At 34.2% G+C, this 288,358-nt stretch overlaps 6 protein-coding genes and 1 long non-coding RNA gene across 14 annotated transcripts; 6 read left to right on the forward strand and 1 right to left on the reverse strand.

Moving 5' to 3' along the window:
* The first annotated feature begins 12,023 nt into the window (after positions 1 to 12,023).
* Positions 12,024 to 24,089, forward strand: LOC123534188 (uncharacterized). The gene is made up of 18 exons (XM_045316309.2): positions 12,024 to 12,205; positions 12,967 to 13,234; positions 14,232 to 14,303; positions 15,153 to 15,258; positions 15,633 to 15,780; positions 16,209 to 16,341; positions 16,579 to 16,644; positions 17,177 to 17,242; positions 17,576 to 17,757; positions 18,368 to 18,500; positions 19,031 to 19,188; positions 19,539 to 19,743; positions 20,322 to 20,386; positions 20,702 to 20,743; positions 20,968 to 21,079; positions 21,422 to 21,631; positions 22,162 to 22,267; positions 22,565 to 24,089. The coding sequence occupies exons 2-18, from the start codon at positions 12,992 to 12,994 to the stop codon at positions 22,990 to 22,992; spliced, it is 2,475 nt and encodes an 824-aa protein (XP_045172244.1). The 5' UTR covers positions 12,024 to 12,205; positions 12,967 to 12,991; the 3' UTR covers positions 22,993 to 24,089.
* Positions 24,090 to 27,581: 3,492 nt separating this feature from the next.
* LOC123534390 (uncharacterized) lies at positions 27,582 to 32,393 on the forward strand. Its single transcript, XM_045316619.2, has 2 exons — positions 27,582 to 27,715; positions 28,007 to 32,393. The coding sequence occupies exon 2, from the start codon at positions 28,072 to 28,074 to the stop codon at positions 29,608 to 29,610; it is 1,539 nt and encodes a 512-aa protein (XP_045172554.2). The 5' UTR covers positions 27,582 to 27,715; positions 28,007 to 28,071; the 3' UTR covers positions 29,611 to 32,393.
* A 3,647-nt stretch (positions 32,394 to 36,040) lies between these two features.
* Positions 36,041 to 61,036, forward strand: LOC123534695 (uncharacterized). The gene is made up of 21 exons (XM_053520506.1): positions 36,041 to 36,131; positions 37,329 to 38,239; positions 39,087 to 39,192; positions 39,674 to 39,704; positions 40,423 to 40,539; positions 40,827 to 40,959; positions 41,138 to 41,203; positions 43,075 to 43,150; positions 43,780 to 43,824; positions 46,618 to 46,657; positions 47,806 to 47,864; positions 47,972 to 48,045; positions 49,396 to 49,506; positions 52,643 to 52,689; positions 52,961 to 53,165; positions 55,908 to 55,975; positions 56,344 to 56,388; positions 56,662 to 56,773; positions 57,359 to 57,508; positions 58,339 to 58,538; positions 59,028 to 61,036. The coding sequence occupies exons 2-21, from the start codon at positions 37,724 to 37,726 to the stop codon at positions 59,317 to 59,319; spliced, it is 2,493 nt and encodes an 830-aa protein (XP_053376481.1). The 5' UTR covers positions 36,041 to 36,131; positions 37,329 to 37,723; the 3' UTR covers positions 59,320 to 61,036.
* A 3,419-nt stretch (positions 61,037 to 64,455) lies between these two features.
* On the forward strand, positions 64,456 to 70,567 carry LOC123527360 (uncharacterized). The gene is made up of 4 exons (XR_008366445.1): positions 64,456 to 64,605; positions 66,656 to 66,793; positions 67,467 to 67,556; positions 67,906 to 70,567. It is a non-coding gene; the product is annotated as an uncharacterized LOC123527360 (long non-coding RNA).
* A 5,878-nt stretch (positions 70,568 to 76,445) lies between these two features.
* Positions 76,446 to 212,155, reverse strand: LOC123535304 (protein unc-93 homolog A-like). Of its 6 annotated transcripts, XM_045317911.2 has the most exons (6): positions 130,054 to 130,257; positions 129,613 to 129,698; positions 123,162 to 124,402; positions 80,912 to 81,002; positions 79,779 to 79,955; positions 76,446 to 78,320 (listed from the first exon to the last, which is right to left on the reverse strand). In XM_045317911.2, the coding sequence occupies exons 3-6, from the start codon at positions 124,395 to 124,397 to the stop codon at positions 78,091 to 78,093; spliced, it is 1,734 nt and encodes a 577-aa protein (XP_045173846.2). In that variant the 5' UTR covers positions 124,398 to 124,402; positions 129,613 to 129,698; positions 130,054 to 130,257; the 3' UTR covers positions 76,446 to 78,090. The 6 variants fall into 6 exon arrangements, with proteins under 6 accessions (XP_045173846.2, XP_053375562.1, XP_045173845.2 ...); XM_053519587.1 differs by lacking the exons at positions 129,613 to 129,698; positions 130,054 to 130,257 and adding an exon at positions 211,606 to 212,155; XM_045317910.2 differs by lacking the exons at positions 129,613 to 129,698; positions 130,054 to 130,257 and adding an exon at positions 189,001 to 189,150.
* Positions 96,656 to 104,797, forward strand: LOC123541068 (uncharacterized). Of its 3 annotated transcripts, XM_053519585.1 has the most exons (3): positions 96,661 to 97,145; positions 97,302 to 97,698; positions 100,330 to 104,797. In XM_053519585.1, exon 3 carries the CDS (start codon positions 100,413 to 100,415, stop codon positions 101,340 to 101,342), a length of 930 nt encoding a protein of 309 aa, XP_053375560.1. In that variant the 5' UTR covers positions 96,661 to 97,145; positions 97,302 to 97,698; positions 100,330 to 100,412; the 3' UTR covers positions 101,343 to 104,797. The 3 variants fall into 3 exon arrangements, with proteins under 3 accessions (XP_053375561.1, XP_045173850.2, XP_053375560.1); XM_053519586.1 differs by having other exon boundaries at positions 96,656 to 97,145; positions 97,302 to 104,793; XM_045317915.2 differs by having other exon boundaries at positions 96,656 to 97,145; positions 97,302 to 104,792.
* A 51,411-nt stretch (positions 212,156 to 263,566) lies between the features above and the next one.
* On the forward strand, positions 263,567 to 264,559 carry LOC128547532 (sodium-coupled monocarboxylate transporter 1-like). The gene has a single exon (XM_053520507.1). It carries the CDS (start codon positions 263,567 to 263,569, stop codon positions 264,557 to 264,559), a length of 993 nt encoding a protein of 330 aa, XP_053376482.1.
* The last annotated feature ends 23,799 nt before the right edge of the window (positions 264,560 to 288,358 follow it).

A 288,358-nucleotide genomic window follows, 5' to 3' on the forward strand; every position in this document is an offset into this window, starting at 1 on the left:
CGAGCTCTATCGTTCTGGAGCAAGAAAACGTAACTTTTGACGTCATAGAGAAAGATCCTGCGTAATACTTTGCTCTATGTCCTCTGTTTGAATGTAACAGTAACGATTAAAGTACTCCATCTCCAGGACTTAAAGCACTGTAATGTTTAAAATTATTCTGACCAATCATACACATAAATTAACATCATGTGATCACCATTAGACTTTGTAAAGGAGTGCTCTATCTCCATTTAACTTAATCCAGAATTGCTCTAACTCCATTTTAACCAATAGAATGCACAGTTACATGCATGTGATCACAACAAAGTATGGCGGATAGGCATAGTTGTAGCATATTTGAAATATACTTAGAATGCTTATCTACACGACATGCATAGGTGAGATTGCTTATACAGGTTATTTTATCATTTTATTACTTTTACAAACATATAGCATTGTCAAGTAAGCTATAGGCAAGAAAATACATGCAAGATTTGCAACAGACCTGTATTGATGTGTATTTCGGATAGAAACTATTTTCGTCATTCTGAAGCTGTATCTTAAGAAATACCACTGAATATAACAATGGTATTTGCAAACATGTTTCCGAGAAGCAAATTTGTGATAATAAGTTATTGTCTATTAAGAGCAATAGAAATAAAACCAAAAATAGAACATATTTTACTTTACACAGTTACAGTAAGGCTCCAACTAATTTTCTTGTTGATCACTTTTTTTACTATGCAAATTTTGCTGAATGCAGTATTCCTATGACAACAAGAACTGGCAGTACAATATCCCTACTTCCAGATGCAAAAATCCTATCGTTAAACTTGCAACCCTTGGCAAAAGAGAAAATTGAAAATTAAATACTTAAAAAACAAGGACAAATATCAAACAAGGAATGCAATGCTGAAATTCAAGTCACTAAATGAAAGTACGTACATGAAGAAACTGTGAGGATTATAAATAACGATTGTGTTTGTGAGAGGAATATATATATATATATATATTTCTTAGAATTTTAAGTAGTCAATACTTATTACAAATGGTTGGTGTGAATCAAAATCAATGCCACAAAACTATTAAAGTATCACATGATGTAACTGTACCGAATATGAAACATGTGTGTTGTGACTGCAACTGTTTAGTTGCAAAATAAATGCTATGAATTCTTGTTATGATACTCAGTATTAAGTTGAAATGTATGCCACCAGATTTGAGAACGACATGCAGAAACTAAATGGAATATATACAATAAGATTAGTATGAAAGGTATGATCGGGACATATTATTTACGATGTAATATTTTTGAGCCTTAAATTAATTGTAAGAATTATGTGAAAAGTTAACAAGAGGGCTAAATGGGCCTGAGTCCTTCAACTGAAGAAAGCCTAAACCATCTGACTTTGCTTCTAGCTAGGTTTGGTGAAAATCCTTTAGCCTGTTCATTATTTTTTATTATCATTTTGCTGTCACGCATCAAAGCACATAACCTTTGAAAAAAATCATCTAAAGTTATTTCTTTTTCAACTCTAGTGGCCCTAAAAGGGCCAAAGTGTCCCTATTTGAATAGATTTGATATAAGACATAACATGGTAAAGGACCTTATAATGATGCTCCGGACAAGGTTTTATGAAGACCCATTCAGGAGTTAGAGAGGAATTTAGTAAGAAGATATCTCTATTTTGCAATTCTAGCAGCCCATAAAAGAGGCCACACTAACTGAATAAATTAGTTAAAGAACCTAATAAAAGTTCGATGAAGATCCATCAAGCGGTTGAGGAGTAGTCATTTAAAGGCATTTGTAGCTTTAGGTCTAGTGCCCTTAATCCAACAAATTTGAGAAAGGACCTTATACTGGTCTCTAGACCAAGTTTGGTGAATATCCATCAAATGGTTCATGAGTAGTCGTTAAAGGTATTTCTATTTTGAACTCTAACCGCCCCTGAAAGGGACCAAGCGCCCCTAACAGAACAATTTTGGTGACGATTCTTATAATGATGCTATAAATCAAGTTTGAAGAAGATCCATTGAGTGGTTCATGAGATAAAATCATTTAAGGGAATTTCTAATTTTAGCTCTGATAATCCCCCAAAGGGGCCAATCGTCCCGATCTGAACCAGTTTGGGAGAGGATGTTATAATAATGCTACAGACTATGTTTGATAAAGATCCATCAAGCAGTTCATGAGAAGTTCCTTAAATGTTTTTCCTATTTATTTTTGCTCTATCTGGCAGTAGTTGCCCTCAAAGAGGCCAAGATTAACCATTTGATCAACCTTTATAGAGATCTATCCCAAAATTCTACTGACCAAGTTTTGGTATAAATGTAACCAGTAGTTTCAGAAGAGAAAATTTTTAAGTACAATGTTGACTCAGGAAGACAGACGATGGACACCGTACAATCCACCTAAAAAGAGACATGAATATAACATTGATTGTGTTGTGTAAAAGAGAACTGGTATGACTGACAAGTACAGTTAAATGCAAAAATTGAACATAATATAAAAACTGTTGTTTTGTGAAAGAATACAGTTATTAATGAGAATATTTAGTTGCAAAGACAATGTCATTAGGTATTGTTATAATGCTTAGTATTATGTATTATGTATAACTTAATGCCAACTAATAACTAAAACCGGGAAATCTTACTCATTGTAATGAAAAGCTAGTTGTATTTGGCAAATAGAATAGTTACGACTAAAAAGATTTTAGAACTTTGTTCATTGCTGACAATAATTATTGCGGTTACTGAGTAATTAAACTTCAAAATCTTTTTGTTGCTGTTTAACACAATACTACAATATGGTTTACGAATACCCATCTGCAAATAAGTAGGACCAATGTGCCTAGTTTAATAGCCAATAGTGTCTATAGCGTAGCAGTTCAGTTAACTTTGAACAATACGGACAGCATGGTAAAACCATTGGCAAATCAGTTCAAATCTTCTGACTTTGAACACCTGCCCTCACCACTGTTTGAAACCTTAATTTTTTCATGTGAGGAAAGCATCCAGTTGACACAAAGAAAGTCATATACCCAGATATCCGTGCGTGCCAAAAATAATGCAACTAGAGTCCTCCTCCTCAAAGAAAATCTTGAAAGTTGCAATATGGCCTGTGATAGTGTGTCAGTTTGATGATACTAAAACCAAATCCATTCCTCCTTTAATTTCAAAATGAGAACTGTGACTGTCTTTACTGTTTAAGAGCTCTCGCACTATTTTCAATATACAATTTAAATAAATATTATCTTGCTCTATGTCCAATTTTGTAAATTCACAGTGCTCTATCTCCCGATAGAGCAATACACCTTTAACATTTTTTTCTATTTTTGTCAAATTTGCTCTATCTCCAAAGTGAAAAATGTATAATTGCAGAAAAGTAAAAACGAAATGTATTTAAAAGCATTTACAGTCTGAAAGAACTAAGCGCAAGGAACAAGTAGATATATTTATCATCATTTTCGCCCAGAAATAAAGAAACTAGACGAGAGTTAAACTTTGGAAGCGATTTTCGCCACGTTTAAAAAATGGTAGATAGAGCATCGTTCCACTCACGCGACGAAACGTATATATTACAGCAAAATAACAAAACAAATCTATGTTCAAAGCTGTGACCATGGTCTTGGATATAGCAAAATGGATCATGATCGCAACAAACCTTCTATCCTGCTGATCATTTGTACCAAATAATTTGGAAATCTGACAATGCATGGGCAAGTTATACCAAGGACAAGAACCTATATATAACTGCACGAACGCTCAAACTCCGCTATGTCACTGCGGGATTATAATAAACGAAGGCCAATTTCCTTACAAGCGAGCTCAGTGGGGGTGAGGGTAATGAAAAACTAAGGTGTATTTTCTTAAAATCTCATAGACATTAGTTCGCAGCATGCACAAGGTCGGGCCCTCCTAGACATAAGGCTAACGACTCCGTCCATGACAAATTGTAGACAGCTCTGGATAACGAAAGATAGTTACAAATGTATGTCGCTACTGGGTTCAAACCAGTGACGTGAGCATGTGGGTCTAAATTTCTGCTAGTCGAGGTAACAGTAGAAGTAGCTGAAGTTGTAATCATATTACAGTGGTAGTGGCGGTGGATGCAGAAATGATAATAAAAATTGAGCCAAGTCACGGGAAAATTGGCATTAGGACATTTTTGTGAATTTCCGGAAACTGTACCTTTTCAGTTGGTAATCCGCCAGCCAGTATAACTGATGGCCTATGTGCCTAGTGCCTGACAATAAAAAACAGGAATCGGGTAGTAATGTTGCTGTTATTTTCTTTCAAGAGTTATTTTGGGTTTAAAACCTTTTACAACAGTATTTCAGTTATGTGACGGTGGCCAGTTAACCTAACCAGTGTTCCTGGATTCTGTACCAGTACTATCCTGTTTTTCGCAAGTAACACATGAATCAGTGAGCGGGGACGCATGATTTCAAATTCAAATGGTCTCTGAGATTATTCGGCTTATAGAGGTTTTCTTAGCCCGCCCGCTTAACTCAGTAGGTAAGAGCGTTGGACTACGGATCGCGGGGTCGTGAGTTCGATCCTCGGGCGGGGCGTATGTTCTCCGTGACTATTTGATAAACGACATTGTGTCTGAAATCATTAGTCCTCCACCTCTGATTCATGTGGGGTAGTTGGCAGTTACTTGCGGAGAACAGGTTTGTACTGGTACAGAATCCAGGAACACTTGTTAGGTTAACTGCCCGCCGTTACATGACTGAAATACGGCGTTAAACCCAAAACAAACAAACAAATCTTACAATGTACGGTAAGACAGTGTTAGTAATCTTGCCTGAAATATTTATTTTATAAAGGGGTAGTAGATGCTTTAATAATTAACTACAAATTAGAACATTGTTAGAAAAATTACAGATGCCATGGGGGAAAAGCACATATTTTGAAAATAAATGGGTAAGTTGAAACTGTTATTAGCAAAGATGAAGAAATAGTGAGAATAAGTGTTAAATAAGATAGGCTTACATGCATTCAGATAATAAACTTGTGGCACCAAAGCACATTATATTCAATGAACATTCTTCTCCTTTCCCGAATGCAGTTTATGAAATAGTTGCTCTCCCTATTATAGTTGAGCGGGCGGGTTTTTCAATGTCTGTCGCTGTCTTATAAGCCGAACGTGGCTGGTCCTGAGGGTAGTAGGGATGGCACTATAATAAATAAACTACTTTACTTTTATATGTATTCTTTTTTGTATATTTATCATGTTTTTTATGTGGCAAACTGTTTAATAAACAAGTTCTAACGTTTTCAGTATGTAACTGACAACTTTCCCACTAGCAAGCAGCTGATATCAAACGCATGGCCTTACGTCAAATTGCCGCGGAAAACATTCGTCACAGCCTGGGGTCGGATTCGTGACCTGTGCATTATAGTATTGTGTTCTCTCTACTGATCACCCTACCGGGATCAAGACGGTCACGTGACAGGGAACATTCTTTATTAACGTTTACATAAAATCTAGAATTCCGAGTTGATTAGAAAAATTAAAATGGCCTGAGCTGGGGTCTTTGGATTTCGTTCCGGATATCTTTGGCCAGAGTACTATTTTTTGGAGACCACATGCAATGACCTGTGACCGCTGAGTAAACAAACATATTTTATTTATGTAAACATATATTATTTGTTAAATAAATGTTTTCGTAATCAGAACCGAAGAATCTGAGATCCCATGCAGTGATATATGATTGCTGTATAAATAAACATATTACAATCTGCAGGTAAACTATTTCATAACTGGAACCGCAGACCTAAACAGCATTATTTCGAAGTAGAAAACTTTCTTTTTTTTCAACGGACTTCTGTAAAGCTATTAGTTATTAAGATAATATTTACTGAATGTAATAGTATCTCTTTCAACTACTGTTATTCTTTCTATTGATAAATGTTGTACTACAAAGAAATGCCGATAAGTCGGAGTTATTTTTCATAAAAATGACAAAATGTCACTATTTAAACAACTAATCCGTAAATCTAGATTTTGTACAAATGAAGTTCACTGGAAGGCCTAATTAATATATAATCTACTCCAGGTTGTTCCTCTCTTCAGATGGTAGAATTGTGTAACTGTTTCCAATCATTGACAAGGATTTCTTTCGATAAAGAATCTGCACAAAACTATATATAAGGTATGAATTTGATTTGTCATAGATTTCATATTTGAGCCGTGCCATGAGAAAACCAACATAGTGGGTGTGCAGTCTGGTCAGGCTCCATGCTGTTCGCTTTTAAAGCCTATTGGAATTGGAGAAACTGTTAGCGAACAGCATGCAGGCTGGTCTGGATCCTTGCTGGTCGCATACCCACTATATTGGTTTTCCCATGGCACGGCTCATTTCATTTAACGCAGTCCTTTCTCATTTGAATTTTTCTGTCGAAATTAAGTCTTATGGCAACTTTTCATATTTTATTGTGGGGACTTGTCACTGTTACACAAAATAAAAGATCTGAAATTTTGTGAATCAGTCAATCTGAAGTCCCGTATTCTGTACAAGTGCCATATAGCCGCTGATTTCTGGCAGTTGTTCTTTAGAAGATTAAAGACGAAACGGATTTTGATTCTCGCTTTTAAGACGCGTACTGGAAATAATAATTTACTGGTAATTCAAAGAAAGAAAACAATATTTAAAGTCAGTATTCTTCACTCACCACTTCAAAGATCAGAAGAAAAAAGGATCTATCCTTTTCTATCGACGGTTTAGTAAATACGTTCATTTCTGAGTTATCTAATAATGTAGATGTTATGTTTGAAATATGTATGTTTAAGACCTCATAATCTACGAAATCATTAGAGCTTAGAAGCGACCAAATTCATGTAGCGAACGATTCACGAGAGATAGATGAGCAACGAATGTAGCGCCAAAGTCGCTCACGACGTCCTTCAAAGACACAACGCGCTTCAAAGGCCCCTGCAAATGTCACCTCGTTTGTATTTTTTCAGATTAACTTTCCTTAATACTATATGAGCTATAGATTCGGACATTTGTGCACTTGTTCATATGCCACAACAAATAATAGCCCTATCGATTTTAAATAAACTGTAAAATGGTTTGGTTTGCGATTTGAAAATCACATTTTTGTGTGAATTCTTGGTTAGCTGCCATGGTTTCTTTAATAAACATAAGATCTTTGAAATTCGTCGTTTATTTGAAAATGTGATTAATTCTAATAAGATTTCTGTTTTAGACATAGTGATATAAAACGGGATTTATCTTTTTAGTTTGTGTAGAAAACATCCTCTAATGTTCTTTAGCGGAACGAATCTGTCCGCTCATAAAGGTTTAAATAAAGGTTTTAAAACATTAAAGACCAATGAGTATAAAAATAGCAAATTCCTTCATTCTCTAAATAAACATTTTCTAACTTTCTCATTGAACATTTGCATTTGTCGTTAGAAAATTGACATGTGTATTTGGCATTTAGCATCTGGCAAATAGTATGCCACGTCGTCCTTACATAGATCTCCATAAATTATAACTGTGACACAATTTTTTTTTCTAAAAGGTGTACAATGACCATCAAGGAACCAAAATAGCATTTAATTTGGCAAAAACAATAATGAAATACTTAGCAGAACGTAAGTCACGTTCGTATATAAACAGTACCATTCACCGACAAGCTGATTAATGTATGAACAATGAAGAAGAGATCAAAGATCGTTTCGCTTGTCCTTCAAAATACCAATCAGTTTAATTAAACTAAAAATGCGGTACAGTCGTCCTACTACTGGACACGCAATCCATTTGTAAATTCGACGCCAGCTTATTTCGCACAATTTATAAATAAGAATATACATGTACATGAAACTGCGAAATTAATCTGATTATTTGTATTTATGTAATGAAATATACATAGAATTAATTCATAAAACGTATTTTATGAAACATACACAAAATGTAAATGGATATTGTTAAAACCTAAAAGATTTCAGATTTTCATTTTAGGATTTGCGCACGACATATAGTATATCATTCATGCAACATACTGGAAATGTTTAGACCTAGCATCACCTAGCTTCCATATTGCTCTTTCAATTAAGATTTTTTTCTATTGTTACGCAAGTGCCAACACTGCCTTTATACGCCCACATTCAACTTAAAGCCCGGAGCACCAGTGTATAAAGATTAATCCTTGTAAGTCCAAGTAAATACGCTTTTCATTTTTTTCTCTCGGCACCAAAACTTGCAAGAATCACCTTTTACAAATTTTGATCCGAAACCATGATCATCGTATTGGAAATGCTTTTTTTTTTATTTTCGTTCAAAGATAAGTAAATTATTGCCGTTTTCTTTTGAATTTTACATCTACCTGATTCGGTATAACTAGTCATTTTTTTTTAAATTAATAAATGTTGCAATTATAAAAGAATAATGAAATATAACAGAAATATCTTCCTACATTGGGGGATGATACAAGCAAGGACTAACAAATGCATGGAAATCGGGTCTGTATTCAATGTGAACTTCAGGCACGGTTTGCACAAAATTTACATAAAACTTGATTAAATTCCAAGTAAACGTAAAAAAAATCCTTAATAAACTATTACAACTTCGCATTTTAGCATAAATAGTTTGTTTATATTCATACATTCAAAGAAATTAGTTTTTTTTTGTTATTTTTCCAAAATATTCGATCAGATGGTCCTATGTGGGCTTATAAACCGCAGTTATTTACTCATAACAAGGGAAGTCTGAGAAGGAGACGTAAACTATGTCTTGTTTATTATTTTGTCTCTAGCTTCTTGACCTTCTTATTATTGACAATGATAAACAAAATTTGTCTGATTTTAACCACAGTTTGATCTGATTTTTAAAGGTTAAAATTTGTTTAAAATAAATTTGCAAATGTAATGTTCTGTTCAAAATGCAACTGGAACAATATCGGGTCAGCATCATATTATGGTAAACCAGTGAGCGAAAGTAAGGCATAAAATTCGACGATAACCCCATTTTATCCAATGTAAGTCCATACCAAATTGATTAATAGTTCTTCGGAAAATTTTCAAAAAAAAATTGGAGCGGGCGAGCGAAATTTTTATTTTATTTTTTTTTTCTCAATTTTGATTTTTTCAGAGGCGGGTAGATTTTACATGGAGCGAGCGGGCTTTTTTTATTTTTTTCCCCAGCTTGGACCCTTGAGAAGGCGGTTATGATTATACATGAAGTTAACATTTCTTTAGAAATAACACAGAAATCAAACATTTACAGTGTGGGTAACACAGTATATAGCTTTTCTATTATGTTTTAAAGACTACATGAATGATTTTGCAAATAAATTCTTGCCAAACCTCACTGAATCACTTTGTTTTTTTTTAGTTATAATTTCTAAGGGATGAGTGTCTTATCTTTAATTTTGATTTTTCTACATTAATCTGAAGGCCTGCCTATTTAAGACATAACAGGCACATGTGTGGAATAACATTTCTTCTGAAGCACCGTTAGATGGCTTCGGCACATGAACAACTTTGTGCCCCTAGTGGAACTCCAACCCATAGAGGTGAAGGGAAGTAACAAACCACTTGACCAGTGAGACCAAACAGAGCTGGGCATACAGATGCTTCGACATTGCTCGAATCCCTTTGGAATAATTTCTTAACAGATCAGGCTAGCTTAAGTTTTTGTGGTGGAGATTCATTTCAGGCAAAAATGATAACAAGACTGACAAAGAATGATCCCAATATGGTCACCCTTAAAGTGTTATATGGCCACCCTTAAAGTGTTGTTTGTTTTGCTTTGACTGAACTAGAAATTTAGAGTTGGGGAGGTCTGTTTTTTCCAGTTTTTTTTTCGTTCTATCAATTCACAGCCAAGTAATAGACAAACAGGCAAAATTGGGGTAACAAAAGAACATATTTTATATCTACACTACTTATTTGAAAAGCTAAACAATTTTTAAATTGACTAAATGCGTTTCGATAGAATATCTGACTGCTGTACTAAAGAAGTTACGTTCAAAAAGATTTGACCTAGACAATGTGATAGGTCGGTCAGGATCTGTGAACAAACATTTTTTTAAGATAGTAGTCGGCCTCAGCTTTGGGCTCTAGATATAACATACTGAACTAAACAACTGATAACAAATGGTTTGAAAACTATATCTGAACAATATTTCCAAATATTTTTAACTGCATCCCCGTGCACGTCTTACAAGTCGGGATTCGTTCCTTTCACTGTATTGAACAAAAGTAGAACGTGCCTACTTTATTACCTACCGACACATCGAAGGCCATGTGTGGCACTAGCACAGACACTCCAGATTTAAAACAAATGATGAACAACACCATAATTCCTGACTTTTTGAGTTTTGGTCATCAGTAACATGTATTACGGATGCATGAAATCCGATCAATATCACTTTGACGCATTAAAACAGCGATAAAACCTGCTTTGCCGTTATTATTCCGGACCGCGTAATCGGGAAAAAAATTTTTTTTTTCGGAGATTTTTATGTACGTGCGGCGGGTGATTTTTATTTTTTTTTCTCGGGAATGAAATTATTGATGCGGTAGTTCCGACGAACGACATATCAATTTGGTATGGCCTAACGGTGAACTGTTGAGAAATATAAATTTGATACCTTGCACTATGTTAATCAAATTAGACTTTTTATGCGTTTTTGTCAGATTTGTTAGAAAAAAATGACTATTGTGTCCGTCTGTGTTGAAATGGGCGAAGGAGAAAGTGTGATAGTAGATTGTCCAGGGTAAAAAGTTTTGTTTGGGTTGGTGGAGTTATAGTTTGTTCTACACGCATAATGATTTGTAAACACTGGTTCAGGTTTGTTACTCCTGAATCATTGGCCCCTCACCGACATGGGCTCGAAACCTGATAGAGCACTATTTCCATCCGGTCTGCAGAATATCTCAGGTTCTAGGCTGACGCTCGGGATCTTCCGCAACGCGAGTCTGTCAAAATTACTTGTGTTTTCATTTTTCATCTATAACCGTGTTGTTTTCCCCCCAAAAACTGCTGAATGGCACAAAATGAAGGAAAGGAACTAAGAACGTCCTTAGGGCTGATTTTTCAACATATATTTCGTTAAATGATACACTTTTATGACCTAAGAACCAGAGCAGGTATCAGGATAATGTGCAAGCGTGATCCCAGCAGAGATCAAATCTGCGCCCACCGCGTTGCCTTTAAAATGTGCACTTGTGGAATTTAAAGTACAGATCTGAGAGAATGTCAACATTAAGACAGCCAGACAGTGGCATACCGGTGTGTGAGACTATTTGTATAAATAATAATCCTTTATGTCCAGCAACTGATTTGACATCACCCTAGATGAAATCTATCTACCCCTACTGTGCGCAATTTTCATCCATCAAAATATTTCAAAAACAATAAGCGTACACTTATCATAATGAAATTTTATACAGCGTAAGCCTGTACCCGTACATACCATCCATGGGGTAAACTTCAGTTCAGTAAGTTTCAAAAATATTCGCATAAGTTTGAAAATGTCATGACAGATTTTATTGTAAACGCTTGAATTGCTGAATTAAAATATCTTTAATTGAATCTGAGCGTCTGTTTTCCAACTGATCATTCATTCATGCAGACCACATTATCTGAGCGATGGTATCGCGTTAATCTATAATTTGATAGTTCACTGGTACACAAAGAACACCGATAAACATTTGTGATTACTTTATTTAGATGCCCAAAAATATAAGAATCAATTCATTCACAATATACAATTAATCAAATTAACTGAAATTATCAGGATCGCCTTTGATCTGCCGTCAAAACAATAAGTCAAAGTAATCCGAAGTATTGTATTCATAACACCGCTAAACCAAATGTTTCAATGTTTCGTATTTTCTACAATGGTTTAGATCCACCATGTTAATCATATTGCATGTCTTGTTGCGCAAACTAGAGCTATCTCTCTCACTCTTTGTGAAAAATGCATGACAATCGTGCTAGTTTTATCGCATACATTTGGACACACACATGCAACAGTCGGCTGTCTTTCCTAATTTGCATCCGGGGGGTCTAAACTGTCCTACTAGATAGAATGATGTCAGTCATTAAGTGGAAGCTTTTGTTTTAGCTATCATATAAAATTGAAAGAATGATACATAAACTGCAGCATACGTTACATGTGATCTGAAGGAATTACTTTAGAAAACATATTTCAACTAATAAGTTTATAACAATTTCAGACTTAGTGATAGGATTTGCGAGTACATGTAAGTGTCAGTAATGCATATATCTTTCATGAAATTTCACAAATAGCAGAATATGTGATCCAAGCATTGGCAGCATATAGACAGTTTGATTCTTAAAGATTGATTTTTGAAACAAAACAATCTGTTTAAAACAATGTATTACTTTAAAGCGCATCATTATTCGTATTTACGTAATTTGGTTGTTCTCAAAACACATTTATATTTAGACGGTAACTCCAAATAACCTCCGTTTACGAACTGGCTCTGTTTCATGTGATAAAAACATATGAGAAAAAAAATCGTTTTAAATTAAACGTTTGTAATCTCTTCCATCTATTAAGGTGTTCCGTTTGGACCATCAATTTTTTTATTCCTGAACCCCATACCTCGAAAGACGAAATCACGAAACTTCGATGATGAAAGTCGAAACCACGATGGCGAAAGTCTAAATCACGTTGGCGAAAAGACGAAACTACGATGGTGAAAGTCGAAATTACGAAACACGAGAAAGAAAACGCGATATCATTTCGCATTTTCACCATCGTGGTTTCGTAGTTTCATCACGGTGGTTTCGTAGTTTCATCATCGTGGTTTCGTAGTTTCATCATCGTGTTTTCAACTTTCATTATCGTAGTTTCGTGATTTCAACTTTTCGAGATATGGGGCTCGGAAATAAAAATGTCGATGGTCCAAACGAAACACCGTATCCATCAGCACTAAAAACTTGAAAATGTTGAAGAAACGTTAGCTTAACTGCATTTCTTTCTATTTATGCGAATTAGCAAGGAATCAGTGCAAGTGAAGAACATGTCGAACGGGGGTGATGACGTCACAAATATGGAGGAGACCGGATTTAAAGTAGTGAAGAAGAGAGTCGGTGGAGGATACAAATATGTAAAAGTGAAAACTGAAGTGAAACAGAAAAAAGTTGATCCGATTCCAAGCAAGGAAGTTAAAGCTCAGAATCATATTTCTGAAAAACTGAAGGAAGAGTCCGAAAAACATGAACACGAAAAATCTGAGAAAAATGGAAAAGAAAGTATTGGAATTGTAAGTATACAATAAATGGTCTGATTGGCTTGTATGTTTGTAATGACCATAGCAGCTAATCCACCATATGTTATTTTGCAAATATCTTAAACATTACTGGAAGTCCTTTTTGTGAAAAAGAGCGTGCGCTCACATAGATATATTGTTGACGTCAAAATTTAAATAAAATCAAACTGTATCATCATCTATTTAAGAAATTGTTTGTTTCCGGTATCCTGATCTACTCTAAAAATATGCCGCGACCCTAAATGTTTTTATGGCGTTGGAAAAATATCTTCGATGTCTTCGGTATTTAGTATACTTTTCAAGGGAAATTGCTCTTTCTTCATTGTAACTCCATTGTAGAATCCTACCTACCTACCCTATATATTTTGGGCATGTTACCGGAAACAAACAATATTTTTAGGCCCAGTTAATAATTAGCAATGCAAGAAACATTCCATGTCAATAAATCAATGTCGCATAAATACGGATATATGTTCTCAGTTTCAGTCATTCCCCACAAAATGTTTCATTGGTCGAAGAGAAAGTTCGCACATTATATATAGAAAAAACAACACCATTTTTAAAGAAATTCTTGAAAGGGTTTTGATATACTGATAGTTAGGTATAAAAAGAATTGCTGTTAGACTATGATATATTTTTCAAAATATTTCAATTCAAGTGAATCGATATCAATGTAATTATTATGATTATCATAAATTCGTTTTCGGTGAGAAAATCTCCAGAATACACCGAGAATTAACATTAAACTATTTCTTTTTCGAACTGATTTTTATTGCTAGTCTTGTTGCTAATCTATGGTAAAATCTGTATTCTTGAATTCATTTATACCATATACAATTACGTTTTTTAAATGAAAACATAATGTTAAATGTGAAATATTTTTTACATAATTTACATTATTGCCTGCAAACACCTTAAAGTATATCTATAAATACGCTGCAATTGTACCTTGCTACATGGCGCCCTTGCACGTGTTTGTGTTTTTTTTCAGCAATCACCTGCGGGGTCATATGAAAGTATATCTTTGCCATTTTCATCAGCAGATCTCAGGCGAGAGAATACGGTAAGTTTTTGTTTGTGACTTGTCACATCAAAACGGACCGTTCGTTTATTTGTTGTTTTTGTTGTCCTGAATTCAAGTAACTGTTTACCTTTGTTAATCCTAAAAGTACGTACGGATATTTTTTTTTAAATTTCTACACAGAAATGCTATTTAATGCACTATCCAGAATTTTAAAGAAGAAAAAAAAACTAAATAGATAAGCACTTTGTGTGACGGCCCACAATGAGACATTACAGAATATGAACGCTAATTGTTTACATTCCTAGTGGTTATCGACAGGTGTTTTGTAACAGGACCTCTTTCATCTCTCCTTTTCTGCCTTTTGTTTGTTGAAAGCCCTGGGTGCCCACAGCCCAGATAACATCTCATCATTTAAACTTTGATCGTAAACCCTTTAAGTATTCATCAATCATTTTAAACCATAATCTTGCCGTTTTATGTATAGAATACTGTAATAATAATAAAATAGTAATAAATTGTTTTTGAAAATGTGACATATTAAGAGTACGTAATATACATTTAACTTATTTCCAGTACGATCTTCTATGCAAATGCAAAACTTATTTTATGTTAAATATATAATATAGTCATTTCTATCGGCCTTAACATAGTCACGTCATAAAAACCAAAGGGCGGAGCTAGAAATCAAAATGATCGGGGTACGCCATGGGTCAGTATCGATAAGTTCTCATATATACAGTAATTGTACAGTGTCTTCAACAACAGCGATTGTTAGGAAATTTGTGTCAATAATAATTATCATTTTGCAGCATATTTATAATTAACCCATTGAATCAAATAAAGTTTGTTGTTATAATATAGCATAAATAAACCGGATATATATTTTAGTGTGAAGGAAAAGTACGGTACGAAGATTTTCCGATCTTGAACTATATACAGGAAAATGTTATTGGAAACAACATAACGATAAGTGGGCCATTTGGACCCAAAAGAGGTAATATTTTTATTTCTCATAGTGTGATATGTACATTTAAATGCATTAACAATAACTGATGGAAATATAAATGAATAAGTATGTAAATGATGGCATGGAACTTAATCTATCAGTTACAATTTTATTGTTCTTATGATCTTAATTTGTAGCCAGCTTGTTTATAATATAAAAATCACATTTTGGCGTTGAATATAGAGGACTATATACCCGTCAACTATTTTGAACAGAAACGAGACTAGTGATCTAGAGATAGATTAAATTGCAATTGTTCACAGGTGGTCTAAATTTTATTTATGGTATTTTGAACTTTCGAATGCTACATAGCAAAGGTCTGCTTAATAATATAAAAAGCTCTCAAATATTTGTTCTTGTAGCGGTCTATTGCGACTATACGGCTTCTGGTCGATCCTTGACATTTATAGAAGATTATATACGGACATTCGTCTGTCCGTTCTATGCCAACACACACTCGGAGACCGGAAGAAACGCCCGACAGACTTCTAGATTTAGAGAAGAAGCGAGGTACTTCAAATGTTGTAGCATAATAAAACAACAGTTTATACATATTTTATTTATATTAGTCAAACCATATTATAATGGCTACACACCAGCAAACAAACACTCACTGTCTTTAACAGGCAAGTGGCCTTTATTCACAGGGCAAAAAACATGCACATATATTCACCGTAAATGAAACTCGTGGTGATGTCTGTCCGCACTTAATCTTTATCAGGTTTGACTGTAATTTGGAAGAGGTATATGTAAAAATATGTTTTTTTTTTTTACAAAGGCATAAAACAGCCAATAGATCGTATGGGAGATATTTTAAACAGTCGGGAACCATGTCACGTGGGCAACCCTATTACAAAATGTATTAACGATTTAATTGTCTTTCAAAATAGATTCAGCGAAGAATTCCATTTTAACCATATATTATTAAATACTCTTAGGTCGATAATTCGAAAATGTGTGAACGCGGGAAAAGATGATGTTGTGATTTTTACTGGAAGCGGCGCTACAGCGGGTTTGCATAAAATTGCTTGGGGACTGAAAATCAACCAACCTAGAGTAGCAGAAGAAACGGTGAGAATAATGTCATTTTATACATTTTATAATATGTCTGTAAATCATGATTCCATTATTCATTTCATAATTTTGTTCTTCTTTGAAGTCAGTTACACTTCTACATATAAAACATGAGAGAAAAAACTGCCGATCAATGGAAACAAATTTACAATCGTTTATCCTGCACCACGAAGCTGTGTGCAATAAACAAACACATTGAAGACTATCTGTATGGTGTTAAATATCTTGTTGCAGGTGGTTCTGATTGGACCCTACGAGCACCATGCCAACATGTTACTTTGGAAAGAATTCGGCACGACAGTAAGTCTAAATTTAAATTTTAACGTTGATATGAAATTTATGGTAACGTAATATTATAATTTCTGGTAACGTAACACTGAACATTTTTACAAAAATCTGCCGATATGAATTATGCAATATGTGTGTGTACTTTACCCTTATAACAGATACCCCTTCAAGCGTATCCGAAATTATAAAACCTTTGTCCGTCTTACTAACAGAATGTCAGAGCGGACGCAGTTGTCCAGCGATAACACTATCTGACTACGAAACCAGGGGTCATGAGTTCAAGCCCCCCGCTTCTCCAGCTAAAAATTACTAACATTTGGATAGAGTCCCATGTATGGATGCTTTACACCTGGCACGCTTAAGAACCAGGGAAGCTTCCGGAATTGGAGCGTCTATTGTATCTTGCACTATCCTCCCACTAATATTACTAACAGTCTTCTGGAGGAGTCCCCATATGGGTTACCGGTGGCGACTATAATTAAACTTATATACACACAAACAAACTAATAGAATGTCTAGACTCATCATTGTTCGTTCTTTTTAGGTGGTACGTGTACGAGATAAGGACGACGGATTAATTGACACTGACCACTTGGAGACAGAGTTAAAAGTAAGTTGACATTTTGTCGCAACTCTGAGGCTATGGATACCACTCGCAGGATAAAAAATGATTAGCTTTCACCGCCATATTTTTGTAAAGAATATGAAGACAAAAAGTTAAAAAATTGAAAGAAACAGCAACAGTATGACAATGCCTTTAGATATTTTACATAGTTTGTATTTTATTACCTGTTTCTGCATTTTATTTTTGGGAGATCTTTGTATTTCTTTTATTGCTATTATTTAACAATTACAATTTATTTTTAGTCAGAATTGCCAATTTTGAGAGAAGATTTTTGAAAATAAAAACATGTCACTTTTTTGCACAAACTTGTACTTCTAGTTTTGGAAAGACAAAAAGCGACATATGCTGGTGTGTGTATCTGCTGCCAGTAATGTGACAGGAATAGTTACCAATACAGACGAGATCTCCTCTCTAGCCCATCAGTATGGGGCCCTCGTGGCATTTGATTACGCCGGTGGGGGACCATACCTTGATATCAATATGAACTCTTCAAAAAAGAGGTAATTTGAATATCTAAAGCGCCATAATTCACGGCTGTGGTTTTGGTCTGAATATCTCTATTTCATAGTGATGTCTTATCTTGATTTTTCTGACGTCATAGCTTTTGTATGACAAATGGTGTCAGTTTTTAAAATTGTCTTTGAAAGCAATGAATATACTTTTATACGCATAATCAACTTAAAAATCTTGTGTTATAACGTCCGATATTACGGTGCCTGAAAAGTGACATGTGAAACTCTTTTTTTTTTTATCTTTTTACGAAATAAGATTTCGTTTACGAAATAATAAATCGTTTTTACGAAATAACATTTCGGTTTACCGAAACACATTACGTTTTTACGAAATAAGATTTCTCTTTTACGAAATAAGATTTCTCTTTTACGAAATAAGATTTCCTTTTTTCCCACAATAATATTTCGTTTTTACGAAATAAGATTTCGTTTTTTTACGATATAAGATTTCGTAAAAACGATTTTTTTTGTAAAAGATAAATAAATAAAAGTTTCATATGTCACTTTACGGGCACCGTGCGATACAGAGGATGAATATCTCAAATATTTAATTTCTCTAGATATATCTTATTGCCATATTTTGTTTATCTATAAACAGCTGTAAAGATGCAGTGTTCATTAGCCCACACAAGTTTGTCGGTGGGCCAGGCTCACCTGGAGTTGTTGTGGCAAAGAAATGGATGTTCAGAAATAACGTACCTGACAGAGTTGGTGGAGGGACTGTGGTTTATGTAAGTATTCCGTTCGTGTAAAATAAATTAAAGTGGACAATGTGACAATGTTGTCTTCTGTAGCAGCTCTCCATAAGAGCTACACCTTTTGTCTGAAACAACAGACAGCAACTGTAATAGCCTTATTCTAAATGTTACGGTCAAGGTTTGTGATTATAGCTACTTACATTTTTATGCTTTTTGCATTTCCCATTTTTCACTTTCAGCAAGACACATGGTCAAAATATAACATTGACATATTTTCAGGATACATTTCACAAATAAAAAGAGTGTTTTAATTTGTAAACCTTGATTGTGACATTTAATATAATGCTGAATCTAATGTGCAGGTCTAGAAATGTGCCAGTTTAATGTTTAGGTTTTATCTTTTACAATATCAAATCAAATAGACAACTATATATTTGGTAACGCTCGCATTCAATTATTTTTTACAGATACGTAATATATCGACATTATATTTGAAGCCATCATGATAAGTTATGTGACATGTTGGTTATAAAAATATATCAGCCTGCTTTCTTCTATCTTAGGTCTCCAGAGACACACATGCTTACACGAGCGACATTGAGGCTCGGGAAGAAGGCGGTACACCCGCAATTATTGAATCAATACGCACTGGACTGGCCTTTCAACTGAAGGCGGCTGTAACAGAGAAACTCATTGCTACCAGAGATGAGGATTTATGCTGGTAAATGGTGCATTTAAATAAACTCTCTTCAAGACCAAATATGAAGTTTTTCTGAAGATCCTTGATGTCCCCAGGAGGAAAAGCACTGATCCCCCAGACTTTATTCTTTGACCTGAAAATAAAACTTTTTATTATTTTTTATGGTTTTGTCTGCTTTATTGATTAAAAAAAATAAAGCGCATTTAGAATAGTTCTGACATGGACCAAGGCAACAAGCTAACTGTTAACTGTCACTATTTAAAGTATACGAGAGTTGTATTTGCCGGTTATACTGCCTTATGTTTCATCAAATCTATTCTCAGTATTGTTTTCTGATATATATATATATGAATAATTCTTGTATATTTTAGCCGAGCATTTTCGGTTTGGGACAGGAATCCTAATCTCGTTGTCCTAGGAAGCCACACAGCTGAAAGGATAACCATCTTTTCATTCATCGTGCGCCACGAAGAGACAGGAAAATTCGTGCATTACAACTTTATATCAACACTTTTAAATGATCTCTTTGGCATTCAGTCTCGTGGTGGCTGCGCATGTGCTGGACCTTACGGTCATGTAAGTTACATATCTTCTGTCAACAGCATCCCCTTTTTTAAATATTGTCATTTCTAAAATAAGCAAAAAATCAATAAAGTAAGCAAATGGACCACTAAAATGTTTGGTATGATTATAATGACATAATAGCATAGGAGCTGGTTATGTATAATGCAACTTGTTTGTAAATGTTGAAGAAATCCTCTCTGAGCAGGGTCATTGATATCTAATTATTTCTAACAGTAGCTGAGACGTTGTTTTGTTCCTTCCTTTGTTTGTTTTGGGTTTAACGCCGTTTTTCAACAGTATTTCAGTTATGTAACGGCGGGCAGTTAACCTAACCAGTGTTCCTAGATTCTGTATCAGTACAAACCTATTCTCCGCAAGTAACTGCCAACTTCCCCACATAAATCAGAGGTGGCGTAGGAATGATTTCAGACACAATGTCTTTTATTAAATCGTCAAAGAGAACTTACGCCATGCCCGGGGATCGAACTCAAGACCCCGCTATCCGTAGATCTGCGCCCTCCCTACTGAGCTAAGAATTATATAAACTGAAATGGATAATAATATTTGCGTTTATATTTTCTTATTGCTAGGATTTGCTTGGAATATCTGAACCAATGGCAAAACGATTGAAATGGTTTACCAACGAACAACCAGGGTCAGTAAATATACGTTTTCTCATGTCGTTCAATGTTTAAAGAATAGAAAGATAAAGTTATTTTGATTATTTAAAACTCTCGATCTACTTAATTTATTTGCATTTTTTTTATTTGTTTGGAAATAAAACTGCTGAGAGTACGTTATTGTAGTTTTATTACATGTTTATTCTACATTTGTCTTGATATTATCTACCTAAATGAACATACATGTATATCAAACAGTAATCCTTTAAAACTTGCTACGAAACTGCGGTTCTATTTTCAAATTGGTCATACATATTTCCTATATTCATTCATATACTTTCTCTTTGTAGAATGGAATCGAACTGTCCACAAAGTCCAATAGGAATAATGAGGTATGGAAACAAGTGGCTCACGCTGAACTTTGCAATTAATAATATATATCAATAGTTTATAATCAAGTCTTATCTAAAAACATTTTCACAGATCATTGTAATTTTATTAGATTTTGATCTCATTTAAGTTTAATATAATAGGAAAAGAAGTTGTATTCTATCCTGTGATTGGTGTGAAAAGTGGATGAAATATGTACAAATGCTTTCCATTGATTCTTTTACAGACCTGGTTTCGTGCGCGTGAATCTGCCATATTTCTATGACGACAAAACCATTGATTACATCATCAAAGCTGTAGATCTGGTGGCTACGCATGGCTGGAAGCTTCTCCCTTTGGTAAGAATGTGTAACTGAATCTTAACAAAAATCTACACAAAATTATCTATGTCTTTGCCATAGATGAATTTAATTAAAACTTAAATTACACTTTATACATCATAGGGTTGTACCTGTAAACTGTCTGTATGACGTCTTGTGCTCACAGACACATTGTTTGGTTGTATAACTGTTAACTGTATCTATGTCAGCCTGCGCTTATGCCCATAAATATAGTCGTAAAACTAGTTATAACCTTCGTTCGTTGAAGTCGGAATTATTCGATTAGAAAAAAACATTTTGTCTTGATATGCTTTTCATATGCACGTTTAGTATTTCCTGTAGTGCAAATATTTTTTTCAGTACACTTTCGACCCATACAGCGGTGCTTTCATCTACAAAGGCGAAATATCGGAAGATAATGAGGAGGACCTGTTCAGTTTGCAGGATATCGATTATCGCGGGAGATTTCACGTGAACCGGAAACCACCTGACCTTGCCAGTACTATTTTGCTCGATGACATGCTGCGAGACGCCGAAAACATCTTCCGAGAAGTTTCGGACAACAAAAAGGTTTGTAGCGTGTTTATAAATGATATAAGACTCCTTGTTGCGCTGTTATATCTTTTTTATCATAGCGTTGTAAATGTCATTATTGAAGCTAAAGATATATATCACCAGTTCATTAATAACGAGTCCGTTACCATTGTGTGTAGAATTCTTCACGTGAGGAAGCCATCCAGCCGGCATACGGAAGGTCAGTGGTTCTACCCAGGTGCCCGCACGTGATAAAATAATGCACGGAGGGTCACTTGGGGTCTTCCTCCACCAAGAAAAGATAGAAAGTCGCTATATGGCATTTAATTGTGCCGGTGTGCCGTTAAACCCAACAAAAAAGTCACCATTGTGAGTGAATTATATCATGTGAGAAAGACTGCGATCTGCCTATTGGGTGGATTCCACCGGGCTGCTCCCGAACGCCCCACAAAAATACCCATACGTGTAACTGAAGACCTCTTTACAGCAGTAAAAGCTGGAACATCAACATAAAAATTATCTAAACTTATGAATATTATTTTTTATTCTATTTTTGTATTTTATAGGCAAGGGTGTCAACGGCGTCGAAGAAATTGAATGATATTATTCCAAAGGACAAACGAAAACTTCGTTGGTTCCTGTCTCCACAGGAAGCTAGTGACTTGACAACAGGTAGGTATCGATTAGAAGGTTGCCATAGTATGAGACGCATTTTGATTGAACATTTGAAATGCGGAAGTCATAGCACAAGAACCATTTCGTATTTACATGGAGGTAATATCTCTATATTACCTCCATGGTATTTAGCCTTTGAAATGTAGAGGCAGTGCGAAAATAATAAATTAAATGATCATATTTGTTGCAAATTAATGGTTTTTGAGACAGTATGGATTGTTTTGAAAATTATGATACTTTTACAATATTCTGGTGGCAAGTTTTATGTTCCTTTTTTTAATCTTAACCTAACAGGATCAAAGAAAGTGCGACGCTACAAGCAGATTATGACACCGAGACTTGATAGCAGACTAACGGAGTCGGATTCGGCACCGGAAACGTTCAGGAGCCACTTGTCAGAGTCAAACCGTATAGAAGAAACAGCGTATGGTAACACGAACTCACAGGAAAAAAATCGTGGCGACAAGGACAGTGCAATGAAAAAAGAATTTAAAACTGACAAACTGAATTTGCAAAATATATGTGAGACTTGTGAAACGGACAAACCAGAAGCGCTCTCATCCAGGATGCAATATTCAAAATTACAAGACACAAGCACGAAAATGGCATTTACAAAATCACAGAAGAAATTGAACGAATTCATGCCTGTCAGAGAAAAAGACGTGATGTCTTCGTTTGCACCAAAAAACCAAAAGTCTCGAATATTGCTACCAAAGATCTAGCAATCATGTATTTGCATTTTCAGAGATAGGATCAGATTGTTTTCGTCTTTTCGTCCATTTCGTAATCGAACTTTTAACGTACTCTAATAGACATTTGCAAATTGAGGCATTTTTAAATAAGATATACAGTGTTTAATAATATTAACTAATGTAACTAATGTAAGCCTGTCCTTGATAATCATCAGTGTTACGGAATATCTTAGTAAGAATATGTATGCGGTAAAAAATGATTTACGTTATTTTTTAGCGTTTGAGTATTTAAATTACGGTTATTTTGCACTTTCGGATTAAAATCTTTTTTCTACCATGTAGAATTTAATTAAACCCTGATTTTTCAAAACTTCAGAATACTAGTCTACTTATTAAATTCAGCAAATAAAAAAGATACGGTCGTGTGCTTGATTTTTGCTAGGCTGATTTGAAACATTTGGACTTCGCACAAGTTTTGACTAAATTTTTCCCGAATAGAAATTGTTCTACAACGTAGATTTTAATGAAACTACATACAAACGCATGACCTATATTATGATGAAATAATTTATGCGTTCGTCATGTTTTAAGAGATCTGTCCATTTCAAGCCGATTTTAAGAAATTATTTTCATGTCCAATGTTTTACAAAAAAAGTGTTGTAAAGCATATCTTAAGTTTAGATAGATAAGTATGTTGCCATTTTAATAAATTTACGCATGATTAGCCATTGATTCATAAAATGGTTTTCGTCTCCGTACGCCGAGTCCAGGCTTTATTCTACATTATCCGGATAAATGACGTTAAGCCATCACTTCCGGTTCATCAAACGTGCAGAACTACCTTAAGGGTTAACGATAATTCGCTTTTTTGTTTTATGAGTTTCAGACCTGTTTTTATAGATCTTTGGTCAATTAACCATCGTCTGCATTTAACAGTGGAATCTTAAATAAATCGTAAATAAATCAGTGATGTTTCTATTCCATAATTATTTTTTATTGAAAATATTTCAGATTAAGTTAGATGATGATTTTGATAATTTATTACCAACAAACGATAACTTTATACTATTGTTGATATTGATTGTTCTACCTCATCAAAGAAAATTTACAATAAACATAATACAGCATGGTGTTTTTGTTGATATCATCATATTCATCATCATCTGCTTCATCATCATCATTATCATCATCATCGTAAGCCACAGAAGCAGCGCTAGCATCAACACTGTCATTATCATCCAAAAAATCATGAATCATCCTCCTCTCCATGTCGACCTTTTTCAAAGATTAAAACAAACCATTTTAAAATCATTTTAACATTCACCACAAGATGAATTATTTCCAATAAGAGAAAGCCAGCATGAAGGACGAATGTTTTACCTCAGTATGCATCTGTGTTAGAAATACTGTAATAATGCAACACTGGAACCAGATAATAGCAATTGTACCATAATACGAGTGGTGTTCAAATATGAATGCAACCAGGCCAATATCTCGCTTTTAACCATGATTTGCACGAAATAGGTACATATATCGCATAGAGGGTTGTGTAAGCTCTCCATTGATACAATACATGTTTAAATCCGTTCAGTCTAGCTTTGACAATAGATCGATTAACACTATCTACTCGTGTACACTAAAGCTAAAATGGTTGGGAAAAGGTCTCTTTTTACTGACCAGATACGGTCCTATATCAAGAACCTCTGTTTATACATCGGTATTCATGCGAAAGACATGTTTAATGAAATATGTCGTGTTTATGGGAACAATGAACTTTCTTTTTCATCTGTCACACGGTGGTGTAAGAAATTTAAAAGTGGTGTAGATTCAGTTAAAAGATGCGCCTCATGCACGCCGTCCGAAAGCTGCAACTTCGCCAAAAATAGTTGAAAAATTAAAGGATTTGATTGCTACGATGCAAGATTTACAACTAGGCATATAGCTAAACGCGTTTGTATCTCAGTAGGAGCTGCTCATACAATTCTCAGACGTGATTTAAGGTTTCGATGGAGGCCTTGAGAAACAAAAATCAAACAACACCAAATCATAGAAAGAAAGAGTTGTTTGACATGAAAATTGAACAGCATGTAAAACATGTATATTACTTTACGAAACAAGTGTCAGTATACTGATATAAACATTAAATTCCGGAAACGGGCTGCCTAAAGGGGCTCTACTTCCGGACAGTTAAACGCCTTTAAAACTCACCATTTTCAAAGAACAGTTACACATGTTCGTTTTGATGCATTTGCAATAGCGTGCGATTGGTGAAATTTCGCATAACAAGGTGGAACACAGTTTTCAGCAATTGTTTATCATTATTTCTTTACATATGGCATTCATTTTCAAAGGGAGACAACTGTTCCCGATTATTTTAAGTACAAATGGCATTCATTTTCAAAGGGTAACAACTTTTTCCGATTATTTTAAGTAATCTTTGAGAAAAAGTTGTCTCCCTTTGAAAATTAATTCAATTTTCATGTCAAACAACTCTTTCTTTCTATGATTTGTTGTTGTTTGATTTTTGTTTCTCAAGGCCTCCATCGAAACCTTAAAAATAAGAAGGATAAGTGCCAGATGGATACCCCATCTCCTTACAAAAGAGCAAAAACTTGCTCGGGTAAGAATCGCCAAACAATTGTTGAAACAGTTCCCTAAATACAACAATCGATCTTTCGCAAATATCATCACTGGTGATGAGACGTGGGTTCACTTTTATGAGCCCAAGCGAAAGATATAGAACAAAATATGGGCAACCAAAGAAAGCCAAAGACCTTGCATAGCAAAACGAACAATGAGCGTCAAAAAGGTAATGTATGTAATTTTCTTTACAAATCAAGGTCCTTCTATTCAAATTGTCGTACGAAAGGGTAAATCTGTAAATGCCAAGTTTTACAAAGGCAAGGTCCTTTATAAATGAAAAAAAGATATTTCGCAAACCGTCGACCAGCAACTGGCCTCCGTGGTGTCAGGTAGTTGCAGGACAATGCTTCGTCACACAAAACGCGAATCCGCCAGGTCTTGCCCCTTGTGACTTTTTATATGCCCGTTTGAAAAACGGGACGTATTATGGGAACGCTCCTGGCGGGCGGGCGGGCGGCGTCCAGAGATTTTTGTGTGAACTTACAATTTTTTCTTTGGATTTTTTTTTTAAAGATTAACTTAGTTGTTACTTTAAATAACTTACATTTTAACTTTTTTATAATTGACCGTAGGGAAAAACCAAGACCACTTTTCTGTGGTACAACATTGATGTTACTTTCAAATTTAAGGTGTATTTTAAGGTATCTCTACCTGGTAAGGAGTTTTTATGTGGATTTAGAAAAACAACAGAATTACAATAATTAATAAACAACCATAAAATTTAAATTCCATTTGCAAATACAGGTGCAAGTGTAAAGAAATTTGCTGTGACGGGCGTATATTGTGACATTCTGGCACTCTTGTTCCTATTTTCAGGCTCAAAAAACACCTTGCTGGAAGTAAATATCAAACGCGCAAAAATCTCAGTTCGGCTATTTTCCAGTGTCTGAACAGTATACCTCGAAAAGATTACGCAAACGCCTTTAAAAATTGGATAAAAAGACTGAAACTTTGTATATCACATGGTGGTGAGTATTTTGAAGGATTGAGATAATTATTTTGGCATTGTTTGTGAAGCACTTCTGAAAACTGGCCTAGTTGCATTCATATTTGAACACCCCTCGTAGTCGAAACACTGAACTGTCGATGTGACTCAAAACCCAGTTAACAATATAAATAAATTCATTGCATGACTCCTTTCTTAAATAGCTAGCCCATAGCTTATTCCATTGACCGGCCAGTAGTTCAACCCAGGATTGCTACAGCCAAAACTTTAAATAACTATGCAATTTATTTCTGATGTCTTATAATAAAACACTTATTAATTAGCATTTGGTCCTTCGGACCTAGTTAAGATCTTTTGACTATTGGCCTCAGAGCCTTTCAATATATGTATTATATTACACACTTACTAAGTGGCTTGCCGGTCGATAGTTAAAACTATTGCCCGAACCATTCAATATATGTATAATACTACACACTTACTAAGTGGCTTGCCGGTAAATAGTTAAAACTATTGCCCGAGCCATTCAATATATGTATAATACTACACATTTACCAAGTGGCTTGCCGGTCTTTAAAGTTAGTTAAAACTATTGCCCGAGCTCTGGAGTATTTTATTACATTGCACCAGAAATAAACTTTCAAATTTTTGACTAATAACCTAAACATGTGTTGAATATAGACCGGTAATATAGCACACGATCTGGGGCGGTGATTTATGTAAGGAGACATGTATTAAACATAATTGTGTGTAATATTATGAATGCACGTTATCATAAGATCTTAATTAAATATCAATAAAAACATCTGCTTAACGGAAGAACTAATGTGCTATATGGAAGTAAATAATTTCAAACGAATAGAAAAATAAAAACAGATTCAGTTTCGTTTTGGCCCTGGTATAGACCCTTGTTAATTAAACTGCGCAAATGGGGTAAAGGTTATAGAGAGTACATAAAATATCTGGTTAGTTAATAGGGCTGGTGTAAACGTAAACGAAATTAATCGATTGGTAACATTGAACTTAAACAATGGCTTGAACACGCACGAAGTACAGTCAATATATTTTCACATGGTGAATGGTTATAACTTACTGTTTACAAATATCATGAACACAAAACAAAATCTTACAATTCTACATTCAATTCGGAACATTGACTATATGGAAGTATGCACCTTTTTATTTAGTTTTATAAATAGTAAACAGCATTCAACTTCGTGTAAATAAAGTTTGTGTCTAGCAGCTTTTGTAATTATGTAGACATCTTATAATAATCATCTTTTTAACTGTGTTTTGTTTGTAATTATCACCACAATATTAGTAACTGGGTTAATCAGATTCATTGTAATTCATCATATTTGATCTTATTTCTTCATCGTAAAGAATTCAGGTTTTTGTAGAGGTTTACAACTTTTTTGATAATTACTTATATTTCTACGGCATGAACTTCCTTTTCAGGACTGAAAAACAGGCGAAACAAAACAAATCAAATATTATTGAAGCAACTGACAAATAATTGGACCATGAAAGTGAAAATCATAGTTAACAGACTTGCTTTATTTTGCTTTTTCCAAGCCTTTGTAGTAATATTAACTATCATGTACGTACTTGTATACGTGCCAGACTTGGTGCTTGTTGAGGACAGCAAACAATTAAATTCTGAAGAAGAAATGGTGATTTTGGAAAGGGAATCAGAACAAAAGCGCCAAGATATATTAAAGGAGCGTCGTGCATTGTCGAAAGGCGTATCCAGGCAGCTATCTGGCGGGCAGACCTGCGTGCTGTTTCGTTTTGATGCATTGCCTGGACAGGAACAAACTTCTAGTGTTGCTATGATAAACGACGGCGATGAGTATGCATATCTATCAAAAGAAGGAGAATATATGCCTCAAAATATTCCAGAATGGTTTCATACAAAAACGGACTATTGTAATGGGTGTTTTGTGACATATGGCCTATCAAAATGTCTTATTTCTTTAAAAGAAGTAACAATTTATCCTAAATTTGGTCATGGAAAACCAGGGGGTGAAGAGTTAGAGGATGTCTTTATGCAAACTGAAGAGGAAGAAGTATTTAAATTGGATAAAGGTTATTTTGTTTTAAACTCTAACGAACTTGACTTGTCTGGCGTACAGTTTAATACAGTTTTGCAGAAATTTACGAATGGTCTTCTCATAATGAAAGAAACTGACATAAATGTATTAAATGCACATAAAAAGCAAGATAGGATCGCTGTTATTACAGCAAGACGCGAATACGCAAACTTTTATCATACAACAATGGATTGGTATGATATATTCTTGATAATGGTACTATTCAAGATCGATCTATACCATCTTGAGGTAATCTGGCTCGACGCCCATCCAAAGTCAAACTTTGATCCAGCATGGGAGATTCTATTCGGGGTACCAATCAGAGTTGGGAGTTTAAGTGATCCAGTGAAGTACGAACAGATGATCTGGAATGGTTTCGGACACAAAAGTCATATAAATCAGCATCAGATTGAATACCTGCCTTTTGTTAACGAGTTCCGTCATTTTGTTCTGAACCGATTTCAGATTAATGACGATCACGAGGTAAATTGTAACGAATTACGGATAACCATTATCTGGAGACGCCATTATATCGCCCATCCTAGGAATCCATCCGGATACACCTCCAGACGAATTGCAAACGAAGAGGAAGTTTGGAGATCGGTGAAAGAAGCTGACTTTCAAGCGGTTGTGAATGGTGTACAGCTCGACCGACTCAGTATGGTTGAGCAGCTCGAACTCGTGTCTAGAACTGATATTCTTATTGGTATGCACGGTGCCGGACTTTCGCATATACTTTACCTACCTGAAACATCTGGTGTGATCGAACTTTACCCAAACTACATGTCTGTTGCCAACGCTCATTTTCGCGCCATGTCAAAATGGCGGCGTTTGCGTCACATCGTATGGATGAATCAGGATAACAGTTTAGAAAAGAAGGACCACCAGACGTATATTCCAAAGACTGTCATTCAAGACCTGGTGGATACTATTAAAGAAAATATTTGTGAAAAACGAATAGAGTTATGAACTTTTCTGCAGCATATCGAACTATCTGTACTAAACGCGACTATTGTTGAATAAACCTTATCTGAAAAATCGATTATCATATAGCTTTGATCGGTATCTTCCGTAAATTTACGTACTTTTCCGAAATTAAGCGGGTATAAACCATGTTTTCAATAATTGCCTCAATGGCTCAACGTTCAATCTTATGTTTACATTAAAATGCTAGTGATAGAAGGAAAACGACAGTAAATATGTAGGCAAAAAGAGCTATGTTGCACCTCAAAATGGTAGCAACGCATTTTGGTAGTCACTACCAAAATTCGGCCGAGTTTTGATAATCACTACCAAAATGCGTTACACTCAACGCAATTTGGAAGTTTACAAAAATGTAGTACCAAAATGAGTTTGATATGTAAACATCCAACGCAAAACGGTATTAATAATAATCTCATGATTTACAAAAAGAATATTTTGTGACGAATGGATAATATTATAGATTATTAAAGAGAGTCATAATGGAATTTAGTCGCTCATTCGGCCTTGACCTTTTGACCTTGAAAATATAACTGCTCTAGATTCAATCAAGCATGACCATTGGAACGCACGTGAGAGGTCAATGCAACTCTTAACTTTGACATACATCGAGAGGTATTGACGGAACTTGGCACAACTGTTCACTACAATTATTTGATGCGTCGATCGCATGACCCTGTGACAGGTTTCACAAACGCCCGTAAGTAAGTACAGACTGTTTGAGATTAAAATTCAGGAGATTCACGAGAAGAGGTCACATAAGACAGGTTGTAAAATACCTTTAAAAGTATATACAAGGTAGACATGCAACCTTTATCCACCAAAAAAAGAATCTGTAAATCTAATGACGGAGAATCCAGCTTTTGGAAAATTATTCCAGTAAGCCCACGCCCACATTTTACCATTCTTTTACGTTGTGTTTCAAAGATTTCTGCGGCGGACTCTCGAAACCCACACCTTTAAAGAGAAAAAACTTTTTTTGCCGGAATTATTAACCTAATACCCCTAAAACACGCACAGAATTCACCATTTATGTTTATTTGGGATGTTTATAAAATTATCTAGGTGGAAGACTCGCGTGCCATCTACACATTTATACTTCGTTTTACAGAATTCATCATGTTCATGATTTAAAATATCTCAGTGGACAATCCCTCCAACAACACTAGCACAACATTAAAACAACAAAACAATACAATGTTACTGCATATGAAGCGTCGTTTGAGGCCCCTTTCACACGCTCAGGAATATAAATCTTAGTTGTTTTTATACGAAAACCATATCTTGGGAGCGGAACTCTCTTTTGTGCGTAATGTAAAAATGGGCACAGCCCCTGATGTAGATAAGAAAAAAAACTACCAAAGAACGTTCCATTCCATGATCCTTAACGCATCATATGTACCCTTGCAACACATTTTGTCGCTACCAAAACTCGGCCGAATTTTGGTAGTGACTACCAAAATGCGTTGCTACCATTTTGAGGTGTAACAGAGCTATAATTATATCAGCATTTTAACGTTCAAGATTAATTTGCGATGAGCATTTTTGTGTTTAATTAATTCAATGCCAAAGCATATTAATTCATTTTACATGTTTACTTATTATTCTATTATTGATTGACTTAAATTTTTGCTTTAACTGAAATAACTAAATGTTAATATTTCTTCTTAATGCATGTTTAAAACACGTTAACCATCTGCCTCTTTTTTCTTATTTGTTATAAATGCAAACTGAACAAATATAATTCTTCTATTTTCTATTTCTTGATTGTTTAAATCACATTTAACTGTCCTGCGTAAAGAATGTAGTTTTATCACGTTCTAGTTTTTGCACACAATAAAATAAGTTTCATCATTTATTTTAATACCGTTGGTTTTAAACACGCTTTCTTATAACATTTGCAGAATCCCTCGGAATACGTCGGATACCAACCAATCCCTCGGGATTCTGCAGATGTTATAACACGAAAAAACATGCGTTATCCCTACATTAGAAACAAACCTCATATTCTAATGTTCATAACATGACCAAACTTAAATTCTAAAGAAAGATAATTTTTAGCCAAAAACATATCAAATTTGAAGTAGACAACATAAAGTATAATTTGTTTATTTAGAGAACGAATAAACCTAATTATTATTTCATGGATTCTCAGTTTATTGCTGCAATTAAATATCTCCTTTCTTTCAATGAAACTTTTGTAAAAGTGCAAAATATCCGCTATAATAAAAATGAATAGTGAATATGACTTTTTGTCTTTTTTTTATATACTAGTAGTATATTTTTTTTTGTACTATGTTTTGAGGCTTCAGACCATAAACATAATTGCAGAATTATCACCCCTGAACATTGTCATTGCAGAATCTGTTTTTCCTATGTTTCTTTTTATATATTACATTTTACTCATTTGTATGTGTGTATTTGTAAGGTTAGCATGGGATGGTTCCCCGACCCATGTTTAACCATGTGACGGGGAGAATAAACGGGGTTACCCATTGGGGCCTCAAAAAAAAAAAAAAAAAAATACCCGCTATAAGCCCCCATTTTTACCGTTTATTACCGCTTAGAATGCTTTTTAGATTTTTTTTTTATAAAAGGCAATAAAAGTAACAAGCAAGGGATGACTACTTACTGTAAGCCTAGAAATGTTGGATATGCTGTAACATGACATAATTATTTTACATTGGATTAAACATTTCTACCACTTTGCAATATGTGTTTAATAAAAGCGTATTGGGAAAGAATCGAGGGTTTTGGCAGGAAATGTAAGGGCATGTTAAAACACAATTTGGACTGTGCAAAATACACGATTACTAAAGCCGCGATTAAAACTTATATACAATAGCTGTTTTGTTTGTTTTTCATTTACAGTGTTTCAAAATTTATATCCAACGATCAACAGTTGAGGTCGTTAGACCGAAAGACGTTGCACAACGCTCCCTTTCTCTGGGTACGTATGTATTTACGTCACGGTGCAACCTATAGGTGGAGCGTTTTGACGTCCAGCAAACTCCTCTCAATACTATCCCTGTTTTTATTGACATAAGCTACTCATTCTGAGACGGTCGTTCCTTTCATGACTGCATCACAGCGGAGAAGGTTCGAGTGGGGCATGCATTTACTATTCCTGCATACCCTACCACGCTGAGATTGTTGTAATTCTACTACATTATGGGTAGTTTGGGGAGTCTCAAATTTTCTACAGAAACTTGTGATAATTTTAACTATTTGCTCTTACAGTTATTCACATTTAAATTTGTCCGTGTTAGGGCTGTAGTTTGTTGGCAAGTGTTTTACTACAATGATGGGTACGAGTTAGAAAATTTAACCAGTATGTACTCTTTCCAAATATATTTTTCTGCAGTTTTATGAATACACACACGTTTTAAGGATTAGAACTTTCTTTTGCAGTTCTCTTGAATCCATTAGGTACTCTATGCACAATTTCCATACGAATCAATCTGATTTTCGTCGGTGATATTTTGGTGTTTCGTTCATAAATGGACTTGAGAAGCCTCTTCAGGTCGAGGGGAAATACAAAATACAACAAATTCATTAGCAATGGTCGTGGTAACTGTGAAAGCAATGGTCTGATAACTGTGAAAGCAACGGTCGTGTTAACTGTGAAAGCAATGGTCGTGATAACTGTAAAGCAATGTCGTGATAACTGTGAAAGCAATCCGCGTGATAACTTTGGAAGCAAATAGCTTTAACTGTGAAATAATGCCCTGGTTAACTGTGAATAGCGTCGTGTTTCGTGAAACAATTTGGAACGAAAAGGTCGTGGTAACTGTGAAAGCAAAAGTCATGGTAGCAGGCAAAGCAAATGTCGTTCTTACTGTAAAAGCAAAGTGCGCTGACTTTCCATCACTTGCCCCTCGTAGTAACTGTGAAAACAAAGGTCGTGGTAATTGTGAAAGTAAGCGTCGTGGTAATAGTGAAAACAAAGGTGGTGGTAATAGTGACAGCAAACGTCATGGAAACTGTAAAAGCAAAGGTCGTGGTAACAGTGAAAGCATTTAAAGGTCGTGGTATCTAAAAAAGCAAACGTCATGGTAACTGTCAAAGCCTATGTCGCTTTTACTGTGGAAGCAAAGGTTGTGGTAACTGTGAAAGCAAACGTCATGTAAACTTTGAAACTAAATGTCGCTTTAACTGCAAAAGAAAAGATCGTGGTAACAGTGAAAGCAAATGTTGTTTAATCTTTGGGAGCACAGATCATTGTAACCGTGGAAACAATGGTCGTATTATCAGTGAAAGCAAAGGTCGTGGTAGCTATAAAAGCAAACGTCGTGGTATCTATAAAACGAAGGTTGTGGTATAAGTGAAAGCAAAGGTTGTGGTATAAGTGAAAGATAAGGTCGTTGTAACCATAGAAACAATGGTCGTATTATCAGTGAACGCAATGGTCGTGGTAGCTGTAAAATGGTCGCTGTTAGTGTTTAATCAAAGTTCACTGACTTCACATCACTTGCCCGTAACCGCTTAAGTTGGTGTACATTTCTTTCATGTGAACCGGCCACCCAGCTGGCTTACGAAAGGTCGATGCATGGTCATAGTTATGTGCTTGCCCATGTCTTAAGCAATACCCGGTAGGGCACCTCTCATGTGTGCAAAGCTGGAATGGTGCCATGATCTAATCTATGACCTATAATTAACCCCAACAAAAACAAAGAATGATCAACCTTTTCTGTAATGATTTCTTTCTAAATACTTGAGATTCTTGCTAGTAAAAGCACACGACTCCCCATACCTCTTCGTCTAAGAATGGATTCTTTCAACCGAAAGACATTTTGTGATACAAGTTGTTTTACAAAATTGAAAAATGAAATGAACGCAACTGTATAAAGAAATTGTATGTAATCATCATAACTAATAAGCAGAAAAAATAAAATAAAATAAAAAAACAACAACAACAAAGAAACAAGGGTTGTTTGTAAAACGCATATGTCCCACTAATGGCCTCTCACAAGAGACTTATCCGCTACGGTATTAAGTATGCCTTGCCCTTGACAGCTTATTTAATTATTTTTTCTTGTTTTTCATTCAACAGAGACTTGCTGACACAAATGTAAAACTAGCCCTATCTCAAAAGTGTAATGAAGAGCTGTACATCATTGGAACATTTAGGTATAGACCTACACCAATGTACTATATAAAGGCTCATCGGTAGTGTTGAAAATAAATCAAATTAAAGTCTCAGTCACACTACACCGTATAGCGTTAACGGACGTCCAACGTATAACAAAATCTTTAATCCGTTCGTGTCCGTTCGCATGCGTTTCTTTTCCGTTTCTCATAAGGCGCCTGCGCTCCTTGTCCGGTTTCCATCCGGTGGAAGGTTTCGAGCATGTTCAAAATTTAGAACGTACACCACCGGACAAAGTTGTCCGTTAGATGTACGGTAGCAATGCGCTGATATGCGTTTTGTTCGTTACTCGTGTGTTTCCTATTATGTACTTGTCCGGTTCGCCTCCGTTCCTGTACGGTGGACCTGATTCACGGCCGGACTACTACTTGACATGCAACGGATGTAACGTATGTTCAATGGACGATAACAGACAAGAACGTTTTGTCAGTTTCTCATGCGTTGCGCTTACGTTTTACGCGATACCGTTAATTGAACGTTGTTCGTCCTGTATATGTGCGTTAATCTTACGGTCATTGTGCGTTTTATGCGCCCCATACACCGATCGCGAGAGCACCGAGCAGCAGCGGGGGATGCCTTTCGTCACCGGGTAACTTTCTGCCGCAATATTTCTATACGTTTGGCGTTCACTGGGTGGTAATAGAACCATCAGCGTGTATATATGGTAGTCTAATACACCTTTGTGCAACTTTACTTAGATCTACTACAGCTTTATACCAAAAATATAAAGCCATAACATAAATTAACGTACCAGTAATGTTTGCCACCAGTTTCCGGTAATTTCATGGCATTTTGAAATTATATTTGTACAGTATGCTATACAGTTTAAATAGCATTTCATTTTCAAATTGATGAGAAAATAAGAGAAACAATTACGAGATATTCATCATATTAAAGGGAAGTGATTCTGAAGTTTTGGTAACTGGGCCCATATCACACGTTATCTTGTTACGCTGAATGTTTATACAAAATTGTTTTAAATATTCATGCAAGTAAAAAACAGTTACAGGTGACTTAAACTAGTTTACAGGTATGACATGGTATAAATAAATGACCAAATGTGCCAAGTAATATTTAGGTATCTTGACGGATAGCAGAAGACAGGACAGTTGGCAATCAAATATTATTGTCCTAACGGCCTTCTTTAATTAAACAAGGTTAAAAAATCATGAAAACGTGAGAACTATTTTTTATGACATTGCCTACTTGAAGGACGCTGTGGATCAAGTATATAAAGATATCAATAACAAAACCACACCGACCAATTCAGAATTTGGATGTTGATAGGGACGTACGCGTTTGGCTGCAAATATTTGCTGCGATAACTAAATAAATGAAAGCAAGGAAGTGAAAATGATAGGTAAATTACTGAAATCACACTATAGAAAGCGTATAATGAACTGGAGCTGTTGTAATTTAGTTTAAAAATGTGATTGACGCGCCTTTACAACTTTTTTCTCTCTTGGTGTGTTAAAAGGTACTCATCTTCTGATCTACAAAATTATAATCAACAAAATGTGTCCAAGTTAATTAATGTAATCGTGCTTTCACATAAAATCAAAAACTGACTTTTTACTCAGTTTTTAGAACGATGATTTTGCATCGAAACATATTTTATTATCTAAAACGGTAAGAGAGATTTATTTTTTTTCCTTTGAACTAATATGGAGAACGTGGGTGATGGAAACAGGATCTTGCAACAGATCACGTGTTTCACAAAATTTTCCACATGCGTAGTTCAACTTCAACTTCAATTCTGATACAAGATCCACCGGGACCGCGATCGGAACAAGTTAGTTCTGTTGACTGAACAAAAGATATGAATGATTCGTAAAAGTAATTCTAGTGAATGTAAATGCTAAAATATTACTTAAATAATTAAGAGTAAGTGGTGAAATTCATTTCGAAAATGATTTATTTAGTTTTTTTTCCGTCTCTTGAGAACTGCAATTCAAATTCTAAACTCATATCATAAAACCTCTTCCGTAAGCTTAGCTTGCTCGCTCTTGTTTTGATATTTGATAAGTAGGTTAATGAAATTTGTAAAAAGTAAATTGAATAATACCATAATATAAATGACATACATATTAATAATTGTATGATGTGTTAGTAAAAAATCTGTTGAATGTCTATCAAATCTTCATGCTGTAACCTGAGCTTACGCTGTTTGAACTCTCTTTAAGAGTATCATTTTATTTTTTTCTCTCAACTGTTTCGAGCACTTTTTGTGCAAAAACAAAAAAAAAAAAAAAAAAAAAAACTTGTTGGTGGTAGGTACTACGTGACGTAATTAAGTGTTCTATAAAGGAAAATGCCTTTAAGAAAGTAGATTTGTCCAAACAATATACTGTGTAATATTTTTACGTCAGATCGGATAATATCAATGTGTTGTTTTGAAAACATTCAAGTAAAATGGAAATTTATTTACTCATGAGATATAATTGTTTTTCCTAATGCAACTTTATGACATTTCATTGCATTACATTAAAACATATTACGATAAATGAAAAATCAATAATTAATAATTAGCCAATAATATGATATTATTTATATATAGAGTTAACGAAACAAATAAAATGTGCTGCCTATTTAAAAGGACTCAATCCGTGAATTACAATCAGGAAATCGGGTCTACAGATACGGATAATCTGTTAATTTATCTTCAAGTTAACATTTTACAGTGATTATTTTGATTGTAATTATAATGCTTTAGACAATCCGTATATAATGGAGTTGTTATAAACATAGCAGTGGTCACTGTTCCAAAATGTTTGACAATTTCACACTTATAAATTGCGTCTATTGTGGTTTTATTCCGTCTGTTTCAGGATTAAACATGTTCAAACTTTTTAAATCAATCTATTTGTAATTAGAGAATGTAAGGAGGCGTAAAGCAAAAATATAAGTGTGATTAATAAGGTGATAAAAAGGCGAAATAACCAAACGACAACAATGACAACAGTAAGGAAAAGAATCGGTGGTGGATGGAAAACTGTTCAAATGGCGAAGACAGACGGACAAGATTCTGGGATCTGGTCCCAAGAACAAACAGATGGAGGAAAACATAAACAAGTGTTAAAACATTCTACATTAAAAAATAATTTGCAATTACAGTCCGATCTAAAAAACGAAAAAGAAAGTGATGCTACATTTGAAAGTGATGAATTAGAAAGCTCAAGTGAAAACAAAGGATATAAAGTTTCAAACGAAGAGATGGAATACAAACTCCAGTTAGATTCTCTAACTACTGAAAAATCTAATGGTCAAAATGAAGGGGCAAGTGTTATGGTTGAAAGTCAAAGAGAAATAGAAAGGAAAGCAATCATTGGGGATGAAGCTTTTGAGAAAGATGTTATAGAAACCATTCATGACGAAGGTAGCTCACTTTATTCACCAGAAACTGGATCTTCAGTGTCATCGCTGGCGTTTGGCAATTCAAAAAGCACTCCGAGAGATAATAATACAAAGGTAAAACCTGAAAGATAATTTCCTGTAGCAGATGTTGCTGATTGCTAGAGTAATTATTGTCTAGTATTCTAAAATGAATATTTCGTACTATATTGTAATATTAAGTAACACATGCAATTTACACATCACTTGAATCAACGCGTGGTCCAAAACCAACATATATTTTGTTTATTGATATTAAACTGATCTAGAAATTACTCTAAAACTCTATAATGCATAGTCTTACAACACTTACATCTGGAAAAGTGTAAGGAATGTTATTATAACTCGATTTTCGGTAATACATGCTAAAGAAAAATACAACAAATTTGGACAAATGCTCTAACCATTTTAAAAGAGAAACTTAATTTGCGAATGGAATGTTATCAGTTTCAGAAAATGTAAGCACAAAAACAACTTTTACGTGTAATAATTTTGGTTTTGCCATTTTTCAGTGGGAAAATTTGTTTTTGGTTATAGATTTGACATTCTTATTTTTGTTTCAAAAGACGTTTTAAAATTTCAAAAATATGCTACTAGATCTACCAACCTATGAGACTTTACTTAAAAATAATTTAATAGTCTTTATCTGGATCGTTCGCAATTATGCTACAATTCACACTAAAAAAAATATCGGACTCATTAGATCACACAGAAGCTATAGAAAAGACATAATTTTAAGCTACATAAGCAAAATGTATTATACAATAAAGTTTTTTCTTCAACTGTCAAAACTATGTATTTTTTTCAAATATAAATTCTATGATTGATGTTTTTATTTTCGCAAACTAAGTTTAAACAGAGAAACACTTATATTTAACATATCAATTTCTAAATAGTTAGAGAGTTCTATTTGTGTTGTTTGTAGCTAGATTCGTTCGCCAACTATTCCGACTACCCAATTCTGAAGAGAGTACAAGACAATGTTATTGGTCATGACCTTGTGATTAATACACCATACGGACATAGAAAAGGTGAGCTTTTGTCTCCTCCGCAAATAGTAAAGAAGTGGTTTAGATTTTTTTTGTTAGTATTTCATATAAATATTAAGTGGAGACAAACATATTATTAAGTGACATCCTTGTAAAACGATCAAAACGTCTGTAAAATATATGGAAAAAATCTTCAGTGCGTTAGCCGCGCGGTAAAATTGTGTAATTGGAAAGTGTTGGTCTTGGACTTTATACTGTTTCAAAGATGTTAACTTAAATATTAAGGACCGGTTTATGATTTATATACAAGCATAAAATTATCTGTCTAAAGAAATATTTCCCTTTCATTTATTTAAAAAAATGTATACTTAATAATTTTGATAAATCGACATAACTATACATTTTAACAATGCATTGCTCCACAATGTGAAACATAGATCTTCTTCTTTCCTCCACAAATAACGATTTTTCTATTACATCCTTATGATTATTGTCAATATACATGTCTGTCTCTACATTTCAGTGACATATTGCGATTATACTGCCTCCGGACGGTACGTTTGAACTTTTTTATTTTAGAACTGGGTTTCATTAAATTTCATAAGAATAAGTTAGATTTGTATCATTTAATATTACGACAGGCACAGTGACATTTAATATGGACGTTAAATGCATTGATGGAAAGCGTAGGTCTAGTGGTCAATATGTCGGCCGCTCAACCCGGGAGATCGTGAGTTTGAGTCCTACTGGGGTCATGGCATCACCTTATATGACAGCAGCACTGGTTTTCCAGGAAGCGGACTCAAGTGTGGTTCAAATAATCTTGGTGCTTTTATCAAAATAGAGCTAAAACAAATTAGTATGAAAGAAAGATATTGACTGTTATTTTAGGAAACATCGTTTTCTTAAAATGTTTATTTGAGCCGCGCCATGAGAAAACCAACATAGTGGCTTTGCGACCAGTATGGATCCAAACCAGTCTGCGCATCCGCGCAGTCTGTTCAGGATCCATACTGTTCGCTAACGGTTTCTCTAATTGCAATAGGGTTTGAAAGCTGGTCTGGATCCATGCTGGTCGCAAACGCACTATGTTGGTTTTCTCATGGCGCGGTTCATTTATTGAAAAGATGATATCGAGTTACTGTACAAAATAGTTCGTATATATTCTATAATCTTGTACTATTCATTGGTATGCATATACTTATGAATAATAGATGAGGCACTTCTAAAATAATTGTAATGCAAAATATATTTCTATCTATTCTGTTATAGATGTTTGTCGTTTATAGAAGATTTTATCCGAGTTAACGTATTTCCAACATACGCTAACACTCACTCAACAACGGGACACAATGCACGGCAAACAGGGAAATACAGGGAGGAAGCCAGGTAACGAGTCCTCTGTTTTCACAAATAAACGCAATTCAATTTATATAAATTGTATAAAAAAAAATATTTGAATATTTGTTCAAGATTTGATAGAAACTTTTCTAGAATGTGTTTCGTATAAAATGCAAGCCTAATCTACGCATGTTATAAAAACACAAGAAATAAGAACTAATGGAAGACCATTTTTGTTCCATTCTGTTTCTAGCTTTTGTCAAAAAGAAAATCAATTCCATATATTTAACCTAAATCTTCTTTAAAATACTACGCACGTTTACATTTATTTTCAGAACCATTATTAAGCGAAGTGTTAATGCAAACAAGGACGATGTGGTTATATTCACCGGAAGTGGTGCCACAGCGGGCATGCATAAAGTGGCTTGGGCTTTGAGAATGAATAATCCAAGAATTGCAGCAGACACGGTAAAATTTTGTTTCTGAAAATTTGAAGAAAAAGTGTACTATATAGTATGTTTCCAAAAAAAAAAGTCCCCAAAGTCTGAGAAAGTTTGTGCTTTTATGCGAGGGAACGAAAGTCTTTTATGTAGTGTCTGTAAGTGAGCTAGTTCTGAAATGTTGACAGCTCTTCTGTTGTTTTCAGGCTGTGTTTATAGGGCCATACGAACATCACTCTAACATCCTACTTTGGAGAGAATTTGGTGCAAAGGTGAGTTTTGCTCTTTTCTTTTTTTTTGGATAGGATTTAGTCCCATCTCTAAAATTAACGTAATAATTGGTCACTTTTCAGCTTTGATAGTAGACCAAAACCCGGTGTCATTGTTAACATTTTAGCAGGCACATTTCAAAAGCCAGAAGGAGCCTCATCACATACTAGAATATTCCCCCTTGACAGACTTGAACCGAAACCACGACCAGGAGCAATCGTTTATCGTTGTCATTATGGTTTTATCCTTACCATCTTGATCTTAATCAGCTGCATTTAAATCTATTTATAGATCTATATCTAAAGCAATTAAATTTAATTGGCATTATGATTGAAGAGCATTAATAATTCCATTGACTGAAAATATTTTTGTGTTATTCAACTTCCTTATATGATAAACAAATCAAAACAAAAGAAAATATAAACTTTAACATCATTATTTACGATGTTTCAGTTCTTTGATAAATACGAAAAATAGACGTTTTGACGGGCTACTTTTCCACCATTTATACATATTATGATTGACTTTAATGGGAATTTCCAATATAGGGTTTAAGGAATTTTGCAAACACTTAAAAAAAAACAATAAAAAGATTCTCAATAAGATTAAATCATTAAATTCCTGCTACCATCTAATTTTTGTTTCTCATACATAAATATGTTCTAGTTTATGTTCATACTGCAAAACCAAAATACAAAAAATGTAGAAACAGCTAAACATACCTTTTTATTCGTGTTCAAAAATTTATAATTTTTTGAAAAATATAAAACATTTGATGAGAGATTGGTGTGAACTAGATTTAAATATACAAGAAAACATTTCATTCTTTTTTTTTTCATAATTTACGATGTTAAATATAGCTTTAAAGGAGAATACCTTATTCTTTATTGCTTAAGTATTATAATCTGTGAATCAGCATTTAAAGTTAATTGTGCAGAGCATCATAGTACCGTATGATTTTGCCGAAATCACATGACAGATCTATACTTGCCATTTAGATGGCATTTTCATAATGAAATGATAGATAAAGCTATACAGTAGTAAATACATTTTCTGTATGTTGTACATAAAATTAACAATCTTTTGAGAGCTGTAACACATAGCCAGGTCAAATTAAAAAAAAAGAATTACTAGCCTTATGCTCTTAAATGACCTATAAACCACCAAAAACACCAAGAAAAGTAGGGGTCATTTATCTTCTAAGAGGGATTTCTTGTCTGATAGGTCAACACTATGGGATGTCTTTCAAACTGACAGCTAAAATGTGGGTATGGACACATCAGTAATAAAGGTTTGCTTACATTTGCAAAAAACTCTCATTGAAAATGCTACTAAAATGTCCAGTATAGGTCCACAAAGAAATAAAAACAGGAACTGGCTTACGTAAAACATGAAAATGCCACTTTAACTGGGAAACAATTAAGGACTTTTTCTTTCCGCTATTATCCGACAAGCCCGGAAGTGTTGCTTGATTACCTATTTCTATAACAGAATTTATAATTGAAACATAGGTGATACATCGCCACAGTTTTAATCGGTTTCCATTTTGTAGATGATTTTACAGAGTGTTTTACTGAAATATTTTTCTCGCATCATACGTGATACCCACTTCTCTTTAATTTTAATCAGTACTGATAAAATTTGTCAAGAAAATATAGATTTAAGACTTTTGAAATGAGTCCTGTTGTGTACTGCAAAAACATGAAATTTCTCAATGTAATATTTAGAATAAGGAAGACCGTCTATATAGTATGCGTATACCTATACAAGCAGTGAATAAAAGGCAAAGAAACAGAAATCAAAATATCCGCTGCCGGGTAATGTAAATTATTTGTGATCGAGTCATGTTAATGAAAAGAAATTCACACTTCAGGTGGTACGAATTCGTCATGACAACAAGAGTGGAATGATAGACATAGAACATTTCAGAGATGAACTGAAGGTAAAATAAAACAACTTACACGTACATTGATTTTTTTATAGAATTAAAATCAGAAAAAATAAGGTAACTAGGTACAAAAGGATTATATTTAAGACTGGGGGAAATGTCTTGGACGGTCAGTTTTAATATTTCTAATTAATTTTACGATTCTTTGTGACCCGTCCTAAGTAATAATATAAATACTTATGAAATGTTAAGGTTATTATAGTTGTCAGTCAAGCCGTAAGTAATGGTAAAATATACAAAACATAACTACAGTAGTGTTAAGCAAACGAAAAAACATAACTACAATAGTGTTAAGCAAAATAATTGCTTATAAACCATGAAATCAGCTTGGATTTGACTGGCTCTTTCTAATAAGTGGATTTCTCTAAAACAAATCACACGTATAGTTCAATTTATTTTGATTTAGATTTTGGACAGAGGGGAAATCTACACTGTATATTAGAAGTCTGTACACTATGATATTTTAAAGTATGATTTTCTCCTCTCTCTCTTTCTGTACTAATCTTCACGACGCCTGGTGAATTTGCCAATTGTATTATTACAGTTGGAAGGAAAAGTAACGCCCCTGGTGTTCATTACAGCAGCGAGTAACGTCACGGCATATCAGACGTTGATCAATATCCACACTAGCACACCAGAATGGTGCATTGGTGATATTTGATTACGCAGGAGGAGGTAAGTTGTATATCTATCTATCTATTTATACTGCAGCGCTCCTCTCTGCGAGTATTATGTCCCCCTGGTGATACTTTATTACCTAAGAGGAGGCAAGTTGTATATCCCCCTGGTGATACTTTATTACTTAAGAGAAGGCAAGTTGTATATCCCCCTGGTGATACTTTATTACCTAAGAGAAGGCAAGTTGTATATCCCCCTGGTGATACTTTATTACTTAAGAGAAGGCAAGTTGTATATCCCCCTGGTGATAATTTATTACCTAAGAGAAGGCAAGTTGTATATCACCCTCGGTGATACCTTATTACTTAAGAGAAGGTAAATTGTATTTCAATCAACCTTAAGAGAAGGTAAGCTGTTTATCCCCCTGGTAATATTTGATAACTTAAAAGAAGGTAAGCTGTTTATCACCCTTGGTGATACTTTATTACTTAAGAGAAGGTAAGCTGTATATCCCCTGGTAATACTGGATAACTTAAAAGAAGGTAAGCTGTATATCACCCTTGGCGATACTTAATTTCTTCCCCCCCCCCCCACCTTTATTACTTAAGAGAAGGCAAGTTGTATTTCAACCTCGGTGATACTTTATTACTAAAGAGAGGGTAAGTTGTATTTCAATCAACCTTAAGAGAAGGTAAGCTGTTTATCCCCCTGGTAATATTTGATAACTTAAAAGAAGGTAAGCGGTATATCACCCTTGGTGATACTTTATTACTTAAGAGAAGGTAAGCTGTATATCCCCTGGTAATATTTGATAACTTAAAAGAAGGTAAGCTATATATCACCCTTGGTGATACTTAATTTCTTAAGAGAAGGTAAGCTGTATATCCCCCCTGGTAATATTTGATAACTTAAAAGAAGGTAAGCTGTATATCACCCTCGGTGATACTTTATTACTTAAGAGAAGGTAAGTTGTATTTCAACCTCGGTGATACTTGATTACTTAAGGTAAGTTGTATATCACCCTCGGTGATACTTTATTACTTAAGAGAAGGTAAGTTGTATATCACCCTCGATGATACTTTACTACTTAAAAGGAGATAAGTTGTATATCACCCTCGGTGATATTTGATTACTTTAGAGAAGGTAAGTTGTTTCACTATCGGTGATATTTGATTACTTAAAAGAAAATAAATTGTATATCACCCTCGGTGATACTTTATTAGTTAAAAGGAGATAAGTTGTATATCACCCTCGGTGATATTTGATTACTTTAGAGAAGGTAAGTTGTATCATCATCGGTGATATCTGATTACTTAAGAGAAGGTAAGTTGTATATCACCCTCGGTGATATTTGATTACTAAATTAGAGAAGGTAAGTTGTATCACCATCGGTGATATTTGATTACTTAAGAGAAGGTAAGTGGTATCACCATCGGTGATATTTGATTACTTAACGAAAGGTAAGTTGTATACTGTCATTTTAACTTTCAGTTTTATTAGGGTTGGCTTGACCGTAAGTGAATCCTTATATTTTTAAGCAGATGCTGAACATTTCACATCTATCTGTCAAACTTGTTTCGCTACATTACAGTTTGGGTCTCTCACCCACAGTGACGTGGGACAAGTAATTCGAAGTAATTTAGTTTTTTGGCTACATGTAGTAAATTCAACTGTAAAAAGGTAATCTTACAAACTCCCTCTCATTAAACCTGTGCATTGCTACATCAAATTATTTGAGAACCAATGATAGTTGAAGATCCAGTGCATCCATAGAAAGGCGTAAATAGAAAGTTTTGTGTCCTCATTAACTAATGCAAGCAGAACAATCAAATTATTACTGATTTCATTGGAAAATATAAACTACGCAATCTCAGAGAGTCAGAGTTGACACCCTCATCCGTGTGGGTTCGACACCTGACTTTGGATATAGAATTCTTTATGTAAGGAAACCATCTCTAGCTGGCTTACGGAAGGCTGATGGTGTCCGCCCACACCTGAAACAATGCCTTGATGGGCGCTTGAGGTCTCTCCACCATAAAGAGCTTGAAAATCGCCGTATGACCGTATGACCTAAATAGTATCGGTGTGACTCTACCCCCCCCCCCCCCCCCCCCCCAAGAAAAAACAACAACAAATAATCCGAGCTGACCCGGCTGTTTTGCTAGTTCGAGTTAAAATGCAGTACAACATAATGGTTCCGTTATTGCATAATATCTACACATGGATATCTCGCTTAAATATCTTAGAATCGGAAATGACTCAATCCAGAACACGAAGTTCATACAAAGACGTTGGTATTCCGTTTTCGCAACATGCTTCGCTTTAAATTTGTTTAAGGTTATATACCAGCAACGCAGTCAAGGGGTTAGTACCATTGCGGAGTTTGTAGAACTAAATGCATTAAGAGTTCACATACTAGTAGTTATCTGGGAATCAGATAGTATCCAGTCTACAACAAGCCTTTCAAGCCCCTGTGCACAAATTGTGGTATTAGAAAGGCGCTCTTATCAAGCATTCCCTTGTTAATACTTCCAGGTTACAAGCAGTACAGCCAAATGATTAGTATAATTAGGTAAACTTATTTTACTTTGTAGGTAGCAAAACACAAAATACAGTCTTCCAGTTTTCACCATGGACACCCCAGACTATTACAACATATGATCTGAGAACCCAGCAGTGGGTGTTGACAACTATTTTGAGACAATATCTTAAACTCTGCGATTTTAACCTAAGATGTGGTCTTTACCACGAAGATTTTCTCTCCATAGTAACTAAGTAAAACATGTAGATTTTTGGTTTTGCTGACGAGGTTTAATAGCTATTTACGGGATGTTTTTTTCTTCGTTTCAGGTCCCTACCTCAAGATCGATATGAACCCATCAAAGTTAGGGTAAAATTTCATTTGTTAATTTACTTTATGTCAGGTGTTTACCACTCGCATTTTCAATCTAAATATATGACGATAATCTTTTGCATCACAGATTAATTTTTAATGAAGGAAATGTCAAAATTAGCCGCATATTTCTAGGTCAAAGATCCGTCACACTGTAGACAGAAATCCGTGACTTACAAAAAAGTATCGTCATGACATTTGTGACATTCCGGACACAAAATGGCAATAAGGTTTATTTTGTTTTTTACATAATCCGTTCAGTGATAGTCAATTGTATTAGGCAAAATAACACTAAATTATCAAACATTTGTCAAATATTGAACAGAAATATCAATACCTATCTTCGTTTCCAATGGCGGCAAATAACATAGAATTCGTTCTGAAATCCTAGATATTTTGCCCGTCAAAAATCATTTCTCCCCTAGACGTGATGTTGTGTGAACATTCTTGAACTGTGTGTGAATTGGAAAGGCCATTTTGAATCCGTCTTTATATTGTACTGTTTAATTGACCTGTCAAAACAGGATTCTGGCTTTCATGTTAATCCTATATAGGCGTGAACAGAATATAATGAAAGCCGGGAACATGTTTTGACAGTTCAGATTGTACAATATAAATTGGGAATACTGAATTTGTTTATTTGTTTATTTATAAACATTGAGTTTAGCGCCATTTCTTAACAGTATTTCAGTTATGAAACTAACCAGTGCTCCCTAATTCTGTACCAGTACGTAGTACCTATTCTCCGCAGGTAGTAGCCAGCTTCTTGAATCAAAACTGCAGGACTAATGATTTCGGATTCAGTGTCTTTCATCAAATCGTCGCGAAGAACATATGCCTCGCCCGGGGATTGAACTCACGATTCTATGATCCGTAGATCTACACTCTCCCTACTGAGAAAAGTTTCGCCGTAAACTGTAGGAAGGAGGCGGATGTAGCGTGTTCTTATAGTTAGGCTGTAGTGTTAGTACTAGAACTAATATAAAACAAACAAAATAGCAAATAGGTAATGGAAATGCAAAATGCACTTGTCTCAAGCATTTGTCCGTACCATACAGACACGTATATAACGTTAATGCTTAATTGTTTTATGCGAAACCAGTTACATATTTCAAAACTTTAATATGATTTTCTATGTGTTTTAGATATAAAGACGCTGTCATTGTCAGTCCTCACAAATTTGTCGGCGGTCCAGGAACACCAGGTAACTATAACACTGATTCTTGCGTTTTTGTTTCAAACTACATGAACTGTTACCCAGATTGAAAGACATTTAAATATAATTCAAACGTTGTCAATTTTATATTTTAGGAGTGGTTATAGCAAAGAAATGGATATTTAGGAACATGGTTCCAGACAGAGTTGGCGGAGGCACAGTCAGATTTGTAAGTCACTGGCTTATAATATGTATTTAGTATGTAATAGTTTGTTAATATTGATGTTTTTCAAGGATTAAAATAGTAAAAGGGCATGAAGATCTCTATTCAGAAGTTGTTGAAATAGTTAAAACACATTAAAACAGACCCTATGGTTGAAAATCGAGAAGTTCCGATTTTTACTCGACTATTCAAAGAAAAGTGAGAGCTTTTCTAATCACACCGGCTTTGGCGTCGTCATCACAGCTGAAGGCAATATACACATTAGTAACCATTGCATGTATTCGACAGAAAAGACTTCCTGCTCATCAAAATATACATACATAACACAAAGATGTCATAACAAAGATGAATTTATTTGCAAATTGAGACCCTTTCATTTAGCTGAAACTTCAGACAAGGTTGCTGGTTTGATATGTGTGAGCGTCATCATCACCATGGCATTTTTTTCAAATAGTCTTATTCGCAGGGACTAACAGGAGGAATGGTAGAATGAAGAGTAAAGTAGAGGTTTGATGTCGATAAATATCTTGATTTTTACTGTTACAAAAGTTTAAAACCGAGACATAAATTGTATCGACATAAAACCGGTACCTTGCACGTCATCCAATCAATCCCCTTGCTACCTACAGTCCTTGGGTTATTGACAACTCTTATTGTTACTTGTAGTCCTGAAAATTAATAGTTTTTCTCTTCAATACATGTATCCGTTTTAAATAATTGTGTCTCCCCATTTCACGGGAGAGAAGTTGTTTTTTGCCCTCACTGTTTGACAACCCGTCAATCCGTTTGTCTATCCATCCTACTTACCTTGTCTGCGCTCCTTTTCAAACACTCCTGACAGGATTTCAAAATTAAATTTAGAGTGATGACGTACGAAGCCTTGTTGTATCGTAGACCCGGTCCAACCCGCTTGGATTATTTTTGTCGCAGATATGACCCCTTAACCTTTAGCCTGCTGGCGGCATGTGGTTTTGCCTTTGCGGTCAGTGCAGACCAATATCTGCCTGCACGTCTGTGCAGACTGATCATGGTCTGCACTGTTCACTATTAAGTCAGTAAATTTTCAGTAAACACCTCTTTGAATAATAAGTCACTTAGTGATGCTGCCCAAATTGAATGACTGGACCAGTCCATTTTAGAAATTTAGCATGGTAAAGGTTAAAGATGATTGTTAAAACATTTGTAGAAATGCCTTTTTAATTAAACGTGAGTTAAGTTTGCTCCTACGTTTATAAGAATTAATGTTTGTTAATACATTTTGAGAAAAGGTAAGTTAAACACATTAACGTCGATTTGTTATTTCAGTAGATAGTGAATTACAAAATGAATATCATAGATAAACCTTGATGCATTTAGGTTACAAGGGAGCAACATGCTTATGTGGGAAACATTGAGGAGCGAGAAGAAGGTGGTACGCCTGCTATCATAGAATCAATTAGAGCGGGCATTGTGTTTCAACTAAAACAGGTAAAAAGTTTTATAATTATTATATTGATAATTTCAATCTCAAGTTTATTATTAAAACTGAATATTTTAATACTTCAAAGAAATAATATCACTCGTCTGTTTTCATTAAAGTTAAAGCATTTTTAATGTTATATCGTAATATCTAACCGATAATGCTTGTTTTGTATGACTATTCTTTAAAGTATAAAAAATAAAATGTTATCCCTATTTCATGTATCATTATTCTGGAATTGTCTGTTACTAAAACAACAACAAAAAACAAAGAAAAAAAAACACAAAAAACAAACAACAACAACAAAACAGTAGAAATAATATTTGAGATAAGTTTGATAAAGTTTCTAGTAGCATTTACCTTTTTCCAAGTTTCCAAGCATTAGATCAAAATTTAACTCGAGTTTTTTCGACCAGATATGTTCTGTTTTTCAGCAATTTCGCCAAGGCATTTATTCCAACTGAATCTTAAGATCTTTAGACTGCCCAAAAGTCAGTTCTATAAATATGTAATACTCGATACTATGGAATGATATTTAGGTAAATATTACACAATGCCTGCTGACTGTTAAAATTTAATCACTGACACTCCAATTGTGCTTACTAGTATAGTAATCCTGCATGCTGGCACCTTTAACACGCTTGTTGACAATGATACCACGCTTGTTGACAATGATACCATGCCTGCTGACAATGATACCATGCGTGCTTGAAGTTTCAACTTTTTTGCTGCTTAGACCCTGATGTCTATATCATAATTTCATTTGGCAAAATGACAGTGCCGTGTACCGTATTGGAATTTTTCAACATGTTATGGTTATACTGGTTAATCTGTAATGCATCCAAGAACAAAATTCACGAAGTGATCAACCAGTAAGGAAAATGTAATCAGGCACTAGGCAAAATAGGAGTAAGCATAATGTAATTTCAAAAGTATATGTCACATTTTGATAACAGGGGGCGCAGTGTTCAAGTGGTCGTGTTTGTCCGTACTTTGAATAATTATTTGCCGGAAAGATTATCGAGGATATCCGAATATGTATAGAGATCTAACAATAGTTACTTCCCCTTTTTACAAATCGCCATTTGTCTTAACTTTATTATCCCCCGCCGATGAAATCGGGAGGGGGTATTGAAATGGCATTGTCCGTCCGTCAGTCCGTCCGTCCGCAGCCATTACTCAGTAACTAGCAGGTAGAATTTCATGAAACTTGAAATAACATGAACCAACATACTGCGATGATGCCCGTCAAGATTTTTTTTAGATTTGTCAATTTCCCTTAGAGTTATTGCCCTTGATTTAATGAAAAATGCCCAAAAATGTCCGTCCGCAGCCATTTCTCAGTAACCATCAGGTAGAATTTCATAAAACTTGACATAAACATACATCAGCATACTGCGATGATGCCCGTCAAATTTTTTTTTCGGATTGGTCAATTTTCCTTAGATTTATTGCCCTTGATTTAATGAAAAATCTACATCTGCAGCCATTTCTCAGTAACAAGCTGGTAGAATTTCATGAAACTTGAAATAATACGAACCAACATACTTTGATGACGCCGTTCATATTTTTTTTTCAACTGGTCAATTTTCCTTAGAGTTATTGCCCTTTAATTGTTTAAAAATCTACAGATTTGTACATAACAAACCAACCCTTTGGTAGAATTTCATTAAACTTCTTTCATTCTTTTCCATGAATATTAAGAATAAACATGTGAAGTTTTGTACCCACACCTGGTCACCACCTTGCCTTGGTCACACACCCTCCCCCTCTCAACCCCCCCTCCCCACCACAAAAAAATCATTTTTTTTTTTCAAACCTTCCATGAATATTTATTAGCATGCAGAGTTGTACCATTCCCCTACATCACTCTCCACTCGGTCTTGCCCACCACTCCAATCATACGTCCCCATCCCCCACCCATTTTTAATTTTTTTTAATTTTTAATTTTCCATCAATATTTATAATCAACAGGTGAAATTTTGCACCCTCACCCGGTCACCCCCACTGCCCCCCCCCCCCCCCCCCCCAAAAAAAGGCATCAATATTTATAATCAACAGGGAAATTTTGCACCCTCACCCGGTCACCCCCACTTCCCCCCCCCCCCCCCCCCCCCCCCCCCCCCAAAAAAAAAAAGGCATTCATTTTCTGTTAAAATGATTTTAACGAAATTTATTTGCTTTCTATAGTAACATCCTTAACTTTTTGCCAGAAATATTTTTTTGCCATTCCTCACCTCAAGCCCTTTCGGCGGGGGATACCAAGATACCAATTCATCGAATTTGCTTGTTTATTTTTAATGTTGCGTTTATTTACAAGTGACGTGTTATATAAATGGAAGACTTACAGTTTGAAATTCCTGAGATTTCACAAATTAAACTGGCTGTTAAGGACAGAATTTTGCAGATTGCTAATAATGTGTTAAACTGTCATTTTGAACATGTAGAATATGAACTTGAGTCAGTGATGACTGTTTTGACACTGTTTAGCCAAGAGCTAATTAAAATCCGTTATAGGCCGGATATTCCCGTTACCTTTCGTGAAAACTACAAACTTGCGCCCCCTGGTATCAAAATGTGACGTGCAATGTTGCACTTTGCATTATGCCTACTTTCAACTTGCTTAGTGGCTGATTGCATCTTTCATATTGTGTGGTCACATCGTGTATTTTCTTCTGTGAGCATTGTAACTGTGCAATGTTGCTTATATACAGTCCCGGCATGTTGAAATATTCCAATACGGTACACGGCACTGTCATTTTGCCAAATGAAATTATGATATAGACATCAGGGTCTAAGCAGCAAAGAAGTTGCAACTTCCAGCACGCATGGTATCATTGTCAGCAAGCAAGGTATCATTGTCAACAAGCGTGGTATCATTGTCAACAAGCGTGTTAAAGGTGCCAGCATGCATGATTACTATACCAGTAAGCACAATGGGAGTGTCAGTGAGTAAATTGTAACAGTCAGCAGGCATTGTGTAATATTTACCTAAATATCATTCCATACGATACTTCAGCATAATTTTCATACGGTCGAGTATACAACCTCAAAATATAATTTTTACATTTTGGTCCTTATAGTTGCCTAACAAAAACAGTAGATGTATCAACGTTTAAGTGATTTTGTTTTTACATTGTCTAGGAAATTGGTACTGACCTAATCCATGCCAGAGAGAAAATAATGGTCAAGTAAGTAATAGTTTGTACATGTGTGTGCTCAAATCAAATAAAAAAATAAGTACTCGCAGATCGATGATTTTATTGAGAAGAGACGGCTTAAATCATTGTCAGTTTATATTTTCTGAAGGATTCTTTGAGATTTTAAATATAAGCGTATACAAACGTTACAGTATAGATTTTCTTACTTAAAATGTAAAAAGTATAACTACGTTGAGAAACAATCAAAGACTGCATTGTTGTCAAGGTGCATTTGCCAATATGATTGCCTTATTTTTATCAGGCGAGCTTTTGCAGTATGGGAGGAGAACCCGTCAATCTTCGTGCTAGGGAGTCACACTGCGGACCGAATTCCTATCTTCTCCTTTCTTACCATCCATCAAGAAACCGGCCGTCTCATCCATCACAACTTTATATCAGCTTTGCTCAGTGACCTGTATGGTATTCAGGCACGTGGAGGCTGTGCATGCGCAGGTCCCTATGCTCAGGTGAGATAGCTATTCTAAACAAACGTTCTTTAGGATGGCCAACCTACGTGACTTTGTACAAATTACTCGATTCAGGTAACATTTTTGCTGATATATTTTCATTTTATGAAGGATTTCAACAAGATCAAAAGCGTCGAAGACAGGAAATCTGCTTTCCTCGGCAAAAAGCATCTGCTTTACGTTTTCAATACTTTCTTCAAACACTTCGCCCAAATCTCAGTGTGCACTTTATCTATCATATTTGGTTCGTGGCAAAATACAATTGGATCTCTATAAAATTAGAAAATTAAAAGGAACACAATGAGAAAGAAATAACTAATTAAATCTAAACAGACTGTAACAACAACAGAGGAATGAAACATTTTCAAATTGTATAACAGGTACAGTTGTACAAAATTATGTTTACATACAGTATTTAGTTTGTTTAAAATAATTGAATAAAACATTTATATTTAGTAACTGTACTCAGGTATGACCGATATTAAACCATTTTATTTTACCATAAGATATATATTGCTTAGCTAATAAGATTTAAAACAAAATAGATATATTATTTTCAACCGAATTATGAAATAAAAAATGGAACCGAGTGCATGAAAACATCACATACGAAAACAGTAGTGACATTACACATTTGTTCGGTGCCGTCGTCCGTACTATAATTGTTTGATATGATCGCGTTACTTTGTGTCTACACAAAACAATAATTTCATTGCCAATTATGGAGTACGCTAGCCCAGTGTTAACAACAGCTCATGATAAATGTGTGAAAGAGTTCAGCAAGGTACAGAGGTATGCCATGTTACAAGCCACAGGATGTATGAAGTCAACTAGTAACAGCATGCTTGAAATACTGACAAACACTACCACACAATAGATATTCATTTAAAGCCGTACTCCCGTCCTACCTTTTAACCTTAAATTGTCACTGAAAAAACATGAAAATCCTGACTATGAACAGAGACGCCTGTCAAAATAAGAGTCTATTTTATATAAAATTCTATATGAAATACCAGTGGTTTTGCATGCTAAAGTGTGGCACGTGGAACTGTTATCTATTGTAATCATGGGTTGCATACACACAAAAGAATTTAAATAGCCGCGGAGCAGGCTTTAAGACTGAGAGAGGCGCAAGAAGTGGTACCCATAACTGGGAAGCATGAAAATGATCCACTGTATGCTGACTTCGCCCAATTTTTAGGAAATACTAGAGTGGCTGGAAAATGACATACAACCTTTGAGCTTTTAATGTCCAGAAATAGTGAGTTCAGAACAAATTTTGATTTAGAAAATATTGAAAAGGAATTCAAATGTACAAGAGACCTTATTGGCTTATGCAGAACACCTGGTAAACTCAATTTAGAAGAACTAAAGAATACCAAGGAAACACAGGAGAAGAACATTAAGGAACTGTTGAGCACCTATCAAAGAGACACACTTGATGGATCAGCAATGGGAAATCCAGTACCAACAGGTGCATGGGCAGTCATTTTCTTTGATGGACCAAACTGTGATCCTATTATGCTGAAAAAACCCTATAAATAAGGCCAGCAATAACTTTCATGGAGACCAGATGGGCTTGCAGTTAGCACTTGATTTTATCCAGAATGTAAATGCATTGGAAAGAAAGCCAATCCATATATTCACAGATTGCCAAGCAGCACTTACATCAGTTTTTGGGTCAGACATACCAACATGCAAGATTGCTCTCACACTTAATATAAGAGAAATAGCTTCAAAAATTAGAGAAAGAGGTTATGAGCTCATTGTACACTGGATTCCTGGACATATGGGTATCAAGGGGAATGAATTGGCTGACAAAATGGCAAAAGAAGCAGCTATAGATACACAGGAGTTGGAGGAAGAAATTAGTGGGCTTATTGACAAGAATGAGGCAATTAACAGCATGAAAGAAAGAGCTAAAGAGAAATGGCAGAGACAGTATGATATGGATTAAGATACCATCAGAACAAGTGACTTCTTTGAAAGAGTAGGAATGAGGAATTGTACTTCTGATGTAGACAGACAGACATTCACTGCTTTTAATAGGTTGATCAGTGGTCACAGCAGGCTGAATGCTCACTTGGCTAAATTTGATGAGAAGATATCAGAAGATAGTGATAACTGTAAATGCAGAGAAGACATTGATCACTACCTGTTCTACTGTAAGCGTTATGAGTCGCAAAGAGAGATTATGGAGAAAGTTATTGAAGACTCACTCAGATCTGAAAGCAACATAGGTGTCATAGATCAAAATTTATTGCTAGGGGACCGAGAAGTAAGCAAAAGTGTGACATCAGTAATAACTACAGCAGTCTTAGACTACATAAGAGACACGTGGAGATTCCAGGAGGTTAATATATACGGTCCACACCACACAATTGTTTTTATTGAACTGTAAGTACAAGTGTTTTAAGTACAGAAGAGTACAGCACAATAACGGGAATTAGTCAATACAGCACGGGTTTAGGTTCATGTATTTTAGCATTTGAGACCACCCCTTGGGTAAATTTTCATTTTGGAAATTACACCCAACAGACCCATATTATTCATAACATACACACGAGCCTTACTTGGGGTTTAAAATTCTTCATGTGATAAATTCATCCAACTGGTTTACGGGAGGTCGGCGATTCTACCCAGATGCCCGACCATGATGAAATAATTCCTGGTCTTTCTCCGCCATGAAATAATTGATAATTTTTGTGTCAATTATTGATGAAGAAATGACTTCTTTTTCAGGATTTAATGGGCGTATCAGAGACAACTGCTAAGAAGTATATGTTCTTCCTGTCAGAGAAACCGAACTGGTAAGGGTTTACAATTTCATAAAGTACCTTTCGGTCCAATTTTCGAAGTTACTATTTGGATTTTTTTAAAGAAATGATTTTATTCTATATTCTGTTAATCAAAAGAAATATCTTCTCTTAAAATCTAACTAAAATAACGACACGTGACGTCGTGCACTATATTTTTGCTATAAAAATGTTTCTTGTTCAGTCATATATGAGTAGTTGACTGAAATGGAAGGAAAACATCAAGGGATAAATGATCTTAGCAATGTAAGAGTTGCAAGAAGTAATATTTGCCTGAAAAGGAAGGCAGCAGGTAAGAACAGATTGTAAGTTGTAACAAAGTAATTATATGTATAAATACTATTTTTAATTCTGTTTTACAGGAAAGAACATCATGGTGGGTCACATTCTACACTGGAAGTCATGAAGTAAGTTACACAGAGATGTGTGTGTTACTTTTCGAACACCTCTCATATTTAAAAGTCAATATTCTTGCCTCTCCTCCAATTTTAAATAGTCCATCAGTATTGTAATATTAGAAAGAAGAGTGTCAAAGGAATATATTGTGAAAATGAGTTTCCCTTTTCTTTAATCCATAACCAGTTTTGCAATTTTTTGCTATTGTTTTAATTTTTAATTGTAAAACACTAAACTGTAAATATTAAAACGCTTATTTTTAATGTACGACTTGTATATTTTAGACCAGGTTTTACAAGGATCAATTTGTCGTACTTCATGGATGACGAAACCACAGACTTCATCATCAAAGCTGTGGACATGGTCACTAGATATGGATGGAAACTTTTACCTCAGGTTAGCTTGCCATGCAAAAACATTGTCTGTATCAGTGTTTTTATTAATAGCAAAAATTGATGTATCTGGTCGTAAATTTTAACTGTAATCGCTAAGGTAATCGATTTTGTAACTGCCGAAGTATTGAAGGCTTGTAACAGCAAACGTAAAATGAAACAGTTACAATCAGTTACAATAGAAATGTAACTTGAACTCTCTGCTAATAGCGGCGATGTTAGAGACTGGCTTTGTCACATTGTGTTTAATACGATGTACTAACATTTCTAGAAAACCTAATAATTAAAGGTAATATTCGAGAATATGTGAGCCGCACCATGAGAAAACCAACATAGTGCGTTTGCGAAGAGCAAGGATCCAGACCAGCCTGCGCATCAGCGCAGTCTGGTCAGGATCCATGCTGTTCGCTAATGGTTTCTCTAATTGCAATAGGCTTTGAAAGCAAACAACATGGATCCTGGCCAGACTGCGCGGATGCGCAGGCTGGTCTGGATCCATGCTGGTCGCAAACGCAATATGTTGGTTTTCACATGGTGCGGCTCATGTAATATTTTCCTAAACTAATCTGAACGTTTCACTTTTCGACAGTACTCATTTGATGTAGAATCGGGATCATGGCACCACAAATCCTTTGCCAATACAACGGCAGCAGGACTGATGAGTCTCCATCATGCACTTGCAGACGAAGGTCAAGGTCAAACTCGTAAAGATAAGGCGCAACGAAGTCCATCATACAAGGTAATTGTGATATACACAACCATTCTTGCATACTTTTCCACCGGATTCATTCATGTATTAACGGGAGAAAAAGTATGTACAAACAATTCAAGTCATGTGCTGTTGGTGTCTGTTATTCATTTTTTCAATTGCTGTGTCAGGGCCGAATATTTATTCCTATGCAAATGTTCACAAGAAAGCAAACATCAAGTGTCTGTGTCCTTTTACAAATAAGTCTCATATTTTATGGTGTAAAAGTTCAGTACTGATAACACTGTTTTGCTACATTATTTACAACCTAACCGTAATGCTATTCCTCACCATTCCTAACTCAACGCATCCATCCCACCTGTTTTTATTCTCTCAAACGTCAGTCAAAAATAAAGGCATTTTACAGGGACGATTATATGCACTTGTTTATCGAAAGTATGTCAATGGCTTGGGGAAGTTTATTATTTCTCACAAAGTTCATTTCCAGTTGAGAAGTAGCTTAACTCTGTCGTACAATAACTCGTGTACAAATTTATTTTTATTCTGTTATTATGTTTTTCCGTTTTTACTTAATTACGAACCGCTAAACTATTGTTTATGTTATACTTATAATAATGAAATTTAAAATCACCATTCAAAAACATTGAATGCATACTGATTTCAAAATATGACGACCATTACCCACAACCAAAAATGTTACCGGATCCGTCACGTAATCACCTACCAAAAGAGTACATTTAGTCTCTGGGTGATGTTTCATGCAAGAATAGTAACTATTTTTTGGTAAGAAAAATGAAATTTCATTTTTTTCTCGCTGCAGTTGATTGTATGCATAAACTTTATTTTGTTCCTTCTCTCAGGAAATATTAGAGAACGCGACAGAGGCGTACAAAGCAGCTGACAATGCCTACACTAGGTCTAGGATATCGTCTGCATCGCTTGTATTGCGGGAACATTTACCAAAAGAAAAACGTGGACTCAAGTGGTTCCTGACACCGCACGAGGCAGTAAACATTTTAACGGACTCGGACAAGACGTATCTTAATAAGAAACCATACAGGTGGAGCTCTTATGATTGTTATACTGCTTAGTCTAACCCTTACTCTGTTAAATTTCTATAATGAACTTGTCCATCTTTCAATTTGGACATTACCATAAACTGTTAAAAGGGGTTGTTTAACAAAACAGATTCTGACAGAATTGCAAACGGTGCAGATCATGATCAGACTGCACGGACGTGCCGGCTTACCTTGGTCTGCACTGGTTGCAAAAGCAGAATTATTTGCCGCCAGCAGGCTTGGGTTAAGAGTTTGAATTTTTATTATCGTTTGTGATCTGCAGCAGAAGTGGAAGTTTAAAGAGCATCTTCAAATGAGTTCCAAAATTAATGAGGCTTATCAAATTTGATAAGTTCAATAAACAAAACCTTCTATTTTACAAAACGCAGTTTTAAATCGTTCATAAAGTTTAATCAATTAAAATGTCTTCTTCCATTATGCGTATTTTTCCATGCGGCACTAATGAAATTTCGCTGATCGTTGACTTTCAGGTTGCCATTTAAGCTCCAGAAACCTTCATTTATGTCTGACCAGAGGACAGAGAGCGCTGATGAATCCTCTGTGACATTGCCAAGGATCAGGCAACATCGAGCAAACGGACGCATTTCGTTTCCTAAAGATCACAAACGTGTTTATCGGGACGCCGAAGAGTTGTATCTGCCACCAGTTCAGACAACGGTAGATGGAATGAACGCGAGAAAACACGAGAACATGCCATACGAAGAAAAGGTTATTGATGTATATGCCACACCAAGACGATCAAAGAAAAGTTCGGGACATTGATATATATTTGAAAATCGAGCAAATATTAGAAAAAAGAAAGACATTTCAGAGACACAAGAAGAAGCCTGTTAATCTTGTGTGGATGAACGTATTTGAAATTTGACATGTGGGAAGAATACCATGTATAAATGATGAAAATGATATCTAAATCTACATATGGTACTATTATTAATAACTCTATGGCAGTTTTAGAATCTGCAAAACTAAACTGCACAGAATGATCAGTTAATTCAATGAAAAGAAACTTATAAATCAAGCATGCCTTATTGCTATAGTTGGTAAAGTCTTAGCATGTATTGTAAATAGGAATGTTTTATTTATCAACTTTGCAGGTTACACAACATTTACATTAATTTAACAGGGGATTGGTATACGATATAACATTACTTATTACAGTTTTAATGCTTTATGGAGTCCAATTTGTTTCGTGCGTTAAGTCAGCTTCTTTTGTGAGCATGTAGTTCTATACCAAGTGTTTGTACGGTATCATCTTAAAATTGTAGATGTATGTACAATGATAGAGAATGTAACTCTTCTTCAGGTGACGGTCATTTTCAGTTTGTTTATAAATGACAATATTACGTCACCACTGCATATATTCAGTTTGAAACTATGAAAGAACGATACTGCGGTGTTGAAAAAGTCAAAATATAAAAAAAACTCCGATGATGATTTATTTCGTACTTTCATGATCGTAATTTTGGTTTTTCACCATCGTAGTTTCGTGTTTTCATCATCGTTTTTTTTTCTCAAGTTTTTGCCTTCGTAGTTTCGTTATTTCGACTTTTCAACATCAACATCTCGGCATCGTTCCTTCGTTGTTTCGTGCTCAAAATATGCGGCGATGGTCCTAACAGGATAGCATACAATACGAAAGTTGTCACAAGCTGTGATTTAAGTTATAAAGCCTGAACATGTAGCAGTGGTTTATTTGTTCTTACGCAATTTATAAATAATTATATGTAACGTTTTTCTATCTCAGCCAACGTAACGGCTGTTATTTTCGTATTGTTACAGCCGCTATTCTTATGCAAGAATGCAAGATAAAAAATTGTATTTCGTAACTCAGCTTCAATACTTGCCTTTTCAATTTGAAGGAAAATATTTTTGTATTTTTGATCAATTCGAAACATGATTCATTTATTGTGTTTACATTATTCGACATTTTTTTGTCTTGAAATGAAAAGAAAACAAGAAAAAACAAGAACTTTGTTTCATTTAGGTGTTCATAACTCCCGCTGTATATTTTCATGACACGAAGCGAAGCAAAAATAGTAACACATGAAATACATTGTTTTTACTAAACTAGATTTTTAGTCAACGACTCGCGTGAAGGAAACAAATTACGTACTGGAACTACAAGACAATTAATTTACATCCATTTTCATGTTGTTGGTTTTTGTGTTTGCTTAACACGTGTCATGAACGGTCAAAGTAATTCAGTGGAAGAGAAAATATGGAGTAATTTGATTTTCATTTGAAAATATCCTTTCAGTTTTTCATCACTTTGAAGTCCTTTCATTTATGAGTTGTGTGTGTATTATTTGCGAGAGGTTTCAAATGTGCAATGTCTGTTATCAGTTCGACGTCTTTCAATTATTTTTTTAATTTAAAAGTTAATTGCTCAATATGTATACGTCTGTTGTGTGTTATGATGTATGATATATATTTATTCCAAACTGTTATCTAAATAAAATATTTTACTTTATGATATTAATTGACTGATTGTTAAATTGGTAACCCTGGTTGTATTTGTTTTCGGAAGTAATTTTATTGTACAAAGGACGTTCGTAGCTGACTGGGTGAGGTTGTTGATCCAATTGCCAATATTACCCGTTTTGGCCCGAGTCTCTCCAGATATGTAATTTTGTGAAAGGAAACCACTAAGTTAGTTTAAAGAAAAGTTATAGGCTCAACACCACTAAATCCGGCTGCTCTTTATTTCATATAAAATCCACTTAATTTATAACGATTTTAAGACATTTTCTAGCGTATCAGATTTTCAGAGACATATATTCCCGTAAAGAACTACATCGCTCCTATAGAAAAAACAAAATGAAAAAGGGGTGTCAAACTTTATTAAAGGAAACTACAGTTCGTTAAATACAACCCGCTGTATTTACTCCTTTTCGCTTCTTTCAATGTCCCTTTCCAAGACATAAAATTCTTAAGCCGCCATTTTTACCTAGCATGCTACACATACATACTGAAACGCGGTAGGGTAAAATAAAACACGATGCTATTGAGAAAGGGCACGAGGAAAGGAAGAAAAATTAGCACTATTTATATTTGGACTACTTGTGATAGACCTGCGGAGGCTTACATTTGATGACTTACATTTGACATACAGCCTATAGACCTTCCTAGATTACCACTGGTGCTTTAAATGATGTGCGTAGAGAGCACCTAAGGTCCTCATTAATCGATAAAGCTGAAAAATCGATGTTTGACGAAAGCTGTCGTTTTCACTGGTAAACTGGAAACTAATAGATAAACTCGAAATCGATCCTTTCTAAACATCAAGTTTTAAAAAATAAAAAGCAATTATTTATTAAATTTCTGAGCTATGTTTACGTCTGACAAAAAGTTGTATTTCTTCATTTGTTATTCAGTATTTATACGGTTTGAATTCTCTGAATAACGGCCATGAATATCAATGCTACAATGTTCTTGTTCTATTCCAATGTCAGTACATATTGGTACTATAAATATAAACGTTCATTGCCGTGAAACGTATGTTTCATTTAATGGCAGCAAACGGCATTTCCGTGACTTCCTGTTAATAAGCGCTTAAATGAGCCTAGGACACTTACTTTAACCTTTTATGAAATATCAAAGAATATTTGACGGAAAGCAATGAAATTATGCGCAGCTAGAAATCTGTCATTTAAGACACCGTTTAATAGAGCCTATCGAATCCTAATTCACCAATAACTATTTTCATTTCACACAATAATCTTTTTTGCGTGTTGATCGCTGGCAATAGGGAATATATATATATATATATCGGCAGACGAAACAGTTACCTCCGAGCCAGACATTTCCATCCGCACATTCAACCAGTGAAATATTCTTAAAACTTTACACTGAAACAAACAAATTCCAATATTGCAATCTACCTGTATGAAATTTTACAGCTGTAAAAGACCTGTATTTTTGTTCAAAATTAATGTCATGATTACTTCAATTTTACACCTGTAGATTTTATATAACAACATTGATTTTACATCTGTAGATTTCATTTTACAGCTGTAAAACGACTGTAAAACAGGCCGAATTATGCAGATGAGATATAGCTGTAAAAAAGTTACAGCTGTAAAAAAAATACAGCTGTAAAAAAAGAAAAAAGCTACAGCTGTAAATATGCCTAAAAGTTTCAGATGTAGAAATATTACAGGCGTTGAAAAAGAGTACATTATTCTATTCTAAGGGACGAAACCAGAAGTACAAAAAGTTTTAGGATGAATTGTAATTCTCTAGAAAGGGTAGCTTTGAATTACTAAGTAAATGGCAAAATAAATGATCTAGTAAGTAAAGAACAATATGAAATATGTTTCTAGTATAGCCATTGCAAAAAAGTTAAAGAGAAGGATACAAAGTATAAACTATGCATCATATCTTGTTTATAAAACTTTCTATGTCGTGAAAACATATTACAATTTTGTAATTTTTCCTTTAGACTTATCACTTTCAAATAAAGAGTAAATTTTGTTACTACAGGTGTTTACACATGCCCTTTTACAAATCTATTAGATAATCAAACATTTGCACTTACTCGATAATGCCTAAAATTCCAATATTTTAGATAATGTGGTGTCCCAGTGAATTTCAGTTATATCCCGCCAAAATGCATTAAAGATGGCTGACAGTACTCTTGTTTCCCTCCAAAATTTTTTACAGATGTAATTTTGAGACATGACCATTTTACAGCAGTAACTTTCATCAAAATTTTTACAACTGTATTTTTGAGAACTGCAATTTTTTTACAACTGTAAATTTCAACTGTAGTTCTTGTAATTCTCCACTTACAGGTCTTTTACAGTTGTAATTTCAAAATACAGGTCTTTTACAGACGTTTTACAGCTGTAAAACAGATCCTATTTTCGTAAAGGTACTGATGTTTCAAATTTCATGAAAAATATCTTGTATCTTTTGTTATCGTAGGATCGCGCTTTGCTACTTTCGTCATTTTTTGGACTATTTGTAGCCATAGCAACCCCTTTAATGTGATCGCATTTTCTCCATAGTGCTATCTATCCGTTTAATGACAAATATTTTGTTCTTTTAAAGTTTTGTTAGGATCCCATATTGTGTGTTTGACAACTACCTGACGGAATGACGGGCGGGGACAAATCATAAGTTTGTTCCTGTGAAACAACGGCGGGGGACTTGTAAAGGCTAAAGGCTTGTATGGTTAGCTATTTAACCTGAAATATAAAAAAATCAACGATTTTATAAAATTGTACAATTTGAAAGGATCGTGATTAGTACCCTGACGAATGACTTATTTACTTACTGTGTATGTGCGTGCGTGCGTGTGTGCGTGCGTGTTTGTGTGTGTTTAGGGTGGGGGATGTGGGATGGAGAAGTGCGATCAAATACGATATAACATGCACTTATGGCACAATGGAAGGGCAATAACTTCACCTAAACACATCAATATTGGTCTTACCCAGCAAACACACGACGTCGCAAAGACGTCTTTTTATAGTTGTTTTGGGGTCGCGACGTCGGTGACCAGAATCCGACGTTGTTCCAACGACTTTACACCGACCAAAGTCCGACATCGCTATCCCGACGTTGTTCCAACGGCTTTACAGCGACCAAAATCCGACGTCGCTAATTCCGACGTTGTTCCAACGGCTTTACACCGACCAAAGTCCGACATCGCTATCCCGACGTTGTTCCAACGGCTTTACAGCGACCAAAATCCGACATCGCTATTCCGACGTTGTAAAAACGTTGGAACAACGTCATTAAATCTACTGAAACTTTAAAATATTTCAAGCTGCAAAAATAATTTCATTGCGTGAATACTTTATTGCATTTTTGTCGTTTAGCGCTATTCGTCATGTCGTGAGGTTAGTAACATTAACCATCTAACATTAACTCGAAAGAGTTCCGTCCCATGATTTCCGACATGTGTTCGAAATTGACCAATCAAAACAGGTCTAGCTCACGTGCCTTTTTGCGCCCGTTCATGTTGTTGATCGGAGTTTTGAAAATTCGTGGAAGTATTTAAAAAGCGCCCTGTACAGATTATGTCAAATCATGGCTTCTCCACCTGTAAGTATGTTGTTAGTTTTTACAGCAGTTATTTTTTGTCATGACGTTTTTAAAACTGTTGAAGTTATAGCTATAACTTATATTGTCATATATTTTCGCGGTAGGCCTATTACCGGTAATTTGTATGTTGACATTGTTGTGCTGCATGAGGATAAATTAATAATTATGCATTTTAGGCTAGAAATGGACTTACTTAAAATATCTTGCATGCGATGAAGATCAGACTGCCAACATTTTGCAGTCTTTTACTGTTTACAGTGCAAAAAAATTGAACTTTCCATAAATTATAAAGGTTTTGACAAAGGGTTTTTAGTTTATAAATTCAGTATGCTTAGTGTCTAACAGTTACATGCCATTTGTATGTTGATATCTGTCACCAAACAGCATTACTTGTTGGAAGCGGCTAGGGGTGTGGTAGTCAAACTAATTTTATGCGGGTCATGATATAGGACTAGACTAGATGGTGTTTGTAAACAAAAGTTGTAGTTTCTATTTTTAGAACTGATAAGACAGTGAGTGGCTAGACGTCCATGTTGTTTTTTTTTGTAAACAGTGATGTTTTTCTAACTGCATCAATATTCTTAAAACACAGATTCTATCAATATTTTTTTTATCAATTCTGATCAAAATTCCATCAAGCCACCAAAAGTCTGTATATGAAAAAAGTCCCTGCCCATGGGCATCCCCCCTTCTGCATAATAACGTGCAATGCATTCACACGCCATCCACCATACAACAAGAAAATTTAACAGAAGTGCCAGTGTGAACAGGTTGTTCCATTATCTAAAGGCAACAGAAATATAGCCGGAACTACATGTATGCTTACTTGTCGCTGTCACCATATTGACTAACATAAAATCAACAGTTTTAACATTTTGTTTGTAGTCAAAGCCATTGCGTGACGTCACATGTTTTAGAGATTTCCTGAAAGAAATCATGCCAAATAAGTTTAGACATGTTGAGACAGCGACAGTCAAGTTATCACACTGTCCCGAAACAATCTGTTACGTTGTATTTGGACATCTCCATATAATATAATTTATTATAGTGCTTCACATTCGTTTGATGCCTGATGATTCTCTTCACAAGTAACATAATAGTCCAACTAATTTGATGCGATCCTAGGAAATGTTGGGATAATTCTTTTCATATGGGCAGTATCCCCACTTTCGTCAAACACTGGAAAGACCAAAATAGTTGAAGCAATTTCCGATGAAATTTTCATCGCTGCCAACGCTTTACATGCTATAGGTTTAAATGCCGATTATTTTCAAACATTAGTCATAAATTCAAAATCAAATAAACTTACATGTATTGAACGGGGATTCAATTTCTCAATGATTTATGCCAAAATTATCAAATAATATCCAAAATTACTTAGTTTCTGGTGATTTATATGTATGTATGTACTGTACACGATTAAAGTTTACCATGTCTCTACATGCAAATATGCGAAAAACGCAAAACCAATAACTTTACATGACTGTGTACTGTGATTTATATTCCATTATTTTGGTCCTTCAAAGTTTTGACGTTTAGATTGCCCGTCACAAATATAAAACAATCTGAACGGCGAATTATTTTGACTAGTAACATATATGCCTCGTTCAGAAAACCTAGGATCTGTTTTACAAAGACTTTGGTATGTCTGAGTTTAGTCAGGCATAAGTTTTCATTAACCTTTACCCTGCTAAGTTTCTAAAATGAACTGATCCATCGTTCAGTTTGGACAGTACCATCTATTTTTCGAAGGGGTGTTCACTGAAAATTTACTGACTGAATAGCGAACAGTGCAGACCATGATCTGCCTGCACAGATGTGCAGGCTGATCTTGGTCTGCACTGGTCGCAAAGGCAGAATCACTTGTTGCTAGTAGACTAAAGGTTAACCGTAAACTAGTTGTGAAACTGATTCAAGGTTGTTTACATCTAAAATGCAAGACAGTAAATTCTCAAAATTTATTTTATGCATGGGTGTACTACTGTTGTGTGTGCTTAAAATGTAGATTATTACAAAGTAGCTCTAATTTGAAATTTTTTGCTGTTGACAGGTTTCCATGTTGTCTGCTGTTGGAAGAACATCATGAGGGACTGTGAATAGAATCTTTATCTTCTGCTTATATACAACACTTACTCATGGACCAGTGGCACAATTTCTAGCTGTACAAGGGTATCATGGTGTTTGATAAGTAAGTAATATTGGAATAAAGTTTCCATAAATTTATTACCTGTTTTTTACTTCCTCTTGAATAAAATATGCGTGAACTTAACTGAAACTCATCTGAATCGTGTTTCACAAGCATTTTTGTGCATGTTTTAAATTTAGAAGAATACTTTAAGAGACTGAAAAATAATAATTATGCAAGAGTTGTATTTGTCTTGTGTCGAGTTTTTGTTGAACCCACTTACGGTGAGCTCGATATAGTCGCCACTTTCGATGTATGTGCTTGTGTCTGTCTGATTTTGTCCGGACCATAACTTACACATGCATGAACCAATCTTGTTTATATTTGGCATGAATGTTTACCTAAGTAAGAAGGTGTGCAATGCGTAAACCCCATGTTCCTGTGTCAAAGGTCAAGGTCACAGTTAAGAGGCCTACGGTCATACTGAAGTTTGTCCAGAGCAGTTCTTCTTCATGCATAGTGGGATTTTGATGTAACTTGGCATGAATGTTTACCATTATGAGACGGAGTGTCATGCGCAAGAACCAGGTGCCTAGGTCCAAGGTCCACTTGACAGCTGGCGGGCTCAACACTGCTCCTTGGCATACTTGTCTTATTGATTTAATTTTTAGTGATATAGATTCAAATTGTACCTTTTTTATTAACTTTTTATCACCAAATTCATTCTGTTTCACAGGTTGATGACAATGAAACTAATGACCATGTTAACATAAGAGGAAAAGCAAACTGGGAGAAGAAAGGACAACATTGTTTTCGATCTTGAAGGGTAAATATTTAAGAAATGATATTTGATCATACTTACGTGAGAATGGTGTTAGTAAGAATAGAAATTCTAGCATTTGAATGAACCCGTCCAATGTATTCAGGGCTCCAGAAATTTTTAAAAAAACTCAGTATGTCCGAAATGAATTCACGACATCGGCGCTATCCCACCCACTGTATTACCGTATAAACTTTGTGATAAAGTAAAGAAATTAGTATGTCATGCATTAAAAATGATACACCGTCACCTTACCATACATTTAACTTTATACATAATTCTAATATGTGTGATCATCGTCTAGTTTTTAACAAAACGTTTAAGTTTACATGTGTGTTAAAATGTATATTTTCAGCCTGCGTAGACATAGGACCAGGAAGGGGAGCTAGGAGTGGGAGAAGTGCCTGTGACTGATATATGCACTATCGGATAGAAATCCAGTTCAAAAGGAAATCTGAAATAGTGAAATAGCAGAAATCATGACTTACATACTGTGTAATCTGTTCTAAAACACAAACATTTGAATTTAAAATGTGTTAAATGCAAAACAGTTCTACTTACAAAATGAATCTTTCAGTAAATTCTAAATGCAGCTGAAAAGTGATATACATGAAATGTGTGAAAACAGTGCAAGTTAAGTTTGATTTTTTGTTGTATACAAAACTGAAGAACTTGTATCCAATTCATTTTCTGGATGCACAGTGTTATTGGAATTTTTTTCAGATAATTTAAAATTCTACAAGTTGAAGAAATTTCAAATAGTATCTCGAGAAAAAAAGTTTGCACAATGAATTGTTTTTCAAAAATTTGCAGTTGTTTGTTCATTGTTTTGCCAGTCCATTACACTTAAACTTTACTTTATTTATTCTTAATATTTTTGTGAATGGATTAGATTACTCATTCACAAGGCAAAATCAAGAATTTGTTGGTTAAGGTTAATGTTGTCTCAAGCTAAGTGATGGGCAGACTTTATCCATTTGTAGTGATTTTGAGAATAATAAAAATAATTTGTCACATAAATCAATATTAAATGACCTGGCTGAAAGTTATATATGAAAAAAAATGTAATTTGTTCAGATTGTTCTACATAGAACTTTTTTGCAAGATTTTTTATTAAAATCATTTTCGAAAACTGCATAAAAGATGCCGCAATTGGACCTTTATAACTTTACTATTTGAACTATAAGAATAGCTATCCTACTCGGTACGGCATCAGCTTTGCGTCACACCTTGGTTAAGTTTTTGGTACCAGTTTACATTTTGGCAAAACCTTTGGGGATAAAGGTTTGAAACTTTCAACACTTGTTATCATCACCATATCCAATTTTAGGCAAGGGCACATAACTCTATCAAGGACTTTTGCTGAATTAGGGTACCTTTTATTTCCTACTAGTTCATATTTTGTGTAAACTGTTTGACATATGACATTGAAACTTTTATCACTTGATTATTATTATACCATAGTCTGTATCTGTAGGTAAGAGTACATAACTCTTACAAGTATTTTGGCTAAATTATGACTCTTTTTGGACTTGGAAATTGGTACAATTTCTTACCAGTCCATGTTTTGTGAAAACTGTTTGATGTGTGGCTTTGAAACTTTGAACACTTGTTTATTATATGATCGCCATCTGTAAGTAAGTGTTCATAACTCTGTCAACTATTTTGGCTGAATTATGGCCTTTTTGTACTTAGAAATTGGTTCAGTTTGCATACAAGTACCTGTTTGTCAAAACTATTTGACATATGGCTTTGAAACTTTGAACACTTACTTACTATCATGATTTCCATCTATAGGCAACAGCAGATAACTCTGTCAACGAGTTTGGATAAATTATGGTCTTTTTTGGAGTTGGCAATTGGTTCAGTCAAACTTATTGGAATGATTAAGCAAGATATTCCATTAAATAACAATCAATCTTGTGCAGAATGTAGTATACTAAATTTGAAATATTGCAGAAAATTTACATTCCTGTTGCATTTTTACCAATATCTAAATTTTATTCTCAACCGTTTTAGATCACATTTCTGTGTCAAATACACATTCTCTGCTAAACTTTTTGAAAGGAAGATGTTGAAAAATTTCACCCAAACTGTGGGTAACTTTAAGATTTTAGCTAGACTGTACAAACTATATGCAGAGCTATCCTACTTGTTTTCTGTCAGCATCTAAGATCAGATTTCACAGACCGAAGTGTGGTATCGAACCAGTATTTCTTGAATTATTTAAAGGAATTTTAGGCAGTTTCACTCATTTATGGCTATTATTCAATGCTTTTTGTTCAAACATAAAGTAATTGTGTAGGGATAACGCATGTTTTTCGTGTTACAACATCTCCAGAATCCCGAGGGATTGGTTGGTACCCAAGCCAGGTACCAATGATTCCCGAGGGATTCTGTAGATGTTATAACACGAAAATAACATGCGCTAACGCTATTCTGGCATAAAACGCAAAACCAAGTAAATGAATATATTGTCCCTCAACGTCATTAAATTCCCATGAAATGCGCGGTAAAGTTTGTTTTATCACGTTCATGTCATTTCCTTTTGAATTATTCGTTTTGGGGCCGTAATACGTTTACGCTTTGCCACGGAACGCGCTTAAATAAAAAGGTGTTACAACAGCATGTGAGCACGAGAATCTCTCTGTTAATATACGTTTTCTCTCCTGTTAAGACACCCCCGAAAAGTGACAATAACAGCAGTTTTATGCTAGAATTCAAGATAATGTTTCTTCACTTGGTATCAAGTTTTAAAATAGTTAAACATGCTGCTTCTATGACAGTTCTTGTTTGTATATGCTATGACACTTTATTACATTCAAGCAAAATGGTTGCCCATTTCCACAAGTGTTTATCATTGTATTCATTGATGAAATATTTTGTTAAAAAGCTGTTGAATAGTCGATTGACTGTTGCTGTCCCTGAACAGCTCTTTTTACAGATTACATGCATCAACAAAATTTATTTTTGATTGAATGGTATATGTACTTTTTAATAAAAACATTTCAGTTGAATCATATTTAGTATGTTTTCTTACTAGACCCAGTATGTTAAGATACGTCTTGTGACTATTCTATTATTCAGTACACTTTTGTTTAAAACCATAGACTGTTGGGGTTTTTTTTTTGTGCTTTTAGACGAAACAACATTGAGAAAAGATGTCATTCAAATGTAAAGAATACATCTTTCCAAAGTTGTGAAAAATATGTCGTTCCAACACTGCAGAAGACATCAAAACACCTTTCACAATCAAAGAAAAAACTACGTCTTTCAAACGTTGTGAAAAAGACGTCTTTCCAAGGTGGCAAAAAAGACGTCAACGCACCTTTCATTATCAACCAAAAAACAACGTTTGTCCAACGTTGTGAAAAAGACGTCTTTCCAACGTTGTGAAAAAGACGTCAACACACCTTTCATTATCAACCAAAAAACAACGTCTTTCCAACGTTGTGGACAAGACGTCTTTCCAACGTTGCAGAAAAGACGTCTTTCCAACGTTGTGACAAGACATCAACGCACCTTTCATTATCAACCAAAAAACAACGTTGTTACAACGTCAGGAAAAGACGTCATAACAACGTTGTAACAACGTGGTGTGTTTGCTGGGTAGGCTATAATCTCCCATTGTGTAGCTAACAACATTAATCTTGTTTCATGAATGACCGAAAGAAATAAGTAGACAGCTTAGTTTTGTTATACTCTAAGAAGTGTATACTTCACGTAAGAAATAGACATTTTGTTGTCTTATCTTGCTTTGGTTAATACACCTAAGACTCCCTAATCAAAGCTGAGATTGTTGCGTCTTTCTTCAACGGCCGGATGACAGTAATGCAAGGTAAAGCCACCTGTTCTTATTTCCAATTTCGAAAATTCCTTGAACAGATGGCGTTTCATTGATAGAATATTTATCTCTTTTTCTCTTCACAGGTAAACTCTTCGCATTAAAAACTCGAAAAACGGAAATTGCTACAATCAGGAGGTGTTGTATAATGTGGGCCTCAGTTTTACAGTTCCTTATAACAACAGCCCCGCGAAGAACTTATTAATTAAATCGACGATTTTTTTATAAAATCAACATCATTGTTTAATAATATGTTAGACTGGCTCCCGTCCTTATGTTTGTTCTTATTTACATTTATTTAAATTTATTCATTAAGAGGGAAGTAACTCCAGCAGGTTGTTTCTACATTGACATTTTTTATTGCCCCTGGCTCCGAACATAGGTTCAGCCATCAGATAAAATGTGCTATTTTAGAGGCTTAAGATTTTCTTATTTTGCTTGCAGTATTTATATAACAAAATAACCATGCAGCCAGGGAGCCAGGTTAATAATATGTATGTAACATATATTTTCAAATTTGAACATTCTGAATATGTGTATAAAGACTGAAAGTTACTTGCAGGTCCGTGGGGCCAGGTATTCACAGAATTGTATAATCTTATAACAACTGGTTTCAAATTTACCTCATATAACACATGCCACTACAGCAAATTAAAATATTTACTTATAGCATGGCACACTAGTTCAGAAGGTACTTGATATGTTGTCCACAGTAATACCGTGACGGAGCGGACGCCGTTGTCCTGTGGTAACACTGTCTGACTACGAAACCAGGGGTCACGGGTTCGACCACATATCCTCCAACTATGAATACTAACACTGGGATGTATAGGTACTTTCCATTTAGCACACTAAAGAATCAGGGAAGCTTCTGGAATCGGAGCGCCTTCTGTATCTTGCAATATCTTCCCACTAATATTACTAGCAGCCTTCTAAAGAAGCCTTCCATATGGGTCACCAGTGGCGGCTAAAATAAGCTTACAAACAAACAAACAACATATCATGCCAAAAATGTTCTGGAGGTAATTTATTTGTGGGCCACAGTTATACCATGACAAACATTAAAACATGTCACTTTCTGCGATAAAAACAATCACTACAAATATTTCCAAGAAATCCATTTTCATGCAGGAAATTTTAATGCGTCATTTTTTTAAAGAGGCAATTAGCATTTAGATTGCCATTTAAGGATTACCGTACTGTCGGAAAACAATATTATTTGATTAATATAGGAAGTAATCTGTATAGAAAACACAATTAAACACGGAAATACTGAAGTCAGAGTATGATGATTTAATCATTTTTGTATCCTTATTGAAAACTTGCTTTGGATGTTTGTTTTTGAATGGGAAACTTAGCTCAAAGCTAAAGTTAAAATCACAAACTCTAAGTAGACTGTCATCACAAATCAATGTATCTTTATAATTCCTATAGAATGGCCTAAGTTTCTTAACTCTTGATGTTATTTTAAAGTTAAATATGCAAATAATTAGATTACCTCTATCCCTGTCCACATCTTTATTCTTTGTTGTAAAGAAACCCAACAACCCCCTTCCATTTAACAACCCGGCCATAATGTGCTATTTTTCAACTGTTCTTGAACCGTGGCCGGTCTTCGTAACACAAAATTGTCTTCTTATTTTTTATGGGAAGAGTAAATTTTACTTCATGTAACCTACAAATTTAAGCACGAATCAAAAAGGGGACGAGCTCAGATAAATATAGAAATCATCAATTTCAAAGCGAATCTAAGCAAGTAAGATGAAATACTTTATAACCTAATGATGAATTTGCGATTGATCAACCCTAAATCTATATGAGAAAAAGGAGACATTAATCGTATATTAAGACATATTAAGATATCAATAGAAATGGAAGTATTTAGCGAAAAAAAAAAACAACAACAAAAAAACAACAAATGGCTTTGATATTTTAAGGCAAACTTCTGCCAGCCACTATTTTTAAACCGAGCATTCAAAACACATTCATAATTCCTTTTTGAACAAATATGTGTTCATTTTTATAAAATTTAATGTATATTTCAGAATGGTTTCATCAAACAATAATTATAGTAAATTGGATTGAAAACGATTTTTGTAATATTCAAAAAGTGATCCCCTCTGTCTTTAGGAAAAGAAGTTATCAGAAATACTTAAATCATGCAGAAGTAAATAAATTAAGATTTTGTAACCGTTTAACTCGACACTGCCTAATAATTTGGAGACAAAATGAGATATGTTTTAGGGGATATTCCACGATATTAACGCTAAAATATAATGTATATTCAGAGAAGAGACAGTTACATATTTTGTTTTAGATAGAGTGAAGGGAGTATTTACTTTTTTTTTCTTTAGAAAAAGACATGAACACATCTGAATATAATATCTAAAATAACAACAACAAAAGATAATGAATTTTTAAAGATGAATATTCAATAATCAAATGATTGGTTATATATGACAACGTTAAGGTTGAAGATACAGTCTAAAACAATTAACTGTCTTTGGATCTCTAAAAGGAATAATGTAGCGACTTCTCATGCAAAATATGTAATACGTTCCTCTGCAGTTAAGAGCAAATTAATCTGTGAGAAAAGAAAAACAATCAAATCATTTCCAAGAAATCCGTTCCGTTTTAAGGAAATTCTCTTCAAAGAAATGCTTAAGCAAAAAAAAAAGCATTTAAATGGAATTGATGATGCAGAATTATCAGAGTATAAAAATATTATAATTGTTTTTGATGGTTCGGGAAATTGGTAATATAACCTGACATTCTGTTTTTGTTTTTGACCTAAAAGTGTAAAACAAGGAGGAACATCATGATCCTTTTAGATTCAGGAGACAAAATTTCTGTCGAACTTTAAATCTTCTGTTAATATTGTTCCATGCTGATTCAGCAAAATTGTAAAATACAATTTTATCATTATAAAATCTGACATTACGCACTTGAATTTTATCGCATGCTTCAGGTACTTCTGATAAATTCATCATGCAATGTTTGTAACAGAGAGCATATTATTGGTCATCATTAAAGAAGTATAAGCATGGTAAATGACCTCAAATATAACATTTCTTTTAGCTCAGTCATAAACTTGGTAACAGTGCAATAAAAAGAGAGTTGGTTGAAAACAAGAAATGTTCCAAAACCAGTGGCAAAACTTAATTAACAAATTAATGCTACATTTCTGTAGAAAACTTTGAAACTTAATTTGTTATGAAAACACACGAGAATGAGTTGGTTTTACTTATTTTTACAATGAAACAATGAAAATCGAAAAGCGTTTGTAACGTTTTACTCGAGGTACACTGCCTTAATCATAAATATCTATATTGAACAATCGGTAAATACATATTCCTCCCTCGCGGTATTGGTAAAGACAGCGGAAAAGTTTTATTGTCGCGACGGCCCAGGTTCGATTCCCGACACGGGCATCTTTTTTCTTCTTCTTAATTTGGCAATTTTAAGACATTCTCGCATACCAGAGGTCTACCATGGTACCCCGGTAGATGGTCGTCTCGGGTACCATGTCGTCTCGGGTACCATGTTGAACATCTGATGAATGAGAATGTTTTAAGACTGCACAAAGTAACAACCGATAAAAAGGACTATTTCCTGGAGGCTGCAGAAGAAATCGTGCCGTGGGCATTGAAAAATATTTTGTAATTCCAATGAGACTATATTCTGGTCATTTGAAATCTGTGTGTGTATGAATAAGGTTACTGTACAATAGAAATATGCGACAAAGATTGTGAGACACCGGTGATAATGCGGTTATTTTGCTCCAAGATGTATAGCTTTGGCTCGTATCTCGTACAGGGACAGGACTGAGATTCGAACTATCAACACGGAGTCTGAAGTTCACTCTTCATTCTACATATAGAATAGTTTAAATCTTGTTTGTACGAAAACATACCTAGATCATTTTGGCTATAAGCATTGCGCTCCAGCAAGACAACCACTTTAGTTACAATTTAGAATACAGGTGTACATCTTGGCAGGCAATGGGTTATGTCTAGTCTAAACAAAGTCAGTTTCTTTACACCCGTGAAAGGTCTGAAAGCTATTTCATATAAGGAATTTTAAAGAGACCCTGCAAAAGCGCACCACAAGTCACCGAAAGGTATTGAATTTGATATGAAGGACGAGTGTAAGAAACAAGACCAATTTTAAAAATATGCCACTTTGGCAATAAACATCATGGATAATTTATTTCTGTCGCCTAGGGCTCCTCAATCAAACACTTGTTAAATAAAGTTTAAATCATTGAACATATATTTATACTGGTATTTTTTTAAATATAAATCGAACTTCGATTGTACATCATGTATTATTACTAGATGCTCAGTGAACAGTAAAATTAATGTTGATACAAAACGTATTATCCCTAAAATCACAATGACAGAAGTCCAACAGGAAAAAACCTCATTCAAAGAAGGCAGCGGCCCATACACCACTCACGATGCGGCACACACACCACTCACGACGCGGCCCACACACCACTCACGATGCGGCCCACATACCACTTACGACGTGGCCCACACACCACTCACGATGGGCCCACACACCACTCACGATGAATACTGACTGCAGACCCTGAGGGATGTAACAAAACAATATTGATAGATATACGCGGAGGCTTTTTACAGCCGCCATACTGCACAAACAACATTGACTGACTTAAGTGTTAATGTGAATACAATGTATATCCATATGAGGTTTTTATTTCTTTTGACCTAATTTGGAAATAATGATGAAAATAGTGAATAAATGAAATATAAACAGAATATAAGTGTAGAAAACCCATAGACTCAAATAACACAAACGGATGATAAAGAATACTGTATACAGTATAAAGTGTTATCTAAACAGGAATTTGTACCGCGTAATACCAACAATATACGAGAAACATTAAATTTACTTCTCTTCAAACCGTAGCTGTGTGGCCAAGGTCACATACATCAAGCCAGTTGCATGACTAGGTCATAGTCTCATCAGGTAGGTTGACTGTTAGGATGGCGATGGTAGGACAGTTGAATGATAGAAAAATAGAATAGCATTCAAACATTTAATTATGGGTTTATTCATATGATATTAAGGTTATTATGAGTAAATAATACCTTAAGCTACAGTCACACATACGCATTTGTCCGTGCGTGAGGTACGGTGCGGATGGGATAGGTCGTGGGGTGGGGGAACATGTGTAAGTACGGAGCACTAAGTCTTAGTACAGGAAAAATGGTGTAAAACGGGGAACAAAAAATACAGAACGCGAATAAGTTCTACGTTGAACTACGTTTTACTGCGGCTGGCAACTTGCCCACCGCATGTACGGGTCCGCGGTGAACTAGGTTGAACTACGCATAAGTATGGGCAGCCTCGGATAACTACGTTCAGCTACGTATCAATACGACAAGATACGTTTCAGTACGGATAACTACGTTTTAGTACGTTTATCTACGGATGGATAAGTTTCAACCAAGTTGGACTAAAGTCACGCTCAAATGGCTAGGATCGCTCAAACTTTCGTGCATGTTCAGAAGTTGGAGAAACTTGTAAGTTTTGGATAAGTCTTGAATACGTTTTGACCAAGTGTTGGTACGGATTGATACGGATTACTACTTTGAGGTACGGATCAATACGGATTACTATGTTTCTCAGTATCCGTGGCTAAACATATCTTTCCGCGCCGTATGTGTGACTGGGGTATTAGACAGAGTTATAACAAGCAATAGTAATTAATTTAGAGAAAATTTAGAGAAAATTTTATATAGACACAATTTATATAGGATACATAACACTTGAGGTTTCATGCCCAGCTAATGATTTAAAATATATATTCGTTTGAAATAAATAGGTATATAATTATTATGTTATAAGTAACGTTAAAACTTGATGCAATTTAAAGTACATATAGGCCTAATACCTTTTAACACGAAAAAGTGTCAACGACATATTGTATTTAATTCAGGTGTCTATTACAGTAAGTCAGAGCCACAGACGAAAGCAGGTGATCAAAGCTGAACATATGATAGAAAATAAAAAAATAAAAACTATATAGGTGTACATAAACATTTTATGGCCACCATTTACATTCTCCACCTCTCGCATTCGTGTTCAGCGATATACAAAGATTGACCGAGAAAATAAATGAAGTGAAAATTGTCCATGTAGATTATCTCCATCAATTAAGTACAACACATGTACACACAAGAAGCCCAAAGACAAACCATTGAAGAGTTATAATGGCTATTTATTACTTGAACGATTACTTTTACCTCTTTGCAGCCTAGATGGCATCAGACCTATTATAAATTTCTACGTGTTCGCTTCATCACGGACCCATACACATTATAATTAAACCTTTCTCCAGTTCCACTTCAGACTACACAGGACCGGAGCTAGAAAAACCAGCTCCGCAAAATAAACGTTCTACTTTTTGTTTTCAGACGTAATTTGTTTTGTCTTGTTACAACGTAGAGTAAAACGATGCCATTTAAAGTCCCAGCTGTTAATAAAAAAGATGTTTTAGACGTAATTTGTTTTGTCTTGTTACAACATAGAGTAAAACGATGCCATTTAAAGTCCCAGCTGTTAATAAAAAAGATGTTTTTCGACATCATGCAGATTTACTAGCCCAATTATTGCAGCACGACATCATTATTTGATGTGATGTTAACTTGCAATAACGCAAATAACTCAGAATGCCACGATGTCTTTAATGTGTTGACTCTGAAGCTGTACTTTCATCTCTATCACACTATACATTAGCAGTGACAGAGTCAGCATGCCAGCTAGTATGTACACTTTGGTCTGTACGCACAGAAAGAAACTGTATCCGAATGATATCGCACATCCGGTTGCGTAGAACATCCGGTATGACGCAAAAGCTGCTTCCTGTTTATCAACAAATAGTATGCCAAATAGCGCTGAAAATACAAAAAAGATAAATAAAAGAATCCAGATGCAACTTACATTGATAAATATTTGAATATAAAAGCAATTCACATTCAATTTGATAAATATCTGAATCAAAAAACAACTAACACTGACAACCATATTGTAGTTTCAATTAAAAAAAGGATAAACTCATTCAATATGTCGGTATACTCATCTTTATATGCATGAAATATCATTTTAAGCATAAGAACGATGGCATTGGCGGATACCTCAAAATACCCCAAACTGATCTTTTTTTACATTTTTTTAACATAAACTTTGTTTTCTTTTCATTTTAGAAAAACTTCACATCTGATTTGTTTAGAGTAAAAAAAGAAATAAAAAAGTAGTTACAAATAGGTTGAAAAGATATGAGGATATAACTTTTTAGGACTGTTCGGACGAAATATATATTTGAAAAGAATCCTTCTTTAATTTACGAATGTTCAGATTTTTCTTGCCTTTCTATTTTGAAAGTTCTGAATTACTTGACTTACTTAATGCCATTTCTATGTAATATTAATACAAACAAAAAGTACTCCAACCAAGATTGCCTTTAATGAGTAAGCTTGCATATTATTCATTGCTAGAAATTTTCAGCTAATAATTATAACAATCTCTGAAGTATATAAAGTTCTATTGCAGAATTGGCAAAATGCAATCGGAAAAAAGTGTTTTCTGTAAATCATATTATGCAGGCATATTCTCTCCAAACGATTAACTTAGCTTCCATGTGCTAAAGTTTCATAAATATCAGTGCTTGCATAAACAAGTTTGAAGTTTGAACTAGCATGTAGCTGGTTACACAAATCAAATGATTGTGAGAAGTAATGAAATGTGGACCCCTCTCACGCCCATCGTTCTAACTTAAGCAATATAGTGTACAAAAACTGTGAGTTGATCCCATGATGTCCAAGGGCATTCAGCAACAGGATAAGATTTTACGGTCGCCGCAAAACATTTATAAACTGCTGTTGTGCTATTTGATAAACTATATCAGACAGTTCTTTGGAAACAAAAAACGCAACAAGGTCAAATAATACCAATAAATTAATGAAAAGCACAACACCGCCCAGGCCCCACTGCACCGGGTTGGACGGAACTGTAATATTGAAACATAATGCCGCCACATGGTATTTTAACACTGCTGTTGTGATAGGTAACAAAATCTGAAAGAGTATTCTTTGAACATAGAAAGCAACCAAGTTGAGGGAGTGATTCATGATTGCTCATGAGTGAGAAATGACATTTAAATATATCAATCATATAAATTATAAACGTTTTAAAGCTTTTATTAATTAATTATTAAAAGGTTTTAATCGAGAAGTAATACAATTACTGCAGTCTTCAAAATATCAATACAGTGTTTCTTTTTATTCAGACAAATCGCAAAATGTTTCTAAATTTCTTTTTCTGATAACGTACCAAAAGTTGTTCAAAATACATACTGTATGTTTGGGTTTGCCATATTGCGTCACATAGTCCTAGACAAGCAGCGACTACAAAGAAATTCGGAACATCTTCGGTGACTGGCTTCCATAACCAGAGTACAATCAACAGACCTACATTAAAGGTCGCACCAGCAGTAATGAATGCAAAACGTTTGATGTGTTTGGCTATGCAACCTGAAAGATTGAGCCAATGTGTTTATACATCTGTATATGAAAGATCTTTCTTTTATCAATGAAATATTCAACTCAGGAAAAAAATACAAGGTACTGCGTCCATGGCGCATTGATTTATTGTTGTATCAGCATAAAGAATTGCATCAAAATGTTTGCTAATTCAATTCTGATAACACGGGTAATATTTTCTAGGATTGTTTTAGACAGTACTTGAACATCTTATGTATACCTCTTACGCCATTTCACCTTATATTGAAACAAAAAGACAGTCTCCAGTTAAAATTAAACTATCGCAACAAATCACATGAAACGATACTGTTATGACAATGTAATGTCTTTCTGTCGTTCGCTGTTTTAAACTTTTAATGCCAACATCGCTAAATAAAGTCCACTTTATAGTTCTAAATCTTGGTACTGCTTAAAGTACAAGGTGTCTATTTCTGACGCCAATAGCCTCAGTGACTTGTGGCATTCGCCATTTCTATGCTTGTCAAAAATGCCGATATCTAAAGAAGTATGCAATATCTTTTGATTATGTCTTGAAAACTATTGATAATGAATAAGGCATTTGGGCATAAACGTTTGTTGTTCTATTTACATTATACACGACACCATGCTTTACTTCCCGAACAACCGACAGTAAATTAAAGGACATATTATTTTGGTTTGCCTCAATCGGGTTTAAACATGAAAATAAAACAGTTTTATGTACAGAAGCAACTTTTAACAGAATTGTTGAAATGCAGTGTTGGTATACCGCCCGTCCGATTGCATACAACTTTAGAAAAAAGCCACTGGGAGCCGACCATCAGTTTTTGTAGTCCATATTTATCATTCTATTGTTTTGCGCCAAACAATCATAGTGTGGGAGAACAATTGAATATGCAGTACAAGAGAAGACAGAATATACTTATGTTGAATGATCCAATGAGTTGACAATGACTGGATATACTTACTGATTACTATAGACGCAAGGGCGCTTACTCCTCCAAAGCACATTAATATTGGTCCTAGGCTGTACACTCCCATCGTGCAGTTCACGAACGACTGGAAAGCAAAATATGTCAAAGTTACTATAATATCGTACTAACTCCTTCTCCACGCTTTATTGTTATGTTAATTCTTAAACTAACTTAAGCTTAGGCCCAACAAAAACAAATTGTTTCCGGTAACACGTTAAAGAAAATTAGGGCAGGTAGGTCGGTAAAAGTTTTTTTGTTTTTGTTAACTGGGACTTTACGGAAATTATTTTGTGTGTCAAAAAATCCATGCTGGTCGCAAAGCCACTATGTTGGTTTTCTCATGGCACGGCTCAATTATGTATCACAACATTACGGTGTACAGTGCATTTATATATTTAAGATCAAGGTTAAAAGTGTAAATTAATTTTTTGAATATTCACTTTCTGAATACTTTTCTGTCCGTTCCATAGCTTTGTTGCCATTACAATGTATTCTGAGTTGGACCCGAACCCATGCTTAACAGAAATGTTTTGTTTTTATGTATATATTTGCTACCTCTCAAATATTTTCCTATACGAAACTCAGATGTTCTTTTGTATTTAAAATATAAGTTTTGCAATCAATACGTTATCCGAGGATATCAATTCATCGCGGTTAACACACTGACGATAACTGACACGAAATATTTACGTTCGGCTGTAAGGAAGCCGAGAAAAAATATAATTACATTATATCGCAGTAATCCATTTTGCGTGCAAGGAAATCTGAATGTGTCATTTGACAGAAATGCTTGGCAAATAGCATTTAATCTGGCATACTAGGATTATCTCCGTATGGAAGAAGGCAATATATGTTTTGTCTTACTTTCGATTCAATACAATGATAACATGACGTGAATGTCGGATGTAATTATGTAACTATACATTATTTTCGGCTTAAATTGACAATCTAACATTTGCTGTATATTTTATGCTTTCTAACAATACAAAACAAATATGTTTGTTTGTTACTTTATCATTGTAAAAGCTTCCTGTCAAGTGTAACATAATACATGCATACTCTCCTTGTGAGGTGCTTCGCGGTCATTATAGTTAACAGTGTAAACTATGCAAATTTATCTGAAAATATTCGTTGTGCAAGTAACTCGTAACATGATTTACATAATGGAATGTCGAGTGTTGTATTGCAACGTTTCAAGTATTTTTGCAGTCACATATCAAAAAATGCAACACTACTCAAAGCAAGAAAGACGTCAGGTAACATATATACACTTAAGAGGTCATACTATTGATTCTGGGTAGGCGCTAACATTCTCTGAAATGATTTGACATTTGTATACAATGAACAAATAGAACCTTTTGTTTGGTAAATATTAGTCTATTTCCATTAAACTTTGTACACAACAATGTTCATTTTACTGGCTTTTAAGATGGAATACAAAACGCGTTGGTACCACCATTGGCTGTGTTCATATAAATTGTAATACGTCTCTAATCCCCGAACAAAATTGTGGAATAATAATGTACAAGCTCTTCCGAAATATAAAATTATCAAGTTAGCATTTAGATTATTTCATTCATCACACAAAAAGTCCATTTAATACAAACGTTGCCAGCAGTAATGAGTCTGTCAGTTGCACAATGTCTAAGTTGTTTTGGTCTGGGAGGCTGAGATATCATTCATTCATAAGTGATTTCATCTGCTTATCAAAAACAGATGAGTGATAAGAAAATTAGGCAGAGTTACTGTTTGCGACAAGCAATTTCAAACCTCTAAGGATTTTTAACCGCAGAGAAAGTAAGGCATAAGTTTGCGTCTTTAAAAAAAAGCTTTGCACTTTTACTTTGTAAAAGTCGTTGGTAGATAGGTCAGTGTTATGCTTAATTACATTTGCACGAAATATGAAACGTCTCATTGTCTTTACTAATGGGGAGGACAAAGCATTTACTTTCCCGTTAAAGATAAGTGTATAAATTTCAAACGGTTTTGCCACAGCGACAAAATAAATTATGTTCACAAACTTCGGAAACAAAATGAATAATGAAGTAATAACAAAATGTTAACTTTATAATGTTTCGATCTTGAACTGAGCCGCGCCATGTGAAAACCAACAAAGTGCGTTTGTGACCAGCATGGATCCAGACCAGCCTGCGTATCAGTGTAGTCCGGTCAGGATTCATGCTGTTCGATTTCAAAGCCTATTGCAATGAGAGAAACCATGAGCGAACAGCATGTCTGGATCCATGCTGGTCGCAAACGCACTATGTTACTTTTCTCATGGCGCAGCTCAATTTTTTCCCTGCAACTGCATGTGCAACAGTCTGATTACAGTTATTTAACTGAAAGTCAAACGCTATCGTCTACATTAATTGGCGAAAGTCATGGTTATCAAAATATTTTAATCATTTTAGTTAATCATAGCTTTATACATATATATGCGACGGGAGTTGTAATAACAAAATGCGAATAAAACTAAAACATTTTCATTCACTATGTATTTTCTGTAGAAACAATGCATCTCCTTTCCGATTGCTCGCAAGTTTTGATGTCATTCTCAAAATCACACAAACAAAACGGCGTCGTTGAGCAAAAAAAAAAAAACAAGAAAAAAAAAACAAAGAAAAAAAAAAAAAAAAAAAACAATCTTTCAAAATCGGCAACTATCATACAGTTATAACTGGAAGTTGTTCTTCCATTAAAGATCAAAACTGAATCAACACGACTTAGTTTTTACGAGTTGAGTGGTTTATTAAGATCGGAAACAATATTGCTATGGGAAAGTGAGATGCACTTTAACATAGCCGTTAACGTTTTTTTTGCTTTTCTTTTGAAAAGTTGTAAAAATCAATAGCTAAGGTTATAACCAATAACTCTTTGTTCCAAGCTATTGTAAAATTTAAATAAAAGAATAGAAACTTAATTTTTATGCATTTAAAATGTTTCGTTTGTATAAAACACATTGGTAAATCATCCGAGAATTGTTAGTGCGATTCATGAATTTGCCTGTAATTCCAAAGTGATTTATACCGTCTTGGCGCACACAAAATAGCATTCAATCTTGTAGTATTACAGTGTTTCAATATACGAAATCCGATGTACATTTTATTGCTTGCTGCGATTTTTCGTCTAAATTTGAGTTGCATGAAACGAGCCTTGGCATCACAAGCCATATTATTCAAGAGTCTAGTCTTAATGAATCTGCGAGTGAACAGCACTAAAATGTTCAAAGCAATGTAGGAGAGTGGCGAATGAAATATATTCGGTAAGCTAATGTAGCGAGATGCTATGTTATGCCTTTTCGTCAGGGATAAGACTGATGGGAGAAAATTTAGAGTGCAGTACTATCATGCAAATTCTACCAGCATTAAATGAATTAATGGAATTCTCTTTCTTAAAAAGTGCTTTCAGTCGGGTCACTTTAATGTTTTAAACTCATATTTTCTACATCAGTATTTCGGAATACGATAAAAAATAAATAAGACAGCGATATGCTTTCGTAGGAGCAACCTACCACCAGGTTCGTAAAACACGAAAAACATTCATTCTAAACTGAATACATTCAAATAAAAAAGAAACAATGATTAAAAAACAATTTTAAGAAACAATATCTTAAAGTTTGGATATAGTCTAGAAGCTTTTATGACAGAGTACAGTGAAAGAATTTATGTAACTGAGGCACTAACTGTGTAGAAACATGAACTCAAAATTAACTGTCAAATGATTCATTTTGGTTGATCAAAATATGAGCAATTTATGAAGCAAGGGATTTTTTTCAACAAATCTGTTTCATTTAAAGTTAATTTTAATGCTGCAAATCCTTAAAGGCAAATACATAAGTTCATTAGGTAGAAATTTAAGAAATATGTATATCGCATTGACGCAAATTCAACAATACCTAATTGAAAATCTTTAAAATGTCATAATTATTTCAATTTAGGTAAAGCGATTCTTTACAACTTGAATGCAATATATTCTAAGATGAAAAGACAAGTACATAATTCTGGATCGCCTCATCTAGTAAGAATCAACGCTTGCGCACTTAATAATGTCCATTGAGGGTATATTCTATGCCTTGACTTACATTGAAGTACATTGCTTATCCAAAAGTTGGTCATATGGCATTATTGAAAAAGCTTTTTTATGACAACATTGGCATCTGTAACATGATGTTTTAATTGCTTCTATCTATATAGTCTACACACATTAAATCCATGACCTGTGAGTAGAGAGAGAACAGACAAGGCCAATAAATTTCAATAATTTCGCAGGTAAAATGCGATTTCTTGAATGTACCAGTTCATTGCAGATAGCAAGATAGGAATAAATGGTTTCTCACTTAGACATTGGATAGGTTAACTGTCGCAAATAATTGAAAATAATCTCAAGATTGTCGACTATTTTTCCCCTATCCAAGATGAAAGACACTTGTCTGTCAATATTAAGATCTGCTTATCGTTTTGATGGCCTATTTGTCATTGTAAATTGCATTTGGTACAAGCGTTGCCAAGGTGATTAGTAGCCTGATTTTATCAATGGCAACAATATTATTTCCACTGGGTTGCTTGGTCGGGGAGACAAAGACATAATACGTCGCCGCATTCATTCATAAACCGAGGAAAAATTCAACCCTGTCATAAATTGATGAGAATGATGAGAGAATTAAACTCGAAAATTTGGATTTTGAAATGAAAGAATGGTAAAGTCAGCACGAATGATATATATATATATATATATATATATATATATATATATCGAAAGATTGTAACATGATTGAAATATGTTAAACTATTAACAGAAAGGAATTGAGTTGCTACGTTTAAAAGCTGAGAACACCACTGAACAATATACACCTCAAATAATTCAAATATTAGGATTTATTGTAAAGTGAAGTTAAGACAGATGATACAATTTAATTATTAGATAAAGGCGTCAATCCCTTAAAGGGTGATCCTTAAACTAATTTGGAAAGTAAAATTACTTGTGTTCGATATTACATAAAAGTTACTAATGACATTTTCAATGAAGCAAAACAATGTGACTGAAACAAACAATTTCAGATGGAAACTGACATTAATATTGTTCCGATTCAATATGAGGAACATGTTTTGTAAGCTATAAATTGAAGATGAAGTTTCATAGTCCTGTATAAAAGCCATAAAAGCGAGACTCGGGAACATAAAATGAGATATCCGAGAATCTTGTTTTAATGAAATCCTAAACAGTCAAGGAAATTCTCCGCAAGAGAAGAAATTGACATTAATTGCATGCATTATAGAGGGAGGAACAAATTCTGTGAAAGATTGATGGAGCATACTTATTGATTGTAGGCTTAATCCAGTATGTATGGTATCCTTAATACAGAATAATGTTCCTCTTTTGTACGCATTTTCCTAAATTATATATATTTTCAGGAAAGTTCTATAAAAAATATAGAACAAAATAATATTGAAATCAGATATTTATGCTTTAAACAAATTATATACTCGATTCCAGGCAAAACAGTTCACCAAGCAAGAATAACGTTTAATAGAAAACTGACTTAAATATGTAGTAAGTAAATTATCCGACAATGTCTAACAAACTTGGGGGAATAGATTATGTTCTTACGGGGAATACTATAATATATCACAATTTTGAGAGTGAGCAGATCATCTTTCGAAAAATTAGGTGTAACTTACAAATAAACTGATACATTTCATAAAACATGTACCTTTATTTGTATTTTCATTGATTTTGCTTGAATAAAAAATAAAACAACAACAACAACAAAAATGATAAGCTATACAGTTCTTTTACGTGAAATATTTTTCCGAGACGGAGATAACAGTGTAAAAGAAGCCCGGCATCAAGCAAATTTGTCTTCATCACCATTGTATGACGTCGCCTTTGTAAAGGGCATCTAAGTGAATATAAAAGTGACATGCTTGGGGCGTATTTTCACTCATTTTATAAATGAAAGTTTTGGGTCCCTCGCATTTTCTTTGTGTGCGCGCGCGCGTGTGTGTGTGTGTGTGTGGGGGGGGGGGGGGGGGGGGGGGGGGGGGGGGGGGCGGGCAATTAGTACATGGATATTTATTCAGCATGTGAAGTTGTGCAACTTGAATTTTGTTTCAGATTTCACTCAGCCAGACCAGAATTATGGCCACTGACTTAGTCAAAAATGTGTATAAAAGGGCATAAAAGATTGTGAAGCCTGCATCTCAAAAAGACTTTAGAGTTCGTAAAACATGTTATATATGGAGTTGTGCATGTCGTGTTCTGTTTGGGATTTCCCTCAGTTAGACCAGAGCTAAGGTCATTGAAAAATGCACACTAGGAGCTTAAAAGTTTGTGTTCCATATATATCTGAAGTCATGAATCCATGTCAGTGCATCATGAGTTAGCACAATATTAACACAGCACGTTCCTCAGAAGTAAAATATAATATCAGTATGTAAGAAAATAATTATATTCAATCGCATAAAAGCCAAGAAAACCGCCTTGCGTGCAGGAACATCTTTTTCACAACAACGTCCAGACAAACTGCCATTACAGGATTTAAAGGGTGTGAAAATGTTTTATATAGGGATGTTGAATATTGTGGTTAAAGAACATAATAAAATGACGTAGGTTGTATTAATTGTTTTTGGACATCATAGTGGAAAACGCTTTATATTGTTTTAAAGTTATACTGGGTATACAGTACAGTTAATGGTTTATAACAAAACGCTTTAATTGCTACAATAAATAATTGCCATTAATGAACAAAACAAGGCGTCGGACTTTAATGTAATTTTAGCTTTCTAATAAAACCACAAGAGAATTTATTATTGCCATACTTTATCATATTTTGGGTCTCTACTACATCTGAGGGTTCGACAGACTGGAGCAACCAACACATAAGGAATTGCACACGAAGACATATTTATCTTCTGTGATGTTTATACAAACTATGACAAAACACAGCATATTTTGGAAGCAGATTTGTCCCTGTCTGCTCATGGTCCTGTTATTACTGATCATTTACAATATTCTCTGTTATCCACTTACATGTAATGTTACCCGACATTTATTCGTTCATTTCATCGCATGTTTTACCGTAATTTCATACAACAGTGCAGGGAGGTTTGTAAGCCACCTCATCGTCCTAAAAGCTTCCATTCGCGTGTAACACAATACGCGTATACACTTTTCATTCGATTAGATGTTCCACGGACTTGTTTTCTATGTATGTTAATTCATCCGAAAGTATTCATCATGCAAATTGCTCGCAATGTAATTTACATAATGTGCCATACTAGCGGAAGGCTTTGAGGATTTTTTGTTTCCTTTAGTCAAGATCTTTGTCAGTAAAATAATCCAAAACATTTCTCGTGCTCAACTATCAAGAAGTTTTAAAAACAGGTTTGTATATACATTTGCAAGTAATAGCGGTTAGTAATAAAGTGTCATAATGAGTTGGTTTATAATGGGCTGCAACATTTTTCGGCGACGCCGTCTAAATTCGTTTTCGTTACCTATGCCACGTGACTTCAGTTTGCAAATCAAACTACTTGATAACGCATTATAGATAATTTATCAAAATGGAAGATTTATGCAACACTCTGCCTGATTGGACGAGAGTGTCAATTTCTTTCACTCTGTTGACTCTGCTACGCTGAGTGAAATGTAGACAACTCGTTTATCCTAAACGACGCTGTTCACAGTTTTAAAGCTAACTTTGGCTCAGTATATTTAGCAAGAATATTGATATATTTCAAAATGATAAGTAAGTTTAATAAATATGATAAAAGCCTGTTCAAATACCAACATATATCAAATTAAAGAAAGAGCTGAATACGGTCTGCGTATCACATGAATAAGAGTGTGATAAGAGTCTTTTATGTAGAGAAGTGCTTTTTAAAAGATTTTCCTTGTTACAATTGTCGTCTGTAAATGAAACGGTTTCTTGCTTTTGTGACTTATTCAGAGTGCATATTAAAATGAGTACTTGTTTGCTTTAATATATTTGTTATAAATTATTTTACTGATTTACTATATATGAATATTTTTCTTTAGTATGGTATGCAAATATTGAACTCAGTTGAAATCTGTTTTATTATATATATGCTATATAATGACTGAATCTCATTACACTAAAATGAAGGTACGCTGCATACAGTTTATCTATGTGATATGACTACGGTCAAACTTTGCTTATGAAACAAAAATATTGAAATAGTTACAATTGTATGTTTTGCTTGACCTTCACTTTTTTATAGGTGTGACGTCATTGTCAAAAGATTTATGAATAGCGAATATGCATTTGTTAAAGCGGGATCAGTTGGCCTATTTTAGAAATAAATAAAAGTTATAAATAAAAAATCCTTTAATTGATTTTTTCTCATGTATTCTAATGAAACTTGATTTGTAGCATCTTTATTAGGCTCGCAGCCAACTTTGTTCATCTGGGACATTTGACCCCTTTTAGGGGCTGCTAGAGCTAAAACTAGAATCAGCGTCTCATGAACAGCTTGGTGGATCTTTGTCATACTTGGTCTGGAGCATCATTATAAGGTCCTCTTCCAAATTTATTTATATAGGAACTTGGGCCCTATTAGGGACCACTATAGCTAAAAGTAGATATGCCTTTCTTCGCATTAACCACTAAAATGTAATGGATTTTTATCAAACTCGATGTGTAACAAAATCGTAAGGTCTCCTGCTATTTTGTTACAAATGGGGATAGGGACCAATTTAGCTAAAAATATAAACACGTTTAATGACCTCTTCTCATGAACCGCTTCATGAATCTTCATCAAACTACTGCTGTAATTATTCGTCTAAGGATAAACGAAACAAAATTGCAACCCTATGAAACCTTTGCGAAAAGTTAAAAGAGAACCATTTAAACTGTTAAAGTGCGGTGTTTAGTTTTGCAATTTGAAAAATGTTAGATGAAAGATGAATGTTATATGAAAAATTCATAAACTTTTTTCCTTATTACAATTCGCCGACCATCATTTTTAAAGATATTTCTTGTTAGATGATACCATTATTATATATTTTTTCTTTTTCATTCTTTTTCCCCCAATTATTGTTTTCTCATATTTTCCATAGATTTGAATATTTGATTAATATTGCAGAAAATACTGTTGATTCTATTGTTTTTGAATACCTCTCTTTAAGGCTCTGACTAGCAATACTGAAATAGAGCCGCGGTAAAGTTACTGTTGTTGGTGTTATCAATCATGGGTTTAAGTAAAAAAGATTTGTACCACGAGTATGTGTCTTCTTATCATCTAAGCATTTTTTCCGTAGCTATTCGATGTATAACAAGTATCAATTCATTTTAAATAGTATACAGTGACTGCTTATCTTCAGATGTCAATTTTCCAAGAAGCTTGTCTAGGAGGATAGAAAATCTGATTCCCTTGTGGGATGCCGTATTTGTTCATCAGAGGTGCTTTAAACACGAAATATCCCTTTTACATTGACGCCTTACATATATGAAACCATATATGAAAAAAGTAAAATATTCCCCTAATTAAAAAAACAACCTGTTTCTTGACAATTATTTACATTTGTACATAAAATATATAAATTACATGCGTACATTGTATACCTTCAAATTTACAGATTTGATAGAAAAAAAACGTAGTGCAATATCTGAATGACCTTCGTAAACGACCGGCTATATTGAAGGAAATACAGACTAACACTACTAACTATTTCTACTTTGTTAAAATTCTAGTTTGCTCCAGACAGAGCGAAACCTTTAGTGTAACGAAGTGAAACGGTCACTCCAAGTCGATCACTGGAAACGATGCAACTCTTAATAAATCTGTTAACATGTAACCGGCATAAATGTTGGACGTATATAAAAATGTGAGAGTACAATCTGCGGTTTTTGATAATTCAAGCTGCCACCATGACATGAAATGTTTACCGTTTTTATTTAGTTGTGGGCGAAAAGACTTATAAGAAAATTATATTTCTAAATTCCTTGTTGTTATATGGATAACGTTTCAGTGCTGTGTCGTTCAACATTAAAAAAACCCAACATATTCTACTACTTTTCCAAATTTTAAGGCGTTATATAGATTGTGGAATCAACCTGTCTTCAATAACTGAACGGGTTCTGTGTTTAAGTCAACTTTGGCAAAACTGGCAATAGAAAACTGCTTCGAGTGCGGGAGGTCGTGGGCTCGATCCCAGACCGCGTCATACCAAAGACGTGAAAAATGGTACCAGTAGCCCCCTAGCTTGGCGCTCAGCATTAAAAGGGAAACTTGCCTCTTCTCTCATACCCTCGTGGCGATGGATTCCATCAGGAATGAGGTGTCGAGAGTGATTAATATAAGTTGTAGAACTTCCTTCACAATAGACCTAAAATAATTTATGTATAAACTAAACTAAAAACGCGTTATGCTCTTTCATTACTATTCAAGTTGAAAAAGTCTTCTAATATCAAATATTGAAAAAAAAGATCCTACTGTGGAAAGTATTCTTCTAACTCCCTTAAAGCTGTCAGAGTTTTACCTTATGCTAGCATTTACTTCTAGATATTTTCCATCAGTCATTTAGCTCATATAAGCATCCCGCCGCACAAACCCACCAAACCTTTTCCTTTATATCACATGTCATAAATGTCAGTCTATTTTTCTACAGAAACTTGAGAAATGTTCCCAACAACATTTCATTTTTTTTTTCAAACATCTTTAAAGTATTTTCTCGACAATGCCTTTTCCAATTAAGAAGTCGAATATTTTATGTAATGGCAAGCAATCAATTCTATATTTATATACAGACATGAACGGCACTCTCAACGTACCAACATATTAATCAACATATTTTTGATATGTTTAGTTCGTGATGGACGTAGCGATTAACAAACACGGGCCTTTAATTCTTTTCAAATGAGTAGCCTAAAAATCTATTTTTACAAAACGCTGAAATATCTATCTTTGAAAGATTATAAAAGCTAAGTCAAGCAATCAAAGTCTATATATCTATATATTTTCTGTTTTGTAATATTTCTTATCTAAATTAGATTTTTTTACCACAAATTGAATATACTTATAAATTCAATGCTATTTTTGAGCGTTTTGAGTCTTATGCAAATCCATGAATCGCTCTAGCGACTCTCGGATGATTTGCATGAACTCCTAATATGGTATATACCATTACAAACGCACAAAAATAGCATTAAATCCTTATATTTATTTTTTTACAGTAGCTTGCTACAACAAGAGGGTCATGATGACCCTAAATCGCTCACCTGAGTAATATGAGCCACATGTTTCAAATGGCAAACTGATGCCAAAATATTATAAAGGTCAGTGGGTCACATTCATGGTAACTGAAAGTCAGTTTTAAGATCGGTATTCAAAACTGTACATGTCATCCAAATTTCAAGGCTGCATCTAAAAAAAAACAACAAGAAACAGGTAAATATCATTAAACAGTCTAGGAAATGCGATCTGATAATTTTTTGAAGTATTTTTTCCTATATAACTCATATAACAAGTGACCACCATGGCCTCTTTTAACCCCAGGGGCATAATTTGAATAATCGTGTTAGAGGTCCACTAGACAATGATACATACCAAATATCAAAGGCCTAGGCCTTGAACTTTCAGACAAGAAGACTTTATTTTTTTCCCTATATAAGTCTATGTTAAACTTGGGACCCCCGGGGCACGGCCTCTTTTCACCCCAGGGTAATGATTTGAATAATATTGGTAGAGGACCACAAGGCAATGCAACATACAAAATATCAAAAGCCTAGGCCTTGTAGTTTCAGACAAGATGATTTTTAAAGTTTTTTCCTACATAAGTCTGTGTAAAACTTGGGACCCCCGAAGCGGGGCTTCTTTTCGACACAGGGGCACAATTTGAACAACCTTCATAGAGGACCACAAGGCAATGCAACATACAAAATATCAAAGGCCTAGGTCATGTAGTTTTAGACAAGAAGATTTTTAAAGTCTTTTCCTATACAAGTCTATGTAAAACTTGAGGCACCCGGGACGGGGCCTCTTTTCATACCAGGGTAATAATTTGAATATTTTTGGTAGAGGACCAAAAGGCAATGCTACATACCAAATATCAAAGGTCTAGGTCTTGTGGTTTTAGACAGGAAGATTTAAAAAAAAATTTCCAATATGTCTATTTAAAACTTGTGACCCCCGGGGCGGGGCCTCTTTTCGACCCAGGGGCACAATTTGAACAATCTTCATAGAGGACCACAAGGCAATGCTACATACCAAATATCAAAGGTCTAGGTCTTGTGGTTTTAGACAGTAGATTTTTTAAAAAAAATTTCCAATATGTCTATTTAAAACTTGTGACCCCCGGGGCGGGGCCTCTTTTCGACCCAGGGGCACAATTTGAAAAATCTTCATAGAGGACCACAAGGCAATGCTACATACAAAATAGCCAAAGGCCTAGGTCTTGTAGTTTCAGACAAGAAGTTTTTAAAAAAAAAATTTCCTATACAAGTCTATAAAAACTTGAGGCACCCTGGGGCGGGGCCTCTTTTCAGCCCAGGGTAATAATTTGAATATTTTGGTAGAGAACCACAAGGCAATGCTACATACCAAATATCAATGGTCTAGGTCTTGTGGTTTTAGACATGAAGATTTTTAAAGTTTTCTCCTATGTAAGTCTATGTAAAACTTGTGACCCCCGGGGCGCGGCCTCTTTTCACCCCAGGGGCACAATTTGAACAATCTTGATAGAGGACCATAAGATGATGTCACATGCCAAGTATAAAGGCTCTGCGTCTTGCGAAGAAGAATTGTATTGTTTTTCCTTTCGGTTGCCATGGCAACCAGAGTTCTGCATGGAATTAATTTCTTTGAACAAGTTTGAAAGGGGACCACCCAAGGATCATTCCTGAGAAGTTTGGTGTAATTCTGCCCAGTGGTTTTCAAGAAGAAGATTTTTTAGAAAATGTTGACGGACACACGACGCACGACCGACGACGGACATTGAGCGGTCACAAAAGCTCACTATGAGCCTTTGGCTCAGGTGAGCTAAAAAGTAAGTGGTTTGCTTTCCATGAGTGCAAGAAAATCAAAACATTAATCAGGAAATCGATCTTTTAAACATCTAAATTGAACAGTCAAAGACCTAACCGCATTCAATTGTAACTTGCTTTGCAATAAAACTATAATTCCTTTTTTTTTCTTCAAAACATGATGCCATTTTGTCCATGTTTTTTTAATGACGTCATGTCTTGCAATCTCGCGGAAAGGGCCATCCTTGATATCGTTATGCTGATGTTGTTTATACGAAAATAAACGTCTTTTTTCAATACAAAATATATATTAAATGTATATATTTGATAATCGTAATCGTCAGATAGCTGTTGGAACATCAACGTTCTTAAATCACTTTCATTGTCTATATGCAAAATATAAGTATTAGTGCGGCCTATCGAGCGTCGTGGCCTTGGGCAGACTCCGCATTTGAGGTCAATATCATTCATAGGCTTTGAAATTATATTGGTGTAACATAATACATACGGCGTTTGAGAAGGAAATGCATATGGGCTGTATATATTTGCAAGATACATGAGACGATTTCACATTTACTGAAGTGATCAATAACTGTGCCATTTAAATAAAGTAGAATGTTTATTGTAATATATAACTTCAGTCTTGAATTATTCATCGTCTTATTGGCTCATATTTTCGCATAAGGAAGTTTCACTATCAGCTGTGTATGGACCACAGTGTCTTATCAACGTCAGATAATGTTTTTATATGAATTTAAGAACACTAACAAATATATGCTTAAGATCTGCTTTATTTCTTTCAAGTCTCTGTGTTTATGTGAGTTTTGCTGAATCTAAGAAAGATGGTCTTCGAACGGCTCGCGAAAAGTAAAAAAACTGCCATATGTACCTTAAAAGTTGGAAGTACACAGATATATTTTTCGTAAGGATGTTGGAATGTTAATTTCACTTGGGGACATTTGTCAGATATTTGTAATTTATTTACGGAGTAATAGCTCAAAAGCCTGGGACCTTAATTTACTGTGTGCCAAACAAATAAGACAATTGCATTAGGATGTAACAGCCCATCAATCAATTAATCAATTAGATAGAAATACGTTGCCTATTCACAGTACAGTTTATAGAACTTTTGTTTGATAAAAGAACTCCTCAGGCGTTTTGACTTTATTTATCCTAGTTTTAAAATGAATCTAATATTGGCCTTTATAATGACAGACGTTTCAACCTTGGTCTCTGACAACTTCTGTCATTGTACTTGCATCTACAATCTAGTCACGTTTCAAATCAATTTATGCTTTCCATAGTTTAATAAAATATATTTTGCTCAGGATGGAAGATGTTTACATAAAAGCTGTCGGCTCCTAATGTACGTCTTAACTTTGAAGCGCTATTCTGAAAATGTTTAACAGTAATTATTATTTAAATGCTCAATGCCTTTAAACAAACACTTTCGTGCTTTGCACAAACATTACATTGTCTATTTCGCATATACTTGGATCATTTGTTTTCTTTGTTTTCACAGATTCTGTCGCATTTAAAACGGTAGACAAAATAAGCTATGTAATGGTGGTACGTAACAATCTATCTAGGGTTCCTTCATGCCGTTCCAATATTATTTAAGTGATGAATTTTCGGCATGAATTAATGGTGGAGACCAAATGAGTTTAGAATTTTACCCAGATGTATTTTGTTCGATGTCAAGTTTATTGGAAATAGAATTTGCAAGATCCGAAATGTCAGTTCTGTCCTATTTAGCTTCTCATACTTTTTGTCTGAGCAGAGAAAGCAAGCTATATAACAAGTATAAAATAACATCATATGTTGTCGTCTGCTGCTGTATATTATGAACTGTTTAAGACAAACTAAACATTCACAGTACATTCATCTTTGTTTTGTTTGTTAATAAAACTGAGTCTATTCACGGGATGTAATGCTGTCATATTATTACTAAGAAATCCGCTTTGCGTGTTTGGAAATCTAATTATGTTATTTGAAAATAACGCTTAGACTAAAAGCTTTTACATTACCACGACAGAATAATGTGGAGAAAAACGATATTACATCTTGAGGTTCACAGCAATCATACTACAATAATTAAATATATTGTAACGGTTGGTTCGAAATCAAACCAAATTTAATATAATTTAAACACAAGACTCTATCTCAGTACCATAATTTACCAGCTGCAAGAAATCTAGATTTGTGCTTAGCGAGCAATAAGATGTTTATGTGCACAATTAAAATGTCCTTTATAATATCAATTTTACCTAAGAAAGGACCATTAGGCAAAAAGGTTTCTTTATCTCTCAGAAATAACTTCCTTAGTTTATACATGCCTCTATGATAACTGAATACCATTTAGAATGTTTTAGTGCTGTAACGTTTGAATCATTTTTGCTTTTTCGAGCTTTGCAATTATGACAACATTTTGTTCCATACACACAATACAAGACTTTGTCAAAACGGTGGCTATTGTCTTCCGAGGGTCAAAGGTTCCGGTTCATAAACTTTTAGTTTCAATGGTTCTAAACTCTGGAACAATCTTCCAGTGGATATCGCTAAAATTAACAAATTTGAATCATTTAAGGTAGCTATCAAAACTCACTTAAAGCAAAGTATTTAATGCTCTTTTTAATATATTTTAATGCATTCTTGTATAGAATTTTGGCTCGGGAAGTTTATCCTGTTTTATCTTATATAGTCTATTTTTTATCGCTATGACACACAATTATCAGAAGCATTTGACGGATTTTAAAGTTCTGCGCGTTACGGAGTATAGCCGCAGAACATATGTCTTAACGTTGTGTAGCACAACTATTTGTGCGAATCACTGATGCGTTGGATCACGTGATCAGTGATTGGTCAAGTGGTACGTGGCGGGAATTAGTACGGGTAACGCGGTTGTTTGTCAGTTCTACGCTTGGCTTCGATTGTTTCACTTCTTCTTTTGAGCAGCGGTCAACCTTACGATGGATAGGGAAGAAATGTCAAATTTCGTCGAAGGAAAAGTGAAAGGTGTTATACAGTCGAATAACAGGGAGCTTCTGAGCAGTATCAGCAACATGATAGCTAAGATAAGTGACAAGTCTTCTTCTGCTATTTCTGTTTTAGATGTTCCAAAATTTAAACGTAAAAGTAATGAGGAACAATTTAAATTAAATGCCAAAGTTATACAGAAGATAGAAGGTGCGCATTCAGCCGTGGAATCAGAGGATTTATCGTCTGCTAAAGAGGCTATTATTCAAGGTAAATTTTTACGATATGCACTTATCCGTGATAACCTGATTTATGTAGGCCATAACGGTTCATGTTTTCACAGGATATACATTAAGAAAACGGATAATGTTTGCGTCTGTTTACATCAATATGGTAAAAATTGACAAAAAGTGATATTTTTTTCAGCCAGAGACATGTTGAAGCACCGACAAAAATTAGTGCTTCTGGCCGATACGTCGGATTTGGGTTGGAGATTGGTCAGCGAATACGAGGCAAATCCCATCGCTAGCGATAGCGACGACGAAAAACGTATTTATAAGGCGGAGGCTCGTGCCAGTAGGAAGGCTAAGGCAGACAAGACCAAAAAACCCAGAAAAAAACAACTGGCCATACAAGCGTCCAGAGGCATCGGGATCTGCGCAGGCGTCACAGGGCATCAGACAGCGTCCCGGATTGTGTTTTTCCTGTGGAAAGGCGGGTCACTGGAAAAATGAATGTACACAGAACAGTTCTTACCAGAACAATAAGTTAAGTAGTTATTTTGAGATTTTAGACTCAGTAAAAGTCACTGACTTTACCAAAGGTACTGTGTGCCAAGATAAGTCTTATCTGAGTAAAAATGAAACATTATTTAAGGCCGAGAAAAAAGGCAGTGACCAGATGTCGGATAAAGGTATAGTAAATTCTATTTCACCTGTAGGCCGATTAAGGCAGAATAAAGACAAATGGTGCAGGGTGTCCTATAATCAATATATTTTAGACGTTGTTGAAAACGGATATAAATTGCCGTTTAAGAACATACCAGAAAGTGCGCACTTGAAAAACAATAGATCCGCACTTGAAAACAAAACGTTTGTTAGAACGGAGATAAAGTCTTTGTTAGAAAAGAGGGTAATATCGGAAGTATTAAAAAACCAATTGTGGTAAATCCACTCACAGTTGCATATAACAAGGCTGGAAAGCCCAGACTGGTGTTAGATTGTAGGCATGTAAATCCTTGTTTGCATATGTTTAAGATAAAATTTGAAGACATAAACACAGCAGAGAGTTTGTTTGACCTTAATACGTTTGTTTATACTTTCGACTTAAAGAGTGCTTATCACCACATAGATATTTTTCCTGAACATACTACGTATTTGGGATTTTCCTGGATTGATGACGGAGTTGTAAGATATTATGTGTATAATTCATTACCATTTGGAATTGCTTCCGCAGGGCACATCTTTACGAAAACTCTAAGAGCGTTGATTAAACACTGGAGATCATTAGGACACAGGGTAATTATGTTTTTGGATGATGGAGTAGGGGGACATGCTGAATTTAAAAAGGCCATGTCGTCTAGTAATTTTATACACAATTCTTTGATAGATCTGGGGTTTTTACTTGCGGAAGAAAAATGTTGTTGGAACCCTTCACAAATAGTATGCTGGTTAGGCCATATTTTGAATTATAGATCTAACTGTATGTTTATTTCGGAAGAAAGAATTCTTCGATTAGAAATGTCACTAAAGTCAGTTCTATTTCAATTGTCAAAAGACAAGTTAGACTTGATACATGTAAAATGTTTAGCAGCAGTTGTAGGCCAAATAATTTCCCTACAAAGTGTGGTAGGTAGAATAGTCTGCCGGAAGACCAGAGATTTATACAAATGTATTATAGGGCGTGCTAGCTGGAACGCACCTGTTAAGGTAAGCGAAAAGGCTCAGGCTGAGCTACAGTTTTGGCTAGAAAATGCAAGAAAATTGAACAAAAAAGGTAAGCGATTGAAGCAGTTATTTTCTGCAAGTTTAAGTATGGCAACGGACGCTAGCGCCGTTGGATACGGTGGATACGTGAGAAAAGACGAAAAGTCATATGCATATTATAGTAGTTTGTCCAAGGAAAAGACATTTATTAACCAGTCCTCAGGTGTTGAAATAAATGAAAAGGTGACTGGGTTCCCGGAAGTGAACCATGAGGAAATGTTCCAAGGTATGTGTAGCAAGTTTCCACCGGAAGTAGAATATTACACAGTTTTTGCTCCCGGATGTGAGCAAAATGTTTCGACAAACATAGAACAAGGTTCTACAAAGGAGAACTGTGGTAGTTTGTCCGAGGAAATGTCAATTTTTGATCAGTACTCACTTGTTCCGTTACATGAAAAGATAACGTATTACGAAACCGGGTTCCCGGAAGTGAACCACGGGGAAATGTTTCAAGGTATGTGTAAAGGTAGCAAGTTTCCACCGGAAGTGGAATATCTCACCGGTTTTGCTCCCGGATGTAAGCAAAATATTTTGATAAATGATGAACAAGGTTCTATGAATAAGACTCCCGGAAGTGGGTCTAGTGGTCTGGTGCTCCAGGAAGTGAGCGCATTGTACAGTAAACACATGTCTTTTACTTTTAGCAGTACAGAGGTACATGGGTCTTGGACAGAAGTAGAAAGAGAAAGAAGTTCAACATGGCGCGAACTTGAGGCTCTTCATCGAGTTTTAAGAAGTAACATTAATATATTAGTGAATAATCATGTCATTTTCCTTACAGACAATAAGAATGTGAAATTTATTTTGAATTCCGGCAGCTATGTTGACGATTTGCATGAAATTTGTCTTAAAATTCACGAAGTGTGCGACATAAATAGCATACAGTTTGTTGTAATTTGGATACCAAGGTGTAGGAACGCAGAAGCAGATTATCTGAGTAGGTCTCTTGATTGTGACGATTGGTCTGTAAATGAGGTCATATTTAAACACTTGAATAAGAAGTGGGGACCTTTTACAGTCGACAGGTTTGCCACACATTATAATAACAAATGTGACAGATTTAATTCAAGATGGTGGGTACCCGGTACAGAAGCAGTTGATTGTTTTACACAAATATGGACCGGGGAGAATAATTGGTTGGTACCACCACCAAATCTAGTCGTTCAGTGTTTGAATAAGTTAAAACACGATAAATGCTTAGGAACTTTGGTTATTCCTGAATGGAAATCGGCGCCATTTTGGCCATTGTTAATTGATGAAAAGGGTAATTTCAGTTGCATTGTGAAAGAAAGTTATGTTTTTCCTTCTACAGGTGCTGTCACAAGGGGAAAAGGGAACAACGGAGTGTTTAATATAGAACCTTTTAGTTTCAGAATGCTAGCATTGAAGTGCAGCTGGTAAAAATCTTCAACATTATGAGATTTATTGAACATGTACGATCGAATTTTGACCTCATGTATGTCTTTCAGGTAATGGCTTGAGGCAAACACTAAAAAGAAAGTTTGACGAGGCTGGCGTTCAGATAAATAACGAAGAACAATGTATAGACAGAATGGCTACACATATTTTGAGCTCTAGAGCTGATAGCACTGTAAATAAATATGCTCATCAAGTGAAAACTTTTAAAGATTTATGTATTTCGAAGGGATTTCCCTGTGATCCAGCACATTCCATTCACGTCGCCATGTATTTATCGAACTTAATAGACAGTGGAAAATCGGACAGCGTAATTATGGCAGCTTTTTATGGAATTAAATGGTACCATAGTATTAACGACTTCCAGGATCCAACGGAGAACGTAGTGGTGAAATCTATGCTAGAATGTGCAAAACGGTTGAACTCTAAACCCACAACGAAAAAGGATGTAATTACTACAGAACATTTAATAGAGCTTTGTAATATGTTTTCAGAATCTACGGATGTTATCGTACTCCGCGATCTGACAATGATTTTGTTAAGTTACGCAGGTTTTTTGCGTTTTGATGAAGTTAGTGAATTACGTTGTAGTGATATTGATATCAAGGACAGATACATATCTTTGTTTATTAAGAAAAGTAAAACTGACATATACAGGGGTGGTAAAGAAGTACTTATTTCTAGCGGTGAAACGTCGGCTTGTCCAGTTGCTATGTTGCAAAGATATTTACATTGTTCAAGTATGCATTTAAAATCAGACTCGTATCTTTTTAGACCTGCATGCAGGTCCGGCCACAAATGTTTTTTAATTGATAAAGATAAAAAGCTTAGTTACACTCGATCAAAAGAATGTATTGTGTCTAAGTTAAAGCTAGTTGCGCCTAATTTGCGTTTAGGAACACATTCGTTGAGAGCTAGTGGTGCCACCACTGCCGCCAATGCTGAAGGCGTTTCAGATAGATGTCTAAAGCGACACGGTCGCTGGAAGTCTGATTTGGCCAAAGATGGTTACATAGATGATTCATTAGAGAAAAAGCTTTTTATTACAAAACAGTTAAAGTTATGAGTACATATATTGTTTAAGGAAAATTCGAATTTGAATGACATAGGCTCTAACATTTGTATTAGTTCTATCGCAAGTCTTGCCCATTGCAAAACAGAGTTTGTGTTTCGTGCGTAGTTATGTTAAGACTTTAAAGTTCTGCGCGTTACGGAGTATAGCCGCAGAACATATGTCTTAACGTTGTGTAGCACAACTATTTGTGCGAATCACTGATGCGTTGGATCACGTGATCAGTGATTGGTCAAGTGGTACGTGGCGGGAATTAGTACGGGTAACGCGGTTGTTTGTCAGTTCTACGCTTGGCTTCGATTGTTTCACTTCTACTTTATTCAAATTCGAATTTTTGTTAGATTATAATGAAAACTTTGATTCTGTAAACTCTATGTAGTTTATAATCTGGTTTGATAAAGTTGATATACTTTTTGTAGAAAGTTGAACAATTCTCAAGACATAATGAATAATTTGTCTAGTTTTAAGAAAAGCTATTACTTTTTATTATTTTATACTACCAAGATACAGTAGGCACAGTTTTCCAGAGTTTTTTACATTCCCAGTTCGGGAATGATTTTTTAATCTCTGGTTTTTAATCTGGCCTATTGTATCTAGGTTGACGGCTGTACTGTACAGTCAGTGTGTACACAAGATAATTATCTGACAATGTTATTTGTATGAAGCGCATATTGTATGCTATTTGATTTTGTTTATAAAGAATATGATCATATATTCATGTACTTATACATAAAATGCTCAAAATAAAACAATCGCAAGTCTTGCCCATTGCAAAACAGAGTTTGTGTTTCGTGCGTAGTTATGTTAAGACTATTAAAGCTATACGATCAGGGATTTCAATACTATTAGTAACAATGTGATAAAAGTTGTGATAATCTGACTTTGTGATAATTTCCAATTTGTGATATAACAGTTACTGTAATTTTTCATTTGAAATATTAACATGATTTAATAATTGCCTCTCTATGTTATGCCACCAGTGCTAAGGACCACAATGGCAATTAGAACTTGCTCTTTACTGTGTTATCCTTTGGTATTGGGAGCATGACATAGTTTTCTATTACTTAATATAGTATTTAATAATTCTTGTATTATTCTGTATCGTGGTTGTTAATCATATAAATGTTATCCTTTGCCTCACAATGTACCTTAGAAAATGAGTTTTCACTGATTTGTCTAACAATATATTACATTAACTAAGCAAGTTTTCTGTGGAATACCGCGCGATTTCTATACAGACGCTTACAGAAAAGATTGATGTCTGAACTGTTGGAATTTAACAGTAATATAACGATTTCACTTTGTATATCATTTCTGTAAGTTGTTATAGTGTTTTGTAAAAGACGTCAGCTGTTTTCGTTTGCCATCTTAAAGAAAATATATTTTGATTATTTTTTTATATTTCGCACTTTGTCACTGTAAGTGAATATGTCGTTACATACATTAAGTATACATAAAGTGAACAGAAAAAAAGAATGTTATTGGGTATAAATATTTATAGAATTATCAACGATCTCACTAAAAATGATAAACTCCTATGTACTACGCGTTTCAACTTACGATAAAAGAATACAGAAACTAATGTTCACTCTTTTGCATGATGATATGATATTTTTTTCAACAGTTTTTGTACAGGAGCATATCCACATGTACAGACAGACAGACTTTCATCATATGGAAATAATTGTAAAAAACCAAAACAGCCGTTAGCAGTCAGCTGCTGTATATTTTGTATATTATAACCACTGAAATATTGGATTCCACAATCATGGATATCATTCAAACCTGGTTTGTGAAACGATAATTTAGCTATTGACCGATTGTTAAAGTTGATGAAATATTTTATTGTGACCAAAAGATATTATATAAATGAAAATATACCCATGTCGTTGCATTTTAAAGGCCAGAATTCTATATTCGAAATAAACCGTAACATATAGATGGACACTTTATAGCTTCCTATAAGCCAAATAATATCTACCTTCTCTGTATTATTTGATGACCATTAAAGTCAACATCGGAAACATAAAAGCAATACCCCAATTACTTTGCGATTGAGCAATCGTATAATAGTTGGAGCCATTCTCTGCAGAAGAATATTTGCGATTAATCGGGTAATACTAAGGTGTAGGAATCCTTCGTGGAACTAACTAAAAGTATCGGGGTACATATATAATATTTAGCAGGCGTTATTAGACAGTTATTTCTACCAGCTATTATCGGGTTAATGGAATTCTCGTGTAAGTTACTGTAAGTAGGATCTTCTTCATTCAGATTCACATCTTTTAGGATCAAAATATTGGTTTCTCTACATTAATGTCTTGGGATATTTTTGATCCAAAATTAATAGTAGATGGGATTGGAAACGTCTTTTCATGCTTTCTAAAACTAAACAGTCTCTTCCAATTTGGTAAAAGATTTGTCAAGATTTAGGTAAATCATAATAGATATTCCTTGTATAGAATGCTTTCTAATGGAGAAGACGTATCAAAACAATGTATGATCAATTTACTACAAATGTCTCAAGTTTTGGAGTCTAAATAAAATTGGTTCTTGGCTCAGATTACGGCATATAATTCAATTGTATTTTGATAGAGTAGCGGAGCGAGTTAAAACATCAAAAAATAATCAAGCATCTTATAATAATAACGTGAGATAAGATCTTTTCAAATTGCCGACGGGTAAGCATCATTTGGTCTGACCTTCAAAAATGGGATTTACAATTTTTGTCAACTACTTTCAGACCATGCAGTACTCCACAAAGACAAAAGGCTTGTTCATGAAATATGTTAAACACCAGAATGGCAACAACATTGAATTGTTCATAGTCTTCTAAATAAGGTAACTACTGGGGCTGATGTCAAATGATTAATCTCGGATTAATAATTTCTTTCCATTTTGATTATAGTAGAAATTATGCAAGTCTACAACTAGTTCTAGTAAGGCATTTTCGCAACAATACTTTGTACAATGAAAAATAGTTTGTGTTACCAATTACCGTGTCATGTACATACCAAATACATGGATGAACATGGATAACTTTACTGAATCTGTAACATTCATATCTAAAAAGTATTTCCATGATTGTTTTTGTTCGTCATGAAGATAAATGATAAAAGTTCTATTTTTTAACCTTTTTTGAGCTATTTTTACTTTTACTTGTTATTATAGCAGCCTGAATATAAGTGTTTTTTTTTTTGCCTGGGATAAAATATCTTACACGAAAGCTGAAAGATGTGACCTCCGTTTAATTACTTATGAATATCACGAAAATGATTGTATCCTATGTTAGCATGTGTTGATGCCTTTCATCAATTATCTACATAATGTTTATTTGCAAAAGTCTGTGCCAGCCTTGCAACGTTTTAAGATGAGAATACCTTTTTAATATTTGCTCCTAAATGAAAGAAAATGGTTACAAAAAAACATGTTATGGTCTGAAAAAAAAGACGTAAATAAAGTTTACTCCAACTGAGCTTTTACTCTTTATTCTGATAGGAATTGTATTAAGGTATTAGACCCGTAATAGAGTACCTCCTTTTTGAAGAGTATTCCTACAATAAACCTACTTTGACTGAAACTTTTCAAGGGACGTAGGTTCAAGCCCAATTGGGTTCAACTTTTTTCCTTTAATTTCCTTTTTCGCTAGTAAGGTTTTTACTTTTTTTAAAAACATATTATTAATTTATTGTACAAAAGTGGATTTTTTTTTCATTTAGTAAGTAATTTCTTGCTGTTCAAAGTGAGTTTACCTCTGAAACAGAAGGGGGCGGAGTTTGACATCTTTAAAAATACTGAGTTACATGCGGTAAAAGATCTCTATTTTGCTTTATTACATATTGTGGAAGAAATGTAGATAGGTTTTACGTCTGCCCCAAGAATATTTTTGAATGAAGTGAAAAAAATTTAAAACAGTCCCACTGGACTCAACCATATTTTTTTCAATGTTGGAGTTAGAAATCTGTCTCATTCAATCCGTTTACTTGAGGCACCCTAGAAAAAATTATATTGACAGTTTTATTTTGTGTTTTGTTATTGTTTACCAATAGTTTAGTGTTTCTTTTATTAAACTTAATGGAATAATGAATTCTCTGCAAACGTTTTAGACAGTGGCCATTGCTTTGCAATTTATCTCTACATGAGCTTGCGAAAATACCTTAAATTATACAAAATTTATAAACAATCGGCACAGTAAAAGTTGTTAAAAATTTGCAACATAATGCAAACCCCAGTCAACTTTAAGAATATATCTAGCAAATACCATTTTTTTTAAACATTTCTATTAAGGGTCCAATGCCTTAACAGAAATAAATTCAGCGTCAAGCTGTCGTCTGCTTCTATATACTTAGCAATAAATTTCAAGACAAACTGTCATTTGTTTTGATTGTTTTAAGTTTATGCTGTATTGCGACTTTCCAGCTTTACATGGAGGTAGAACACCCCGGTTGTCTCCGGTCATAATATAGAGCACAAACAGAGCCCCGTGACTTTCCTAAGCAAACCAGTGACTTAACCACGTGAAAGTATTATGCATCCAAAACGAGGTTTCGAATCTATTGTGAGAAAACGATATTCAAAGTTACAGCACAGTTCATTTACAGTAATGTACATGCTAATCTGCGACGAAAATACAATCATTACTCCTAAGAAATCCGCCTTGCGTGCCAGGAAATATCAATGCGTTATTTGACAGCAAAAGCAAACAGCTTTTATATTGCCGTGCCAGAATTACCAGAAGGTAGAAAACAGAAATGTATCGAGTGATTCGAGCATAAAGTTATTTCTGTATTCATTTATTTACTGTGGAAAAATCTAGCAAAATATATTGATACCAGCATTGTCTTATCTTTTCCAACTGAATATTTTTGCATACATAAGCAAACACAAGCTGTATCGTAAATAGAGGTTCTTGAGGATTGCTTAATTGAATACCGTTACAAAAATATTAACCCCATAAAAATCAATAACGTTTGAATCAGGTTTTCATTCATTGCAGACATGAAATTTTAATGGATTTATCTTTAACAAACATTTCTCATACAGAAATTTTAATGGATTTATCTTTTACAAACATTTCTAAAACAAAGCTGTAAAACCATGGGACGAGTTTTTTGTTTTCACTTTTCTTTTCAAACCATGTTTTTAATTACTTTACAAAAGCATATTAAGTAACAGCTTTTTGAACTCACTGCGCAATATGAGCTTAGTTATTATGACTTCAGAGGCTTAGATAAATTTAGATGCATTTGTACAAAGAAAAAATGCGTTATGACTGATCTGTCAAAACAGGAGAGCTTTAATCGATATACTGGATACGAAACACTAAGCTAAATCTCAATGGGATACAGCCTGGTTTCTATACAATAAAACAGAGAAAATATCGAAGTAAGGAAGGTGGAGATAAAACATTACTTTAGACTCCTTAAAATATAGTTTGTTAAAGACGTTATTTGTAAACATGTTTCCTGGCAACTTATTATAATGAGTTTGCTATAATACATTTTAAATATATAGACAGCATAATTTATTAGAATACTGGATAAATGATTTTTATACCGAACATGGTAATAACGAATTTTCGGTTACATGGGACAATTTCAAACGTCCCAAGTTTGGCCATTCTTTGTTCTAAGTAAAAAAATGATTATAACTTACATGATCAAAGCAAATTAACGGTAACAGGGAACACATATGAGCCGTGCCATGAGAAAACCAACATAGTGGGTGTGCGACCAGCATGGATCCAGACCAGCCTGCGCATCCGCGCAGTCTGGTCAGGCTCCATGCTGTTCGCTTTTAAAGCCTATTGGAATTGGAGAAACTGTTAGCGAACAGCATGGATCCTGACCAGACTGCGCGGATGCGCAGGCTGGTCTGGATCCATGCTGGTCGCAAACCCACTATGTTGGTTTTCTCATGGCGCGGCTCATATTCATGTTCGAATGTCAAAAACATATTGAATAAATTCTGTTATACAAATTACGCCTTTGGTGCTATACATTTCCGCAACCCGTCCCATCTAAATGCTTCAAAGCAAAAAAAAACTTCCAACATTTTAGAAATAGAATGTAACCAGTATAGCCTAGTTAACCTCCGCGCATGCGCAGACATCTATTTCTCGATGGAAACTGTCATGACATTGGGCCGTAGAAACCGAGAAGAAATGACTAACGATTATGTGAAAAAATAATACTTCGTTAACCAAAATATACAAAATACGGCCAAATTATCATATCGAAACATCGGAACTACTGCTGGCAGCCACCTCTGTTGGTTTTATGACGATATGAAAAAACACCGAAAATACTATACATTCAATTTAATGATCTAAAACTAGAATTCAGTACTTTCCAAGACGTTGGGAAAGGCATCTTGGGGGTTTTCTCCGCTATTAAAAGCTGGAAAAGTCGCCATTTGATCTAAAATGCGTCGATATGTTTCTAAGCAAAACAACAACAACAAAAACATCATAAAACATAATAATGCCATCCAAACTTGCTTTTGACGATTTGGTGTGTCTTCGTTATTTTATTCTAGATGATTTGGTTGATAATACTCAATGACTTTTGCCGTCAGCTGAATGTCTACTTCCTATTTAAGCGAGGTTTTGGTACGTTAAATGACATATGCCGGAGTCTAGCCCTAATGAGCCTGCGAGCCAGCGATCATAATTATACTAGCTAAAGTCATCCTATTAGCTTAATGCCGTGTAATATAAAGGGACAGGGAATATACTGTTGAAACTAATATACCGACGTACATATATATATATATATACGCCTTTTCGCCACTGATACAATCAAAGGAGAATATTTATTGAGTGAACATCCTCTTAAAGGATAATAAATATATTCTTCCGCCTTTGAAAAAAGATTTTGTCAAAATATCGATATATCATTATATGCTTTTCTTGTAGAATGCTTTTCACTTAGAATGAGTCAGCATTTAATTGCCTTCAAAATGGTTTGAATTAAAAGTCTAAACCAAACTTGTTATTTTTTTGGCAGTTTTCAATTAATTTGGTCGGAGAACGAAACGAATTGACATAAGAAAAGGAAAATAGGTACAATATTAATTAAATAAGGCTAATTCAAAAGGCAGACTGGTAAGACTTGCAAAAACATGGGCTTTTTTGTCAAAAGCTTCCGAACAATGTAAACCTTAATGAGTCTCAAGAAATATCTCGAGAAATATGTAAGGCACAGTTTTAAAAAAAGGAAAACCCTAGGAATAGCGACATCATCAGAGTGTTCTTACTAGTTCTTACTAGTGGTACTGGTTTCCGCAAAGAATGAAATAATTAGATTCATTATTCACATTATAAGATAGAGGCATTATCAAAACGAAAGATGAAACTCGCTAACCCTTTTTAACAGTTGCTTTAATTTTGTGTCCGCGGGTAGAAGCAATCTTGAATATGTATAGGACAAAATTAAAAAAAAAAGACTCTAAATATCTTTAACGTTTCATAATTCTGAATCACCGAATTAAGGTTAACATTATGAAGAGCTCCCGGAAATTACGTAAAATGAAGGAAAATTCCAGAGCTTATATCGATCATTCTCATATGTGACCACATACTTAATATTCATCTTATTAGAAAGACATGTGTCTAAAAAAATCAATATATATTTATTTGACAAATAACTTCAAAATGCTCGACATGTAAATAAGAATATGCGCTACACCAGCGAATGGGAGAAGATGGCCGTTGTAATCTCGATTCAAACCGTAACACGGTTTAAATTTAAATACAAATGTATAATTTCTTGTGCCATGCGATCAGTGAGTACTACATGTATATGTGCAAAAACGAGTTGCACCAATGCATTTACCTCAGTCGAAATTTTGTTTTATATACCTGTAACCACAGTATGTTTCACTAGTTAAAATCTCAATGCTTGTTCTAGAAAACCAGGTACTGCCTGTACTATATCTTCTGTTAGTTGCGGGCCTACTTTGCGATGCATTGCTCAGACTGTATTTGCTGTGCTCTGTGCTTCCAGGATATCTGCCCTTGTAACTTGTAAGGTGGTCGACATTCCTCTCTAGAATTAAACTGGTAGGAAACTGTTCGTCTCAGCTCTTTTGTATTACTAAGCTCACAACCACCAAAAAAAAAAAAAAACAACAACAAAAAAGAGAGAAAAAATATAAGGGTTGTATAAGGAATTAAAGTTTTATAATAATATGCTATCAAGCTCATTCTATTAACGTTTTTATTGCTGTCATACATAGAAGCGTTTCAAAGTCAATGATTCTGTCAAATGCATCTCATCTGTTTCCGCCGGGTTGGTCTGATCGGGGAATTTTATATATCATTATGGTATCATATTTCAATTGAAAGCTGAAAAAACCAGCCTTTTGATCTGCATGTCAAAAACAGGAGGTACTGATAAACAAAATTAGAATAGGATAGTGGACGTCAACAAAAATATACCAATTCTCTGCGGAAAATAGCAATCTCTAAACAATAAAATACAGACAAGTTTGAAGCTTGAAATGAGCCGCGCCATGAGAAAACCAACATAGTGCGTTTGCGACCAGCATGGATCCAGACCAGCCTGCGCATCCGCGCAGTCTGGTCAGGATCCATGTTGTTCGCTTTCAAAGCCTATTGCAATTAGGGAAACCGTTAGCGAACAGCATGGATCCTGACCAGACTGCGCAGGCTGGTCTGGATCCATGCTGGTCACAAACGCACTATGTTGGTTTTCTCATGGCGCGGCTCAAATGTTTTCACTGAAGATCAACTATTTAATGTCTAGTAAAGTATGGCTGATAAATTACTTAAGAAAAGGCATCCGTGTTTTATACAGGAAATATTTTAATAAATTGGAAAACTAAGAATGCCCTTTGAGCATCAGTTATTATGTGCAGGTTTGGTACCTTATGTTATCATAAACCGCGTGTCAAGGATTGAGTTAGTTCGTGAACTATAACATGATGTGAATGCTGGATATAAACGCTGTATCTACTAAATGTGTCTCGTTATCTTAAATGAAGTATAACAAATTTATACCTTGTATGATGGCATTTAATTTAAAATAATACTCCGTTCAAGATTTCTTCGTATATAATATAACCCTCTGAACACCGATGGCATGATTGTAACATACAACATCACAACATAAATCATACAACTGTTTTCAATATACATCAAATAGGAAATTTTGTCGTAATTATGATCAAATAACTACACACGCTGGAGAAAATATGAAAACATAGTATTTTGAAAATCAAAATGGAGAAATTGTTGTACGTTGTATTTTTGAAAGCATGAATACTTTCAGCTTTTGTCAAGACTATATCGACCAGCCAGGAGGAAAGAAGCATTACATTATTCCTAACTATGCTTTCATCACATTCTTTGTTAGTTCCTTTTTTTTAATTAACGGTATCCTGTAGCTAATTATAACAATGTGATTGTCTTGAGAAATATGTATAGCATTACTGTTGATAAAATCAGCAACCAGAGTAGAAACCTTTCACATTTTCGTGGGTCACTTATTACAATGTAATATAAATACTAATTAATCATTAAAGAATACAATTTCCTCTGTATTTTCTATATGACTAGTTTCTCCGTCTATTAAAACGAATCCCAGGAACATATAACGGACTTTTCGAAAGTCTAGAGTTAATGAGTCTGCAAGAGAATCCAATCTTAAAAGGTTAAAGCCATTTTCTGTACGGGAATAGATTGACATTAATGGCGTGTTATATAGAAGGAGAAAACATTATTCGGCGCTCTAATATACCGGCTTCTCCAGTAATGTAGCTAATAACGCATATTTAGCGAGCACTGTGAGGGAACATTCTACTGTTAATAACTGAATCCCTTGTATATTTCATATAAAGTACTCACAGAGGCACTTCCACTAATGCATAAATTTCTGTAATGCTGAAACAAAATTTAAGGCATATTGCCACTTCAACAATACTGCTTGTTAAAACCTGGACATTCTTTGCTGTTGCGACAAAACTGTTTCGAGAATTTTCTAGTGGGAACAGTCCGTAAAGATGGAAACTATTTTTTATTTGATGCCACTGACACTAAAATGTTCTGAAACATTCAAGGATATGAAATAAGCGTTATGATAAGATTTCAGCGACTGAATTATTATACATCTAAAAATTCAAAATTTAAATATAAACGTCTGTCTGTAAAATTGTGTATACGTGAATGTATACAGCTTTATATTTTCGAAAATTTAAGTCTTGAAGATATTAGTTTTCTTCGTTACATATGGCTTCATTCTGTCTGGATCGGGCTACTTTGCAATCACATCGTAAAATGGGCTTTTCTCATTTAGCTGTTTTGCAGAGCTTCAGTTTTATAGCAGAACATGTTTGTATAACCGGCCATATACATGTATAGATACATTTCGTTCCAAACATTCTGCAGAGCTACTTTATTATAGCTGAGATTGTACATATGTAACTACGTCGTTCCTAGCATCCTACAAAGCTGCTTTATTATTGCCGTGCATCAGTAGGTCTTCCCGGCATCCTACAGAACTGCTTTATTATTGCCGAGCATCATTAGGTCTTCCCGGCATCCTACAGAGCTGCTTTATTATTGCCGAGCATCAGTAGGTGGTCTTCCCGGCATCCTATAGAGCTGCTTGATTATTACCGAGCATCAGTAGGAGGTCTTCCCGGCATCCTATAGAGCTGCTTGATTATTACCGAGCATCAGTAGGTCTTCCCGGCATCCTACAGAGCTGCTTGATTATTGCCGAGCATCAGTAGGTCTTCCCGGCATCCTACAGAGCTGCTTGATTTATCGAGCTCGAGTTCCGCCTATGAGTCTTGTAGCGAGATCAAGTTCCCGGCATCCTATAGAGCTGCTTGATTATTGCCGAGCATCAGTAAGTCTTCCCGGCATCCTATAGAGCTGCTTGATAGTAGGTCTTCCGGCATCCTATAGAGCTACTTGTTTATTGCCGAGCATCAGTAGGTTTTCCCGGCATCCTATAGAGCTGCTTGATTATAGTCGAGCATATACACGTATAATTACGTTGGTCCAAGCATCCTACAGAGTTACTTGATTATAACCATGCATGTACACATAATTAGGTCGTTTCCGGCATTCTATAGAGCTACTTGATTATAGCCGAGCAGTACATGTGTATTTTCGTCGTTCCCAGCAGCATCCTACTTTCGTTAGTTACTTGATTATAACCATGCATGTACATACACAGTTACACCGTTCTCAGCCGAGCATGTACATTCGTAACTAACTGGCTTCTAACGTCCTACAAAGTAACTTCATGTACATGTATAACAACACAGAGCGCTATGCTACGGACTTATAATCAAATTAAAATAAAGACTATTTTTATTATTCAACTTTACATATTATTTTGATGATAAAAGTAAGTAATATACTTTTAATCAGAATAGGTATTCCAAATTCAGTTCAAAGAAGGTTTTGTTACAAGAAAATTCGCAAAGTAAAGAGCTTAGTATTTGTTCATTCCAGTCTGAAAACAACGTATTTTGTTGAAGATAAATGACAGACCTTTCAATTTTGGTCTCTGACAACTTCTCTCAGAAGTCATTATATTTGCATTTACAATCCAGTCACGTTCCAAATCAATCAAGTTCTCCAGTTTTATTCAGATATATTTTGCTCAAGACTGAAGAAGTTCATAGAGAAGAGTTTGTGCGTTCTGAGTTCATTTGCTAACAGTTCCAATCTTTTAACTGTTCAGTACATTTTAACAAAAATTAAACTACAAGAAATATAACTTGACTTTTTGAGCCTTTGAGCAGAGAAAGCATGTACAAGTTTGTAATTAACAAGAAAATATAACACAATATGTTATCGTCCACAATTTTATGTCATGAACTGTGCCTTAGATTTTGTGTTACTGCTGGTTAAGTAAGTTTCACCTAAATTGCCACTTAACAATAGCCGAGGGAAAGCTCATGTGCGCTGTTATTTTAAACTTCGAGGGGACTCCAGTGATCCAGCTGGCTGGATGGCTTTCTCACATGAAATAACACTATTCACCAACGGGTTTAGGACCTGCACCGCTAAGAACTACATGACCTTAATCACTTGACCACGGCGGCTCATTTTTAACATTGAATACAGTTCATTTATAATATTGTAAATGAAAACAAGAGCTGTCCGTAAGACAGCACACTCGACTTTTCTCAGTAGAGCTTTGCCAGTAAAAACTTTAACTAAAACATTCTAAGTTAAAAAGGAGCATAACTCTGTCAAAATTCAAATTAAAATAATAGGGATTATTTTTCCTGGCGTAGACTTTGATAGTAAATAACTATTTTAAGTTTCAAGTCAAAAGCTTTGATAGTAACAGAGATTTTTGACTTTATCATAAACTTTAACAAAAAAAAATCTAAGTTATAAAGGGCATAACTCTGTCAAAATTCAGATCAAAGTTATAGGGATTCTTTCTCCTGGTGTAGACTTTGATAGTAAATAACTATTTTAAGTTTCAAGTCAATTGCTTTGATAGTAACAGAGATATTTTACTTTACCAAAAACTTTAACCAACGGCGACGCCGACGCCGGGGCAAGTGCAATATCTCTATCTTTTCTTCTAAAAGTTGAGCTAAAAAATACAATTATATTACCTCTAAGTAATCTAATCTACAGTGCGTGCTTGAACATCTCATTGTGTTATATAAGGATAATGTTTAGGCAAATAGCATTTGCATTTTAAATGACTATGGAACCTTCTGTTGCTGTCATTATGCACCATTCCATTGAAATGAGCCGCACCATGAGAAAACCAATATAGTGCATATGCGACCAGCATCCGCGCAATCTGGTCTGGATCTATGCTGTTCGCTTTCAAAGCCTATTGCAATTAGAGAAACCGTTAGCGAACAGCATGGATTCTGACCAGACTGCGCGGATGCACAGTCTGGTCTGGATCCATGCTGGTCGCAAATGCACTATGTTGGTTTTCTCATGGTGCGGCTCAAATGTATTTTTCGAGACCACTGTAATCCTGAGTTTTTTTCTCAGTACCATTATAAATTGTCACAACAGCAAAAATAATTGTGTGTGCACAAAATGCGTTTATATACTGACAGAATGCGTTTAGGCGTTAGATTTGACATAATGGGGGTACTAAAGCTATGCCAGATTTCTACAGAATTCCAAAGGGTGTCTTTACAATCATACAGTCTTGACTGTCGGAATATAACCTAACTATCATGTTTTGATAATATTGTATAAATGTTGTCTGTAAGACTCAGCAGTTGTTTGACTCTGGTTTTGAAATCTTCTATTTCGCATCTTGTCACAAACACCGAGTACACTGTTACAGTTTGTAGGAGAAAGAATGATTGTTTATTTTGATAATGATGTTTGGTATAAACACTATACGAAAATCAAACCTTTCATTATTCACTAAAAAGATATGGCTTTTATAACGAGAAAATTGACTATAACAACAGCTACATGTTTTGTATATTGGCACCTGAGACGTTTCGTCTGCAGAATAGAAATATAGGTGAAGAAGTTACCGCAGACGTGGATGCAACGAAAACCTTGGTTGTTAAATGATAATATCAACAAGTTAAAATTACTAAAAGTCTTATGGTAGAGTAGTGTTGCAAAACATTTAATCATGTAAATTTCGTTTTCAATATTGCTGTTGTGTTTTAAATCAGAATTTTAGATTAAACCTGAACGTTAACATACATATGTACCTTTTATTGCTTTGCTATTAACGGAATGTCTCGTCTGGGAAGCATTAAAGCGAACCTCAGAAACATTAAAAGCAATATTCGTGAGTCTAGCTCTAATGAGTTTGCGACTGAGCAATTGTATAATATCTGAAGACATTCTCTGTAGAAGAGTATATTGTCATTAACAGCGTGCAATATTAAGAGTGGAAAAGATCCGTTAAACTAATGTACTGACGTGCATATATAGTGCTTTCTAGATAGAAATACAAGGGAGAGAAAATATTAAGCGATTGCTATTCAGCAATTTCTATCAGCTGTAATAGGGAATAATGGAATTCCCTTGTAAATTTTATACAAAGTACTGTAAGTAGGAGCTTTTTATGCAGATGTATATCTACTGTTTCGGGAACGGAACGTTGTTGTCTCCACAAGCTCTTTTTGGAAAGTGTTATTCTAAACTAATGGTAAATAGGATTGGAAATCTATTTTAAGGCCTTCTTAAGCTTTATCCGATCATGTATCAAAATTTGCCAGTAATAGGATGGTCATTTCACAAAATAGATAGTATACACAATGGACATGATAGCATGTTCCTTTGAGAAAAAGGAAAGTCGTTTAACAAAATAGTACGTCACTCTGACAAGATAGTATTGACACTGGACATTATAGCATGTTCCTTTGAGAAAATAGCATTGTCGTCAAAGAAAATAGTACGTCATATTTTAAGTGGACATGATGAGGAAATAGAATGGTCGTTCAACAAAATGATACGTCACTCTGACAAAATAGTACATATGTTAGACATGATAGCATTGCAAGTCAACGCAGTAATTAACAAGACATAACAAGATACTACTCTAAATAAAGAAGATACCTCGTATTCATCTTACATAAGACAGTTCCGGCTTTCCATAGATTTATTCAGTTATTTTCAACTGAGTTGTTTTGGTCTGGGAAACTGATACATCGTATGCTGATGTATTCATTGATAGAGTGAGACAGCATTTTGATTGACCTGCCAAACACAGGAGAGTGATACGAAACGTACACTCAATATTTTAAGCGAAAGCCTCTCCACAATCGTGTAATACTCAATAATCATGCTGCAGTTTGATCTCTGAGATGTTCTATCTTTGCAACTTAATCAAAATGTATTTAATTATTATTTAATGTATTCCCACTTGTCCTAGTTATTACATATTTTTCAGTAAATTGCTGGAGCATAATATCAAATAAAATCTATTTAATGGGTGGATTTTGTTTAAATATGAAATAAAAGATAAAATGTGTTTTTAACACACAAGACGGAATCTTGGTCTTTTGTACATCATACCTAACAGTCGCATTACAGACTCCTCCATTCGTTATGGTTCCAGTTCACACGGTGAAATGTATGACTTAATGTCCTCTAAATAAAAGATTCAGTACGTATACAACATGTGCAAGAGGGAAGTACCTAACAGTCGCATTACAGACTCCTCCATTCGTTAAAGTTCCAGTTCACACGGTGAAATGTATGACTTAATGTCCTCTAAATAAAAGATTCAGTATGTATACAACATGTGCAAGAAGGAAGTACAGGTTCCCAACCTGTATATTTCGCACGATTTCATTCTCACGTCCTTGTATTAGACGCATGCATGTTACCCAAGGAAATAGTAGTTCTGATGTTGCGTCAAAATGTTTCTTATTCCAGCAGCTGCTTTTAGTTCATAATTCTGTCGTACTTAAAAATATGCATACATGTGTCAAGTATTAATTATCTTCTGTGAATACGTCATCGTTTTAATATCTTCTACAGGCCCAGTAGTATAGTACCGTGCAGAAAGTGATTTCAGAAATCGTTAATTGTGTGATATAATGATAATGTGCAGCCATCTTTTAATATACATCATTACACAGCAGTGACATTTATTATTCATTATATATTTATACACTAGTTGTGTTGTAATTTATGTAAAGTTTAAGATTTTTTTTCGGGTCTGCGATTTATGTTCCAGTAAATAGGCGGCGCACATTTGGATATGGCGTGGTGGTGTGTGTATACGAGTGGAATGTCGATGAAAAAATCAGTATTATTAATTGAAAGAAAAAAAGATAAGAAAAGTATATCTGTGACATAAACGTATTTAAATATGTGATTATGTGATAAAAATATCTTAAATGTTTACGATAAGAATGGTCAGTGTTTCAGTTTTTTTTCTTAATTTCATTTACATGGATGAGACCATGATAAAGAACAATTTTTTTAAATTTCAAAATATGATACTGGCAATAATTCTTGCACGATTTAAGTCTTAATAATGAAAGTTTTAATAAAAGGCTCGTAACCTAGTAGCAAAAATGCAAATGCATGACGTATTTAAAAAAATGAGAACATATTTAAGAGAAGTCGTCTAACTTTCAGTTATGCTTTTAAGTTGATATAACAATGAGATTTTCTTGTGAAAAATTGATAAGAAACTATGACAACAAATATAACTGCTGTAATAAACATAGATTTTAAATATAATAAAAAGATACAAACATTTGAAGAGTTTTGTGATAATAGTTTTCATTTCGTACACCAAATTTCTATTGTCTTGCCTTGTTGCATTCTATGCTGCTTATATATTTGATTTTCATAGTAAGGACACAAAACACACTACAGGCACAAACATGAAGTGCGATAACGTCAATAAGGTCAACACAGGAAACAGTTAGATAGCCTAGGCGAGGTAATTTGATGTTTATGTTTCCCATCTCAAAAATTATTAACACGATTAAAGGATTATTCATTTTGTCTTCACAGCAGATATACCTAAGAACAGCGGTATTTATGTTGTAAGAGTGCTATCAAGTCAATCGAACTGGTTATGCCTATAATAAATCACCCGCCGACTTGTTTCGGTCGGGGAGGTAGAGATAACATAAGCTGATGCATGTATTTATATACCCTAATAAAGTCTTTTGATTGACCTGTCAAAATTTGGGGAATATCATATGAGAATTATACTCGAGATAATGGATGTGACAACAACTTGAGCAAAAAATCCTTGTGGAATACAATATCATCTCTAAGTAATCAAACCGCTGAGAAAATTGAAACCTAGACTATACTACTAAGTGTAGGAATCCCTCTCGTTAAAAGTACTTGTAGAATGTGCCGTCATATGTTTTTCTTGGCAACTTAATAATGTTCGTACTTTTCAGAGGGGTTAGAGAAACATTTCGCCGTAAGATATCTGCAGAGACGTATGTGGTGTTGTGCTATGTGATAGTATTTATTGTTACAAATTGCATATAATGGTTCATACTACCCATCTTTCTTTCGGAAGTTTTGTATATTCAAATGAAACAATAGAGTTGGATTAAGTTTGAACTTATGCAATGGGTGGCTACATTTTAATGCTTATAGCTATTTTATTACTCAATCCGATTTGACTACAACTGATCTCAGAAATGCAGTCTAGTCTTCATTTAAGTAAACATCTACAATGCTGGGTATGGAAAAAATGACAGGTATCAAAATTGAGTTGTAATATAAAGGGTGAAGATAATATTCAGAAGTATGGGAAGATTATATATAATGTACAATGGGTTGGTGTCAGTCATGCAACTGGTGGAGAGTATCAGGGAAAGAAGTGGAGAAATAGATAATTGATGTTGATGTATCTGTAATCATATAAAGTTCTTTAGGTAGGACCTATTTTCTGCCGACAAAGATTTTTCTCTTTCAAAGAAGCATTCATAATTTGTTTTATTTTATATTCACTTCTTTGAACATTACTAGGTAAATGAGAGAAAAATATTTAGCGGGAACAAAGTCTCTTCACTATAAGCAGCTTCTTTAGGTTGTTTCCTAAATATAACAAAATAAAACACTTCCACTTAAAATTAAAAAAAGAAGTAAATTAATATTTCATAGCGAAAAATTGCTGATTTTTAACGTTTGTCATATGCAAATCGATTCACTGTTTAAATCCAGAACTGGCTACTGGACTTTATACAATTAAAACATATTTGAATGGTCGTATGCTTGATGTTTGTAAGACTGATTTGAAACATCTAGACCTCACCTAAGCCGCATAATGGCAGCCTATGGGAAAAATTACGAAGTTGATAACATTTCTTATTTCATTTTTTTCAGCAATGCAATTTCAATGGAACTTTGTCAAACGTTTTAGAATAATATTTCATCATAGAAAGAGAATAATGTTGCAGTTTTGATAAACTAACTCACAGGTTACCATAAATTCATAAAATATTTTTTCATTTCCGTATGCCAAGTCCAGGCTTTATTCCACGTAATCCGGATTAATGACGTTGCGCTATTACTTCCGGGTTATCAAACTTACGGAACTACCTTAAAGAGCTACTAATACGAAACAAAACCAGACCTGCAAACAATTAGGAACGCTGAATAATGCAAGCTTTTAATAAAACCCGATTAATCTATATTTTTCGTATCATACTGTAATGACAATAAACAACTTAAATATTTCATCAGTCCAATATATCAAATAACTTTAGAAATTAATCCTTATGGCAAAATATTAATATTCCGCTTCGTTAAATTAAGGCTTCATTGTGTCCGGAGACAAAGGGAAATAAAGCACCATTCAGGAATTGGTAAGAAACAATCATAGAGTCTCATAATTGTCAGATGATGCTATGAAAAGGTAAAACCAGCAATGTATGGGCGTAGTATCTTATTACGTACAATTATTATACAGCATTTACTTATTACAGTGAGTTTGAGGTAGGTCGTCCAGTCCTAAAACATTTCGGTTTTGTGGCAAAATGTAACGAATTGGTGCTTTAACGCGACATTTTATACGCTGTTATATTTTCTGGTCCTTTGGGATCATGGAGTCCATTCAATGACTGCGTAATAGAAATTCGGCTTAAGCTCATGTTAGGAGGCGTGAGAGGTGTTGCACTTTCCATTACCCCTCATCTACAGATTCAGTCAAACCAAGTCTGCTACTATTTTGCTTGGTTGCATTCTCTGCTCCAAAGGATCTTTTTATAGATTTTATTATTTAAACCTATTATAGGGCCTAAAAATTGAGCTGTATATGTATGATGTGGGGGTGGGGGGGGGGGGGGGGGTTAGTGCCTTTAAAAATTCTATTTAAGTTATGTACTGAGTATAAGGTTATCTTATCACCAATGCAAATGGATTCTGTTTCCATGCAACTCTTTTCTTCGTACAATGTAAAAGAAAATTTATAAGTTAATTAAACGTCATTTTGTCCATCAGATAACCGTAGATAGGAGTCGTCTCGTCAACCAGGAATCGAACATGTGACATATCACTTACTGATAGCTACACTTCTGCTTCATATATTGACGGTTTGTTTCTGAACGGGCTCTTATACTAATGAAAAATAAACGATCAATTTACAGTTCATCAATATTTACTGAACTGTCTTGAAGAAAGATGTATTCAGTCAAACATTAATCTTAGACAAGAAAGCGTATGAATTAACTGAAATAAATCATGCAACATATTGTTGTCCGCTCCTATATGTAATGAATTATTAATAAAGATAAACTATACATTTTAACAGTTGTCCTATGTTTTTACAATTTATTCAGACGAGACGGGAACTGAGACATTCGAATATGTTAAAGAGGGACTTGTAAATCTAGGTGGAAAGAATAACTTTGATCAATTCATCCCAAGAAAAAAACTCGACAGAGGCAGTATCTGTTACACAGGCAGATCTTTTAAAGCCTTTATATTAAATTCAAGCGGACCTTCGAATTATTGAACAAACAGTGGAAGATTTGTTTGTTTGTTTATTTGGGTTTTACGGCGCACCAACACAGTATAGGTTATATGGCGCCAAACAGGACTACAAATGTTGGTTTCACATATCATTTACATCGAAATAAAAACATGAGGTATGGAATCAAAATTTGCATACCTGCTGGAATCACAGAGTTACAGCAAAACCAAGTGTTAAGACTCTATTAGTCGCCTCGTACGATCATGCAAGGGTAAGGCAGTGGTTCCAATTCTTTTCATACACAGATCGTCCCAGAACCACATGGGGCAACACTGAACACAGAGGGGAAGATACGTATTAGGTTTCTAGCAAGCACTTATTTCGGAAATACCACACTGAATAAACAGGGAAAGATACTTATTAGAATACTAGCAAGCACCTATTGCGTAGACACCGCACTGAACAACAGAGGAAGATACATATTAGGATACTAGCAGGCACTTATTGCGTAGACACCGCACTGAACAACAGAGGAAGATACATATTAGGATACTAGCAGACACTTATTGCGTATACACCGCACTGAACAAGAGGAAGATACATATTAGGATACTAGCAGACACTTATTGCGTATACACCGCACTGAACAAGAGGAAGATACATATTAGGATACTAGCAGACACTTATTGCGTATACACCGCACTGAACAACAGAGGAAGATACTTATTAGAATACTAGCAGACACTTATTGCGTATACACCGCACTGAACAACAGAGGAAGATACATATTAGGATACTAGCAGACACTTATTGCGTATACACCGCACTGAACAAGAGGAAGATACATATTAGGATACTAGCAGACACTTATTGCGTATACACCGCACTGAACAAGAGGAAGATACATATTAGGATACTAGCAGACACTTATTGCGTATACACCGCACTGAACAACAGAGGAAGATACTTATTAGGATACTAGCAGGCACTTATTGCGTATACACCGCACTGAACAAGAGGAAGATACATATTAGGATACTAGCAGGCACTTATTGCGTATACACCGCACTGAACAAGAGGAAGATACATATTAGGATACTAGCAGGCACTTATTGCGTATACACCGCACTGAACAACAGAGGAAGATACATATTAGGATACTAGCAGACACTTATTGCGTATACACCGCACTGAACAAGAGGAAGACACATATTAGGATACTAGCAGGCGTTTTTTGCGTATACACCGCACTGAACAACACAGGAAGATACTTATTAGAATACTAGCAGACACTTATTGCGTATACACCGCACTGAACAACAGAGGAAGATACATATTAGGTAACTAGCAGGAACTTATTGCGTAGACACAGCACTAAACAAACAGAGGGAGATACTTATTAGGATACTAGCGGGCACTTATTTCGGAAATACCGCACTGAAAAAACAAGGGAAAATACTTAATAGGATGATAACATGCACTTAGTTTAAAAACATTGAAAAAAGGGGGGGGGGGGGGGGGGGGGAGTTACTTATTAGGATGCTACCTGGCACTTATTGTCGATATACCACAATGAACAAACAGATGTAATATACTTATTAAGATACTAACAAGCACTTATTGCGGAGATCACTCTTTCTACTTCTGAACAAGAGAGTTTGATTATGGTAAAAGAGGAATTTATTCAAAATGAGCAATGCTACGTCACCATATACAGAAAAAGTTAAAGCAACTCATATTTTAAGCTACTGAACGGTTTAAATGTTCGCTAAACTGAACTCACTCGTTGCCTTAATGACTGTTGAAATCAACACTTGAGTAGATAATCCGATTGCGTTTTAGTGGATTAATACTATTTCAAAAATCTAATGATATCGTAACTGGATGGTGGTGTTAATCCTATCAAAATTTGTACACTTCGTGCAAAAATGTTTTTCACTCAGAGAGCCTTTGTCAAAAACCGTGTGTTTGCTGAATTGAACTTTAATGTGCATGTATAATTGTCCGTTTGATATTGTGATTAAGCAACTGTCGTCTTGAGTTACGGTTTTATTTTGATTCACATGAAATTTTGGAGACCAGGAGATGTCTGTGAGTGGGGTGAATAGCCGTGCATAAGCTGCTCCTAATTTACCAGACCAATACGTGAGAAACAGCCGTGCATATGCTGCTCCTAATTTACCAGACCAATACGTGAGAAACAGCCGTGCATATGCTGCTCCTAATTTACCAGACCAATACGTGAGAAAATATGTGCAGTCGTAATAACATTATATATTACATGTATCTAAAACGTTTGAATCAAATAAAAAGAATAAATTATCAATAAAATCTATAAATAATGGAAAATGGAAAAAATATTCATAATTGTCGTAAGCATTTTGTATTCATCTGAAAATAAATAGATAATCCCACTTACCTGCGTAAAATCGCCAAAGATGAATCCTTGCTCAAGGCCAACAAACAAAACCAATGGCACCAGAAGCTGGCATCTCGAGTCTTTAAGCATGTTGATAGTCGAAAAGAAAAGTTCTTTGGTAGTTATTTTTAGATCAGCGTTTATTTTCTTCGAGCCAACGTTCATGTCTAACAGCGCCATTAGAATGACAGCCGCCATTATACCGCAGCCGAGGTAAATACTGAGTAACATGTATTTTGTACTGTCTGGTATTTCTGTTTCGAACGTGAAAGGGTTATTGGTAATGTCGTATTTTTCCACAGGCCATGTCATTGAGTTTACTTGACAAGATGAGGCGCCACACGTTCTGTACTCTGTAACGTTTTCGTGTTTCGGAATTGTTTCTGTCAAATTTCCCGATGGGCCAAAATTATCCAGATTGTCAAAGCGGAGTGTCTGATTGTTAGATAACACTAGGGTCGTTATAAGATTTCCCCATATATAACTGCTTCTATAGAACGCACAAAATATACCCATGTACTTATTTACCACGGTTTCTTGATCTATAATCAATGCATGATGCGCATACGTGAGAGCAACTGTTGTCACATATGTCATCTGTGCCGCCATTAATGGGCCCCCAAGCATACCCAAAATTAATCCAAGTGGAATTAGCATGAACTGTTTCGGGTAAAAGTTTCCAGCAAAATAACCAGTGAATAAAAAGAATGCCACTATCATCGTCCATTTAGCAGAAATTGTGTTTATTAGTAATGGTGCCAATAGACACGAAATGACAGTTGTTGCGTAAATGCAGCTGATGGAAACGACTCCTATTCCTCCTTCGGGGTTCATAATACTTTGTAAACTTAGGATAGAAACAAACGCTGTGTGTACGAACATAAAAGACAGTCCGAGAACTATAACATTTTTTAAAGCTTTTCGTTCGGTCATTTGCCTAATATTTCTGTTGGTTGATGAATCTTGAGGTAGAGCGTAGTAATTCACCAAATTGTAAGAATGTATGGTGCTTCGTCGACGGTTTTTGTTTAGACTTAACGCATCCAAGCTTGGAATTGACGAATGGTTGCCATGAAAACTGGCGCTGACACGTGGTGAGCCAGGATAACATGTGAGGCTTACACGTGGTGTTCCAGGATATCGTGCTTCTAAATGAGTTGGATTGACATATAGTTTGTCACGTGTCAATGTGCTAGAGTCCGATTTTTCGTCGGCAGAAATATGTGCGGTCGCCATATTTCCTGAAATGCAAATGGCAATCATTATCATTTTTGAAATTGCTGTAATTTTATATAATTGTATAATTGTATAACTCGTTTAAATATGTAACAGTTACGTTTTCCTTTGTTAATTTAAGTGCATTAAATGAAAAAAAAATGTTTGGTTTAATTACGGAATATTGACTACACTGTATTAAGACTTTCTTCGAATGAGAATGGAAGCTCCATGTTTCATAAGTTTGCAGTAAGATTATTCCCATATCTTCTCAACAGAGACAGGACTTTCCCAATTGTCGACAATATCTTCCCAATGGAAAAAATCCTTTCTGTTCTGTAGAATGAAGTTAAAACATTTTTCTTGATAAAAAATCAAACATTTCACGTTAACTCTTCTGTGTACTATATTGTGGTGAACGTGTCTTTAAATCAAATACGATATTTAAATGTTTTTGTTTTTCTAGGGTATATATAATTTTCTTCACGCAATCACATTCACACGAAATTCCCGTTCTGCAACTTAAAAGTATAAATTAGGAGGCAGTTCACAAGAATTAAGAAAAATTCTTAGTTTCTCAGATAAACGTCATTCTGCGAGATGGTTCTTTTTAACATGAATACAAACAAATACGTGTACAATTTCTCTGTAATACTGTTTGTTTCAAAAATGATCACTCCATAATTGCCAATTTGCTTTAAGTAGTTCCAAGAGAACAAGAGGATACCCAATAGCCATCATGAATAAATTGTCTGATGTGATTATTTTGCCACTTGTTTGACTTTCTCTTTATTATTCTCAAAAGCCCCTGGTTTGTCTTGTTATTATAGAAGGTCAATCGATTTCTTGTTAAGCACTAAATCGTTGAGTAATATAATATACATAGAAGCGGATTTTGTACAGAATCGCCACGTCATTTCTGTGTGACATAATAATGTCTAGAATCGTACCATCCGGTAATTTGCGGTCCTAATAATCTCACCTAAAGAAATTCATTCACAAAAGACGTCAATGGTCAAAAGTCTCAAAATAATGCTAGTCCGTCCAAAAGTGTGCCTTGGCCTACCTACAAAATAATTTTTCAATATGTCATTACGTAACATATCAAAAATTGTTTTTCTCTACAAAATGCTGATTAATGATACTCTTCCGATAGCCCTGATAAAATATCCCAACTTTCGAAAAGCTGAAAATTTTAATTGATTAATGACGATGTACAGAAAAAAATAATAAAATACTGCTGTTCTTTTTATAACTTCAATGGCAATGCCGGTGTTTTTTCAAGGAACTAGTAAAAGTAATATATCTTTATTTAATCTGTTGAAGAACAACACATATCTCTATATATGATAATGTATGTTTTGACAACAGCCTGCTGAAAGTCTCTTACTGCAATTTTACCACATTCAACATGCACCATGGCCAAGCGCTAAGTATCCGCATACTAGGGTAGTCCATTGAATTTCGTTGTGGTTAGCTATCATCTTTAACTTGTATGGTTTGTGTGAGCACAAAAACACAAAGTGTAAATGAGAAATTGTTGTCTGTAATTGTCGTTCTAACTGAATTCTTGCATATGTTATTCGTGTTAGCAAACATTATACAACCTTTGAGACCCGACACCTATAGTGTGTTTGATCGTATCAATGAATAACAATTTCGTTCTGTTCACATGGTAGACTCGTCTATTGAGTTCTAATCTAACTAAAGTGTCACCAGTCATTCCAATCTTATTCAATTATAAACTCAAGTGTGCAAGCACATTAACAGGTCTCTGGGTATATATACAAGTGCCAAAATATGGGAAGTCCCATATCATTAAGACACCGGACTCATACCCTCTCGTAAGGCATGCGTATGTTTTCGAAAACACAGAAAATGACATGAGACGATCTTCAGGTTTTCCCGGAATTAATGAAAATGATACACAGACTAAACTTGAAAACTTCAGTCGAGTCATTATTGGTCTACACCAGGGTTCTTTCGCAAAGGCTACCCTATCTTAAAGTATGCGCATCGAATTCCTTTACTACAAGGGATTTAAAATTTAGCTCTATCATGATTTGAAAATATTTGGAGATGAGTACGACATGTCTGCTTTGTATCTAAAAAAATAAAAACAAATATTCACACGTGGAAAAAGCAAATCCTACAGGGGTCCGTTGAGATTGTTCTTACCTCGTCAAATCGTTCTTAAGGCCTTTTTAACTGTGTTTAAAAGTCTCAGCACATGCCTCAGGTGTCAGATATTTCTCTTTTTTGAGAACTGCTGGCCTATATATTTCAGCAATATTTTTGAAAAAAATCCTTTAATGTCATAAATGTTGACTCTAAATAAGCGTGAAAGGGCCATCACTCGCTAATATGTCTTTTTACGTTACAGGTGCGGAAAGGTTATGAATACAAAAGTTTTCGTATTTTCATATCCCATAAAGACTGAAGTCAATCCAAAACTTTCAATCAAAATAATTTTTGGCGATGTTTTGAAACGTTATAGAGACATTTAAAAGTTTAAGAAATTTTAACAACCACCATGAGCATAATTAATTTGTCTTATATTAAAACAACACATAGAACAAAGATGAAATAAACATTAGTGATATCAGAAACAATACGTGCCAATTGAATACGATAATTAAGGATAAGAGAAAAATAGTTTTATAAAAATATCTTATCATTTAAAAAGCGTAGAATATAAAACACTTTAAGTATTTTACAGCAACAAATCAAACTGATGTAGCACGATAACATTGCGAAAAACAGGTGCATTTTATCAAAATGTTTGCACATATTTACAAGTCATATATTTTATGAGTGCTCTTCCTGCCGAGTATGCAACCTGAAATGCTTTGTGAAAACAAATAAAAAAGTCATTACAATAGATACCAATTATTTATCATATGTATTATGTGTTATAAAAAGACAACATGAAAAATACAAATTCGTTTGGTTAAGGTGCAGTATGCTTCTCTATGTACACACAGCAAAAAAAACAACAACAAAAAACAACAAAGCGGTCGATTTCTAGGTCCTCCAAACCACTAAAAACGTTTACACTAATTTATATTTAGTGTAAGTAATAACACATGTTGTTAGATCATTATTGCACAAAATGACAACTCTTGGCTCAGGTAGATATTCATCCGCTGCCTGTAACATATGAATGACGTGGTTTACAGTGCACAATGCAGGTGATCTTTGAGTAAATGAATGGTAGATGATTCTAATGTAATATTAGATTGTTATAAAAAAGAACACGAGAAGGAAATGATTAATTTTTGTACAACTAACACAGATGTTATATCTGAGCTTATTATAAAGAAATTAGTACTTACCACACGTGGATTAGTAAATGTGTAATAACACTGATACCAATACTCTGTCCTATCTATGTATATTACTTGAAGTTTTGCGAGTGGCAATATAACAACATGAACAATAAAGATTACATGTTCTAATGATCATCTAAGTTACTATTGTATATGGATACTAGAACATGAAATAAAACTTGATTATAATAAATAACTACAGTTATAAACATGACAAAGAAGAATAATCTGTTTCAACTTGTGACTTTTTTAGAATCACACACAACTTTGACAAATGATGCAAGTTAACGTACGTACTATCGCATATAATGATGAACCTAACTATAATGTATTTAGAAAAGTTGATAGCTAGAGTTCGTACCTCCCTCTACGTTTATTTCGGTTGATGTTAATACTAAATTTATATATCTACATATGAGCCGTGCCATGAGAAAATCAACATAGTGGCTTTGCGACCAGCATGGATCCAGACCAGCCTGTGCATCCGCGCAGTCTGGTCAGGATCCATGCTGTTCGCTTTTAAAGCCTACTGCAATTAGAGAAACTGTTAGTGAACAGCATGGAGCCTGACCAGACTGCGCGGATGCGCAGGCTGGTCTGGATCCATGCTGGTCGCAAACCCACTATGTTGGTTTTCTCATGGCACGGCTCATATACACTATTTGAAAATGTAGATCTAACGAGCACAAATGCATCTTATTAATAAACTGTTAGTTTTAGATAATAAACTGTTAGTTTTAGATTTTGACATTTTCTGGAACAGATACTCAAGTAAAACTACTGAATTCCTTCGCAAGGTTGTTAGTTTTTTTCTCTTTTTTTTCTTTTGAAAAACATTGTTTACGTGAGAAAGGTATGATATATAGCCACAAAACAAACAAAATAAAAAACACAAAAAAGCCAACACAATTACAACTTAAACATAGATCTATCTAAAATGAATAAGAATAAAATCAATAATATTAAAGACACCATGATAATTTCAAAATTAAGTTAAAAACCTGTCCGGTACAAGAATCAAAATAATTATTATTTCATCCGGAAAATATGCAGACGATACTAAAACACTTATCGCATTTGTTGTAGGAGTGTCATAGCAATGACCTCCCGATGGAATATTTTGCTATTATGTTTGTTGCGTTTTACAAATTTAAATCAATACAGAACTATAAACAGGTTTACTATCTAAATTATATTGTCATTGTGTGTTTTCATATAGAATAAAATGATCTTCCTCACCATAAACTTTACTACTTAACAAATTATAGAATTCTGTTTTCTTCCTTGCCCATTGTTAGTTCGTCGATACTCTAGCGAAGGCTTGAAATAGAACTAGAAGACCAGCGTCTTCCCTCTTATTTACCTGAATACAGATGCTAATGTCACTTTCTCTGAATCCTGTTATACATTATGTCAATTTAAATGTTTGGAAGTATGATAAACTCTATAGTACTCTGTGTTACAACTTTAATTCTTCCCATAAATGCTTTGACGAGACTCAGACAGGGTGATTTATGGTTAAAAGGTCCATGGAGGATTTTAGTGCATATGGATTTAGTCTCTATGATAATTAAATTCCAGACAAACATACTAATTTTGACAGTTTTCACGCAAGAACTAGACAGATAAAGCGAGCAAAACTCGAGAAAATTGCACCGTTGTTACTGAACAGTTGATGCAGCAGACTATATGTATTGCAGAATAATACGATTAATATTGCAGTAAATATTAAATGAAATTAGTTTATTCTATAAAATGTGTAGAATTTGTTCAAATCTAAAATGAACGGAAAAGATTTAAGAGGAAAATCCGAAATCTTCAAACGCAGCCTTCTGCCACTGTCTGTATGTTTGTGTATAATTGATATGTTAACAGAAAAAAAGACAATGTAAAAAATGTACACATACGAGAAGTTTAGTGGCCAAAAATCACTTGTGGATGATTTAACCGGTCGGCTGTAAACACAGGATCACTCATAATCATCTATTATGTTCTAAAATGGAAGACAGTGTAAATAAAAATTTGTTGAGCCAGGAAAATTCCCGTAACAAGGGGCTCCAAATGCAAACCGGACAAATTCTCGTAAGAAAAACAACAACATAATATGTAATGTAAAAACGCCAAATGTACCGATACATAATTATTTTGCAGAACACGGAGCGACAGCAGTAGGATAACGAAGAGTGTGCCGAACAACGAAGCATTTGTATCATCATCAGCTAAATGTGTCATAGAAACAAGCAGCTGTTCTTAAGTAAAATCTTATGCTGAATTGTATCCGTTTGTAAAATGATAATTTTAGTAAAATTGTGTATTTAAAGATTAAAATAATACTAAAATTTCCTTACCTCAAAAAACTATTTTCATCCTCCCTTTGAACAAACAAAATATGCTTTATCTCCTGTGAAACGACATTTTGTGTCTCGATAATTATCTACAGTAACGCATCGATTAAACACAAGTTTCAAGGCTCTTATCTTAACCAATATTTGTTTATGCTAGCTTCCTGAACGAAGCTTTTTTTCTACTGTGAAAGTGCCACAGAACATAAATGTTCCAAGAATCTTCCGATACAGGATTATATGCATGTGAAATTTACCAGCGAGACAACGTTAAATACACTGACCTTAGAGAACCGTTTGAAATATTTCCTATCGTAAGGTCGATTAGGAGTAGTGCGGTGTCACTGGCAGTTTTACTTTTATGTTTAAACATATATATACTGGATAAAACATAACTCCTAAAGAAATTTAATGTACTATAAAATCGGGGTTAAACTAAATTCAGGACTATTTATTTTATTTAACACTGACTGGAAGCAGGCCAAAGCCATTACAATTGGTCACTATTCGTCCACATTTTTAAATTTGAAAGTGTCTTAGATCATGCTAAAATAAGGGACATTATGAATTATGCTACACATCTTTCAGTAAATTACTAAAACGCACTAGGGAAACTAATCAAGTCACTCTAAAGAGAATAATTTTAATTATGTTGTTAGTGGTACGGATCTGAAAAGACTGAATCATTTGGTAAACACTATTGCAACTATTTAACAAGTGTTTTAATTCGTGAACGATTTACCATTCAGTTTAGCTTAAAGTTATGCAAACTCTCACACATCCTGTATACAATACAATCATCTATTCAAACCGTATCTACCTGCTATTGTTTTAGATCAACCAGCTGTTTCTCTGGTGTAATCGATACAATGACATGTGTTTCATAAACTAGTGATTAATTGATTGCTATGATCTAACTTGAACTTTGATTACCGAGTTTTTACCCTTATTTACCCACTGACACACATAGAATTCAGTTTTCACTTAATAAAGAATATTCCTTAGAAATTAAACTTGAATGGCTAGAAGCAGTTTTTAAAATTTTAAGAAAGTAAAAGGTGAGTCCGTGGCATTTGCTTTGATTACCCATCTTATAGAGTGACAGATTTCTGGCACGATTTCTGGTTAGGTTTCTATGCGTTCGTTTAATCTCAGAGATCCGTAACTGCACAGGATATAAACATCTCTGGAGCTGACTTTTTTTTTAACTTAAAGTGTATAATCTGTAAACTTTTTAGTTTGAAGGGGTTTTTCTATAGTTATTGAAAATTTCATGAACAGAATGTATCTATTTGATATTATCAATATTTTATAGATCTCACCAACTGTTTTTTGAGTTTATAAATCCAATCTGTGTTGATCATAACGGTTCTGGAAAAAATCAAATTTTTGTGTTTAGCAAACTTTAATCCAGACGGGGTATATCCTACAGACATAATTTTTAAGTATATGAAGACTGTGTATATTGAGATTTTTACACAAAAATGTCTACATTTATAAAAGCCTAATTGTCTGGAGATTTTTAAAGGTTTCCAATGCCCTCTTTCAATTCGAATGTAAAAAATTCTTATCAAATGTATTTCAATTTATTATAGAATACAGGAATCATATTGTGCATATAGCAGTTGTACACAGTTCTGTATTGTTTAGTCTAGCATGTACTATACGTGTATTGTTTAGTCTAGTATGTACTATACGTGTATTATTTTAAACCTTAAGCAAGTGCTTTATAATAAGTCAGAATGTCGAACTACTCGCCCATATTATACATGTATGCTCATTATATTGCTTTATAGTAGGTCGGGCTGTAGAGAAAGACCCACCTATATTATACACGTATGCTCATTAGACTCTATTCGGTATTTTAATTGTTCTAGAAAGTTGACATAGCAGTCAATACATTAATCATACAAGCTCAATGGGTGCTGTATAATATATTTTTTTTTCGAGACATTGAATGAAACAAAACAAAAAATGACTTGCTGTTAATAATCTAACAACATGTTTTACTGTCTTAAGTCGAGCTATAAACACATTCAAAAGTATTCACAGACAAACAAACACAGCGTGTGTTCCATTAACTCTTCTGAGACTAATTTGAGAATTCCTAGAAAACACTGTAAATGCATTTATTGTCTGCCTTGTAAGTGTCAAATAGCTACAAAACGGAGACAACTTAAAGTCAGAATGTAAATATAATTATGCAAAACAGCACGTTAACTCCAACATTGAACAAACAAGTTCACTGGCCTTGTCTCTCTCAAAAATTCTTCTTTTGATAAACAAGTGTTTACCGACAGTTGAAAAATATGTAAGGTGTTAAGAGTAACCATTGAAACACATTAAATTAAATCGTATACACATACTAACTGACTGGTGACTGAAGCCCTTGATGATGTGTAAAATGCAGTGCTTAATGATGTGGTATTAAGATTCGTTGTTAGTTCTTATTAAGTCAGTACTTATGGATGAACACAAAGTACTCTGGCTCCATGTTCACAAAACCAAGTTCAGTTTCAACTGAGTTTGATAATTAACTTGCTTATATTATACATTATATCCATCTTGCATTTCCGTTATGATATGTAGTAACAAGTAACTAGCAGAAACAACATTTTGGGATGATTTAAATGATTAATGTTAAATGAAAAGGTTCGTAAAATTATTTGTCTGACCTTCTGTAAATTTAACTTATTGTAATTATGTATATTTTTTCACTTTTCGTTATGTATGTGTCTATTCTTGTTATGCTATTATAGGCTGAGAGCAATATAGATAAATTGATCAACTCTACCTTAAAATGGTTGCCCAAAGCATTTTGTACCTTGTACTTGCTGCTTACACCAGTAGAAAACAAACGAATATTTCTCCTTTCTACTTTATTGCACTATATGCGTGTATATGTTGTACATGCGAGTTCTGTTAATTTTGACTCACACTGGTTATGATGCAGCTCACTATTGATGTCAGGCAGCACCCCGTCACTCAAACAGAACACTATATGAACTATCATTTACGCTCAACTTCATTAAAACCCGTATAGTTTTTCCGGCGTTTTTCTCGTTTAGCAGTATACTGATGCTCGCGTATCAATGGTAACAATGTAAAACGAAAGTATATGACAACAATTTTTTAAAAGAAACTCGATATTAGCATTAACATGCAATGGTCTATGGACTAGCCTGGCCATATTAAATATATAACTAATCAAATGATAAGATTCGGTGAGGAAAACATCTGCTGTAGGGTAGCTATAACTCCCATTTGTTTCTGATTAGCGATGTATTGCTTAATAAACGCGGTCAGGAATTAACGACAAGAACTGGTTAAAAATGAGAATATTGTAACGTAATTTTCTAATTTATATATATACAATAAAATCCCAGAACAGATTCTTACATTTACGATTTAAAGGTGGTGGAGGAAAATGCACGACGTCTCCTCGAAATTAATGTGAATAACGTTGAACAACAGCGTAACATATTTTCAAACAACACTGTGTTGCTTTCATTTCGCTCGCAAAGAAAACCGCCTGCATTGGTTTCAGGTCAATTCCAGTGTTAATTTCAAATTAAGCATGCACGAAATATGTGAATCATAGATAGAAAAGTGTCAGTCAATAAAACAGAATATGCTCTCATTTTCCCCGGCTGTTATTGTTAATGATTATGTTAAAGATTTTTAGCAATTTTAGCATTATACAGATATATGTTTGTGAACATAATTTTTTTTTAATATTAATTAGTTTGAAAAAAAAATCAAAGGCCTGAAGGGCCTGAGTGTCGGCTAATGATTGATGTACTGGTAGTATAGTCTACTAGTTTCAGTTTGGTTTTAGTTTTTCCCCAACTGAACAGAGATTTTGTTACAATAGATGAAATGGACATTCAATCGATGCCTAGTAAAACTTTGATTGACATTATACAAGTATTTAAACCCAATATATTTCTCTAAAATTGAAGAGTGGTTCGCAAAAATAAAAATGTTGAAAGTACAAACTACAATTTGACAGGTGACACTAAGATACTGTCCATGACTATAAATATTTTTCCAGTAAACATTTGCCTCTGGCATTACCAAAACAGGCAATTATCGGCTGGTATATATTAGCACATGATAAAATTTGAATATGAAAATTTATATATTGAAATTTTATAGCGCGGATTGACACATACAATTTGTAACGGATGGACGAAAGAACTGTTCAGATATTTTACAGATAAGGGGCCTGGCAATAACCGTGTCACACGCTAGGTATTGTTCAATCATATTATAAGGGATGTGAATTTAAAGTATACTTACTTTTGCGTTTAAAGATATGTAAATGTTGCTGAGTGTCAATATATAGTGTCATGAATGTTTACACTGACAGGAAAATTGCGCATTCGAAACTAAGAGAAGTTACTCGGACTAGCTACCAATTTCGGAAAAGATACCCAATATTAATAAATGCAGTTCTTTTTTAGTTAAAACCATCATTTATTCTATTTCAGACCTGTTAACCCCTTCAAAACCATGTCAGTAGTCCCCAAGTCTATGTACTTTCAATTATAATATCCGTTTTGGTTCATGTAGACAGACAGGCCAAGACTGGGCTGAAAAAATGTTTGAGCCATTTTTACGTGGTCGGTAGCAGGGTGGGTGTGGGGAGGGGTGTTCCTTCCCGCTTTGAACTGCAGTCAGATTTTGAAATGGGCATTGTGGCAGGTGGTAAAAGGGCAAATGTATCAAACTGTAAAGTGGCAATATGGGGGGAGGGTGTGGGAGGATACCCCCTCCTGCAAGTAGGGTTTGGGGTATCACCACAAGGAAATTTTGAAAATGTAGACCCTTGATACAGCATTTGGTGCGATTTCTAACTGAAAATTTTATGTTTCAATTTCTAAATATTACCTAGATTCTTTTTAGTATTACAATATTCAAAGTATGAATGACTGTCACTTCATATTTTTACTTTCAGGTCATGCCTCAGCACTAGAATATAAGTCTGATATTGCTTCTATGTATGTATTATAAAAATAAATTCTAGAATCATTTCTGTTACAATAATATCTATCATGTCTGTTACTTTAATGTTTAAAGTTCATAACACAGCTCGATATTTACCCAAAATATTATATCCGGATATGATTACACTTTCTTTTATACTGCCAAAATCTCCAGTTTCACCAATATGTTTTACAAATTGTGATGATATGAAGACAGTTTAGCAGCAATTGGCAGTATCTGACATTGAAGTTTATGGTGAAATTATTTAAATCATTTCATAAAAAAAATGTTTTGTTTCGTCAAAGCACTCTAACATAGACGATCTACTTTCGATTTCAAAAACTACAAGAAAATACAATTTAATGTTTCGCCGATTTGTTTATTTCTCGAAAAATAAGAAATTAAATCATTTTTAAAATCAGTAGTAATTAAACAAATCAGTAAGAGCTCTTTCTCGGGATAATTTATCCGCTTACTGACTGCAAAAATCAAGCCATGTGTCATCATGAAAAGCAGAATGGGTAACGGTTTCATTTTTTTGCGAACCTGAATCGTAAGCAAATTATCCAAACCAGTCAAAGTTTCAGAAAGGTTACGATCTAGATTCTTTCTAGTATTACAATATCCAAAGTATGACTGTCACTTAATCTTTTTACTTTCAGATCATGCCTCAGGACTAGAATACGAGTCTGACATAGATTATATGTAGGTGTAATAAAAATAAATTCTAGAATTATTTCTGTTACAATAATATCTATCATGTATGTTACTTGAATGTTAAAATTTCATAACACAGCTCGATATTTACCCAAAATATTATATCCGGATACGATTACACTTTTCTCCAGTTTCAACAATATATTTTACAAATTGTGATGATACGAAGACATTTAGCAGCAATTGGCAGTATCTGACATTGAAGTTTACGGTTAAATTACCTCTTATTTAAATCTTTTCATAAAAAAGTTGTTTCGTTTCGTCAAAGCAGCCAAACATAGACGATCTACTTTCGATTTCAAAAACTACAAGAAAATACAATTTAATGTTTCGCCGATTTGTTTATTTCTCGAAAAATAAGAATTAATATCATTTTAATGTCAGTAGTAACTAAACAAACCAGTAAGAGCTTCTTCTTCCGATAATTTATCCGTTTACTGACTACAAAAATCAACCCACGCAAAGTCGTAGAAGCATTGTTATAAACAGGTCACGCGTGTTCGCCGAGAAGTGTCCAGAATGTAGCTAGGATTCATCCGCGAAGTCTCGCGGAAGAATTAACGTACTGCACATATCTTATTCGGGTCATTTAAAATGAAGCTGTCATAATTTAATTTCATAGTTGTGGTAAACTTTTTGATAAGAGACATTCCAATGCTTTCAGAGGTACCCACTCAATAAAATACTAGCAGTATGTTCTGGAACTATATTTTGTCTTTCGCTGGATGTTACGCAAGCTTTGTAAGTCTGCGCAATTCATAAAATGCACAGCACAATAAATTTGTTATTTGCGCAATGATTTTAAAGATTATTTTTTGAAACGGACAGGGTAACAAATGGATAATTTGGCTAATAAGTTAATATGCAGTTTTTATTTGAATTTGTGAACATCATATTTGCTATTTTGTGACAAAAGGGCATAAAATTCGTCACCATAATCATATGCGCAAATGTATTACCAAATCCCGCAGAATCGTTATGCGTGTTTATGCTTAATGAGTTACCGCGGAAGAAAATACGTGGCTTTATTCGAGTATTGCACAATTACAAGTCATAAATATGACAGATTACATCGTATATTGGTCATAGCAAATAGGATTGACATAAATGAACTTCATTCGATCAATGAACTCTTTGAAATTAGAGACAATCCAATGGAACTACATCACTTCGCTGTGTTGTGAGGCCATTTAAGAATGAGAAATCGTGCGATAGCAAGGACTCGTCAAACGCTTGACAGCGTTTAGCCGACTCAATAAAGTCAGCATTATATAATCTGTTATTTCTAATCTCTTTGGAGCTAAAAGTTTGGTTACAGCTAAATTACAGTTAAGGTTTTTTATAAAATAGCTGCCGGTTTCTTTTTGTCACGCCGTTATTTGATAAATTCAGCCTATATTTATATGCGCTTCGCAAAAAATGGAAAACTGTCTTAAATTGTTATATTTATTAACCTGTTTGAAAGTGCATGTAAGTATGATTTTATTTCATATCATTACAATTTTTTTAAGTATGTATGAAAACATTGCATTTGCCATGGCAAAAACGAATTTGCCTTAGCAGATGGCAGAATGCATTGCCATGGCAAGAAAATACAAAGTATACCATGGCAAAATTGCCTTGACAGCTTTGTTCTCTCAAGTTTTCTGAAAAACGTGTTCACCGATTTCTGGACATATGTATAGGTGGTATTACATGTAAAACGTTTAATATCATTATCTGTTTTACTTTTAATTTTGCCATTGCAAAGAACTGATATGGCGATTTAAGGATTATACCACAATACTGGATATAATTAAGATTCATTTCAACCAATTTTGGAACTTATTTCAACAGTGTTCTTGGATATTATAATTTTAATTCATTCAAATTTTTTTTTGTGAATTTAATTTTAAGAAAACCTACAAAGTAAGGATTGGGGAGATATCACCAGTGATCAAAAAAGAATAAGACTCTTGTTCATCAGAATTTTGTAAATACATAAACATTGAATGAAGTCATTGAACATATAACAACACTAAGTCAAGATTGGGGGAGACATTTTTCGACAGCCACACGGCACTTCAATATTGATGTTGTGATACTCAAATTTATTACAAGATTCTTTGAAATGAAGCCGTTTCATCCGATACATTAATTTTGTTCTTAAACACGTCAGTCCTTTCTTTTTCGGTCTTAAGAAATCTGATTTGTCTATCAAAATATTTCGTTTTGTACATTGTATAAGAATAAGTTGTGATATTGGCATTATTTGCCAACGTTCTTGAGCAAGCAATCACCTAGATATTTACTAAATAAACCGTATTTCTTATTATCAATCGTTTTAAACTTTTCGTCACTCGGTGGAGTGAACATTTGAATTATCATAAAGCGTAAAAACTCCTTCAAAGTCTTTGAATGACGTGTTTAGTAGTATTTGATACAGACAGTATATCTACCTTACTTTTAATGAATTGTCTGATCTCTAAAATATCAAAATATCTTATACGAGCAGATGAAATAACCATTGCAATAATTCTTATATTAAAGTCATTATTTGAATATGAAAAGATATTAAAATAACTTTTTATTTGTTGCGAAGGATGCACTTTATAACATGATAAAATGAAAAAACACGGGCATGTTCATGTTCTTGCACGAACTTACAAAAATATTTTGTAAACGCCCTAACAATCTATCATACACGCTATAATGCTAATATAAACGCGTTACCAGGATTCACTTATTACAGAAAATACCACTGCTCCAAGAACTAGTCAAGTTATCATAATAAGATTATTTCCACATAATTTAAATTTATTTGCGTTACAAAAGCATTATATGAAAATAATACAAATAGGTGTAGTAAAAATAATTAGCACGAACTTTTCTCCTCTTTCTAAAAATATATTATCAGGGTTCACCTATATTTCTGACGCCGCTGCAGCGGTGACATTTTTTTCTATTTGAATTTTGAAAGTGATGTTAAAGGAGCAGTGAGTATCGGACTCATAAAAAACTAATTGTTTGTTTTGAAATAAACAAACAAAAAAGTAAAATTTTTATTTTATTTTTACTGAATTTAAATTATGTACACATTACATTAACGGTTCTTTGGGATCGGGCCAAACATGATCTAGACCACGCGACAAGCCAATTAAGATGATATGGATCATACACGGATAGTCCAGACTACGTTTTAGCAAGAGTTGGAAAAAATTTAACAATAACATGACATGAATCATATATGAAACCCAGACCACGTATTACGACAAGATGGCATGGAATAATATATCGATGGTCCAGACCGCGTTTTAGCACGATCCCAACAAACTTTAACGACAAGATGACATGGAACATATCTGGGCGGTCCAGACCACGTTTTAGCACGATCCCAACAACTTAAACGCCAAGATGACATGCAACATATGTCGGTGGTCGAGACCACGTTTTAGCATGATCCCAACAACTATAACGACATGGTGACATGGAACATTATATGGACGGTCCAGACCACGTTTTAGTACTAGCCCAAGAAACTTTAACGATAAGATGGCATGAAACATATATGGACGGTCCAGACCACGTTTTAGCACGATTCCAACAAACTTTAACGACAAGATGGCATAGAACATATATGGACGGTCCAGACCACGTTTTAGTACGAGCCCAAGAAACTTTAACGATAAGATGACATCGAACATTATATGGACGGTCCAGACCACGTTTAGCACGATTCCAACAAACTTTAACGACAAGATGGCATGGAACATATATGGACGGTCCAGACCACATTTTAACACGATCCCAACAAACTTTAACGACAAGATGGCATGGAACATATATTGACGGTCCAGACCACGTTTAGCAAGATTCCAAGAAACTTTAACGACAAGATGGCATTGAGCATATATGGACGGTCCAGACCAAGTTTTAACACGATCCAAACAAACTTTAACGACAAGATGACATGGAACATTATATGGACGGCCCAGAACACATTTTAGTACGATCCCAATAAAATTTAACAAGATGACATCGAACATTATATGGACGGTCCAGACCACATTTTAACACGATCCCAACAACTTTAACGACAAGATGACGTGGAACATTATATGGACGGTCCAGACCACGTTTTAGTACGATCCCAAGAAACTTTAACGACAAGATGGCATGAAACATATACGGATGGTCCAGACCACGTTTAGCACGATTCCAACAAACTTTAACGACAAGATGGCATGGAACATATATGGCGGTCCAGACCACTTTTTAACACGATCCCAACAAACTTTTAACGACAAGATGGCATGGAACATATATCGACGGCCCAGACCACGTTTAAACACGATCCCAACAAACTTTAACGACAAGATGGCATGGAACATATATGGACGGCCCAGACCACGTTTTAACACGATCCCAACAAAATTTAACGACAAGATGGCATGGAATATATACAAACGGCCCAGATCATGTTTTAGCACGATCCCAACAAAATTTAACGACAAGATGACATGGGACATATATGACCGGTTCAGACCATATATTTATCACAAAGCTTAAGGAGATATAAACGGTGCAGACCACTTTGCAATTTCAAATCATGTTAGGAACATAATTTAAGGGCGACTGGTGCTATCCGACTGGTTATCGGGCTTTTTGCGAGATATTATACCTGTAACATTGTTACCGGATATCTGGACATGAAAACTGCAGACTTTATATTTAATGTAAAGATTTTAAAATTACTATATATTATACCATATTTATTCGTAAGTAGTATACTGTGCATATTTTAAGTATTCTTCGAACTATAGAATTGTAGAATTAACAGTTGTTTACGACAATTTTGATGTTATGCCTTATTTATTTCAGGCAAAAATACATTGTTATGAACCTCATGTTTTGGCACAGGCGACTGATACTACTTCTGGTGTGATACTTCTAGATATCCTGCAAAAATTTTCCTTTAGCTAACATACGTTTTCTTTTGTTAAAATAAAACAATACTAAGTGCAGTAGAACTAATACCGTTAAACAAATTAAACGTAACGGACGTTATGTGGTTTTGTAGTTCCACAAGACGAAATACTAGTACCACACGAGGAACGTGAAATCTTATTAAAGCTTTGAACATTCACGCTATCGTCAGGATATTCAGTATTTTCACAGTTAACTTCTTCACACAAATGTATATGAGTTTGCATGAAAATAAAGTACTTGTATAAATGTACTTATTCGAACTAAGTCTGAAGTAAATTTCTAGCTCTGCCTTACAATCACCATCCCAGTCGCCCACTTTCTTACAGACAGAAGAATACTAAGAATCATAAATGAGCTTTAATGACACGCTGATAATGTTTTGATGGCATGTCTCGATGCTATTTGTGTATTTTGTATTTTAGTGCATAAGAACAAGAATAAGAAAATTCCAGACGAAAAACCAATGACAGAAAACATCTTGAAGTGCTGAGTTTTGCACTAAACGCCCCTTTAACTCAGTAGAACGAGGACTTTTTTGTTTAATGTCGTCTGCAACAGCAAGAGAACAATTTGCTTTGGAAACGGTTTATATCAATTGGAACATTAAGTTATTGTTCGCTTGTTTTAGGGTTAACGCCGTTTTTAAACAGTATTTCAGTTTTTGTAACGGCGGGTAGTTAACCTAACCAGTGTTCCTTGATGCTGTACCAGTACAAACCTTTTCTCCGCAAGTAACTGCCAACTTCTCCATGGAGGACAAATAATTTTAGAAACAATGTGTTTTTTTTATCAAAGCGTCATGGAGAACATACGCTTCGCTCGAGGATCGAACCCACGACCCCGCGTTTATCTTAATAAAATTTACGAACATTTATCCTTGATATCTTGAGATACTGTTTTATCTTTTCACCTAGCAGCATATATTGCTTAAAGATATTCCTCATTTTGAGTTCAATATGTGTTGAATCAATATGATTATGCCTGTAAATTACAGACCTATCTAAGTTAATAAATAGTCTCAAATCACATTCTTGAAGCCTTAGCGATATCTTATAAAAGATTGGCTTTTTATTAGCGGTCTGTCTTTTATGCTTCTGTTCAATATAACCGAGACTGAGAGATTTGTGGCTATGACCTTATTTCAAACGGTATCCACGTTCATAAATGATACACACAGACGGTCATAAATACATGAATTCATGTGTCACATTTGTAACAAAACGTTTAGTTCCGATTCAGATACTTATCTTCGACATGCGTCGTCTCTACATTTCCACAGATCTAGCTTGACTTAGATTTAAATTGATTTTAATGGCTTGTTAATGTCGAAGCACATGGTATAGTACATATACTGTGGCATACAATCGACAATTAATTATTTAGAGTCTTTTTCGCTAATTTCGACCGATTAGCTTGTTCTCTTAGCTTGCAATTGTCTGGTGTTTATTGCACAAACATCATGGTAAAACAAACCCAACACGGTACTCTAAAAGTTCGGTCTTTTCTGTTGTTTTCAAACAAAAGCTCCGCAAATCGGGGAATATATACCCGAAGTGTATGGTCAGAGAAAGTGGAAAAATATGTCTCCCTAATAACGTTATTGTTGGTCGATTTATGCAAAACTATTTAATACGTCTATTTTAGATGCATTAAGAAAGTCAGATAATATATGTAAATTTGTGTATTTAAATGCATTACAACACAATACATAGAATTAAGAAATTAACTGTAGTTCGTCTCTGACCTAAAGACATTTTTATTTTGTAAACGTAAAAATCCGGAGGGAATTCTTTATACAGCTGTTTCCTAAAATCTATAATAACAATAGTTGTAAAATGAATTGATAGTGTAGCCAGTTTTCGCTATAAACGAAATGGGCTTAAATTGCGTGCCGAAGTTTGCCAGCCAATATTTTCTTTGTTTTTTTTTTTTTAATTCAGTTAAGATAATTTTCTTTTTTTGTTGTTTTCAAATTACCTGAATTTATTTGGAGATTTAGTTAATCTTGTTTTGTTAAAAGGCTAAGCTGAAAACGTTTCCAATCTTTGTAAAATACTTGGACATTTTTTTTATACCTCTAGCATTGCCGTTATACTTGTATCTCGTCGAAGATACGAACAAATAATGAGCTTAATATGGGATTTTATATTTCTCTGTAAAACCACTTTCCATGGGGATTATGTATGCATGGACAAAAAACTTTGAAATACAAGAAGGATTTGAACCATGGACCGATATATCTTGTGTATGTTTTATCATTTTTACTTTCAAACCTACCACCGATCAGATGACACAGTTTTGTTAGAAGTCATAGCATAGTACTGTTGATACACATAACATGTTAAATTTTATATTCTAGCATGGTTCGATTTGATTTCCAGTTAAACAAAGAAGGAAACCAACCTCTGTATATTTATGAAATAATATATCCCAGTGGTTTGTCTTTCAATAAAATCATTGTTTGGAGTTTATCTGCGCCCATATGTTATAATAATACGCACAATGATTTTATTCAAGAGCAAATCGCTGTTTTAGATATATTATTACGATTCTAACACGTTATCAAAGATCATTTTGTACGTCCTTGACGATATCCGTCAAATATTTGCCTGACTTCTGTTGACTTCTTTTCCAGCGCGCCGCTATGCCGTTTAATGTTATGACGTAAAAATTGTGACGTCAGAAAAATGAATTGTTGAATAATAACACACAGTTTTCTGCCTTCTTTGTTTAATAGGAAAACAAAACGGGTCGCGTTAGAATTAAGAAATAATAAATCTGTTCCTATATTTTATCAGTTAATAAAATATGGGCAGGAGTTTGGATGCGTAATAATTAAATCACGAGTGCGTAGCACGAGTGATTTAATTATTCGCATCCAAACGACTGCCCATGCTATATTAATTGATAAAATTATTGGAACAGATCTATTATTTCGATTCTAACAACGCAAATAATTCGCATTTTACAGTACTACATTTTCAGCGTAATACGTCATTCGGGTCATATGCTGTTACAATTTACCCCCTATGGTCAGAAAATGTTGCATAGCCAATGGAACGTATAGATATTTGTTTCTTTTTTATCAGAATTTTGAGAAGTATTTATGAATTAGTAATCTAACAGCTCGCAAACTAATTATGAACAGAATCATCAAATTAGGCGAGTTGATCCTGTGATACGAGTTACAAGCTTAATAATGACGGCACATCATTATGACGTCATACTTCATGTCATACATTTATGACGTCACCGCTGAATCATAATTAAGCTAATTGAATTCGCTCGTAGAGATCAAAACGTGTTTTACAGTCCTACACATAGGTCAGTATGACTTTTTATCATATTTATGTTTTTGAAATGCTGTTTTCAACCGTTTTGCCCTGAAATAATTCGTATGTAATGGAACTGAAGTTGAATCTCTCACAATCATAGGGGGGTGAAATGTAACAGCCAACCATATTTTATCGTAGATTCATGTATAGGCGATTTCGCTATATGTTTATATAGCAATTGCTGCGGATCGTGTTAGAATCTGCGATAAACAACGGTTGACGCGCGGACCGGTAAGAGAGCATTATGACGTCAATTATGACGTCAAATTGTCGCATAACGTCTAATACATTACTCCTTGGGAAAATTAATTTTATCATTAATATTTATCAAAATATGTCAATGAGCATGTCAGAGCATGTCAGAATGAAAACAATCAAGGCCTCCTTGTGATTTATCGTCTAATTTACCACGGTTCATCGTTCAGATGCTTCAAGTATTTAACCACTCCGGCAAACGTCCTCGTGGTTTAATTCCTACACATCTGAACTCTGAACCGTGGTAAATTAGACGATAAACTACTTGAAGACCTTGACTATTTGTTAATAAACATCAACCATAAATTATGTAGACAACCTTTTTATTTTCAAATATGCCAGTTGGACCTAGTATACATTTACATGTAGATATCTGTGACTGTTACTTATGTAAATATCGATACTATTTCTATATGTTTATATATGTGTGTTTTGCTCTTCGTAACTGGACAAATGTAAGGAATATAAGAATCTATGTATTTTACTTAAAGGGACTGGCCTCCAGATCGTTCGACAACAAAAAAGACGATGTTTAGATATCTGGAAATAAATGCTATATTTCTTAAAGCGGCATGCCTCTAGATCGTTCGACAACAAAAAATATTTTTTTAGATATCTTGAAATAAATGCTATATTTCTTAAGAAGGCTTTAAAACTTAATTACTGACAAACTTTATGTTACGGAAACCCATGAGAATTTGTTGTTTTTACTACTTTTTACGATGAAAATCGAAAAGCGTTTGTCACGCTTTTACTCCAGGTAAATTGTCTGGATTATACATATCTATGTTTTGAAATCATTATTCACTACTTCAGCTATAGCGCTATTGGTTACGACGACGGTAAAATGTCTTTATTGCCGCGGCGGTCCAGGGTTCGATTCCCGACGCGGTCACCTGTTTTTTCTTGATCTGGAAATTTTAAAATATTTTAGAAACAAAAACTCATATTCAAATGTTCATAATATGACCAAACTTCAATTTGAGAGAAAGATTATTTTAGCCAAATCTGGCGGTCAGTGCCTTTAATGTTAAAATAATCAATTTAGGTAGAAAAGACTACACAGATACACGTAGATTTAGTGTTTCTCTTAATGTTCTTACTTCTGCAAAAACACTGAGTACATGCGTTTTTGGTTCTTAAGGTTTGTTTTTTATATAATTATATAATTATATAGGAGCATTTTTGTGTTTTACATGCCATGCCTTTTGTTGCTATTGCGTGTCTTAGAGATTCACCTGGCGGAGATTACTTTTATTTACACTTTCCCGTGAGTTTGGAACATAGTGGGGGTAAGAGTGAGGTTGGGTGCGCACTATAAACAGGTTTAAGCTCCCCAGTGGTGTTTTTGCCACTGACCGTTCCAAGGCATGCCCTACTGTGTTCCCTTATTTGTTCGTTTTGCCCTCGTGTGTCTTCTTTGTAAGTAGGTGCGCGCGTGTGTGCGTGCGGCTGCGCGTGTGTGTACGTGCGAGTGTGTGTGCGTGTGTGTGTGTTGGTAGTGTGCATATCAGTGTGCTGTGAGTTTTGTTTTTGGGAGGCTGCGATTTTGGAGCATGGCATTCCCTGTTGGATATAATCATTGTTTTTTTACTTTTTGTGCAAGAAAACAAGAAAACCTGTATTAATGGCAAAAAAAAATCAAAATTTAGATAACAAGCTGTTCATCAAGATCATCAAGAAATCGAAATGCATGGCATGTATATTCTATATCATTTATGCGGAAAAAATGTTCGACACTTGTTTGACTTCATAAAATTAAGAAACCTAACCATATGTTTTAGTTAAATCCAAGTCATTTTAGCTATAAGTATGTGTTTCTTAATGGAGCATATAGGCGTCTTAATTTTTTGGTTGTATTGATAATTTGTTTGTAAAAAGAACTTTAAATACATTTTGTCTCGAATAACTCGATTACATTCTTTAGTTTCTAATTTCTTCATGAACGTATGTTATTACATGCAAATTGATTTTCGAGTATTTTAAATAACTTACCATGTAATGTCAATATAACGTCTTACTCACTAATACAGATTTTGTTATGGATTATTATATATCAATAAAAGAATCTAACTGAATTTGAAACGACTACAACTGATATTTAGTATTATTCAGTAATTAAAGTAATCTTACCTCAAAGCACAATTCAATGCTTTCCATATACAAACAGAATATGGATTAAACACAAGATGGATTAAACAAGCACAATATGTATCAAACCGATACTTTTATTTAAACCAATATTGGTCATTGGAACAACTTTCTTTCTATTGTGAAAATGTAACAGACATAAAATGTTCGATGAATCTTCCAATACTCACTGTATAGTAATTACACCGATAGGCCTATATTGTAGTAAATTGTTTGCTGATTTCTATCTTTAAGCACATACCTTTTGGCTTAACAAATTATTGTGTAAATAGTTTTCATTCTAAGGTCCAAATTATTCGATATAAAAGATCACATCAGTCAGTGTTAATTAGTACTGGAACTGTGCAGATTATGTCCTTCAGGCAACGAAAACGAGACTCAACATTCTTACAAATGCATCATTAAGAGAAAAAATGCAGAAATATTTTAATGGTTTCTTACCTGGTATTTTTGAAAGGGAAAATAATCTGAAATCAGTCACTTGTACATTGTATGAAGTTTGTAACGGTTTGGATACAACTTATCAAAGAATAGTTTACAGAGTGTAATGGTTTGAATAATAACCAAAGTCACATTAAAAGATTAAAGTGGTTGATAAAATTGAATGCAACCAATTTCTGGGACATAAGAGGTCGTCTTAAGATGACCTTATTGTTGTTAGATATGAGGTGTGTAACTATGCATATGTTTGTATTTATAACATGTATGGAAGAGGAACGCAAGTTCAATTCCAAAGTTACGAAATAAATTATCTGTTCTGTTCTGTTCATATAAAACTAAACATGGCTTTAACATACACTTTCCCATCTCTACCAAGCACCATACTTATTCAGTTTCGATGAAGTTGTTAGGTAAAAATCTTATATAAGGATATTAGACATGCGACTCAGGGAAGTCAATTATAACAATAGCTTGGATTTTTCTTTTGTTTTGGATTAAGTGCCCTTTTTCGGCACACTGTTTATTTTTAGCTGGCAGTTAACCCCACAGGTTTTCCTAGAAATATACCATTACTGACCTGGTCTCCGCCATTAATTACCTACTTAAAGAGTTGGAGACCGAGTGATTTCAGACATAGTATTTTTATCAATTCTTCATAGACATCAATTACTGTGGCTTATGGAACAACAATTTCTTGAAAAGACATGCAGACATACTGCTTATAGTAACATCATTAAATAAACGAACAACAAAGTAAACAAATAACACTGATTAACATACAAGTTCTTATATGAATGTAAACATGTTGACATAAAAATACTATACAAGTCGGTTTCAAATTTTTACTTAGAAGCTAAAGCTAATACCTTAAAATGAGAAATTAAAACCGGAATTTTACCCATCCAAACATAATTATACTAGAAACTTTCACGAGTACTTCCGTTTATTTATTAGTTTGATTACACCAACAGTAAAAGATGAAATTTTGGACCATTTCTCCAAATGATCAGATTGTCATGCCAATGTGATTAACGGATAATTACTTCCCTGGTCGTTACAGCGACTTTTGTAACATTTGAAAAATATTTTCAGAAACGTACATTGTAATCTTCGTGTTTATGTTTTGAACGTCCATATTGGACAGATATATAAGCTAACGGCCACCAGATTAGTTACCATACATTGATACGTACAGGATAATTATCTTGGAAAATAAGCAATGAGACTTCAATCGACAGACTAAAAAAACTACGGTCCAATCGATTATAAGTACATTCTACTGAGCGTTTCAGTACACTATTCAACGTCATGTGTTTTTTTTTGTTATTTCACTGTAAACCTATTTCTCAAATAACTTTTCATTAGAAATTTGGCGATACAGCCGCGTGAGTGTTAGTTAGAATAACATGTTTTTGTTGAATGTAATCAAACTGTAGTTCCTGATTATCTTACACTGCTTCTTTTTGTTCTTAAGATAGTACAGGCAAATTATCTTGATGTGCATATTAAACAAAAAAAAACGTCTGCAAATTTTTTAACTGTTGCCCGAAATTCTGACGTCGATTGAATATGCTCCAAGAAATTGTGAAACATGATCACGTTATGAACTCATGTAAACATAAACACATGTATACAAAGCTTTGAATAAAAAAAAAAAGAAAAAAAAGGAAAGATTGAAACAAATACTTGTCAGTTTTTAAAGTCGTCCTGTAATTCCTAGAAGTTGTTTTCAATACGAGATGAATCGTTTAACATGGTGTCAAAACAATTTCATACATTTACTGATTAGCAGTTGTTACGGTCTGAACTTGCTCAGATGTTGTGATGAATAGAAATAATGCAAAACATGTCATGCAATTGAAATGTAATAAATTGAAATAATTATCATCTCTCTAACGATTACATCATACTTATACTGTCAGTTTATGTGACGCAAAGTACCGGATTCGTATCTTGCCATTGATAATAAAAGAAAAATGGCTTCACTATTAAAGATTTTCTGCTCTGTGTTTACTTTGTTAATGCGTTTGTCTTCTTGCGCAAGTATTGTATATATAGGTAAACGGGTTGATGGAAATTTTCGAGGGATTGTAGGCGGAAAGAAAGACAATCACTGCAGCTACATATACCAGCCGATATATCAAAAGATGTGGATGGACCAGTGTCATGCCAATGAGTGCGATTATCGTCTCTCATACGTGAGAAGTATACTTTTTTTGCCTCTTCACGTATATATAATAACTTATGGTAATCGTTCGGTCAAAAAGGCCACTACGTTTGTTTTGTTAAGGAGTAAGTTTTTAATTAATAGAGACATTAATAAGAAAGTGAATCGATTCATTGTATTTCTTAAACATTTGAGGCTAATCTTCATGCGTTTATTAGGAAGTGAATTAAATACAACAGAAATAGCTTTGATACGTACATTGAAATGTTATTTCACGATTAGGTGGCCATCTTTTGTGACGATACATGCTTGAAGATGCTTTAGTATTTATAACTCGGACTAACGCTCTTGTGTTTTCATTCCTGCGCAATGAACTCCGGTAAATGAACTGTGGTAAATCAGACGGCAAACTACGCCAAAGCTTTGGTTATTAGATAAATATGATAAATATGATGTAATGTCTACCTTGACTACAGCATATGAATAAAACAGGATCATTATTATACAAAGTACCCTTTTACAATATTTAAACCCAGTCACATCAGACAGGCTTTAGGATGATAAACGTTTACTGCCTAACTTCTCTGCATACAATATACGATTTATAGAAGCTTCATGTTAACTTTATGAAATTGACTATCTCGGGCCGCACATATTCAGACATGTTAATTTTTTTTGTCATGTCTTTCAGATTTACGTAATTCTGTAATATCTATTGATTGGTTGCTACCATTCTCAACCAGAAAAAGTAATTTTGCGTTGAGATATGCAAATAATGTGACTTCTGTACAACGGCAGTAAACCGTTGAGGTGACTTACGTACATTGCATTGTATCGTGCTATTGATTACTACCATTCCCAGCCAGAAAAAGAATGCATGTCGCAAGTTTTGCGTTGAGATATGCAAGTAATAGGACTTACGTACATCGAGAGTAAACCGTTGAGGCTGCATCCGTAAGTTACATTGTATAGTGCTTTTGATTACTACCATTTCCAACCAGAAAAAGAAATCATGTCGTTAGTTTTGCGTTGAGATATGCAAGTAATGCGAATTATGAACGTTTGGAGTAATCCGTTGAGGCAGCATATATACGTTGCTTTGTATAACCTTGTCACCGCCTCCTTAAAAGTGCGTATGCGTTTACGAACATACAGAGACAGCAGTGAAGATTTGCTGCTTGTTTGTACTTAATGAAACTAGAAATAATCATGGATACATGTTGTCTGCCTTTGAATGAAGTCTTTATTTGGCCTTTTTGTGCGCATTTATTTCTCGGTGTCGGTTTTATTAAATAATGTCGCATATTTGCCTCAAAGGCACATTTAATAAATTTTGATTGTTTTTATTTTTTTAATCCATTCATTGGTATTGCATTATTATGTAAAAAGGCTTTACGTTAACATCAGCGTAAGACAAACATAAAGAAATTTATGATTTCACCTCCATGTTTATTATTTAAGTTTTCGCAAGTGACAACGAAACAAATATATTTGTATGAATATGAAAGATGACAGTTTTAACGTTTTACCAGTGGTTTAAGTTGATTTGTATCAATTAAAAAATCTAACACGATCCGCAGCAATTGCTATATAAACATATAGCAAGAATCTACGATAAAATATAGCTGTTCCATTTCACCCTACTATTGTAACATGACTGTAAGATTCTACTCTGCTTCCGTTATATGCTGACTAAATACTCGAAAGAAATAGATAAAGCGAAGAGCTAACTCCAAAAATATACTTTTTACTTCAAAACTAACATGTTTCGTCCATTGGACTTCATCAGAGTATAATAACTAAATACTCGAACATTTTAGTGCTAAGTAGTAGTAATTATAATACAAAGAACATCATATTTTCTGAAACAAACAATTTCTAACTGATAAATTTATTTTAAACACTATGTTCCGGTAAGTTTCAAGTTCAAAATCAGTGCATCCATATCTGGTCGTGTACGTATTTTACAATTTCTGCGTTGTAGGCATCACAAATGTCAACTAGATTCTAAACTTGAAGTGTTAACGTGGTGTATTTGCCGCAATGTTCTGGTGTGTATATTGCAATGTCATCATACGTGACATGTACTATTTTTAGAATCCGTGCATAGACTACATAAACTTTAAATAAATTAATTCCTTTTGATTTCTTTTATATCAGACCTTACATGTTATTGAAAATAACATTTACACAACAGTAACTACTTGATACTTTTAATTAAAATTTACTGGACATCGAAAAATCCTGTTATGCAACACTTTCCAGTCGAGGGGAGGTGTTTCTACCAGCATTTAGTAAAGTTTTTAGCACACAGTATAAATTTATATACACCTTTTAAAATGCTTTGACAGTGAAAAATACAATTTTCAGGTGCTAAATGAAATAGTTGAACGGATTGTAAAATCAGTCGTAATTATTGATAAGTAGACAATAAAATTAAATACCACAGATGTTTCAATCATTTAGGTAATGAGGAATATGGCAATGTATCTTTGTCATATATTCTTAGTTTGGCTCATGGTGTTAAATTGAAAATTCGTTTCATCTACTGTCATAAAAAACAACCTTTTTGACTGGCCTTAAGTCCATTTTAGCATTCGTGATATTTTCATAAAAATGACGACAAATACCGTGATTTATCACTCTGATGTCGTGGTGAGCAGTTGATTAATACGAGGTACAATAATAAATCAAGGCAGCAGTATGTAAAATATACTATAACAGAGGACTTGTATATTATTGACCAATGTCATAGTAAATGTGTATGCTTTCCTTACGTCAAACGTCGATCTCACTTCAGTACATTTTCTTACAATGGAATTATTCTATTAAAGTTCTTACCATAAATCTGCATTCATGACACTCTAATAGTGTTATTGATAGATGATTTATGACAAAACAGCTCAATCAATTGTGTGTAGACGCATTTATATATATAATCCAGACATTCTGAAATAAACTAATTTTCACGCACAAACGAAAGAACGTGAACAATATTGTTGAAATTGTTATTGCTCTAACTGCAGAGTGAATCTCGGATTTTCTTCTTCTACTGTTACTAAAAATCAGTAAAATGCTCCCCGATGTATTTTGAAATAAAACATGCATTTTAAATGGGAAATATTGATGTAAATATAAAAAGGAGTCCAGTCTGGATTTGTTCATGTAATAGAAAGTAGTTAAAATCTTAGAAACGCAGCAGACGCACAAATATCATAAATACTCCTGAGCGATCCTAACGTAAAAGTACATTCTGAAACGATCTTTATATCAAATTAAAATGTGGTAGCATGACTGAAATTGTTGCAACTTATAATTAAACGTTTTTACCTCAACACCTATTTGAGTTTATCCATGTACAAACACATCCATGCTTTATCTCCTGTTAACATACATGTTTGACATTGATATTTATCTACAGATACGCATCGATTAAATAAAAGTTTCTCCTAGTCTCGTATCATTGCCAATACTGGGTTACACTAACTCTTGAGCGGAGCTTTTTCCATTGTGAAAATGCCACAGAAAAAAAAGTTATCTGAATCTTCCGATACAGGTACGTTAAATACACTCCGCTGGGAGAAAAGTTGAAATTTATATGTAACGATACCGGTGGAGGAGTATTGAGTGCTACGGGCTCAATGATCTTCATTTTCGACTGCATTAAACATCTACGTAGTTCGTGAAAATCTTGCATTATTGGATAAACATTAATATTGTATGCACATTTATAAAGCTCAGTTTCTTTTGGGGTTGTTATTGTTGAAAGATGCTTTCTAAGTATCTTGATTTCATGTTTTCTACAGGATTGGTGAATACCCTGCTCATAGGCATCAACACTAGATCATTGTGTGCGAACTTTCTTGTAAACCTTTAGACGTATCTAGACAATGCGTAAGGTAAAAAGGTTACTTATATAAATCGAAATATATTTACTTCTTGCCAACTTATTCTGTGAGTCGAAACTGATTGAATAATTATAAATATTGTTCTACAAATAACATGTTTGATATAACGTAACTGAGGACTTCGTCATGAAATTGCTATCTGTTATCTGACAGAACAAACATGATTCAGTTTTCAGCTATTTACTGGTAGAAACGTTAGACAAAACTAATTATTTATTGCTATTGAAACAAGAAAAGGACTGTAATCATGGTAATGTATAGTAAAAAATCTGAACCTGTATCCGATCTGAATAATGCTAAAGTAATACACGACTTTGCATAGAAAACGTTAAATGTCCATCTTTTAATATAAAAACCTTTAGAGGGCTGGATTAAAAAATACTTGTAGGGGCAAAAACAAATAAACATGCGATTTTATCAATTTGAATATTTAATTACACGATTTACAATAGGTTCCTATCCTGGTTACAAGGTTTAGTAAAAACTGGATGATTTTGTTTTATTGACAAACACTGTCTGCGTAATATCATAATTATGAAAAAAGGTCATACTTTTGTTTTGTACCAACGAAATGACTTTACCTTTTTACTTGTGTATAATACTAAACAATTTTCATTAAATAGATTAAATTTACGGTTATGGGAATATAATGTAACGGGATAAAACAAATTATTGTGTTTTGTCTATATACAATATCCTAAAATATAAAACGTCTATTAATACTGCTTACCTATTTGTGGCTTTCTATAGATCCTGTCCGGTATATCGAATATACTAGGTCTTGACATGAACAAGGTTATAATCATTTTTTCATAATTTACTGCTAGCACTGTTATTAGTTCTAGGGGCGGCAGCTATTGAAATATGGGAACAATTTCTCGGTATGACGTTAGTTTAGTTCTTGCGAAGTATCAGAAAACTGTGAAATATGTAATAAATGTTCATGGAAAAATGTTATAGAACAATTTGTATTAGAACACTCATTATTCAAACAAATTGGAGATAATGCATAACATCAGCGCATATGTAATTACCAAATCTATGAGAGGAACCTTTGGAAGCGAAGCAAGCCTTATTCTGTCTGGAATACGGATAAATTGTCTCACGTGTTGTAACGCAGTTGGAAACATAAGAAACACATTTTTTGGGTAAGATTTAACGTCGCACACAATTATAGGTCATATGGCGACTTTCCTTCTTTGGTGGTGCAGGAAGACCCCAGGTCCCTCTCCGTGCATTCATCACGAGTGGGCACCTTGGTTGAACCACCGATCTTACTTAAGCCAGCTGGATGGCTTCCTCACATGAAGAAGTCAACGCCCCGACTGAGGCTCGAACCAACATGGATGAGGGGCAAGTAATTTGAAGTCAGCGACATTAACCATTCGGCCACGGAGGCCCCAGAAACACATCTATGACATAAATACAAAAAATGCATATATGACACTGTTTAAGAGAACGGATCACTTTCTAATGACATATACAGACGCTATTTTTTTTAGAGGAGATAACTCTTGGGGCTTTTCATTTTTAAAAAAAAAAATATTTGTCCCTGTTCTTCTTAAAGCATACGAGGCAATCAGACCGTAGACAGATAGGCGAAATAAATAATAGAAATGATTTTGAAAATATATAAAATATTAACTAGTCGTTAGCCAGACTACTTTTGAATGAATGGTGTAACGAAAAACCTGTTTTATACATCCTTTCATGGAACTAAATTACACTCTTTATATAAATCGGTTAGTCAAATCAATGATCCGTCGTATTCTATGTTCCGTAATAGTTCGTAACATTGTATTGTGTCTGTTTTCTATAACGTTGTTTTTATTACAGCCTAAGCAGACCAACAAAAACAATGTTACGCACCCCTAAGCTATATTCTCCATGTCCTCCATATAGTGTGCAATTGCTTTGGCTCTTCTGTTGTTTTTTTATTGTCATTTTTCAGTATGAATAGTACGAACTATTTCCCGTACATGGAAAAACTAACCCCTTCTATGCAATAACTAAGAGGAACAGTTTTATTTTACTAAAATTTGATTTGTTAGATATGCGATCAGTTTAAAACCACTTATTTATTAGTCATTTTATAATAATAATGGTGATAATAATAATCATTTTATTGTATATGTATACCGCGTAAAACTCTTTTTAATGTACATGTACTACATGTTCCATTCTATAATGCTTTAAAAAGCAATTCGTAACAAACGGACAATGCATTCCATTAAATCATAAAAATACGAAAACTCATTATAATTTAATTTTGACTGTACCACAGGGTCAAATAGTTTTGTAGTATTTGAAGGCATATATCACCACAAACTTAAAGCATATATAAAGCCCCATATAACAACGCGTTCAATCGATCTGAAAGCACGTACTTAATTAAACACTTTTCTTCGACTTATATTTCATACAATTTCACAGTGATATACACTCACCGATACAATCATTTAAAATAATATCATAGAAATATATTGCCTTTTCTCATAAACTTTGGGAGTCATACCGCTGTGTGGATGAAATGGTATAAATTTCGTTTAACCACTGAGAATGCATTATAATTATCACTATTGTTTGCATCAGTGCATGATCGAATTACCTATCATTCCTATGCCAAATGAAAATAAAAAGATTAGAATATGTTTGTTATGTTTTTTCTTTAACGTCTTACATCTTATTTATTTATAGATTACTCTATCACAAGAAAAATCTTAAAGCTTACTAAATATAGTCTCCTGGAACTAATAAATATGGACCTGGGAGGCAGACATTAAATGTAATCACCTTCATATAGGTATTCTTACAATGTTGAATTCTTCATACACTTTTGTATATAAAAATAGCTAAGAAATATGTACATATTGAATATGGAATGAGCTTCTATAAGATGCAAATTCCAAATATGCTATAAATATCAATAAACACACCCATTACATTTCACAGTAAAGTCACGAATTTCAATAGAAGAAGTAATTAAAGTATTCTTCCGTTTTTTCGTCTTCTGGTACTGTATCAGAATAAATAACTTGGCAAAAACACTTTTGAAATCAGTTAATACTGATGGCCTCTTAGGATTTTTTTCATTAGTGTTTCAGGTCATATCTAATATTCGTGACGGGTGTATCTATTCAAAGTCATCCTAACTCAAAACTTATTTCATTTTTTCCGTGTACAAACAAAATATGCTTTATCACTTTCCATAAAAATACAAATCAAAAGGTTCGTTTAATACCATAAAAATGTCACAAAAATGAACGTCTTATGAATCTCGCTTTACCTGATAATGTTATGAAATTTAGATGACTGATATAGACAGGAGTTGTCATCAGACAACGAATCACCCCGCAAAATAATACAAATTTAAAAAGAACAAGTGGATGATGGACTGTGAGTAAAACTTTTTGGACTGTGTTATATTTGATCATTGTGGGCAAAGAATACTTAAGGACAATATCAAGGAACTAACAGTTAACTTAATTATTTATTTGTTGTTTCTTACTGGTTGCACAATGTGAGGACGGGATGCTAATACTAAGGTTTAGGACAATATTAAGAAACAAAAGAAGATGAAAGTAAAGGATGGTGAATAATGTTATACTAAGAATCATCAAGAAACATAAAAACTAAAAGTAAAATAAAGTGTTGTGAGTGGGGATGGGATGGCGGTGGGGGGGGGGGGGGGGGGGGGGGGGGGGGGGGCGTATATAAACTATGGGAGAGGCAGAATATTAAGAGATAGTATCAAGAAGAGAACACACACATAAACAAAAGTAAGAAAGAATGTGGAGGTTCCAATGTTGGGGTTGATTTAGAGAGTACTTAGGGCGGAGTTGGTGTGGATGATGGATATTTGAAGACAATATGAAAACATAAAAATAAACAAAACATAGAGTGCAGGAATGATTTGGATGGAGGGTAGTAGGGCGGACGGGGACTGATGATTGGATACTTGGAGACAAAAAAATTTAAAAGTAAAACAAAAACTTAAGGCAAAAAAGATAAATAGTAAGGATTAGTTTTGGGATACCGTGGGCAGGGGAAGGTTACGGGACATAAAGAAGCAATTTAATTTCATGAAACAGTAAAAGTGTGGGTGAGGTAGGGTGGTTACTGCCGGAAGAGGCTGATGACGTGACACTAAGAGGCAACATCAAGAAAAAACTAAAATAAAAAACTCATTATTTGCCTTTGGTGGGTGGTGTAAAAAGGATAGATAGATATAATAAATAGAGTTATGTCATTCAGTTAGCATTACCGTGACATGAAGTGTGTGAGGTTTTATTTACTTGTGATATATAGCGACAAATCTATTAATTTGCTGACCATCGTTGACAAAACGGCTAAGTACAAGAAGTGGTATAATTTCATCAAAATGAAAGCAGGAGGCATTGGATTTATGTCATTCAGTTTGTATAAACATGACAAAAAATGTGTGAAGTGTTTTAGTTGTGATGTGTAGTTACTGACTTAGATACTACTTGTATAACAATTGCGAACAAATAATTTGTTGGAAAACAAATGGCTGATTACAAAAAAGGGCAATTTTACATGAAAATGACAACAAGAGTTATGGAACCTGATTTCATTCAGTTTGTACTATCATTGAATAGGCAAGTTGTATTCAGTTGTGATGAATAAAATCTGTGGAATGAGCCATCTGATAGAGTCAACAAGGTGTCTACACACAATCTACGCAATGGTTATGCAATAAGACCGAGCTCTTGTAATAGCCAAAAAGTAATGTGACACTTATTGTAGTAACTTAGTTAATTCGTTTCTGTGCTTGCACATATATTGAAGAAAGAAACAAACTTTGTAGCCCCAAAGTTTACGGTACACGGACAGAAAAATCACTATGACTTCATTTGTAAAGCAGAAAGACCTCATTTTGAAGGGACTGGGCCCAGACAGGCGAACAGGCATCTCTGTCTAATGTGTATACCTTATCCGATATGTTAAGTATACTTTTTATGTCGATAGAAGTGCTAAATATTTTGTGAAAGGATGTAACCATCGACTTTGGTGGAACAAGCTTTGGTTACTATATATCAAAAACCCGTTGTCTCTTTATCTAGAATACTTCACATTGTTCTGTTAATGCAGAAGGAAAGTTTAGTTCTGAGGTGTATTGATTTATAAACCGAACTTAATAGCGTTGTTGCACGATTTAAAATGTTTTTGTAAGAAGAACTGTCTTCTAAGGTTTGCAAACTAATTAAGCTCAAGTATTAATTTAAACATTTCAAAAGTATGCGAAGACTGACAAACACAGAAAGTTTTACTTTAATTAATTCTTATGAAACGAATTTGAAATATTCGGAAAATTCTAAAAAAGAGAATGCAACAGTTCTCAGTTATTTGGGTGCCGAATGATTATAAAATATTTGCAATAGAACTTGATAGGAGTTAAATCCTTTGTCATATTGACTGTAATGTGTAGCGGAAAATGTAATAATTTGTTCCAAACAATATCGTACAAATTAGACCTAAAATGTAATAACAGCAAGTGCGCAAAATAATAATAATATTATTATTAATAAGAAATAGAAGAAACAATTTCAATGTCATTTTATTTTTTTCAAATTTTCTATGTTCCTGAAGTGAAAATTGCTTTGTATTAAAAAATCGAAGGATAACGTATAGTATTACCAAGCCATTTTTATTTGTTCTCAAATCGGCCAGATTTGTATTTATGGCAATGGCATTGCATGTACACGAAGACTCGATTAAGCCCTGTTCATACGATTGCAAAAATATTGACTGGGTAATAAAGTTTGTTCCTGCAGAAGTGTGAAACTGCCAAAATTGCAGTTACATATTACATGCACATGTTGTGTATGTATCTATTGAATATAAGACGGACCAATGGTGTCCTTTTATATCTAGCCTTTTTTATCGTAGCTCAGTTTCTGCATCTTCGGTAAGGTCGGGAAGTGTTACTCCAGAACTATAATTCCTGATCTTGCTTATGAGTTAAAACAGACAATGACACTGTCTCCCTTTAGTAGCAGATTAAATCCTAGTTTATTAAATGTGATGTCCTGGGCTAGGATATGTGCCTTACCGCGACAGCCTGTAAAGCTTGCACAGCATTATGTGACCTATGATATTTTCAAAATATGTACATCTATAATTAACTGGCATTTATTCTTGTTTGCAGCAATCTCCATCAACGCACAGGTTTTTGTACCAAAAGCAGCACAAACGTAATAGGTTACGATTTGATGCCCATCACATGCGCAAAGCTTCAAAAGAAAAGATATAACTTTTTTTTTGTGTAAGTTCATTAAAAATAGCATTAGTAGTTTTGCAATTACTACATACTACTTACTATAAATATATATAATTGACATTTTATTTACTTCTTTTCCGATGCTACATATGCAGCTTGGGTGTACATGCCTATTTTGTTCAATACGTTTGATGCATGTCTGCATGTTACTGTACAGATAAAACTCGACATCAAAGTCAGATAAGAGGCCGCAATTGGATTAGTCCTCGCCTGAGGATCAAGTTTAGAGAAGTTCCATGAAGTTGTTCATGACAAAAAAATGTTTAAATACTTTTAGCATCGGCGGTCTCTTCCGCGATTAGGCAAAACATTTCAATAAAACTGTAAAAAGGTCCAACAAGGATGTATCAAATAAATTTTTGCAAAGATCGTTCAGGCGGTTCATGAAAAGTTGTTTACAGGTTCTTTTTATATGTTAAGCTCCTGTGATCCCCTTTAAGGGGCCAAGCGGAACCATTTAAACAAACTTGAGAGTTGTCTACATAACAAATTTGATTAGCATTTGTCAAGCAATTCTTGAGAATATGTTCCAATTTTTTGCTGTTTCATGAAAAGAAGTTGTTCTAGCTCTAGCTATAGAGGCCCCTTAACAAGATCAAGGGACACGCCTGAGCAACACTTAGAAAGAATCATAAAAGGATGCTACATTAAGCAACAAATTTGGTCTGGTTGCTACAGACCAAGTTCGGTGTAATTCTTACCAACAGTTCCAGAAAAGAAGATGTATAAGGAAAACAACAGACGCTTGATCATCCACTGGTACTAATAGCTCGAGCTCGCCCGAAGTTCAGGTGACCTAAAACAAAATGCTAGTTTTGTTCACTATAAAACACCTAGAATCATGTAAAGTTTAGACTGATAACAATCGACTCCTAACAATTGGTGACCTAAGTGTTAGTAAAACGGTATGATATATACATAAATGCTAATTTTATGATAACTTGATATGTATATTGTTCCAGTTAAAACGTATTATATTTCGTTTTATTCATCCTAATTAGGCAAAACATAAAAAAGAAGTAGATACTTTTCAATTTTCATGTTTTAAAGTGGTACAAAATACAGGGACCAAAAGCAAGGCCAATAAATGTAGCAGCAACATACATGTAACAGAATTGTAAATGCTTAAATAAATGCCCTTGGTACTGGCCTGTTTCTATTTCAAATTATTCATACAATACAACTTTCCCTTTTATACCCCTTTATTGTATTCCGTTGACGGTTCCTACTTCAAGACGATAACTTTTGTCTAGTTTGTAGCATAAACCATTTTTATTGAAGCTTCATGTCTACATTATACTTAAATCAGTTTAAAGTGGCTACATTACGTATTCAGATATCATGGAATTTGTCTGTAAAACTTCGCGTAAATTTGTATTATCTAGTGATTTATTTTTACCCTTTCTTACAACAAAAAGGTGCCATTGAATATTATTGCCTTATTTCCACATGAGTTAAGCAAATAACTCCTAAAATGGACTTATGTACACAGAGAGACAGGGAAGAGGATGCGCACTCTACCAAGTCTAATACGTATTTTACTTCTGTCGCGCTATGTCCTCTTCATTCACAAAAGACCCCTTTCATTGAAATGGAAGGAAAGTGCGTGCGACTTTTCTGAAATATTAATGTACGTTTAGTAACTGATAGAAAAACACTTTCTATTTAATGCAAATATAGCTGTTTAAATACTATTTCAACATAACTACTTCAACACGGGTTATGGTCATTTATTACCTGGCGCCAAATACATCTTAATAAAGCACTTGTATATTAATACCCTAACAAAAGCGTTATTTCAGTTGAAAACAAAACAAAACGACCCCCCCCCCCAAAAAAAAAAAAAAAAAAAAAAAAAAACAAAAAAAAAAAAAAAAAAAAAAAAAAAAAGACAAACAACAACGGAACAAAAATATATTGAGCAATTTTAACATAACTGACCAAAAGAGTAATTATACAAATTGCTCAAATGACACCAATTTCGTAATACTTTAGAGGCTGCAAATTTGTTTCAATCTTGATATCCATATAACCTCATGATAACTAAATAGCAAAAGGGGTAATTTAGACACGGTTGCAACATTTTACATTATATTACATGGTAGGCAACATCAGTATAATTACTCAACCAAACAGCTTCTCCATTATCGAGAAAAGAAAATTATTTAGAAGTAATTAATCTTTTCCCGCGATGCTCGTCAGTTTTATGATTGGGAAATGTTTTTGAACAGGTAATTTTGATTATTAAGATAATAATCACGCAGCAGGGTGTAAAACTCACGTTTTCATAGAATCTATTCAGTGTGGAAGAATAATCTTCGTTTTAAAAGAAATCCTCTTTTTAACATTCCTCTCACCAAGGCTGTTGTTACGTAATAAGTTTAGAACGTTTATATTATTGAAAGTAAGTATACTACGAGTATCTATGGACAAATTTACTTCAGGCCTATCCTTCTATTAATGCGAGACTAACTATCTTCTTTGCCGATAAATGTTTCTTGATGTTTAATTATGCCATAGAATTCTGTGATAGAAACTTTAATAAGGATGCAAAGAGAAGCTGATTAAAATTCGATTTTTTTCTCATGAGGCTGGAGTGTTGTAGAGTTTTACAGAAAATATTTAATTAACATAATTCTGACGATGTATTTAGAAGTATCTTAATATATTTTCAAAGCTTACTGAAAAAAGTCGAGAAGTAGATGATTCACAGATATGAATGTAAAATTTTTTTTTTCAGTAACAGTGTCTTATATACAATGTAGGAAACTGTCCAGTGAAATAAATAATCGAGGAAATTAAAGTTCATTCTTTGATAATGACTCATAAATTTATTTTATTATTTTTATTATTTGACAAATTGTTTGCTATTCTACTTCAACGTAACAAACTAAATACAGTAAGATATATATCAAGATTAAACAAGACAACAGCTCAGTTTTATAAAAACTGTTAGCAATTACTTATAATTAAACATAAGCCCACAAAATGAAATATTCGCTGTGTGAAGCTAATATAAACACTAAAAGCGGCTTTCGGTTATTACGAAAATTACCATGTATTCATAATTGTCATCACATTTGTCCATATATGACAACATAATAATATAACAATAAACGAAGTATGTATGTTTATGGCATTCTCCTCAATGTTCTCCTAAGTGGCAGCATAAATTACCTGTAAATTGTTGTTAATTAGTTAGTTAATTTGTATCAGTATCAACCAAGAATCTTGAAACAGCGAGTCACAATGAGAAACAGCCATGTTGAAGGAGTGCAGCAACTTGTACACAATCTAACTGCAGTACATGTATGGATATGTACATCAAGAAAATATGCTGAATAATGTGTAGACAATGCTCAACATATAGGAACCAAAGACCAAAAACGCAAAAAAAAGGAACAGTGTGGCCTGAACTGCAACGTTCAATGACATAAACATCACTAGATAGTAACGGGTGAAATGATGCATGTAAAACAAAGAAAGTTTCGATGAAAGATTGAAACTTGTTGGCTTTGTCATTATGCTGATATTATTTCTCGTCCTTTGAGATCTTGGAGTGTATTCAATATAATTTGGTAATAGAGTTCAGCTTGAGCCTGTTCTATGGGAGACGAGGGACGTTGCTGATTTCATTAGTTGTTCAGCAGAATTAAGAAAGCGGGTCTAATTTAGTTTTGCTTCATTACGTTTTTTATTCTGAGATTATTTTGTTTCGTAAGGAACAAATGTATAACGATTATCTTGAACATTCAAATTTTGTCAATTGCTTTTGAAAATGACAAAACTGCGAACTACCTAAACGGCCTGCAGTTCGGTCATAACACAATACACTATTTTTTTGATATATATAGAAACACGACAACAGAACACGACTATCTAATTCAATTTGGGGTATGAAGTCTGTAAATTATGTAATAAGAGGAAAACAACTCTAGTACGAGCTAATAAGCCGTAAGTTTGATATGAACTGTGTTTTCAACGTAACACAATAAAAGATCGTACGCACCTGCACGTTCTCTTAACATTATTCATTTTTTCATTGTTCTCACGGTTACCCCAGAATATGCTTTAATTGTGTCGTGTACAAAAACTAGTACCCTCTGTTTAACAGATACAAGACCAACTGTCTGAATACTTTTTAACAAGATTTCTTACCAAACTTGACTGCCCAACCTATTTTTGTCACTCGTTTAATTTTGATGATCGGCAGTCTTTAACGCGTATGCGTTTTTGTATAGATAACTTTATCTGTCAAAATACAAATTTCGCGAACAAGAATGTTTAAAAACTTCCAATCAGCGATTAAGCAGCGGATTTATACGAATTACCTCTGTACATAGCTTCTATTTAAAATTTATATCAAGTGATATTAATATTGACCATAGGCTCCGATTCTGCTTTTGGTCCATAATGCTAGAAGGTTTGTTTACTATTTATGTGCTCTGTCCAAAAATGACAGGAACTAATAAAGATTTGTAAACAGGTCGAGTGCAAATGCAGATTTTTCAAACTGTTTGCAAACACTTTAGATAAATTATATGAACACATCGACCTTGCAGTCTAGCTTGTTAGCGATAGAAAGGTCTTAAAAGTTAAACCAAGGGAAGCAGTGGTCAAGTGATTAAAGTATCGGCCACGCTAACCGGAGGTCGAGGTTTCGAACAACATTTTGGATCTCGGCAATACCTTTTCATACATCAAGCTGAAATAATTTAGTTTAATAAATAAATTATTAGTGAATTATTGCCCATTCGTATTTTTCATCACATTTATTATGTATGAATGCAATATTACATATTAAACAAAACCCTCTAAATATGTGTTTGAAAACTTTCTGACATCCCTCTGTATTATTTTAAGTCTTTGTAAATGGCAACACAACAAGTGTAAATTGTTTTACGAAAGTCCTTCAGAATTAACAGTTTTTTATAAAATGAAAAATAGTTTTGCAATAGCGTGTTTGTAAAGATATACAACTTGTTCTACGAAGTAAATACCAAAGAATGGATGGAGGGACCCAAAAAAATCTGCGAACAATTAAAACCGGACACTCTGCCCATGTTGCTATCATTTCCGGTCTTTTGGGATAATGGTGTGGAGTCCGCATACTGCCATTTTGTATAAGTATTTCACTTAAGCCTATGGTTAATTGTACTTTAACAAAAACATATAAATCATAAATCATTGAGTCAAAAGCTTGATTTATGTGAATGTTGATTTTGCCGAGTTCTTTAACAATTTTCCCGAATCAGTAAAATTTCGAGAATGAAATAGTATTGGTAAAAGACCATCATTACTAGCTTCTGATTGATTTTCGTAAATTTCCTTTGTAAGTACATACAGAACAGGCCATGACTTTTAACTGATTCAATTTCAGAAGAAAATAAGCAAGGAAAAAAGTACAACTGGAAAAGCTACATTTAAAGAACTTTACCATATTTATCAACGTGTAAGTGCGTAAAACGTAAACGTAGTGCATTAATGATGTTAAAAACGTCCAATCAGTGATTTTCCAGTAGATCTTTATTAACCCTTAGCCTGCTGCAGGCGAATTTAACAGCCTTTGCAAACAGCTTGGAACCAGATCAGACGCCGATTAAATCGGCGTCTGATCAGGTTCCAAGCTGTTTGCTACTCTGACAATATTTCTTCCAATTTTGGAGCAAATTGAACAAACTTTACAATTTTAGCAGACGACATTTCCAGCAGACGACAATTTATCTAGCATGCTAAAGGTTAATAACCTCTGTACATAGCTTCAATTTTTAAACTTTAAACAAGTGATATTTACATTGATCATCGGCTCTTCTATATAACGTTTATTGTCCATAATAATAAACAGTTTGTTTGTTGATGGCGATGCTTGTTGGTATAAATATTTTGTGCCAAAATAATTTTAGAAACTAGGTTAAAATTAAAAACAGTTCGAGTGAAATCTCCTCATACGACGGCAAAAAAAATATTTATAAAAATCTTATCAAAATTAGTTACAACGACGATGTATCAAAAGATATTAAAGGTAGGAAGTCGTCCTAGAACTACCTGTCTTCTATCAGTTTTTCCATTACCTGATATTAGAAAAGAAAACAATTATCGAGAAACGGATGAAATACACGATTAGGAATTTCAATTACAGACATGTGTTCTGGACTCGGTTAATGACGGAACTTGAAATTCTTTGTATATATGCTATTATTGATTAAGTGTTGCTACTTCAGTGTAATAAAGTCAACACATCAAAGTTATATAACACGATAAAACGAGTATGCAGGTGCAGATTTATTGAGTTGTTTGCAAATACTTACAAAATATAATTATTATAAGAACGAATCGGCCTCACAATCTAGCATGTAGTCTGTTATCGACAAAACACCTTAAGGTAAACATAAACCAAGGTGAGCAAAAGTCTCAGCCACTAAAATCGGAGGTTGTGGGTTCAAGCCCAACTCGGGTCTCGACCATGCCTTCTCATACGACACTTGTACTGCATTGTCTAGGAAGCGGACTCAATATAGAATCAAATATGCTTTCGTGATCGGGCTAAAGTAAATTAGGAATAAATTATTACTGTTATATTTGCTTGTGCCCATCAAGTATTCGTATTTTTTTTATCATATCTGTTACGCACAAGTAATGTTATGCATCTGAGGATGTGTGCTAGAGACATTTATGACATTCCCCTCTATCATTTAAAGAGTTTGCAAATGGAAACGCAACAAATGTTAATTCTTTTCATATGAATGTTTTTCAGATATAACTGTTTGTTTTATTAAATAAAAAGTTAAATCGTGTCAGCGAGATGATTGAGATATAAAAGGAAATACTAGGATATGGGTACAGGGATACAATAAAATCATATATGTGGGCGAATAAACTCGGACACCTTTTCACCTTTAATATGATATTGCTATTATTTCTGTTCTTTTGTATAATGTGGAGTCCATCCGCAAGCTATTCGCTTAAGTCTTTGTTACTCGTATCATAACGAACGTTAAATTATGGAATCTTAGAACCAAACTTCTAGAATTTAATTTGATTTATATGAAATATCATTATGCCAAGTTTCAGAATACGCTTCCTGAATTAAAACTCAGTGAATCATCTGAATGAAAATGGTACTTGTAAGAGCCCATCATTATTAGTTTATGATACGATTTTTTTTCGATTTCCTTTGCAAGTAGACACAATAACAGGATATGACTTTTAATTTATTTTTGAGAGAACAAAAGTCCAAAAGAAAAACAACATTTTGGATCTCGACAATATCTTTTCATACATCAAGCTGAAATAATTTAGTTTAATAGATAAATTATTAGTGAATTATTGCCCATCAAGTATTCGTATTTTTCATCATATTTATTATGTATGAATGCAATATTACATAAACAAAACCCTCTGAATATGTGTTTGAAAACTTTCTGACATCCCTCTGTATTATTTTAAGTCTTTGTAAATGGCAACACAACAAGTGTAAATTGTTTTACGAAAGTCCTTCAGAATTAACAGGTTTTTTTTATAAAATGAAAAATAGTATTGCAATAGCGTGTTTGTAAAGATATACAACTTGTTCTACGAAGTAAATACCAAAGAATGGATGGAGGGACCCAAAAAAATCTGCGAACAATTAAAACCGGACACTCTGCCCATGTTGCTATCATTTCCGGTCTTTTGGGATAATAGTGTGGAGTCCGCATACTGCCATTTTGTATAAGTATTTCACTTAAGCCTATGGTTAATTTTACTTTAACAAAAACATATAAATCATAGAAACGAATTTCTTGAGTCAAAAGCTTGATTTATGTGAATGTTAATTTTGCCGAGTTCTTTAACAATTTTCCCGAATCAGTAAAATTTCGAGAATGAAATAGTATTGGTAAAAGACCATCATTACTAGCTTCTGATTGATTTTCGTAAATTTCCTTTGTAAGTACATACAGAACAGGCCATGACTTTTAACTGATTCAATTTCAGAAGAAAATAAGCAAGGAAAAAGTACAACTGGAAAAGCTACATTTAAAGAACTTTACCATATTTATCAACGTGTAAGTGCGTAAAACGTAAACCTAGTGCATTAATGATGTTATAAACGTCCAATCAGTGATTTTACAGTAGATCTTTATTAATAACCTCTGTACATAGCTTCAATTTCTAAACTTTAAACAAGTGATATTTACATTGATCATCGGCTCTTCTATATAACGTTTATTGTCCATAATAATAAACAGTTTGTTTGTTGATGGCGATGCTTGTTGGTATAAATATTTTGTGCCAAAATAATTTTAGAAACTAGGTTAAAATTAAAAACAGTTCGAGTGAAATCTCCTCATACGACGGCAAAAAAAATATTTATAAAAAATCTTATCAAAATCAGTTACAACGACGATGTATTAAAAAATATTAAAGGTAGGAAGTCCTAGAACTACCTGTCTTCTATCAGTTTTTCCATTACCTGATATTAGAAAAGAAAACAATTATCGAGAAACGGATGAAATACACGATTAGGAATTTCAATTACAGACATGTGTTCTGGACTCGGTTAATGACGGAACTTGAAATTCTTTGTATATATGCTATTATTGATTAAGCGTTGCTACTTCAGTGTAATAAAGTCAACACATCAAAGTTATATAACACGATAAAACGAGTATGCAGGTGCAGATTTATTGAGTTGTTTGCAAATACTTACAAAATATAATTATTATAAGAACGAATCGGCCTCACAATCTAGCATGTAGTCTGTTATCGACAAAACACCTTAAGGTAAACATAAACCAAGGTGAGCAAAAGTCTCAGCCACTAAAATCGGAGGTTGTGGGTTCAAGCCCAACTCGGGTCTCGACCATGCCTTCTCATACGACACTTGTACTGCATTGTCTAGGAAGCGGACTCAATATAGAATCAAATAAGCTTTCGTGATCGGGCTAAAGTAAATTAGTTTGAATAAATTATTACTGTTATATTTACTTGTGCCCATCAAGTATTCGTATTTTTTTATCATATCTGTTACGCACAAGTAATGTTATGCATCTGAGAATGTATGCTAGAGACATTTATGACATTCCCCTCTTTCATTTAAAGAGTTGGCACATGGAAACGCAACAAATGTTAATTCTTTTCATATGAATGTTTTTCAGATATAACTGTTTGTTTTATTAAATAGACAGTTAAATCGTGTCAGCGAGATGATTGAGATATAAAAGGAAATACTAGGATATGGGTACAGGGATACAATAAAATCATATATGTGGGCGAATAAACTCGGACACCTTTTCACCATTATTATGATATTGCTATTATTTCTGTTCTTTTGTATAATGTGGAGTCCATCCGCAAGCTATTCGCTTAAGTCTTTGTTACTCGTATCATAACGAACGTTAAATTATGGAATCTTAGAAACAAACTTCTAGAAATTAATTTGATTTATATGAAATATCATTATGCCAAGTTTCAGAATACGCTTCCTGAATTAAAACTCAGTGAATCATCTGAATGAAAATGGTACTTGTAAGAGCCCATCATTATTAGTTTCTGATACGATTTTTTTTTTCGATTTCCTTTGCAAGTAGACACAATAACAGGATATGACTTTTAATTTATTTTTGAGAGAACAAAAGTCCAACAGAAAAAGATACGTTCAAATAATGTTTCTACATTTATCAACAACAAACTGAAATAATGTTTTAACAGTTCCAAGTAGACAAGTTTTTTGAACTTACGAAATAAATCTAAGTATATAAAAACATTCCATAGTTCTGCAACATTTGTCACATTAATTCGTAAAATATGTAACCGAATTTAAAACTAGTTTTATTCGGACATAGGTCTATACAAGTCTATACAAATATTTATTTCAGATGGTGGCACTGAAATTCAAAAGTTCATACCAGAGTGTTTGTAAAAAATAAATCAATGTTGCTTATTCACAACACGTTTAGGCAATAAAGAACAATACTCGCTAGATCTGTCATAGGTACATGTAAGATACGTTACATAAACTGTCGAAATATCATATAAGGTACAAACAGTAGTCAGCTTTCAACAATCAAAAATCATTAACGATATTTGGCATTTTGTGTTCAAACTTTTATAATAATTTGCGTTAAGGTAATCATTTTGAATAAACATACTGATAAAGCGAGGTAATCCAAAACTTTTCAAGGACAGACATAGTTATAATATCTTAATTAGCATTATTTTGATATAATTTATGTATTAAAATCTTATTTCAAATATATGAGCATATTTAATTAAGCTCAATCCTAAATATGTATTTGAAAATATATGTCAACGTTGTGAATGGTCCAAATCAGTGTCGGGTGAATGACTTACGTGACTCGGATGGGGAAAACGACAGTTATTTAATAGTCAGTTATTTTAATAATATTCTCATTTAGTGATTTATCGTTGAATAAAATTGTTGTTTGGAGTTCAGATGTAAATGAGTTGAAGTGATATAACAATACGCATCTGAAAGACAAAGAATGATTTTAGTCAAGAGCAAATCACTGTTTGAGATATGTTGTATATCATTTCTATTGTAATACGTTATTAAGGGTCTTTATCTATATATATGAAGGTATTTACCAAATATTTGCTAGTTTTGTGAGGTTTTCTTTTCCAGCGCGCCGCCGTAACGTTTCACTCTATGACATAATAACTGTGACGTACAAACTCTGTGTGTGTTTGTCGCAAAATAGCACACAGTTTCAGTCTTCTTTGTTTAAAAGTGAAATAAAACGGACGGTGTGGGAGAAATTTATAAAACAAATCGACCCGAAAGGTAGAAATTACATCAAATATTCAGCTAGGTCATAAGTTATCATCTATCTGTCAAATTTTGTCGTTGATTTTCACGACCTGTCAAAATAATTTTCATCTATCATTTTCCACATGCATCTTGGAAGGATATTTTGTTTACAAAATTACAAGAAAATCCAAAAATGTTAGTTGCGCTTGAAGTTGTCTTTATAAGCTCAAATTTCTGTTCTTCAAGTTTATTGTTGGTAATCTTATTGAATATGAACGGTTCCTACAAAGAAAAACAGACCGAATCAGTACGTTATTCTTTCCGGAATCAACAGAATTCTATTCATCGGAAATTCAAACTGTGGCACCAGCTTCCTTTTTTATATCAATCACACTGCAGTGCACTATCAGTGGAACTATTCTGCTGTACTTTTTACCTTACATAGCAAGGGAGCCAGTGGCGCAGTGGTTATCAGGTTGGACTTACAACGTCAGCGGTCCGGGTTCGATTCCCGGTCGCGGCTGATATCCCGACTAGTGTTCAGTGCTGGGTGATATACTTAAATTTTTACTGTTTCCAGCAGTGTCAGACTAGACTGGATGATGATTGTTCCATCCATTCCAGGTGGAGATTTTCTTGGTCTACCCGTTAAATAAGAAACTTTACTTTATTTTACTTTACATTATCTTAAGTAAAGTAAATTACGTAAATTTTCGTTCTGACGGTAGGTACTCCGATCACACTAAAGTATTTTATCTTATGTATGTGGTACATCCCAATCTTAATGAACATAATACTTTATCTTATGGGTGGAATTATTTTGCCACAGTTCTTAAAATAAATCTGTTTTGTTGACACTCTGATAACGTTACTGATAGCTGATTAAAGATCCCACTCATATTGGTCTGTACTTAGTCTTTTAAATGTAGTTTCATTATGAAAATAACTAATCTGCCCTGCAAAAAACTAGAAAATCGTAGTTAATTCTCTCATTACAGAGTGCAACAACGATTTTCTGCCGGCACAACACCCCCTTATAATATAATCATTCGATTACAGGTATTGGGAATAATACTGATGTAGGAACCCATTAGTAAAACGGGGATTTATTAATTCATATTTTATTCGAATACAGGCATCGGAAATAATACATATGTTGGAATCCATCAACAAAATTGGAATTTATTAATTCAGATTTTATCTTAAACACTTACATGGAGCAAAAGTATCAGTATACTTGTTTATCATAATAATGTCAGAGGCGATCTTTCCGTTATAAAGAACGTGCACACATGTATGAAATAGTTACCATTCATATTTTACATTTTTGAAAAGAAGTTCTTACCTCAAAGCCAGTTTTAATTATTCCATGTACAAACACAACTATAGTTCTTTATTTCCTGTTAAAATACACGTTTAAAATACACGATATCTATTTATAAACACGAATGGTTCCAATGCTCTTATCATCAATACTGGGTTATGCTAGTTTCCTGTTATCGCATCTTTTTTTTTTCTCTGCTAGAGAAAGACGTGTTCTATGAGATTTCCGATACATAATACTGTAAAATTATTAGCAAGACTACGTTAAATACATTCGGCCAAAGAATTTATGAATATGATGGTTACATTTACATACACTTAATTAGTTTGTATTGTTTCAGCCCAGTTGGTTTTTCCAAACGTTCATCGCTACATTTCTTCCCCTTATCTTGCAGAAGACACTTAATCACAATGTCTTTTTTCCAGTACCAACACCACCAGCCTCTGTTTCGTGTTTACAATTTTCGCAGATATCCATTAGATAATAATAATTTTATTTTCCTTTACGCAAAATCATAAAGAATCATGTTTCACTTTTCTTTTTTGTTTATTATTAAAATTATTCTAGACGAAATCTCAAGCCGCGACCATATTAAGAAGATTCTTCTCAGATTCTCTTCACAAAAATGACTGGTTTACACATTCGAGTGAAAGGCAGTGGACCGGGACCGATGATCAGATTCTAAGAAACAAAATAGATTTCTCTAAAGAAATACTTTAAGTACAAAATAATAATTTGTAACGATTAGTTAAAAAAATATGAACAGGGTGTGGTTCACGGGAAACAAAAAAGCAGTTTAATTAATGAAACAAATGAAATTTAAATTAAAAGTTGGGGTGAGTTACCATTGTCAGACGAAATATCAAAAGCAGAAAGCTGTTCCTTCTAATGCATATACCTTCAATCTCCAATATTGGGTTAAGGGTGAAGTCAAAAAAAAAAATAAAATAAAATGAAAAAATAAAATAAAATAAAATAAATAAATAAATAAATAAATAAATAAATTGACTTTAAAAATCAGTTACACGAATGGAAACATCTCGAGCGGAACAAACCTTTGTCACTGTATATTCAAATGATATTTCGAGTTAACACGTTGTCTCTTTATCTAGGATTCCTATACATTAAATCTTCACATTGTTCAGCTAATGCAGAACGAAAATTAACTTCTAAGGTGTATTGATTTACAAACCACACTTAAAAGCCTTTTCACGATTTTAAATATGTTTGTGACAAAACCATTGTAAGAAGGATTGTCTGCTAGGATTTGTAAACAGTTTAAGCTCAATAATAAAACTTTGAAAAGTATGCGGGAACTGACAAACACAGAGAACGTATTACTTTATATCTTATGAGAAAAATCTGAAAAATTCGAAAAAATTCTAGAAAAGTTGAAATGCATTAGATCTCAATAACAGGGATGCCGAATGATTATGAAACTTCATAAATCCCTATTAAAGTTTTCTGTGCAGTTAAAATATTTGTATTCTGTTTAATATGATAAAGAAAATACATCATATCTGGCTAGGAGTGAGTGAGTGAGTGAGTTAGTTGGGTTTACGGCGAATCGACACAAAATGGTCATATATCGCAGAGATCTGGCTACGAACTAAAGCCTTTGTCATATTGACAATCACTGTAAAATACAGGCGAAGTAAGGTAAAATGTTCCCAACAATATCGTACAAAATTCGACTTAAAATTTAATTACATTTACCACATGTGCGCAAAAATAGTAATAGTGAGAAGAAACTATTTCAGGGCCATTTCAACTCTCCATTTTGCATTATCTATTTATAATTAAATAGTTTGAAAATAATCTTTTCATAGCCACATGTACATTTTTGTTGATCAACAGTAGTGACTGAGTTCTTAATTTTGAAACTAGTTAAACTTTGTCTATTCCTGAACTTGTGAATGCCTGTATGAAACCATGAGAGCATTATTTTCTGTTCTGTAGAAACGGGAAGTGGTACTCCAAAGCTATAATTCCTTATCTCGCATATGAGTTTAAACAGACAGTGGTTCGTACGAGACCTCCAGTTTCGGTTTTAAGTTTGATGTCTTCTGCTCAACAAAACGTTACCTTCTATGATATTTTCAAAATATGTACGTATATAATTAACTGGCATTTATTCCAGTTTGCAGTATTCTCGGTCGACTCAGCTTATTGTACCAAAGCAGCATAGATGTTATAGATTTGATGCCCTTCACTTGCGCAAAAAATAAAAAAAATGATATGGCGCTTTCAGTAAGTTCAGAGAAAAGACACAAGTAGTTTTGCACTTACTGCACATACATATACAACAATTGACATTTCAATTACTGCTTTTCCGATGCTACGTTCGATTTCAATATATATAACTAGTTAAAAAAAGGGCAAGTCCGTTGCTACTTTTAATGAGGTAGCACCTGAATCTTGCTTCAATATGCAGTGAATGGTGGACATGCCAACGTATCTTGTTCAAAAGGTTTCAAATTGGTGCTTGTTTGCATGTTCCTGTACAGGTATAAATCGACATCTAAGCCAGATAAGAGGCCCAAATGGGATAAGTTCTCACCTGATGAGGACCAAGGTTAGAGAAGATCCATAAAGTTGTCATGACAGAACATTGTTTTAAGACATTTAGCATTGGTGGTCTCATCCGGAATTAAGCAAAATCATTTCAATAAAATTGTAAAAGGGTCCAATCAGGGATGTATCGAAATAAGTTTTGCAAAGATCTTTCAAGCGGTTCACAGTTGTTTACAATTTCTTTTTATATATTAAGGTCCTGTGACTCCTTTAGGGGGCCAAGCGGAACCATTTAAACAATTTTGAGAGATGACTACATAAAAAATTTGATGAGCATTATTCAAGCAGTTCTTAATAAGGAGTTTAAACTTTTTTCCTCTGTTTTTTTTTTTTGCTTGTTCAAGAAAAGAAACTGTTTAAAGGTTTATCTTGGTCCGATTATTACAGACCAAGTTCAGTGTAATTCTAACCAGCAGTTCAAGAAAAGAAGATATATAAGGAAAACTACATTCGCTTGATCATCCGCCTGTACTCTAGCTCGCCAAAAGTTCAGATGACCTAAAACACATTCCTAGTTTTGTTTACTTTAAATATCAGGTAAAAGTGTAGACTTTATAGAAATTGACACCATAATAATTGGTGGCCTGATTGTTAGAGAAACGGGGTGGTATATACACATTTTTTTTAATTTAACGTCGCACCGACACATGACAGGTCATATGGCGACTTTCTAGCTTTAATGGAGGTGCCCCTCCGTGCATTATTTCATCCCGAGCGGGTACCTGGGTAGAACCACCGACCTTCCGTAAGCCAATTGGATGGCTTCCTCACATGAATTCAACGCCCCGAGTGAGGCTGGTATATACACAGATGATAATTATATGATAGTCTGCTATGTATATTATTCAAGTTAAAATGTACTACATTTCGTTTTATTTATCCTAGATAAGCAAGAAGTAAATAATTAGATAATTTTCAATTTTAAAGCTTTAAAGTAGTCAGTATAAAATACAGGAACCGAAAAAACACAAATAAAGCAGGGCGGCCAGTAAATGTAACAGCAAAATATCAGAATTGTATATGCATATACAAATGCTTCAGTTACCGGTCTTTTCTATGTTTAATTAATCTAGTTTTGCATGGTGGAATTATACAGGCAGTCCCTTTTATAACACTTTATTGTATTCCGTTGACGTTAATGGACACACGTTCCTACTTCAATACGATGAAATTTGTCTAGTTTGTATGCATAAATCATTTTTATGGAAGCTTTATGTCTATATTATACTTAAATCAGTTCTTATGTGGTGGCTACATTATGTATTCAAATATCACGGAATTGGTCTGTAAAAATGTTCGTAAACCTGTATTTTTAGTGACTTATTTTTACCCTTTCTTACCACAAAAAGGTGTCATTGAACACTCCTAAAATGCGACTTATGTACCTAGAGAGACGGGAAAGAGGAAGTGCACTCTACCAAGTCCAATATGTATGTTTACTTCTGTTGCGCCGCGTCCTCTTCATAAAGAACTCTTTCACTGATACTGAAGGAAAGTGCATGCGAATTTTCTGAAATACTGATATCTTAATTTGAATGACAGAGCGTTTCGTAACAGATTTACAAAGGAAACGGGGGAAAAAAACGCTCTCTGTTCAATGCTAATGAACCATACTAATAGAACTAATTTAACATGGGTTACGTTCATTTATTATTGGCGCCTAATGCATCTTAAACATTTGTATATCTATACCCTAACCAAAGTCTTATTTCAGTTAAAAGCAACAACAAACTAAGAATATGAAATATTTTTGTCTTTAAAAAACTTTTATCTCACATGGTTATTTTATCTATCATTCATTTTCTGGTTTAACTTATCAAAAAATCAATGAACAAACATATTGAGCAAACTTAACATAACTGACCAAAAAGAGAACAAGTGCTCAGGAAATTATACAGAATGCTCAGATAAAACAAATTATACTTAGAGGCTACAGATATTTATCAATCTTGGAAACAATGTAATCTCAAGATTACTAAATTGCAAAAGAGGTAATGAATCAGACACGGTTGCCACATTTTACATAATATTACATCGTAGGCAACATCAACAAACAGCTTTCCCAGTATCTATTGAGAAAAGAAAAATAATTTAGAAGTAATCAAAACTTTTCTCCTGGTGCTTGTTAGTTTTATGATTGGGTAATGTTTTTGAACAGGCGATATTGCTTATTAAGATAAAGGTGTTAATCTCACGTTTTTCATAGAATCTATTCAGTGTGAAAGAACAACCTTCGTTTTAAAAAAAAATCCTCTCTTTAACATTCTTCTAACAGGTATGCCAGTCACAATAACCCTAGCTGATTATCTTGTCTGCTTCTTTATGTATCAATCTTAGAACTGTTTATATTATAGAATTAAGTGATAGACAGTTGAATGAGAATGCAAAGAGAAGTTGCTAAAAATTAGAATTTTTTTTTAAAGAGGCTGAAGTGTTACATACTGTCTGTCAAATATCCAGTTAACATAGTTTTGACGATGTATTCTGAAGTATCTGATATATTTCCAAGTTTGTTAAAAAATTGTCGAGAAACCGGAAACTGCCCAATAAAATAAATAATAATTTATTAATTGATAATCTGTCATAAATATAGTTCAGTATTAACAAATTGTTCGCGATTCTACTTTAGCGTAATAAACTAAATACTCTAAGATATATAACACGATTAAACAAGACATCAACGCAGTTTTATTACTTGTAACTAAACAGAATTCTATTAACGCCTTCTCTATCGAACTTTCATGGTGTGATGTAGACTTACACAGTCTGTTGAGATTAAACATTTCCCATTTTATTTAGTTTTAAAAAAAATATATATCAACTTTTCTGTGGCTCCCTTATTCTGTGGCTTATCTCTAGAGACAGAGGCTAGAGATATTGTAAATTTTATCAGAAAGTGGTATCAGAGATGATTTTATGGCCAAGTGCTTTACATTTAATGACTCTAACGACTGATGCCAGTCTAGGTGTGATGCTAATATAACGATTTAAAAGCGGCTTTCAGTGATTACGAGATACGTAATAACCATGTAATGGTTTGCCATCACATTTCACAAGTATCAGAAAAGTATGTATGTTTCTGACATTCTCCTCAACGTTTTCCCAAGTGGAAGCATAAGATACCAGTCTAATGATATTATTTGTTAACAACTGACTTAAAGGTGAAACTGAAATTCACGTTTCATAGCTGGTTGTTGGTATATAAAGTTAATTAACATCGATCTCAACCAAGCATCTTAAAACAGCGAGCAATCTACTTTCTTTTACTATATAAATACGTTAATTTGACCAACGTCTACTATACTATAAACGACGTCGACGTACAAGCCTTATTTGACTAGTGTATTATCATTTTTATTTAATGGCTATATTACATGCCTGCGACATCAAACATGTGATAAGTATGGATATGTTCATCAAGAAAATATACAAAAATAAACATGTACGTAGACAAATGTAAACGTACAGGAAACAAGCAAAACAAAATCTTAGAAAAGAAACAAAGTGTGGCTCAACATTGCAACGGTCTCCGGCATAAACATCACTGGCGAGTTTTGAATAGATACTAGAGGATGAATAGAGGCATGTAAAAAAGAATGTTTTGATGAAAGATTGAAACTTGTTAATTGTTGGTATTATATCTTGGTCCTTGTGATCATATATCTATTTGATATTATTTGTTAATAGAGTTCAGCTTACGCCGGTTCTACCGGAGATGAGAGACGTTTTTATATTTCATGAGCTCATATGTGCAGCAGAATTAACAAATTGGGTCTATTATAGTCGCTTTTAAAAGTCTTTGTTACTCGTACTGTAACAAACGCCTAATTATGAAATCTTAGAAATAAACTTTTAGAATTTAGTTTGGTTTAATTTGAATGATCATAAGGCCAAGTTTCAGAACACGTTTCCTGAATTAAAACTTTGTGAATTATCTGAATGAAAATGGTACTGGTGATAGAACCTCATTATTAATTTTTGATATGAGCCGCGCCATGAGAAAACCAACATAGTGGCTTTGTGACCAGCATCCGCGCAGTCTGGTCAGGATCCATGCTGTTCACTAACGGTTTCTCTAATTGCAGTAGGCTTAAAAAGCGAACAGCATGGATCCTGACCAGACTGCGCGGATGCGCAGGCAGTTCTGAATCCGTGCAGGTCGCAAACCCACTATGTTAGTTTTCTCATGGCACGGCTCATTTGTTTGGTTTACCCCGTTGTATTATATTCCAATGAAAATATTAGTTCCGCGTCAGGATCTATGCTGTTCGCTTTCAAAGCCTATTGCAATTAGAGAAAGTGTTAGCGAACAGCATGGATCCTGACCAGACTGCGCGGATGCGCAGGCTGGTCTGGATCAATGCTGGTCGCAAAGCCACTATGTTGGTTTTCCCATGGCGCGGCTCATATGATTTCCTTCGATTTACTTTGCAAGTAGACACATGAACAGCATATGGCTTTGGATTTAATTTTGAGAGCAAAAACAAAAAGTTCAACAGAAAAAGCTGCGCTCAAATAAAGTTTCTACATTAAATTTTATCAACAACAAACTGAAATAATGTTTAACAGCCCCAAGCAGACAAGTTTTTATAACTTATGAACATAAGTCATTTGTTACATTAAGCCACATTAATTCCTAAAATGTGTAACCGAATTTAAAATTAGTTTTATCCGGACACAGGTCTATACAAGTCTATACAAATATTTATTTCAGATGGTGGCACTGAAATTCAAAAGTGCCTTCCTGAGTGTTTGTAAGATAATAAATCAATGTTGCTTATTGACAGCATGTTAAGGCAATAAATAACGATACTCTCTGTATCTGTCATACATGTAAGATACGATACATAAATTGTCGAAATATTACGTAAGGTATAAACAGTTGTCAGCTTTCAACAATCAATAATCATTAACGATATTTGGCATTTTGCCTTCAAACTTTTATAAATATACCTGCAAGATATGCAATATATCCTGTCTCCACGTGACGTCTGTTGACTAACAGAAATGCAAGAAACTTGTAGGAGGCAAGATCATTGAAAATGTTCGCTATTTTTTGTGGTTTTCTTTACCGGCGAGCCGCTGTATGTTTGACTCTATGACATAAGAACTGTCATGTACAAACTCTCTCTGTGTTTGTGTGTGTGTGTGCGTACGTGCGTGTGTGCGTGTGTGTGTGTGTGTTATAATAACACACAAATTCAGTCTTCTTTGATTAAATTTTAAAGTCGAATAAAGCGGGTCGTGTGGAAAAAATTATAAGAAAAACCAAGCAAGAAGGTAGAAACATAGCAAATATTTAGCTATGTCAGGATCCATCATCTACCTGTTAAATTTTGTCGTTGATTTTCACGACCTGTCAAAATACTTTTTAACTATCATTTCTTCACATGCATTCTTTTGTAAGTATCTTGGAAGGATCATTTGTTTTCAAAATTAAAAGAAAATCCTATAAATAGTTGCGCTTGAAATTGTCTTCATAAGCTCATTGATGAAGTCATGGTCCATGGAAGAATTTCCTTGTTTTGGTTTCTTGTTGGTATTAAAATTCTTATTGAATATGAACGGTTACTATCTATCTATCTATCTATCTATATGAGCAAAGAAAAACATTAAGTTTAATCAGTGCGTTATTATTTCTGGAATCAACAGAGTTTTATTCATAGGAAATTCAAACTGTGGCACAAACCTACTTTTTTATTTTTTTGTATCATTCGCGATGCAGTGCACCACCAATGGAACTATTATGATGTACCATATATCCGTTAATCAAATATTTTGTTTTATACACATACAGATAAAGTATAGCTGGACAATCATGTACATTATCTACAATGTCTGAAGTAAATCATATATTTAGGTACTCCATTTGCACTGAAGTATTCTATCTTACGAATATATTTTTGGTTATATGGTACACCCCAATCCCACTGTAATACTTCACCTTACGGATGGAATTATTTTGCCAAAGTTCTTACAATATGTTGACACTCTTATAACGTTATTGATAGATGATTAAAGAGATCTCATTCATACCGGTCTGTACTTATAAATGCAGTTTCGTGAAAAATGTATTCCTTTCTGAAAATACCCTGCAAAAACTGGAAGTTAAAAGCGAAAAGAAAATTATTGAAAAATCGTAGTTAACTCTCTCATTGCAGGATGCAGCAAGGATTTTCTGCCGACAAAACACCCCCTAATAATATAATCCTTAGATTACATGTATTGGAAATAATATTGATGTAGAATTGAGATTTATTAATTCATATTTTATTCGATTACAGGTATTGGAAATGATGCATATGTTGGAATCCATGAGCGAAATTGGAATTTATTAATTCATATTTTATCTTAAATACGTACTAATATGGCACGCTAATAGTCCAATAACTACGTGAACCCAGATTCACGGTCGAAAAACTAGGATTAACGATCGATAAACTAGGTTTTTCGAACATAAAACCAGGTTTTACGAACACTAACCCATATTTTCGAGCGAAAACATAAGATAACGGGTGTAAACTATAGTTTACGCTCTTGAACCCAGGTTTACGTTCGATAAACTAGGTTTCTTGATTGAACTTTGAATTTCGGTCGTTATCCTAAGTTCGCGAGCGAGAACCTATGTTTACGGGCCTAAACTAGGGTTCACGAGCGTAAACAAAAAATTACGAACGTAAACCTATGTTAACGGCCGTTACAACCGTAAGCATAGGTTCATGTACGTGAGCATATGATAACGACCGAAAATCATAGTTTTGTTCGAGAAACCTAGTTTATCGAACGCAAACCTACGTTCACGTTCTTAAACTATGGCCCGCGCTCATAAACCCAAGTTCACGCTCGAAAACATAGGTTCACGCTCGTAAACATAGGTTCACGTCGTGAACTATGGTTCACGGAAAACCAATTGTCCAATAATTACGTTCTTGGTCGAAAAACTAGGATTATCAAATACTAACCTATATTTTCGAGCGGAAACATAGGATAACAGGCTTAAACCATAGCTTTTGAAACTATGTTTACGTTCGATAAACTAGATTTCCAGACTGAACTATACATTTCGGTCGTTATACAAGCGTGAAGCTATTTTTACGGGCGTGAACCTGGGTTCACGAGTGTGAATCATAGTATACGATTGTAAACCTATGTTTACGACCGAAAATCATTTTTTTTTCGAGAAACCTAGTTTATCGAACGTAAACCTAGATTCACTCAATCGTAAACCATGGTTAACGTTCGATAAACTAGGTTTCTCGATTGAACTATGAATTTCAGTCGTTATCTTATGTTTACGAGCGTGAACCGGAGTTCAAGAGCGTGAACCTATGTTTACGACCGTAAACTTGGGTTAACGAACATGAACCTACATTTACGAGCGTTATCTATGGTTTACGACGTTATCCTATGTTTTCGCTCGTAAGAATAGGTTAACATGCTTTTAAGTTCGTAAAACCTAGTTTATCGATCGTTAATTCTAGTTTTTCGACCATGAATCTGGGTTCACGGCCACTAACCTAGGCTCACGGTCGCTAACATGGATTCATGTCCGTAAACGTATGTTCACGCTCGTACATATAGCTATGTTCTCGCCCGAAATTCATAGTTGATTTTATAATCCTAATATATCGACCGTAAACCATGGTTTACGTTTGATAAACTAGGTTTCTCGTTTGAACTACGAATTTCGGTCGCTATCCTATGTTTACGGCCGTTATTCTGTTTACGCTCGTGAACCGCGGTTCTCGTTCGTAAACCATAGTTTACGAACGTGAACCTATGTTTACGACTCTGAACTGGGTTACAACCGCGAACCTTAGTTTACGAGTGTGAACTATCATTTAAGGCGTTATCCTATGTTTTCACTCGTAAATATTGGATAGTATTGTAATGGAATTCTCCCTTACCAAAATGAACGTCATGAAATTATGTGACAAATAAACATTTAGCATACAAGTAACTGCTGAACTAGAATAATTTAACTTAATACAAGGACTGTTTTCAATATTTAAAGTGTTTATATACGTCATACATAAGTAACTTTCCTTCAAATGGAATGTTTCCTACAAAGATTCTTCATAAAAATTAGAATGTCATCGTTGTTGACATTTCTCCTTGTGAGAGAGTACTCTACATTAGGATACGTAACTCTTGTCATAATTAGTACAGGCAGATGATTCTTCTAGCGAATAAATTAATTACTCCCCGACACGTACAGGAAATACGTGATGCGGGCTGCGAGAGGCTCGCGCTTGGAACCGTCAAATCCAGAAACTGCACGTGCGGAACGTATAACCAAACAGAAACACGTGACAAAGGGCACTGCTCCGGTGTCCACTTCGAACATGTTCAGGGCACTTTCTGCTGAGTCGGTGCAATCGGACTCTAGCACGGAAGGCTACAATTCTGTCCGTGAAACCACCTCTTCGGACAAAAGTGAGACGGAGTTGGATGACTATAGTCAGTCCATGCTCCGAATGCAGGCTCAATTCCACTCCAGCTCGGGTCGTAGATCGGGAAACTCCGCCGGGGCTACTGGTGGACCCGGTGACCAATCAAAGCCGAGTTCCACTTCCAGTGCTATGGGCTAGGTCAGCGGAGGGAATAGCGACCGTGTGACGTGTCAACAACAGACTGCTATGAACAAAAGTGGTAAAACATTGAATGAATCGAACGGTACTTTACATACTTTAAGCATTGCTGCTCTTAATGTTTGTGGCCTTAAGAGGCGTTCTTTATACCCAGAATTTGTTAATTTAGTTAAAAGTCATGATATATTTTTACTATCAGAAACAAAAGTGGATGAGCATGATATTATTGATATTGACGGATATACTTTTTTTAGTAAACCTCGTAAACAAAAATATATTAGAAAAAGTGGTGGGGTCGGTGTTTTGATAAAGGACAGTGTTGCCAAATATGTTGATACTATTGATAGCAATTCTGAATATATAATGTGGATAAAACTAAAACCTCAATGTACAAATTTAGAAACAGATATTGTTTTGGGTATTGTATATGTACCTCCGATGCATTCTAGGTTTTATAATGATGACGAATTTGAGTTGTTTGAATCTGATATTTTTGCAATATGTAGCGAATATGAACATGTTTATATTTCTGGCGATTTTAATGCCCAAACGGCAGAAATGCAAGACCACACTAAAAATGACGATTTTTTGTCAGACTTTTTTCATTTTGACAATGATACCATAAGCTTTTTTGATCAAAGGTCCAAAATGGAAAACAGTGGAATTTCATTAGAGCGAAAATCGCATGATAAGAAGATAAATAATAATTGCTACAAACTTATAGACCTGTGCAAAATTAACAATGTAATTATTATTAATGGAAGGCTGGGAAATAAGCCAAGTAACCTAACCTTCCGAAATGTCTCATTAATTGATTATCTGTTATCTTCAATTTCTGCATATAAATTTTTGTACGAATTTAATGTGACTAATGTAGACAATTTGATGTCAGATGGGCATTCACTAATTACCTTTAAACTCATAATTAATCAAAAGATAACGCATGATACAAGCATGAGTAAACCAAAAAAACCCAAAATGGGATCAAACATTATCCCATACTTTCAATGAAAATATTAGTTTTGAGGATATAACTGCAACTGTATCTCAAATGCAAGCGAGCAATCCTGATGATGTAGATCAAAACATGATCGATAATGTTACCTCTAAATTGTCAGACATATTCATACAAAGCGCCCAAAAAACATTCTCCGATAATAAGTCAAGAAATAAAGCGTTTAAAAGTAACTACAAAAAGCCATGGTATGGTACTGAGTGTGACAAAGCACGAAAAACTTATAACAAGGCTAGAAAAAAATGTACTAAACACCCATCAGAGTACAATAAACTTCATGCAAAAAGTGCATGTAAAAAGTATAAAAATACAATGAACATGTATATAAATAAATACAATAAAAATAACCAAAATAAATTAAGGAAAATGCATACAAAGCAACCAAAAGAATATTGGAAGTTCCTTAATACTGTAAAATCGAAAAGCAGAAGGGCTGAAATGCCATCACTTGATTCCATGTATAATTATTTTAGGGATACTAATAATAACCAATACCACGATATGGATGACAGCGATATTCTTAATAATTTAAACATTAGTGATGACGATAATTTATTAAACGCATATATAAGTCAGGAAGAAATTGTTAAATGTATAAATAATTTAAACAATGGTAAATCTCCCGGCATGGATAGTATAATTAACGAATATATCAAATCTACTAAGGAGAAAATGTTACCTCTGTATATTGTTTTATTTAACCTCATACTTAAAACAGGTATAATACCGAGAAGCTGGACTGAAGGGGTCATTATACCAATATACAAAAAAGGTGATCCATTAAACGCCGAAAATTATCGGCCAATCACGTTACTTTCATGTGTTAGAAAACTATTTACTTCTATACTAAATTTAAGATTGGGAAAGTTCCTTGACCAGAATAGCATCCTCTCGGAAAACCAAGCCGGTTTCAGGGCAAATTACTCCACTACGGACCACATATTCACTTTAAACTCCATCATTGAATTATTAAGGCATAGTAAAAAGCAAATATTTACATGCTTCATTGATTTCTCTCGAGCATTTGATTCCGTGTGGAGGATAGGTATGTGGAGGAAGCTGATAAAGTATAATGTAAATGGAAAGTTCTTCCGAGTAATACGAAATATGTACTCTAACATTAAGTCCTGTGTTTCTGATGGTAACACTAATTCACAATTTTTTCACAGCAATTGTGGGGTACGTCAAGGGGAGAATTTATCCTCTCTACTATTCTCCTTATTCCTAAATGACCTCGAAGAATATTTAGATCAAAAAGGCAACTCTGGAATAAAGATGCAAGATAAGAACGATCTTGTCACCTGGCTAAAAATAATAGTTTTACTTTATGCAGATGACACAGTTCTTGTCTCTGATAATGCTGATGACCTACAAAAATGCCTTTAATGATTATTGCAAAACCTGGAACTTGGTTGTAAATAAAGATAAAACTAAGATTATTGTCTTTGGTGCCAGAAATAATGCTAACTTCTCATTCAAAATTGATAATTCTACACTAGAAGTAGTTGATTCTTATAAATATTTAGGGGTATGGTTTTCTAAATCTGGAAGCTTTCTAAATGCAAGAAAAAATCTCGCACAAACGTCTCGTAAAGCTATGTTCTTATTCTATAAAAGAATTAATAACCTTAATTTACCTATTGATCTAATTCTTAAATTATTTGATCATACGATACTACCAATATTAACATACTCATCAGAAGTATGGGGTTATGAAAATTTATCAATGCTTAATAAAATTCATAATGAATTTTTGAGGAAGCTGTGCAATCTAAGAAAAAGTACTCCACAGTACATGCTTTTAGCTGAGTTTGGAAGGTATCCAATTGATATAACTGTAAAATGTAGAATGATAGGATTTTGGAATAGGCTAGTTACTGGTAACCAAGATAAACTCTCATACCAATTATATAGGTATATGCTTAATCTATCAAATTTCAAATCTAAATGGATCAACCACGTAAAAAATATCTTTGCTGAAACTGGAAGAATAGACATATGGCAAAACCAAGAGCAACTTGAAACAAAATCAATTAAGTATATTATTAAAAAGATACTACTTGATCAAAACATTCAAAGTTGGCATGCACCTTTACAAAACTCATCAAAGGGTAAAAATTATGCCCTAATTAAGGATGAAATAGAATTAGAACCATACCTGATTAAACTAGATAAATCTGAAAGTAGGCTTTTAATCAAATTTCGAACTAGCAATACGTATTTTCCCAATGAAGTGGGTAGATGGGCCGGTATAGCTGTTAATGAAAGGAAATGCCCGTGCTGTGACAGCTTGGAGACAGCTGATGGATATCACCTGCTACTTAAATGTACCTATTTTCATGCAGATAGAACAACCTATCTGAAACGCTATTATTATGAAAATACGAATGTGTACAAATTCAGTGAACTTCTAAACAACTCTTCCAAACAGTTAAGAAATGTATGTAAATTTATTAAAATACTCTTTAAAAAGTTCAAGACATGATCCTGAAGAAGTACTCATGTATTGTAAAAAGCTTTGTCTTATAAATAGGCCTATGTACACTATTTGTCTGAAATTGTAATGCTTGATGTTTGATGCAAACATCCGATTGTTCCCTTTTATGATGGTACCTCAAAGTTGTATTCTACCTGTCTACATAATCATTTATGCAGGTGCGAAGTAATGCGCTAGTGGCACTGGTGACGGGGCGCGGGCCCGGTGGCGGGCTGGGAATGCGGCATGACATGGAAATCCATGGGACCATGGAGACTCATGTCGTGCTGGGTATCCCTAGCCGTGGCCTCGGGTGCGTGCTCCCGGAACTTTGGACAGGACCGCGTTATTTCGCACCTATCCTACAATTGTTAATTGCAATTATGTAATTTAATTCAGACAAAGCACATGCCGACTGAAATGCTATTTTCAAACACATATCTGCACTAACTCTTTGAAGATGTGCCCATTTAGCTTCTCAATGACAGCTGAAACCCAGCACAGCATTGTCGCCCATGTGCTTTGTGCGTTTGTTACAAAATGTTTAAAATAATGAACATAATAATGTTTTTAATCAACTTACTAATGCATCTTTAGACATCCAATGATACTCCTATCTGTATTATTATTAATCCAGAATGATTGAATATTATTATAATCCTTACTTCTAACAAAACAAATACCAGGTCACCTTTCCACTGTCGGTGCACATATTTTTACCAAGAGAACCAATCAATTGCGAAAACGCACCGATAAACACGCCCATGTGTAGTCATTCACACGTTTAATAGCTTTGACCCAGTGATAGAGTCAATACACATTGTCACGTGACCTGTGTATTCTATATTAGTAAACAAAATACCTTAGTTGAATATAGTTTGTTTCAAAAGTTATAGTTTCCCTTTCCCGCTGACGAAATGCTCCAAAAAGATCATAATCATAAAAATGGTATTTGTTTTGCGTGTAGGACTGGGATGGGGCTGGAGACACATTCGTAGTACTGCAAAATACTTATTTGCTGTAATGTGGCTGTGCCCTTACCCCCAAAACAGTCCAATCAGTGAAAATGTAATTCTATTTCCTAGCATTTTTTAGAATTGAAATTGATAACACCATGTCACGTATAATTGTATTGTATTTAGAGCAACTGTTCGCTCATACATCATGTAATATGATTTGAGATGAAATAAAGTGTTGTCTATGTCTATGTCTATGTCTAGGAAGAGATTTTTACCACATCAGACTATCTACAGACGTATCGGAACATTTCTGACGATGCTGCCTTGTGCCATTTACGGTATTTAAAAATGGCGGACACGGAACTTTGGACTACTTCTACATTTTTAGGGTCCGGCTTTTCGTGAATGTATCTTTGTTATGAATGAAACTTTTAAGGATTCATATTTATGCTTAAATAACTTAAAGCCTGATGTAAACCGGATATTTCACATCAATTTTAACATTTTACTATGTATGTACTATATATTGCTAGCGTAACAAATTTCGTCTGCATGTATCACTACACTCAGCGTGTAATGCTCCGGCTTTTTGTCAATATGTTATTTCATAATGTATATCATGTATAATTATGTGGCTTTTCTTTTAAGTCGTGCTTGTAGTACTCGAGCCTGAAATGTAATGAACTTTTATTGTTCTCATTGTTAAATGTTGCTTTGGGCGTATCACATTACCTAGTCTTAAGCCGGGATTTTCATTGGTCAAAGCCGTCGCCATTGGCACTCCAAAGGCTATAAATACGGGTGTCCGCGTTCAGGCGGCATTTTCTTCTCAACCGTAAAACCTTGAGAAGTAAAACTTACAGACGAGACATTTCTATTCAGAAATACATTTTCTATTAAGAAATACATAAAAAGCTCTTTAGCAAGGTAAAAGAAACACTATTTGGCAGTCTTAACTTTATTTTAAAGAGCAGAAAGTCAAATTCATAGAATAGGCACTTTTAGCCTTACAGAAGAAGAACAACAACAATAACAATATTATGAAGTAAATGCAAAACCATGTAAAACCGAACCTTGCAGTATGCCTAGTCTGAATTACCACGTTATGGCAAAACCAAAGAGATGCATTAGTCTACGTAATTCTACTTCTATTCACATATTACAATGCTTTGTACTGATGTAGATTCTATATATAACTGCTTTGACTGAAGAAGATCCCATTGCATAGGCCTAGGTCCTCCATTGTTAATATATGACGATGTATTTATTTCTACGGTGTAATATCATTTCTACGATGCCATACTGTCAACTTCTGGAACGTACTTTTGTGTTCTGTAAGCGTTATACCATTATTATGATGTCGCAATATTAAAGAACTATTTTTAACCGTTCGTCCGAGTTCCTGTGGTAATTTGAAGGTATTGATGTAAACCAGAAAGGAGTACCTGTATATATGCACTTCATCTTAACTGATGGTGATGTATGTATACTGGTTATCATTATGGTACGATATCCTGACTAGATAGGACCAAAAAAGGTTTTCCCAAGGTATATGATATATATATTGACGCACCTACAGAGATTGTCAAATATCGACGCATCCAAAGTGGTTGTCCCAGGTATATATTTCAACGCATCTGGTGTTAATCGCAACATACACTTGTATTTGCATGCTTTATCAAGGGTAGATGTGCAAATACCAGTTATTACTAAGTAGATCGGTATCCTGATTAATAAGGATGTGCAACTACCCAGGGGGTAGGTCCTTACAGTATTATTAACAAAAACCTGGTTTTACGTTCGAAAAACCTGATTTATCGATCGTTAATCCTAGTTTTTCGACTGTGAACCTGGGTTCACGTAATTATTGGACAATTGGTGCGCCATATACATAGAGCAAAAGAATGAGTAAATTTGTTTGTTATAATTATCATTACTAATTCTTATCGGAAGCGACCTTGTAATTAAGAACGTGCACACATGTATGGAGTACTTACCATTCATATTTTACATATTTTAATAAAGTTCTTACCTTAAAACCAGTTCCAATTATATTACATCTACATATCTACAAAAACAATTATAGTTCTTGATTTCCTGTTAAAATACACGATTAAAACACATGATATTTATTTATAAACACGAATGGTTCCAATGTCTTATCTTCATCAATACTGTATGCTGGTTTCCTGTTAGCGCATCTTTTCTCTCTGCTAGAGAAAGCGAGAAATACATGTTCTACGAATTATCCGATACATGATACTGTAAACTTATCAGCAAGACTACGTTAAATACACTAGGCCAAAAAGTTGATGAATTTAATGGTTATATTTACATACACCTATTGTGCATTAATTGTTTCAGCCCAGTCTATATTTCCAAAATGTTCATTGCCACATTTCATCTCCTTATCTTTCACCACCAGACTATATTGACTATGTTTCTTATTTACAAGTTTCGCTGATATGCATTAGATAGTGATAATTTTATTTTCCTTTACCCTAAATAAAAAAAATCTAATTTTTTTTTACTTTTCTTTTTGATATTAAAAATTTGCAGCAGCCAATTATTTCAGAAAAATCTCAGGACACTTCTATGTAGCTTCTCAAATTCCCTTCACAAAAATGATATTCACGAAATTGTACAGTATATATATACCCAAATATGGAGAACTGAAATTCAAAAACAGGCCACATATTACAAGTTATACAAATTATTGCCGATCAGGAATTAATATGCGCTTTCTAAACCAAGAAGGGTAACTGCGGAACTGATTGTTGATACTCTGTTCAATTAATTAACACTTAGATAATTTCATAAGGTTGTCTGCAAAGTATACAGTTTTTTATTTAAGTTTTTATCACAAATTACGTTGGCGGGAATGTCTAAATTCATACTATCGATTAAAATGAAAATTCTTTTATTTCACGATGACCAGTCGAAACCAAAACGCACAATGAATAACTGATATAGGACATATGGATGAAACACATTTGAGCCGCGCCATGAGAAAACCAACATAGTGGGTTTGCGACCAGCATGGATCCAGACCAGCCTGCGCATCCGCGCAGTCTGGTCAGGATCCATGCTGTTCGCTAACAGTTTCTCTAATTGCAATAGGCTTTGAAAGCGAACAGCATGGATCCTGACCAGACTGCGCGGATGCGCAGGCAGTTCTGGATCCGTGCTGGTCGCAAACCCACTATGCTAGTTTTCTCATGGCACGGCTCATTTGTTTGGTTTACCCCGTTGTATTATATTCCAATGAAAATATTAGTTCCGCGTTGATAAATCGTGTATACAGATTTAGAGGTAAGATCATTTCATGTGTATGACCTTTATCATTATTATGATATCGGCGGTAACTGTTCGACAACAAGCAGCATAATAGCAGACTCGGTTTGATTTGTTTGTTTGTTTGTTTTGGGTTTAACGCCGTTTTTCAACAGTATTTCAGTCATGTAACGGCGGGCAGTTAACCTAACCAGTGTTCCTGGATTCTGTACCAGTACAAACCTGTTCTCCGCAAGTAACTGCCAACTTCCCCACATGAATCAGAGGTGGAGGACTAATGATATCAGACACAATGTCGTTCATCAAATAGTCACGGAGAACATACGCCCCGCCCGAGGATCGAACTCGCGACCCCGAGATCCGTAGACCAACGCTCTTACCTATTGAACTAAGCGGGCGGGCGAGACTCGGTTTGAGGAATGATAGAAGTGTACAAACCGTTCATAAACACAATGTCACTGATAAAAACTGTGATGTATGGTAATCGGTGCTTTTAGTTCATTGCTCCTTCACAAGCTTTAAAACTCTCTTCCCGTCAAGTGCTGGCTGTCTTTGTAAGTCTGTTAAGACATTCTTACTCTCTATGATAATAATAACAATAACAACAACAACAACAACAAAAAAAAAAAAAAGGCAAGAGCTTTGCATGACCAGGCGGTACTCAGGTCATCAATTATGCAATTGCCAGTACACATGTACACTTGCTTCCCAGATCGATTTTAAACTGAACATTGATTTTGATTGATATTAATTACTATTAATGTCGAAATATTAGCTATCTTTTAGACTAGCAGCGGTTTATGTGTAATGCAAAATTAGGTAAAAGAAAATGCTAGTCGTATTGAGTTTTCAAGTTATAATACATTATTTGTTAAGCTGACACAGACTACAATTTATCAGTCAAAGGGTGTACCTGGGCTTGTGTGTTAGTCTATAAAATAGTTGTTTGACCGTTCGGTTTTTGGACTTGAAGCTATCTTGCTATCTTGAATTGTGCCACCTGGTATATCAATCCAGGTGCGCACTGATATTATTCATTCAAGGTTTAAAGCTTTCTTGCACGTTATATTTCTAAATTCCGTGCAAGTGCTTCTAACACGGTGACATTCAATTAATATGTAAAGTATATATCCGCTTAAGGGGAAATGCCACAGCTGTGTGGGTTTTTTATATAGGCAAAGAAGAAAAATTTTAACTAGCGGAGAGAATTTTCTTAAACTTTACACGATCATAGAGCATCATATAAGAAACAAATTCATGAAAAAAACTGGGAGTTTCGGTGCTACTTTTTGAGTTATCTGCACCTGAATGCGAGAATTTTGCTTTTTAGGTCATTTTCAAGGGCAGATAACTCAAAATCTAGCATACAGATACCTTATTTCATTTCACATTATTTTTGTTAGTACATTTCCAGTCATTATGCAAAGTTTTAAACCATTCTATCAAAAAGAATTTTTGGTGTGTTTCAATGAGTATTTACTGCAATACTGCATTTTTCTTGAAAAAAAGGGGCATAATTGGAAGAAATTTTCTATTTGTTTGCGTAAGCGACTATAGAATAAAATCCGTCTCATAGAATTCCTGCAAATTTTGTACAGTTGCAAGGAATAAAGTAACAAATACTAATCTGAAATCAATTAAAGTGTAACTAACAATTATCTTGAGTTATTTGCCCTTGAAAATGGCCTAAAAGAGCAAAAAAAAAAAACTCTTATTCAGGGGCAGATAACTCAGAAAGGTAGCATCGGGACCTCCATTTTTTACATAAATTTGTTTCTTATATGATGCTCTATGATCATGCAAAGTTAGAGAAAATTCTCTCAACTAGTTAAAAATTTTCCTTCTTTGCCTTTATAAAAAATCACACAACTGTCCCATTTCCCCTTAAACAGTCTTAGGTGCAGTAAAACGTTTGGAGTCAGTGTTGTTATATATTTCTGATTCTTTGAGGTTAGTTTAGGAAGTTAATGTGTATTAAAATATTTGCTTTCATGTCTGTGCTAGTGGGTGTGATAGGTATTTCATTCTTTACATTACATCTTTTGAACGGACTCAATCAAACTGACTCTGCTATTATTGGTTTTTTTTGTTTCACTCTTTGCTTCCAAATGATGTTCTCTTAGATTATTTCGTATTATCCATTATTAATACATGTACGGGTACTTTCTCTCTGGCTGTGTGTTTTATTGATCTATAAGTGCCTGCAAATCTTGGTGAAATAATTTTATGCGATATAATGAACCGTCTTCAAACTAAACAATGCACGAAGTTGTTAAATAAACTAGCGTTTTTATTTTGAGTGCACATGCATACGAAATTGTTGTCTACAGTTATACTAAATTATGTCAGAAACTGATAAACAAGTTACTTCCTTTATACAAAATAACTTTGTATTTCAGACAGACAAAGTGCTTATATTCAAATGAAAACGTGCAAGTTTCAAATACCAGGGTTACAGTTACTTTCATCTTACGTGCATACATAATACTCTGATGTTTTGATATTCTTTTTGCCGTTGTACATACTTCAAGTCGGCACTTGTCCATTAGTTTACAAGTAATATATGTGTTTTAGTCATGTCTGGTTTGTTTATCGAAAATTGCCGTGTTTGTTCGTTTCCAATAATAAAACATTTCTCTTAAAGAAAGTACAAATCGAGTACATGTGTTCGTTATAAGGACACCAGAGGTATTTGAATTGTGTTCGATGTTGTGTTTGATGAAAAAGTACTTTTTATCCACAATAACATATTATTTATAGCAGGAAACGCGTTTCTGTAGATTTAGCTCTGAAACAGTAACTAGAGACCCTGATATTCTAGCAATCCGCATCTACAACCAGTCATGCAATTATTCAATTGCAAATAATAGATCAGAAAAATTCTATAAGAAGACACTTTGTAAGCATGAAACGCAACCTAGCAACGTAATGGCAGTTTTCGCAGTCTGTCAATGAAGTGTAATGAAATAATTAACTGTCTTTTAGCACAACTTTCCTATATTGGAAAGGTATTATTTGCATTCATTCCTAACAAGTAAAGTCATCCCACATCCCTGGGTAAGTAAGTTTTTTTCAGCATCGTTGAAATCTCGGGAACTTAACGCCCATGTTCATTTTACATAACGGCACATACTTTGTCTAATTTTTCATTGAAATGACAGCACAGGCAATAACATTACGGAAGAAACATTTATGTAGGGGCATATGCATAATCCTTTTCTGTTTTTCAAAATTATTTCATGTCGTTGGCATGACATTTGAAGATGCTATAATAATCTTTATGTTAAGTCATGTCATTGTAAAATATAATACTATAATTATTACAACATCAGTATTATACTAAATCAAAGAAGACATTTTATTTATTCATTAGTATTTTATATCAACCTAAATCTATAAATCATATTTTAGTTATAAAATCCATGTACACAGACCTAAAAACTAATTCGTGACACGCGCAATGTATTCAATCAAATAATATATCTATTTGAACATTCCGCGAAAAAATTAGAAATACATACTTGGACGTAAAATTGCTCTTTAACAGGGGCGACCTTTTACAGGTTAGAATTTCAGGATTAAAATCAAAATTAGTATGCGTCGTACTTTACCAAGGTATTTGATATGAAAGCACAGATTTTCTTAAAATATCTCCAATTTATGAATTCCTATTGCATTACACTTAAGAGTTTTTATAACAATTACTTAATATTAAGTATACATATTGAAAGATATTATGTAATATCTAGCTAGGTCAATGCTTTGTCATAATGTCTATTCTATTAATGTAAACATGTTTTAATATTGAATGCTAATGTATAGTAGTTCAATACCTGAGTAAATAAAATGAGCTCTCTACCATTTTGTCTACTGGACTTGGGAACTTCATTAATGTTTTCTTCTATAGTATGGCCGAAATACTTCAAAATACTTTTAAAAAAGGAAGAAAAGTCTAGTTTATTACTAGAGTTGTTCTAAAACTAATGCAATATCTCGCAATCCACGTAATCTTTGCCTATCATACTTGACATTCATACCAAGACACTTGTGTGTCACATTCGTTATAATTTCACCGATCTATTTGGTTGACACAGCTGTTCAAACTACCCTATAGATATTGCACTTCATTCCGTCTTAGCGGGAAAACGTAACATTCTGTACATGGAAATGAAATCTGGGCTTATATCAATGGTAGAAGTAAAACTTCGTTTAGCAAAACATCTATCCATAATCTAAGTGCAACCTGACGGTACACGAGGGTTGTTACAGAACTACCTTTATGAATTTTATTAACGATACGGTTCGCAGCAAAGTACCCTCCTTTATACTTTATAGACAATTTCAAACGCTCTGTCTGCGATATAAAACAATTATGATAATCTTCAATAGGTCCACTATGAAGGAGCTGACAAATACCTGACCTAGATGTATATCTACGCCCTGACAAACATTGTTTACATCAAGGAAATCAGACACAGTTACATGGGGCTAGATTTGGTGAATAGACTGGATATTCAAGCAGAATAACTATCCTTTTGTGTAAAAACAGATTTACAATATCTACCTTATGTGAAGACACATTTTCTTATAAAAATGGATGAATTTCATTCAACTTGAAGTCAGGCTTTTTAAAAATAGTTCTCAAGTTTTTTTAAACATCATATCCGTATAGATTTCACTACTGATTTACCCTTTAGAACAGCTAGGCGCATAAAACGCAATGCAAATTTGGTTTGATATAGCATTATAAAACGATCATATTGCATTTTTGTTTTTGTAGATATCGGTCTATTTTATTTTATGGATGATTTTTATCATTTAACAAGGTCTTAGCTATTCCGGTGAGCCACTCAAGATAATTATCATGTAAAGACTTTACCGTGGAAACAAGTGTTGTAGATAATATGCAACTTGACATCAACGGGTTAAATATTTTATGAAATAAATGTATGCTTTGTTGGTTGAATAAAAGTATTTTGTTGATCAGTAGAATACCTATATAAACCCTTGTACAGAAACACTTGGTTGAGCAGAAAAAAGAAGAACAGAGAAATGCGAAGGAATCCTATAGACTTTCTTGTTCGGCTAAGACAAGATGTGTTTCCAAAGCTGACAGGGGCGTGGACTTTATATGGTAGCTCTGAAAACCTGACTCTTGCGATTTTACATTTAGGCACAGGTTGTCCCCGAAATAAAGTCAATGAAAAAGGATTTCATTCACAGAAAACACTGAACATTTATAATGGACTGGTATGTACATATCACCACTTGATACTTAGCCGTCACACAATTAGTCTTGAAGTTCATTGCAGTCGTAAATGTCGCAAATTGTTAACTACTGACATTGTGACCTTGTTCTTTTGCTCAGATGACCCAGTTACAAACTTGTCCGAGATGTTATTCTGTTTCATTGAGACTGGGTCAAACTTGTCATTAGTGTTAGCAGACAAATTATTGAAGATGGACACAATAGCTCACCTTGTGCACTTTGTACTTAGATTAGCTGATAAAAAGCAAGCCTGCCGAACCGTATAAAGACTGCATCTGACAAAATTTCAAGTGGATCACGATTTAGGGTGCGATGAATTTTGACACGATCTTGTGTTCATAGGCCAAACATATAATAAATGATAGCACTTCTGCGACCTTTATCTCCAACACATTCACTTCGTTTATCTTATGCTGCTTTTTTGTACAATGAAACATAATGAGGAAATAAAACAGCATTATTGGTATGTAGTGCAATCAATTTTATGATAACCGTCAGCAGTTTTCGAGTTATAAGGTGCATGCTAGATCGTTAGAGCGTTCTCAAAATCAGGTTTAGAAGTACTAGCAATTATTTTGATAATCCTGCACCTACTTCGTGTTTCATTGTGTTATATAACTTTGATGCTGTTAATAGTTGCTTTGTTTTACTTAATGTATCAAACGCTTTAGTAATTATTAATTATACAAATAAATGTTAAGATTTTACACGTTCGTCCCAGACACGTGTCTGTACAACATACTGGTGCCTAATCTACTAACATGTGTTTCACATGTTTCGTAAACAGTTTTCCATTAATGTGTCATATGATACTAAGAAGCTTCGCTAAAAAGACACATGTGAGCGTGAATTAGTCAGCAAAATCTATTTCGATCTGGTGTTACTTTACAGTTTACTGCAACCATTTTTGACCGTATAAATTGTGTTACTTCCAGTTTAAATTCCATATATAAATTGCTAATGATACAAAGCTTACTTATAAGGTTAAACTCCTATTTATTATGTTTACATCTCAGATTGAAAGAGCACAGTGTATTTAGAAAAAACTGAGTAGCATAAATTGTTACATCGCTAAATCTTTCAGCGGTGTACACTAATTGTATTGCAGACTCAAAGGTAAAACACTGCGGTTTTTTTGTTATATTTGAAATTGTATCACTGTGCATTCGCCTGAATTTTCGAGATAAAACTTTTTCTCTTTATGCATGATTCCTTTACACAATGCGTGCACAGTTTTCACAGTTTGCCTCAGAACTGGCTATAACTTAAGCACACTATTTTTTTCCGAATTTCTGAATGTGATTTAACAGATGCTGGAAAGTCTATCCTCTTGTTGATGGATCAGACTGACAAGTCATGTGACAACATTAATCCGGGTTTCTAAGAGGTATTCTTGTCCCTCATGTAACTAAATAAAATTTCGTATTTTTGCGTTAAGGATATTTCTCGGGCGGGCTTAATGGACCTGAATGTACTGAATGAGTCACAGTGTAAACTTAATCCGAGTACGGTGCAAAAGTGTTTATTGTGTTCATAATTCTAGTAAAGTAGGAATTTAGCATTCATTTATAAATTACAGCAGGAGAGTTATCGAACATCCCATGCTTTTCAAGCAATGGCAAAAACACTGGAAAATCCTGTATGGCATGCAAGAATGAAATCTATTTCATCGAGTTTACAAAAAAAATGTATACTAAATACAAAGTTTTCATGGTAGAGTCGGCAACGTGAAATTTAAAATACTGTGTTGGTAAATTTGGACTATTTTTTACTCGTGCATTGGTAACGAGTAATCTCGGACTAATCCATAGTTCAGTTTTTATCTTTTATGAGCAGTTTATTGGACCATTGGCTAGCAGACTTGATCATTGCTGAATAAAGTTAATACACCTAAATAAAAAAATATCCAGTATACAATGTCCCTTTGATATTTCTGCTTTACATGTCCAAGAAGCTACACTTCCTTAATCACAAAATTGTATCTTATATGTAATGCTCATAACTATACATTTTGGGTCAAAACATTTTAAATATATTTATTTCACATTTGCATGCATTTCAACCTGTTTTAGCTTTTAATCTATTTTTTTGTAAAATTTTGTTTTGTCTCTACATAAACGAGTTATTTTGACATGACCTGTAAAACAAACATTTCCTGTAATTTCGTTAACTCTATTAATAATCTGTTTTATAGTTTCTAACCTGTGACAGATATATTTGATATTTTCACTGGGGATATAGCAGGTGCTACTCACTCTAATGTTTCACAATTCACTGTAAAAAAACACACACACACACACACAAAAACATGTTATAAATTTTGATAACCGAAAAATAGAAAAATAAATTCGGTTTGTCAAAACGTTTTAGCATTGAAACACTATTTCAGACATTTTTGCTAAAGTAAAATTCTTAGAAAACGATGTTGTTCGTTTCAATTGACCAGCAGTCTATGCTCAAATCAGATATCGATTTTTAACGCACATGTGTGTTATAAATCTGGTATAATGATAATATATAACAATGTGCGTATCGCTTTCGCCGGTAACCATGTTAGCAACATTTCTTATGATGTCACAAACTAGCAATCCTTTGACATTACATTTTCTTATAACAACTCGCTCTCTTGTAGCCTTTTCTACGATGTTTCATTTTGTATATGTAGCCTTTCAAACGATGTTTGATTTTTTATACACCCTCCTGTAGCCTTTCTTACTCGCAGGATAAATTTAAACATAAATCTGCTAATAATGTGATACACTGATAACGTTATTGACGGATAAAAAAGCCCAGAGATTTTGTAATGAGTGTATTAGGAGGAAGCCTGTTTAATAAGAGAATTTCATAAATATTGAAATTAAGATGATTTCTGAACGTACGGTATCAGAGTTAAATCACTAACTTCCAAATAAGAACACCTTAAGGTACTTCCGCCATCTTGAATTTAGAGTGACCTTCATTTGAGGTGTGAAAATACAGTGAAAAAAAGCTTTCAAATGCAGCTGTTCCAGAGTACAAAAACAGCTCAGTTTGCAAGATCTGAAGTAAAAGTAGCTGTATAAAAAGTAAAACTAAAATTTGGAAATAAACAAAGAAGATATTTTACCTGTATTTTTCCAAATTTTTGGTTAGATTTATAAATCCTTTCAAAATACTTTATTAAAAATACATGAATGGCAAAAGTTAGTTCAAAGTATCAATTAGTGCATAGGAGAATTGTCTTACCGAATAGAACTAAACTTAGTACAAAATCTGTTTTCAAATCTGACCACCTTATGTATTAAAACGAAAATAAATCTGTACATATTGCTATTTTCAGCATACATAAAAGTAGTGCAATGTGCGGACAATGATTTTTCTATGTATGGTGTACCATACTGCCTAAAATTGTAAGAGAAGTCTCAGACAATGTGAACAAGATTTGCAACGATCCAAAATTTTAAAGAATTGCGTGTTTACCTGTACGATTCTTTGTTTTTAGGTATTATATTTATGATTTTGTTAAGTATCAGTCAGCATGTTTTTATCTAATTTCTCGAATAAATTATATAAACAGCTTGGAAACATGACACTACGTTCGTACTCATCCGTACTCCAATATAACTCGAATGTAAAAATATTATTCTTGAAGTTGTGATCGAGTCCACCAAATTATGAACTGATATGAAAAATTATCGGTAATTTTATATTGTAATAACCTTCAGGATGTGCTTTTGATAGTGATGTTTATTTCCGGGCCCTGGAGTCGGATATTTAAAACATGTTTACCGTTTCCAAGAACAACTGGAATGGTAAGTAAAAATGTACCGGAATCATCAAGTCAATACATATGAAAACAATACATAAATCGTCGTGAAATATATTTTTATGCAAGAATAGCGACCTTCGGTCACGGTCACAAACAATCCCGCGGGCTTCTGCAGACGTTAATACACACACAAAAAGCCTGTATTATCCCTACAATAAATATGTATTGAAATTCCGGCATAGAAATGGACACTGACTTTACATTAGTAGTCACTGCGGTGTTGACAGCGGAAGCAGCGGTCCAGTACTAAGACTGTCTACAAAACCAAGGACAACGACTTCTTTATCTGTAAATTACGAACATTGGGATCAGTGTTCAGTATACACCTGAAAATAATAGACTTGCTATTTGCCGAGTGCACACTTGTTTTCTATCATCGTTAATATAAATTAGACTAGTAAATATTCGTACATATGCATAATCTCATAACACTTCTTTATTGTATGTTCTCTGAAATTAACAAATTAGCACTTTTACTTTTTCAGCAATGTCCCTCAGGTGAACTTTGACACTGTTTACAAAGAGAAACCAGTTTTGTGTCATCCTGAAATGCGTTGTTCGGCTGAAACGTATAGTTCCCTGAAAAGTTCTAAAATGGTTTATTTTGGGGATTTTTGTTTTATTTATGTATTCAACACAATGTGCAATATTTCCAGTTTTTGAAAATGATTGAAATTGAACTTTATTTTAGAAAAAGTTCCGATCTTTCAATAATATTTTGCCAGCGGATGCTTACACATTTTAAGTGAAACGCCTTTCTTGTCCAAAGGTGGTGTGTAAAGCGAAAAACTATCATTACACATTGCGTTTATTCTTTAAATGTAAAGGATCGGTAACAGATTAAGGAGATCGGGCAGTGCTAAACTGTACTAAATGGATATCTCTAACCATGAATAAGGAGGCATATATATTTCAGTAAAGAAATCTCAGGTAAAAGAACAATCATATATTTAATTCCTTGAAATAAACATGGTGGCGAAATATTTTAGAAAAACTGTGCACGTTTTTTGCGCATTAGAATGTTTAACGACATTTTCTTGAAAAAGTAACGCCCGTGTGCACTATTTTGGCATTTCTTTGATTTGAAAATAAATATTTTATAGCAATTAAGGTTGCATACGATACCGAAATTTTGCACCAAAAATGTTCACTCATTTTCATCAAAAGCACTGTGGAGATAGGGTTCAGCGTAGCTTTCATGCTCGCAAGTTTACCTACAGATATATCGTTTCAACTTTTATCATATATTTTTTGTGTCCTTGCATTTCGAAAGCTGTTTCGAGGATTCTGATTTTTCACATGAATTTCTAATTTCAATTTGCGGAAGTACCTTAAATATCGTCTGCTAATATAAATGAACTATGAACGCAGTCGCTAATGCAGTTGATAAATTACTGTTTGGAATATTACATTAGATAATATTTAAAAAAAATAATTTGTATAATTGGTTCACATCAGATGAATTGTTACAAGACAAACCTGTCTCTTAAATAACCTTATGTTAAAGCGTTATACTTATGCTGCAATGATGGAAGTATGAAATGATAACACTTCATATTTTAATTCAAAATCGGCTAAAAATTCCAGAAGTGCTTCCATGCACAATCATAATATTATAATTTTTCACCTCTTTACAGATCTTCATGTTGATTTTTTGGTTACGCTCCAGCTCTTTCACGTCTGTAAAAAATGCAATAGGAAAAGTGTTCTATAAGTCTATGATTAGGATAATTTTTGCGCTCCAGTCGACTGATAAGGCCAACAAAGCTTAGATTCGTATTTCAGTTAAATATCGTAAATATGGTAATATATAGATTCCAAGCGTCCTACATCGATATTTTTGCACTTATAAAACAGCCGCAAAAGCTTTACACTGAACTGCGTGCCCTTTTTGTCTATATTTTTACCCAGTCTATGTATGTTCTGTTATTTCAACTATTTGCACATGCAAACAACACGGATGTAGAGTTGAGTTGGGTTTACTTTTCGGGGAGGTTGTGTAAGGTGATGATTCTGTTAGATTCGTGTCTTTATTTAAACAAGCTTATTTAAGAACATCGTCTGCGTTTTTTTTCTTCTTAAAGTTACAGGAAATTTTTCACTGCTTTCTTATAATGACATAAATTTACTAAGGAAAGTCACCATTTCTTTAACCAAATTACAGTAATTATCGACGTGTCTGAAGACTGGCAAAAGATATCTAGCCAAGGCATTAAATTAGAAAAAACATTTTGACTTGTTAATGGTCACCCAGCTGTTCCATTGCATTGTGTTTGATAGATTTAATGGTAAAGCGTGCTAAACAAATATTACTTCATATATATATATTCCATTGACTAAAAGCTATGTTATGTTTTCATCACGACGATATCCAATTGCACAAACATAATTCAGTTTTCACTGAATTATTGATATTCAATGGAAACATCAAATAAATCTAATCCGATTGCAGCCAACATACGTGCATTCTAGCAGAATTGATGGTGTCTAACGTACTTCAAGATATATTTATATGTATGCTTCCAAATTACTCTATTCATTGTGGTAGTCAAGAAATTATTTAATAGAAATAATATTGTCTAGCCAGCTGTTCAAATTAAAATAATAAATAAATGTTATCTTTAACAAAACTCTCGATATGATGTGAAGTATAAAGAATTCACGAAGATACAATTAATATAAATGATTACACGGAAAAACAGGTGCACAGTCATCAAAATATTCGCAAATACTTGTAAACATAATGTTATGTACACCCTAATAAATCTGACATGCCATGAATAACAAAGAAATTGCTTAGAATTATTTTAGAAATTGCAATAAATACCAACCATGTAATCGTATTTGCATTTGAAGCAACTAGTTAACGAAGCAGGTACACCAGTTAAGTTTGCGATACATCACCTGACTCAATCGTAACTTGGCTTATAAGCAATCAGACGTAACAAAAGCTGCTGATCTAGTCACTCTCATCCAAAAATGTCTCTTCTCACATTTAATGTATAGTTTGTCGCAGTATCTTAAGTCAGCTATACTGATAATATGAAATGAAACTTTCTATCACCATCAAATTATTATTGAAGCAACTTAATTAACTTGCATAATAATATATCACAATCCATAAAGATGCAACGGGCGTTCACAGTATGTCCCCTTCTACAGATAAACATACTGATCCAAGGAACATTAAACAGAAACTGGAATCGAAATATTCTCAAAGTATATACGTCTTGCTTTGTCGGTTGTTTATCCCAAATTTTTAGAAAATTAAAACTGATCAGTTTACAATGCAGGAAACCTCATATTATGAAATTCTCTGTCCAATTTGAAAGTTTGAGAGTATATTGTGATTTTACAGTGTTTAAACTCAGTAAGACCAGAGTTGTCCGGGGACCAGTAAAACGATATTCCATGAAAAGTGTTTTATTCATAGAAAAATAAGGAGTATCTCAAGACAGTGCTATCTTTAGCAGCTCGAGAAGCGAACGCCCAGGTATAGTGTATACATGTATTGCAGAGGATGCGGAAATACAGAAGATATTGCATGTATCCGGATGGAAAACAAGTTTAAATTGTACGCATAGATAATAAATAAACACATACTATGTCTTTGAATCTCACGCGGTAGTTATCATGGAAAGTACTTTATCGAAGCATTTTCTGAAAGATAAGCAAGGCATAACTATTACAGTTTCAGTTTGAATTGAAGAAAATTAAACCTCTATTCAAATTGGACAATCGTTTTGGCATTGCTAAATCTTGTTTTCTCTGTGTCTGATATTGTCTTGCAACTTTAGGCAGTTCGGTACACCATACAAAGACAAATCTTGTTAAAATCTTGTACTTCTTTTAGATATGCTCAAAATGACATTATGCATTTTTAATAAGTTCAAGGGTCAGTGTCTAAAAACAGATTAGGAGATAAATTTTGTTCTATTCAGAAATATATTTCTTCTCGACGTAATTAAACGATACTTAGACTTAACTTTTCCCATTCATGAATTTTTTAAATATTTATTAAAAAATGATCTATAAAATTATTAATGCTAAAAAAATCGGAAAATGGTGAGTTAAATTTCTACCTTATTTATTTTCATATTACAAACGTACTTCTTTTTATGGGGTCTTGGTTTTTGCAAACTGCCCTGATTTGGTGCTATTGGTCAGGTGCATTTGAATGTTTTGGTACACAGAAAATTTTTTCACCTCCCGAATAAAGCTCATTCATTTTCAAGATGGCAGAAGTACCTCAAACATGTTAAAGTATATTCACAAAGTTTGGTTTGGGAAATGTTAACTTGAATTATAGGAGCTTACAGGTGAATGCAAAGTTCGTCACAAGTACAAGCTAGAGCAAAAAATAAAACTACTGATACGTGATATTTCGAAACTTCTAACAATAACACAAACAACAATGATTAACATTATCCCTTTGATTCACTGTTCATAACGCAAATTGAGAACATATATGAAATAATGGTCAAGTAAATTCCTTGCTGTGTGTTGTACATGAATGACATATGAGCCGTGCCATGGGAAAACCAACATAGTGGGTTTGCGACCAGCATGGATCCAGACCAGCCTGCGCATCCGCGCAGTCTGGTCAGGCTCCATGCTGTTCGCTTTTAAAGCCTATTGGAGTTGGAGAAACTGTTAGCGAACAGCATGGATCCTGACCAGACTGCGCGGATGCGCAGGCTGGTCTGGATCCATGCTGGTCGCACACCCACTATGTTGGTTTTCCCATGGCACGGCTCATATATTGAAAAATAGCCATGTGACAATAGTACTACATGTTCAGTAACGCGGAAAACAAAGTCAATATATTTGATATCAGCGTTTGTAATACACGTACGGGTTGAATGGACTTCTGTACCATTAGTTGCAAATACATATAAAAATTGGCAACTGAAAATCTTAAAAGGATACATCATAGCTCGCAGAACCTTATACTCATCGATTAATACATTTTCCAGGATAATATTGTAATATTCCAGAAATGGTTTTGTTCAGAGGTTTTTTACTTGTCAGTGAACATTAGAGTCATCTTGTCACATGAACAGATTTAAATTGATCAATTCTGACTATGTTTTTCTTTTGCACGTAATGCACTTAATATTTGTAGGTTGTTTTGTCAACATAGATAATACCTGTCATAAACACATGTCAGTGTTATTTTCCTTCAGAAATAATGAATTGCTTGTCCGAGACACAATATTTTTGCTCACTCACCGATTAAGTTTGATGTTAAGTTTATAGATTCGTCTGCCATTTTAGAAAATCAGCATTATTTGCTTCGCCTTGTTTAGAAAAGGACCACAACGTATCACTGCTACTAAGAATGGCGTTGTGGTGTCACATAGGCGACTGAGGTTAAATACTGCGGCGACACTTTTTGTTAGTACAATGAAACAAACTGAAGTACACAACTTAGCATTCTTTTGAATTTTTTTTTTCAGTTTTACTGTCATGTACAAGTAAATTTCATTTCAAAGCAAAATATCATTGAATTTCATGAAAAGCTTCATTAACGGCATGTGTTGCTTCAAAAGCTGTATCAGTGGATTTCTTGGGTCACAGACCATAGTTACAATGAAAAGCCCGCAATTTGTTTTAAGCCAAACAGTAGAGATTATTAAGCTTTTTATTTACACGTGTATGCACAATAAAATTGTGTACTCTATCAAATACCAATTATTTGATCAAATATATTACAATAAGCAATTATTTCTTTCGTAAGAATACTTGAATTCGTATAACGCTATGTTGTTTTTAGGATGAACATTTATAGAATAAAATACTTTAAAAAATATAGCGGCGAGGTCGGATTTCGAGACACCACCTACAGATTAAAATATTATATGCTCATACTTCATCTTTACTGTAACGGTTACGATACATTTCTGTGTTGTTAATCATTATCCCATAAAAATGTGCAGAAATATACTGATCTGTAAGCATTACCTGAGCAACAGACGGTTCCATTATTAAAAGCAAAAAAAAAAAAAAAAATACATCGCTGACCTTGAAACTTACACGTTTTAGAAACGACGGTACAAAATATATTGACTCTATTTTCCACATTACTGAACATGTAATACTATTATATCCAACGTTACCTTTTCACGGTTGGTTTTAAAATTTATATCATTTATGTGCAGCACACAACAAGGAATTTACTTGACCATTTTATCATATATGCCCTAATTTGTTGAAAAACATAGACCTTAAAAGCTGAAATATAAGAATTCTAAACAATTAAAGGGAAGTTATTCACTTCTTATATATACACTTCTTAAATTCTAATAAAAATTGCTTCAGTGATTGCATTTATTGTCAAACTGATTAACAACAACATTGAAAATGAATTATAAAACATGTACATTATGCAGGAATGCAAATAAGATATGTATGAACTTATACACAAATAATTTTGTTCAAATGACAAATACTTTTACTGCTCTATCCAACTAAACATAAGATCCATAGAATGCATAAATATTGTAACCTAAGGCTAAACACTAGATAAATACATACATAAAGTTTAACGATTATAGTTTTCAACACGACTTCCAAACAACACACTCATCTTTTTCTGAAATAAATGATTCGATGCTAGTGTTTTTCTTGTCTTGAGCCTAAAACACAGCTTTATGCGCTTTTCTGAGAAACAAGCAATAAGATATTGTAATATTCAAGTTTTCTGCTTCCAGTATGAGCAAATGATTCAGTGAAAACTAACGTAACATAAAAGGTGAAATAAAAAAAAGACGGAAATGGCGACTCATAGTATCTAATTTACCTTTTGAAGAAATGAGATAAAGCTGTAGTATTAAGTGGAAAACAAATTATAAGTTAACCTCCCAGCACTATCTGTACATAGCTGTCATACAATATTGTCTAAAATTCCTTATGGAACCAACAGTGGTCAAGCATGTCTTGAGAGATAGATAAAAGTTTTATTGAAATAATGACATTCATTAATCCAACACTACCGCTCCTTGCGTTCTTCTCACTAAGAGATATCTGAATCAAAGCACATATTAAACAGACAAACTGTAAATATCAATTGGGTTATACACTATCACCAGTTTGAAGCATCAGTTATACATAGTTTTGGCTTGGCAGTCTAGTCATTATGTTGGCTAGAAGTATCCACTTATTTTTCTAACTTACTATAATTTTTCTACAGAACAATCTGGAAAGCTTTGATTTTGCTAAAAAAACTCCAAAAGCAAGTTCAATAAGAATCCCTTTTCATATAATCAGTTATTCAGAACATTTACAAGTGAAACTAAACTCTCCTTAGACCAGGCACGTATACTAATCTTTCCATAGGCTTCTATTCTAAGAAATGGCTACATCATATACATTTAACTTTAAACATGACCATTAAAATATCTTTTGCCAAAGACATGAAATATAATACATTTGTGCCATCTTAATGCTTTTTATCAAACACACTGCTATTCTAAATAAAAGTGACAATTAAAAAGGCATGTTACACAGAAAACATAATATTGTTTGAATTTGACACAGATTGTATTGTTCTAAACACAACGTTTTCATCCCTTCGAGTCTTACGTGCTTCCCTTCAGCTTTTCCAACAGTTCAATGGTTACATCCTACCAAAGTTTCACAAAAAATCTGAGACTATTCAAATTGCATGTAGTGTGCGTATGTTTATTCGAGTGGTCTTGCGCAATACGTTTTTGTATGTTTGTCGAAAGATTGATAAATTAATTCAAAAGCTTCAGGTGTATGGACAATTCTGCCCAATTACGAAAGTGAATAATCTCTAAAATCATACCACCTTTTAAAATTCTCGTCCTTACCTCTCAAATTTTTTTATTTCATAGTGTCTAGTTTTATGATGAACACTTTTTGCACACAAATAAAATGATGGTTAGCGAAGGATGGAATTTTTGGCAATGTCAATCAAATAAACGGATGTTGATGTATATATCAAACGTTTTAGCATACGGTGTAAAGTCATGCATACTTCCTGCAGACCGTCACTTTAAAATGATAGCTATATTTTTCTATGAAATACAGTTCATGAAAACTATTTTGGAAACTACCGCGCACAAGTTCCTAGTGCATCCGCTTTGTATTTTTTTTAAAATCGGGTTTCTTGAAATCTTGCTCTTGCGTACTGTGATTCTAAACCCCAAGCTAAATCAAGATAATGTAAGTCTCGGCGTCACGAGAACGGCATCACAAGAAAGTATATTTCCGTGTTTAGAACTTCCAAACAGCTCGTTCGTTGCAGTCGATATGACTTTTTTTAAAGAAACGTTATTATATACAAATATATGATATATTCTTATTTTCATATGTTTAATCGATTGAATATTCATCTTTTTATTTACCCTTTCATTTCTCTGGTTCGACAAACAACATCACTGACATTTGACATTATTAAGTAAAACATTTTTCAGGGACAAACGTCCAGATGATACTAGATTTATTTGAAAAGGGACATTTCCTCAGTAACAAAAATATTGTAATACTGATAGCCAATTTTATCAACCAATCCACCAGAGATGTATATCTGCCAGTCCTTCACAGACCTTCTGTGTAATACTAACATATATTGTTTTATAGTTGATGATTCGTAGGCGGATAAAATGGACTTTAACAAACAAGTAACCATGTTGAATCTGATTCTTTCGTGCTACTGTAAATTTTTCCACCTTGAAGGGCAAATAGACACAATGATCATTTTGTTTCTCGTATGTATGAATATTTGAATTTTCGGTCTTCAAAATTTGATAAAAATCTTATTTGATATAATTAGTCTCTCTACTAATGATGACGATATTTTCACATCAAATAAATTGCTGTCTTTTATTACCTTGCAATGAATGTCCCTTTTCTGTTGTTGTTCAACGTTTAGCCGTAAAGTGGTATAAATATGCATGGCAGAAATAGCGAGTAGTAATGTTACTTTAAATGATCGAATGAAATTAGATAAATCTGTCTTTTTTCAGTATCCATGCTTTGTCATATTAAAAGCTCTTGTAGCTATCACAATTTTGACACGGCACCGAAAGAATGTTGCATATTCATAACATTGTCTTCCATATCATGTACCAAATTTCATAAAAAATATTGTGCTTCTTAAATTATTACAGATTCCATATCTCTGTTTTCTTTAAGTATTTGTTGCTACAGCAATTAAGATTTCTGTCATATCGAAAAAGAAAAAGATGGGCTTATTTTGTGGCCGTCTATCTATGTAGATAGTTTCATGTAAACATTAAAATTTTGTTCTTTTAAAGTTATCTCAGAATCCAAGTGTGCCACCTTGTCTATTTGTTGCCACAGCAATCATTATTACATGTATGCCATAGCAACATGCGTATCTTTCGTATTGCCACCTATGTATATATAAAGTTTCGTTTAAAATATCTCGAACTTTTAACGCCATTGCACAAACCCACTTTATGTGAGTCACTGACGAACTGACGAAAAGACAGACGGCGGGGTAAAGGCAGGGGGATGCGGGTGGGTGGCAACAATAAGTCCTTTCCGGTTTCACCGGTAGGGGGCTAAATGCCAAGTTTTGTCTGCCTCAAAGATTCATTTGATACATTTTGTACTACCAAATGAATACACGCAGTAAGGGTAGCGATGAGTGATGTTGCATCCTATTTTCCTGTTATTTATTTACACATAAATTTCTTTCTAAAGTGCGACTATTTGCATTGTAAATAATGAATTCTTATTTTATCGTGAATGCACTTGACAATCATCAGTAAAAGGAGTGTTTTGGGCCAATGGACACTGGTGTTTAAAAGAAGCAAATGACACGTATAGTCTTTAATAGTCTAAGAGTTTTTTAATATTCTAATGTATGAATATTACATAAAAAGAGAAAGTTTGATGCAATGTTTCAAAGATTCCGCATTCTTTAATGATATGTAAATTAACAGTACCTTAATTTGGGGTAATTCTTTTGTTCTTTTGTTCAACAATATTTATTAATGAAAATACTGAATTCATGAAGTGCCCTTGAAATGTAGTATTCAAGTAGTGAAGAGTAATTCTAAAGCAAGCAGTTATGTTCAAATCAATCTGATATAATGCTCATCACTTTTCAGTGTCTGGATAAAATTGAATATGTCTGCCAAAACCATTCAAAATACTACTCAGGAAAATAATAACGCGAACGGTAATGGATTTTCTCAGTGACGCGAGGTTGTGCGTATACTAAAACAACTTTCGCTTAATATATAGAATAAATATATACGGGAATTACGGTATGGCATGGAGAAATGCCCTGTTCGTAATTTTTCAAAATATTATATTATGGTATTGTACAGGAGTTCGCAACATTGTATAGATCTGGTTAGAATTTAATATTGACTAAATTATACACAACAGATCCGATACAATGTTTAAGAAAGAATGTGAAAGAAGGTGGATCCTGCCAGACTTAAACCTAGTTATTAGACTAGGCTAGCCGCATCACCTTACCGCGTGCTTGGACTCAGTGTCGTTATATTTCTGGTATGTTTAGTGTGTGTGGTGGTGGGGGGGGGGGGGGTAAGGCATTTCTCATTACCTCACATCAACAGACCTTAATCAAACGAAGTCCGCTATTATTTAGTTAGTTGCGTTCTATGCTTTCAAAGCATTTACTTGGAGATTTTTATAAACTATCACAAAGAAGTCTTAAAGTGTCACATGTCGGCTGTAAAAAGTTTAAACAGCTCCACGAAAATTAAGTTTGTAACATACATTGTCGCAGACATATCCCATCATAGGATAGAAAATTATCATTCTAATAAAAGTCAGGCATATTAAGCAGACAAAGTCATTCTTGAATTTGGCATTTGACCTCTAAATGTGACCTTGACCTTAGACCTAGGGACCTGGTTCTTGCACAACAATCGGTCTCATGGTAGTGAACATTTATCCCAAGTTACATCAAAATCCCTCCATGCATGAAGAAGTGTTCCAAACAAAGTCATTCTTGTATCTGACCTTTGGCTTCTATGTGTGACCTTGACCTTCGACTTAGGGACCAGGTTCTTGCGTTTGACACTCCGTCTCATAGTGGTGAACATTTGTGCCAAGAAATTTTCAAAGTCTGTTTTGCATGACAAAAATATACAACAAACAAGAAAAATGTCCCATTGACCTTTGATCTCCAAGTGTCACCTTGACCTTTAAGCTAGGGTTCTGGGTGTTGCACATGACACGTTGTCTCATCATGGGGAACATTTATGCCAAGTAATATTAAAATCCCTTGATATATGACAGAGTTCTGGACAGGACAGGAACAAAACCCTTTTGACCTTTGACCTCATATTGTGACCTTCTCATCATGGGGAACATTAGTTCCAAGTAATATTAAAATATCTTCATGGATGGCAGAGTTTTGAACCGGGCACAAAACAGACCCTGTTCATGCCATGTTAACATTTGACTGCCAAGTGTGACCTTGACCTTTGAGCTAGGGGTCTGAAATTTGTGCATGACACATCGTCTTATTATGAGGTACATTTGTGCCAAGTAATATTAAAATCCCTGCATGGATGGCAGAGTAATGGACCGGACAGGAAAAAAAACCTCTTGGCTTTTGACCTCAAATTGTGACGTTGACCTTTAAGTTAGGGGTCCGGGTTTTGCGCATGACACGTCGTCTCATCATGGGAAATATTTGTGCCTAGTAATATTAAAATATCTTCATGGATGGCAGAGTTATGGACCGGACACGAAACAGATCCTTTTCATGCCATGTTAATATTTGAATGCCAAGTGTGACCTTGACCTATAAGCTAGGGGTCTGAAATTGTGCATGACACATCGTCTTATTTTGAGGTACAGCTGTGCCAAGTATTATTAAAATATCTTTATAGATGGCAGAGTTTTAGACCGGGCACAAAACAGACCCTGTTCATGCCATGTTAACATTAAACTGCCAAGTGTGACCTTGACCTTTGAGCTAGGGGTCTGAAATTTGTGCATGACACATCGTCTTATTATGAGGTACATTTGTGCCAAGGATTATTAAAATTCCTCCATGGATGGCAGAGTTATGGACCGGACAGGAAAAAAACCTCTTGGCCTTTGACCTCAAATTGTGACGTTGACCTTTAAGTAAGGGGTCCGGGTTTTGCGCATGACACGTCGTCTCATCATGGGAAATATTTGTGCCAAGTAATATTAAAATCCCTTCATGGATAGCAGAGTTATGGACCGGACAGGAAAAAAACCCTATTGACCTCAAATTATCAATCGCAAACATATCTTACCTCAAAATTTGTTTCAGTTTACTTCAATTTCCCGTACAAAGTCCTTTTGTACATCCTTTTAATCAACATCTACCTACAGGAAATCAATTAGACAAATGAATGAAGGCTCTAGTATAAACCAATATTGGTAAATATATTGTCAGAGTTCCACAGGAATAACGTTCTGCTAATATTCCGAGACTGTAAAATTTCCCAACAATAACACGTTAGATACAGCTTGCTGAAAAAGCAGTCAAGGTTCGGTGAATTATATGTAACATCTAAACAACTCCCAAAACTGACCTTTTAGGGTAGAACATTTCACTGAGATTATCATATACTGTGTTGCAGTGACATAAGCTTTATGTTAGATCGTTCCTGCTGGTTTTGTTAATCCTGAAAAGGTTTCACTGTTCTGTTTGCAGAAGCATCCGCATTGTATGTTTTCTTTAATGATTACATATTTTCTGGAAACCTGCAAATGCTTTTTGTGTTTTTGGAAGGCACTTCGACTTATTATAATAATCAAGCCTGGTTACCAAACAAATGAATATATGTTTATGTACTGCATTAAATCCAGAATACACAGAATATACACTGCATTAAGTTTACTTGTAAATATTGAAGTTATACAGCTGTTCCTAGTGTGATAATCGATAGAGATATTGCAAAAGCATGTTAAATAGATAAAATTTCATATGTTTGATTGCTTTGTTAATTCATCAGGGGATTTATATTTTCAGTTATCCTCTTACACAACAATGCCGGGTCGATAATCAGACAGAGAAATATTTCCAGATGTGCCAATTAAATGTAAAACATGACAATTTGATATTTTATACAACAACTTTTGTTTTCATATTCTACAAACTACACTGGACTCAGTATTAAAGATGAATATTGAGAAGAACATATTGAAACAAACTTTGTTTCATCTTATAATTCACCGTTATCTTATTGCAAAAAATAAAGACATGATGCAAATACGTCCATGATATTATAGCGAATATAATCTTTAAGACCCTCTGGAAGCATAGAATGCAACCAAGCAAAAACTGCAGACTACGTTTAACTGAGTTATATATTCTTGACTAGGTCCTATTTAATTCTAGATTTCTTAAAAAACAAACTTTGAGAAGGTTGCGATATACTTAGGGCAGATAGTTGCCAGGCAAGCATTGTCGGTTAACTGGCTAACTGGGATACTATAAATTATTGTTAAACCCTGTCATACAATCAAAGCACTTCAAGTCTTGACTTGATAAGTTATTTTTGTCAGAGAAACATTAAAATCGCCCTGACATAGTTTTGAAAACGATAGTTTGCCTATTTGTTGTGACAATGAATAAGAAAGTAATAAAGACGTCCCCATTGACCATCAGATATTTCGATTTTCTGTTATATTCGTCACAATGTTAATTGATCGCGGCCGATGAGGCCGCGATCATTTTGAATAGGACAAGTATATACGCGCTGGGGAAAATATTTCATGATGGACCTGTGAATTCTTTACTTATGGGTGAAACAGGTCTCATAAGCGTAAATACGACTAGCTTCTACTGATTATAAAACATACCGTACGATTTGTTGTGAATTAACTGTTGTTGTACTTTTAGTAGTTCAACCGCCACCCTGTTTAAGAGCAACATTTAAAAAACACGTTTTTTTCATCCTCAAGTAATAAGTAAGTAGACTCGCCCAGTTTAATCAATCTAGACGCACAATCTTATTTTATACATAGAGCGCGTACTTCACCCGATTTACATTCGGAACATTTTCACGCGTTTCGGGCTTTATCGTATGTTTAACATAGGATTTTTGAACCGTCCAAAGATGTTGGAAGTTTATTTTTTTTAATAAAACTGTTACTGCTTTCATTGTCTACCACTTTTTTTCCACCTTTGCCTGAAAAAAACAGTAATGAGTTTGTACACTGTTCAGACAATTGTGCTCTGTTGAAATTTAACCAAACACAAGTTTACCTGGATAAACAGAAAGCATGATATGTCACCATGCGCGGATTCAGAAGGGGGGGGGGGGGACCGGAACCCCTCTGGAAAATCTTTAAAAAAGGAAAGAAGACAAGAAGGAAAGAAAATGTTTTTCGAAAAAGGCAACATTAGGACTGCATGTAAAGTATATGCGGCTGCTGCTACATACGACCCCGACATAATTCATATTATTTATCTAAAAGAAACTAAGAATTTTACCTTCAAGAAAGCTTGATTTTATCATTTTTCCAAATTTAACAGGTTAGTCCATAAAACTGTCCAAGAATGCAAAAACTGAAGTGCTAAATTTCAAAATTTCCAGGGGGGGGGGGGGGGGAAAGGGATCGGACCCCCTCTGAGAAAATTGGCTGTGTCCGTGCATGGTCACTATACCCGTCCAGTACTGGACATTATGGTAAACGCTTCTTTCCTGCACAAATGACAATTTCGCAACTTCTGTCCTGTTTCTACAAATTTCTGGCCGCGATAAACCATTTCACTTGTTATATTCTTAAAATATGTAAATGCACTTGCACAATATGCATAACAAGTATAACAGCTGGCTATATTCGGTGAAAAGGCGAGTTCGAATTATTTCTCCGCGAATGTTCTAAGTTACACCAAATATTGCTAGCTACTTTACATATGTATTTAATATGTTGCTATACGACTTTTCGGTCAGTTTCGTGAAAATTAAAACTAGGCGCGGGAAATTTACTTGGCGTCTTGAAGTTTTAAAAGCGCCCAACAAAATTGAGCTGCTATACGTTTTTTTCGGCCAATTTCATTCAAATTAAAACTAGGCGCGGGAAATTTACTTGGCGTCTTGAAGTTTTAAAAGCGCCCAACAAAATTGAGCTGCTATACGTTTTTTTCGGCCAATTTCATTCAAATTAAAACTAGGCGCGGGAAATTTACTTGGCGTCTTGAAGTTTTAAAAGCGCCCAACAAAATTGAGCTGCTGTACGTTTTTTTTCGGCCAATTTCATTCAAATTAAAACTAGGCGCGGGAAATTTCCCTGGCGTCTTGAAGTTTAAAAAAAGACGCCCATCAAAATTTAGCTTTATTTAAGATAAATTTTCTTGAATCGAGCAATTTACTGAAAAGATCAAACCACAGCTGTAAATAGATTTAAAGTTTAATGTAAAAAAGGAAAATTACAACGTTTATATTCTAGCTGTTAATGTTGTATAAAGCGTTTAGCCGTTAAATGTAAAAGGTTAGCTTTTTGAAGACCGTTTGTCATGCTCCACATAACTGAGACTGAAATATCTGCGGAGTACCATCGAGCAGTTACACAAAATGGGAACAAATTTCATTTAAAAATATTTTCTCTTTTGGGTTTACAACTGCAATAGCTTGTTCTCAGCGTGCCAATGCAAACCAAACTGTTTCTGTACTAGTAGATCTTGATGTGACAGTTTTTTTTCTGTAACTCCTAGTTTTAATCTAGTCAAATTTGTTCACTCTGTATATATTCTTTGGTTAGATCACACAATAACGAAAATAAAAGTCTTCTAAAGGACTGTTTACATGAAAGAGTGAAGTCTAAAATGTAGTTCCATGTTGTTGATGAAAAGTGGTGTTATGAGGCATATAATCTTAGGTATGTCGCAATTTAATTTCTTGGTTTAGTTTTATTGTTAACTGTATGGAGAAAAGATTTAGATATCTTTCATTGTAAATTTGCAGGTTTTAGTTGCATTTTTGAGAAAGTGTCTACATAAGCGTAACTGATAAACAGCAAATTTCATTGGAGCATTTTTAGAGGATGTTTTTTTTTTAAAGAACATATTATTTTTCTTAGATCTAACATTACATTTAAATATTTTCTTTTTTTGGTAAGAAGACATGTTATACTTACTGGCTATATATGGTTTTTATATCATTGAAATGCTTTAAAGTACTGAAAATGGGGTCTCAAGATTTTATTTTCCGTATTAAATACAGAAAGAACTAAATTACTATAATGTAATCTAAACATTCTTGCTCGAAAGAGGGCATTTAGTATATCCAACAATATGCAAATGATTGTGACTTCAAAATGAATCTGACGTGCAAGCCTAGCTACAAAGTGACTTAAAGCACATCATATCAGAATAGAAGCTAAACAGAAACGTTAAATTTCTAGTAATACTTTCTTTTTTTCCAATAATAAATGGCACGTTTATTATTCATATTATTTTCTATTATCTTGTTTATGGAGCAGACATAATCAATGCTCATATTGGTATATTATAGGGGGCTCTCTTGAACACCAAGGAAAAGTCTGGGGTTTTATTGTCTGACTTCGATTTAACGATTTCCAATCAGTATTAAAGTTATGCATAGGTTAATACGAAAAAATATTTCTTGTTGCAAAGCAGCAGAGGGTACGAGGTAAGAATCATATGTTTACGCATGTATTACTGGCACCGATATATAATGATCAATCATTATGCAAATAAAAGTTTTTGATGTTGTTGTTTTTTAGGGGAAGTGGAGCGGGGCGGGGTATAAACAGGATACGTCGCTTCAAGACTGCAAAATATATACATGTACACAACTCACATTCTGCGTTAAATTACAAATTGCATTCCTGGTCAACTTATTAAAGATAAAAGGCACGGGATGTAAGTCAGTTTAGCCATTCAAAATAAAGCAAAAATTTGAACCCGAAATTACCCCAATGGCTTGTTCACGTTTAATTTATCACTTCTTAAAAGCTGCTGAATTTGATGCAAGATAAGTCGTTGCTATTCCAAAAATTTAGAAATACATGAAATAGTCAAACTAGTGATTTTCTTTGTATTAATCTGTCGTCATGAAACCTCCGCATGTATACAGGAGTGTGTGTCTTCTGACATTTCCGTGGAAGGTGCCGCACAGATGTCTAGTACTGATGTTCTGATACCTGTCGTAAACCCAGACAACCCTGTTGCCGAAAGTCCTGTTGACGTTTGTATTACCAGTAGCAAAACTTCCTCTAGCGCCGATGTATGTCTATGGATATAATTAAAAGCATGTTCAATTAATACCAGTTTCTGTTAAATTTCATAAAACTTCGTCAATTTTTACAAGGCAACATACTAATAAGCAGGTTTATTCAAAATGAATATGGCAATTAAGTTTGAATTTTCACAAACTTTAATGGAAAAAATCATTTTTGCTTCTGTTTTTGTACCAGATTGGCAGGTACATGTATGTAATAAATCCATGCGTACATCACAGGTACTGACTTTACAGCGGATAGATGATTGAACAGAAGCTTTGACTGTGTCATTGAATATGATGGTTTGCCGTAGCCGGGCTTGATCCTAGATGTCTGTCGACGATGAAGTAGAAGTGTCAGCAATGTGTCGCATTGAAAATAACCGTTCTTTTCTGGCCCCTAGTAGAGGATCGCCTATGGTACCAAAGGGAGAAGATTGTCACGCTGTTAAAATGTTGCAACATGTCACCGCAAAATAAATGATGAGATTTGGAGAAACGTTTGAAATAAATTAGGGTTAGATGATCAACGCAAAAATTAAAAGTCTGAGCATCCATGTATGTTTTGTAAGGGAACAGATTAGTGATGGAACCGTTGTACTGTTTAATTTCTTTTTTCAAAGAATTTGTTAGTATTTACAACTGAAAAAATCACATGAAAATGAAACAAAAATGCAGTATTTTATTGTTTAATTGAATGCTTAATTTCAAGTTTTTCCTCTGTATTAGGGAAAAAAATCGATTACAGTACTAGATGAACTCCGTACACGATGCAACTTTGTGCTGTTAAGATATGTTGTTATTAGTAGTATCTGTTGTATTTCCAGACTAATGAGTTTATGTTCAAAGGAATGGTTGACATTTATAAACGAACAGTTTCTTGTAATATAAAAGTGCACAATAATAGTTGTCGTATTTTATTCTTGTCTTTTTCTTGTGCCACACTGGTAGATTTTCGTAAACCGCAGGTACAGACTATGCTGCAGATACACGATTTTGACCCATGAATATAAAATTCAGAAAGTGCATTAATTTATTGATAATTCATTGCTCCGTGGCTTACTCTCGAGGGGTACGTAAACGTTAGTTACATAAACATATTTCATTCCGTAAAAGGTGGAACTTTTGGTGCCGTTAAGATAATTATGTTGTTATTATCTGTTTGTATTTGATTTTTAATGTTAACATGTTCAAAGAAATTGTGAAAAGTTCCGGTTTATCGAAACTGCATTATGCGTTTGCATTTAAAGAATGTCAACCAGTAAAAATTTCATCATTTCTGTTATGGGTCAGTCACACTACACCGTATAGCGTTAACAGACGTCCAACGTATAACCATTTTTTTAATCCGTTCGCATGCGTTTCTTTTCCGTTTCTAATGCGGCGCCTTGTCCGGCGATGTTCGTTCCACCCGGTGGAAGGTTTTGAGCATGTTCAAAATTTGGAACGTACACCACCGGACAAAGTTGTCCGTTAGATGTACGATAGCAATGCGCTGGTATGCGTTTTGTTCGTTACTCGTGCGTTCCTTATTCTGTACTTGTACGGTTCGCATCCGTTCTTGTCCGGTGGACCTGATTCATGGCCGGACTACTACCGGACATGCAACGAATGTTCAACGGACGATAATATTAGTTACACTGCTTGTTGGTGACAGGATACGGGATATACGCTGTCTCGAAAATCCATATCAGGCTCGAGCTGGTGACAGGATACGGGATAAACGCTGTCTCGAAAATCCATATCAGGCTCGAGCTTCGAGACAGCGTATATCCCGTATCCTGTCACCAACAAGCAGTGTAACGATTTTATCTTGCCGACTACCTTTTACATCCTCGCTGTACTGATTTACATAATTGTTTTTATTAATAAAGCTACTTACAGTTACAGTGCAGACTTGAATCCTGAAATCTTCTCTGGTTTTCATGCTTTGATTATAGTTGATTAACTCCATACATAAAATGCAAAATGAACTGTATTTTGACAGAATCACAAAACACAGAAGCTCATTTATACAGGTTATGAACTGGTTTTGAAAACATTTTACGTTCCGTCCTTTCGAAAAATCATCAGATTACACGATGTCAGATATGTCTTAAAACTTCGGCTTTAGTCCCGTTTCCTGTTAATTCCTTTATCTTGCAGGTAGATTTAATGATCCTACAACAAACTGCTGTCTTACAAATGTGTTAATTCCTTTGCTTTTCGATGATTTAACTAAAACAACATTTCAACCTGTCAATCGCGGCCGTGCCATACAGAGTTACTGTTCTATATAATTTCCACTAACTTCACGAACCTAAATTAGATAGGAAAAATGAGAGCGGCAAGAAAACACTATTTTTTTTTCTCGGAAATGATATCTATAGTTTGGGCTTATAATCTGACTTGTTTTAATTGCCCTAGCGATGCGGCAGCCATTTTGCTTTTAATCAAAATTCATATCTGTAATGTACTAGTAGGATATGAAATATATCCTGTCTCCACGTGACGTCTGTTGACCAATAGAAATGCAAGAATCTTGTAGGGGGCGAGATAACTGACAATACATTTTGAACGTTTCAGTTGTCAGTTTCTCAGGCGTTGCGCTTACGTTTTACGTGGTACAAGTCCGTTACTAGTAGGTGATGTCTGTCCGTCATATATATGTGCGTTGATCTTGCGTTCATTGGGATTTTGTCCGTTTTATGCGCCCCATACCCCGATTGCGAGAGCACCGAGCAGCAGCGGGGGATGCCTTTCGTCACCGGATAACTTTCTGCCGCAAATTTTTTATACGTTGGGCGTCCGTTAACGCTGTACGGTGTAGTGTGACTGACCTATTACGATATGACATTTCCGTCACACAAAATAACTTTCTTTACATCGACTGAAAAAGAAAATACGCTTTAACGATTGACATGACATCTTTAAATTTACCAAAAATTGTAATCATGGAGACGATATCTATGCATCAGGTTAAAAAATCTTATTATCGACTGGTTATTTGGAAGTTATGGAAATTCCAGATATACAGGTTAATAACATATTTTATTTGGTCTAAATAAAAGTCACTGTATCATTTTACAACAAATAAAGAAAATGAAACTGTAACGGAAGTGACAAAATTGTGTGGTGGGGACATTTAAATGTCTGAAAAGTACACGAACAGAATTTAACAGTAAAATATGTGTGCCATTTATGTTTAAGAATGATAAAACATTCCATTAAAAGCGCCAGCATTATCAGAATACATGTATCATGTGTTGATTTTGTTTCTCTTAGTCCCAAGAATGTACTTTTGTGGCGTTTATAAAGAAACAGCAACAGCAGAAACAAACCTAAAATGAGAACGTGAAGATCGCTCTTCACCTGACAGGTTGGAAAAGAAAGAAACAAAAACAACAGAATGATGTGCGGTTGGAACGCCCCAGTACAAGTCAGTTATAGGCTGGGCTTTCTTACGTTATTGTCTGCACACAAAAGGCCGTGTACCTATGCATATTCCTAAGAGTAGCGATCCCAATGAATCGTCGCCATGTTGGTTTCCTATTCTGCGCAATGTTTAATAGTATTTGATTTCCATGGTGTTTAAAACATTTTTCATTATTGTACATTAATTAAATAAGAATGTTCCAAACAACAGTTTATCTTTCCGTGACGAAAAATTGAAATGCCAGGAAAATCCGATTCAAAATTGTCATATCCTTTTTCGGCAGCCATTTTTAACGCACTCGGTTGCTTGTATTGAAGTCTCGTTTATAGCGTTGTTTTAACGGGAACAAGGGAGACAACCGACTAGCAGACAGCCTTTCGCATTCGCTGGTTGCAAAGATTTGGCAAAAAAGCATAGAAAATTTACCTTTAAAATGGTCAAAATTTCCCATCAGGTGATGGTAAAATGTTTATTTCACCCATATGTGCAACTTGAGGCACCGGTTTTTGTCGTTTTTTGAATTATTTCTGCTTGACCTCCAAACCTTCAAATATTGCACCAAAAATGCGCGTCTATTTTTAGCCTTAAAAAAGTCTACTTTCACTTTGAACCGGAAGTTGTGTTTTTTAAAGCGAAAGTAGGAAGTAACATTGTAAATAAATCGTGTTTTGTTGAGTTTTCATGGAAATCGAAGCTAGAAACAATCATCTGTTGTTATATGTGCAATAATTGACCGTACAGTTTGTCAACTTATACGTTTTAAACAGAATTATCTAAAAATAAAAACGCAGTGCACAAATATTGACCTATTTGCTACTAGAAACTAAAAGTTAGACCAGTGTGAAGTATGACTGAATAAACAACTGTTTTCTGTCGAAGTAACTTTGAAACAGTCTGATTAAATAAGGAATGGGCGGTATGGAAAACATTTAAATGGATTTAAATTTTATTTACAGATTTCAAACAAATGGCTCGGTCAGAACATTCCCACGACAACCACTTTCTTTTCCTTTCGAAATATTTTACGTTTGGTCCACATCTTGAGCAATTTAATTTATCTATGATTTCACATTATACTCTTATTTTACAGATACTAATTATGTTTGCTTTCATTCAACCTCTGAAGCACTTCTGTTTCGGTTTTTGTCGGGTCATAATGCCCCAGTGAGTCCAGATCCAGATCTTTATGAGAAGCTTGACATGGCTGAGCTTGAACCAACAGTATACGAAGACCAAATAAAAGAGCCATCACTCTCCTATCAGGAAGCTCAGCCTATAAAAGTTTTTTCCCATAATTGTGGGACAATTCGAAGTCGGACACCACAGGCATTATTCCAGATACTTCCCCTGGTTCACTAAAGATAAAACCTGTATGCAAATTCCCCTTAGCCCTTAGACAGATAGCGCATGAAAGCCCCTCAGATGCTGGTGATGACTGCCTTAATAGTTTTTCAGGTCAAGTCTCTGTTGAGTTTATGAAGGAACAGCACTGGGGATATGATTCTGATGAAACACAGGCACCTAGTGAAGTTGAAAGCATTGGTATCTAAAATTAAGCCTTTTTTGTTAATTAACCCTTATTTTATATATATTTTGAGTATGACTACAAACTTTGCCTTGTTTTATTTTCAGTTTTGCTTCAGTTTCTTTATTTCTTTCAGACATGGCGGAGCCAGTATGCAGTGAACATAACTGAAGTATGTATAACTTGATTGTTTTATAAATGTTTCAGAAATAAATGTCCTTACACATCAAGTAATACTGGAAAATTAAAACAAAAGATTGGAATCGAGCCACTGCAAAGTCTTTGCATGGTATGTGCTCAAATAGGCTTACTTCAGATACCATCTCTTAAGACCTTACAAGGCTGGAAGCTAAAGCAAAAAAAAAAAAAAAAAAAAAAAAAAAAAATAGCAATGAGTAGACACAGGGTAAAAATAAAACAAATAATGATAAGTTCATGTCAACATCTTACACGTTACATCTACATTTACTGGAACCATTTTTAATTTGAGCACGGACAGAACAGACTTTATACGTAAAACGACTGATGATGTTGCAAAATCTCAGGCCTCAGTATTGAAAACAATGTCTGATAACTGTAAGAAAAAAAGACTGTGAAATAAGTAAGTTAACTTCTGTAAATGAATACTTTACAAACAGTTAATAAAAAGTGAAAGTTACAAAACATGAACAAAAAAAGCGATTTTGAAAGAACTTTAAGTAGAGAAGACTACTGGAGAGAGAAATGCAGAAGGTATGAAAATTGGGAAAATAAATCCCCAGAACCTGATTATGAAAATGTTACAGAAGATAATTTTGCTTTGCAAGAAAGTGAACATAAATTTAAAAAAATACAATTTCAGAACTAAGTGATGAAATTCTTCAACTTTAAAATAAAACAGAGTTGCTTGAAAGTGGAAAATTCTGAAATGGTAAATGTTTATGACGACGTTACCCACACATATAATGCATACATAAATGTGTTTACAAATGCTTGATCACCATGTTGGAACTTAGCACACTGCACCTGTGACTTCGGCAGTTTTGCCAATGGTAAACAAAACTTGTAATAAATTACCTTGCACAAGCGCAATTGATAATTGGTCAGTAGAAAGATCTGTACTGGCACAAAAACAGCTTGCTTGCACAAGCCATTGTGAGAACACAACATTACACACTGGTGAGGCTTCTAAGTATGGAAGCAAATGGGGTGCCTTTGCAACACGAACTGCAACTGGACAGTACTATGTTTTAGATTTGCGTGATATAGCAACCAAATCAGCCAGTGACACTTTAGATACCTTCAAAATTATTCTTTCAGATATTGACAATGCAGCAGATGATGAAAAGCAAATTACAAGTAAAAATATTCTAAAAAATACAATAAGTGATAGGGCTGCCACAGAAACAGAATTTAATGATCTTCTACAGGAGTCTAGGACTGAAATCTTACCACAGGTATATGAAAATTATGACACACTGGATGAAGAATCTAAGACTGCTATAAATTCCATGATCAATTTCTTCTGTGGTTTGCATTCTCTTGTTCATATGGCGGAGACCTATGAAAAATCACTAAATGAAGTTCAAAAGGCGCATTTCGACGACAGTGTTCCAGCTCACAGTAATAGTTTTTCAAGACCAGGTCAACCTGGAACTGTCCATTTAATATTTACTGCATGCAAGGCATTTGCCAGAAGGGGTGACGAGAAAAATGAGTGCCATGGTAATTTTATGACCTATATGCATGATTTTCTGAAAGAAATTAGCTTCTTCTTTTTCCCTTTGAAGCCAACGGGGAAATAGATTCAATATACTTTTTGTGAATGCTGGTCATGTATATTTTTCAAAGGCAAAATGATCGACTTTTTGTAAAACACTGCTTCATCCAATATGTTTCTTCAGAGTGTACTAGTAGAATTAGAACAACCATTCTTCATTGCTGGCTGCAAATCACTGGGACTTATTTCTGAACTTATTTCTCCTTTATAGAATGTAATTAAAAACAAAGAAGTTACTGACAGGTATTTTGAACTGAAATTATTCTTAGAAGATTGCAGTGCAAATGTGGATGAGTTTATTAAGGGCAATATGGTTTTGTACAATGATTTTGCAATCAAAACAGACCAAATATTTAAAAAATTGACTAAGCAAAATGAAACTGATGAACATGTACATACAATACTGTCTGTTTTGCTACCTGCTTTTACCATGCTCATCATAAAAGAATATGGCAACCATCTTCCTGGTGGAGTTCACCACAATGGCAATGTCCATGAAATTCGATGTCGATAAACACAATAAATTTTCTGAGCGGATATGTGTGGATCACCTTTTAGCAGCAAAACCAAACATATCCATAATTGCATTTGAAGCACAAGTAATATTTACATTAAATAAAACAGGTCAGTGCTTAGAGTCACATTCTGAAACTGAAAAACTAATCAAAGAAAGCATAGCTGAGGTGAAAGATGAAAGAGAAAGTTTTAAGGAAAGAGAACGAATGATACATGAGAGGAAAGGAATTTGAAAAGCAAGAGTTAGAAAGAAAAAGGGTGGACAAATTGGAAAAAAAGACTTTAGACATGTAGTACTATGGTCTGTGGCAATCTCCAGAGCAAGTAAATCAAAACTAAGAAAGAGAAAGACAAGGCTTTAAAGGTTCAATTACGATTCATTATATTATGATTCGATATATTGAGAGCTAGGTATCGACCCTGGCTACAGAATGAGACCAAGTTCAAGTACTTACCTTACCTCCGAGGGTCGTGGAAGTCCATATAACGTTACCAGGTAGAGTTCAAACTTAAGAATTAGGTCAATTCTGAGCAGGTCTGAAAGGCTTCAGGCCCAGTCCGAACTCCCATGACCATGACTATATATCATAATTACTATGTCTTGTGAATACATGTCGTAACTACTAAGTAAGACCATAATCAGTCTTCTAGGCCGTCAATTTTTGTCACAGGAACTAAAAGAACCTTAGAGGCCCGGGGGCACCGCCCTCTGAACAACAGTATCTCAAACTTTGAGGACTTGTCCGATTTCCATTCGACTGATTCATGAAAACTCCCATCACCATGATACAATATCATGTAGATACTTGTCGTAGCAACGGAATAAGACCCTAATCAGTCTTCTATGTCATGAGTTGATGATGTCACAGCGACTAAAAGATAGATGACCGGTACAGGAAACGGTTGAAAAATCAGCCTATTTCGGTTGATATTTCGTGGGATGAGAAGACAAACTGCCCCCTTTGCGCAGAATTGATACTTACGTAGTACCCGCGTATCGTATCAACATGGGTATCATATCTACATGTAAAGGTAGGTTAAAGGTGAAAGGATAACCCATAGAGGCCACACGAGGTGAAATATAGAGGTCACCTACAGCAAAAATGAGAAAAAAATCAGTTTTCAGACACCATTTCTCACATTTACAACCCGGTTCGAGCTTCTGCGCCATCACATACATCCGTACCACGCACGGTCAGACTGGCTACGGCTCCTAGCAACTGTTTAAAACCACATTCAGGTACACTGGACTAGTTTAAGACTAGTTTGAATTTGATGTTCTACTGGTGTTACCCATTTGTCAATCTTACTCTGCTTGTAATATCAATTCGAGGTTACTCTGAACTAACACGAGATTAAGGTAGAGTCACCGCACAGTCGGCCTGCAGTCACACTGTCTGTCATGGTTCAATGTAATGTGACTCTTAAATTGGTGTTAACCATTGTCCACTCTTACTTTACTTTAATACGAAGGCAAAGACCCTTAAGTAACTCGAGATGAAAGTAGAGTCACGTCACAGACACTCCAAAGTCAATGTAGACTGACACTAATCTGAAGTCCGATGTAGCTCTCAATAGTTGACTCTAATTTTCATGGTTACTCTTACTCTGTTTGCATTACCAAGGCGAGGTTTCTCTTAACTAACTTTAGATTTACGTAGTCACCTCTGTCAGTCTGCAGTCACACTGCCATGATTAAATGCCTTACACCTGTGTTAACCATCGTTCATATTACTCTAACTGTAATCAAGGCAAAGTGACTCTTAACTAACTGTAGACTGAAGTAAGGTCACGTCTAAGTCAGTCTTTGGTCGCAGTGCCATGATTCATTGTAGTGTGACTCTGATCTGAGTCACTTCTTGACATTGCATTTAACGTTAGACTTTCCATAACAATTCCATAACAGTTAGTGCAGCGTGACTATGGACTGACTTCGTGGTGACTCTAAGTCACTCTGAGTTACGTAAGAGACGCTTTTCCTGAATGTAACAGTTACAACCAGAGTGATCACTGTGTATCACCAGTGTAACAGTAGAGTCGCACTACAGGCGGCCATGCAAATCTACATCCGAATTTAGCAGGGTGACTATGAAATGACTCCGACGTGAACGTACTATATTACAGGTAAAGTAAGTGACCAATGGGGCAGACTGACTCTGAAATAATATTGCAGACAGAGTAAGAGTGACCAATGAATAACAAAAGTGAAACATCAGAGTCACACAAGAGTCAACCGTTTAGAGCTCCATCGGACTGGAGATTACAGTCTGTCATTTTTGACTCAGGAGTGTCTCTCAGAAAGACGGAAAAAATGGTTAACACCAGTGTAAGGTAAGACTCGCACTACACTGAACAGTGGCAGTTTGACTTCAGACTAACTCTGAAGTGACTCTGCATTAATCTAGAGTTAGTAGGGTATGGCAGACAGAGTAAGAGTGACCATTGGGTAACACCTGTGAAACATCAGTCACACTATAGTAAACCATTGAGAGCTACATCGGACTTTAGATTAGAGTCAGTGTAGATTGACTCCAAAGTGGCTCCGACTTGATTCCACTTAATCTAGTTAGTGAAGAGTCACTTTGCCTTGATATTGCAGGTTGAGTAAGAGTGAACAACGGTTAACACCAGTGTAAGGTAACAGTCAGATTACATTTATCATTAGCAGCGTAACAACAGATGAACCCCAATATCGGACTTTTTTTAAAAATTAAGGAAAACATATGATGTAATATACCATTTTGAGGGTCTTTTTATTTTGCAGTATAATTGTCTTTATTTCAAGACAAAAGGTTTATCCATAAAAAGTTATCACCCATTGAATATTTCGGAAAGTCACATTTGTCTGGGGCCATTCTGCTTGCTATACGTCTTTACAACCATTGTAACGAACAACATACAAAAAAGTTAATGTAACTCAGTGCTGCATCTGTAGAGGAATTATTGTAATGTTTGTATTGAATTACATCTATATTTCTACCTTATACAAGTATTTCAAGATCCCCTGATTCTAAATCACTGTCAAGGCGATGATATGTGTATACTGCCTCATCTCCGTCATATAAAATGTTGAACCAAGAATTAAACCAAGATACTGAAAGATGTTAATTAATATTAATTCAGTGATATGGAATTTGAATACATCCGAAAAGGATCTCTCCATAGTAAGGCACTGAATTAAGCAGTATTTTAATATCATTAGGTGTGATGAATTGTGGGCTTTAAGATTAAGCTTAGTACAATTTTAAAGCGTTTCCACAACAACAAAAGAATGAGATAAAATGAAACCTGTTTATACAAACTAAATAATAAAAATGTGTTAAATAACTATACTTAAAAGTTAGTAACTATAATGTTAACCCTTCCCTTGCTAAATTTCTAATATGGACTGCTCCATCTTTCAATTTGGACTATACCATTTATAATTCATAGCAGTTTTCATGGAAAAATTACTAAGCAGCAAACAGTGCAGATCATGATCAGTCTGCACGGATGTGCAGGCTGCTCTTGATATACACTGGTCGCAAAGGCAGATACAATTGCGATTAGCAAGGGAAGGGTAAAAAAGTTAATAATTATGTAACAAGGTTAGTTCGTGCACCTGAGATATGACTTTTCCATTATATCACACTGGAACTTTTTGGCCGTTTCTTATCTCGTCAAAACGGTGCCTTACACGCTTCCCAACAAGAAGATGTTTTTCTTCAATACTTTCTTGATCTTTAACTACTGCTTGTCTGACAAGAAGTCTTAAATAAGAAGCCAGTTCCTCCACACTGAGGCCTTTCCTTGATTTTTTTTCCTTCAACTGTTTTGTGAAATTAAATGAGGACTTGACTTCTGCTACTTGATTCAAGACATCTTTTCTAAATTCGAGCTGTTTTCAATACGTCTATTTTTTCAGTCGTTTTTTTTTATATGACGCCTGCATGTTATCTACTTCTGTCTGTGATTGCAATAATCCATGCTTCATAATGTTTTCTGTATACAGTTCTTGTTTTCTAATTCTTTCTCTTTCTGCGTTTTCTCTCTTTAAGATCTTCTCCTGTATTGCAATTCTTCTATTTCAAGTATCCGAGATTTAAACCTAACTCACTTCTTTTGATGCTTGTGTTATCAATTGATGTCTTTCATTTTCTTCTTTAGAGTTTAGCCAGTCTAGAGTTCTATTATTCAAAACACATAATAAAGGACTATGCAGCCAACGTTTTCAAATTCATTTTTGTGCGCATTAATTGTTCCAAAATGCCCCAAAACACTTTCTGCAAAGCAAGACGTCTTCGGGACACTTTTAAATTTATTTTCATCTAGTGTGATGAGACTACCACCTGGCAAATGGTTTTTATTTAATTTTTTACAAAGCGTGCAAAGTGCTGCCAGTGTTACTTTCAGATAGCTTTGACAAGCTTGGTCATATGCACTAGGTTTCACAAGCTTTGAATAAATGCAATCTTTTTTTAACATGTTCACTAAAAACCTCTAAGTTTACCAGTCATGAAATCTTCAGTGTTGTTGGTGGCATCTTGTAAAAAGCTCACTAATTCTAGGTATTTTGTGTTCATTTCTGTAACTGAAATATTTCTGTCTTCACGAATACACCATAATGGACAGGTGATAACTTTGCTTATTAAACCTAGGGCCTTAGTGCCTGCAACAAACACTGGTACCTTTAAATCAAACAGAACCCCTTTAAGAAGTCTGTTCTCTGCACCAAAGCTTTGCAGAAATTCTAATATTTTCTCATGTAAGAAAAATAGAGTAGCTGCATTATTAAACAGAATATTAAATCTGGAGTCTCTGTAAGATTTTATAGGCATCGATTTTAAGCCATTTTCTTGAAAAAAGTCTTTTAAGATGGTTCTCAATGGCCCTTGGCAGCCACTTGTCTCGTCCGCCCCACTCACCTCCCCAAAAGCCTTTTAGGCTGTTCTTACAAGTCTACATGTACCTGGTTCATCACTTCTGCGAATGATTTGTCATATATTGGTGTGTCATCGTCAAAGATGCTTGTCTCAAGCTTACTCAATACGTTAAACCCAAAACAAACAAACAAACAACACTTGGCTGTTTCAGCGTAATTCACAAGTGCATGTAAGCCGCAGAAATAATTATTTAACGATTCAAGTGAGGACTTTTCTTCTCTGTGAATAAATGATAGTTATAATAAGTCAAAGCGTTTTTCGAGAATAGTTTAAGATTTTCCCTCTATTACTTTATGTGTAATTACCCGTTAAACATGGGCGAATAATCCATCTGCGTCCTTGTCGAATGACCAAACGTTTGTAGAACAACGTGTCAATACACAAGATAAACAAAGTGTAAACAAACCTGTACACATTTCACGTGCTATTAATAGGAGTGTAAGGCGTCTTCAAAGGTCACAGTCAGCGACCCCACGGATTAACAGAAGTGCATCTCGAGTCCGGGATTTCCCGGCTTCTATAAATAACTGTGTCAACAATGAAGAGCTGTCATGTGACCCGCCCTCACCTGACATTGACCGTAACTAAGGTAGCGCGGAGAAGGTGCGACTGCGTCTTGCTTTCTTAAATATTAACTGTTTGATTTCAAGACGCACAAATAACACTAAAACAACCTGAGTTAAAAACTGTTTTTTTGTGAAAACGATATAATACTATTAACTGAAACCTGGACAGACGACATGTCAGATTTATATGTTGAAGGTTTTGAGTATTTCATTTTAAAAAGGAAAAATGTGATAACTAGCAAGCGCAATTCCGGTGGTATAATTATGTACATAAGAAATGAATAGGTTTTTTTTCTGTATTATCTTTTTCATGCCTCATTTTTTAATTTCTTAGTTGCATCTTATAGTTTTAGTTTAGTTTCCCTAGTATAAGTATACATGTGCTTTTAAAAGCCTATTATTAATAATGTGCTCCTCTCTTAGTTTGTCTTAGTTTACTTAATTTTATGTAAATATGTACTGAAAGTTGTTGTGTTTTTTTTATGTTTTAACTTGCTTGCTTCTTTTTTCCTCTTCTGGTGTAGCTTCAGCGCGTGTGGAGTGGCCGTACCGCTGGCGTAGCCAGTCGAGGTAAAAAGAATATGAATGTGATATAGGGCAGATGACAGATGTGGGTGTGGCGAAGTGTATGACCCCTCCAGGCCCTTTTCCCAAATCTACACCTTTCTTTCGGTAGTTTTTGGGACACTTACTTTGATAGGATTTTTGTCTTACACTTGCCACAATACCCATATGTCATCTACTTTTTTGTAATAAACTGAATTTTACTTATTTTGTATACCTCTTTTCTGCATGTATAATTAATCTTAATTTGCTTCGAAGGGGAGTAACAAAGTCAGTAATGTATATATATGTATATATACTGTTACAGAGTTACTTCCCTTGCTCTTTTATGACTGTGCTTTTCCTTTACAGCTGTTCTTATTTTATTTTGTTATTACTATATCATTTGTTTGTCGGGAAATAGCTTTAAGCTAATGTTAATTGTTAAATTCATATCCGACGTTAAATAAAGTTTCTTGTATCTTGTATCTTGTATTCATCGCCAGATACGCTATTCTTTACAAGCTATGATGATATTCTATGGGTAAAACTAAGTGCGAACAAACTGAGAATTCAAAATGATTTATATATTTGTTTGTCTTATGTATTGCCAGATGATAGCAGCAGACAAGCATTAGTTGATGATAATATTTTCGACAGATTGATTGACTCCGTTGTTTATGTTGAAAATAATTGTTCTAATAATGCAAATATTGTCCTTTGTGGGGATTACAATGCTAGAACCAGTGTATTACCAGATTACGTCATTGGGGATAATGATGCAAATACTGATATTTTACCGTTAGATTATAGTTCAGACATTGAATTGCCGAGATGTTCTCAGGATCAAGGTCATGTTAATAATAACGGCTTATTATTGCTAGATTTCTGTAAACAGACAGGTGTAAGAATTCTTAACGGTAGAAATGGGTTTGAGTCTTCAAAAAATACGTTTGTAAACAGTCGTGGTTCTAGTGTCATTGATTGTTTTATGTAGACCACATTTATTCGACTCAGTTCAAGATTTTACAGTACATGACCCAAATATTTTGTCTGATCATTGTCTTGTTACATTTTTGTTAGTATTTGATAAAAGATGTGAGAATGTATATAGCGCTGGAAAAGAACAAGGGGAGGAAACTGTTCAGTCTAAAAATGTATGGAACAAAGAGTTGTCTCAGCAATTTGTAGACGGTTTGAAAAGCACTAGCGTAACTGAAATTTTTGATATTTTACTGTCTGATATACAAAATTGTACAAATAATGAAAATGTTGATGATTGTTTGCATAAATTCGAATCAATTGTTGATTCTGTAGCAGGACCTTTGCTTAAGAAGAAATGCAAAACAGTTAGTTCTTATGATGATCATATGACGTCAGAATATAATAATAGTGATCAACCTTGGTATAATGATGAATGCCATGAGAAGAGATATGAATTTTTACGTTATTTAAATAAATAGCGTAATAATCTGTGCGAAGAAAACAGAAAGGGCATGGTTAAAGCAAGATCCGATTATAAAGTATTATTACGAAAATGTAGATATGGATATGACAAAGAAAAAACCGATGTGCTTTTAAATAGTAGACTTAAAAATGCACGTATGTATTGTAATTTATTGAAAGATTCTGCATGTATTAAAAGGTCGGATATCCCATTGACAGAGTTTGAAATTTATTTTAAAGCTGTAAACAATCCGCTTGATAGATATTTTATGCCAGATGAAGATATTTTAAATTTTAATGATAGATATAGAAATGGAGAATTTAATGTTATGTTTGATGAATTAAATGTATGTATAAATACACATGAAATATTGTCTGCCATTAAGCAGTTGAAAAATAACCGTTCTGGTGGTCCAGATTTAATACTTAATGAATTTTTGATTGCCGGTAAAGATGTATTTATTGATGTATTGTATAATTTATTCAACAAAGCTTTTGATATTGGTTATTTTCCTGAACGATGGTCAGAAGGATATGTAATTCCCTTGCATAAAAAATGAAGCATTAACAATGTAGATAATTAAGAATAACGTTATTAAGCTGCCTTGGTAAATTATTTACGCGTATTATTAATAATAGGTTGAGATTTGGGCTGAAATGTATAATGTATATATCGAAGCGCAGGCAGGATTTAGATTAAATATGAGCACTATCGATACTATTTTTGTTCTACATGGTTTAATATCCCATATACGTAATCAAGGGAAGCAACTCTTTTGTTTATTCGTAGATTACAGCAAGGCATTTGATTACATTGTAAGAGATAATTTATGGTACAAACTTGTTAAACTAGGCTTAAGGGGTAAAATATTAGATATTATTCAATCAATGTATGCTTCTGTTAAGTCAAGAGTAAAGTACTTAAATAAGCTGAGTGAATAATTTACATGTGTACTCGGTGTTAGACAAGGGGAATGCTTATCTCCCTTTTTATTCACAATGTATATTAATGATCTAGAAGATACTTTTATAAATAGCGGCCTTGAAGGGCTAGATATTAATATGTTCAAGATGTTTCTTCTGTTATATGCAGACGATAAAATTGTATTTGCAAATTCTGCTGAAGAATTACAACATAGTCTATCGGCTTTACAAGATTATTGTAATACATGGAAACTTAAAGTAAACACCGAAAAAACGAAGATTATGATATTTAGAAGAGGCGGCAGACTACCACAAAACCTTAAATTCTGTTATAATGAATGTGAAATCGAAATTGTCAACAGATTTACCTACTTACTAATAGGAATCGTTTTTTCTAGTGGTTGTTCCTTTAGTGCTGCAAAAACTACATTAGCTGGACAAGCTCAGAAATCAATATTCACATTACATACATTTACGTACTTAACGCCTTTGCATAAATTAGATCTATTCGATAAATTAGTCTCTCCTATTTTGAACTACGGAAGCGAAGTTATAGGATTTGGTGATTGTGATGCTAAAGAAAGAGTACATTTGCAATACTGTAAAATGTTAATAGGGGTAAAGAAAAATACACAAAACGATTTTATATATGGGGAACTGGGTAGAATGTCATTCCAAACGATGCAGCATTATAACATCATAAAATATTGGCTGAAATTGATTCATAGTGATGACAGGATATATGTCTATAAAATGTATCAAATGTTGAAAAGTGATTTTGTTAAATTAATGCTCCTCAAACAACTAACTGGTGGTCTGCAGTAAAAACGTTATTATGTTCATTAGGTTTTTATGATGTTTGGCTACAGCAAAATGTTGGTAATATTGATATGTTTCTAGTTATTGTTAAGCAAAGATTACGAGACAATTTTGTACAGAACTGGCATAGTAGGTTAGAAGACTCGTCAAGAGCTTTATTTTATAGAACAATATCTTGTTTCAAATTTCACGAATATCTAAATATCATATCTGTAGATAAATATAATAAAGCATTGTCCAGATTACGAGTATCGTCACATAGATTACAAATAGAAGCTGGGCGCTGGACAAGGCCGACAAGTACACAAGTAAGTGACAGAAAATGTTCAATGTGCAACGTCTTAGAAGACGAATTTCATTTCATGTTTGAATGCCAACTACAATGTATATAATGACATAAGAAAACAGTATATACATGAAAAATATTGGAAATATCCAAGTATGTTTAAATTGATAGAACTGTTTAGCTGTAATAATACAATACAAACCAAAAACCTAGGTAAATATGTTTATCATGCTTTTGTGATTCGAAATGAAGCAGTGTATGGTACAAACAACATTTAACGTGACTATCTTTACGTGCACGTAAAGTAGTATAAATGTATTATTGTATTAGAAGAGTGTCACAATTATGAAACCAGACAGCTAATATTATAGCAAATTCAACTTCCTAAACAATTATAACTTAAATACAGCTGAATATTATCATATACACATGCACGACCGTGAAACCAATCTTACATCAATATTTCGAGTTTGTAAGATTGGTCCGCGGCTTAGTTTATATTTACAAAGTCTAATTTATTAGACCGTTATTACCTTACATTTCGTTTCGGTAAGGTTAGTGCGGCAGTTTTTGAGTCTAGAGTCCTGGATCTATACAAATCATAGTATCTACTTTTTGACACAAATGAAGTTCATTGAATGTGACACTTAGCTTATTAGCAAATAAATGTTAAGTTTCAGTTAATTTGCTTACTCGTACGTTAGTAACGGTATAATTAGCCATATTCTCAGCAGTGAGAAATATTGTCTGACAATTTAGATATACATCATTTGTAAAAATTGATATATATAATATGAATTGTAATTGTATAATTATGTCAAAATGTAATATGTCATACCTTCTCCACTTATATGTATTCACTGTTCGTCATATATTATGTAAATGTTGCCACCATGGACTTAAAGTCTAGTGGAATATATATGAATAAACTTGAAACTTGTGTTATAATGTCTCGGGACACAATGTTATTGCTGGCTGCAGAATCCATATCGTTCAATATTTCTTGTAGGACCTTTAAAGTATTGCTGGCAGATTTGGTTTCAATTTCCCTTAAACCTAATAACAAAAATTACCATGAGAATCTGTGGCCTCATAACCCATAAACTTACTACCAAATTTGGAAGATTCATCTGTTAGTATACATGTGTTTTCCTCATTTGAAAAGACTTCACCTAGTTGCTTCTGAGCTAAACATAATCTTTGCAAATTCATCTCTAGTGCAGTAGACGGTGACGGGGTCTGTTTGGCTCAATTGTTACTAATTTTAAAACTGATTTAACCACTTCTCCTACTTTCGATGCACTGACATTTAATTTAAGAAGCTCATACATGTAAACACAATTTTTAAATGTTTGGGAATACCTTCTGCTTTTTTCATCAAAAACATTAATAATTCTTTCTTCTTGGTAAATGTCCTGAAGAATTTCATTAAAATATTGCATGTTTTTTTCAAGCCTACCTGTTTCTTTATCTTTTTCTTTAATTTAGTTCTCAAGCTCGCTTATTCGAACTGCAATGCCTTCACAACATTTTTTTTATTTTCTTCAAGTTTTTTAAATTTTATTCTGTGCATAAATTTCACGTGCAGCTGTTATCTTTAAATTCAGCCTACAACTTTCTAACTGTTTTTTTCTTAACGTCTAGAACCTGTTCTTTTTCCAATAAAATTGTTTCGGTTCTGGCTATTTTTTCTGTTAATGTTTCATTGTTAATTTTTTTCCTGTAAAAAGGAGTCTTTTAAATTTAGTGATTCAGTCACTGAGACTTGTTAACCCCTTTTACTGGTTTCACCCTTGGGAAAATTAAAGTTCGAGTCCATAAATGAACAAAGTTCCTCTGCTGTTTTTGTCCTATGTTTTTTGACAGTTTCTCAATTTTTTCAGTTAACCTCTTTCAGGTATATTCAACAGCTTTGTCAGAAGGGCTGATACATACATCTTGCTGTAGTGTCACATTTCTCACAAATATATTCTAAAGTTTTATTTCTGCCATTGAGCTTAAAAGAGTCAAACACATTTTTATTAGTTACTTCCATTTTAAAATCTACTGGCCTTTCTCTTTACCTTCGACCTTCATTAATTCTTTGATAAAATTTTTTAATCTTTCATTTTCTTTTTTGACTTGTTCAAACTCAGATTGTAATTTTGCATTTTCTGACCTTAATTTATAATTTTCAGATTTCAATCTGTCATAGTTTAAAGTATTTAAGGATTCCTCTTCAGAGGTTTCAGATGGTTCGGTTTTGTTCAAAAAGTTGTAATCACCTTTTTCGCCTGGCATGTATAAATAGGCCTCAGCCATTTGATCTAAGGTTTGTGATTCTTTAAATGATTCACTTTTATCTATAGAGTCAGACTTAAATAAATCCTGAGAATTCAAAAGGCCTATCTGCGATAAAACTGGTTCACTATGTTATAAGGGTGAATACTGTTCAGGTGGCTTGAAAAAAATAAATATAAGCACTATACTACTGCAGTTACAGGAATATACAAGTAAAAAGATGACTCCACTTCTCTTCTCTTTTAAAAATCGTCTCAAAAATTGATAAAGTAACAACAATAAAAACAAAAATATAAATAGTGCGCTTGATATGTGTGATATAAAAGCAAAAACTCGTTAAATACTGTGGAAAAGGTGGGGCTATTGTTCTATGTCAGTACACCATCAACTAATTTTATGGAGTTTGCGAGCAAAATCGATGATAATTAAAAAGTAAACACTACAATACATAGTAAAGACATTCTAATGTGTCGTGCTCTACTTATTTTTGAGCAGCATACCTATTACCATGGATGGTAGCTCGATTTTGTGTCTCCCCTACCGACCTGGACATTGTTTATAGCAAAGAATAGCCGGTGCCGACGCAAAGAAACCGCCGATATATCAGATTTTGCAAAGAGACCGCCGATATGGATATGAACCGTTTAATATGTGTGGATAGGTGACAGTGATTAGTGCAAGCATATATCAGTAGGGTTAACATTCCATCAACAAAGATATTAGACATTTGTACTGTATAAAACATGCAGGTAATTAAATACATTTTCCAGCAGGGTTCTAATAAATGTTACAACATGCACGAGTCATTTTTGGTTAAAGTATATATTAACACTTTATGTTTCGATTTTATCAACTTATAATCAAGAAAACATTACATTAATTTACAGTTGCTCCTGTGAATATCTGTTTCCATGTCTCAAAATTAAATGACTGGCACATTATCTAGTCAAGCTATATTAGTAGAGGCAAATAAGTAATTCCTGTGTTTGAACCTACCTGCAACTCAAGTTGAGTCTCAACCCTCCGTTTCTTGAAAACTGGACTAAGGGCTGGCTGTCAGTCATAACTAAAATTGTTCAAATGTCAATGACACACCGTCTTACTATAGATGAAAGCCTGTAAAAACTATACGGTATTTTCCCCTTAAATCATTATTCAGTCACATCTAACAAGGTTGCATGTTTCAAATATCATGCTGTCATTGCAGCAACAATATACACGCAAATTCTTCCGGGTCGCGAAAATACATGACAATCGGACCGTCTGGAGGGTCGCAATTTTCTGACGCGGGTGAGCGGAAATGAGGGAGACTTTTCATTCACATTTAGAGTGCAACTGGATAGCTTATACATGAAAGGGACATACCAAATAACATCTGTGATCTTCTATTGACAGGTAAGTGCAAGCCTTCAAAAACTGGCAATTTTCGGCAGACGTTTCAACTAGTTAAAAGTTTCACTTTCACATGTACAATAACATGTGGTATCAAAAGAAAGAGCATTACCTCCCCTTTAAATTAACATATTCTTACTTTAACCAATGACAAACAGTTTTTTTCATACCCGGTCAGTACATCACGTTTAAAATGGCGGCGCCTATACAATGACAGTTGTATATGTCATACGATTTCAAAGCTGATTGCGTAAGATTTAGTGTATATTGGGGCATAGAAACAAGAGAATTAGGTAAATGCATCTTCCCTCTAATAAATACATCACATTTTATGCAAAAATATGGACAAACATGCATGCTAAGGCTGTTAAATATAACCTATGTTTACCATTCCGTCAGAAGGCAAGTTCAGTATGGCGGATATCTCCGATGTTCCTACCCTGAGGTGACTCTACTTTAATCTAGATTTAGTTAAGAGTCACCCTGCCTTAATATTATAGGCAGACTAAAACTGACCAATAGGTATCTTGGCAACCAAAAGGAAAACTTTAAAAATCTTCTTGTCCAAAACCACAGGTCAAAGTGCTTTCATAGTTTGTATGTAGCATCATCTAGTAGTCCTCTACCAAAATTGTTCAAATTTTCCTCCCAAGGTCTAATATGGGCCCGCCCTGGGGGTCACATGGTTTACATAGACCTTTATAGGGAAAACTTGAAAATTTTCTTGCCCAAAACCAAAAGGCATAGAGCTTCAATATTTGGCATGACACACTATCTAATGTTCCTCTATATATGAAAGATTGTTCAAATTATGCTCCTGGGGTGAAAAGAGGCCCCACCCCGGGGGTCCCAAGTTTTACATATACTTATATAGGAAAAAAAAAAAAAATCTTCTTGTCCGAAACCATTAGACCTAGGCCTTTGATATTGGTATGTGGCATTGCCTTGTGGCCCTCTACCAAGTTTATTCAAATTATGCTCCTAGGGTGAAAAGAGGCCCCGCCCAGGTGGTCCAAAGTTTAACATAGACTTATAGAGAAAAAAAAATCTTCTTGTCTGAAACCACAAGACCTAGGCCTTTGATGTTTGGACTGTAGCATTGCCTAGTGGGCTCTACCTAGATTTTCAAATTATACCCCTTGGGTGAAAAGAGACCCCGTCCCGGAGGACCCAAGTTTTACATAGACTTATATAGGAAAACAATCTTATTTTCTGAAATTGCAAGGCTTAGGCTTTTGATATTTGGTATGTAGCATTGCCTAGTGGTCTTCTAATAAAATTGTTCAAATTATGCCTCTGGGGTAAAAATAGGCCATGGTTTGTAGTCCCAAGTTTTACATAGACTTACGTAGGAAAAAAACTTTTAAAAATATTCTTGTCTGGAAGTTCAAGGCCTAGGCTTTTGATTTTTGGTATGTAATATTGCCTAGTGGCTCTCTAATTAGATTGTTAAAATTATGCCCCTTGGGTGAAGAGGCCCCTCCCCACGGGTCACTTAGTTTCTTTTATGAGTTATATTGGAAAAAAGTATCTGATTATATTTCCTAGACTGTTTGATTATAATTACCTGATGACCCCGAATAATTTGGGGTCACTTGACTGTGACCTTGACCTACTGACCTACTTTCTTGTTTTGTTTTTTTAAGATAAAACCTTGAAATTTGAATGATGTATACAGTTTTGCAAACCGATCTTAAAACTGACTTTCAGTGACCATGAATGTGACCTGATGACCTACTTTCTTAATATTTTAGCATCAGTTTGACATTTGAAACATGTAGCTCATATTACTCTGGTGAGCGGTCCAGGGTCATCCCTTTTTTTGAGATACAGCCCTGACATTTGGATGACATGTATAGTTTTGCCTATCTTAAAACTGACTTTCAGTGGCCATAAATATGACCTACTGACCTACTTTTTAAATATTTTAACATCAATTTGGCATTTAAAAACATGTAGCTCATATTACTCAGGTGAGCGATTCAGGGTCATCATGACCCTCTTGTTATATGAATGTTGATATTGTGACTAACACTGAGGATAATTTAATGTGCATAGGACTAGAGAACTATTTGGCATTCAAACGTCTTTGGGATAATAACGGGAACGTAAAAAGCTTCTGTTAAAATCACGATTACATCCATGTGAGAAGTTCAAATATTAGTTTTGAAGAAGAGGAGGCCGGACTGAGCCTGTACACAGATATTGATGGTGTTACGATCGCATGGAGAAACATCGCTGGTACTTCACACGTGCTTCGTCACATATATTTCTCACTCCCCATTTGAAATCTTCGTTAAGATAAGTGTATCATTGGTTGAAAAAGCATGAAGCGTTAGGGAAATACTCAGTTGAAGGGAGACAAGTGTTACGAAATTACGCCGGAGCTTCTATCTATGTTTTTACTGTTACCTGAGTTCGAAACTAAATCCAAAGTGAATGAAGACGTTATTATCGGCAAAGGTTCCTCGACGAGATCCGAAGGCGTACGATGAAAAAACACTTGACAAAAATAACATGAATTATATAAGTCAACTGTTCATACTATCTGGGGATAGTTTTAAAATACTGCAAATGTTTCAGGATTGTCTAGATTCCGTCGTCCCGCCACAAGGATTTCGAAAGGTACTATTTAGTTATTGTTTTGGCGAGAAAAAATCGGCAACCAATTAATCTACATATTCGTGATTCAGCTGCTGTTTCTAAAGTTTGCGTTCATGTTGGATTATCTATAGAATCCATTTCGGATGACGAGAGCTTGTTTTGGTCTCGTACTGGAATAGAATCGGTGACTGGAAATCGAGGGTCATTAACAGCGGCAAGTTCCATTTACGAGTGTGCGAATTGTCAGAGTGATTTACATAGCTTACTGATAGACGTAACCGGTGACTTGAGACGAGTTTGTGCTTTTCCAGAAGCTTATCTCTATTTATCAAGTGTGTAGTAATTTTACGAAAATCGTCAACTCGGTATGCAGGATTGAGTTTGTATTTATGTTGTCGTTGCCAGAAGTTGCAGACAATGTAGTTGCAGGTGAACTTGTTTTCTTTGGACAGATTACGCAAGCTGTTAAACGACAATGCCCTCATAGTACTTTTTGGCACGGAACATTTTATTGACTATTATGGCGAAATTGGTCTACGTTTATGTGAGACACTGAAAATTTTGCTTGATAGATATAAGAGCACATGCTGTTGCGAGTGTATGGAAAGCATACCAAAACTTCCCATTGAGAAGCTATTGTGGGGCCATCCCTTGGGCTATAATTCAAATACATATGCGGTGAATCTTGGCCCTGGGTGTTCCTGTTAGGTGCGTTTCCGATCAGTTTGCCTTTCTTAGACTAGAAAGTCATTTTGCCTGACGCGCTGATGAGAGCATACCACCAGTTGAGATATTCAGGGTTAGGATTAGGGTTAGGTAATCGGAGAGAGGAAGCAAATACAAAGAAGCGTAAATGCAAGGGAATGGGATGGGATAGGACGATGGGGGTAGTGAGGGGAAAGCGAAAAGAAACACAAACAACAAACAGGACAAGCTACACAACGGAAGGAAAACAAGTTGAAAATAGGGGCACCGCCTTGGAACGATCAGTAACCTATAACGGACACTGGGGGTTTAAATACGTTAAGGGCATGCCATATACTTTAATTTCTAGATTACCTCTCATAATTATTAAGATTAAGTCCAAATCTGACGCCTCTTATTCTGAGGTATTACCCTTGTAACTCTTTTGGATAAATGTATTTCACCATTTCTGAAAAATATACGTTCATATTTATAATATCATCAAGAAACCTCGAGGTTCCATTAAAAGTTTCACTAATTTCAAACTGTGTCTCAGTGGACAAACTTGAGTATGAAATCTCATTCATAATAGTATAAGAATAAATCAGCAATGAGGTGGGCGCAGATAGTCCCAATCGGGATACCAATTATTTGTCTGTAAGTTTTATTGCCGAATTTGATAAATATGTTATCTAATAGAAACCTTAGAGCTTCACAAACCTGATCACAACTCCATCGGTTGTATCTTTTAAATTTCCTATTAAAATGTTGTAGTGAAAATTCGAATAACTACAATACATTTAACGTAAAGACATTGTCCGCTAAGTTTTAAATATGAACTATGAAAACTATGAAAACTAGAATTCGGATGCTGGCGTCTATGTCAAAATGAGAAACATTCTCCTGGAATTTCATGCAACCAAATATCTAACAGTAATATAGATTTGAATAAAAAACTAGTTTCAATAAAATGTGTTTTGTATGAAATGAAATAAATTTAACCGAGATATAGAAAACCTTACAAAAACGCACTGTGTTCCATTAATTTCCAGGGAAGAAATTGAAAATGCTTGGAACAAATCTAAGTGCATTATTCTGTGTCACTTGGGCGCCTAAAGGCTTTAAAGTAAAGACGACATGATGCAAATACAACTATGAGGTAACAGCCTGCACTATACCGAACGTTAATTTAATCTGAAAGTTTGAATATGGACGCTTAAAAGCTCACGTTTTAGAATATTATTCAATTCCATTATGGAATAATTTTAAGACATTTGGCTGCTTATTATCAATATTGAGCAGGATGCATTGATATACTGACAGTATATGTTTTGTTTTAGATTCTGTGTCGCCTTCATTACATAAATGCTCTACACTGAATCAAATTCATTGTAGCTTTAAAACAATTACAAAGCTTTTGAAGTTAAATGTTGGTCATGTCGCACGCTGTACCTATCTATTGTTTTGATCATACTAGTATACAGCTCGGTATGTTATGGAAACCAGGTATTGTATGTAGGTAGGTTACACGTAACCATTGAAAGAGGACGTAAAAGATGACGTAAAACAAAGTACTTTTTTGTTTTTGAAAGCACCATTTAGATATAAATTCACTGAAAACAAAAACACGTAAAATGTACATAATTTAAGGATATTGACTATGACTACAATCTTTGTAGCTTTAGCTCCCTGTTGATGTATAACATATCAGAAAAGAAGTTGTCAGTGAAGAGAAATGTTGGATTTCTAATAATTATTTTCTTATATAATAGATGGCGCATTTCAATCTGTATCATTATGGTTTCTGTATGATATATTATTCTGTTTTGAGGCTGACATAATCAATGTCCTTGTTGGTATTTCAGGGCAGCCAGTATTTCTACTAGGGTTATTTATTGAATATATTGCGTTTTTTTCATCATGTTTCGATCATCTAACATTTTCCAGCTATATTAAAGTTATAATATACGGCTTACTTAACTTAATAGGTGTTTCAAGATTAAAATGACAATGATTGAACTGTATTGTGTAGAATACATTTTATGTATTGTATTCTGTCAAACATGTGTACACTTTGCGCGAGATATCCTCTTTAAAGTGTTTGCCGTGTACTATTTCTTCATATCATACTCGATTGCTTAGGTCCTCTCATTATCTAGCTATGGAGACATAATTATAAAAATATAAAACTGATGCTAAAAAACAACCAAATTATTCTATATTACATTGGAGAAGTCATTCTGTCCATCTGTCCGTCTGCCATACATTACTATGTTTCCTTTGCCTATAACTGGCCAGATTTCGGCAGGATATAGAATTTTCATTTTACCTATAAATGTACTGTGTTGCCATGGTAATTTCAGGTTACCATGAATCTAATGAGGTTGCCAAGGCACTCGATATCAGGCCATAACCCAAACAGGTTACCAGGGAATTATAAGGATGCCATGATACTTTCCAAGTTGACAGGATACCTTCAGGTTACCAGGGTACTGGCATCAAATTCTTTCTAACTTAGAATATAAACCAGGAGCAAAGCAAAACACAAATCAAATGAAAATTTTAATTAGTTCAAGAGAAAAAGTATATTATGAAGGTCTCTGAAAGTCATCACTGTTAAATTTCCATTTATAATTTCAATATACAGCTTAAATAGCAAAGTATTGCAATCCAGGATGTATCTAAGAGGTTAATACTGTTTTGAACTTGTCAAACATTTGATGTACATTACATTGCAATCAAGTATTTTTTTGACTGTAGATAAAGCGGACGTCTGCACAAAGTTGATAAGTTACCGTAAATAATATGCATATCCTTTGCAACAGTTTAGGACTTTCGCCGAAATTGTCAAATAACTTGCTGATGCAAAATTACAGTTACTAGATGATTCAATTTAAAAATAGAACTGGACATGGCCACAAAAGTCGTATTTTTGTGCATGTCTCTACAAACTCGAGTACACCTACTGACAGCCAAGCCTTCGATTTATATTAATATACAAGTTGTAGACCTTTAACAAGTAAGTGTAAAGACAGTTTTAAACATCCAAGAAATATTAGTATGTTCTTTATAAATGTAGCTGCTAACTTGAGTTACTCCCCTGTAATTACAATGACAAAAGGCATTGAGTAAATATTCTATGGATTTGCTTATGACACAGACCTAGGAGTGTTTTTTTGTGGATGAGATGAATGTAAATCAATTGATGTATGATAATGGGGAAAATATTCAAGTTTATGGACAAGACAAAGTTCTTTGAAGCCGATAGGCCGAGATGAGTATCAGCTTGACCTTGATGTTTACTAATATGTATTTTATTTCATGACCAAAAAGAAGTATCAAATAAAAATGATAAATGCTACTTTGGTCATAAGAAATTATTTACAGAAAGTTAAACCATCTATATTCGTCAAGATCTGGTGTTCAATATATTTGTATTTAGTACTTGTAAGTTGTGTGCGTTTAGTTATGAATAGTTTCCCTGAATATCGCTTTTCTATGGCAAACATGTATTTCTACGAACCCCCATTTGACCAGACTCAGTTCAATGAAATAAACGGAACTTACGAGTCATAAAAATCATGAATATCATACAATTGGATATTAAGAAGACACGGTGCAGACACGGAATCTGACCGATGGATGGACAATGTGAAAACTCTATCCAAATCTACTTGAAATTATCCAATCAATGGGCTCCACGTGGAACAAAAAACGGTCTGAGGAAACTCGTTGGAGTAGATGTACATTCATTGTCCAATGTCCACATTTCATCACCTTGGATTAGTTTGAATAAATATACAGAACTTGTACCAAAGTTTTCATTACATATAATTGTTGGCGTATCTTTGAAATGTTTTGTGTATGGTGAAGCATCATCAGTAAAATGATATATACAATGGTGTTTTAAACAATATTTTGACAAAACAGCCTTTGTTCACTCGGGGCGTTGAATTCTTCATATGATGAAGCCATCCGGCTGGCTTACGGAAGGTCGGTGGTTCTACCCAGGTGCAAGCTCGTGATGAAATAATACACGGAGGGACACGTTGGGTCTTCCTCCACCACCAAAGCTGGAAAGTCGCCATAAGACCTGTAATTGTGTCGGTGCGACGTTAAACCCAACAGAATAAGTAAATAAATAAATGAGGTAGGTATGAACTACTACTTATCAGAAATAAGTACGTATAAAAACAACAAGTATGTGATGCATTTAGATGTAACTTTTCAGAAGGTAATTAAATGCAATAGAACTCTGAGAACCACCTGTGCTAATACTCCTGAAACACCGAGAAAAAAAAGAATCGTATAAAAGCACATACACGTATCAATTTCACACAATAAAATGATAATACTTACATATACGTAAAAATATATATCTATAGAGTTATCCTCAAAACATGTGGTAATGTCCTCTGTCCATGCTGGTTTTGGTTTGTTTTCAAATATATAGATATTACATATATTAGAATTAAGATTTTTCTTTCCGTTTTGAACAATAAACATGACGCGTGCTTCCGTTTGAGGGTAGTCAATCCTAAATTCGAAGACAGACAAGCCTCTCAGTTCGAAGAATTTGGTAACTTTGGTTATATAACCGCTCCAATACTTTTTATATTTATATCATTTCATTTCTTAGCAACAGTAATGTTGCAAAAACTCACAAGAATATCCAACTTTAGATCAATAAGTAATTGGTATAAATGATTGACAAGTATATAGCCATCCCGAAATCAGCGGTTTTACAACCTTTTCAACAGGTCTCGAAATGCGAACACTTTCATGATAAGGAAATTAACTATGGCAAGTTTAGTTACAGTTTTGTATTAGTGTCTTTCCCTTGAACTGTATACTACTTAACGCCGATTGTAGTTGATGTAAGACATTATATGATATGATCCTGTACATACCCTACAATTGAGAAATGGATATTTAACACGTGATTATTTCAATCAATAAGTTGACAAGTTAGACATAGAAAGATAGAAATTTACATCCGAGACAATTTTTATACAGTTTTTCTTCGAACGCACCTAGGTCATTGCCTAGACATTCGTCTTCTAGAGTAATTTTCCTGCTGTATACGGACTTAGCTGTTAACAAGCCTTTTCAAATACATTTTGTCCTTTATGTACCGGAAAAGAAACCGAAAAAAAAATCTGGTTAATCTACGTTCAGTCTGACATCAATTCGGAATATAGGAAATCGTAAAAGTGAGATCCTTTTTACCTTAAAAGCCGGATAGAGTAAATACTAAAGAATTACAGCGGTGGAATCTTTTTTCTGTGAAATAAGTCGTTAATAATCTATCAATTTCAATTGAAAGAACTGCGACAGTCAGGAAGAAATGCGAGTTGGACTACTTGTCTTCATAAAATACTATTCTTTCAAGTACATTCTTTTTGCGATTTCTTTGAAATCATTCCTGTCTGTTAATCAAGGAGAACTTTTACTTTCGTATGTGACTTTCATTTTTATGGTAAAATAACTTTGATTACCCTGTCATGTTGCGAAAGGCGAAAAGTTTGCAGTTTATAGACAGACAGACAGCATTTACAGAGTAATATCACAAAAATAGTTCTTTTCGTATTTCGATATAAGCTTTATATTGCAAATGAATTAGATAAGAAAGTTGAATGTTAAAGAATAAGAAATGAAAAAGACATACAAAGGATCAGATGGGTAGAGTATCTAGTCTTTAAAACAACGGTTCATTGATTTTAATTGACATTTGTCTTGCAGACGTTCAGGTATCTTTAGTTTTACAAGAAAAGACACATATATAACCCTAGAACTAAAGGCTCAAATTTATAATTACATGCCAAATTCGGCGTTGATTACAAAAGAAATCAAAATACACAAAACATATGTTCATGACAATTTATAAATTGTCGTTCGTATCTGAAAACCTGATGAAGTTTTATTCACTTTCAAGAGCTGCACTGCTTTTTAATTCGTCATGGAGACTTGGTGTCGTATATCAATTATGTTATGTATGAGCAAAGTGTACACAATATATTCAATAATCTGGAGATATTTGAAAACTTGTTTCTACAAAACACTTTCCGTGAATATTGAGTATTATTTGTAAGCAACAGTCTTCTTATGATGCAAATGTCTTTATGTTCCCCGAAAGGCGAAGCATATATGTCGCCGCTTCCACCGTCTGTACCGTAATTCTTGCCAGGAGTATTTCTTGGCAACCAATCGCTGGAATTTTGCGAAACTTAATAGGAAGCTTAACTTTGGAGATGCGGATATTACCTTCATGTTCTCGTCAGATGATTTTTCGCTGATTTTTTCTCTTTTAATTATTCAACATTACTGCAACACCATTTCTACATGTTTACTATGCGCATAATTATTATCTTCTTGTTTTGACTGGATTTTTTTTCATTGAGTTATTGTCCTTTGGTTATACAACATTAATATACTATATCAGCATTTCTTGTCCGGAGAATTTCTAAGCAACCACTGGCTGGAATTCATCGAAACTTCGTATGATTCACTCTGAACAGAACATGCGCCTTTAATCCACCAGGGCGGACGATTTTTCACTACTTATTCAATATAAGTAAACTATAGTGTCAGTCATCCGATGCATTCTTCAGCAGTTGCTGGGCTGGTAAGAATTCAAGGAAACTTCATAGGAAGCGTCACGTGCCTAGAGGAAGTCTACATATTTCTTCACGGTCCTGCCGTATGATTTTTCTCACAGGGTATTGTCCTTTCATTAACATAATTGTTAATATTCGGTGTACTCCGCAGCAATCCCAGGCTTATATTCTACGATACTTAACAACTACTCGCTGAACTTCTTTCGAAGCTTCACTACTAAGATGAGGTATGTGGCCAGTCAATGAATTCCGCTTTAAATTTGTGCAACTATACTTCGGGATGCATCCATCGTTTTTTTTTCTTGTTGAAATTTAGTTGTACATTACAATACAAATTAAATCAATTTGTAACATATTTTCTTGCATAACTACATTACATTAAATTATTTTCTGATTTCTGTGTGAATTATTCAGAATACCAGAAAAAAAGAGGTTCTAGTATCTATATTAATTTACTATGAAATAGCTGTATGCGTATGAGGAATGACAATTTCAATGATTACTGTACACCTGTTGAAATACAATTTCAGATTCTTAAATAACACATTTCTATTTGTTTAACCGAGCCATATGTTTGGAGAAATGTTCAATGATTTATTTCCAGTATTAACGGGGAAAAAACGAGTCCATTATTGGTAGCTTAGTGACATATATTGGCTGCAAGACTGACATTCTGAGGTGCATTTTTGTGGTGTTTTCTTTCACAATAATCTCATGGAAGCCAAAGTTATCTCGTAAAGACCAAACTAATGTGTAAATAATCAACGGCAGGCAGTCATTAAAAGTGTTTGAAAAAAAAAGCTGAATGATTTGGAACAAAATTGCCTTAATTTAGAGTTAAATACCATCAGGTAGTCTTCATTAAAAATACTAGTAGTCAAATAAAGGACAAAACTGTTCGTTTAAAAGACTGTTGCCCAAACCGGGGATAGTGGGCGTGAAAGGAAACATACATTAAATTCCACTACCGTCCATGATTAGGCTCATCCAAGCCGAACAAGTAATGTTTTTTTTTTGTCGTATTGGGCGGGTTGTTTAATGTCCACATTTCTACTAAATCTTATATGGCGAATATGGGGAAGGAAGCCAATCTGAATTTTGAACAACGGTCAATAGAAATGTTGGATGTTTTCAAAGATTAATGAATGAGTATGCATTAGGAATATGACAGAGCAAACGTAGGGATAACAGCATGTCTAGGTTTATAGTGAAATGACCTATCCCAATTACGCTTTGGCCAATGATTAAAAACGAAAAGAATACCATTTACATCGGTCACTGAATTCTTTTTTAAGATTCTCGGCTAGCAAGGTTTAAAATGATGTTTCCCTTTGACGACAAAATGTCCAATGACACATGGACCTGCTGTCAAACACTATTGTTCGCAGATTTAGAATCATGGTGTATTTGTGCACATGTAGGGATAGAGGTCCAGTCTGAAAAAAAAATCAAGATATATTCTAGTACATTTGTATTCAGGAAATAATGTCAGCCTTGGGGTTTTAATTACATTCGGATACTCAAGAGGCTCCTAAGCTAGAACAATTGCGGAAAGGCATATTGCAGATACGTCTTGCTGCTTTGTATATGTTATTTCCAACGCGACTACCATCTTTCGATTGTAAAATTACAAAATTAATGGCAACTGTGTCCCAGTGATTTGCGGTACGATTTTCTCTTAATAAAAGCACTAGAAACAAGAAAAATGAAAGAGCAGGGTTTCTTGAGTTCATGATTTTTTGAATACTTTGATAAAGGGGAAAACAGCAAGTGGTCCTATTATATTGTTTGGTCGCGAAAATTTCATTCTTCAGATAAAATGCGATCGCCGCCAATGATAAATACCCTTTTGCAGCTCTATTTATCCATATTCCAATGCGACTAAGATCTTTGGAATGTAAAAATACATTTACGTATCATATTAACTTGACGCAATGCACGTGAATGCATTAGATTGAAATTAATGAACAGACATATTAAGTGTTGGATGGTTGTAATAATGTTTATAATCAAAATATTTTGAAAAGGACAAAGAGACCAGCAAACTACTTGCTGATCTGCTATTATTTTGTTCGGCTGTGACCATTTTGATCTTCATCCAAAATGTCTGCCAATTTTACTTTCAAACATTAAGGAAGCTGTCCTTCGTCAAAGACTGTGAAAGGTACAAACTTGATGCTTCATAAAGATTAATACGCAAAATTTCCAACGCGACTGAACTGAGAGTTTAACTTGGGAGCCACATCTCTTAAATAGTTTCATAAAATAGTAATGATTTCTTATTTTTTACTTGTGTGTTCGATCGTAGTATAATGAATGCTGTAGAAACACGAAAATGGGAAATGCGTATAGGTTTCTGGAGTGTAGTTAAATGAATTTATTATCATAAGGATATGTTGAAACAGACAAAAATCCATCAATATATCTGGTAGATTGTTAACATTCTATTAAGTTGCGATTTTTTTTTATTCTTCAGCCGAAAGGCCTGCCAAGATTGTTGCTAATTAACGTTTAGAAGGCTCTCCTTGGCCTCTCCCATGGCGTAAAGATTAATAAAAGATACCACAAGAACCTCGCTGAAAAGATTTGAAGCTCTTTATATATTCAAAATAAAAGTAACAGTGTCACGCGAACGGTCAGGAAATGCAGATGTGTATTAGGTTATGATGTACTAGTGCACCAAAAGGCTTTCTATGGAGGTTATCTATCATTAATAAGGGAGGCATTTCAATTTTGTCAGGTAGTAAATTTTATGATTTTTTGTTGCACAATTAAGCTTTACTGTATGAGAAAAGGATGAAACTGTTGTTCATTTTAGCAAAATAGTGATCATCGACTCAGCATTATTCATAGTAATTATTTCGTTTCCTTGTATAATTATTATGTGTAGAAACTGGCAAAAAGGTTTATTAAGAATATTTCCTCGGTCACTCTACTTATTATCTCGAGTGCACGCTATCTTATCTCGAGCGTTCAGCATCTTACATCGAGTGCATGGTATCTGATTATGAGTGCACAAAATCTTTTCTCGAATGTACGACATCTTATCATAAACGCATGCCATCTTATCTCGAGAGTACGGTATGCCGTCTTAGCTCAAGGGTACGACATCTTATTTCGAGCGCATGACATCATATCTCGAGCGCATGACTTCTAATTTCGAGCGTACGACATCTTACAATGCATATCAAGTGTACGACATATCATGGTGACAGTAAAATGAGAGTATTTTTATCAAACCGTATAAAATACATTAAATTAAGAGAAAATGTGTTTCAAAAGATGTATCATGGAAATACGTGTATCTTCCGCTCATGAACACCATAATTTACTTCCTACGCGTGGCTGGGCTGCCATTGAAAATACATTTTATTGCATTTGCTGTCCACTTGATGAAATATAATGAAAACTGTGTTTATCGGAAATGGTATTAAACAGCGTTTTTGTGGCAGTTATGATTTTTGGTTTGTATAATACATTGGTCGTATGTTATTCAAAGTTTAACCCCCCCCCCCCCCCCCCCGCCATTGACAAAATAAAACAAAAGCAACATCAAAAACTGTTATGAAAGTCACGTGTGCATAGCGTATCCACTTCCAGTTGCAAAATACCATAAGAAGTAACTTTTCAAACATGTTCATATTCTGTTTTTACCATAGTATATACTATAAAAATTTCTATATTAACACTTTTGCAGTGTTTCCCTTCTCGATAACGGATAATGTTTACGTCTTTTAACAATAGGTCGCAATATTTGAAAAGTTTCAATTTACCATTAATTACTTTCTAGTTTTAAAGAGTAAGGAAAACCTGATAATAAGTTAATTCTATGTGAATGCCATCCAAAAGTCCTTCATAACGCTGAGGGAAGTTTTAAAATCGGACCACAATTGAAAAAGATATGGCACTTTGAAATTTAGGAAAATGGCTGATCATGGAGGCAGCCATTTTAGTGTGTTTATGACGTCATTTACACACTGTTGAATTCTTTATTTAGCAAATAACCTTTTAATAGTTAATTTTCATATGTTTCTTGAGTGTAACGTGTAAAACATGATAATTTCTTTCATTATAGCTGGAAAAAGTAGAGAAATCATTTTACAGAAAAAAGTAAATACAGTTCAAATGTGTATCTTAAAATGTAAAAATCCGCTTTTTTTTTTTTGTTGCTAAATTTGGAAACAAATTTGACCAAATATTTAAATGCTCATAACTTTCTCATTTTACTCCGATTTTGAAAATTCTTTCACTTCTTTTAATGATATAAGCAATCCTAGCTGATAAAATTAACGTAAGAACAACGTTCCTTTGCCTTTAATGAACGAGAACATTTACAGAAATAGGAATAATGAATGTCTGTCTGGTAACACAGATAATCATTAATAATCTAGGCGTTAAGAAGTTCCTACGTAGTTCTATTGATTCATAAAACTTGTCGGTTGAGTAAACAGCTTGATTTTTTTTTCATTTTACCATGGACACTACCGCCGTTAGAAACATAATTATCTTAACACTATTGCATGGTTTACCTTCTCGGAAATATTTGAAAACTTATAATACATAATGAAACAAACTTCTTTAATATTTATATATATAATAAATGATTTAGATGATGAAGTGTCGGGATTTTATTTAGCTAAAACAGAAATTGCCGTACGTCGTATTTTAATCCCAACGTCAAAGGCAAATTTGCGAACATAATGTCCTGACATTAGACAGTAACTACATAATTTTCCAGCACAGGGTATTGGTGAAATGACTGTATGCTAAGGAAAAACCTGGCCCCTTGCTAGTTCATGTCCATAGGGTGTCGATCACCAATAATTTATGTCCACCTCGAGGTCTGTATTTTCTAAAATTATTTCTATTAATAGACATTTTCTAACAATAATATTACAGTTAAGGAACGACCGATAGTACGCACTCGGAGGCCCACTTTGATTTAGATAAATCATAAACGACAAACCATACGTAATAACGCAGACCTAGATATTTTTGTTATTGTTGGGTTTAACGTCGCACCGACACAATTATAGGTCATATGGCGACTTTCCAGCTTTGATTGTGGACGAAGACCCCAGGTGCTCCTCCATGCATTATTTCATTGCGAGCGGGCACCTGGATATTTATAAGAAATGGCAAGTATGCATGTGACTTTTAACTGAAAATGGATATTCAAGAAAATTCTGAAATGAGCATTTAACAATTTTGTGTTTATCAAACCACGTCCCGATTTACGCTACATTGATCTGGTACTGAAACAGAACAAACATTTTATTCTAAATATATATTTAAAGAACTGACAAACTGGAAAGAACATGAACTTTACAATTATAATAACACAAAGTGACAGACTGACGTTTTCATGGGCGATTTTAACTCAAAATGTGAGAATGATTGCCTTAGTACTCGGGATATGCTCTTGATAAACTTTTTATTGGATTGTAACTTAAAAGCAGTCAATACTATGACTTCATGTATTGGTGCTAGATATTCATATGTTTCATATGACAACCGCTTTAAATCATTGATTGATCACATTTGTTTACCTGTAGAAATGTTAGACTTGATTTTAAGTTGCGAAATTGTGGATGACCATTGTTTAAATGTCTCGAGGCACAGGCCTATTTTATTATCCATACAGCTATTTATTGAGCCTATTTTTTGCAGTAATTCAAATACTTATGTTAACATTAATTGGAAAAGGGCAACTTATAATGATTTGGAGCAGTATCAGAATATGCTACTGTGCGACAATGAATTGACAAACATTCTTGCATAAAAACTACTTTTTTCACTGGATCCGCCCATGTATTAACGGGAGAAAAATCGTGTGCAAACAAGGCAATTCACGTGCTGTTAATACCCGATTTTTATTTTTGAAATGCTTTGCCAGGGATATATGTATGTATTTTTACGCACACTGATATTTGGCATCTGCGTCTTGTTTCTTCCTTAACAACCTCATCTTGTAGCATTATAAATACAATGTAATCCATAGTATGTTTAGCTGTATCTGTTTCCAACCCCAAACGTACTGCCCCCATCAATGTACGCCCTAGCTTCTCTTAGAGTTCACTCCCTTTACAAAGCTTCTGTTCAGTTATTGTAAATAACTGTGAATAAATAAGTATCGCGTGTAACTTGTGCTATTGTTCGTTTTTAGGTATTATATTTATGATTTTGGTAAGTATCAGTCGGTATGTTTTTATCTAATTTCTCGAAGAATTTATATAAACAGCTTGGAAACTTGACACTACGTTCGTACTTATCCGTACTCCAACTGCGTGTCCGTACTCAATATAACTCGAATGCAAACTTATTATTCTTGAAATTGTGATCGAGTCCACCAAATTGTGAAATGATATGAGCAATTATTGGTAATTTTATGTTTGTAATAATGAGAGATAAAAAATCGCTTTAAAACCTTCAGGAGGTGCTTTGATAGCGTTGTTTATTTCGGGCCCTGGATACGGATATTTAAAACATGTTTACCGTTTCCAAGAACAACTGGAATGGTAAATAAAAAATGTACCGGAATCGTCAAGTCATCACGTATGAAAACAATACATAAATCGTCGTGAAATATATTTTTATGCAAGAATAGCGACAATACACGTTTGTTTTGTGTATTAACATCTGCAGAAGCCCTTGGGATATGTTTGTGACCTCGACCTTCGGTCTCGGTCACAAACAATCCCGCGGGCTTCTGCAGACGTTAATACACAAAAAAACGTGTATTATCCCTACATTGAATGGCAATGTTTAGGGAAGAGCGAAATTGACAATGCAATTTCTACAATCACGGTAAAATTATTGAATAGTGCAAAAGCTGTTCTCCCAATTAAAAAGTTTAAATCATTTCTGAAACCTTACTGGACTGAAGAGTTATCTAACTATCACAAGAAAATGGTGTCTTTACGTAACGCATGGTGTCGTGAAGGAAGGCCGCGTGATGAAACAAATATTAGTTATGCTAATTATAAGACTGCAAAGCGCATATTCAGACAAATGCATAGAAGTCAGGTTTATAATTTCTTGGCCTTACAGGATGAAGAACTAGATAAAACGGCTGAAGTCGATTCGGTACAGTTTTGGAAAATGTTTAATTCGAGGAAAAGAAAATCTCGGTCAAAAATTGGTTCCGGTATAAAATTTCAAAATGAAGTTATTCGAGATCGAAAAGAGTTAACAAAACAGTGGGGTATTTATTTTAAGTCTCTATATTCTCCCTTGGTGTCGGAAACGTTTGATGAGGTATGGAAAGAAACTGTTACGGATAGCGTGAATGAAACTTTCAGTCGTTTAAGAACAGACCGTCACGTAAGAGTCTTACCGGAAGTCGTCGAGGATATAATTAAGACGTTACCAACTGGTAAAGCAGGTGGAGAAGACGGTGTTACATATGAATATTTGATATGTGCAAATAGTATAGTTTGTGGTATTTTAGCCAATGTTTTTACGTACATCCTGCGGCATGGATACATTCCAGATAGTTTAAAAAAAGGAATAATTATTACATTACATAAAGGAGGTAAAAAGAGGAAAGATGACCCGAACAACTATCGTGCTATAACTTTATCATCTGTTATACTGAAAGTATTTGAAATGGTGCTTTTGTCAAGATGTATAGACATGTTAATTGATCAATTAAGTATACAACAAGGCGGCTTTCAAGAAAAATTAGGCTGCATAATGACTTCTTTTGTGTTGCGTGAATGTGTCTATTTTTCTAGAGAAAATTCTTCACAGCTTTATGTATGTTACCTTGATGGAAGGAAGGCATTTGACAATGTATGGCATGAGGGACTATTTTACAAATTAATAGAGTTAAATATAGACCATACAACCCTAATCTGTTTTAAAGAACTTTACAAAAATGCATCCAGCCGCGTAAGATACAATGGTCTATTATCAAACGAATTTCAAGTGTTACAAGGCACGCGTCAAGGTGGAAAAAGTCCGCCACTGCTCTATTTAATCTTCATTGATGAACTCATACGACAACTTGAAAGCAGTGGTAATGGAATGTGTATACATGGCATGAATGTCTGTTCACCCACAGTGGCAGATGACATGGTTTTAATATCTTTCTCAAAGCAAGGGCTGGATGAAATGTTGAGTATATGTGACAGATATTCGGAACGGTGACGCTTTTGTTATAATGCCAGCAAGTGTACAGTTATTGTCTTTAACGAAAATACTTATTCTGTTACAGCTAGAAGATTTATGCTCGGAAGTGAACAAATTCCAGAAGCTGAAGACTATACTCATCTCGGTCTTATATGCGACAAATTCATGTCATCAAAAACATCTATTAACCAGGCATGTGTGAAGATTAGAGGAACCTACTTAAGCGTTTCAAATGGTGGAGTTAATACCCTATCCATAAACCCTATCACTTTAAGAACCATATATAATGAAGTCGTTCTACCAAAGGCTCTATATGGATGCGAACTGTGGAATACATATTCAGTAACTGACATGTTATCTTTGGAGAGAGCTCACAGATTTTGTGTGAAATCAATGCAACGACTTAGACCAAATACTAATACTGAATTTTGCTTAAGTGCCATAAACTTGAACCCTATTGAGACTATTGTTGATTATAAAAAGCTCCAGTTTCTCGGTCTACTGTGCAATCTCCCGAGCAGGTATTTAGCCAAACAGATTTTCATGCAAAGATTGATAAGATTTGTAAATTTTGATACACAAAGACACGGTTTCATCCCAGAGGCATACAGACTTCTTCAAAAGTATGGTTTAGAGAGTTTCCTGGAAGAATATATGAGATCATCTTGTTTCCCTTCTAAATACTCTTGGAAAACTATTTTGAAAAATGCTGTATTACGATTTGAAACTGCTCAACGAGTAACGCATATCCAGGACAGTATTTCTGATATTACTTGGTTGATAATGTTTGAACGCCCGTGTATGTTATGGTTGATTGCTAAAAGGAATCCTAAGTTATTGTTTATGTGTACCTTTCTTATGGACTTAATTGGAAAATACTTCTCTAGATCGTTTGCTCAGAAATGTCACAAGTGTGGATATCTAACAGAAGACCTCACAGTACATTTAATTTGCTACTGTGCAAAGAACAGCTCCTTTCAATTGGAACTCTGGGATACTGTCATAACGCAACACGGTGTCGCAAAATTTGCACAAATATTTTCATTGCGTCCTAAGGAACAATGCTGGTTTTATATCAAAATGGCCGCTGAATCAGACGGGTACAGCTTAAAGTATTATAATGCTGCCAAACTCCTGTTACGTATGATGAAATAGACATTTAAATTTGATAAATGATTTTATACATGGTTGCTTAAGGAACTGTATTAACGATTGCTTTATTGTGCGAACGACTGTTCATCGCGTATCAAAGGTCATATAATTTTTAGTATTCTTACAATGCTAGTTCTCCATATGAACAAAAAAAAAAAACATTTTAAGAACATGCAGTAAAGTATAATTATGTAAAAGACTTTTCCATATTCTTACCTTTTCGTTTCGAGTGAAGATTTTGGTAAAAGTCTTAGTTCATTGTTGTTGTTTTATTTCCTTTTTTTCTCAGTGTAAACAGTATAAAATTACATCTCTCGGTCAATCAAATTTTGACTTGACTTTCGGTTTCGTTCCAAGTCTCAGATAGGTTGGCTAGTGAATAATTACTGTATGTATTGCTGTGTATGCTTGTAAGTAATATTGTATCAGTTTTTGTAAGTAATATTGTATCATATAGAGTATCAAATTACTGTATCGACTCTAGTATGTAAAGGCAGCTGTGATAAGATACCTCTAATGTTCTTACGCCAGATGTGTCTGATATGATCTTAGTTTATTTGTCTTCTGAAACAAAATATCATATGTAAGTATTGATGTCAAAAATATAACTTTAACTCGACACTTTTTACATACGTGTTAGGTCACTTGGTCATTAATGGTATGTAAAACATCTTATTGTGATGTAGCATTCTATAATGGTCTTAATGGTGATTGTCATATCATTACTGTATTTGTTGTTCTGTGTCTGTACATATATGATCATATTTGTTTCATGTACATATGTTGTGCTCTTCAGTATTGGAGGAATTAAGTTATCTATCTAGCTAATACTTTTCTCAGTAGTATTTAGTATGTTATCTTGTAAATATACCAAGCACCACACATACTTTCACACTTATCTAAAAAATACCATGTGGAAGGTTGTTGTCCAAGTTCAGTCAAATATACATATTCATGCACTAGTATCCTTCGGAATTTCATTATAATAAAAATTTGCATGTAAGTCAGATATATTATGAGACTATGGATATATTGAGATTTAAATTTATTCTAAGTCTAGTATTTTTTCAGTGTGTCTTTTGGTTTAGCATAAGAACCATTCATAATTCATGCCAAAATTTCAAAACAGCACAGCAGGAATGAAAATGTAGTTCATCACACAACAGTTATTTCATGTAATCGTCATAAGCAAGCAGTTAAAATCTCTGGACCGAAGGCCATATGAACGCTAGTTCAACTTGGTACTAGTAACTAGTTAACAGGCAAATGCTCCTTCGAATGTGCATGCACGACTACACTGAGGGAATATTAGGTTTTCTCTAACTAAGCTTCCATAAGACCTCAATTACACAATTAGACTCTAACACAGGCAATTTTATTTTAGCACAATTGCATCTGCAGGATTAGTGTACAGCTGTCAGTTATACTACACTCCCCGAGTGCATCAGTTTAGGAGTAACATAAACTAGACAAATGCAGCAAAAATCAGCACTTATGAATACATCCATTTAAATTGCAATCGGCTTGTAAAGGACAACAGTTTCATTGCCTTTTATTTGTTCGGAAACATATTTAGTTCTAATTTAAATGTATTAATTACCCAAACGCATTTTGTTTTACTTTCAAAACAACAAGCACTAACCATTTAGCAATTGTTAAAACTGTATTATAAATAATATATTATAAAGAAAGAAGAAAAACAGTTACTATAGATGGAAATTGGAATAATCACTCAAAGTTTCGTAATGTCGGAAGTATACAGCATAAACAAGTGTAGTATTATTTAATATTTTTATGTCTCAAAATTTATGTCATTAAACAGACTTTCGTTAAAAAAAGTAATAACATAAACAATTTAAAGCAATTTATGGCAAATTGTGTAGCTATACATGTTTTATTGATACAATTTCAAGTTTAAGATTGCCCGCGAAGATAAACCGATTGCTAAACTATTAGATCTTTGTGAATATAAAATATAATCGTACGAATGCGAGTTATTGGAGATTTGGTTAGTTATGTGCCAACTTTATGCCCCGATACTGTTAGAGTTGCCTGTGGCACCTCGAAGGGGCTGCGGCATCGTCGAAATGCCTGCCACACTTTTCCAAAATTGGCATAACGTTCAAATTCGGAATTTTCTGGACACATTTTATGTTTTAGCAGATCACATGCCTTTATAAATATAATTTACGACGGCAGAGACGACATCGTTTGGGTCAGCGAAAAGAAATGAGTCTAAACAGTCACTGATGTGAAAAAAAAACACGTTTCATTCCCAACTTTTTGTCCTTGCGTTTCTAGGAAATTGATCATTTGCCACAAAATTTAGCATGGATATGACGTACATAAGATACTTCTACACCCCTCTACATTCCCCGATTTTTGAAAAAATGCTCCATGCAGTCACAAAATGACAAAACATAACAAAAATCACTCACCGATCTCGCTCGTTTTGTAACATTGGCGAAGTACCTGCGGTACCGGAAGCGAAGTGCCTTCATTTCTCGTCGGCACAGGCGGTATCGCAGGCACTGTTTAGTACCCGTGTGTAGCAATGTACATAGGAACGGGTTAGTACACCAGTCAATCTATTGGGGTTTCTGTTGTTACACGAAAAGAGAATTTGTAATAACAAAAAATACACATGTTTCAATGTTACCTAAATAACAGGATATTACCTACATACATATCTTTTTAAGACGCGTTTAAGACGCGCCACAGAATAACTGTATCCTGTTGTATTTCTATGATGGTAATTATAAATGATTCACATGAAAAGCATTAAGAAATACAACATTAAGAAATACAAGTATATTAGAGAGAGATTGACTGGATAGGTTTTCAGATGAAGCTGTGTAAACACATTAAGTTAGGAAGGACCTAAATTGTCCCTCTGACATCTTGTAGTATAGCTGTTTATTAGGGTACTGTTATATTATTGTGTGTCTGTTAATTGTATCAACATTTTTATTTTTGGATTTTACTGTATGTTTGTGAAGAAATAGAACTTAATGTGGGTGGTGTAATATTAAAAATTTAAAATCCTGGCAGGAGATTTTTTAGAAAAAGAAACATGGAATGAAAAGAAGTTATGATTATACGATTTGAAAATAAAACGGCTGGTTTATTTCAATTATCAGAAATTCTATGAAGACTGAAGTTTGCAAGTTTTTAACAGTAAGGTGAAAATACGTATACATACAGTACTAAAATACAAAGTTATGCATCGAAACATGTAATAAACAACCAATACAAATATTTTCAAAACCAAAAAAGAATGTAATAATATTATAGGAATTTGATTAAAAATACAAAATTTTACAGCACCTTAAGTTAATATTTTTAATAAAACATTTTTATCATCTTCATAATGTTTAGTGACCGAAAATATGGGTAGAAAATGCCCCATTGTAAGCTGAGAACTGGACACGAGAAATCATTTAGTACAAATAAACAGGATAGTGTTTATGGGCATAGTTTGCAAAATACAATCGCAGTTGCATTAATTTCCGGATGTTTATTACATCATTCTAATATGTTTCAGGTTTTCTGTTATTCAAACAAAGAAGAAAGTCAATCGCTGCACGAAACGTTTAAAAACAAATAATACGTCAATCACAGCGTCAATTAGCCGCATGACATCCAGTTTATCACTACATGTTTACATGAAAGTATAATTTTAATCATCAAATGAAAATGTTAGAATTAAAACAAACAAGGCCTTTTTTGTAGCTGGTCGTCTGCCTTGAAATTGGGTCAGAGATAAGATGCTTAGATATAAACTACACGGGCAGTCACCCTCTAGGTTCATACAGGACATCTTAACTCTCTAAATTATGGCAATCAGATGAAAAACAATTCACAATACTTAATCGTTACGCTCATCAATTTATCAAGCAAAATGAACTTTTACATATAAATTTTATTTTCTTCTCGTTTCTAAGTTTTAGATGTACATGTAAATAACGTTGTTGAGATTGTATTAAAGAATTAGGGGAAATTCAGTTGATTATACCCTTAGTACATTTACAATAAATGTAACAACGCACAGCCATGATAGATTTTTGTATATTTTTTCTCTCAGAGTACAATAAGTAACATTAACCAAATTTTGCGCATTTTATATTTTACCATTTCTGAACGATTATATCGCCAAGCTATGTCATATTAATATTCACGCCTAACTTCACACATTAGCAAAATAACAAAACTTGAAAAATCGAACACGTTATACTAAACCTTTATAGAGAATGCACTCCCAAACAACAACAACAAAAAAAAAATGACAAAATTATCACTAGTATCTAGAGATTTTAAAAATATTTCAGAACCAGTGTTAGCTAATTTGCCTTGTTATTAATTTTTTTTCACCAGTGAAATCAGAATTTTTATTCTTTACATTAGAAGTACATTGAGCTTTCCTCAACGTGCATAATCATGCTGTTTTATCTGATTTGATAAAAATTTACATTTCATGACTTTCAAACAGCTCTTTTGCTGGAAATGTAAAAAAAGGTATGTTTTTATTTAAAATCTCAATGGTAACTTAAAGGGGGGAAAAAAACTATGATAATAAAACGTTCGAGTCTTCAACAAAATTGTTAATCTGGAATTTTCTCTGTTTACTGTAGTTTGGAGCTAATTTCTCCATTTAAAACGTTTTACTGTTAGATTACACACAATTGTGGTTTTCGCATGAGTAAAATAGAGTTTCAAACCTGTATTCATTATGATCCGTTTTTTCAAATAAAGAATTCTAATCAATTTTCAGAAAATTTTAGAAAGATAATAAAAATGTCCCTTTAAAAACTGGACTGAGTATATACAGTAAATGAATAAAATATGAATTGAATCCAGTATTTTGCTTTACGTTGCCATTGAAATAAAATTATAGACAATTTGATTAAATGCTCATAATTTTTTATTCTTAATACCAAGTTTGAAATGTTGTTCATGGCTTTAAATGATTAAGAAAACACAGCACTGCCTTTCTTTATTATATGAAAAGTATACATTTGGCCATTTCGTCTGATAAAAAGTAAAATTACATGTATATGAATAAAATCCTATTTTGATTCAATGCATCCAAAAGACTGCCTATAAATACCACCCACATGAAAATATTGTCATTATTAACAAATGATCCTTTAAAACAGATTCTAATATGCTTATCTCTGTTAAAACACTCTTACGCTAGAATGACATCACGTTTACGTGCAGTGACGTCAATATTTTGTTGCGACCAAAAAAGAGCGCTTAAGCCTTGTATATTTTATCTAGTGTTTGAGATTAAGGGCATATTAGAATCGAATTAATTTATAGCACAAGCGTGCTTAAACACTATTTATACACTCGGGTGGTAATACGTCGTTCAAATAATTTCACTCGGGCTGCGCCCTCGTGAAATTATTGCGCCCGACGTATAACCATCCATCGTGCATAAATAGTGTTAAAGCACTCTTTTGCTATAAATTATTTCTTAATTAACACTAATGATGATTAAATGGGAAAATAAAATAAAAGTGACCTGCAAAGAAAGGTTATAAAGCAGTGGTCCTTCTCCAAAGGTCACCTTTAGCAAAGAATTTCTACCATACATTATAATAGTAAGTAGGGGCCTATATACTTCTTTCCTTTGTACACTTATTTGTCTGTTTGTGTTATAGGTTTGACATATTTCATCCAAGATATATATATAATAGATCTTTCAATATTATTCTGAGAAAATCATTAAACGATATATTGTTATGATAGAAACATTTGTTGTCTGAAAATATATTTTGGTTATATATTGATGGCGAATTTGAATCATATATCTTATTGTCAAATATGTGTGCATGGCAGTTGTATGTTGAAATACAGTTTAGTGTTATTAAAAATAAGAATGACTGATTAATTACACCACGATGATAATTTGTACTCCTTGATGGCCATCTAAACGGCCATATTGAATTTTTGGTACAACGTTGCATACCACTATTCTTTCTTGTTCTTAAAATAAGCTTAATAAGGTTTTAGTTTGTAGCCTAAACAGTTGTTTATCCTAACTACATGTATACATCTACCAATATCATTGTACAAGATGCATACGTTATATCACTGTAAAGTATTAATATATTCTGCGATAGATATGTTAGTCTTAGTAGGTATCATTGTGTGTATCTTATTTCAAATTCGTATTGTATGACGTTGCTAATCTGTGCCACATGGGTCTAATGACCTTCTGGATTTAATAAATAAACTTTGAAACTTTGAAACTTTTTGTACTACTGTATACGCCAAAACTTACCAATATATATCTATTTAATTACAATGTGTTTGAACAAAATAACAAATTAACAACAAATTCGACTAACTGAACGAAAGATATGCTTCGTTAAATATATCCGCGCACTGAACCCATCAGCATGCAATCGGTTATAATTAAACTAGTCTCTTTCCTTTCGATATAGATCTATGGAACTGAGAAAAAGTAAATTATTTCACGTAAAATCAATTGTTTTATCGTGATATTTTATCAAACATTTTCATTTGTGCGATTGAACACCTTGATAACATTATTTTCTTTGTGACAAAATGAAGCCATCTGGAGTATTTGGAGCGGTGGATTATTTCGTTTCCTTTTCTACTATTGTTATATCTTTTGGAATTGGTGTATTGTTTGCAGTACTGGAAAGAAAGAAAAACTCGCCTGCTGACTACTTCCTAGCTGGTAGAAATTCAAGAACTTGCCAAGTTGCTCTTTGTTTCATTATAACTTTTCAGTTGTCTTTGATGATTCTTGGCATTCCTGCTGAAGGATATGCCTATGGAATGGGAATAGCATATTATGCCGTCGGTGCACTCACTGCTTATACTTTTGCTGCACTTTTTATCGTACCTATATTCCATCCACTGAGATTAACGAGCATTTACGAGTACTTTAATCTCCGGTACGGAAATAACGTGCTGCGATATGTAACACTTACGGCGGGTATAACATATAGTGTATTTTATATGGCTACAGTCACCGTAGGAACGTGTTTTGCCCTCGATGTCGTTATGGGTATTCCGTTTTGAGGAACAATACTCATATACACTACTGTTACGGCAATTTACACATCGGTAGGGACAATAAAAGCCGTAATATGGACTGATGTTTTCCAGCTGGTTGTTATGGTAACAGGAATCGTATCGGTTTTAGTCAAGACGAGTATTGACACTGGAGGGACGGCAAAAACATTTTAATTTGCTCGGGAGAGGCTTGACATTGCGGACTTCCGTTTTGACCCTACAATAAGGTATCAGTTTTGGACCGTCTCTTTTGGAACATTTAGCATCATGCTGTACGTAACATATATGCAACCAGCCATGCAAAGAGTATACTCAACTCCAACTGTGAAGGCTGCAAGGAATTTGTATTTCATAACAATGCCACTCTATTCAATATTCTTGATCATGGCGGCTTTGGAAGGTGCTACAATATTTGCATCTAAACGCTGCGATATTCTTGGCGCAGAAGTAGTGTCTAATATAAACGAAATATTACCTTTTACAGTACTGGAAATATTTCAGAACCAGCCAGGACTGTCCGGACTTTTTATTGCTTCATTGTCCAGCGCAGCACTAAGCACTCTTTCATCATGTATGAGTAGTCTCTCTGCTATTACCTATGAAGATATTATAAAAATAAAATTTCCAGGGATGCATCCGTATAAAGCTATAAGAATTGCAAAGTTTCTAGTTCTGTTATACGGGTTAGTTGCAATGGGACTTGCCTTTGCAATATCACAGATACCTGGGTCTGTGTCAGCAATTTTCGCTAGTTTCATGGGATGTATGGACGGTCCAGTTTGTGCAATTTTTGTATTATCCGCAATGTTCAGACGAGCGACAACAAAAGGTGTATTCCTAGGCGCAGTTTGTGGCATGGTGGCTTCATTTTGGATCAACATGGGTAGTCTGTTTTCCGGATTACCCTCTTACCCATATCTGCTGTCTGGACCGACCGATCAGTGTTATATGTACGAAGGAAAACAATCTAAAAACATTTCAATCCTGCATATGCATGCAATGGAAAATGTAACAAATACTAGACTTTCCATTGTTAATGTCTCCACAACAATGTCAGCAGCAGACGACACTTCTTCTGACAGCATGTCTCCTCTAGCGAAAATATATAGTACTTCCTACATCATGTTCTCATTCATAGGCTTTATGACGTCATTAATTATTGGATTCCTGGCGAGTTTACTCACTACACCACCAAAACAGTTTGACGAAAGGTGTCTGTTTTCTTTCAGAAAGCATTTCGTAGAAGAACTGTTTAAAACCAAAAAAGTAAATGCGTTAAATCAGAAAGAAGTAGACGAGGTTAAAAAGTCAGTTTTCCTTCTCATGGTTTTATTCTTGTATATATATGGGTTTCGCAACTATATGACATCACGATGATCATCAGGTTAAGCTTCACATATCAAGGCTTATTTTTGTTAGCTTTTTATATATTATTTGTAGAATACTTATTGTAAAACGCTTTATTCAAAAGTGGCAAATGACAAAATAGGTAATTGTTTGAAAATATCCAATGTCCATCATTCACTAAAATATATTATCTTCAGATATTTAATTCAATGTAGAAAATATTCATCAAATGCAGTAACTAAATTAAATTCAAGAATAATATATACCTTTAAGATATGTATATATAAAGTTTTTGAGATACGTTAAATACAAATAACCCTCGTAAAGCGAAGCTTTCTATTTGTAGACATACTAATGCACTGAAAACATTTCATCTTACTGCATATATGAATTCTAAATTATAAATATGTTTTAAGTAGTCTCGTATTCGTATAAACATCCAGATGTCGCCAAATTGCCTTGATAAATAGTAGTGATAAAACGCTATTAAATTTCTCATGTGTAATTATTATTATTATTATCATTAAAGTTTATATGCAGTATCATATATCATGACTTTCACATTTCGCCATTAACAGTAATACTATAGTATTAACGTTAGTTAATATGATGCTCTCGAATGCTTTTATGAGCCTTGACTTTGTCAATAAATTTTAAGTTTATACATATCTTCAAAAAAAAATCTTGAAACTTCAATTAACTTGAATCTTCATACGCATCTCCAATAAACTTGAATCTTTTTACACAACTTCATATCATGGTTAATCATCACAGTAAATATAAGTAAGAGCTGTTGGAGGACAGCAACGCTCGACTATTCAACAACATTGTCAATTGAATAGATTTAAGTGGAAAAGGGGGCATAGTTTTGTAAAAATGCAAAACAGAGTTATGGAACCTGTATAGTGTATGTCAGTCCATCACAGTGTGACAAGTGTGTGAAGTTTCAATTCATTTCCAATAGTGGGTACTTTGCTACCAGCTTACATACAAAACTAAACAAAAATTACTAACTTAAAGTCGAAAAAGGTGCATATTTTTGTATAAGTGTAGAGTTGTGAACTATATGCAGTGTATATCAGATCATCACAGTGTACAATTGTGTGAAGTTTCAATCCATTCCCTTTGTTGGTGCTGAGATACCAGCTTACAAACAAAAACTTAACCAAAAACCGCTAAGTCGAAAACGGGGCATAATTTTGCAAATATGCAAAGAAGAGTTATTAAACCTGTACACAGGTTCAATCCATTCCCACCAGTGGGTATTGAGATACCAGCTGACATACAAAAACTTAACCAAAAATTGCGAAGTCGAAAAAGGGGCATAATTTTGTTAAAAAGCAAAACAGATTATGGGACCTGTGTAATGTAAGACAATTTATCACAGTGAATGAATCAGTGTTTGAAGTTTCAATCCATTCCCACAAGTAGCTACTGAAACACTAGCTTACATGCAAAAAACACTTTACCAAATCGGGACGCGGACGCCGACGGATGTATTGGAGTAGTCAAGCTAAAAAAGAATCATTGTACTAAATATAACGTGGCTTGAACCATTTTGAGGTAACGCTGGTACTCCATAAGATGGTAGATATTCAGTTTTGACACTTGTATTTATATGTAGCTCAGATTTAAGTAAGCTTCTTCCTTGTTCCTTGAGAATCAATAACTTTGTGTCCCTTTCCTTTTGTGTAGTCTCTAGAGTAACACGATCAAAGCAATTGCACACATTTACGAACCCCTTTTTATCACCGATGAACAAGTCAGATGTCTTTATAGTATGTAACATTTAAATAACAGCTTAAAAATCACCTTTCTTTTTGGCTGCCATTTGCCTAAAACTGATGTAAAATGTACAATGGGGTAGGGGTATGTAATTTAAAATATCTATTAAAGCACATCAGATTTGGTTCTGGTATTTTTTTTGCCTGATACATGTAATAATAAGCTACAACTGAAATAAAAGTATTCAACATAGCACTTCATTTTATTTAGGAAGTATGAATTAAAACAAAAAGAACTGAAACTATCAAAATTCACCAGGTTTTAACCTTTTTTTCTAAATAAATCTCCTAGATGCACGGAGAAACCAACTTTTTTTCATTCAATTTTGAAGCATTTTTGTGTGTCATAAAAGCTTCAGAATATTTTTAAAATCTTCTTTTTGTTTTAGTTTTTCTTTTTAAGATTCATATACGTTCTTTTCCAATGAAAATAAGGTCGGTGGTTCTTTCTAGGTTCCTGCTCGTGACGAAATAATGCACGGAGGGGCACACGGGGTCTTCCTCCACCATCAAAGCTGGAAAGTCGCCATATGACCAATAATTGATTCGGAGCGGCGTTAAACCCAACAAAAAAAAATAAATAAATCCACTGAAAATAAAGTGGGTGGGTAAATATGTCAACATGTAAAAATGAATAATGTTTATTAGTGATATCTATGCTTATATAATACTGATACCACCTTATATTCATAGTAACCTGAAAGACCTGAAATCCCTATAAAATTAAATGGGATATTATATGTTTTGTAAAGGAGCTTTTTTGTATTAACGTCTGCAGGAGCACGACCGATGTCTTAAGTCAAAATAATGAAATGCTTTTTAAATGAATTGTGTAAGGTGAAACAATCATTTGATCTTATGCTGTAATGTTATATTCTAATATTTATGATAAAATCACTTAACAGTTTTTATGTAAGTATTGTATGTAAAAATAATGATAACATCACTTTCACTTGTTTGACTTTTTTCGTTGTTATGATATTGGCGGTTATTGTCTGACAACAAATCCAAATGATTAAGTCTTCACTATATCAATATACACTCTCGATTTGTTACGTTTTGTAGCTGTTAAACATTGGAATCTTCATGAAACTATTGTATTTTACCCCCAGCTTCAAGAAAAGCGTGCAGTATGTAACAGCAGTGTGATTTCAAAAGGAAAGTTTAGTTCATTGTGTTTATACGACTTTTTAAAAGGGGCCATGCTTGTAAAATTATAAGACGGGTTTAAACTATATTTACTGACATTTCCTCTAAATTTTCTAAATGTATGACACATTTCAGAAATATACTTTCAAGTAACCATTAAGATATTGGCAAAAAAGCTACGTGCAGATGAATTGTAATGAAAGAGATTGATGGAAGTGTAGTTTTCTGATTTTTTCTTTTAGCTTTGGCATAATGCTTTTCTGTTATGCCCTTCAAACGTACGAAGAAAACAGAGGTATCGGATAGAAAACTTAAAGATTAATTTGTTGAAATTTTGCGGTTTCTGGTTACTTAATTATCACTATTTTTATATTTTAACATATATAAACATGACAACATTGTGTACCAAATCGATGTGGGTTCGAGCCTCTCTCGGGGCGTTGAATTCTTCATGTGAGGAAGCCTTACGGAAGGTCGGTGGTTCTACCCAGGTGCCCGCTCGTGATGGGCACCTGGGGTCTTCCTCCACCATTAAAGCTGGAAAGTCGCCATGTGAGCTATCATGTTTCGGTGCGACGTTAAATCCCCCCACCCCCACCCCCAAATCATAACAACCAGAATCATATACTGTCGGCAATATATGGCAGAATTTGATAGACTTTTTCAAATACTTAGACTCTTACGTAGTTTTGTATTTTGAAGAAGAACTTAGGAATAGTTAAATAATATTTAAATTTAAATTAGGGTCAGTATAATTGACGTTATGTTATTTGAATGAAACGTGAATGGAAAGATGTGGAACAGGATTATAACAGTTAATTTTTACAGAATTATTTACATTGTTTAAGGGCTTTGCAACAGACATCATTTAAGGAGCTTTTAAAGTTTCGAAAGTGTTGGCTTAAAATTAAAATACTTTAAGAAAATATCTTGGAATACATACGTGACATGCTTTACATGCTTTATTACGCAAGTGTTGTAGAAAGTTTAAGTAAAGCGAATTGGCACTGTTATAAGATATGAGCGAAAACCGTTTGTATATTCCTTAAACCCGATTGAATATTCCTCCTTCCAATCCGGAATGGAGTTGTTATAGAAATAAAAGCCTATTCCTTGATTCATATTTTATATTGTCATGATATTTTCACCATCAATATGCTGTAAATATTATTATATCGCTACCTTGAAGTCAGAATATTCAATGATTTTATAATTGTTTTTGACTACAGTTCTTCTATGGCTAGAGCTTGCCAGTGAAAATGACTTTGTTTAGATTCAAACGTTTGACTAACGTTAAATCTTATAGATAATAGCTAAAAATACGCCATAGTAGACATATAGAATGAAATATTACTTCTACTATTGAACCTCGCAAAAATATAAAACATGCAATGTATTTGATGGATATTTTCAAAATTATATCAATCATTCCCGACTGGAAAGAAGTTTCCCTTAAATGTTTGACCAAGGAATGCAGCTACCTGTTCTGTTATTACTCATAATGCGAAATATACATTACATTAATTTTAATATATGAACTTGTAAGTCTGCACAAATATAGACAGTCTGTGAAAAAAAGCTATTTGTGACAGACTAAGGAACAGTCATACAACCTGACTAAAATATTTGTAAACACAATGAAAATATCAAAATTAAGTGATTGGTGATTCAGAACATATTTGTTTTCTAAATATTTAAGCATACTCAACATGAGAACTTTTTTAGAATTTTGATTCCCTTTAAGATAAGTAAGGGAAAAAACTGCAAATAAAGCAAAATCAATCACTGCCTTGTCTTCCATTTTCAAAGAACTATAACTCTTCGGATAATGAATATACTCCGACAATATTTGCCAGGACATGCAATTTAAACAAGCTTCCATGCCTTTAAAGGATACTGTATTTCATTATGCATACCTAATTCTGCGTAAAATGTAAACACATAAAATATAGCTTATTTATAATTTCAGTAATAACTTTTTAAATTTATTTTGTGAAGTTTTGGTTAACAAACGTTTTATTTTACATAAAACATTGCTAAAAGCATCAATAGTAATTGACCATACGCCAGGCTCCGCCTACAGGACACGTGGTACCACAAAAATACTAAACCTCCGACATTTAGTTCGATAATGGCTGCTGCTGCTACTTTACGCGATATTTCTGAAGAGATTAAGGAGAAATTTCTGTCTTATTGTGTGTCTTTAAAACATTTAAGATGAACTGCGAGAAAGTACTGTTAGGAGTCTTACATTGATAGTTTTAGGATTTTCCGACATTTGGGGACAGAATTAGTTGTGAAAGCGTATATATTCAGTAGTCAAAAGAAGACGGAAGAAGGCTACACGACGACAATCACTGATGATATCTATTGTTGAAAATTTTGCGTTGCTTCTTTAATAAATCACTAACAAGTTTATGCGTGTTTTTATTATTACAAAAATATTTGTTCATCGTTCAGTTTGATATTGTCTTAGCATTTTCTCGACTTGTACTCTATCAGTACTTATGTCCCATGTGCAAAACTGGAAAAAGAGCAATTAAGGATAATGATACATTTACATTTTAGGTATTTAATAGCCCTTTTCCCTCATCCTAAAAAATTCACATCACCGACGCCTTTCTACGTACACTTTGATCGAGATAACTGAAAAGTTTGGGCACGAATAATGTATCATTTTCAGTTCATATTTTTGCTACACTTTATCTTTACAGTTTCTCGTTATGTAAATGCCCAAAAAGAAGTGTTATGGCTATAAGGGCCACGCTAACCTAGAGATGTGCGTCGAATCAAGCGCATTGATTGGTTGAACGCTTATCGATTTATTGGTTTGAGGAATAAGGTCAGTAATTCGGTCGAAAATGTGCTTCCGTGATGTCGAAATAAGTCCATAATAAATAAATCCTAATTTTCCCATTTTCTGCGCAAATTCGTGTAGAACGAGTGCTTTAATCACACTTTTTCGCTACTAGAATACATTCTGCATGAAATGAAACGGTTTTCATGTTCATACAACCCACATGGCAAGTTTTGCAGATCGAAACCGGAAGTAGGTGTTTATTGCGCGGAGGAGAGCAAATATGCGCAATATTTAGGGTAGCAGACCACAACTGACTGGCATTTCACTAGGAACTATTCAAATACCTATTTTCTTTTCATTTTTTCGTTAATTTGTGATAGAACTTTCATGAAAAATTGGTGTAGGAAAAAGTGATGTTCTCTAAAGATACGTAAAGACGACATGAAGTTGTCGTTTTTTATATGAAACAAAGAAGGATTTGAATTACTGACCTTTAACCTATAAGAGCTGAAATAAGACTCTTCTCGAAACACTTCGCAATTAGTCTTTATAGTCATAAATTGGTGGTATATGATATAAAAGAGTGTTTCCAAAGCAAAATAATAATGAAATTTGAAAAATTTTGAATTTTGACCTTCTTTTATGTAGATGCGCCTATTTCGGCAGCGATTTCTGGGATTAAAAAGCCAAAACATTGCCTCCATAATGTCAGAAAATGCTCAAAATGCATACTTCTTGGTCTTATTCATGACGAAATGAATGATATTTCAGAATCCCAGTGAAAAATAATGCAAAAATGTGAAACTTTTACCAAAATATACAATAAAAGGACCATAGGGCCAAAATTTAGCCCTGTAAATGGGTAGGGGGTGGCTTCTATTTAATGTCTATATTTCTCTAAAATCTCGAAATTTCACAATAAAACTTGGCAGTATGTTTGGTATTACATCTTTCTTGGAAATAGAGATGAAAATGGTGTGAAATTTGATAAGAAACATTTCTTGATTGACAGTCGACGTTTGGTCAATTGGATAGCTTCTCAACCTCGTGTGTCGGCGGATACAATCAGGAATGAGATGTCGAGAGTGATTTATAGGAGCTGTGAAAAAACAATTGTAACGTGTCTGAAGCTTTCCGTCCGACTTTAGTAATCGCTTTTGTTGTACTTTATCATACCCCGTCAAGCATTTCAAAGGGTGATATATGTCGTACAAAGTTGACATGTTTGGTTTCCTTGTCTTATAATTTCTCATTTGTTAATACTTCATCGTTTTATTTTAAAGAAAGATATAAATCTGGTAATGTCAGGTGTTGATATTGTTTTGGATGTTTGTCCTTCCTTCCAGGATACTAACACATAATCTAAAATGTTCGTTTGATACTTGTATCAAATGTCTGGTAAGATAGCTTTATATTTTATTTCTGTTGTATATTCACAGCTCACTTCTTTTAATTAATTTATGAATCAGCGAGGTGAATTTTCAAACATGAAAAACTTGAAAGCCTGAATATAACATATTAGAACGATTAATATCAAACTAGCATCAAAATAGATGCGCAATGTTGATAGTCTGAATGGTATTTGTCACATACTTGATATCACAATCCATTCATTAAGAATGTGCGATATCTAATATATCATCACATAATTATTTAAATAGGTAGCATTTTCCCTTCCATTTTATGATTTGGTATTTTTCCGTTCTTTAATACATTACAATTATACATGAATACATGTAGTTGATAGTATTTCATATTTTGCAATAAAGATGAAAGACAAAGATATTTATCATGACATGTGCATTATATGATTAACCATTTAAATGCCATTGAAACCTAGATTTACAACAATTGTTGACTTCTACTTATTTCAGATATCAAGTACAATATTTTACAGCTGTAAAAGACCTGTATTTTTGTAACAAAATATATAAATTTTGTGATTATTTCAAGTTTCTTTACACCTGCAGGTTTTATATAACAACATTGACTTTATAATTGTAGATTTCATTTTACAGTTTTAAACGACTTATGAAAATTTTATAATTCAGCAAATCAGATACAATTGTTAAAAAATAACAGTTGCAGAAATGTTACAGGTGTAGCAAAGGGGCGAGAATGATATTAGGGGACGAAAACAAAGGTACAAAAAGTGTTAGCAAGAATAGTGTTTCTCTGTACATGGTAGCAATTACCACAAAAGAATAATAGCAGACTTGGTTTGACTGGGTCTGTTCACGGGAGGAAATTAAATGTTCAACATCTCTCAAGGCTTTGAACTGTCCAAACGTGTGGCCCCTTGCAGTCCTTTTCCGGAATTCAAAATATATATCAGTAAATGGACCTTTGTTTTGTAGAGTAATATACATGTCTTATAAGCTGTTGAATTATCATGTAAAACAGTCCTTTCTGTCTATAGTTTGGCTTTGTTTTTCAAAATGTCAGACTAGCCTAACCGTTAATTATCAGTAAACCTATTAAGACTTAGTTACAGTGAAAACAATCTGTATGTTAATCAATTTTTAATTAGGTACTGGCGTCCTGAAAAAATGGACTGAAAAACTGGGGAAAAAACTCCTGACGTATGTTATAGATAATGACGTCACATTTTACTTGAAAAAGTCAGTGGTTGCAGCATTGTTTACTCATCGTGTTTGTAGAAATATTATGTCTGTTAGCGTGATTTAGCAATTCACAACTAAGCTACCAGATTTAAGATTTAAGAATTATATATATAAGGTACATTTTAGATCTGTATGATTTTACTTCTTTTCTTTTTTTTCTTCTTTTTTTTTTGCACCATGAATGACACTTCCTATTTTGTAATTGTAGATCAACTGAACAATTACCATAACTGATATGCAATGCAAAAATTCTTAAATTGTTGTTAAGCAATGCCTATGGATCTTTCACTCCTGGCAGGCCGGAAGCTGAACACGGAATGGCCGAATCAAAGTGTTCCTCATCAAGAGAAGGAACAAACTAACAAACACTGATTCACAAACCTTACACGGGCAACCTCTGTAGTTCGGTTTTTGGGTCAGTGATGTTTTTGTACTTTTAATAATGGAACGGTCCGTTATTTAGGTAGATAGTGGTACTTATCTAAATAAGGCAAGGTAATCGTGATGTTTTCCCAAATCGGCTCCCAAGTCTATAAAACGAACTCTCAGACGTCAAAATCAAATTATAATTGCCTCTTAGAGCGTGTTTAAAGCTTTGTCGTACAGCATTTTTCATTTTTGTTTGGACGAAAGGCTCTCTGCTGTCATGGTCTGACATAGCAAGTTAGGTGCCATGTAGCAATAAACATAAAACACTGCAAAACGAAAATTGTTTCACAAAAAGTATTTTGTGTGCAATTCTATCTCGTGATCCAAGTTTATTTACCATGTTACTGTTATATAATGCAGAAGTTAATACAAATGTCAATGAATATTGTCACAGACACACCGTGTAAATAACGAGATAATCGACAAACACTTTAGTCTAATGACAATAATATCATATTTTCTCGGTCTAGACATAAAAAAGATTTCATTAATGACCCTTTCAAGATGTATAATTGAATTAGTTTGCTTACTGCAGCAAATAGTTAATATGGTTTTGATAACAACATTACAAATCGGTACTTACACGCACAGCTCACATGTAAGTGAATGAACGTATTTGAATCTGAATTTGGTATATCAGTTATCGCTGAGAAATAGAGGATGCATATTTGTTTTTTTTTTCAGTGAAAGATAAAAAATTCCAGATGCAAAATTATGCAAAAAGTATGCTGTTTACGAGGGTAAGGCATGCAATTGTTGCCATCTTAATAAACGCATGGTCAAGACAGGGATATTGCTAAGTCGCTAGCACAACAAAATAATATATTGGCTGCTTTATAGCTCATATTGATCCTATCCTGGTTCCTGGGCGATTGGTGGGGGGGGGGGGGGGGGGGGGGGGGGGGGGGGGGGCGGCGTCGGTGGGGAAGGGGTTCACATCATGAACACTCTAGAAATCACATTTTAACTAGATTTTAAGGGGAATATTTTGCCTATCTAACATCATAACGAACATATTTGTTACCTTTTATGAGGTAATTTAGCATTCAGTGTGTGGTGATGGAGACTTTAGAGACTTTAGTGACATGGTTGTGTGGTGTCAGTCCAGTCGCAAAAGATGCACATGTAACGTGCATTAATTATACGTAATGCATATGCTGATTTAGTAAATAGCCTTGTATGTTACGTGCACAATAGCCTCGTTATCATAAATTATAGTTACTGTAGTAAGGTATTTGTTTATAAGCGAAGCTGATAGTTTACTTACTTTCAATACATGTTTTTCGTTTGTCAACTCGTTATTGAGACAATGCGTTCAAATAATAGAACTATTAGCACAGAATATGTAGACATATTTATGAATTAAAGACACAATCGTTTAGCGAATTAAGCAGTAATGGTTGATCTGCCTCTCCACCTGTCAGTCTTTCCTTTGGGATCATGGAGTACATTCATTTTTAGGCTGGACACCACTAGATCCAGCTGTTCTTTACTTCATATAAAATCCACTTAGAAAAATACGTTACAAACTAAATACCTCCCTGCATCACAATCACATTACAAATGTAGCTTTCATTGTAAATTAATTAAATGCAGACTAAGATAGATTGTCATTTATTCAGATATAACATAGGCATTCCTATTAATAAAAATTAATAAGAAGATTCTTTTGAAGCATGTAATACAAGCTAGCAAAGTATAGTAGACTCGGTCTACTCATGAGAGGTAGGGGAACGTGGCACCCTTCTAGCCCACAGCACCGGCTTAAGTGGAATTCTGTTAAGTATATGTTTCAAGGACTACACGATCCCGAAGGATCAGAAAATATAACACACTGAATCCAAGTACGGGGAGACTTTTTACGGCCGCCACACGACACTTAAATATTGCTGTTGTGATAGATAATACAATCTATAAGACGATCCTGTAAGAAGCATATTGCACATACATTGTAACGTCTACGTATCTTCTTTCTCCGTTTGGATCTGCAATCAGGTTAAATCTGCAATGATGAAGTTAGCTTGTATTATTATGTAGATTTAGTATTTCACATAAAATAGAGAGCCAGAAACGCCTTATACTTTATACGGACTGTTTAAACGCAACGATGACGTAAGTTGTGTTCGTTTGACTAGGAAAGCAAAGTCGTCTCTTGTATAGATAACAAGCTCTTGTCACGTAAATTAAAGCTTTTTATTCAACTTTTAGTAAACAATTATATATAATAACATGTATATAATTTGCAGCAGACTTTTTATGTCGGCATAAAACTTTGATATAATGGTTTACAATGCAAATCAATATCTACATAATATACATAAGAGTTGTAAGATGAATATAGTTATAATATTTCCTTCGGCTCGGAACGATTTAACCTAAAATTACTCACTTCATTCTTTTTTCTCTGTCGCTATTCTCTGCAGTGTACAACATTCTTTTAAATACGACAATATTGGATTAGTAGTTAATGGTTTTGATTACTGGCACTAGACCAGAAAGAAAATGCCTCTGTACATGTTATACCCTACCCCTAGGTATACTGTAAGAACCATGGTCATGAACGGAAAAATGCACTGACCCATTTCAGCCGCACATTTCTCACATGAAACGCACAGTTCGGTGAATGTGTACCAAGCATATTGAGTGAGCAGTAATTTATCTTCCATCTTGCACCAATTACATTGTCTTAATATTTCATATTGCAGAGCTCCACATATTTTATGCTTTTTTCAACGTTACAGAAAAATCTTGCGTGAACTTTCCTAATGAACATACGGTCTAGAGGTCGCAGCACATGTTAGGCGAAATGTAAACAAACAAAACAGATTATACAAAATATTCAGTGTTACAATAACAAGAGCTGTCGGAGGACAGCAACGCTCGACTATTCAACAGCCTTGTCAATTGAATGAATACAAAAGTTGAAAAAGGGGCATAATTTTGTAAAATGCAAAGTAGAGGTATTGAACCTCTGTACTGCATGTCATATCATGACAGTGAACAAGTGTGTGAAGTTTCAATCCTTTCCAATTTGTGGATACTGAGATACCAGCTTACATACAAAAACTTAACAAAAAACTGCTAAGTCAAAGGGGCATAATTTTGTAAAAATGCCAAGTAGAGTTATGGGACCTTCACAGTGCATGTTAGATCATGACAGTGAACAAGTGTGTGAAGTTTCAATCCATTCCAATTAGTGGATACTGAGATATCAGATTACATACAAAAATTTAACCAAAAACTGCTAAGTCGAAAAAGGGGCATAATTTTGAAAAAAAAAAGAGTAGATTTATGGGACTTGCTTAGTGCATGTCAGATCATGATAGTGAACAAGTATGTGAAGTTTTAATCCATTCCCATTAGTACGTACTGAGATACCAGCTTACATACAAAACCTTAACCAAAAATTTCTAAGTCGAAAAAGGGGCATAATTTTGTAAATAAGCAAAATAGAGTTATGGAACCTGTGCAATGTAGATCAGTTTATCACAGTGAATAAGTGTGTGAAGTTTCAATCCATTCCCACAAGTGGTTACTGAGTTACCAGCTTACATACAAAACCTTAACCAAAAATTTCTAAGTCGAAAAAGGGGCATAATTTTGTAAAAAAGCAAAATAGAGTTATGGAACCTGTGCAATGTAAGTCAGTTTGTCACAGTGAATAAGTGTGTGAAGTTTCAATCCATTCCCACAAGTGGTTACTGAGATACCAGCTTACATACAAAACCTTAACCAAAATCGGGACGCGGACGCCGACGCCGACGCCGACGCCGACGCGGACGCCGACGCATGGGCGAGTGCAATAGCTCACTATTCTATGAATAGTCGAGCTAAAAATGAAAATGATAAATGAAACTTAATTCATATTGCACATTTATGCCGCATACACACAAAGAACCAGATCAGTATCAAGAGCTCTGCACATTTATGGTTTAGTTGTTATATCCACTGATTTTGCATACACGAGTAGTTAAACAACGACTGACAAACATATTCACATCAACCAATCGGTATAGTTTTGTAATCTAGACCCGAACTTTACCAGGGAAGTTCAACCAAGGTTTTTTTTTCTGCAACGTTTAAAATAACTATAAACTTTGTGTTGTTTCTCTAAGATAAGAAAAATTGAAGAAACGTGACCGGTACACAATGGAAGATAAATTACCACTTATTCAATATCCATAGTATACATTTATCGAATTGTGCGTTTTAGGTATGAAATGCGCGATAGAAATGAGTTTAACTTAGTATATTTTCCCGTTCATGACCATGGTTCTTTAAGTATACCTGTTGCATTTCCTTTCTGTTCTGGTGCCAGTGGTTCTGATAACAATAATATTAAGCCACAAAAACCCTGATTCACAAGTTTTACATGGGCAGTCTATAGTAACGCATCTTGGGGCGTGTTTAAAACGTTGTCGCTCTCAGTCTGTATCTTTCACTTAGTTCGAACGAAAGACACGCCGCTATCGTGATCTGACATAATAAGTCAAATGCCGTGCAACAAAGCATAAACCACTACAAATGACAATAGTTTTTACAAAAATGTATTATTTTGTGCAATTTTATCTCGCAGTGTATGTTTGTTTATCAAGTAACTGTTGTATATTCCAGAAGCAAATACAAGTTCAATGAATATTGTCACAGACGACACACCATGTAAATAACGAGGTATTCGACAAAACTTTACCCTTTCCACGATAATGATAAATTTGATCGGTCCAGACATAAAATAGTTCTCACAAATGACGTTTTAATGGTTCAGTCTTATCCCATTCATGTTCTTTACTTGAATGAATTTGATAACTGCAATAAAGAGTTACGATGATTTTGATAACAATGTAACAGAATTCGTACCCACACGCATGGATTACGTGACCGTAATCGAACGTATTTATATTTTCATTTGATATATCAACTATCTCTGAGAAATAGAAAATGAGTAGCTGTTTGTTTCGCTGTCGCAACAACAATAGAATAATCTATTCTCTTCTTTATAGTTCATATAGATCATTTTTAGTTTTCCTTTTATGTGAGATATGGGTAGTCACCAGGGTATGTAATTAGGACGACAAGGTCAAATCGTACAACACACATTACGATTACTCTAGAAGTCACATTTTTAACAAGATTGTGATGGGAATATTTTATGTATTTTATATCAGTAAAAACATATTTGTTGCCTTTCATGGGAAAATTCAGTATTTTGGATGTGATGATGGATACTTCAATGGCATGGCTGTGTGTTGTCAGTCGCAAAAGATGAACATGTAACGTGCATTAAGTATACGTAACACATATGCTTATTTATTTAATAGCCGTGCATGTAACATGTGCACAGTAGCCTCTTTATCATAAATTATAGTAGTAAGGTATTTGTTTATAAGTGAAGCTGCTGTTATTTTTACGTTAGTTTACGTACTTTCAAAACAATTTTTCGTTTGACATCTTGCTGTTGAGACAAGGCGTTCTAATTATAGAACTATAAGTGCAGAATATGTAAACATTTCTATGAATTAAAGACACCTACACAATCTTTTGTCCATCATGAGAGGCGAATTAAATAGTAATGGTAGATCTGCCTCTCCTTTGATCAGTCTTTCCTTTGCGATCAAGGAGTACATTCATTTTTCAGGCTGAACACCACTAGATCCATCTGTTCTTTATGTCGTACAACCACCGACAACCAAAGATTGTAATGGTGGTCTATTACTGGTTTCAGGTGTGTCTGTCTGTTCCGTCTGTCTGTCCGTAGACACAATCTTGTGCGCACCATCTCTCCTCATCCCCTTGACACAATTTAATGAAACTTCAAACAAGTGATCAGTAACAACATTAGTTGTGCATGGGGCATTTAGGTTCTTTAGGTAAAAAAAACTGCAGAGTTATGGACTGTGTGTTGTGTGGTGACTATACTTTATACATGACACAATCTGTGTGCCCATCTCTACTCATCCCTTGAACATATTAATGAACTTTCACAAGTATCAGTAACACGTACTTCATGGGCATGTTAGGATGCTATATTTCAGTTTTTAGTCTCAGAGTACGGAATTTTTCTTGTTACTATTATATATTACTAGCACAATTGGTGCGCCAATCTCTCATCCTTGACACAGTTTATGAAATTTCAGCACAAATGAACAGAACAACATAGCTTGCATAAATTGTGCAATAGTTTATGCAACAACTTGTTAGACCGTAATATCCTTCAGACATCCGGTTCCGGCTGACAAATAACACGCTGTCAGCTCCATATAGGAATCGTCAGACAAAATAAAAATAATCGGATTGAATCGATGAATACTATCACAGATATTTGGTTACATTCGTAATGAGCGATTATTTTGTCGAATTGTTGTTAAATATATGGAATAAATGATGCAAAGAAAAACGCCAACAAAATAACAATATCAAACACTAATCCCTTTCGTCAACAAAAAAGGTCAAAGGCTCCGATCCTGTAGTCGAGTAGCAGCTGTAGATTGCAAAGTCACCGTCGTACTTAGTGTTGAACAAGTCTGGGGCACTTTGAAACACACCAGTTTATGAGAGATTCATTCAAAGATAATGAGTCAAGGCTTTGAAATTCATATATCTAGCTTGTTAATTTTTTAAATCTACTTGGACGGATGACAAAATAAATCATAATATTTCTTTTCCTAAAATAAATAATGAGACCTCATCTAAAATAGTCTGACAAAATGACCAGCATAAACACTTCTCCAAATATCAAGAATCACTGAAAGAATGCTTGTTTTTCTTACTTTTCATTTAGTTTCACTAAAATGAAGATATCTGGTCTTACATACTTTGGAAAGTAGGAGTTGCCAGCAGACAACTAACTATGTTCAGTTTGTTAACTATTTAAATTATGAAAAGTAAATTAAATCTGTATTTCCACACTACTGTATTTTAGTTATATAACAATGGGAACTGTCTGCGTTTTACAAAACCATCGAATATCTATGAGTAGCATGACGGCTTGTAAAAAATGATTTTTTAATCATTGTTATTATTTTGATACTAGTGTAATGCTATATTATTGTTACCATACGTTAACTATACATGAGATATGATAAATTAGTAAGCGTTGGAATGTAACAGGTAAATCAGGACAGACTGCACAATAACCGATTAAATGTAATTATTTCAAGTAATTTGACCGTCTTACATGACCAAAATGGACTGTTTTTCTGTTTGAATTTTTGCAGAGTTTTATTTTCAAAATATCTACAGGGCAGTTTATATGTTACCTGTGTCGTCTGTCACGTTATAGAAATGATATAATTTGACCCGTGTACCAGGTAGTTTAAACGTTTTGAAAGCATGTTTGATCTTCTGACTAACGATCAATTGCCAACTCCCGTCTCAATCTGTAGAAACAACGGTGACCTCAGTTTCGAACAAGTGTCTTAAAAGTTCATACTGACTTCAACTTTTTTTTTTTTTTTTTTTGAAAGTGCTAGTCTTATTTCCAACTTTTTCCTAACAAGCTACACAGATTTATCTTCTATAGTTTGTCGTTATACTTTTTGCCTGAAGTGTTCTCGACATTTTCATGTTTTCACCTTGTTAAAATGTTTCTCAAGGCCGTGCTCCACACCCAATATATGTATACTGTTTGTTAACTCTTCCTTCTTTTCAGTTATTGATTGATAACTTGCTGTGCTATTTGAAGCTTTTCAATTGATAAAATAATGTGATAAATTTAGCTGCTTTTCTGTTTCTTGTTGTGAAGGCCAATTGGGACTTTTTGTGTCAAGCCGAAACATGGTTATGTTGTGTATAAACACGATGTTTTCTTCTTATGCTGTCTACATTGTATTTGTTTTTTCACGTAGTGGTCATGTCGCTAAACTCATAATGTAAAGGAGCTTCTTTTGTTCTTTTTTTCAGAGCATCTGACCCACAGAACCATATTCATTTCCACAATTGACTGTAGTTACGGTTCAAGGTCTTGATGAACTGATTTAAACATTTTGAATTTCAACAAAATTTCCCAAGTGGTGTAGTTATGAGTGCAATTAACAAACCCAATGTTCTGCAGTCCGCAACATGTTCGACAATGATAACATCATATTTAACAGCCGGGAGAAGTTTGTAGTAGAGTTAAGATTCTATGGAGCTGTCTAATGTATGTTTTAAGAAGACGACAACAGCTGCATTTCTGATCATGACGTTACAGCCATCTCCACGAAACCTTTATAGAAGCATATTTTATATTTCGGAAGCATACTTATTATTCTTTCCGCATACCTAGAGTATGTATGATGAAACTTCAACATTGTCCATTTTTGACATCCCATCCTCTAGCAAAAGTTTGCAACATCTCTTTTACAAACCGAACAGACCCTGCTATATTACTTATTCTAAAAGTTTCGAAAATAAAATGTTTCTCTGAGAGAAATCGTAAATACCAACAAAATAAAATTCAACGATCAGTCAAAACTTGTACAAAAGCCCTTCAGAAATATGCGTTTGAATTACTTAGTTACAGTGTTTCTGTCCAAAATACATCCTCACTAATGAACAGTGATTTAAAAGTTGCAAACTCGAAACATAATGAACTACTTTTTAAGACTACTGCCAGCGACAGGAACGTTGAGAGACTTTAATTATCTCAAAAGCGTATTTGGTAAGAGATTTAGCCAACATTTTCATTACCATAGTCTCTATTTTTCATATCTTATTCTTAATCAAGTATCTGATTTGTTCTGAACTCTATTCCGTGCGTTCTAACTCGGCCCTTTTAAACATTTTACTTGTTTGACCTTTCAATTTAACTAATCAGATTTCTTTTTTGCAAGACGATTTTACATCTATTACTCTTAAGTGAATCCTTATTATTTCTCCTCAACCTTTTCGAGACGAACGTAATCAAACTTAAACTTTCCAACTTATATGTTATAAAAATTTATCACGAGCTTTTTCTGAAAAGGAAATGTTTGATTTTCCTCTACCGCGATTTTTTGGTGATTTCATAGGACGCTGATATTGCAAATCTAAGTAAACGAACAGTTCATTTTAACGTTCGTTGTTCTTTCTTTTTAGCAATCTTTCGTACTTTTCATTAACTCATGGTTTGGTACATTACACACTAAATTGTTATATGTGAAATGTACAGTCCTCACAGATAGGTAAACTTTCAAGGTCATGGGCGGTTGTCAATAACGCTCACAGCTTTGTGCATCATACGGAGGTCTTAAGCTTACACCTACACAAAACATCGAAACTGTGTTACTGTGAACCGCTATTGTAAAACAGTCTATGATATGCCTACATCTACTCACATCACTGATTTTGAACATGTAGAAGAGAGCAGTGATTTAATGGGTGCAAGTTTAAATGCAATAGCGGTAACTTCGTCACTGGCAGTAGTACATGTACAAGTTAACGCCAAGAATGTTTGAACGAACAGTAAAGTACCGTTTGATGACGTTAAATGTCTCGCTTTTATACGTTTTGTAACGGTTGTGTCTACCGTAGGTTGTTTAACCATAATGTGTTATCATGCAGATATGCACTATGTTAATAATAACGCAAAACCTTTAAATCTGAAACAAAGTGGCCTAATGCGACACGGCTATCATAGTACTCAGCCAATAAGAACGAAAAGTCGTTTTTCTTTTGTGTGGAAATGAATTTAGTCATACTGCGTAGTACGTTTTAGATGCATCATTCATGGCCGAGTCTGTAGACAACGAACCAGTATTGCTTTCAGTTGGCTCATACATTTATGATACAGACCAAAACAAGAACCGCGATAAACGGAACATTCATGTAAAGAAAACAAGAGAAAACAAAAGAAAAAGACACAAAACACGAAGACTGTTCAGGCGCTGAGAAGCTATGTTTCTGTATTTCATGTGCGCAATTTATATGCCACGTCTTTTTTTCTGGGCCTTATTACACAAAAACAGATTTTGTGGTAAAATATAACTACTCGTCATGAACGGAAATTGATTAAAGAAATTATGGTCTCAATCGAACCATTTTAGTCTCACATGATCTCCTGACATGAATGAAATGAATGAGTTATATAAACTAAATGAGCACCCCAAAGAGATATTTAACTAGATACAATAATTTTTGTTGAGTTACTTAGCTTTGGCTTCGAGAGAACGATTGAATGATTAGTTATTTCCGAAATTATGTTTTTGAAATTAATTACAATATACTTAACTCAATGAATAACTGTTCTGTCAGCGTTTCATAACATTGAATATTTTGTCTCAGCTAACGCGGAAACACTCAAGTATTACCAAGTATTGTCTGGAAACCACGATCCTATATTTACACAAACAGTACAGAGAATCTCTCAATCTTGAGCATTCGTCGCCTTTCTTTGGATCTCTTACCGCTAATATAACAATTCAAAGTCTCAAGTGTTTCCAACTCAACCGATACTTATAACTAATTATTTTCTGGCCGTTCTATCTCCAGCTGCTGTCAAAAGTCTCTTAGACTCCGTAATGCGTCCTTATGATACTACGCTTTACAAAACGCGATTACTTTTTAAAAAACTCTGTCTATTGACTAAATAAACATATCTAAAACTGGATTCAAGTTTTGTTTTTCATTGAATTTACTTCGTTTGGCTTGATACCTTTTTATATTTTGGAATTTTTATACGGCTGGAACGTTTAGTGGTTGCAATACCCGTCATTCGGTGTGTTCGCCTATTATGTTTTGGCCAAGTGATCTCCCTGGCTTGTGAAAAGTGTGTATTTCTACCATGCTGTCTGTATGTACACGCGAAATGTATACATTTCTAGTTAATGATTAAATAACTTTCATATTTATAATACTGCAAACATCTACATATACATGTTAAACGTAACTGCTCACAAACATTTTATGACGTATTATGTAATGCAACTGAAAAATCTGCACTGGGTAAAGTTTTCCTGGAAATGTGCAAATATGCTATGTATTTCACAAGCAATATAAAAGAAATAGAACCCGTTTCAAATAAGTTTTATGTAAAGTCATAAACTATAAAAATTTAAAGTCATTTCCAAATATTTAGCCAGCTGTTAATTATCGGTTAACAGTTCCATTCAAATGAAGCAAAATGAGGAGCATGCACTTTTTAAGGCAGTGTTATTAGATGACTTCAATTGCTTTGATTTTTTTTTTAATTTGATAATGATAATTTAAACGTAAAATTGTGTTCGGCGCGCTGTGTGCCGGAAGCTTAGGGAAGAAGTTATATGTTTGCCATTATAATAGTCGCCTAGAAATTCAGTTACTTTTGCTATTCAACAAAAATGACATTTAAATGTCGAGAATAAGATTTTCTATTTCGCAGCTATTTTGTGCTATTTTCAGAGTTATGGCCTCTGAAATAGTCAAAAATGCACATTTTCACCTTTTGACGCACCTAGCTCAAAAAGTATTTAATATAAATGGTTGAAAACTTGCATATGTCTTTATCATGATATAAACTTGCACACCTTCTATATTTTGGCCGGTTCAACCTCCTATTTTTAAAGTTATGGCCCCTGAAATAGTAAAAAAATGCACATTTTCACCTAATTATGTGCCTAGCTCAAAATGTATTTAGTGTAAATTCACGAAACCTTGCTAGAGTCTTTATCATGATGTGACCTTTCACACTTGGCATTCTTCTTGTGAATCTTTGTGCTTATTACAGAGTTATGCCCCTTTAAATAGCCAAAATAGTTGATTTTTTGGTTTGTTATGCTCTTAGCTCAAAAATATATGGCCTAGAATAATGAATCCTTTTCATAAAATGTTTGTTTAGGCTAAACCCCATTAACACTGCAAACTTTCGAATTATTGCCCCTTATTTGTGACAAATGTACCGGGGGGGGGGGGAAATTAAGTAAAATTGAAAAAAATGGGGGCACTTTAAGAAACATAATATTCCACTAAAACATAGTGATAAATATAACTACCCATCGACCAGTGTGGAGGAACACGTGACCTGAAATGATGCGCAACACACAAAAAAATGGCGGCCACAGAGCCAAATTTCACGGAAAATGCGAGGTTAGTGACATTTATTCTTATCCAATTTTTATCAGATATAGCGCAGGCTAAGCAGCACAAAAATCTCTTTTCGACAGTATATCTCCCAACTTCATGGCTTTGCTAGTTTCTTAGATTACCTCTAGGTTTTAAACGAGTCGAGAAATATTCTGAAATAAAATGTTACGTTGCTTTTCACGTATAGTTAATAATTCATCAAAAAGAAAGACTTAAAGAAGGATTTGTTCAAGCATTTGTCGATGTTTGTTTACTTTGTAGGGATAATACACGTTTTTTGTGTATTAACGTCTGCAGAAGCCCGCGGGATTGTTTGTGACCGAGACCGAAGGTCGAGGTCACAAACATATCCCAAGGGCTTCTGCAGGCGTTAATACACAAAACAAACGTGTATTGTCGCTATTCTTGCATAAAAAAAACATTACACGACGACTAAATGCATTGTTTTCATATGTGATGACTTGACGATTCCGGTACGTTTTTTATTTACCATTCTTGTTGTTCTTGGAAACGGTAAACATGTTTTAAATATCCATAACCGTGGCACACATAACAACAAAAAGACAAAGAAAAATATCAAACAGGGAATGCCACGCACCAAAAACGTAGCCTCCTCAAAACGAAACCCCCACTACTAAAAGCGTGATTTGAAGGTTTTTGAGCATCTTATTTTTATTTTTAGTTATTACAAACGTTACATTACACATAATTTTGCATATAACTTAAAAATTTGATAAACAGGAACACAATTATTTTAAGAGTAACAACTTTACATTCGAATTATTTTGAGTACGAACAAACAGAGTACGGATTAGTACGAAACTAGTGACTAGATTTCGAGGTTTATTATATGAATTCTGCGAAAGATCAGGTAAAAACAAACCGACTGATACTAACAAAAATCATTAATATAATACCTAAAAACGGGCAATAGCACAAGTTACACGCGATACTTATTTATTCACAGTTATTTATACAGTTATTTACAATAACTGGACAGACGTTTTGTAAAGGGAGTAAACTCTAAGAGAAGCTAGTGCGTACATTGATGGGGGCAGTAGGTTTGGGGTTGGAAACTGATACAGATAAACATACTATGGATTACATTGTATCTATAATGCTACAAGAAGAGGTTATTATGGAAGAAACAAGATGCAGATGCCAAATATCAGTCTGCGCAGAAATACATACATACATTCCTGGCAAAGCATTTCAAAAATAAAAATCATGTGTTAACAGCACGTGAATTGCCTTGTTTGCACACGATTTTTCTCCCGTTAATACATGGGCGGATCCAGTGAAAAAAGTAGTTTTTATGCAAGAATATGCAAAAACACATATCGTTTATCAATATTTTGACGTTATGTCTTCAAATATGAAAGATATTCATGAAAATGACAAAATCGTGCCTCACACGTAAATATTTTCTGATTAAAGAAGATGATGCTTAACACGCCTTTTTTCAATAATGCAATTTTTATGAGTTTATATTCATTTGCTGCTTGTATATTTTACAGGAACTTTGCCCAAAGCGTACAAACTGTCTGAACACGCAGGAAGCTACGTGCCATTTGTGTAGGAGTAGTTCTAGTTCAAAATCAAGCAATACATGTCGAAACGAAGTAAGCTGAAAGTTATACCTGTTCATTTGGCTGCTCATATTAATCATGTCAAGTGTTTGCAGTATACACCGAGAAATCTGTTTAAGGACAAGTTTCAATACTTATTATAATACTATTGTTCAAACGCCTTGAGATACAACTATAGCAATTATGATAACTATTATTATCTATACCGTTATCATCATCGTCTTCCACTTGTTATTTTACATAATCATCATAGTAATAAAGATAATAATCTACATATTTTTACTTGACAAACCAGTCAAAAATTGTTATTTCTCGTCTACATTTCTTACAAGTCTTGTTTTCAAGGAAAACAAAATGCTACTAACATGAAGCAAGGGACTGTAATAATTTGTAGCTTTATAGTCTTGTGTTTTGGAAACGACAATTTGATTCATTACTAACTTGATATATTTTTCTTTTAGTGTGTTTTATCTAACAGTAAAGACATCATTGATCTTTTTCTCAACCGAATTAGATTTATGTTTTTTGACTAAATACAACAGAAGAATGCCACTTTCAGTACTTAATTAAATACGTGAGGATATGTGTTATATTTTTTGTAAAATACTATGAATAACAATAAAATCAAAGGTAAAGTGTTGTGTAAGTTTTATTTTATGTCTTGAATAAATTTGTATCTGTATAAAAAGCAATGACTTGAAAAAATACATGATATCATATCCTAAAATGTAAAAATAAAACTGTACTGTCACAAACAGTTTTATTTAAGAAATAATAAATCTGTTCCTATATTTTATCAGTTAATATTTTATTAACTGATAAAATTCTTGGAACATATTTATTATTTCGATTCTAACAACGGATCATTCGGATCATATGCAGTTACAATTTACCCCTATGGTTAGAAAGTGTCGAATAGTCAATGGAACGTATAGATATTTGTTCCTTTTTTATTAGAATTTTGAGAAGTATTTATAAACTAGTAACTGTTATCTAACAGCTCACAAATTTTTATGAACAAAATAATCAAATTAGTTTTACCCTGTGAACATTACGAGTTACAAGCGTAACTTTTATATGACGTCACATCATTATGACATCATACATACATTTATGACGTTACCGCTGAATCATAATTGAGCTAATTGAATACGCTCGTAGACATCAAACGTGTTTTACCATGTTTACGGTCCTACACATAAGTCAGTATGACTTTTATCATAATTATGTTTTTGAAATTTTATGTTGTTTTCAACCGTTTGGCTCTGAAATAATTCATATGTAATGGAACAGAAGTAGAATCTCTTATATCACAATCGTAGGGGATGAAATGTAACAGCCAACCATATTTTATCGTAGATACATATATAGGATATTTCGCTATATGTTGATATAGCAATTGCTATATTGATCGTGTTAGAATTGCAGACAACAAACAT

The sequence above is a fragment of the Mercenaria mercenaria genome, chromosome 12 (assembly GCF_021730395.1).
Source record: "Mercenaria mercenaria strain notata chromosome 12, MADL_Memer_1, whole genome shotgun sequence".
Taxonomy (NCBI): domain Eukaryota; kingdom Metazoa; phylum Mollusca; class Bivalvia; order Venerida; family Veneridae; genus Mercenaria; species Mercenaria mercenaria.

Excerpts from the sequence above, each read along its gene's own strand:
- LOC123534390 (XM_045316619.2), top strand. The coding sequence starts at position 28,072 with ATGAAAGTGAAAATCATAGTTAACAGACTTGCTTTATTTTGCTTTTTC.
- LOC128547532 (XM_053520507.1), top strand. The coding sequence starts at position 263,567 with ATGGCGGCTTTGGAAGGTGCTACAATATTTGCATCTAAACGCTGCGAT.
- LOC123534188 (XM_045316309.2), top strand. The coding sequence starts at position 12,992 with ATGTCGAACGGGGGTGATGACGTCACAAATATGGAGGAGACCGGATTT. Across the intron at positions 13,235-14,231 it reads GAAAAGAAAGTATTGGAATT|CAATCACCTGCGGGGTCATA; the intron begins GTAAGTATACAA and ends GTTTTTTTTCAG. Across the intron at positions 22,268-22,564 it reads AGCTAGTGACTTGACAACAG|GATCAAAGAAAGTGCGACGC; the intron begins GTAGGTATCGAT and ends TTAACCTAACAG.
- LOC123535304 (XM_053519587.1), bottom strand. The coding sequence starts at position 124,397 with ATGGCGACCGCACATATTTCTGCCGACGAAAAATCGGACTCTAGCACA. Across the intron at positions 79,956-80,911 it reads CCTTGCGTCTATAGTAATCA|GTTGCATAGCCAAACACATC; the intron begins GTAAGTATATCC and ends TCAATCTTTCAG. Across the intron at positions 78,321-79,778 it reads ATGGCAAACCCAAACATACA|CGCTATTTGGCATACTATTT; the intron begins GTATGTATTTTG and ends TTGTATTTTCAG.
- LOC123541068 (XM_045317915.2), top strand. The coding sequence starts at position 98,123 with ATGTTTAAGATAAAATTTGAAGACATAAACACAGCAGAGAGTTTGTTT.
- LOC123534695 (XM_053520506.1), top strand. The coding sequence starts at position 37,724 with ATGACAACAGTAAGGAAAAGAATCGGTGGTGGATGGAAAACTGTTCAA. Across the intron at positions 40,540-40,826 it reads AAATACAGGGAGGAAGCCAG|AACCATTATTAAGCGAAGTG; the intron begins GTAACGAGTCCT and ends ATTTATTTTCAG. Across the intron at positions 49,507-52,642 it reads TTGTGTTTCAACTAAAACAG|GAAATTGGTACTGACCTAAT; the intron begins GTAAAAAGTTTT and ends TACATTGTCTAG.